We start from the raw sequence: 283276 nt of genomic DNA, 5'->3' as shown, positions 1-283276 counted from the left end.
AATACTAAAAAAAAAAAATTTAATGAGAATATATTACAGAAACCAACTAAAATAGTTCCTAATGGCCAAAACTGAAACAATTTGAGCAAGAAAAAAAATAGTATTGGATCATGACCCAAACTAAAAAAAATATCTTTAATAAATATAGAGGATTTAATGAATTAAGAAAGTGGAGACAGAGAACAAATCTCCCATGCAGAATGGAAAGGGCTAAATGGTGTCCCTTAAAAACTCATGTCCACTGGAACCTCAGAATGTGACTTTATTTGGAAATAGCATATTTGTGCTATCCTACTGGATTTAGAGTGAGACCTTCATCCAATGATTGATGTCTTCATAAGAAGAGGGCACAGAGCACAAATACACAAAGAAAGCCATGTGAAGGTAGAGACAGAGATTGGAGTTAAGCTGCCACAAGCCAAGTAATGCCTGAGGGCACCAGAAGCTAGAAAAGGCAGGAAAGGATTCTTTCTCAGACCCTTCAGAGGAAACATAGCCCTGCTGACACTTTGACTTCAGACTTCTAGACTCCAGAATTCTGAGAGAATACATTTCTGTTGTTTTAAGCCATCCAGTTGGTGGTAATTTGTTATGGCAGATCTTGGAAACTAGTATACAAAAGAATTCTAAATAATTTATATAGATACTCTACTCTCAAGGAGGGAGAGCATAAATCTTCACCCATCAAGCACAGTCTATTATAGTGACTCCCTTTCCAAAGTGTACAATATAGAAAGAGGAACAGTGGAGGAAACCTGACAAACACTACATCAGCTAGGTGATCAAGGCCAATATCAACAGGCATAAATCATGTTGATAGTATGTATGCTTAATATGATGTAATGAAAATGGAGACCTCTGTGGTCTCCCTCCCAAAAATCCAAACTTATGAGGAAAAACATGAGACAAATCCAACAGTGGAGCAGCCTACAACATATTTGGCCAGTAGTTCTCAAATCTGTCAAGGCCATCAGCAACAAGAAATATGAGAAACTGTCACAGCTAAGAAGAGCCTAAGGAGAGATGACAGCTAAATGTAATGTGGTATCCTGGAGGAATCCTGAAACAGAAAAAAAAGACATTAGGTGAAAACTAAGAAAATTTAAATAAAGTATGGACTTTAGTTAATTATAATGAATGGATATAATTCACTAATTGTAAGCAAATGTATCCATACTAATGGAAGATGTCAATAATAGGGAAATTGGACATAGGGTACTCTGTACTATCTTGTCATTTTTTCTATGAATCTAAAAGGCTCTAAAAATAAAGTGTATTAAAAAGAAAAAATTTAAACAACACAAAGGTAGGGAAAGTGAAGATCTTTTTCTTCTGTTATGAAGTCCTAATCCCCAGAAGATTAGGTTAACTAATAAATTAATAAACTTGGTGCATATCCAAAAAAAAAAAAAAAAAACGATTAACAACTTCCCCCAGGGATATGCCCCAGAGGGCCATGGTTGTCATCTCTGGCATCAACCTGTACATCTCCACACCTCTTGTCTGACTACATGAACAGGATGGCCCTGCTGGTGACCTATGCCTCTAGTTCTCAGAGAGTCAGAGCTCCAGAGCACCCTACTGAAATGACCCTCCCAGACCACAGCTGATTGGCCCAGGAGTGGACATGAAATTCCAGCTGAGCAAATCAGACTCTGCCTTGGGACTTGCTTATTCCCTCAAAAGTCAGCCCTACAGCGTTGAACTAGAAGGAAAACAAACACTTCAGTGGCCATCTGCTGGGCAGGCAGGGAGAAACAGCCAAGAGACCAGGAATCTCTTGGACAGACAGATCCTGCCAGCAAATGGTGAGAGCAAAGAATGCCATCTCTGGCAACAGCAGTTCCCCAGCAAGGAAAGCAACATAGCATTTTATAGAGAATGTATCCTATCTGTACACATGGCAAACAATGAGTATAATTCATTTGCTTTAAAAGAAAACCAAAAGATTTCTTCATAGAAGGATTTTCTAGAAAGTTCAGTGTTAGATTTTTGTAAGCAGTAATTTGGTATGTGCTGGAGGGAATTATAGTTAAAGGAAGAAATCTTTGCACTTAGCATATTTTAAAACAATAATAATAATCTACTAGTTCCCAGTTGCCTTTATAGGAACCAGACTAAGCATTTGATATATACTGTCTTATTTCATTCTTCAATAACCCCATGAATTAAGCCCTGATATCATCCCCATTTTATACACAAGGAAACTGAGGCTTGGAATGTTAGTATCTCACCCAAATCATATAGTGTTTAACTTGAGAGCTGAGTCTTGATTCCAGGTCTGATTCCAGGGTCCATTCTTTTAAGGTCGGTTGATATAGACCTTTCAAAACAACTCATGGGTGGACTAAGAAGGCAAAGTCTTTGCCTCACTTTATGCCCATATAAAAAAAATATTCCTTATGAGGAGCACCTGGCTGGCTCAGTAGATAGAGCATGCAACTCTTGATTTCAGGTTTGTGAGTTCAAGCCCCACATTAGTAGTAGAGCTTACTTAAAAAAAAAAAAAACAATTCCTCATGAATAATAACTACCTCATGATGATTATGAGAAATACAGCCTATAAAATGCGTTCATAGTGTTTAGCACATAATAGGCACTTAAGAAACCTGTAATTCCTGTGTTAATTGAGTGTCAGATCCAACCAACAGAAATCTTAGTTGGCCCAGACAAGGACTGTGTATATGTGTGTGTATGTGTGATTTGGGGGTTCTTTTGTTATCCTACTCTTATGTTTATGAGAATATTTGAAAGAGTAAAACACACACACACACAATTGCCATGTCTTGCTATGAAAAGCTACACAAGGGGCACGTGGGTGGCTCAGTGGTTGGGTGGTCTGCCTTTGGGTTGTGATCCTGGGGTCCTGGGATCGAGTCCCGTGTCAGACTCTCCACAGGGGATCCTGCTTCTCCCTCTGCCTGTGTGTCTCTGCCTCTCTCTGTGTGTGTGTCTCTCATGAATACATTAATAAAATATTTTTTTTTAAAAAAAAAGCTACACAAGTTTTTAAGATTTTGAAATTAGTTACAAACATTTCAAATTTAGGAGATCACACAGAAAAATATGGATTCCCAGTTTCTTTAGATAAATTGGAAGCCCTGGCATCACTCGATGCACATTCCACTGCATTGCAATCACGAGAGCAGAGAGATCTCCTTTAGACAGAGCGTGTGCCCTCTGTAGGCATGCGTGCAGTGTCTACTACCCCCAATGTTCCTACCATGGAGGCCTCTGAATTGGCTCACAATGTTTTTTTTTAACATTTTATTGTGAAAAATATCAAACATACAGAAAAGTAGAAATAATGGTATAATGAACTCTGTATTCATTTCTTAAGGCTACCCCTAAGGAATTACCACAGATTGGATAGCATAAAACAACAAATACATCCATCTTTAAGGTTGTTGGTTTGTTGCTGTTGGTTTTTTTTTTTTTTTAAGAAATTTATTTTTCACAGTTCTGGAGGCCAGAAGTCCAAAATCAAGATGTGAGCAGGGCCATGCTCCCTCTGAAGGCTCTAGGGAAAAAACATTCTTTGCTTCGTCCTAGCTTCTGGTGATTCTCAGCAATCCTTGGTGTTTCTTGGCTTGTTGGCAATGGTCTCTGCCTGTCTTCACATAACATGTTGTCCCTCCGTGTTTCTGTGTCTCCAAATCTCCCTTTCCTTGTAAGGATATCAAATTATTGGATTGAGGGCCCCCTCTAATCCAGTATGATTGCATTTTAACTTGATTACATCTACAAAGACCCTATTTCCAATTAAGGTTACAACCATGAGTACTTGAGCTTAGGGTTTTAACATATCTTTTTAGAAGACACAATTCAACCTGCTGTGACTCCCCATTATCCATTACCCAGCTTCAGTAATTATCTATATATATTACCAATCTTGCTTCATCAATGCCTCCCCACCTACCATCTGCCAGTTATTGGATTTTTCCCAGCTTGATGGAAATACTTACTTAGACAATATAATCAACCATCACCGCAATTATTTTAGAATATTGCCGGCACCCTAACAAGTTGCCCTGTGAGTGTTTCCACTCATCTCTACTTCCAACCTCAACCCTGGGCACACATTGACCTGCTCTCTGTCTCTACAAATATGTTTCTTCTGGGCATTTCATTTATGTGGAATCATAATTTGTGACCATTTGTGTCTGGCTAATTTCACTTAGCATATCGAGGTTCACCCATGATGTAGCTTATGTCAGTACTTCATTACTTTTTATTGCTGAGTAATATTCTATGCCAAATAATTTTTCATTGTTACCATGTTTCATTTATCCATTCACCAACTGGTAGACATTTGGATTGTTTCCAGTTTGTAACTATTATATATGATGCTGCTATGAACATACATGTACAAGTTTTTATGTGGACATGTTTTCATTTCTGTTGAGTATATGTCTAGAAGTGTAATTGCTGAGTCATGTGGTAATTATGTTTAGTGCCAACTGCTTTCCAAAGCAGCATGTTTTTTTTGCATTCCCATCAATGGCATATGAGGGGTCTGATTTCTTCACATCCTCACCAATACTTTTTTTGTTTGTTTGTCTTTTAAGTAGGCTCCATGCCCAATGTGGGGCTTGAACTCATGACTCTGAGATTAAGAGTTACATGCTCTACCAACTGAGCCCGCCAGGCGCCCAGTTGGTTATTGACTTTTTAATTACAGCCATTCTAGTGGGTGTGAAGTGCTATCTCATGGTTTTGATTTGCATTTATTTGATGACTACTGAATTTGAGGATCTTTTCCTGTGTGTATTGACTATTTGTATATCTTTGGAGAAAAAGCTCATTCAAGTTTTAGGTTATTTTTAAATTGAGTTCTTGGGCTTTTTATTATTGAGTTATAAAAGTTGTTTATATATTCTAGATACCAATCCCTTATCAGATATATGATTTGTAAATACTTTCTCCCATTCTACGGGTTGTCATTTCACTTTCTTGACAGTGTCAATTTGTCCAAACCCAACCCCTGTGCTTCAGAGCCAACATATAGCACAAAGACAACATTTGGGATAAAGAGAAACAAAAGCTTTATTGCTTCGCCAGACAAAGGAGGCTGCAGCAGGATATGGCTTTCAAAAATCTGCAAACCTGCCCAGAGGAAGGGGCTGGGGGATTTTATAGGGAAAAACAGGATCTAGCTGGTTTTGACAGGAATTGTGTACTTGATGCCAGCCTTCTTTGTCCTGTCTTTAGGGTGGTACCAGGTTCCTGAAACAAAAAGCTAAGAAGGGAGGAGGGAAGGCTTGTGAAAGAGAGGAAAAAGGCTACTTTTAATTTTTTTCAATTTAAATTCAATTAGCCAACATATAGTACATCATCAGTGTCAGATATAGAGTTCAATAATTTATCAGTTGCTATAACACCCAGTGCTCATCACAACACATGCCCTTCTTTATGCCCATCACCTAGTTACCCCATCCCCCTCTCTTCCCCTCCAGCAAGCCTCGGTTTCTTATAGTTAAGAGTCTCTCATGGTTTGTCTCCCTCTCTGATGACTTCCCATTCAGTTTTCCCTCCCTTCCTCTGTGATCCTCTGTGCTGTTTCTTATATTCCACATATGAGTAGAACCATATGATAATTGTCCTTCTCTGAAAGACTTATTTAGCTCAGCATTGTACCTTCCAATTCCATCAACGTCAATGTAAATGGTAAATTTTCATCCTTTCTGATGGCTGAGATATTCCATTGTATATATTACAACATCTTCTTTATCCATCCATCTGTTGAAGGACATCATGGCTCCATCCACAGTTTGGCTAGTGTAGACATTGCTGCTATAAACATTGGGGTGCAGGTGTCCCTTTGGATCAATACATTTGTATCTTTGGGTAAATACCTAGTAGCGCAATTGCTGGGTCATAGGATAGCTCTATTTTTAACTTTTTGAGGAACCTCCATACTGTTTTCCAGAGTGGTTTTCCCAGCTTGCATTCCCACCAGCAGTGTAAGAGGGCTCCCCTTTCTCTGCATCCTCACCAACATTTGTTTCCTGACTTGTCAATTTTAGTCATTCTGACAGATGTGAGGTAATATCTCGTTGTGGTTTTGATTTGTATTTCCCTGATGTCAAAGAAGCCAAACTCTCAGGGCACCTGGGTGGCTCAGTGCTTGAGTGTCTGCCTTTGGCTCAGGTTGTGATCCTAGGGTCCTGGGATCGAGTTCTGCATCAGGCTCCCCACAGGGAACCTGCTTCTCCCTCTGCCTATGTCTCTGCCTTTCTCATTGTGTCTCTCATGAATAAATAAATAAAATCTTAAATAAAAAAAGAGTCAAACTCTCACTCTTCATAGATGACATGATACTTTATCTGGAAAACCCAAACGTCTCCACCTCAAAATTGCTAGAACTCATACAGGAATTCAGCAATGTGGCAGGATGTAAAATCAATGCACAGAAATCAGTTGCATTACTATAAACTAAAAATGAAACAGAATAAAGAGAAATTAAGGAGTCAATGCCATTTACAATTGCAGCGAAAACCATAAGATACCTAGGAATAAACATAACCAAACGGGTAAAGGATCCATACTCTAAAAACTACAGAACACTTATAAAAGAAATTGAGGAAGACACAAAGAAATGGAAAACATTCCATGCTCATGGGGAAGAGTAAATATTGTTAAAATGTCTGCATTACTCAGAGCAATCTACACATTCAATGCAATCTCTATCAAAATACCATTGACATTTTTCACAGAGCTGGAAAAAATAATCCTAAAATTTGTATGGAACCAGAAAAGATCCTGAATAGCCAGAGGAATGTTGAAAAAGAAAAACAAAGCTGGTGGCATCACAATGCTGGAGTTCAAGCTATGTTACAAAGCTGAAATCATCAAGACAATATGGTACTAACACAAAATTAGACACAAAGATCAATGGAACAGAACAGAGTACCCAGAAATGGACCCTAAACTCTAGATCAACTAATCTTTGACAAAACAGGAAAGAATATCCAATGGAAAAAGGACACTCTCTTCAACAAATGGTGCTGGGAAAAATTGGACACCCACATGTTGAAGAATGAAACTGGACCATTTTCTTACACCATATACAAAGATAAACTCAAAATGGGGTGCTTGGGTGGCTCAGTTGGTTAAGCGTCTGCCTTCACTCAGGTCATGATCTCCAGGTCCTGGGATCGAGCCCCATGTTGGGCTTCCTGTTCAGCAGGGAGTCTGCTTCTGTCTCTCTCTCTCTCTCTCTCTCTCTCCCTTGGCCCCTCCCCATCACTCATTCTCTCAAAAAAATAAACAAAACCTTTAAAAAAATTTTAAAGTTTAGAAAGATAAACTCAAAATGGATGAGAGACCTAAATGTGAGACAGGAATCCATCAAATCCTAGAGGAAAACACAGGCAGTGACCTCTTTGACCTCAGCCACAGCAACTTCTTGCTAGACATGTCTTCAAAAGCAAGGGAAACAAAAGCAAAAATGAACTATTGGGACTTCCTCAAGATGAAAAGCTTCTGCACAGCAAAGGAGGCAGTCGACAAAACTAAAAGGCAACCTACATAATGGAAGAAGATATTTGCAAATGTCTTATGGGATAAAGGGCTAGTATCCAAGACCTATAAAGAACTTATCAAACTCAACATCCAAAAAACAAATAGTATATTCAAGAAATGGGCATAAGACATGAACAGACATTTCTCCAAAGAAGACATACAAATGGCCAACACATGAAAAAATGTTCCACATCACTTGGCATTAGAGAAATACAAATCAAAAAGGTTACTTTAAAATCAAGCTTTGGGGCACCTGGGTGGCTCAACTGGTTTAAGTGTCTGCCTTTAGTTCATGTCATGATCCTGGGATTGAGCCCCATTTTGGGCTCCCTGCTCAGTGGGGAGCCTGCCTCTCCTTCTCTCTCTGCCTCCTGCCCCACTTGAGCTCATGTGCTCTTAAAAAAAAAATATTAAAAAAAAAACAAAAAACAAATCAAGCTTCACTGAGGCAATAGTGCAGCCATTTTTATTTTTGTTCAACTTGTTGCTTTTAAAAGTGGTTTCACTTTGAAGTATAAAATTTTTCAGTTTTGGTGAAGTCCAATTTCTCTTTTTCTTTTGTTCTTCATGCCTTTGGTGTCATATCTAAGAACCCATTGCCAAATTTGAGGTCATGAACTACAACCCTACATTTTCTTCTATGAGTTTTATACTTTTAGCTCTTCTATTTAGGTCTTTGATTTATTTTTCACTAATTTTTATATATGATGTGAGGTAAGAATCAAACTTCCTTCTTTTGCATATGGCTCTCCAGTTGTCCTAGCACTATTTATTGAAGACTATTATTTTTCCATTAAATGACCTTGGAACCCTTGTCAAAAATCAGTTGGCCACAGACACCTGGGTTTACTTTTGGACTCTTGATTATATTTCATTCATCCATACATTCTTCCTTAAACCCATAACACACTGTCTTGATTATTGTTGCTTTGTAGTAAGTTTTGAAACTATGAAGTATGAGTCCTCTAACTTTGTTCTTTTACAAGATTATTTTGGTTGTTCTGGGTCTTTTGCAATTCCATATGAAATCTAGAATAACCTTATCAATTTCTACAAAGAAGCCATCTGGGATTCTGATAGAGATTGTGTTGAATCTGTAGGTCAGTTTGAAGAGAATTACCATTTAACAATACAGACTTTCTAATTCGTGAACATGACATCTTTTCCCATGTATTTAGATTCTCTTCCATTTCTTTCAACCATGTTTTGTTTTCAGAGTGTATTTTGCACATCTTTTGTTAAATCGTTCCTAAACATCTTATTCTTTCTTATGCTATTTGTAAATAGAAATTTTCTATTTTTAAAAAGATTCTGTTTATTTATTATTTGACAGAGAGAGAGAGAGAGTACAAGCAGGCAGAGCAGCAGGCAGAGGGAGAGAGAGAAGTAGGCTCCCACTGAGCAGAGAGCCCAATGTAGGGGGGCTCAATCCCAGGACTTTGAGATCATGACCTGAGCCAAAGGCAGACACTTAACCAACTAAGCCAACCAGGTGCCCCTAGAATTGTTCTCTTAATTTCATTTTAAGATTGTTCATTGCAACTTTATAGAAATACAGTTGATAATTTTTCATATTGATTGTGTATCCTGCAACTTTGCTGAGCTCATTTACCAGCATTATTAGCTTGTTAAATGTATTCCTTTGTATTTTCTATATACAAATCATATCATTGGCAAATACAGATTTACTTTTTCCTATCCAATTCAGTTATTTTTCTTGCAAAATTTTTCTGATTAGAAACTCTAACACAATGTTGAATAGAAGTGACAAGAGTGGACATCTTGTCTTGTTTCTAATCTTAAGGGGAAAGTACTCACACTTTCAGCATTAAGTATGATGTAGCTGTAAGTTTTTCATAGTTACTTTTTATCATGTTGAGGTTCACTTCTATTCCTATTTTGCTTAATGTTTTTGTCATGAAAGGGTGCTGGATTTTGTCAAATGCTTTCTCTATCTGTTGAGATAATCATGTGGCTTTTTATTTAGTCTATTGATATTTTGTATTACATTAATTGATTTTTGGATCTAAACCAACCTTGCATTCCTGAGACAAATCCCACTTGGTCGTGGTGTATAGTTCTTATTATATATTGTTGGATTCTAGTCCATTTTTAAAATTTTAGTGTGTTATTATTATTGAGTTGTAAGAATTATTTATTTATTATCAAATATATGGTTTGAAAATATTTTCCCCAAGGGTGCCTGGGTAGCAATTGGTTAAACATCTGCTTTCAGCTCAAGTCATGATCTCAGTGTCCCTATTCAATGGAGAGCCTGCTTCTCCCTCTTTCCTGCCCCTGCTCATGCTCTCTTACTATCTCTCTCTCTCAAATAAATAAATAAAATATTAAAAAAAAGAAAAGAAAATATTTTCTCCAGTCTGTAATTTATCTTTTTATAAATGTGTCTTTCATAAAACAAAAGTTTTTCATTTTATTAAAGGCCAACTTATTTTTTTTTCTTTTGTGGATCATCATTTTAGTGTTATATCTAAGAAATAGTTGCCTAACTCGAGAATACAAAGTTCTCCTCTGTGTTTTCTTCTATAAGGTTTATAGCTGTAGTTCTTAAATTTATGTCTGTGACCCATTTTCAGTTCATTTTTCTGTATGGTATGAAGAAAGGGTGTAAATTCATCATTTTTCATATTGATATTCAATTGTACCAGAACCATTTACTGAAAAAAACTACCTTTTCCTTATCAAATTGCCCTGACAGTTTGTGGCAAATCAGTTGGCCATAAACATAAAGGTTTGTTTCTAGGGTCTTGATTCTGTCCTATTGATACATATCTAACCATTTGCCAGTTGAGTTTGTACTTGGGTAGTGTAAGTTCTCCAGCTATTCTTTATTTTCTGAATTCTTTGTCTATTTTTGGACCTTACATTTCCATATGAATTCTAGGATGTTTGACAGTGTCTACAAAAATCCTACTAGGATTTTTATTGGGATTGCATTGAAAGTGTAGATCAATTTGGGGGAAATTGCCATTTTAACAATAATGAGTCATGAACATGAATATCTCCATATTTTTAGATATTCTTAAATTTCTCTCAGCAGTGTTTTGTAATTTTTAGTGTATAAGTCTTGCACTCCTTTTAATAAATTTATTCCTAAGCATTTTATTTTTTGATGCTACTGTGAATGGAATGATTTTCTCATTCCATGTTTAAAAGTATTTGTTGCTAGTATAGAGAAATACAATCTCTTTTCTTTATATTAACTTTATATACTGTGACTTTACTAAACTCATTCATTAGTTCTAGCAGCTTGCATGTGTAACAGGAGTGAGATTCCTTAGGAATTTCTATTTTTAAAATTTTTATTTATTTATTTATTTTACATAATCTCTACAGTCAACATGCAGCTCAAACTCATGACCCTGAGATTAAGAGCTGCATTCTCCATCTACTGAGCCAGGCAGGTGAGCACTTTTACAATTTTCTATATATATGACCATTATTCATATATAAACAGTAGATGGCTTTTCTAGTATTTGATACAGTATTATTAACAATAGTCATCATGCTGTACATTAAATCTCTAGACTTATTCATCTTACATAACAGCAACTTTGTACCCTTTGACCAATATCTCCCCAACTCCACACTCACCTGGCCACTATAACCCCTAATAACCACTGTTCTCCTCTCTGCTTCTATGGTTTGACTTTTTTAGATTCCACATTTAAGTGTGATCATGCAGTTGTTGTTTTCTTTCTGTGAATGGTTTGTTTCACTTAACATACTGTATGGACGATGCTTTTAGCATCAAATCTTATTTTTAAGTTTTATTTATTTGAAAGAAAGAGAGCATGAGAAGGGGGAGGGACAGAGGGAGAGAAAGAAAGAGAGAATATCAAGTAGACTGTGTGCTAAGCATGGAGCCCCACACTGGGCTCAATCTCACAATAATCATGACCTGAGCTGAAATCAAGAGTCAGATGCTTAACTGACTGAACCACTCAGGCATCCCTTGGTGTCAAATCTAAAAACTTTTTTGTCTAGTCCTGGGTTCCAAAGACTTTCTCTTGTATTTTATTTTGCCTAGATGTTTTGTAGTTTTATGTTTTTACAATTTAGTCTGTAATTCATTTAGAGTTAAGGTTTATAAGATGTGAAGTTTTCTTCTTTTTTTCTTTTTGCCATTTAGGTACCATTTACTGAAAAGTCTGTCCTTCCTCCATTGGATTGTTTTTGCTCTTTGTCAAAAATTGATTGGGAATATTTGTGTGGATATATTTCTGAATTCTCCATCTTGGTCCATTGATCCATGTGTCTGTCCCTCCATCAGGTCCTGTAGCTATACAGTATGCCTTAACACTGGGAAAAGTGATTCCTCCCACTTTATTCTTTTTAAAAATTGTTTTGGTTAACCTAGAGTCCTTTCCTTTCCATATAAATTTCAGAATAAGACTATTTCTGTATGTAAAAACTGGCTGAGATTTTGATAGAAATTTGGTAAATCCATAGATGAATGTAAGCAGAACTGACATCTTTATTGTAATGAGTCTTCTCATTCATGAACATGGTATGTTTATCCAAGTATTTAGGACTTCTTTGATTCTTTCTTCAGAATTTTGTACTTTTCATCAGACAGATTCTGTTCATCTTTTGTTAGACTTATGCTTCAGTATATAACTTTTAAATTAATGATGGGTTATGTTCATTAATTTTTAAATAATGAACCAGATTTGCATGCCTTGAATAAATCCTACTTAGTGATGGTATATTATTCTCTTTATATACATTGTGGAACTTGATTTGCTAAAAACTTTTTGAGAATTTTTGAGTCTATATTTATGAAAGATCAATTTTGAGCTGCCTTTCTCTGTTTGGTATAGAGATAGTACTAGCCTCAGAAAATGAATTAAGAAGTGAAACTTCCTCTTTTATATTCTGGAAAAGAGTGTGTAAAATTGGCATTAATTCTTCGACTATTAGGTAACATTCTCCAGTAAACCAAAAGGGACTGGAGGGTTGGGTTTTTGTTTTTGTTTTTTAGAGCACTTAAATTAAAATTTCAATTTCTTCAGTAATCGAAACATTATTGAAGTTATCTATTTCACCTTGACCAAGCTTTGGTAATTTGTGGATTTTAAAGAATTGGTTCATCTCTTCTAAGTCCAATAGTGTGAAGTTGTTTGTAGTATTCTTTTATTCTTTTAATAGCTGCACAATTTGTTGTGGTATCTCCCATCCATTCTGATATTGATATTGATTTTTTTTGCCCGTCTTGTTAGAAGTTTGTCATCTTATTAATTTTTCCCAAAGAAATAGCTTTTTGTTTCATTAATTTTCTCCATTGTTCTATTTTCAATTTCATTTCCCTCTGCTCTTATTTTTATTATTTTCTTTATTCTCTCTCCTTTGGGTTTATTTTTCTCTTCTTTTTCTAGTTTCTTGAGGTGGGAACTTAGATTATTAACTTAGTGTCTTACCTATTTTCTAATGTAAAGATTTTAGTGCTATCAATTTCCCTCTTAACACTGCATTACCTGCATCCTACAAATGTTGTATTTTCATTTTCATTCAGTTCTATGTTTTTTAAGATTTTATTTATTTATTTATTTACTTATTTATTTATTTGTGAGAGAGCACAAACTAGGAGTGGGGAGGAGAAGCAGAGGGAGAGGGAGAAGCAGATTCCCCACTGAGCAGGGAGCCCAACTCAGAGCTCAATCCCAGGACCATTAGATCATGACCTGAGCCAAAAGTAGACACTTAATTGACAGAGCCACCCAGGTGCCCTCGTTCTACATTTAAAATTTTTTTCCTCTGATATTTCTTCTTTAACCTATGAATTAAAATGTATTATTTAATTTCCAAGAGTTTGGGAGATTTTCCTATTGTCTTTCTATTACTGTTTTCTAGTTTGATTCCGTTATGGTCAGAGCATGTATGCTGTATGATTTCAGTTTTTAAAAATTTGTTTAAGTTTGTTTTATGATCCAGGATATGGTTAATCTTGGTGAATGTTCCTTGGTCACCTTAAAGATATATTTTGTGGTTGTTAGGTGGAGAGTTCTATAAATGTCCATTGGACCCTTTTGGTTGGTGGTGTTCAATTCTTCTATACATTTTCTGATTTTTTTGTCTAGTAGTTCTATCAATTGCTGAGAATTATATGTTAAAATTCCCAACTATAATGTGGATTTATCTATTTCTCCTTCTGGTTATATCATTTTTGCTTATATATTTTCAAGCTCTGATATTTGTTGCATATACATTTAGGATTGCTATATCTTCTTGGCAGATTGATCATTTTATCATTATATATTGTCCTCCATTGTTTCTTGTGATTTTCTTACTCTGAATTCTAATTTTTTTACTATTAATATAGTCATTCCTTCTTTTCAAAATTAATGTTTACATGATGTAACTTTTTCCATCATTTTACTTTCAACCTTCCTGTATCATTATGTTTGAAATGAATTGCTAATAGACAGTACATAGTTGGATCGTAATTTTTTTCTGTTTTGCCAGTCTCTGTCTCATAATTGGTATCTTTACACCACTTACATTTTGAAGTAACCATTGGTGTGTCAAGGCTTAAGTCTGACATTTTATTATGTGCTTTCTGTTTTTTACCCTCTGTTGCTCATCCTACTGCTTTTTACTACCTTCATGTGGGTTAAGCATTTAAGTGACATTTTTAGAGTTTCAGCTTAATTTACTTATGATGTTTTTTAGTATATTGCTTTGAATATATACACAGTATACATACAAATTATACAATATATAATATATTGTACAGAATGTATAATATACAAATATATGTTTGCATTTTTTTAAGATTTTATTTATTTATTTAAGAGAGACACAGAGAGCAAGAGAGGCAGAGACACAGGCAGAGAGAGAAGCAGGCTCCATGCAGGGAGCCTGACATGGGACTTGATCCCAGGTCTCCAGGATCACGCCCTGGGCCGAAGGCAGGCACTAAACCACTGAGCCACCCAGGGATCTCAAATTTGTTTGTGGTTTTTCTAGTAACTGTTCTAGGTGTTACCATATAATTATGTAATTCATCACAGCCCTCTGGTGTTGATATTTACCACATTGAATGAAGTATAGAAACTATATTTTTCCATTTGGATCCCTTTACTTTTCTAGTTTCTTAATATAATTGTCTTAAATATTTCCTCTACATACATTGTGTACCATAATGGATGGTATTATAAATTTTGCTTCAACCATAAAATATAATTAAAAATCATGAGGTGAAGAATAGTTTAATTCTATTTTTATCCATTCCATTTCTCTTTAATTTCTAAACCTTCTGTTATTTTCTTTCTGACAAGAGAACAAACTTTAGCCATTCTTTAGTGGCAATTCTGCTAGCAGCAAATTCTCTTAGTTTTCATTCATCTTAAAATGGCTTTATTTCCCCTTTCATTCCTTGAGGATAGTTTCACTGGATATAAAATTTGGGGTTAACAATACTTTATTTTCTTCAGTAGTTGAAAAATGTACCATTTATTTCCTGACACTACGGTTTCAGATGAGAAAGTTGCTGTCATTCAAGGTGATATTCCTTTATAGGTAATGTATCATTTCTCTGGCTGCTTATAATATTTTTTGTCTTTGTTTTTAAAAGTTTAATTATGATGCACCTTGATGTGGATCTTTTTGAGTTTATCCTCTTTGGGATTCACTAAGCTTCATGTAACTATATTTTTATGTCCTTCACCAAATATGAGTTTTCAAATATTATTTCTATGAACACTAGCCCCACACTCTTTTTCCACTTCTGGAACATGGTATGAAAGTTAGATCTTTTGTTACTGTCTCACAGATCCGTGTCCTACAGACCCATGAGACTTTGTTCAATTTTTTTTTCAAAATTAAAAAAAAATTAGAGGAGTTTTAGGTTCAAAGCAAAACTGAGATGAAGGTACATAGATTTTCCATATGTGCCATGCCCCCACACATGCATAGCCTCTCCCATTATCAACATCCCTCACCAGGGAGGTACATTTGTTATAACTAATGAACCTACAGTGACACATCATTATCACCTAAAGTCCATAGTCATCTTAGGGTTCATTTTTAGTTTTATATATTCTATAGACTTGGACAAATGTATAATGATGTGAATCCTTTGTGCTCTCCATACACACCCCTCCCTACCCCCAACCTCTGGTAATGACTGATCTTTTACTGTCTACATAAATTTTGCCTTTTCCAGAATGCACATAGCTGGGATCACATAATATGTAAACTTTTCAGATTGACCTCTTTCACTTAATTCTATGCATTTAAGGTTCTTCCATGTCTTTTCATGGCTTAATAGTTCATTTCTTTTTAGTGGTGAATAATATTTCTTTGACTGGTTGTACCACAGTTTATTTATCCATTCCTCACAAAAGGATACCTTGGTTCTTTCCAATTTTTGGCAATTATAAATAAAGCTGCTATTAAAATTTATGTGTAGGTTTTCATGTGAACATAATTTTACAACTCCTTTAGATAAATAACTAGCAGCATGATTGCTGGATTGTATGGGAAGAGTATGTTCAGTTTTGTAAGAAACTGCCAAGATGTCTTCCAAAGTGGTTATACCATTTTGCATTCCCACCAGCAATGAATGAAAATTTCTGTTGCTTCATATCCTCACCATCATTTGATGTTGTTTGGGACACTGATAGGCATGTAGTAGTATCTAATTGTTGTTTTAATTTGCATTAAATGTGAACATATTATGTAGAGCATCTTTTCACATGCTTATTTTCCATATTTAGATCTTCTTTGGTGAGGTGTCTGCTAAATCTTTGGCCTATTTTTTAATCAAGTTATTTATCTTCTTATTGTTGAGTGTTATTTGCATGTTGTGGATGAGTTCTTTATCAGATGTGTCTTTTATATCTATTTTCAGTCTTTTTTTTCTCTCTGTTGTGTAGATTGAGTAGGTTCTATAGTCCTGTCTTCAGGTTCACAACTCTATTCTGTCATCTCTACTCCAATAATGAGAACCATCAAGTAAGATTTTTATTTTGGTTACTGTTTTTTTCTTTTTAGTTCTATAAATACCACTTGGTTCTTTTTATAACTTCTATTTCTTTGTTGAGATTTTTTTTTTTTTTAGATTTTATTTATTTATTCATGAGAGACATGGAGAGAGAGAGAGGCAGAGGCACAGGCAGAGGGAGAATCAGTCTCCATGTAGGGAGCCTGACGTGGAACTCGATCCTGGGTCCCCAGGATCAGGCCCTGGGCTGAAGGCAGTGCTAAATCACTGAGCCACCTGGGCTGCCCTTGTTTAGATTTTCTATTTTTACATTTGTTTCAAGAGAATTTGTCATTATTATTGAAGCATTCTTATGATAGCAGCTTTAAAATTGTCAGGCAATTCAAACATCCTCTTCATCTTGTAATTAGCACCTGTTAAGTTTCTTTTCTCATTCAAATTGTAATTTTCCTAGTTCTTGGTAATAGATGATTTTTAAAATTTCATCCTGGACATTTTGGTAATTGCATCAGGAGGCTCTTGATCCTGCTGAAATCTTGTATTTTGTCAATCACCCTGTTGAGGTGTAGGTTCTGGCCTGTTTCCTTGGGCTTGAGTTCCAGTGGCAGCTTAATTCTCTGAACTCTTGCAAAGCTATTATCTGCTTCATTCTTCTGGTGATGCCGAGGCTCCTGCTCAATCTCTATTGGTTCCATGTGCTGGGGAAAAATGCTATTCTGGGTTATCTGCTCTCATTGGGGACATTCTCGTAGCAGTGGGAATGAGCAGATGTCACTGGGTCCAGATCCCCCTATCCCATGGCATGGGAAGCAAGGAAACACAATATTTTGTTGCTGCTCGCTGCTGTCACTATGGATAGGTGAGACCACCTGCCAGTGCCCTGGTTGTGGAATGGAAGTTATTATGGCCCAGGACTTTGCTCCTGCCACTACTACTAGCAACTCTAGAAGTCCATATGGGCCCCAGTTGTGAAGTGAGTCAATTCATGTTTTAACTCAACAAAATGCATTACCTCTTTTAACTCATCCTAAGAAACAAAGGCCATGGTGATATCATGCATTTGGAGGGCCAGTTTTAAATTTTCCTATAAGATACATGTAATGGTTGATAGGAAAAAAAAAAAGTGTTTATCTTTGTACCATTCAAAGTCACTTCATGGACATCGAAGGCCACTTTAGGGAATGAGCCCTACAGCACACTGACACACTGAGTCTTTGTCTGCTCTGCTTGACAGTATGGTAAATAGAAATAATGTCCCAAATGACCCAAGGCTAGTTTGTGCTGAGAATACTCTAGAATGGGTCTTGGACGTTGTCACCTCACCACATTACAGGCCAAAACCATGATCTGGTTGAAATTCTGAAAACGGCTTGGTTCACATCAGTAGTGTATGGAAGCTGCATGTCTCTCACCTCAAGTAGCAAGCCAAATACTCACATTTTCCACATTTACCCATTTACATGCTAATCCACTTATATGACTGCCTGCTCCCATGTCTGTTTATTTACAAACTTTCTGCCTACACAATTACACACTTCCGTCCTGACCGAGTTGCTCAATTACATTCTTATGCACTTACCAGCTCACATGTTTACCTCCTTACATGCCCAACGCTTATCTCCTTGCACATGGACCTTTTACATGCTTGCACTCTCATGTGCTAATGCAATTACATACTCACTTGCTGATCTGCTTGCCCTCTTCCAGGGTTACCCTTTTACCTGCTTAGTCCCTTATGCCATTACACACTTATATGATTGCCAGCTTACACAATTCCATGCTCATCACCCACTTGTACAGCTCCAGATCCACATCTGGTGTGGTCTCAGCGGCCCAAGTACCCAGTTAAAAAGGAAAGGAGGTTGGATTTCAGAGAAGGAAGGTTCTTAGTCACACTCCCAGCAGTCATCCCTGGCGCCGGCCTCATACCAGCCCGTTCTTGCAAGAGCCCCTGTCCACACCTCTGGCAGTTGCCAACATATTTCCTGTGGTCTGAATATTTTTTTGAGATTTTTTTCCCCTCATAGCCATGTGTGTCCATTGGAAGAAAGAAAAACAACCAACGTTTGGGACACTTGCACATTCAGAGCTTTGTGTGTAGCACCCTGTGTCCATTCTCCTGCCCGGTCTTTTGGCAACTGGCCTGCTTGGCTTCATGTGGCTCCCTCTGGTGTGAGTCAGAACTGACTTTCAAATCAGGGGACACTAGCTTCATGGGTGGTGTACGCAGGGATTCTCTAGAGCAGAACACCCTGAGTGTGGCTGGTGGAAGAGAAAGAGAACTGGACCGGGGGTCAGTGTCCAGATGAGCCTCTTCTAAGCTCTGTACTTTGGGGGAGTCACTTATCCTCTCTGAGCCTCTGTTTCTTCATACAAGAGAAGGAATAACGGGAGACACAGAGAGGTAGAGACTGGGTCTTTCTGCCTTTCTCTTCTACCCCTGGGCCCTGGTATACAATAAACCAGTGAATGCTTTCCAACTGGAATAAGACTTGCCCAGACATTCATACACCACCAAGCACCAGAAAAGTGACAGGAAAGCCATGGAGCACTATTCTCAAAGTGAGGTCCCCCTCCCACCTGTTTCAGAATCATTACAACACTGTGTTAAATACAGATTCCTGGGCCCTACCACCTCTGGGGATCGGACCCAGGAGTTAGCAATTTAACAACTTTAATAGAGAGAATCACATGCATAGTGTATGGGAAACAATTTCTGCTTCTTCCTTTTCTCCACAGAATGGATTTTTATCCATCCTTCAAATGAGCTCCAATGTTACCTCCACCATGAAGCCTGCCTAGACTCACCTCAGACAGAATTAATTGTATCATCCTCTGTGAGCTCACTATTTTCTTCACATTTGTGTCCCTAGTACCTAGCCCAGGAGCACATGGCAAGGGTCATAATTAAAAATAGCCTCCCTCCCCTGGCCCATGAGGCCCTCAGTGATATGATCCTTCCCTTTTCTACCTGCCTTCCATGCCCCCTAGCTCACCTCTCCTGCCTCTGCCCTGATCCTCAATGTTCCTAGCACACTGACCTTTATTATGTACCTTAATCAAGCCAAGTTTTGTTCACCTCTCAGCCTTTGTTTTCAGCGCTTCCTCTGACCAAAGCATTCTTCCTTCAGATCTTTGCATGACTGGCTCCTTCCTGCTGGACATTCCTGTTCTAGATCAGATATCATCCTCTCAGAGACACCTTTTCTGCTCATCCAACTCATCACCCCATTTTCGCTTTAGCACACATTTCTTTAAAAAAGAAATGTTTGTTGTCTCTCCCTCCCCAGGGAACATAAACTCATGAAATGAGAGATCTTTATAACTTTAGCTCAATAATTCTTAACCAGGGTTGATTTTTACTCCCCAAGTTCGGTTTGGAAACATTTGAAGACATTTGGAACTGTCACACTGGGCAGGAGCTACTGGCATCTAGCGAGTAGATACCAGGAATGCTGCTAAACATTCTGCAAGGCACAAGAGCCCCAAACAATAGTGCCAGGGTGGAGAGATCCTTGTCTAGCTCATCTCTGATGCCCCAGTGCCTGGACCAGTGCCTGGCAAATCTTATGCAGTTCAAACATTTTTGTGGCATGAACAAATGAAATGTTTGAATTAAATGTTGGATTTAATTTTAAAGCTCCAAAGGTCCTTAGAGAGCAATTAAACCACAAGTTTTCACACTCCACTTTTGGAAGCCTCAGGCTATGGAGCAGAGTTTCAGGAATTCTGTATACCATGAAGAATTTCCAGCTAAATGCTGACGATGTACATTTTGTGACTATGGTCTGTTCTATGCATTGGGGTCCTAATTGACAAGTTCTACTTAAAAAAATTGCTCCAGACCAGCCCCCTTATTTCACCAAGCTGGAAGCCAGGATCCAAAGAAGCTGATCTAGTCCCTCAATATTACACAGAGAGCCAGGCCTGGGTCTCCTGAGTGGCAAGGGGAAGACTCTAGAAAAAAAAAAAAAAAAAAAAGAAAGTAAGCTAAAGTTGTCCTCTGTTATCCCATCTGTGTAATTGATTTGTCAATAACCCTTTCTCTCATGTTCATTATAGGAAATGTACTAAGTAATGAAACGTGCTTAGTAATGAAAACCCAAATGACATTAGCACTGGCTGGCCTTGGTCACACACTGGCCACAGCTCTGTGATTCGCCAAAGACACAATTTAGGAGCAAGATGACGTGATGTTAGCAGGTACCGGCATCAGAGCCATATTGGGTGGGTTTTCATCCTGGCTCTGCCTCCAGCCAATTGTGTGGCCTTGGAAAAGCCGTTTACCCCTTTGAGCTGTAGTTTCCTCCTGACGACCTACAAAATAGAGATCATGATAGTACCTCCCTTATAGGATTGTAATTCAGATTTAAAAAGTTAATATGTGAGGGGCACCTGGGTGGCTCAGTGGTTGGATGTCTTTCTTTGGCTCAGGTAGTGATCCCGGGGCCCTGGGATTAAGTCTTGCAACAGGCTGCTTCTCCCTCTGCCTATGTCTCTGCCTGTCTCTGTGTCTCTCATGAGTAAATAAATGAAATCTTTTTAAAAAATAAAAAATTAATATGTGAAACATGTTTGGAACGGCATCTAGCATATAGTCACTGCTATATGTCAGGTGGATGACCAACTCAACCCAGCTTGCCTAGGATTTTTCTGGTGTTAGCACTAAGAGCTCTGTGTCCCAAAAAACCGCTAAGCAAAGCGGAACCGCTGGTTTTCCCAGGTGCACAAGTGTGTTTGATTTTTTTTTTAATTGTCTACATTGATATTCAGTAACCGCCTATGCTAATGTCATTTGGCTTTTCATTACTAAGTACGTTTCATTACTTAGTACATTTCCTATAATGAACATGAGAGAAAGGGTTATTGACTAATCAATTACACAGATGGGATAACAGGGGACAACTCTAGCTTACTTTCTTTTTTTTTTTTTCTAGAGTGTTCCCCTTGCCACACATATGGTAATACGTTAGTGACTTTTGCATTGATTTGTAGGAGCGATTTTCCTGGGTAGTATTTTTTTTTTGACACTTTAATATTATCTCCTTCCCCCCCCCACAAGTTTTATGGAGATGTAATTAACATACAGCACTGTGTAAATTTAAGCTGTACAGCATGATGATTTGACTTAACCTACTTTCGAATAATGAAGCAAATTAACCTCCTGGTCTTTTTCTATCAAGTCATGCAAGGAGACCCACAGCCCTTCTACTTAGAAAATACTTTTATAGGGATCCCTGGGTGGCGCAGCGGTTTGGCGCCTGCCTTTGGCCCAGGGCGCGATCCTGGAGACCTGGGATCGAATCCCACGTCGGGCTTCCGGTGCATAGAGCCTGCTTCTCCCTCTGCCTGTGTCTCTGCCTCTCTCTCTCTCTCTCTGTGACTATCATAAATAAATAAAAATTAAAAAAAAAAAGAAAATACTTTTATAGCCATGGGTTTGTTACTGGATGTCCTCAAACAAGAGAACTTTGTTTCTTTTTTTTTCAAAAGTCAGTATTTCCAACAGTTTACTGCTTCAAACTAAATTTTCCCAAGTAACACAGAATCTTGGAACTAGAAAGAAGTTTATATTTAGTTACAACTGTGCTATTTCCCAGATGGGAAAATTGAGTCCAGAGAAGCCTGCCCCCTTTTCTGAGGTCACACGCCAGTAAAGAATGACCTTGGAGCTCAGACCCAGGGTTCTTACTCCCGGGCCAGGGTGCTCTCAGAGGTTCTCAAACTGGGTTCCACACCCAGTGGCAAGTTTCACAGAGAAATGAGTGGCAAGGGAGTGAGAGGGAACCTGTGCCTGTTGGCAACCTCAGTCCTCCCCCTTCTGTCACAGAAACTCCACTTTTACCATTTGTTGTATATTGAGCTTCAGCTTAAATGGCCTCTGCAAAAGGGTTCATGTGCTGAAAAAATATGTTTTTGAAAGCCACTCAATTATATCATAAGATTGACATATTTTCTTCCCTGGAAAATTTGCTCCCATGGAGAAAAGTTAACTACTTCTTTGAATCACATTTTTCCTTCTCTAATAGATTTTACATGGTTGGAAAAATGGATGCTTGGCCCCTTAAAAGCCAGCAGTTAAAATGAAAGGCTCATTCACTCACAGGAACAAGCTGAGCTGGGTGAGTCAGGTCATTGGTAACAACTAGCCCAAATGTATAATCTCATGTCTATCACTTAGGAAAATGTTGCCATTAGAGAGCACTTGATAGACCTTTCAAGTGAGGGTCCAGGAGGACCCTAAAGAAGACATTCCGCAGGAAGCAGGATGGAGGGGGACAGATTGCAGTGAGCCCATTTCGAACCCAGGCCCAGGATGCTGAACAGGGGCAGGAGTTGGTGCTGGTGAGCTGTGCTTCTCCCCACCCCCTCCAATATTATTTTAAGCTGAAATAGACAAAATCCAAAGCTAGGAAAACATCCTGGGTTGACCCTCAAAGTAGGAAAAAGACAACAAGAAATGGCAAAGTGCACAACCTTTGTCCAGAGCGATTCTGGCTTAAAGGGAGGGGGAGGGGGAGGAGGCGTCAGCTGATTCCCTGTAGCAGAGGTGAAAGCTCATACTTGATACTCAGAAGATCTGGGTTTGAATCCCGACACAGCCACTCACCAGTTGTGCAACCTCAGGAGAGTTATCTCACCTCTCTAAGCATCCTTTCCTCATTGGTAAAATGTAGATTGTAATGGTACCTACCTTTTAGGGCCAATGAAAGATTAGGAAAAGGGGAAGGCTCTTCTCCTTACAATGTTTCTGTGCCAAGGAAATAGTCATAGCCACTATTTATTAATCACCTACTAAGTGCGTGTGTATGGATGCCAGAGTCTGAGCCCCTCACCACTGAGTTGTGTGGCCTCTGGCAATTGGGATTCTACATGATACTGGGGTAGTTCACAGTAGGGCTGTCACCATTCTGAATTTGGAGCCAAAATAGTCTGTACTCAAAGAAAATCCTGGGAGACTCAGAGTTCACCAGTCTTTGCCATGGGTTACTGTGTTTGGCCGGCCCTCCCCACACAGTAAGGGCTCAAGAAATATTTGTTGAATGAGTGACTCAGTGATGGAAGAAATTAATGAATCACTGAATATTGATGAATGTCTCCTACTGGATGAAGGGAGATTAAAAAAAAAAACTCAGGAATTCATGAACATAATACGAATGAAATAAGCCAGATACAAGAGAATGTTCTGTGTGATAACATTTGCATGAAGTTCTAGAATGCACAAGATAAATCTGTGGTGATAGGAGACAGAACCATGGTTACCTGGAGGCTGGAAGGAAGAGAGCTAGGAAATGGCCGAGCTGAGGTTTGAACTAGGGGCCCCTACCAGCTAAGCCCATGTTCTCAACTCTTTAGCCAAACTGCTGCTTGGAAGCCACATAGCCCAGTTTCCCATCAGATTTTGAAAATTCCTTTATAGCCCCTCCCAAATGGCTGGCCAGGCATCACTTACATACCTTCAGTGACAAAGAGTTCATTACCTATAGGCTTGCAGAAGAGAAGCTTGGGAGGAAGGGTTCTAGTCCCTGTACCAGCCTCTGCTTTCTCCTGCTTGACCTCAGCTACCTTGTAACTGCCCCAGGCTGGAGACTTCTATCCAGGCCTTTCTCCTACCTGTCCAGTCCCTCAAGCTCAATGGGCAGAGTGGGGTCATGGTGATATCTTTGTAGTGGATTCTCTCTCTCACTATTCTCTGTTCCTTTGAAGAGAAGGCAAGAGTATCATGGAGGATGATTTGGCAACAATCTAACAAATGTAAAAGGTACATACTCTATGACCAAGCCATTTCTCTTCTAGCACACACACCCAAAGATGGATAGGTGAAGAATCTCAGACCAGCGGGCTTGTGAGAATAAAACCTTGAAAACAGGGCAGCCCCGGTAGCGCAGCAGTTTAGCGCCACCTTCAGCCTGAGGTGTGATCCTAGAGACCCAGGACCGAGTCCCACATCGGGCTCCCTGTGTGGGGCCTGCCTCTCCCTCTGCCTGTGTCTCTGCCTCTCTCTCTCTCTCATAAAGAAATTAAAAATCTATAAAAAAAAATAAATAAATAAAACCTTGAAAAGAATCTAAATGACCATTGACAGAGGACAGGTGACATCAGAGTTCATTTTTCCAGTGGGGGACACCATAGTAGTTTAAAAGGTTGGGATTGAGGTTATCTGCCAGAGAGAAATGAGAACACATGCCCACACAAACTTGTATGCAAACAGTTATAGCAATATCATTTCTAATAGCCCCAAACTGAATATGCTCCTAGAGTCCACCAACTGGCAAACAAACAAAATGTAGCATATCTAGACACCGGCATATTCGCAAGAGAGAGGATGATACACATACAGCATGGATGAACCTCCAAATCATTATGCTAAGCAAAGAAGTCAAATGCAAAAGAGCATATTGTAATTATTCCATTTATGTGAAATGTCCAGAAGAAGAAAATCTATGGAGACAGATCAGTGGTTGCCTGTGGTTGAGGGATGTTGGCAAATGGGCCCAAGGGCACTTGTGGGGCAGGGCAGGGTGTGGAAATGTTTTAACCCCTTAACCAAACTGCTCTTTGGAAGCCACACAGCCCAGTTTCCCATCAGATTTTGAGAGTTCCTTTACAGCCCCTGACAAATGACTGGCCAGGCTCCACTTGTATACCTCCAGTGACAAAGAGCTCATTGTCAAGTGGCATGGCCCTACACATTTGCCAAAGTCATTGAGCTATACCCTCAGAACAGGTGAAATTTATAGTATATAAATTATACCTCAAACTGTTTTTTAAAAAAGAGGTTGAGGGGCACCTGGGTGGCTCAATGAATTGAGCATCTACCATCAGGTCAGGTCATGATCCTGGAGTCCCAGGATCAAACCCCACATCGAGCTCCCCACTTAGTGGGGAGTCTGCTTCTCCTTCTGACCCACCCTCCTCTCATGCTCCCTCTCTCTCACTCAGTCTCCCTCAAATAAATAAAATCTTAAAAATAAATAAATAAAGAGGTTGATACAGCAAGAGGAATATAAGACATTAGGTAAAAAAGAGTGAGATGCCAACTATACAATTCTCATGTATGTAAGAAACAAATGCCATTAAAACCCTCCCGTATTAACACAAATACACGTATAAATAAAGGCAGAGAATCCTGTTTTCAAAGCACCATTCCAAACTTTTGACAATAGATATTTCTGGGGAGGAATGTAGGAATAGGGAGCAGATGAGGGGGACTTTCATTTCACCGTGGAAATTGATTCCTTGAGTAATTGTTTTAATTTTAAAAACCAAGTAAGCTATCAAGAAAGAAAAGAAGCAAAAGAGCCTAGAGTTGCAGTCCATCCTCCAGCCCTTTTACAATTTTTGGGCCCACAGATTTACAAAATTGGTATTTGTAAGCAGTAAATTGGGTGTGTCTAAACGTAAGAAGAACTTCAGGAATGATTAATCCAGTTCCTTTGCTCTGTAGGTGGAGAAACTGAGGCCCAAGGAGAGACTGGGGCCTGTCCCACGCCAGAGTTCTTTGGGCTTGGGCCCGGGCTGAAGTCCAGGCCCCAGACGAAGCTCCCAGCTCTCCCCCCCACACTGTACTCTGTGCAAATTGTTTCGTGTCTCCGGGAAGGGGGAGTTTATAAATTTGGCCACATTTTGGAACAACAGAGCCATAAATGGACATGCCCGCGCAAGGCTGGGAGGTACCTGACCTTTGAGGCTGGGGGGTGGGGAGTGGAAGAGAGAACGGAGCCCGCAGCCTCAGCCAGATACTCGCATCCCGGGGAAAAGAAAACTGGAGAGAGGAGCTAGTCCAGAGGGAGGCTGCAGAAGAAGCGAGGAAACACGGAGGGCCACATGGACCTGGTCCGGGTGCCCCCTCTGCCGCTGTCTGCCTGCCTTCAGCTCTCTGAACCTCGGTGGTCACCAAACCCGGCAAATGATGAGAACGTTTGGAAAGGTTGTAAAAATGCAGGTGACCAGGCCCCAACTCCAACTAACAGAGAATCAGACCCTTCCAGGATGGGTCCCAGGTGACTGTACTTTCCAGAAGCATCTCATAATAGTCTGCATCACTGGAGAACTGAAACTCTGGAGCCGGTGACATCCAGGATCTTGAAACAGGCTTCTCAGCATCATTATTTTTATTAGAGTCTGTTGCCTCTTGATAAAAACCCAGAGTGCTTAGCACAGCACTCAAGGACTCCGGATGACAAAACAGCTTCACCCCCAGCCCACCTCAGCCCTTTCACATTCATCGCTCCACTGCTTCAGCAAACAAGGCGGAGTGTCCCCACCTTGTGGAGTGCCCCCGATGAAACCGGGTCTCTGCCTTTCCTGGAGTCCAAAGTGGGAATAAATTAAATTCTGCCCTCCATGGCTGTCTTCCATTTTTTTTTTTTTAAGATTTAATTTATTTACTCATGAGAGACACACAGAGAGAGGCAGAGACACAGGCAGAGGGAGAAGAATACTCCCTGTAGAGAGCTGGATGCAAGACTCGATCCCAGGACCCCAGGATCACAACCTGAGCCAAAGGCAGATGCTCAGCTGCTGAGCCACCCAGCTCTCTTCCTTTCCTAAACACATTTACGTTCACGTTTTCCAAGCCAGACAGTTCCTTCAAGTTGGACAGTCCACCAGCCCATCTGGCTTCTCTTTTGATGAAAAACCCACCTTAAATCCCCTCTTCCATGACACTTCCTTATTGTTCTCTGCACCCCTCAACCAAATCCCTACCTATTCAGGGCTCTACTCTCCAAATGAATGAGTGAATGAGGGATATTCTCGATTGATTTACCTACTGGCCCTGGCACACTCTTTGTAACCAATACTAATGTTTGTTGCAAGTCAATCAACACTGGATTCTCTGAGTCAACTCTGATCTAAATGCAACTACCACTGGAAAACATTCAGTCAGTCAACAAACATATATTGAGCACCTACTATGCACTGGGCATATGTAAACCAGCCAGATCACTCCTGATAGGGTTAAGTGCAATGATGAATGTTTTGAGAGAGAACAGTTGAGAGGTGCTGTTTCAGAGAGAGTGGTCAGGAAGCCCCTTAGAGGCATTTGAGCTGAGACAGAGCTGGCCTGCAGCCCTAGAAGGGGTGGCCGACTAGGGTTTGAGAAGAGCTCTTGGGTTTCTAGGTGGTAAGTGGAGGTGTGCTGGGGACAGTGGCCAAAGCCAAGTAATATAATTAACAGTGGTGTGGAGAGGTGGGGCCCAGCCTCATAAAGACAGATGCCACAGGGGCCTGCAGCTTGGGTGGGACAGCTGATCTTCCAAACCTTAGATTCTTTGATTCTCTGAGCCTTATCTATATTTTAAACTCACACACACACACAACACACACAATTAAAGAAAACAAAATCCCTCAGAGCCTCAGAAGTTGGCTAAAGCCCATAGGATTATTTGTTTTTTTAAAAAATATATTTTCCCACTGAATCTTCAGTTTTGTGTTTCCAGCAGCTGGCATCCACCCAAAGGGACGAGTTAGTTGAGACAAACAGGCTTCCGTCTCTCTGTCATTGTCCTCTGGATCGCAGCTCGTGGCTGCTAAGAGGGTCATTTCCTGAGGCCTCAGCAGGGCTAGGAGGGCGAGGTGTGGGGGCCAGGCCTTCCCACGGATGCAGCTGGGTCAGCTGCATTTCCCGAGAGGACACTGCTCTGGGGGAGGGGGGTGGGGGGAGGGCAGGCGAAAAGCAGCCCCGGAGATCAGGCAAGCAGCTCTGGCCCAACACTTCTTTACTTAAATCAGTTACTTGAGGTTTAACAAAACAATGTGGTGAGGTTCCCAGGCTAGCCCATAAGACCAGCCTGTAGCTCTGGTATTAGAGTCATTCCTGTAGGAAGAGAGGGACTCAGCCCAAGAGAAGGTCTGGGCCTCCTGGTTTTCAAGACTCACCAAATTCAGGCCAGGTGACCTGGGAATGATCCTTTTAGGGGGGTGGCTGGGCTGTGACTGGAACACAGAAGAGCCCCTCAGAGGGCCCTGACTCCAGAACAGAGGACTCCAGGCATGGGGCTCACTGAACTCCACGACTATCCAAGCCACACGCAGATTCTGAGCTTCTGGGTTCAGCCCCTCCTGGTTACAATCTGGTTTCTTAAGCTGATGCTTTGCCCTAGGGAGACAGGAGAGGGTGCCAAGGCTGTGTCTGGCCCAAACCCATCAAATACCTGCTACAAACCCATGAATCTTGTGTCAGGATCATGCACCTTTCTCTCATACCACTATCCCCTTGCTCATTACCTTTAGTCACACCAACTTGCTTTGGGTTCCTCTTTCCTGCCCCATGGCCTTTGTCCATGCTGTTCTCTCTACTTGGAGCAAGAGGCAAAGTGCTTCCTAGATCTTCTTGTTCCTTCCTAGAGATAACTCCAGCTAGCAAAGTGATTTCTGTACTAATTTGCATGACACTGTCTTCCACCAAAGCACCATTAAAGACATTCCACCATCAGCCCCTAAATAAGCCATGGAAAGGGAAAATAGGAAAATGCACAGTATGTGGCAGGTCTTGTTTTTTTTTTTTTTTTTTTTTTTTTTTTTTTTGCCCAAGTCTGGAGGAGCCACACAGCTATTCTGCTCACATTTCACTCTCTGGTATCAGCACATGGCTCTTCCTAACTATAAGGGAGGCTGGGCAATGTGGTCTAGCTGAGTGTCAAAGAGGAAGACGTGGATATTCTAGCTGACTGTCACAGAAACGGGGCTCCCCAACACAAGAAGAAAGCGGGGATGGAGACCCAGACAGGAAAAAGCCCCTGCTGTTGCAGTGAACACACCCTTCACATCCTCCCCCAGAGAGGGGGAGTCCTGTCTCCTGGGCCCACGTCCACCTTTTCCTGTGAATGTAAAACCAATTAGTGGTCAACTGGAACAGACACCACCCATATTCCACTGCAATCACCTCTACCCACCAAAAGCTGCTCACTGTCAATCCTATAACTCTGCCTGACAGCATTATTCATTCTAGCCTCAGGAGCTCTCATGACTACATGTGGGTAATCTGGAAGTGCCAAGAACTGGCAGCCCTTGACCATTGAAGGGTGGAAAATTGGTGGGTAGACACCCCAGCTCCCTAAACCTTTGGTTAGGATGACTGAGATATGCCCAACACCGTCTCTGAGAGGTCCCTAGTGGGGCTGAGCTCTAGTTATCCACCCCAGTGACTACCTTGATAATGCTTCCCTTCCTGGCAGACTTCCATTCCCTGTCTCACTCCCTTACTCTCCCACAGGGATGCATTTCCCAGATAGACTAGTGACACTTAAATATTTGTCCCAGGGTCTGCTTCTGGGAGGACTCAAACCAAGGCAGCCCCCCAAGCATAGGAACAATGACCCATACAGTCCTCTGCTACCACATCCAGCTTGATGGGTGCACAGTCATCATTTTAAAGTACTTTTAGAAACACACAAAACACTTGTCAATGGATTGGTCATCTTGACCAGGGCATCGAGGCCAGGGAGAGGGCCTCATGCACTTGAAAATAAGCTTCGGAGGATTTATCTGCTCATTCTGTTTCTTTCCCACACACAGGAAATCCTGGGCAGGCAGAGCTTCCTGACCTGAGGGGTGGGGGTGGGGGTGGGGGTGAGGGAGCTTGAAGACCCTCTTCCTCATGAGAGAAAATGTTTGGGTGGTTTGAGGGAACTAATGTTACCTTCCTCACTGCCTGGAGAAAGGAAATGTTCAGAGTTCTGGGTTCTAGTCCTCACTCTGCCACTAGTTTATTGTGTCACTCCCACTGTTCCTGGGCCATAGATGCCCATCTACACAAGTGGAATAACTGCGCATCAGGATATCTTAGAATTGCCAACATTGTGCATCTCCTCTGAACTCAGATCCAGGCCCAGCACAGTATTTAACTTGTGAAAACTTTCTTAAGAGAGTCAGGAAGTTAAAGCATACAAGTATTTGGGGTATTTTGGAAACTAGTATTAGCAACAATTAAGAAGAGTTAGAGTGATTTGTCCTGTTGCTGGAATTTTCCATGGAAAAATACTTTGAAATATATATTTTCTTAATAAATTGGCATTCCCTAGCAACTTTACTCTTTTCCTTTTTCCAGGCTTGCTCTGGTCTCTACAGCCCAAGTTGCTTGGCCAATCAGATCATGTTGCTCTCTCTCTTAATGCTCACTTATGGATACCCAGTGTCATGCACAGCCTCCCACAGTGCTTTGTACAATAGCAAATGATTGATTATTGAATTGAATTTTATTTCTAAGCTCCTGTGCCTGGGAAGATACCTTAGGATTGGCTTGTTAGAATTGTGTCTAAAGTAAAAGTTAAAAGGCTATGAGTGAAGACCAGGACCTACTTACCTAAGGGTAAGGTGGTTGGTATGGACATTGTGGTATTGGTTTTGGTGTTCAGTTGGGCTTTTAGCTTCATTTCAGATTGTAGATAAGTAAGTCATCACACAAGTTACTCCCAGTAAAGTGAGGTGCTTGGGATCCCTGGGTGGCACAGCGGTTTAGCGCCTGCCTTTAGCCCAGGGCGCGATCCTGGAGACCTGGGATCGAATCCCACGTCAGGCTCCCGGTGCGTGGAGCCTGCTTCTCCCTCTGCCTGTGTCTCTGCCTCTCTCTCTCTCTCTCTCTCTCTCTCTCTCTCTCTCTCTCTCTGTGTGTGACTATCATAAAAATTTAAAAAAAAATTTTTTTAAATAAATAAAGTGAGGTGCATTGTGCATGCTGATTATTTTGGTTAGGAATGCATTAAGCTGCAAGTTTCAGAATACAGTAGCTTAAACCATAAGCACATTGATTGTTTGCTTGCCTGCATATCCAGATGCAGGCAGTCATGGAATCATTCCACCGGCTTAATGATGTTTTAAAGTGTGGAGCACCTGGGTAGTTCAGTCAGTTGAATAGCCAACTCTTGATTTCTGCTCAGGGTCCTAAGACCAAGCCTTAAGTTGGGCCCGGTAAGCATAGAGTCTGCTTAGGGTTCTCTCCCTCTATTCCTCTCCCCACTCATGGGCATGCACTCTCTCACTCCAAAATAAATAAATACATTTTTTTTAAAAAATAAATAAATAAAAATAGGGGCATCTGGGTGGCTCTGTCAGTTGAGTGTCTGCCTTCGGCTCAGGTCAAGATCCTAGGATCCTGGGCAGGCTCCCACACTAGGCTCCCCGCTCAGCAGGGTGTCTGCTTCTCCCTCTCCATCTACCCCTCCTCCCTGCTCATGCTCTCTCTTGCTTGTTCTCTCTCTCTCTCTCTCTCTCTCTCTCTCTCTCAAGTAAACAAATAAAATCTTTAAAAATAAATAAAAATAAAAGACACAAATGCTTTTTACTTTTTCACTCCCGTATCCTTATTTTTAGTGCTTCCTGGTCCCCCAACGGCTGTCATTTCTCTAAGTATCATCCTTGTTCAAGGAGGGTGATACCCCTCAGCTCGCCTCTCCCTTCTGATTCTTTTATGAGGAAAGCTTCCTAGAAGCACCCCAGCATACTTTCCCTTATGTTGTACAAGTCAGAACACAGTCACATGACCATTCACATTAGTTACCCATTGTTGGGAAACAAATTACCCAAAACCTAGTTGCTTAAGACTGTAAACATTTTACTGTCTCTCAGTTTCTGTGGGTCAGCTAGGGATGGCGAAGTTATGTGGCTCTGGATCGGGATCTCTCAGGGGTGATTTGTGTCTGAGTCCTAATTTATCAAGATGACTACATGACAACACGGAAAGTTCAATGCCACTGAAGGCAATGTTGAACATTACTCATAGTTCTCCTAGAAACAAGAGGCACAGCGTACCATGCAGGGCCATAGATAGGAGAAAGCATCAGTGTCAGCCAGGAGTCAGAAAGGATCAAAAGAAGGCCAAGGTCACAACCTCCACTGGGGTTTCTGTGGGAAAAGCAAGGCAGGGCAGGGCAATGTTTGCATAGTTTGGATAATTCCAGTGGACTTTGGGGCAGAGGGGCTGTCCCTAGTTGTCTAGTACCTGGCCCTAGGATGATCTAAGTCAGGGGAAATATTGGCTTGGTGTGTGAGTTAGATAAGGAGGTGGCTGGGGGTGTGGACTCAGGATTAGTTGATTTATGTATGAAAGGTGGGCTCACCAACAGGCTGTTTACTGTCTCCAGGAATCAGCCAGCCCTAACTGGGAGGGGCAGTCTTTTCCCAGCCAGCAAGTCTCTCCAAAGATGCTTAAAAATCATAAAATATATAAAATTTAAAATATGATTAATACAGGGGCTCTTGGCTGGCTCAGTCAATAGAGCATGCAACTCTTAAGTTCGAGCCCCGCATTGAGTGTAGAGATTACTTAAAAGTAAAATCGTTTTTTAAAAAAGATTTATTTATTTATTTTTATTTATTTATTTATTCATGAGAGACACACGGTGAGAGGCAGAGACACAGGCAGAGGGAGAAGCAAGCTCTCTGTGGGGAACCTGATGCGGGAATTGATCCCAGGACCCTGAGATCATGACCTGAGCTGAAGGCAGATGCTCAACCACTGAGCCACCCAGGTATCCCTTAAAAGTAAAATCTTAAAAATAAATAAAAAAATAAACAAAATAAAATCTTTAAAAATATACTTAACAGAAAGATATCTCTGGCTTATGCTGCAGTCAAAATGTCAGCCCATACTGCAATCATTCAAAGGCCTGACTGGGGCTGAAGTCACTTTCAAGGTGTCTCACTCACATGCCTGGCATGTTGGTGCTGGCTACTAGTGGGAGGACTTAGTTCCTCCCATACGGGCCTCTCCACAGGGCTGTTGAGTGTCCTCATAATATGGCCGCTAGTTTCCCCACAGAGTGAGTAACCCAGAAGAGCAGGCCAGAAGCAACAATGGTTTCTATGACCTACTCTCAGAAGTCACTCTTTGAAATGAGTCATTAAGTCACCAAGTCTAGTCAGTAGTCAAGGTTGTGGGGATGAGTCTCCACCTTTTCAAAGGGAGAGTGTCAAAAAATTTACAGACATATTTTACAGCCACCAGATCATTCCTGACTGCAAGGGAGTCTGGGAAGGCAAAGGAGAACAGGATTGTCATGACTACCTTAGACTAATCATGATTGACTCATCACCTGGGACACAATGCCACTCCAGACAAAGTCAGGGTTCAGTTAATGAGGAAGGAGAGGGAAGACTGATGGGGAAGCACTGTATCTGCCACAATGATGATGAGAAAGATGAAGAGGATTAAGATTGCCAGATGCGCCGATATTGCATGAGACATATCTATACTAAAACATTTTTTGTTTTTTAGGAGCGCCTGGATGGCTCAGTTAAGCGTCTGGCTTCCACTTGGGTCATGATCCCAGGGTCCTGGGATGGAGCCTCATGCTTCTCCCTCTCCCTCTCCCCCTCCTCCCTGCTCATGCTCTCTCTCTCTCTCTCTCTCAAATAAATAAATAAAATCTTTTTAAAAATTAAAGCATTTTTTGTTGTTTATCTGAAAGTCAAATTTAATGAGGTGCCTCCTCTTTTCATTTGCTAAAAATTTAGCACCTCTTGGTAGGAAATAAGTCTTTTTTTTTTAAGATTTATTTATTTATTTATTCATGATAGACACAGAGAGAGAGAGAGAGAGAGAGAGAGAGGCAGAGACACAGGCAGAGGGAGAAGCAGGCTCCATGCCAGGAGCCCGACGCGGACTCTATCCCGGGACTCCAGGATCGTGCCCTGGGCCAAAGGCAGGTGCTAAACCGCTGAGCCACCCAGGGATCCCCAGAAATAAGTCTTCAATCATCACAGGAGGCCAGTTAGGGGGTGGCACTTCATACAAAGGGAGTGATAAAGGAAGCCTGGGATTGCCTAGGGTAGCTTCCTTTGTTGGAGGAAAGGTTATCAGGGGAGTGAAGTTGAGGTCTCCTGTGGTCCCAATCTCTTTCCTTTGCTCCCAGGCCATCTCCACATTCACCACCACCACCAACAACAACAACACCATTACCTCCACTCTGATCTCAAAAGACATCCAGGAAGGTCTCTAGCTAGAGGCATCTCTCTCCCCAACACCTAGAAAAACCAACTCACAAAACCAAAGGGGGGGCTGAAGGTAGTGTTGCAAAATGCCATATGAGTGTTGTGGGAACTCAGAGCCTTGCTGTGTGACCTCAGGCAAGGCCCTCCCCTCTTTGGGCTTCCTTTTCCTTGACTTTATAATGAGGGTTGGTCTAAATCATCTCCAAGGGCCTTTTTACTTAGCCTACGTGTCTTCCTCCCAAAAGGAAAAACTAGAGGGAACAAAAAGACATGGGTGGTTTCCCTCGAACTGTCTCCAAGCCAAATTCAGATGAAAACGTCCAGTGTGACATAGATTTAATATAAACAGTGGTGCATTGATACTCACAAATACCCCAAAAGGAGTCCCAGATGGGCTATTTTTATGCCTTAAAACACACACACACACTCCAACCCCCCTCACTCCCACCCATACATTTCTCCAGTTGGTTTTTACAAGAAGACAAGAGTTCCAGTTAAGAACACTAATTAAACAGCTTTGACTGTGGGCAGGAGGGAGGCTGGCGCGAATCTTCTCCCTGGGCATGATGTCATCACAATTGTGCATTTCTCATGACCCAAGAATGTGAGTGTGTTTGCACTGCACATTGAAGCCGGTGATGCAAGCGCTGCTTGGTAAACAGGCCCCAGACAGGCAGGCCCTGAGAGGAGGAGCTGCTGCTGCTGCTGCTGCTGCTGCCACCGCCTTGCAGAGGCCTGGCTAAGGCCCAGGATGCTCTTAACTCCTTCCTGGCAGGACTGGCTGGTGGGTTGCCCAGGGTTGGCTCAGGAGCCTTCCCTACTCAGGCCCTGCTTCTCTTCCAGCCAGGGGCCCTGCTGGGCACCAGCTCTGAATCTGGAGTCATTGAGACCTGTCATCCCACCCACTGGCACCATTTGCTTGCTCCAGGGCCGTGGGTATGTGACTCCTCTGCCCTGAGTCTCAGTTTTCTCGTCTGAGAAAATAGGGAGATGAATCAGGGCTTCAATCCCTTGTCTCAACTCGAACAGTCCACAAAGCGGAGACAACCAAAGGCTTTTCTGGGTATTTGAAGGAAACTCCTCTGGAGGCAAAACCTGACCCTGATAGACTGGGGCAGAGCAGAACAAGTATTTACCTCACTTCTACTCCATACTCACACTTCTAATGACAGCAATATTCATAGATTTAATTGGAAATGAGTGGGCCCCACTGGATCACCTTCTAAAGCCCCCCCCCCCCCTTCTCCAGGGCAGCCCGGGTGGCTCAGCGGTTTGGCGCCGCCTTTAGCCCAGGGCGTGACCCTGGAGACCCGGGATTGAGTCCCACATTGGGCTCCCTGCATGGAGCCTGCTTCTCCCTCTGCCTGTGTCTTTGCCTCTCTCAGTGTCTCAAATAAATAAATAAATAAATAAATAAATAAATAAATAAATAAAATATTTTTTAAAAATTAAAAATAAAGCCCCCTCCCCATTCTGAGTTCTGAAACCTGCCCAGCCCTGGGTGTTGATCAAGGGTTGTGGGCTGGGGGCAGCTGCCTCTGGCTCATTGGGAGACTTACTGAGGGCCTGCCTTCTGCTGGAAAGTCAGCCCCAAGGACAGGGCTTAGCTCTGTCCTGGCTGTATCTCAAGTGGCCAGCTCAGGGGCTGGCACCCAGCAACCACCTACCACCTGTTGAATCAACAGCTGGAGTTACTCATATCCCATATGAGTGATCATGGGGAAACTGAGGCCCAGGCCTGGATCTTTTCCCACCGGAGTTCGGACTTTCCCCAAAAAAGGTAGCTGCTCACATTTCTCTGCTGGCCTGCTCACAAACAGCTTGGTGACCCCCCTCTGACATTCCAAGGCAGCCTCCTCCACGGCTGGCTGGTTTGCGGGCATCGACGAGTTTTCTTTGGCAGAAGGTTCAGCTGATTGAAAAAGAGGGGGAGCACGTGGAAAGCTGGAGGGGTGGTCACGGTGTGGAGTCGGGGCTGAGAGGTGTCTGGGGAAGCTGAGATCTGCTGGCTGGCCTGAGACCATGGACCAGACTCCAAGACCCTTCTGAGGTGATTATGTCAGTCAGCTCCTGTCTTAATCTTAGAAGTGGAGCATTATCCAGACCTGTGCAGATCTGCCAGGATGGCACAGGCCTCCCCAGTGTGGTCTGACCTGCCCCCAGCTGCTGCGGGGCTCTGCCTAACTTCTCTGGGCCTTAGCATGATAAGGTTGGAGAGCAGAGGGTATAGACACAGATCTGAGTCCAGGCCCAGACTCTTCCTCTGATTAGACAGGAAGTTAGGGCAAGTCACTTTCCCTCTCTGAGCCTCAGTTACCTCATCCGTAGAATGGCACTGAGTTATAGGGATGGTGTCCTGGTGGATGTGCTGAGCACACAGTACTGATAAAGGAATCTTAGTAAATTAGACTTGGCCTGGATAACCCTCCTGATCTGAGGTTCTATGTTAGGAACTTAGCACAATAATAACCTCATTGTCTGAGCACCCACTATGTTCCAGGCACTGTGCTAAGTGCTTCTCAACCATTATTTTATTTCACCCTCCCAACATCTCTCAAATGGGTCCTTGCACTGCCCTATTTGTCTGAGGAGAAGACAAGGTTCAGAAAGGTGAAGTGAGGGACGCTTGGGTGGTTCAGAGATTGAGCCCCATACCTTCGGCTCAGGGCATGATCCTGGAGTCCCAGGATCGAGTCCCACATCGGGCTCCCTGCATGGAGCCTACTTCTCCCTCTGCCTGTGTCTTTGCCTCTCTCTCTGTGTGTCTCTCATGAATAAATAAGTAAAATAGAAAAGAAAAGAAAAAAGAAAAGAAAGGAAAAGAAAAGAAAGGAAAGGAAAGAAAAGAAAAGAAAAAAGAAGAAAAGAAAAGAAAAAAAGAAAAGAATAGAAAAGAAAAAAGAAAAGAAAAAGGTGAAGTGACTCTCCCAAGGCTGCACAGCTAGTGAGTAGCAGAGCTGGGATCTGCTGCATTCTAAGCACTTCATATCATGGTTTCAGGAAAGACCTAGCAGCTAATTCCATGTTCAGCTCCTTGAAGCAAAGCCACCTCCTAACGTGGTATATGACCAGTGCAGGGACCTCAGTTTCCCATTCAAACCATGGGGAAGATCCTCTCTGCTCTGCTGTTCCCTGCAGGGCTGAGGCGAGAGTGCAACTGACCTTAAGAAGGACTTTGCAGTTTATGAGACGGACAGGCACTCTCAAGGGCTCATAAAGGAGGATCCAAGGGAAAGAATTAATCCTCTCTAGCCACCCTGGCAGAGGTCAGCTCCAGTCACAGAGGGGCTGGAGTAGGGAAAGTGAGGGATAGCTGCCTCAGAAAGGCTCTGAGTTAAGGGGATTACTCAGAAGCTAAGACCTGAAGAAGAAGTGGTCTCAACCCTCCCCCCAGGACCTGACCCTCACCATGGTCTGTCCCTCCATTAGGAGTTGGGCGGTACTGCCTCTAGAGCACTACAGATTAGGGTTCAATCTCAGCTCTGCTCCTCTCAGCTGTGCATCTTTTGGATTCCCCTCCCCCCTTACTGTCAGTCTTCCCAAAATGAAATGGAGGTGATAATGAGAGCTTCACTAGCACTGTAGTGAAGACAAGTCTTGGCCCATCATAGTGGTTGAATAATTATCTTCTGGCACCTGGTCTGCAATCTTCAAGAGGCTTCTAGTCTACAAGGAGAGACTGTACGTAAAGTGGCTGGCACAGGTAAGTACCCACTGGATGGAAGGAAGGAAAGATGGAAAGACAAAAAGAAGGAAAAAAGGAAGAAAGGGAAGAAGAAAAGAAGGAAGGAAAGATGGAAGGACAAAAAGAAGAAAGGGGAAGGGAAGGAGGGAGGAAAGAAGGAAGGGAAGGTGGGATGGATGGATGGATGGATGGATGGATGGATGGATGTGAGGAGTGTCTTGCTCCAGGTCACACAGTCTGGAAGTAACTCTTCCTGATACCCCACACTGGACACCAAAGAATGTACAAGAGCAATAAAGGAGAGAGGCATCCCGGCGGAGGGGCCTGAATGAGCAAAGGCTTGGAGTTAGGAATTATTGCAGCATGGATGAGACACTGGTCTCACATATTCGTACTTGCTCAACAAGATCCCATGAGGAAGGAGGTCTGAAGAGAGGCTGTCCCAGAGTCCACTGGGGCAGAACCAGGAGGTTGTATAGGGAATAGGGCCCCACAAGGCAGATGAGCAGGCAGGAGCAAGCCCAGCCTGGGGGTCGGGCCTCAGAGGGCCTGGTCTGGCCATATTTGGTTTTCAAGGAACTGGGAGGCTTCCTACCGGCTCTACTGCCCACGCACAGGAGGCAAGGCCACCCACAGTTGCTGAGTCAGGCCGGCAGCTGGGGTCGGGAGCAGAGGCCCCACAAAGGGGCAACTGTATCACAGTTGCTCAGAGCCTGGCCTCTAGAGTCAAGATGGGGTTCAAATCCTGCCTGACTCCAATAACTGTGTGACTTGGCCAGTCACATCACCTCTCAGAGACTTTGTTTCCTTTATGGGTAAAATAAAACAATAGCAGTAAGGATAAGCACCATGACCAAGTTTGCCATGTGCCAGTTCAAGCTGAGGCTTCCATCTGTATTATCTTGTTTAATTCTCATCATGATAGAGAAGTACTATTATTATACCCAGGAAACACATCACGAGAGACCAGTGTTTCTCATCCAATCCGCAGTAATTCCTAATCCCAAACCTTTGCTGCAGCCCCCTCCACCCAGAATGCCTCTCTCTCCCTAACTAGCTCTGTGTGTACTGCAGTGCCCAATGTGACATCCTGACCATGGGGCCTGACTCTTTCCAGACGAGGAACCTGAGGCACAGAGAACTGAGGTCACATGCAAGTAAGAGACATAGCTAGGAATAGCTAAGAAGTACTTAGCAGCTTCTCTACTTTCCCATTCCTGTGATTTCATCCTTTCCTACTCAAATACCCCCAACTGGCCCTGTAAAACAACTCCTGGCACCTCTTTCTCCCTGCCTCCACTTCCAGATTGTCGCCAAAGCCTTACTCAGCCCCTCATAAGAGAATGTAGGTAGGCTGCGTCCCCATTTTACAGATATGAAAACTGAAGCTTGGAGAACTAAAGCCAAGTTGCCTGAGAGTTAGCAACCAGCCAGAGGGAAAACCAGAGTTGGACGGCGAGGCTATCTGACTCCCATCCCGGTACTCTCTCCCCACCACAGCAAGTTGACCCTCCATGTTCTGAGAGAAGAGTTTTCACCTCTCCTCCCAGTCAAGCCACCCCTAGTTGATGTAAGGATAAAAGACAAAATTAATCTGAGGTCCACTTGAAAGGAAAGGTCAGACAAGATGAGTGGGGCATTTTGCAAATAGATAAAGAAATCTAGCCTGATTTGAAAATCATAAAAGAATGGAGTGAATGGACAAGCTATAACAGTTCTGAATCAGATCACCCCCGCGTGACAGGCAGGAGACCAGCACAGCTCTCTAAACCCATTAGCTCATCTCACTGGTTTCCAAGGTACCTCCCGCCCTCGTGTATCAGGAGCAGGGCTGAGAGCTAGGCAAGGGCTCTGGCCCAGAGGAATCATTACCCGTCCAGTGCTTCCCAGACTCTGGGATTTTACATCCCTGTAAAGTGTCCTCCCCAAATGGGCAATACTTTGTTATTTGTCAAAGAACATTAAAAAAAGGAAAAATAAAGCATTACTTTCGATTGTCACCATAAAATTCAACAAGGACTAATTTCAGAATTTAGCAATTAAAAAAAATTACCTTTATAACTCACCGCATTGTTCTAGTTTTCTCCTTAGCCACACGCCAGTGAAACTATCTAAATGGGCCTTTAGCTATCCCCAGATGAGTGGGAGACATAAAACATTTACGGAAATAATTCAGAGTAGCTATATTCTTTGAGTGTCTTTGAGTTGAGAGTTACATAAAACTATCCTAGTCAGAAGTTGGAGTTGGGAATTATTGCAGCATGAGTGAGACACTGGACTCACATGTTCTCCTTCAGTAACTTGCTGAATAAAGTAAAAAAGAGTTATTGAAAGGAGATTTTATTGGGAGATTGGATTCTGGGGATTATGTAGTAGACAGTAGGGTCAACCAACCAATCTATACTTGGCAAGGACAGAAAACTCCAAAAACAAATAGAATCAGGTCTCTCCCGCTCTCACTCTCACTCTGCTTCTCTCTGTGTTGTCTTCCCTCTCTAGTGATAGACAGGGTTCTCCCACGTAGCAGTGAAGGTGATGGCAAACACCTTCCACATCTCATAACTCAAAGCACCACCACAGACCAATTGAACTTTTCAGTTCCGGTGGAGGGGGGGAATCCGGGAAGGTGTTTGATTGGCCCAGCTGAGTCAGATGTCTAGCCCTGAAACAATCAACTGTGGCTTGGGACAGGTCTGTAAACACATGGCAGCTCCCATGAGAAAGTTGTGATTGGAGTCAGAAAGGGGAAGAGGAGCTAGGCAAGAGGAATGGATGGGAAATATCATAACTGTCCATTATGGAGATGATAAATGCCCCGCTAAAGGTGTAGATAAAGTATCACAGGAGTTCAGGGGAAGAAGACATAACTTCTAGCTGTGGGGATCGAGTAGATCTTCTTGGAAGACATGGCATTTGAGCTGAGATTATGTGGAACATACAGAGATTCTAAATGCCATCTCAAATTAGAAGAGAAAAATAAGCACTGGTGGAGGAGAAGTTACCATCTGAAGAAGCTATATATTAGTGCTTTACTTTGTCAAGAGTTTTATTATTTTTAAAAATTGAGATATAGTCTATATATCATCACATGTATCAAATGTTTTATTATGAAATAATTTTCGATTTACAGAAAGTTGACAAAATAGTTCAGAGTTCTGCTAAAGTCTTCACCTTCAGTACCCCTCACCTAGCTTCCCCTAATATTAACATCTTACACAACCTTAGTACAATGATCAGAACCAGGAAATTAACACTAAGGTAAGAATCCTTTTAACTAACCTACAGACCTTGTTTGAATTTTGCCAGTTTTCTTATGTTCTAATCCGGAGTCCCACATTGCATTTACTTTTTATGTCTTCTTAGTCTCCTGCAATCTGTGACCGTTGGTCAATCTCTCTTTTCTCTTATGACCTTGACACTGAAGAGTGCTGCTAAGTCATTTTAGAAAATATCCCTCAATTTGGATGTCTGATGTTTTCCCATGTTTAGATCACGATTGTGCATTTTTGGCAAGAATACCACCACGCGACATTGTAGTCTTATTATTCAGGGGCTACATTCTGTCAACATGATTTATTCCTGGTGATGTTAACATCTATCACTTGACTAAAGAGGCATCTGCCAAGTTTCTCTGTTGTAAAGGGCCTCTTTGTAATTAGCAAGCGTCTTGTGGGGAGACACTTAAGACTATACAAATATAAATTTCTCATCATTTGAAAAGTGTTATCAAATGCACACTCTCTACTTTTATTCCACAGATATCAGGTGTACACCCACTAAGCAATGGTCTAAGATGCCTAGCTTGGTTATGTGTAGCTCCATGACCTTACTAGACCTTAGGATCTTTATATGTAAAATGGGAGTAATTCTTTTTTTTTTTTTTTTAAGATTTCTTTACTTGAGAAAGAGACAGAGATAGCAAAAGAGCACAAGCAAGGAGAAGGAAAAGGAGGCTCCCCACTGAGCAGAAAGCCCGATGTGGGACTCAATCCCAGGATTTCAGGATCCTGATCTGAGCTGAAGGCAAATGCTTAAGCAATGGAACCACCCAGGCACCCCAAATGAGGATAATTCTATCTTACCACTCAAGGATAAAGGAGGACAATGCTTGTGGAAGTGTTCCACAATACTAACCCGGATAGTTCATTCTCTTCCCCGAGATCTCAGCTCTGTCATCACCACCACCTATTGTCAGGTCTCTGTTTCCATCCTGCATGCATCCATGCCTGCAGGCTTCCATATGTCCTTACTGGCCAGACTCCCTCATCCCATTTGCCAAGCCTTCTTTGTGATGTCATTTAATAAGTTTTGGAGACATAAGGTGAGCCCTGTAGAGAATGACAATCTCCTTCTGAAATCTCTAATTTTGGGAGTCGCCTTGAAGTGCCGAGTGACACCTGGAACCTGTGGCTGGCAGGTTGGAGATCCTTTCTCTAGTGGCAGAAATAAGTGGGAGAAGTAGGAATTGCCTTCCTCCAATAATGTGTTGGCCCTGAAGAGGAAACTCACACCCCACAAAGTATTGAATGAGCTTGGATGGATACTCTTCTCTTACAGAGAGCTCTAACATGGGCATACTTTAAATTAACAACTTCATAATGTGAAAGGATGAGCTCAGCCCTGACCCAACCTCCTAACTCAACAGTACTTCTAATTTAAGAACAGAACTTGAACAAACCAAGAGGGAGGTACAAGTTAAGTAGGAGCTCTAACTAAACTTAGCTGTTACAGTCACTCCTGGGGTTGAATTCAACCCTTGTTAGAGGCAGGAGCCATCTATGCTTGACTATTTCTCCTTTGGTCCTTTGTATGAGACCCTTATGAAGATCAAATATGATAAAGGGTGAGGGAGCTTTGAAACTCCCTATAGAGCCAAGTCAATATTGCTACTTCCATTCTGTGCCCCAAGGGCAGCTTTTAGGAACTGCTTGCACAGAGCAAAGCAGGAAGGTTGAAGGTCCCCAGCTCTGACATCAGCCCAGGCCATCCTCTGCCTTACTTCAGCCATGCAGATGAGTGTTTCAAAATAGAGCCCCCTAAGTAGAGACCCAGCAGCATACAAGGCGTTCCCTCTAGGGTCCAGAGCAGTCTCCTCCTTGACAAGTAACAGGCCTGCGTTTCTCTGGCCCATCTCCACCTGGGAAGCCAGCTGCTGTAGGCTGCACTCCTGCCCCGCTAGCACCTGGGCAGGAATTGGTGGCAGCAGTTCCAGACTATTTGCCTATTTTTTTAACCTCTCCCCAATGGACCCTGGAAAACATCTATCTCCTTGGTAGACCACCAAGACAACAGCTCTCCTCGAAGGCCTAGGAATCTTCAGGTTTATGAAACATCTTCCCTCGTAGCCATAAACCCAAACTATAATGTGTACATGAATCACTCTGAGAATCTTGTTGAAATACAGATTCTGTTTCAGTAGGTCTGGAGGGAGGCCTGAGACTCTGCATTTCTAAGGGCCCAGGAGATGCCAAAGCTGCTGGTCCAAGACCACACCTCAAATGCAAGAAGTGTGTACTTCTAACTAACAGGCTGATCGTGAGGAAGTCTGGAAACCAGAAAACAATTTGGACTAAAACAACAAGTTTGTTGTTTCTACCGTGACATTTTTATAATCTTGATATCACTTCTGATGGCCTTCTAATAAAGTCCCCCTTTGCTCAGGGTGATCCAAGGAGGTTTCTAATTTTTGCAAAGAACCTTTCCTAATACCCAAAAGTATTTTGCTCCCCAAAGTAAGAAAGGCTTACTCTTCCTCAGCCCTACTCTGTACCATCCAGCCCCAACCACCACAGCCTGGTTAGACACACCTGCTTCTCAAAGGGACCAAGACCTTTGTTGGGGAGCTTCTGAACATTTAAATCTCCTTCCGCTACATTAAAGAGGTTTTCAAACATTACCCTGGGGATTCCTCATTGCCCTCTCTCAGTATTTTTCCAGAAAGAGACTGAGGTTCCTTTCTGAGCTTCAGTCCCTTGTTCTCCTCCCAACCCCTGAGCTGTATTGTGCATCAATTAGCTGGTAACTAATTACTCCCTAATTGTGAACCAGCTTACCCATTACATACAGGCTCTCACCCACACCGACAACACATGGTCATGGGCATTCCTCCCTCTTCCCCTTGGCAGAGGCTGAGAGCAGTTTACTTTTCTTGGCCCCACCCCCAGAAGGAGGAATTATTCACCTGATTGGTCAGATTCCAGAATCCTGATACCTCCTTGGTGGTAAATAGGGCGTTCTTTCTTCGAGGTCCAAAACCCACAGGCCTGATAGGGGCTTAGGGCAGAACCCCTTTGGAGGATTGACTTCACTTCAGAAAGGAGCAGCTAGCTACCTTGGGGAAATCCAGACCCAAGCTGGAGACTACAGAGAAACAAAAATGCAGATTTCCCTGTGAAATTTCCTGATTTTTAAATGTCGACGACAATTTCAAAAAGCTTTTAAAAAGCTGTGTGGGCCAGACACATGCCTATGGGAAGGAACACATGTACCTAGCCTATCGGGCACCCTGGGGGTATGGTAGGGGAGATGGAGAGGAGGAGTCAGGAAGGAAGCTAACTACATCCTGGACCCTAGAACACCATTACCCTGGCAAAGATGTGCCCCGGAGGAACTCACTGCCATAGGCATGTATTGAGCAGCTACTATGTGCAAGGTTCTGTTTGGGGGGGGGCAGGGTACAAAGCACAGTGAGGCTTCACACCCTCCAAGGCAGGGTGGGCAAACCTCAGAAGACCTGGCTTCTAGTCCTGACTTGCCCTCCTATAATTGCTTTGTGTCCTCGGGTTAATTCATCATCTCTGGGATTCATCACACAGCCTGTGTTGGCAACAGGTTAACTAAATCGTGTGAGGGCAGATCATGAAGGACCTAGAGTTTCTGTGTAGGGAGTTTGGGCTGATCATGAAGGACCTAGAGTTTCTGTGTAGGGAGTTTGGGCTGGATCTGATCAGGGGTTGGAAGCCATTGCAGGTTCTTGAGCAGGAGAATGACACTCTGAGTAAAATATTTCAGAAAATGAATCAGGCCACATGTGCCCAGAAGAGGGTCACATACCATCCAGATGTGGTGCAGTAAGACAGCCACAAAAGCTTATGCAAATCAAACCTTATCACCCCTAACTCAAAAGCCTTCATTGGCTCCCTCCAGGCCCCACAGTGAAGTCCTTCCTTCTTACAGTGGTCCACAGGCAGGACCAACTTCACAGGTGTATGATCTGTACAGTTCCACAGGACCTTATGCTTGGTTTAATGCTCTACTGTCACCATTTTGAAGTTCTTTTTTTTTTTTTAAGATTTTATTTATTCACTTGACAGAGAGAGAGAGAGTACAAATAGGGGAAGTGGCAGGGAAATGGAGAAGCAGGCTCCCCACTGAGCAGGGAGCCTGAAGCAGGACTCAATCCCAGGACCCTGGGATGGTGACCCAAGTCAAAGGTAGCCGCTTAACCAACTGAGCCACTCAAGTGTCCCGACCATCTTGAAACTCCTAATAATTTTTGAACAAGGAGCATGTTTTCATTTTGTACCAGACCCCACAAATTATATAGCCACTTACCACCTATAAGGACTGTTTGGTCTGGCTCCTGCTCCCCTCTCCCTTCTCATTCCCATCCTACTTGTCCTTTACCCTTCAACCTCCAGTCACATTGGTCCTCCATCAGTTTCTGCATTTGCACAGCCTGTTGCCCCTGCCTGGAACACCACCCCTCACCCTAAGGTCAACTCAGTTCTTTGTTCAGCAAATTTCTTCTTATCCTCCAGATCCCAGCATAATTATCTCCCAAAAGACACCTTCCCTGACCTCCTAGGATTATCCATTCAAAACAGAACTTTAAAAATAATGTAAAGTAGGCCCCCAGGACGTGCACCCATTGTGACATGTAGCCCCTCCTTCACAGAGCTCACCCTAATCTGTAGTGATAACTTTATATGGTACTCTGTTTGCTGAGTCTGTCTCCCTATCCAGACTGTGAGTTCCATGAGATCTGCCAAGTTTCAGCATATGCTCATGAACCTCTGTCTGTCTGGCTGCAAGGGGAAGCTCAGAGATGGATTACATTGGAAAAAAGGAGGGGAAGCCACTTCTTACCCATCTTGGACCTTTCCTTCCGTGTGGGCAGACATTTTCAAAATGCCCAGACCACACACCCAGCAGGGTCTTCTCTGGCTCTGGCCTTTCTCCAGTTGGAGCCCATTAGCTCCAGACCCTCTCACCCTGCCCCTTTCTCAGTGATGGGACCATACTTTTTTTTTTTTTTTAAGATTTTATTTATTTGCTTGAGAGAAAGAGAAAGTGAGAGAGCATGAGCAGAAGGTGAGGGGCACAGGAAAAGCGTGAAGCAGACTCCCCACTGAGCAGGGAGCCAGATGTGGGGCTCCCAGGAACCTGGGATCATGAGCTGCACCAAAGGCTTAACCGAGGGAGCCACCCAGGCACTCCAGTGATGGCACAATCCTAGGGGTGGGTTGGGAAGGGGATGCATTTCACAGGGCGAAGCTTTTAGCTCAAGAACTAAAGCCTTTAGCTTTAGTCTAAAGGAAGCAAAAATGAGGGCGTTTCAGACCTCTGTCAGCAGAACAGCCATGGGTGCTTGGGGGCTTTGTGTTTATAAAGGTTTGAGTGACTAATATCCAATTGAGGAAAAAATTTCTTCTCTTAATTAAAACCATGCACATCACAAAAGGTAAAGGGAAGGGACAGAATTTCTACAAAACAGAATAAATGGGGCAGCCGGGATGGCTCAGCGGTTTAGCGCCGCCTTCAGCCCAGGGTGTGATCCTGGAGACCCGGGATCGAGTCCTGTGTCAGGCTCCCTGCATGGAGCCTGTGTCTCTGTGCCTCTCTCTCTCTCTCTCTCTGTTTCTCTCATGCATAAATAAACAAAATCTTAAAAAAAACAAAAACAGAATAAATGTGTTGACCCTGGCAAGGTAAGATCAAAAATCAAAAATAACATCACATCTGCATAAGTGGCTCATATTTATTTTTCACAATTGTTTTTTTTTTATTTGCTTATTTATTTATTTATGATAGACATAGAGAGAGAGAGAGAGGCAGAGACACAGGAGAAGAGAGAAGCAGGCTCCATTCTGGGATCCTGACGTAGGACTCGATCCCGGGACTCCAGGATTGCGCCCTGGGCCAAAGGCAAAGTGGCTCATATTTATTAAGCAGTGCCCATGTACCGGGATTTAAGCTAACCTTTTGGGACACCTGGGTGGCTCAGCGGTTAAGCATCTCAGGGCATTATCCTGGAATCCTGGGATCGAGTCCCACATCGGGCTCCCTACATGGAGCCTGCTTCTCCCTCTGCCTGTGTCTCTGCCTCTCTCTCTCTTTCTGTGTCTCTCATGAAAAATAAATAAAATATTGAAAAAAAAAAAAAAAGCTAACCTCTTGACACACACAAGCTCCTGAATGCTCACTCAAAACTATTGATGTTGAAACTATTGCTCTCCCCATTTTGTGGATGAGGAAACTGAATCCCAGAGAAACTAAGTGAGGAAGGGACACAGTGAGGAAGTGACAGAGTTGAGACTTATATACCCAGACCTCTCCAACCCCAGATGTGTCCTGAACCCTTCACTACCACAAAACAGCTACCCAACTGGCTCGCTGAATGATTTGGGGCACATTTCTCAACTTCTCTGAGCCTCAGATTCTTCACCTATAAATTGTCCCTTATTCAAACCACCCTGTGCTAGGTGCTAGAATTAATTCTTTAAAGATGTTAATTCTCTGCTTGACCCCTCATGACAGCCTAGGGAGAAAGGGAATGTAGAGAAACAATGCTTTGTGTTTCCCAACCTCTTCCCTATTCCTGGGTACCCAGGAAAGAGCACAGCCTCATCCTTGGCTTGCATTGAGTAGAGTCATGTGGCTACATTCTGGCCAATGAAATTACACATCACCCCTGGGCAAAGCAATTAAGAGTGAATGAGCCTCTTTTGATTTTTAGGCTCCCTTCCCACAGGCGGAAGACTCAAAAATGGATCCCAGGGAGGGACAGAGGGAGTCACTGCTTGGAAGAGAGGTGCCTTCCAAGAGTGGCTTAGGAGAGCCCTGCTCCGCCCCCCCCCCCCTTTTTAAAGATTTTATTTATTCATTCATGAGACACAGAGAGAGAGGCAGAGACATAGGCAGAGGGAGAAGCAGGCCCTATGCAGGGATCCTGATGTGGGACTCCATCCCAGGACCGCAGGATCACGCCTTGAGCAGAAGGCAGGTGTCCAATGACTGAGCCCCGGGTGTCCCATCCCTGCCCTTTATCAGCCTTTGTGTCAGTGAGAAATAAACTGTGATTAGGATAAGCCACTGAGATTTGTTATTTGCTACATTAATTACACTGAATAAAACTGTATAACAGGGGCTCCCGGCTGGCTCAGTTAGAAGAGCATGCAACTCTTGATCTCGGGGGTCATGAATTCAAGCCCTACATTGGGTATAGAGATAACTTAAATAAATTATTATTTTTTTAAAACCCTGGATACCAGTTATTGCCACAGCAATGCTGCACAACAAATCACCCCAAACATAGTGCCTTAAAACAGCAACAATTTATTTAGCTCATAATTTCACAGATTGGCAATTTGGGCTGGGCTCAGCTAAAGGTTCTTCTGGTCTCTCAGCTGAGCTTATGCATTCATCTGTGGTCAGCTGTTGGATCAGCTGGTGACTGACTAGCACAGCCTCAGCTAAGACAACTCATTCCTGCTCCGGTGGTCTGTCATCCTCAAGTAGGAGAGCCAGTTTTTTTCACAGCCAGCTCAGAAGGCTCCAAGAGAACGAGCAGAAGCTACAAGATCTCTTTGGGTCCAGGCTCAGAACAGGCCAAGTGTCACCTCCTCTGCATTCTATTGGCCAAAATAAGCTATAGGGCTGAGCCCTGATTCAAGGTTGTGAAGAAACAGATTCTGTCTCCTGATGGGCAGGGTTTCAAGGTCTTGCAAAGGGTGTGCTTGCAGGGAGGCAATTGCATTGAAGTTATTTTTGCAAACAATCTACCACAGTAGGTATTAGTGCCCTCATCTGAAAGACAAGGAAACTGAGCCCCAGGAAGATGAAGTAGATAGTAAATGGAAGAATCAGGATTTAAGCAAAACCTGAAGATCTCTTCATGCCCTGAGCTTTGCTGGTGACTCTGAGGACCGGTCCTCTTTGGCCAGAAGGAACCTCTCCAACTCTGCTAGCTGAACCCAGAATCCAGCACCCTAACGTCCTGGGGAAAAGGTCCCAAAATCTGGATCTTGGCCTAGCCCTTGGAAGAACAGAGCATCTTTATAGAAATTTGAGGCTAGGGAATATCTTAAGCTCCAAAGCTGAAGAAGCTATGACTTCGGTGAATTGGGACTGGCAGACTGGTCTCCCCCTCCTGGCAAGTACACATCAGATGTACCTTGCTGTGTGACCCAGGCATAGCCCATACCCTCTCTGTGCCTTAGTACCAAAGGCAAAGTGTAAAGAAATAAGAGCTCAGCCTCTGGAATCACAGCACTGAGCTCCAATCCTGATTCGCATGCTATTTGTACTGGGGAAGTCCCTTTCCCTCCCTGAGCCTCCTGTTTCCCTCTCTTCTGTAAAACAAGTAGGAAAGGAGTCCCACCTTCAGGGCTGTTGTGAGACTTGAATGAGTGGATGCATCACATCAATGCACAATTTCAACAACCTACTATCCCCAATGTGGACTTACTATCTGACAGGTGATATAGGATCACCTCATCCAAACCCCCATTTTTAGAGGAGAAAACAGACGCTTGGGCAGGCAATGCAATTTGCCAAGGCCAGACAGCTAAGGAGCAGTGATGTCTTCAGCATACTCAGGTTTGTCTGATTCCAGAAGCCAAGGTCTTAACTTCCCTAGAGTTTGGGAGTCCAGGGCTTGAGTTTCGACTCTGTCCCTTGAGCCATATAACCTTGAACAAGTCCCTTTTCTCTCTGGGTCTTTTTTTCCCTCATCTCAATAAGTGACAATCTGCCCATGATGCATCATGCAGTTTCCTCAAATGCACAGCGTCCAGGACAGACATGTATATGCTCAGCAATCAGAAGCTGCCATAGTCATCAGAGGCAAGTTGCTTAACTCTCTGTGCCTCAGTTTCTCCAGCCCTCAAACAGGACTAATAACAGTCTTATCTCATGAGGGGCATGAGGGGGTCCATGAGGAATAAATGAGTTCCTGTGGGCGTAGCCTTAGCACAAAGCTTGGCACAGGTATGTACTTCATAAACACTGGCTGTTATTTGTAAGTTCTGAAACCTGTTCCAGGCCAGCACGACACAATGGAGGACCCTAGCCCTCCACTGGCTGCAGCTCCAGGCACTGCCTTTGCTGCCACTCAGCTATTATTAAGCACAGAGTCCTCATCTCAAATCCAGATGGGGAGCTAGAAGGGTGGGCAGGGCCAGGCCTGGCGGGCGGATGGCTGGGAAAGCTGCTCCGGAGGCCGGTTTGGGTTTGGGCCCCACCCGGCCTGCCCTCCCTCGCCTGCAGCGGGTCCAGCCGCCACGTCTCCACTTGGCTCTGAGGTCTGCACCGAGCACTCCCTCCCACCGTGGCCGCCTCCTCTGGGAAGGTTCAGAGCATTTCCACAGTCTCAGCACTTTTCTACCCACCCCAGAGAGGCCAGGCCTGCTTGGAAACTGCCAACTGGACCCTGCTCACCTCTGGAGCCTGCAAAGGGGCCACCCACCCTCCTGCCTAGAGGTCTTCTGTGCCTTCAGAAGGACTAGTGGGTCCACCAAGGGGAAAGGGCCACACCCCTGGGTTCAGATCCCAGTCCTACCACCAAGATGCTGTGTCAACTTGGACCAGTGACCTTCCCTCTCTGAGCTTCAGTGTCTTTATTTACCAAACGGATATAATCTGAGCACCTACCTCACAGGGCTGTAGTGATGATTAAACAAGTGGATGGCACATAAGAGGCACTCAATATCTGCCAGTTAATGTTATTTCATGCTTGGATGTGCCCGTCCAAGAGGGAAAGAGGGATTTGGGAAGCTGAGGATCTGCAGAGTGGTATTCCACCTCCAAGTTGCTATGTGACCTGAAGCCTGGTCCTTGCCCTCTCTGGGACTCAGATTACCTATTTGGATCACAAGGTGGCCACCTAGGACTCCATGATGCCAAGATTCAGCTGCTATGCTGAATAGTCAATAAATAGGACAAGGGCCCATGTGGCAGATGGCAGATCCCAAACCGCAGACGGTGGGGTACTGTAGTTAAGGATTCCAGGTTCAGGAACCCTGGGTGGCGCAGCGGTTTAGCGCCTGCCTTTGGCCCAGGGCGCGATCCTGGAGACCGGGGATCGAATCCCACGTCGGGCTCCCGGTGCATGGAGCCTGCTTCTCCCTCTGCCTGTGTCTCTGCCTCTCTCTCTCTCTCTCTCTCTGTATGGCTATCATAAATAAATAAAAATTAAAAAAAAAATAAAAAAAGGATTCCAGGTTCAGGGCACCCCTGGTGGCCCAGCAGTTTAGCGCTGCTTTCAGCCCAGGGCGTGGTCCTGGAAACCGGGGATCGAGTCCCACGTCGGGCTCCCTGCATGGAGCCTGCTTCTCCCTCTGCCTGTGTCTCTCCCTCTCTGTGTGTGTGTGTCATGAATAAATAAAATTTTAAAAAATTAAAAAAAAAAAAAAGGATTTCAGGTTCAAGTCCTGTGTGAGGTATGGGCATGGCCTGGCCTTGCTGAGCCTGTCTCCTTCTCTATAATCATGGTCCTACCTCACAGGGCTAGAGCTGTGAGGGTCTTGGTAATAACAAATTGCCACTCTTGTATTAGAAGGGTGGTCTGGTGCCAGGCTCCAACCTACTGAGCAACAAGTACACAGGGCCCCTATCATGAACCTAGATAGATGTCAGGCATCAGGGAACCAATCCCTGAGAAGTCAGAAGAGGTCCAGGCCAGGCCATTCAGAATCCTCTTCTTTCTCCATGAGAATGTGTTCCTGGGGTTCACGGGCATCTCAAACCTCCTTCTCCTTCCCAGAAGCCATTTGCCTCCAAGTTTCCAAAGAAGAGTCACTCCTTTCCCAACCCTCAGCACTTAAGGCCAGGCCCCCTTCTCCAAGGCCGGAAGTTTATCCAGCACTGTCGCTCAGAGAACACAGCAGCTGGATGACATTACAGAGGAGACAGCCTTGCCAAACTGGTTTGCCAAACAGGTCCCCAGTCCTGCTTCAGGGGCTGCTGGCCATGAACCATGGGAGCCTCAAGTTCTGCCCATGAGGAAGAAGGTTACAGCCCTTGGATCCTGCCAACCCCAGCAAGGACCAGTTCTCAAGGACCTCCTGCTCCAGCTTCACCTGCTTGACTTTTCCCCCAACAAAGCCCTCAACGGTCCTACCTCCCTTCCTTTGTTCATGCTGTTCTCTTCTCCAGATGGCCTTTCCTGTTCCCTTCCTCACCATGCCAAACAGCAAGTGAGGACTTCATTCTGTACAATTTTCAAAGGCCAGATACTGTGTCTCCCCCTACTCTGACCAGGCTGTGAGACCCCAGTGGCAGGCCCAACTGACTCACATTTAACCCTCCATTCCTCCCCATGCCAAGCAGTCCCCATGCCCAGCTCCTTCATAGGCCCAAGGTTCTGGCCTTGGCCAGCCTCACAGCCACATGTAAGCATACCCCAAGGGGAGGTCTCCCTGAAAGCCTTGGGATTTTATGTTGTGTAGTCTAGGGAGAGGGCTTAGGGAGCTCAGGCCATAATTCGTCCATTGTGCAGATAAGGAAACTGAGACTTTGGAAGTACCAAAACTTTGCCTGGGTCAGGGCCCCAGCTAAGACCTGTCACCTAGCGTGCCTTCTGCAGGACCCTAGCTGGGGGGAGGGGAAGCCAGGTTGATTCAGGGATCTGGCACTGCCAGCTTGGTAAAATATTTATTCTCAGACTCAGGCACTGGAGCAAAATATTACCCTTGGCCTCTGAGCTGCTCTAGCCACTCCCCACTCTGCCAGTCCAGGATTGGACCTGGAGGAATTCAGACCCTTCTGTTATATCCCCTTGCCCTGGGAGGGCCTGAAGCAGACCAATCCAATCCCCTCATTTTGCAGATGGAGAGACTGAGGCTGGGGCCTCTCTATTGCCTACAAGATATGTGCACTTTGCTCACCTGGCATTCAGGGCCCACCCCCATCTCCATTGCCTGCTTCATCCACAACCCATCTCTCCTCCTTTTTCTACTTACAAACCTCCCAGCCTTTACTCACACTATTCCCCTGCCACAAATACCTTCCATGCCTTTCCCCCATCTTCTCTGTATGATAGATTTTTTTGCACCCTTCCTCAAGGATCAGTTTGCAGATCACCTCCTCCAAAAAGTCTTCCAGAATTTCCCCCATGCTAGAGGCAGCAGGCTGGAGGAAAGGACCTTAGGTATGGAGCAGAACTCCACTCAAGTTTGAATGTCATTACCAGCCCAAAGTGCCTTCACCTCCCTAAGCTGCTGCTTCTGTAAAATCCAGGTAATACTTATCTTGCCCAGTGTCCAACTTGCAATAGGTCAAACCCTGTGTCTGACATGCAACAGGTGCTCAGTTAATGGCAGACCCTCTTCATGGGATGTTTACTCCTTCCTGCGCTGTGGCTGGAAGCTTCCCAGGTACTGCAACTTGCTACCCTTTGATCTTTGTTTTGCCACCACCATCATCCTGCCCCACCCTTGGCAGGGAGGAAGGAAGAGTCAGGCCAGTAGGTCTGGAGGAGGACCCCAGCTCTGAGGGTTTGACAGTGGGGTGGGACCCACACACCTCTTCTGTACTGCCAAGACCTGGTGAGCGCGTGTGCAACATATTAAGTCCTCGGGCACAGACACACCTGTGTAGTTCCTCCCAGCCTGAGGGACCAAGGGGCAGGGTTAGCAGGAAGCAAGCCATTCACTGGAGCTGACAGCCTCCACACAGGCAGGCCTTGAGAATCCCAGGTAGCCTAGGTGTGCCCCACCCCAACAGAAGTTCCCAGGGCCACACGAGGTTTGAAGTAGGACCAAATTGCCTTGGAGGGTGCTCACCCTCATTCTGGAGAAGAAATGGCACCTAGATCAAATAGAGAGGGCCTAGATGGGGCCTACCCAGAAGAAGGGGACCTCAAACCATGGCCTCCAAATGGGCTCTGTTTGCTCCTCCTCCCATGTGACCTTCACAAGTCTCTTTCCTCCCTGTGCCCTGGTTTTCCCATGTGTAAAGTGGATGTGGGGAGGAAATAAGATGACACCTTTTAAGAGTCTGGGAGTGTATGGGCCTTTTCTCTAGATGGGGGTGAGGTGGGGTGGGTGGGTGGTCACAGATCTGGACAGCAGGGCTGCAGAGCTCTGCTAGGGCAATAGGCTGAAACCACTTCCCCACAACCCCACATCTCGGTGAGTAAAAGCAGATTCTGGGCTCGAAAGGTGCTGGGATGAGTCACAGTTCCACTACCTATCAGCTGTTGTCCTCAACGGTAAAATGGGACAGTAACCCTGTGCTCAAACGGTTGCTATAGGGATTATATACCTGGTACATGGCAAGTACAAAATAAATGTATTATTTTTATTTGGCAGACAGGACTCCAGATCCTACCTCCGGCCTCCTTGAAGAGGCAGGGTTCAATGACCCTGGATCTATGGATTGGGAGGGCCCTGGGCCTCCAGCAGCAGATACAATGGCTTTCCCCAGTGGATCTGAGCTCTTGGGTTCCCTGGCTGACTCCTGCTGTTGTCTTGGCATGTTGGCTCTCTCTGGGCCTGTTTTCCCCATTTATTGAATCAGTGTCTGGACTTCGTATTCCCTATTAAGGACTCCAGCGCAACCAGAGGCGGACCCTGAGGGGCCTCAGAAGGGAGAAGCCTGATAGATGAAGGCAATGTCTGTGCAAAGGTGTGTCGACTGGGGAAGGGTTGTTGTGATTGATCCTGCTTCACCTGAGATGCTGCTTGAGATGCACCAACATAGGGTCGACGCCCTGCTGGTCACAGTCCGTGCTCTGAGGTGGCCAGGACCAGGTGTCCCAAACGTAGGCTGGGCTGCAGCCAAGCCCAGATGCTAACGCGAGAAGGGGGCGGAGTCGGGGGAAGGGACAAGGTCTCAGGAACAAAGAGGAGGGCGGAGAGGGGCTGTTCTGAAGACTCCGCGAGTAGGACGGTCCCGGGCCACTCACCCCGGCTTTGGGTGCCGTCGCCAACTTTGGTGCAAAGCTGCGTCCTCCTGCCGACGCCCGCCCAACCAGCCAAGGTCCGGGCGGCAGTAGCCCCAAGACGACAGGCCCCTAACCACTCGGCCCGCGCGGGGCGGGGCCTGCCTAGGGGCGTGGCCGTCAAATTGAATCTCCCCAATGGAGCACGAGGGTGGGCGGGACCGTCCCTAGAATTGGCTGGTGTGGCGGCGCGGGGCGGGGCTGGCGGGGCCGCCGGCGCGGCTGGACGGGCGGCGCTTGCAGAGGCTCGGGGACGGTTGCTGAGGGGGACTGGGATCCCGGTCGCGGCGCCTTCCGCCTGACGGCTCCCAGTCTGTCTGTCGGATCCCGAGCGACCTAAGCTGAGCCCGCGCCCAACGGGTGGGCCGGACGGAGAGGTGGGTGTGCAGGCCTCTGGGAGGCACCGCGACCCCCGACGGGTCCTGGGGGTGGAACCCGGATATCTGGACAGGGGTTCTGGGACTCCCAGCCACAGGGGCTCTAAGCCATGGGATAAGGTTCTAGACCGCGGGAAAGGATACCATGGACCTTCTGGAGGCTCCACGACCCCCTAGGGGTCAGGGGTCAGGGTGGGGGGCACACACCTTGGAGAAGGTCCCACGTTCCTCTGAGGCCTCTCTCAATCCCCGGGGACCCCAGACTGTATGTGTGACAAGGAGCCCTGGAACTGAAGTGGGGCAGCGGCAGGAGTCTCTAAGGAGAAATACTTCCTATAGTCCCCTGGGCGTCCCGGCTTACGCATTAGGGACTCCTGCCCCTCAGCAGACATGGAGGAGCTCAGAGTGTCCACAGAACCTAAGTCTGGTGATTACGAAGTGACACTCTTGGGGGGCACTACTCCCAAAGTAGACAGATAAGAGGCAAGGACCCCACCAGAGGGAAGATGGGTAGTTACACCCATCCAAGCCTAAGGGGACGGGAAAAGCAAGCAGCCACTTGAATAGGCAGGGTCTGAAGAACTCTGTGTGGATTAGGACCCCCCCCCCATCAGACACCTTCACCGGATGGGGTGACTCGACAAGTGACTGTTCTGGGGAGGGGGAAGGCATGACTGAGGGATGAATCAATGTGGGGTGGGGGTAGCATTTCAGTCAACATACATTAACTAAGCGCCAACTGTGTGTCAGGCCGTCAAATTCCATAAAGACCTGAGGACTACAGAAAGAAGGAAGGAGCTGAGAGGTTGGGCCAGGATTTAGGGAACCATTTTGATGGGCAGTAATGGGGCAAGAGGGAATATCTTGAGCTCCTAGGCGCACTTTGGAGGGGGGGCTTCAGGAGCCAGAGATGGCCACGATTTTGATTAAATCCAGCCCTGCCCTCTGGGTCTTTGGGATCCTCCTTCCCCCTGTGACAAATCCCTGGCCCTCTTCAGTCCTCGCTTTGCCTATCCAGAGGTTGGACAGATCAGGTTCTGAAGGCCATTCTATCTAGGGAGTTCAATTCTAAGTGTGTAAATTGTTGGGAGGAGCTGGGTACCTGGACACCTGGCTTCATGAGGTTTGGACAATTGGCATCAGGGCGAGGGCAGGAAGAGGAGGAGAGAGTAGTGTATATTGAGAACTGCCCTGAAGAAGTGGAAGACAGGATGTTACCTCCGATGGATTAGATCACCTGGAGAAATGAGGGGTAACGACAGCTAGGATTTGGATATAGGTGAAGCCCACAGCCAGAGACCAAGCTTTTGGTCAGGGAGGGGGCTGGGCAAGTCCTGAGGATAGGTGGGTGGGGCAGGAAACTGGAGTCTGGCGGGCACCCCCTGGTGGTGAGAACAGCCTGGTGGGCCTTCTTAATCCAGGTCTCTGCTCTCGCGGTTTGATGCTTAAGATAGGCCCAGTTTTGACCACACAGCTGGCATCAGGTTGGCTGGGCTGGAACTAGGGACTTCCACCCTTGGTTTGTTAAATTTTTAATATACCAGCCTCGGGCAGAGGGCAATTCCCAGCCAGGATTTAATCAGGTAGCAAGGATGAGACACCCAACAGATGATCATGGGTTACAGAGGGAAACTGAGGCACAGAGCCCAAGTGTCTGTGGTTTCCAGAGGCCCCAGCAGGCCTGATTCATGTCTGTCCTCTGCAGAATTCCCTGAGCTGGTGTCAGGTGCCACGGGCACTGGGGATCTCACCAGGAGGGGACGGACAGAGCTAGGGGCCAGCAAGATGGCGGATGAGGCCTTAGCCGGACTGGATGAGGGAGCCCTGCGAAAGCTGGTAAGTGGCCCAATCATCCCCACTGTGATGACAGGCAAGCCAGGTCAGAGGCAGGGCCTGTCCAGGCTACCTCTAAGCTGACAAGAGGAGGGGTGGGAGGAAGGGGCAGGGGGAGGGCCCATGGGAACAGGACTAAGCCTGTTATGCATGGCTGATGCAGAGGACCCAGTAGCATGTGCCTATCCATGCCAGGTGCTAAGGCCTGGTCCCTCCCAGCCCCCCACTGCCACCACCTGTTTAAACAGTAACTCCTGAGGACTCACCCATGTGCAACTACAGGTGTGGGGAGGCTGGATTTGCTCACCCAAGCAATAGCCTGGGCAGTGCCTGCCCCTGGAAGCTGGCCCAATGATATAGTAAAGCAGTGATAAAAAATGCTGGGGGAAAAGGGGGTGCCTGGGTGGCTCAGACTCTTGGTTTCAGCCCAGGTTGTGATTTCAGGGTCCTGGGATTGAGCCCCATGTCTGGCTCCTCACTCACTGGAAGTCTGTGTGAGAATTCTCTCTCTCTTCCTCTGTCCCTCCCCCTGCTCCCACACACTCTCTCTCAAATAAATAAATAAATAAATAAATAAATAAATAAATCTTTTTAAAAAATGCCAGGGCACAGCAGAGGTCAGGTTTGGTGCTAGACCATCTCACAGAGGCTGTGACCACAGCAGCAGCTCCAAAAGCCAGGAGGGCATTATGGCTCAGAGGGGTGAAATCACCTCCCCAAGGGCACCCAAAGAGGGTGTGCCAGGATCCAAAAAAAAAACCCCAATGAGGGTCATGGGGGACCAAGTCTTGGGTACTTACCCAAAACCAGAAGAGCCCATAAAGAGAAAGGCCCTTATAAGCTCTGTGACTTCTAGTGTGTCATTTTACCTCTCTGAGCCTCAGTTTCTTTACCTATAAAATGGAAGGGGGAAATCTGTGCAAACATTTATCTAGGTCTTAGAGTTGGCATGGGGATAGGATGAGGCATGGACCCAGATCTTAGGATGGAATAAGGATAGTCTCATTCTCTTCCCAGCTTCTTGAGCGCCCTAACCGTAGCCCACCCATCCCCATGCACAGAAGGGCTGTAGGGCAAACACAACGGGCCAGGTCTGTGCCCACTATCAAGGGCAGGGAGCTTCGGAACTGCAGGAGGGGCCAGAGCCCCGCCCCCCCACCCCGCCCTTGACCTTTGTGAGGGTGGGCAGTGTGTGTGTGTGGGGGGGGGGTTAAAGATTTACCTTCCCTAGGAGAAGGCGAGTGATCAACCCACCCCCATACCATTCTTCTGGAGGCAGGGGTCACTGGGCAGTTGGCCAGCGCTGACACGACCTACCCAAGGGGTCAGCCTGTGTGGCCTCGGACCAGACCCTTAGGCCGGCCCTGAGCCTAGACTCTAGGGTGTCAGCCACCGCCGGCGCGGGCTGTGTGCCCGACTGGTTTCCCACAAGTTCCCACCACGTCAGCTCAACCTCTTTGCGGGAAGTCAGCCGGGGATAGTAGAGGCAGAGTTTTCCAGAAAGAAAACCAAGTCTCCGCGCACCCCCATCTGCAGGGGTCCGCTGTGAGGCCCTGGGTTCCCAAGTCGCCACCCCCCACCCCCACGTGGAATTTCAGAGAAGCCACAGCGGGAGCAGCCGTCCGCCCCGCCCCGGCCGGCCCCGCCCCTGGGAGAGGACTAAGTAGACGCGGCCCCTCGTGTCGGACCGCGAAGCCGCCCGCCGTCTGCCTCACGGCCGGCGCCCGCCATTGCCTCGCCCGGGCCCCGTGAGGGTCCCCGCCCCAGGGCCGGTCTGGCCCCCGCCGGCCTCGTGGCAACAACCGGGCGTCCCCAGCCGGGCTCCTCCCCGCGGGGCCGGGCCTTATAAGGGAAAGCTGGCGGGCGCCCCAGCCCCGGGCCGATTCGGGGACCGGGCAGCCGCTTCCGCCGCCGCTCCCGCACATTCCTGAGGGCCGGGCGGGGTGCCAGCGCGGGACGGGGGCACGTGGGGGCGGGCGCGCCGCCTTCCGCCTCGGTCCTGGGTTCGAGTTTGACCTCCGGCGCGCCCTGGCCGCGTGACCTCGGGAACTGCTTAGGTGCTAGGAACTTCGATTTCCTCCCCGTGACCAGAGACCTTAAAGCAGGCGGTGGCCGAGGTGGGGTGGGGGGCTTCCCGTCTGGCTCGCAGCCGGGCTCCCCACCGGGCGCCTAGCTCGGGCGGCCCGGGGAGGCGGGGGTGGGCGGGCGCCGGGCGGCGGTTCCGGAACCTGCGGGCGGTCAGCGCCCCCTGGCGAGGCCTCGCTCGGCGGCCGGTCCTCCAGGGTGGCTGCAGGAGCCCGGACTGCGGAGGTCTGGCAGGTCTTCTGCGCTGTGCTGAGGGGGAGACTGAGACCCAGAGAGAGGCCGGGGGCCGTCACGCCCCGCCCCCCACTCCCCAACAGCGAGGGCAGAAAGGCCCCGAGACCCGGCCCCCCGGGAGGAGGAAGTGCCCTCTTTCCTCCCGGGAGAATTTCACTGGGCAGTTTCGGAAACCGCCCTATCCCCTTCCCCTTCCTTCTGGTAGACAATGGCGCTTTATGCTTCCTTCCCTCCCTCCCACAGCCACCTCCACACACAACAGGGGGGCCTGAGAGGGCGGGAACATAGGCCACACAGCAGGGATACTGTGGGCAGACAGTATCCAGGCTCTAAGGGAAGGGTCATGCTGGGGGTTGGCCAGTGGAATGAGGTTGTCCTCCCCCCCAGCCCCACCCCACTCATTTGGTGGGGGGATCGGACAGAAGATCCTATTTTCCAGAGGGGGACAGTGGTAGCCAAGTTTCCACATCAGGCTATTTTCAGGGACGAAAACCTCATCTCCGCAACGGAGGGCATTGAGAAGGGATACCCAGGAGGCAGCTGGCTAGTCGTTGCATCCTTTAGCCTCTTTACCCTCCTGTCCAGGGGGACTGAGCCAGTTGACCCTCAGACCTACCATCTCCAAGTGTACCACAGAGGGCTCTAGGCCTGAGGCCAGGACTGGGGGTGAGAAGAGGAGCCTCATTCTCCCTCCTGCTGCTCTAATAGGCCCCCTTTGGCCATTACAGTTCTCTCTAGTCCAGGCGAGAGGGCTCCTTACACAGTGGTGCCCAGGTCCTTGAGGTACCCACCATGGCAGACAGACCCCAGCACCAGAGCTATTTTCAACTCAAGGGAGACCCTGGAGTCAGAGAGACCTGGGTTCAAATCCTGACTCAGTGCATTTGGCTGTGAACAAAAGACTTCTGCCCCTCGCGCCAACAGTTTTCTCATCTGTCAAATAGGAGTAATAAAGTACCTAGGGTTTCTGTGAGATGAGGACAAACTGGGGGCTCAGTGCAAGATTTGTCATATAGGTTCTTGATAAATGTCACTGATGCCTCATATCTTGTACTCACTTGCCCTTGCTTTTTTACCCCCTCCTGAGTGGCTGGAAACAAGGAGGGGGTGACATTTACTGCATGCATAGCTATGCCAGGGGATCGCAAGTCACTGCCCCCACCCTCACCCACTGCCCTGAGGTAGGAGCCATTGTTCCATTTGGCAGATGAGAAAACCAGGACACAGAGAGGTTAAGGACATGCTCCTGACTACCCAGCCAGGAATGGACTGAGGCTGGAGCAAGCTGAGAGTTTGACCTGAGCCTCAAGGGATGCTCCCATAGCTCCTCAGAAATGTGGAGCCTGAAGGAACCATGGAGGGATCTGTCCCCCAGAGCTCTCTCTACTCTATTCAGACTAGGACAAGTGACCGAAAGGCAGAGTGGGGCCAGCCCATACACCCTGCTGAAACCTATCCTCACCACCATGTGGTCCCCCATCTGGGAGTAGGAAGGAATGATCGGGGAGGAGGCTTAAAGGAGGTAGAAGTTTCCTGGACCCTATCCCTGAATGATTTCCCCAAGCCAGGCCTCTCTCTCTTGAGCCACAGAGACCGTAGGGAGGAGAGGTGCAGGGAAGGCAATAGAGTTAGCTGAATCTTGGGATGCGTGGGTGGCTCAGTGGTTGAGCATCTGCCTTTGGTTCAGGCCGTGATCCCTGGGTCCTGGGATCGAGTCCCGCATTGGGCTCCCCATAGGGAGCCTGCATCTCCCTCTGCCTATGTCTCTGCCTCTCTGTGTGTCTCTCATGAATAAATAAATAAAATCTTAAAAAAAAAAAAAAAGAATTAGCTGACTCTACCCAGAGAAGGTGTCCTTTCCTGAACCTAGTTAGACCAGCTACCCCCAACTTCCCAGGGATTGAGGAACTAAGAAACCGGTGGGAGCACCTGTTCCCCATTGATGCCCTCTCTGGAGCCCTGGGTAGACCCTAGTACAGTTGTGTTATCTGTCTGGGGAACTGACCCTCCTATTCTCAGCCCTGGCCCCTTTGATAGTGGTTAGGACTGGGTCAGTATAGAGGAAAACAGCCCCTAGCCAGGCAAGAAACTAGGACTCCTGGGCAGGTGCCCCTGCCTCAGTTTTCCCATCAGTCCAATGTGGATGAGGCTGCCACCCCCAGCAAGGCTATAGTGCTTTGGGACCAGAACATGGCTTCCTCTCTCACAGGGTGGATTCCAGCTGCCCTAATCACCCTTTCCTACCCAGGGACACTGTTAGGAGCCCATAGGGTGACCTCCTTCCTCCTGACTCCCAGGCTCTTGGGGGTTTGATGAAGGACTCAGACAGGAGTCAAATCTCAGGAAGCAGTGCCTGGCTTGGCAACTGGCACAGGTGGGCAGTTGCTGGTTGCCCATCCTGTAAACCATAGTGCACAGTGGGCTGTCCAGAAGCTCTGGTTCCTTGAGCCCAGTCTCCCTGAGACCCTTGGGTGGGTGGTAGGGCAGGCTTGTGACAGGCATGTGGCAGAGAGAGTAGAGACAGACCACTCATTGTGGCCCAGGCCAAGCTGTGGGCAGCTGGTGCCCGCCCTCCACCCCGGCAGCCAAAATGACTTGCCCCTCACCCCCGCCTGCCCCACAGTTGGAGGTCACAGCGGATCTGGCAGAGAGGCGGCGCATCCGCTCAGCCATCCGGGAGTTGCAGCGGCAGGAGCTACAGCGTGAGGAGGAGGCCCTGGCATCCAAGCGCTTCCGTGCCGAGCGGCAGGACAACAAGGAGAACTGGCTGCAGTGAGTGGCCAGGGGACTGGTCAGATAGGTGGGAGGAGTATGTATCAAGGCTCAGCTTGTGTTGTGCAGGCACAGGTGTGTCTGCTGCCCATCTGGGCATGCAAATGGCAGTACCGGCAGGATCTGGAATGCACAGGGATGTTTACGGGCCTGGACCACTCGCCAGGCATGGAGTCCCAGACACACCCATGTAGATAGCACAGCTGAGCCTGTGCTCATGTAACATGGGCATGCGTGGGCCAGCATGTAGCCAGAGGGTGTGCACAGCTACCTGCCCCTCTGCCAAAGTTCTGGGTACCTTGTCCTGGCCCCTACCCTCAGCCCACATCCTCCAAGATTTGGCTATGGCAGTGGGGGTTATAATCATGATGTCCCTGCAGCTCTCAGCAGCAGGAGGCAGAGCAGCGAGCTGCTCTGGCGCGGCTGGCAGGGCGGCTGGAGTCCATGAATGATGTCGAAGAGCTGACTGCACTGGTGAGGCCCAGGCCACGGCAGGGGCTGGAGCAGAGGCCGGGGCAGGGCAGGTAAAGCCCTGGACTCCACAATCCAGCCCTGTGGCCTGCTTCTCATCCACAGCTGCGAGGTGCCGGTGAGTATGAAGAACGCAAGCTGATCCGAGCTGCAATCCGCCGCATAAGGGCCCAGGAGATTGAGGGTATGTGCCCTACCTGGCCCACCCTGTGCCTTGCTACATGCTACCCACAGCACCTCCCAGCCACTCAGCTGACATTTTCTCCTTCCCTTCCAGCTGCCACATTGGCTGGGAGGTTGTGCAGCGGGCGTCCCAACAGTGGCTCAAGAGAGGAGAGCAAGGGGCGGGCAGCACACAGGCTGGAACAGTGTGAGGTAAGGGATGTGAGCAGGATGGGAGGGTAGCCCAGTATCCTGTGTCCACAGATGCCAGCAGCAAAGAGCACCTGTGTGTCTTTGCTAGACTGGTACTTGACTGGAGGTGGGGGGTGTCTGGGGGACTTCTGGCCAGATGTCCCCCAATCCAGACTTTGCATCTACCCAGGCCTTCCCCTCAAAGCTACTCTGTCTATCCTACTCCTGAGTATGTCTCCCATTACCACCCTGCTGGTCTCCCTACTTCTGTGCCTACCTCTTACCTGCCATGGCCATCCAGCCTCCATTCAATAGCCAATGCAATCTCCCTGAAATGCAAAACTGACCCTGGTACCTCTCCAGCTTACACCCATCCTGAAGCTGTCCCTCCCTGTCCAGACAGCCCACAGCCATACTTTGGCTTATCAGGACTTACGTATTGCACCCCACCTGACTCGTGGAGCACTGTTCACAGAGTTGACTATTCTCCAGGGGCTGTGGATGAGATCAAGCCATGTAGATTCCCTAAGTGGCCAGGAGAGGCCGCTGGGTCCCAGTCCCTGAAGGACTACCCCCACATACACACCCTCTGATTAACCTGGCTAGATCAGGAGTCAGGGGCCTCTGTTCCAGGGATATATTAAGATCAGGAATCGCCAGCAGGTCTCCTGTCATCCCCAACCCCTGACATAGGATCTGGTCCTCTCTGAACCACCCTTGACTAGACATTGCCAGGAGGTTGGGAAGTGAGAATCAGAGACCGCCCATGGTGTGCCAGTGTTCATGCATAAACAGGTGTGCCCACAGGAAGCTATGCCTAGCCCCTCTGCTTTGCATGCCCTGCCCTGGGCACCTGCCAGCCTTGGGAGCCATTGCTGCATCCTGTGGGTCACCCACAGGTGCCAGAGCAAGAGAAACAGGAGCAGCACACAGAGGTCCCAGAGCCAACCCCAACCCCTCAGGGCACCAGCCGGGATGTGACCACAGTGACACTCCTGCTGCGGGCCCCACCTGAGGGCACACCCAGCTTACCTGCCTCACCTGTCAGTTCACCCACCACTGCTTCTCCTGAGCCTCCACTAGAGCCTGCTGAGGCCCAGTGTCCTGCTGCTGAGGCTGTGGGCAGCCCCGAGCCACCCTCCAGCCCACCCAGGGCCACCAGCCCTGAGCCCCAGGAACCGCCAGCCACCCCCAGCACTGAGAGGCAGGTGGTCAGCAAGGTGAGTCTGGATAAGGGACAGGGATGCCAGGCAGGTGAACTCCTTGGTTTGGGAGTCAGGCCCTGCCAATGCTCTGTCTCCCCTGCAGCTCCTGCCTGGCCCCACAGAGCCCCCAGCTGTCCAAGGCCCCACCAAAGATCCCTCCAACACAAAGAGAGCAGGTGAGGGTCCTAGGAGGGGTAGCTACAGGCCTCTCCTTCCCTGTCTGGAAAATGGGCTTTAGTGCCTAGATAGCTTCAGCTTCTTCAAGGCTAGGCAGTCCCTGACACTCCTCCCACTGCCCTGAAGTATCCCCACCCCTCCTGCCCCGCCCCCCCACCCATGGGCAGAGGCCTCCCTGCAGCCTTGAAAGGCAACGGGCCTCAGGCACATTCTTTTCCCCAATAAGGGAGCGCACCCATCTCAAGCTGAGGCCATGGGCAGTGCTGGCCAGGGGGGGTGTCCCCCATCCCCATCAACAGGGAAGATCTGGGCACCCTTCCTCCAGCCCAAGCCTAGCCACAGCCCCCAGGAGTGTCCAAGTCATCCTAAGGTCAGTGCAGGAGGAGGAGGAGGAGGAGTCTATAAGAGAGATACAGTTGAGTGGGGAGGCAAAGAGCTAAAGAGGTATAAAACAGGATGGGGAGGCTGGAGTACAGGAAGGGCCTGGAAGGTGTGGACGAGAGAACTGTGAGAGGTGGAACCCCCATATCCACTCTCCTTTATCTTCCCCCACTTGGCCACCACCATTTCTCCAAACTGCCAGACCTGGCCGGACCCCGTCCCTGCCAACGCTCCCTGTCTGTGCTCAGCCCCCGCCAGCCAGCCCAGAACCAAGGTACCTCCTATTCTCACTACTGCAGACTCGGGGCAGCACCTGTCCCACCAAGTCACTGATAACCCTCCTATCCTTTCCAGAGCCCCCCAACCCTGCCAGCGGACCTTCCCTATTCCAGCGGGCTGGCTCTGTGCGGGATCGTGTGCGCAAGTTCACATCTGATTCTCCTATGGCTGCTGGGCTCCAGGATGGCCCACCCCGGTTGGCCCTGGGTGCCTCAACCCCCACAAGACTCCTGGGCCCCTCCCACATCAGCACTACCCCTGCCTCTTCCAAAGGCTCCTCCTCACGGGCCCCCAGTGACACCTCCTCCCGAATCAGCAAGGAGCCACGGGGAACAGCCAGGCCCCTGGCCCAGCTTCAGAGCTGCCCCCGGGAGGAGGGCCCCAGGGGGCGGGGCTTGGCTGCCAGGTCCCTTGAAAACAGAGCAGGGGGGCCTGGGGCCCTCTCAGAGGAGCCCAGTGCCCTGCTTCCCATGCCTGCCGGCACTGCTGAGCCAGGGGCCAGTATGAAGACCACATTCACCATCGAGATCAAGGATGGCCGTGGCCAGGCATCCACAAGCCGAGTGCTGCTGCCCACAGGCAACCAGAGGGCAGGTAGGCCTCCCTGCTGTCTCCCCACTGCTGGGGATGAGTGCCTGCAGCCAGCCACCTAGCTCTGTACATAGGACAAGTGGATTCAGGGTGCCTCTGAAGAGGGTGTGCTGGGAGCAGGGGGCACCATTAACCTTGGCTGGCATTGCCCTCACCGCAGCAGATCTGACAGTAGCCCTTCTCCCCCTCCAGAACTGACGCTGGGGCTACGGGCGCCTCCCACCCTCCTGAGCACCAGCAGTGGGGGCAAGAGCACCATCACCCATATCAGCAGCCCTGCGACCCTGGCCCAGCTGGGTAGCGTCACTCATGTCACCAGCTTCAGCCATGCTTCCCCTGGTAGCCGGAGAGGCTGCAGCATTAAGGTGAGCCCCCTTACTCCCCCGCCAGCCTCACCGTCCATTAATCTTCTGTAGACTGCTTCAGGATGTAGGGCTAGCAGGGCTTCTCTGCTCTGCTCCTCCTCCATTGCACACACAGGGAAACTGAGGCCCAGAGAGAGAAGGTGGTGGTGCCAGTTGGTGGCAGAACTAAGGGCAGACCCTAGTGGATCAGCCACTAGGTATGTTGGAAGCTTACTCTGTACTGGCTTCAGGCTTCCCACATGCTGATCTCTGGTCCTTACTACAGAATTGGTTGGTTCGTTCTTAATGAATAGATGGGAAGATGGAAGCTCAGAGAGGATGGTGAGGGCTTGCTCCCTCTTCCTGTGGCAACCCCAGTGCTCCTGCTCCTACTCCACAGTGGAACTCAGCCCCAAGAAGCAAAGCTGCTGATCTGTTCATCCAAGATCAGCCTGGCCTCTTAGGAGATTGAGATTAGTGATTACCATCTGCGTCAACATCTCTGGGGAGGTTGGGCAGAAGCATCGATGGGGGGACAGGCAGGGGGTGCCTAGTCAGGTGAGGCAACAGCCTAGCAGGTGCCACGGGAACTGAATACCCTGCACCCTTCCATTATTCATTCCCGAGCCTAGGATCAGCTGGCTGGGAGCTCAGCTGGGGAAGGGATCCCCAGTGGGCTGTCCGGCTGCCCAGGTAATGTCCTCTGGGCTGCACTGGGGACTGAATAGGACTTTGGTTGAGGTGAGATGGCTAGAGCCAGCTTTGGGCCTTCTCTGGGGTGACAGGAGAGGGTGGGGGCGAGAAAGCACCCTTTCCCCCACAGAGCAGGACCTAAGTGCTCTCTGCCAAGGGGGTGAGGGGATGGTGGCAGAGGTGGCCATGGGGTGTGGGTGGGAGGTGTGACAGTGAGCCCTGCATCTCATACCACCGACTCACCTCAGTTTCCCCATCTAAAATCAAGGGGAAGCAGAAAAGTGCCTAAAATGTGCTCAAAATCTGTGGTTGGATCCAAGGGCCACAGGCAGGCCAGAGGATGTTTATGTCAGGGACGAGACACTTGTTATAGCAGATTGCTCAAAGTCCCGTCTCTCTGTGCCTCCATTTCTCCCATTTGTTCAAGGCTTTCTAAAACCACATGGCCTAAAGGCAAAGGCGTGCAGGCTCTGGAGTCTGGCAGACTGGATCCTCACAGCTAATGTAAATGGTGGCCCAGGGAGGCCCATTCCACACTCCATGCCTCGGTTTCCTCATCTGTGGGGCCTGGGGCTGTGGCCTAGGCAGTCCTTCAGAACCCGTGCAGCTTTGCTGTGCTGCCAGTCTGTGATCTCTGCAGGGCCAGGGCCAGGCCTGGCGGTCTGCCTGTTTGGGCAGGCCACCCATCCCCCACAGCCCCCTCCACAGGGAGCCCAGAATAGGTTTCTATTTGGGCCACAGCCCCAGCTGGCGGGTGGCAGGCTGGGAGGCCGGGAGGCCAACAGGGGCGGGGCAGGCCCACTGCCCTTGCCTGCGCCCTCAGGCCAGCTGCAAAGACTCTGACACTGCCAGCCAGAGGCAACTGTCCCTACCACTGTCCCCATCGTCACCCCATCATAGAGCCCCTGCCATCACCATGCCGGGGGTACCGGGGCCTGGGTCTGAGCTGGCTGCAGCCCTTGAGGAGAGACTGGGCTTGGCATTGGAGGAGCTGCGGGCAGTGGCCGAGGCAGGCCGGGCGGCAGTGACCCAGGCAGCTGAGGCAGCTGCCTCAGCCATGGAGCCAGTGGCCCGGGCAGCTGAAGAGCTGCGGGTGGAGACGGCAGCACTGAGCCGGCGGCTGGATGCGCTGGGCAGGCAGGTGGAGGTGCTGAGTCTGCGGCTGGGGGTCCCACTTGCGCCTGACCTTGAATCTGAGCTGGAGCCCAGTGAGCTGCTCTTGGCTGCTGCCGACCCCGAGGCCCTCTTCCAGGCGGCTGAGGATGCTGGGACCCCCGTGGCCCACCCGCCTGCCTTCAGCACCCGCCGTCGCTCCTCTGCCGGCCCTGCCCACAGCAGCAGTCTCGTAAGTCCCTACGGGCTGGGGAGAGCGGGTGGTTTTGAGCAGATTCTGCCTCTGCTGAGGGGCCTTAGGTGTGCCGCTACCTTCTCTTGGTCTCAGTTTACCTATCAGCAGAGGGACTGGGATGCTGGTGCTCCAACACTCAGGCGAAAGGGTGCCAGGCTCCTGGCCCTGAGGCATGCGTGGTGGCTGCCCTAGCAGCCCCTGGTCAGGGCCCAGCCCCCAACCCCCACTGCTACTCTGCCTCAGCTGGGCTGAGTCACCCTAAAGCAGCTGCCACTTCAGCTCTCCTTACCCTCACAGCAGATAGAGAGGCCCTGCCAAGAGGGGAGGGGCTGTGATAATTGGGCTGGGGGCTCGTCCACAAGTTGTTGGAAGATGGCCTGGTGGGGAAGGGTGCTGGGTTGGGGCTGAAGGCCCCTTAGAGGGAGCAGGGAATAGGGGCAGGCTTTGGAGAGGACTTGGCTCTGGGCAATCCCAGTCAGACACCTGGTCAGGAGCCCAAGGGCCCTGGTCCAGCCCCTTTGGGGTGTGTGTGTGTGTGTGTGTGTGTGTGTGTGTGGCATGTGCTGCCTGGACATTGGCCCAGGAGGACCCAGACCTTGGGAACTGCCAGGATGGAGCACAGCCTGCCTGGGAGGGGGCTGGGAATGAAGCAGCAGAAAGAACTCAGGTTCAAGAGTTAAGCTACCTTCAGCTCAGACCTCAAGCTACATCACACTTATAGAATGACTGTGGGCAAGTTATACAGCTACCCTGAGCCTCAGTTTTCCTTTATGTTCCACGGGGACAGCAAAATCCCAACCATTTATACAGTGCTTACTACCAAATTCAAATGACCAGTATTGGCACCACTAATTGTATTAGCACAATTCCAGGTAGATGGGAAGCCCTACAGCAAGGCTGTCAGTACCTCTTCCCTGAATCTGACAACAATATGACCATCCTTGCATGGGCAGTCTAACCGGTTAGTGGTTATTTCCAGGCTATACCCGCAGACCCAGAGCCCAGTTCCCTGTCTGCTGGGGGCATGCTTGGTTTCATCTATACCCCTCCTTAAAGCCCATGCCCTCTCCCTATCCTGCAGATGGAGCCAGAGCCAGCAGGGCCCCCCTCTGCGGCAGTGGAAGTGGCTAATGGCGCCGAGCAAACCCGAGTGGACAAAGCACCAGAGAGGCGGAGCCCCCTAAGCACTGAGGAGCTGATGGCCATTGAGGATGAAAGCATCCTGGACAAGATGGTATGGCCAGATCTGGTGGACTAGGGGTGGCCAGGGGGCAGGGACCAGGTGGGTAATGACAGGGGCTCTATCTGCAGCTGGATCAGACTACAGACTTTGAGGAACGGAAGCTAATCCGGGCTGCACTACGTGAGCTCCGACAAAAGAAGAGAGGTAGAGAGCCACTTGCCCCACTCCAGATCCAGCTGCCCCATTTCCCATCTGTTCCCCTTACTCTGGGGTCCACTCATGGGCACTCCAGTTCAGTAACTGCCCTACCCAGCTTCTTTTCTAGTCCCAGATGGATCTGGCTTCTCTCTTCCCTGGCCCCTTCTTTCCCCCTGGCCACCCTAGTTATACCATCCCCAACCAGCTTTTCATCTCCTTCCCAGACCTAGTTACTCCTACTCCTACCTACTCCTCCTTGGATCCCATTGCTTCCCTACGTACTGCCAACTACTCCTTCCCTGAATCCAATACTCCTTCCCCCAGCTGCTTTTCTCTCCTTGAGATCCACTGATGATAACCACTGCCTCTGCCCCCTGCTCCCAACCAGCTTCCCCTTCCGTGAGCACAGCTCCTTCTTGGACCCAGCTATTCTTTCCCTCAGATTCTAGATTCATTTGCTGCTTCAGATACTCTCTGAATCTGACTGCTCCCTCCAGGCACCACCGAGGATCACCTAGCCCCTGTGCCCACCCACCTACTTCCTTAGGCCTCATTGCCAGCTTCTCTCCCAGCTACTCTTTCCCTGGATTAAATTACTTCTCACATACCTCCAATTCCTCCCTCCTTGGATCTAGATATTTCCTCCTCTAGCTACTCTTCTCCCACCTAAGACCCATTTAAAGGCCCACGCAGCAACTAGCCTCACTCAGCTTCTCCTTCCCTGAACTCTGCTACTTCCTCCCTAGATCTGCCTATTCCCTCTTTAATAAGCTCCTCATTCCCATAGAAACTCCCTTCTTGGATTCAAATGCTCCCCCCTTTGAGTTCAGCTATTCCATATTCTCTTGTCCATTTCCGTGAGTCCATTGCCACACACCATACCCCACCACCTCTTCCAAGTGACAGCTACCCGCTCCCCCTCAGCTACTTCTAAAAAGGGCCCTTGTCCCCTGTGTCTTCAGTATTTCTAACAAGTTGCCCTCCACCCCATCTTGTGTGCCCTGTGTGCCCGTGCATATGTGCTGTGTGGGTGATGGGTGGCCCTTCTGGGCATGCATGGGGCATCCCCCCGCCCAGACCAGCGGGACAAGGAACGGGAACGGCGGCTGCAAGAGGCACGGGCCCGGCCAGGGGAGGGCCGTGGCAACACAGCCACAGAGACCACCACGCAGCACAGCCAGCGGGCAGCCGACGGCTCAGCTGTCAGCACTGTCACCAAGACTGAGCGGCTCGTCCACTCTAGTAAGTGATCAAGCAGGAAGGGCTCCAGGTGGGAATATAGTCACCCCACCAGCCCCATGCCTCACATTCTTCCTCTCACCCCCTGGCCCTTCCAGATGATGGCACGAGGACGGCCCGCACCACCACAGTGGAGTCAAGTTTTGTGAGGCGCTCGGAGAGTAAGGCTGCCTGCTGTCACGCTGTGCCTGCCTGCCTACCTCCTCACACTCTTCCTCAAGCTCTCTCTCCGTACCTTCATCTGTGTGTCTCTCTGTCCAGCAGTCACTGTCTCTTCTCTGCCTGTGGCTACCACCTTTTGCCCTAAACCCCCCACACCCTATCTCCTGATGTCCAGCCTAAGCCTTCACCCTGCTCCACTTCCCCTTTCTTGTAGACGGTGGCGGCAGCACCATGGTGCAAACCAAGACCTTTTCCTCGTCGTCATCCAAGAAGATGGGCAGGTGAGCACAGGTACCCATCCCCAGACCACAGAGGAGTCAGTGGCACTGGGACCCCACTGCACACCCATTCTACAGAAGGGTAGACCAGGGTGCTGGGAAGGTGACAGGCATACAGGCAGGGACAGTCAGAGTAGGAGTCAGACCTCTCCTGCTCCTCTTGCGATCTCACCTAATCCTCAGCCACACCACTGGGGAGGCCAGAGAGTTGCTCAGGATCTCACAGTCTGAGTGGCAGCGATAGCATTGAGCCCTTAGAGAGGCCTGCCTGCCACTGAGCTGCCTGGTGGCACTGCCACTTCCCAGTATCTGCAGACCATGTCCCATGTCACAGAACACTTTTGCACCTTATTCTTATGATAGAGGGAGGACCTCTATCATACAGAGTGTATCAGGGCTGTTGGATCAGAATTGAGGCTGGGAACCAGAGGAGTCCAAGACCTTTGCATCAGAAAGACCTGTGTTCAAGTTCTTGCATTGCCCTCCCATGCCCTCTGAAATCTGAGGCCTGATTTCCTCAGAGGGGCCTGTTTCCTCATATTTAGTGGAAACTATAAGGGTCCCTCCTTTCCCTTGTGAGGTTTAAAATGGCACATAGGAAAGGCTCAATAGACATGAGCTGTTATTATTGCCATCATTAAGATCATGCTGGTGGGCATTATTAGTTGATAGCACCCAGAATCTGAACTCACCTGTAACTCGATCATAGTGAGGCTTCTCAGAGAACTCCCCAAGGGCCAAATTCGTTGAAAAGAGTGGCTCCCACCTTCTTGTCCTTTGAGCCTCAGTCTACTCTATAAAATGGGTATGATATGGACATCTTCCCTGCTGGCGAGCATTGCGGGTCATGGATATACCGCAGGGTGTATGCGGAGTCTGGGGCACAAGACCCCTCCCTTGGCGAGTGGGGGTCGAGGCTCAAGAGCACCCAAACAGTCGCCTCCCGACCCCTCAGTATCTTTGACCGCGAGGATGAGGCCAGCCCACGGCCCGGCAGCCTGGCGGCACTCGAGAAACGCCAGGCGGAGAAGAAGAAAGAGCTGATGAAGGCGCAGAGCCTGCCCAAGACCTCAGCCTCACAGGCGCGCAAAGCCATGATTGAGAAGCTGGAGAAGGAAGGCGCGGCGGGGTGAGTGGCAGGGGGCGGGGCGGGGTGGGGCCTAGTCACAGCGCGGGGCGGGGCCAGAAGCGGGACGCTGCGGTGGGAGCTGTGCTGGCCGAGGCCTGAAGGACCGGGAAGGCGGAGTCTGGGGCCGGCTGGGCGGGGGCCGGCGGAGGCAGCGCCCCCTGCGGTCGTGTGACGCGGCCCCGACGCGCCCCTACAGCAGCCCTGGGGGGCCGCGCGCAGCGGTGCAGCGCTCCACCAGCTTCGGAGTCCCCAACGCTAACAGCATCAAGCAGATGTTGCTGGACTGGTGCCGAGCCAAGACACGCGGCTATGAGGTGAGTGCTGAGAGGCCAGGCAGCCTGGCTTCTTTCTCCTCCTCCCAGCCCCTGCCCGCAGCTCTGCACCTCCCTCTTGGCGGAGCTCCTCACCCCCTGTGCTCTTCGCAGCCCCTGTGCCTGGCAGCGAAGATGGAAGCCCGCTTTGGAGATGAGGAAAGGCTCAAATAGGACACACAACATGCCCTAGATTCCAGAATAAATGATTAAGTGGCAGGGTCTAATGAGGGCCCAGTTCAGAGCCAGACCTCACCCTTGAAGTTCCCTCTCATTGCTTTTGGGAGGATGAGTGGGGGCTGGGTAAATTTCTATAAGTAAGGGAAGCAGTGAAAGAGGCATGACCATGGTCTTAGCTGGGTGGAGCTGGTCCTCCTGGTTGCTCTGTGCCCATAAGTAGCAGATATGGAGCTGACAAACTGAATTGAAGGACGTTCATGTTACCACTGCCCAACTGCTGTGCAGCCTTGGACGAGCTACAGGGCCTCTCTGACCCCAGTTGCCCAACTCTTGGAATGTCAAATGCTGGGGGCATAGCAGTTATGGGGAAGCTGACCAGTCCTCCCACCACCTATACATAGCACGTGGACATCCAGAACTTCTCTTCAAGTTGGAGTGATGGGATGGCCTTCTGTGCCCTGGTGCATAACTTCTTCCCTGAGGCCTTCGACTATGGGCAGCTCAGCCCGCAGAACCGGCGTCAGAACTTCGAGGTGGCCTTCTCATCTGCTGAGTAAGTGTGGGCCCCAGTCCAGCTGCCGTCAGCTGGGCATCTGGGGCTGTGCGTCTGGGCCAGGCTCAGCTGCCCCAAGGCCCCTGGAACTGGCCAGCTGCATTGTCAGACAGCGGCTGATACCCCCTTCCCGAGAAAGCCCCTGTCCTCTCCACCCTGCCCACCCGCTGCTGAGCGTGCCAGGTGCCCGCCGGAACGAAGGAGCCGCCCGCCCGCCTACCAGCCCGGGCCAAGGCCCACCAGGTGGCCCTGTCCATATCCTCCATCCTCCCTCTGCCCCCTCCTCCCTCCTCTCTCTCTCTCTCTCTTTCTCTCTGCCTTTCTCTGTCCTGCTCTCCTCCCTATCATCAGAGCTTCCTGCTCCCACGGGATCCCGGCTGGAGATTCCAAAAGGAGGCTCCTGGCCCGGGCACCGTGCCTGCCCAGCCTATATAGGTGTTGCCAGAGGCTTATATAGGACATCAGCAAGCCCTCCACTTTGGAATCGTTACCCCGTCTGCTCACCTCACCCTCAGCACCCTCCATCTGTCTTTCCTTTTCTCCTTTTCTCTTTCTGGTCCCCCCAGATTTCTTCCTCCTCCCCCTCCCCCACCTCCTCTCACGCCTCCCTCACCCCCCCTCCCTGGGGCACAGCCCTCCTCTCCAACCTCAGTGCCAACGCCATTGCCCCCACCCCGTTCCCGCTTGCCCCAAGAGTTCTCTGCACCTGTGACTGGTCTGGCCCCCCACCCCTGTCTGCATCGCACACCATTAGTGACGGGTAGTGAGCGGCACGTCCACGATGGGGAAGGGGCATGCGGGGAGGGCCGGCAGATTGCAGCACTGAGAATGTAACTGAACTCTTGTCTCTGTGTGTGTGTGTATGTGTGTGTCTCTCTGTTCTCCTCCCCTTTCTCTTCTCTGCCTCTTCCCCCTCTTCCCCTCCTGGGCCCTGCTTCCCTGCCCCTTCCCGGCCCCCTACCCTCCCCAGGACCCATGCGGACTGCCCGCAGCTCCTGGACACAGAGGACATGGTGCGGCTTCGAGAGCCTGACTGGAAGTGCGTGTACACGTACATCCAGGAATTCTACCGCTGTCTGGTCCAGAAGGGGCTGGTAAAAACCAAAAAGTCCTAACCCCTGCTCAGGGGCCCCACGGTGAGAAACGCCGCCTCGCCCACCTGCGCTGTATGCTGGAATCTGACCAGAGGGGCACAGAGAGAGACCTGGGAGGGGGTGGGGGGCGCAATGGGACCCTGAGAAGAACCAGAAGGAGCCAGATGTGGCCCCACCTCTGGTAGTTCAGGGCCTAGCAAGCAAGACCATTCTTCTAAAGGGTCCTGCTCATGTGATGACCCTACATGAGCAGGCCTGAGATGGAGCAAGCCCAGGAAGGAACCCCAGAGGAGGCATCTGACACGGCCTGCAGGTCCAGGACAGCTGTCTGAAAAAAGTGCAAACCTAGCTGGGATTTGAGCAAGTTCAGGCTAAAGGAGGGAAAAGGAGTCCCAGGTGGACGGATGAGCCTATGCACATGGCTACAGGCGAGAGAGATGGAGAGCATGGCACAGCCAGCAAGGGAAAAAAGTTTAGTCTGGGTATGAAGGGAAGAAAGGGGCCACAGGAGTTTGAACTTTCTCCTGAGGACAAGAGTCCTAAAAGATTTCCAAACAGAGAAGGAATATGTGTTGTCCGGTTAGCATTCTAGAACAAGGATCGGATGAGGGATGAGGAGGGAAGGAATGGGCTAGATAGCTGGAGCAGCTTAATAAGAAGTAGGACAGGCTTCCTGATGTATCCAGTTGGGGAGAAAGAAGGAGGCTTAAGGAAGTCTGCTAGGCCTCTGGTTTGGGCACTGGGGAATTGGTGGTATCACACTCATTGGAGAGCTCAAGAGCAGGGCCAGTTTAACAGGAAGATGTTTCTGGATCTTTAAACCAGCTCTGGCATTTTCTCTCTAGTCACCTCACCTCAGGGCCACAGTAGAGAATTCAGGTCCTGAGCTAACTGTCCATTCCAGACAATGCTGCTCAGAGTAGGAGAAAGGTGGCTCAGCGTCCTGGAGGTTTTAGGTCAGAGACAGGGCCAGAAACTAGAATTCCAGGCTCCCCACATAGTGGCTCTATTCCTTACCGCATCACTTTTCCCACCCATTGTGTAGAGAGAAGAAAAGACAAGAGCTCAGAGGGTATAAGGGGATTGCCCAAAGTAATGTGAATCAGGGACAGAGCTAGTGGTGCATTCGGATGCCCCTTGGGGCTTGGAGCCACATGGTGGGCAGCCCACATGTGTACACATATATCCAGAGAAGCCATACAGGTGAGAGGAGGATGGGCTTGGTTCTGTCTCCAGGTCATATATGGACTTAGGAGCTGCTGCCCAGCAGGCTGGCCTGGAGGGAGAGGGGCCCTGATCCAGTTGGAAAGTGTGACTCAGCCGTGCTGTTGCTCGAATTGCCCTGTGTTTGGCCTGTCACTGGGGCAGCTGGAGCCCTGAGCTGTGAGCCCCAGTGTAAACAATGGCTTTATAAGGTCTCTAGGGAAGACACCAGAGATGGGAGGGAGTTCCACGTTGGGGAGCCCAGGATCCCTGGGGAGATAGCCACAACTTGAAGAAGCTGCAGAGAGAGGCTGCCTTTTTCACCATAGTATAGCTGGGGAAATTAATCCAGAGATGACCTCAGGGACACATAGCACATCAGCAACAGAGTCAGAAACTCCCTCATTCATCCTAAGTGCTCCCAAGGTCTCAAATGAGGCAGAGAATTTGTTGTTTTAAAGATGGAGAAACTAAGTCACAGAACAGGGGAGAGCTTTATCTAGTACATACAGCTGATCACGGGTTTAGCCTGGGCTGAAACAGAGATCTCCTGCCTCCCAAGCTTCTTCCATGAAGGAGTCCAGGTGAGCTGGGAGTAGGCCCCAACCCTACCATTGTCCCAGGTTTGACCTCGAAGGCACAAGATGGGAGGAGGTAGTCGTGGGTCCCTTGGTGTGTTGGCAATAGGAGCAATTCATGCCCTTACACCTTCCCTGCCAAAGGAATTCAGTTAACATGGACTGATGGGAGGAAGCAAGGCAGAAGAGGTCTTGCTTTGGGACAGGAGGGGGAAATGGAGCCAAGGAGCAAACTTCAGCTTTAGAGCTCTGGGACTATCAATTGCTTAGTAGGCCGCAGCCCATTCACCCCAGAGTGGGGAGATGGCCCCTGCAGTAGGGAAGATGGGGCTCTAGGTGGGTATCAACACCCGGGGCTAGGGTGCTTGAGTCACAGGAGGCCCAACCCTGCACCTGCTAGGCTATGGGGCTTGAAACATGATTCCTGCTCTGTGACTCAGTTTCCCTCTCTGTAAAGTACATCTAGCACTCTGGAGGACAGAAGGGCAGCCCCATCCTTGAGCATGTTGTAGATGAGCCTGTCTGCATTGGTTGAGACCCTCATCTGCCTCCCCTGCTCTACCCAAAGCAGGTGGTAAGGGTTAAAGAACTACCCACACACACACATACCCACACACACACTCTCTGTCCTCCATCTCACGTAGCAGGATTGTCCCCTGGGCCTCTCTGCAGGAGGTACCAGGCCAGGCATCTGGGAGATAATCCAGGGCACAGATGTTCACTGGGGCAGGTCCTGGCTGCAGAGCAAGATTTCCCATTGGTAAGGCCCCTCTGGATCCAATGGCCCAACCCAGAGGCTCCTGCCAGCAGGAGTCTGCAGTGAGGGTGTGCAGGAGGTAGTCCTCCAAAGAGAACATGGGTGGGGTCTGGAGTCTGGACCTTGTCCAGAGTGGAATGGGGGGCATGGCTCTCCTCTCCCATCTTGACCTCCACTTGCCAGGACTGGCTCCCCATAGTGACGTTTCTAGGCTTGGGTGAGTGGAGCCTGGGGTTTCCTGTCTTTCCGGAAGGCTTTTACCCCGTCAGTCAATCAAGAATCTGGAGTTTATGGAAGATCAGCAGGCTGCCAGCAGTGAAAAGACTTCCGGGGAGAGGGTAGCTGCAGGAGGCGGGCTCGGTGCTGACAGCCACCCCGGTACCCCCTTCCTGCAGGATGCTGGTGGACTGCGTGCCCCTGGTGGAGGTGGAGGACATGATGATCATGGGCAAGAAGCCCGACCCCAAGTGCGTCTTCACCTATGTGCAGTCGCTCTACAACCACCTGCGGCGCCACGAGCTGCGCCTGCGCGGGAAGAATGTGTAGCCTCCCTGCGCGCACGGCCCGCCTGCGGCAAGCTGCACCCACCATCCAGGCACCATCCCCTCCCTGTGCGCCTGCCCACTGCTGCCCTGTCTGTCGCGACACCCTCCCCTGCATACACACGCTGCGTTTTGATAAATTATTGGTTTTCAACGATCCTGACTCCTCTCTACCTCTGCGGGGTGTCGAATGGGGGGGGCAGCTTGGCAAGGTGTGCAAAAAAAGCCACTCCAGCGGCTAAGCACTTGGGGATGCTGGTCTCTCGGGCATATGGGGGGGGGGCTCCTGTTCCCCACCCTCCCGTAGCAAGGAAGGAGTCGAGTCTCAGTTAAGGCGGAAGAGGATTTATTTAATCGAGCTGGGTATGGGAGAAAGAGGGGTTAAGAAGAACCCCCACCTCCATCTCTGCCGGCTCTGGGACGAGGCATCGGCCCTCAGCGAGGGAGACGCTCCCGGGACGCTGAGCGCTTCATTCTGTCGCCAGAGCTCAGGGGGGGAGGAGGCGGGCCCGCGTCCCCGGACCTTAAAGATCAGCGCGGTCCGGAGCGCCTTCTGCGGGCCTGGCGGGCGCCCGCAAGTACTCGGGGGGAACAGATTCGTCGGGCGCCGCCTTGCGGTAGAAGCCCAGCTCCTGCACCAGCTCATTGATCTCCTCCCGGGTCATCTCGCTGAGTGGGATTCGCTGAAGTAGAGGAGGGGTGGGGTCAGCACGCCCCGCCTCGCCTCGCCCCCCTCCCGCCCCCCCCCACCTCCACCCACACCACGGCCTGGCTTCCAAGGCCTCACCTCCAGTTCTTCGTAGTGGTGGCCCAGGAGGACGAGCTCTGGGTCAGCCCCTGGGAGGTGTTTCATTACCAGGTTGTGACTGGAGTTGTTGTTAAGGTGGATAGTGGTGGCCTGAGGCAGGTGGGGTCTCCCACCTATGTACAGCAGGTGAACAGCACCGCCCCTTTTGCCCAGGTAGGGCAGGGATCCCCATATACACTCGAGGAAGTTGGAGTTCCTGTGTCTGTGGCAGTCATCACTAGTCAATTTCTCAGGCCTACCACCTAAGAATTCTCTGGGCGGTCACTATCAATCAGTTCCACTTGCCAGATGAAAACCACGTGTCATGTCATCTCTATCTGTGAAGTTAAGTGGAAGGAGATTTTCCCAGATCCCCCACCCCTTCTTCCTCCCCTAGAACAGAAAAAGGATACTATAAAGGGATGTCCTGGGTGACAAAGGCCTTCACCTGGGGAAGAACCAGAGCATCAGACCCCAACTCCCTCCAGATACCAACGAGAAACTGAAGCCTGCTGAGGCCGCACACTCTTGACAGAGTCTGTAGGACTCTGTTACTCATCCTCCAAGAGGCTCAGTGGGGACAGAGCTGGAGACCCCTTCAAACTTACTCCTTCAGAGGTGCCTGGGTCACTCAGTCTGTTAAGTAACTCTTGATGTCGGATCAAGTCATGATCTCAGGGTTGTGAGGCTCTAAGCGGGGTGTGGAGCCTGCTTGAGACTCTCTCCCCCTCTCCTTCTGCCCACCCCTACCCTCAACCTCCCTCTTTTAAAAAAACAAAAAAAAAACAACAATACAAAACTTACCTCCTTTAGGCGATTCAGCTGTCATCCCCCACAGGTCTGGAGGGGGACAAATTGGGTAGGTCAGGAGTCCTTCATACCTGCCCAACCACACTCTCAAGACCACTTCACCCTCCTCCCAGAGTTTGGTGGGGCTGTGAATTACCCCTGGAACAGCAGTCCCCAAGGTGTGGAGATGGAGGTCCCTTATGAGCAGAAGGGGGAACTCTGTACAGATAGGAAAACTGAGGCCTACAGAGATCAGGGAAAAGAGGAGCAAGACCTAAAAGGCACTTACCAGCCTTGGGGCTCTTGCCTGCCTACCTTACTGACTGTTGACTTACTCCCAATGCCTACCCCCCCCCCCCAAAAAAAATGATTATTCTACTTCTCTCAGGCAGTAAGGATCTGGGCCTGAACTTTGGCCCCTAGAACCTCAAGGTGGAGGCAGGCCAGAAGAGAACAGCTCATAATTGCCCGTGGAGACCCTGTTAGATACCTGCCATCTGGTCCCTACCTAGCCCCATGCAGAGCTGGGCTTCCATCTGGTGGCTTCCCCAACATGGGAGGGTGTGTGGGCCCATCCCGGCATTCCCAGAGGGGAAGGGCACCTCCCAGTAGAAGTCCAGACTCCAGGGCCACCTATTCTCGTCCTCCTCGCCTCCTCCCCGTCCTTCAGGCAGACAAAACTAAGGCCCATAGAGGATCTGTGATGATTCAAGTCACACAACCAAACGAGAACTCTGACGGGTAACTCTCCCACAGAGGAGGATGCGGACCTGCTGCGAGTGTTAGTAATGCAGTTGGCTTTTGCATGGTGGGGCAAGCGCCCAGAAAGTCTTCCCTCCGACCGCAAGGGAGAGACCAACCGGAACTGGGGTGGGGGAGGAATTCCAGGAAAAAGTGAAGTGATGGGAGGATGTAAAGTTAGGCTCCAGGGGGCAGCTTTGGAAGAGTCTCAGGCCAGGAGTATAGAGTTAAAGGACAGGGCCAACGTGTCTGGGGGGCCCGCTGTCCAGCCGGATGGGAAACTAGGGAGGAGTTCAGGCTTCCAGGCCGCAAGAACGGTGGTGTCTCGGGCTTCCACGGTGGGTGCTGGGGCGTACTGAGATTGGGGAGCGGGAGGGATGGTCCCGGCCCGGAGAAGGACGTGGGAGTCGGGAGGGTCCCGGGGCCAAAGTGAGCGGTGATGCCAAAGCTAAGAGGCCACAGGGTTGGGGCAGGGGTCCTTGAGCCAGGGACCAGCGCACTCACCTCTACCCGAGCGCGGGCCAGGCCGTGCAGACGGTTCCAGTCGGGCCGAAAGGTGGTGACGGCGGCCGCGAGTGCCGCGAGGAGCAGCAGCAGGGGCGGCGGAGGCAGCGGGAGGCGCATCGGGCCCGAGGTGCAGACGATCGGCGAGCAGGAGGCGAGCCGCCTGGCCGCTGCGCCACGTCTGGGTCCGCCGGCTGGCCCCGCCCCGCCCCGCCCCGCCGGGGCCCACGCCCCTCGAGGTCGGTGTCCGCCCAGGCCCGGCGCTGGGGCCTTCAGCTCTCTTCCGGAGAGGTCCGGAACCTTCTCCGGCTCAAGATCTTCTCTGGCCCCAAGGCCTTTATCTTTCTAGCCCCGAAAGAGTGTCCGCGCTCCTCCTGCGGACGGGAGCGCAGCCGCTGTGGCGGGATGCGGCCAGGTGGTGCCCACTCGCGCCGGTAGGGGGCGCAGGAGGGATGCGGACGGACACGGGAGTGTCTGGGCGGACCGCGAGGCTTGAAGATGAGGAAACGGAGGCTTGGATAATTCTTGTTTGTGCCTTTTCTTTGCTTGGTTGAAATTCCGATCTGGGTTTCAAATCCGTGGAACACACATTACGGAGGAATGTGGAATATTACGTACTCTGTAGGGGCTGGGAGAATAAGAGGGTTAATACACCTAAAGCCCTTTGGAACAGTACTGGGCACAGTGTTAGCTGTGTTAGCTTTCAGTATTTCATTTCTTACCTCATAGAGGCCCCCGTGAACTCCCTTTTGCAAGTTGAGAAACAGGCTCAGAAAGGTAGACGTTGTGGACCTGGGAACTGAACCTGAAACATCCCTGTGCTCATCTCATTAAACCAAAGATGGCTAAATAAGGACGCCACCTCCCCTCTTTAAGCCTGGGGCAGGTACGGCAAATTGATCACAGTGCTCTTTGTTGTTGAATCTGGACTGGGAATCAGAATCCCTCTCCACATCGAGCCAAAGCTGCATTACAGTTTTAATGGACTCTTAGGCATTTTTGCCCTCCTGGGCCTTTTCTCCCTATTAAACAAACATATGTATTAAAAATTGCATTTTACAACTGCTTTAATTTTTTTAAAGTGAATATAATCCTGGCTGGATTCATTATTATATGTTTGGGGGTCTTTCAATTTTAAAAGAAATTAATATTAAAGCATGTTCAGAACCTCTAAAAGTTATCATGGGACCTCAACACTAAGCCTAATGGATTAAGTCAGGTTTGCACTGAGCTCTTTGCTTATATCCTGCTACCTCACATTCATTGACTTGATTGTAAAGATATAATAATAATGGGCTTAGAGTTGTTTATTTTTTAAGATTTTAATTATTTATTTATTTATTTATTTATTTATTTATTTATTTGAGACACAGAGAGTCAGAGACACAGACAGAGGGAGAGAAGCAGAAGAAAAAAAAAAAAGAGAAGCAGGCTCTCTGCACGAAACCTGATGCTGGACTCGATCCCAGGATCCTAGGATCACAACCTGAGCCAAAGGCAGACACTCAACCACTGAGCCACCCAGGTGCCCAGAGTTGTTATTTAATACCCATTTTCTGTAAATACATTAGGGTACTGTAAATATAACTGGTTTTGTCCAGACTATTGACATATGTATTAAAAAAAAAACTCCACTGTTTATAATGGTGAAAAACTGGAGACACAACCTAAGTATGTCACCTCAGGGAATTAGTTAAATAAATGATGGCACCGCCCTAGGATAGAAAATCATGCAATTGTTTTAAACGATGCAGCATAGGGTTGAACAACATGGAGAATGTTCATGGTTATGGTATTGAAAAAAAAAATGTGAGCTGTAAAACAGTAATAGCTGTTTGGGAGTTCTGATGTTCTGGGCTGCAAATCACAGAAACCCAAAGTTAAACTGGCTTAAACAATAAAGGAAATCTGTTGGCTCAAACAACAAAAAAGTCAGCAAAAAGGGTTTCACGTGAGGCTTGATCTAGTCGATAAAGGGTTTCACGTGAGGCTTGATCTAGTCGACACCAAGACCTGATCTCTCTCCATTCTGCCTTCCATAGTGACAGCTTGTCATGAGGCCAATTACCTACACCGTGTCAAGATGGCTGTCAATAGTAACAAGGACCACAGACTTCATCATTTATATCTAGTGAAAGGGAAATGATCTTTTTTGGTAACCTTCTCAGGAAATAAAGCAAGATCTCTTTTGCAAAATTCTCTGTGTATCTCACTAGTCAATCCATTATCCAATCATGTGACTAGGGGAATGGAAATTGCTCATTGGTTTAACCAGTTGGGAGTCATTCCAGAAGCCTGTCAAGGATATGGGCTGCAACAGATGTTGTAGCATCAACAGAGTAGCCAACCAATTTTATAAACTATAAAGATATAGATATATCTGCCTAGACCAAATAACAAAATCTGGAAGGAAACAACTCAAGAAGTAAAAATGGTCATCTCTTGGTAGACAAAATTATAGAGTGAATTTTTTCTCCTTTATATTTTTTTCTGTATTTTCTAAAATAACTATGTATTACCTAAATACAAACAGTAAACCTTGTTTACAAAAATAATGGGACAAATGTCATGGATTCCCTCAACTTTAGCCCATACCCCAACAAGAGCCTCAGAGTGGCTGAAGCCAGAGGCCCCATGGAGCCTGTGGCTTTCCTGCTGACAGAGCCAAACCTCAGTGCCTCACGGGCCCATGTTGTTCACTGGACAGATGCCACCAAACCACTCTCATTGCATTAACCTAGATGCTGTGGCCTAGAGGGGCCATAGCCCGGGCTGCTGAGGGTTGACTAGCCAGCCAGTGGAACCAGTGGTAGAGACACTGGCCACAACAGTACCGGGAACATTCTGGCATCAGCTCCCATGGGAGGCTGAGGATGTCCCAGAACAGATCTTTGCTTGTAATCCATGCCCTTATGTGGCATTTTATAATCTAGGCTAGCAGGCTTCCTCAGATGGGGCTATGTTTGGGGTTTAGTCTGTAATGGGGTCAGGCTCAGGGTCAGGGTCAGTCCTTGGCTTAAAGCCAGATTTAGAATCGAGTCTGGAGCTGGAGTCAGATCAGGGCTCAGTCAATAATTGGGCTTGGACCTCAGTCTGTGACCAAAATCATAGCTCAATCTGCCACCAGTTTCAGGATTTAGTTAATGACTAAACTTGGAGTTCTCTAGACCTGGGGTTGGGGTTCAGTCTAAAATCAAGGGTTAGTCTGGACTGGGGTTAGAATTCAGTCTATGACTATGGCTCAGTCTCAGATGAGCATCAGGGCTCAATCTGGGTCCAGAATCAAGGTCTCAAGTTGGAATCAGCCATAGTCAGGCTTGGATCAGGCTCAGTCCATGGGTAGAGTCAGGGCTCCATCTAAGGCTACGGTGAGGGTATAGTATAGGGTCAATCTTGGCATGAGATCAAGGCTCAGTTAACACCAAAATTAGGGCTCAAATTGGATCTGGGATCAGGGCCAGGGTTTAATCTAGTGCTATGCTCTGTTCTGAGCTCCAGAAAAGCAATTTCTGGATACATGATACATACAGGGCAGGTTGGTAGGCAGGAAATGAGAGCCCCCAGGCAAGCTTCCATTCTTGCACTAAGCCTCCTCTTTCCTGCTGAAGCTGTTGTCCTAGAGCCTTCTAACCTACATGGCTCTGCTGCCCAAGATCCCCTCGCACCAGAATAAAAATAGCTGCTCACTTCAGAGCAGCTGACAGCGGGTGCTGGGCTGCCTGGGAGGAGGGGGAAGCTGTCGAGAGGGAGGAGGGATGTCTGAGCTCAGCTCCAGCTGTGTGACCTTGGGAAAGTCACTCCTCTTTGAACCCATTTCTTGCAGGGCAGGATGGGAGGTGAAGATGACACCTGCCCCAGAGGGGGAAAATGAGGAGACAATGACATAACATGTGGTACTCAGTATCAATAAGGAACCCTGGAGTGAAGGGAGGAGAAATGTTCCTCTGTGCCCTGAATGCTTCCACCTCAGGGAAGCCCTCCTGAATGCTTATCTCTTCTACCTCCCTACAGTACCCTGTGGCACAGTCCACATCTCAAGAGATTTATCAGCTAGAGGCCCCAGTGTGACCTCCTTCACAGTGGGCCTGGGTCAGGTTGATCAGGGAGCCAAAGGAAGGAGGACAGACCCTTCTGTACCATTACTATTTCAGGTGCCCCCGGGAGATGGCTCAAGGAAGAGGAGGAGGAGGAAAGAGAAGTCTCTCTCTCTTCCCTATTTATGATGAATTTACTCTGAGCCAAAGGACATGAGGACACATACCCAGATTCTGCATCAGTCACAGCCTGGACTCCATTCTTTTGCCCCTGCTCCTCCCTCTGCTTCCCAGGGCATCTCTCTCTCTCTCTCTCTCTCCAATTTGGCAACACTGACTCTCCTTCAGAGGAGTTCAATGGTCACTTCTATGGGGGAGAATTATCCACTGTCTCCTTGGGAACCCCATGCTCTGTCCCCTACTGGCTGTGTAATCCCTAGAGCTCAGTTTCTTCCTCCATCGAATGGGGATTTCTTACCAACCTCCCAGGGTTACTATGGAGAGTAAGATAATTTGTCAATCACCAGCTCCCTCCTTTCCTTTTCCTGACCTAAACAGCCTGAAGGGTAGTACTAAGAGTTTCCAAGAGGGGGGTTGGACCAGATGTACCTTCTGCCTCAGTACACCACCCCCTTACTCCCTGGAGTGAGGGAAAGGAGGGAAGCAGGAGGGGCCTTTGGAGACAGCCGTCTCCAGGGGGGCGGTTCTCCCTGGCAGCTGCCCCCAGCCTGCCACCCAGAGCCCCAGAGCCTGTTATCAACCTCCTTAGTCATCACACCAGGAGCTCAAATATAGCTCTTACCCTGCTCCATTCTCAGCCAGGGTCCGCCCTCCACCCCCTTCCCCTGGCAAAGCCATGTCTGGGTCTCAGAACCCCTGTCCCTTCCCCTCAAGGAACGAAACTAACACCGGGCCTCAGTTTCAGCATCCACCAAATGGGCAGGTTGGAGCAGATGATGATGATGATGGCACTGGTGACGGTAACTCCAGAGCAGCTGCCCTCACCGAGAGCTTGCTTGTGCCAGGCTCTGTGCTAAACACTTCATATATGTCATCTTGTTGAACCTTCACAGCAACCTTAGGGGGTATCTACTGTTTTTATCTTCCTTACACAAATCAGGGATCTGAGTGACCTCCCCATGTAAGTCAGTGGCAGGGCCAGAAACAAAGTTCCTCTTGGGAGGACTGTCCCATGGGATCTGACTTCAGGGAGGGAAGATGACGGGAAATCCTGTGCTGCCAGCAGTGTGCAGGAACCCTCTGCACACTCATTTGCATGACATTTGCTTGGCTTCCAAAGGACAGCATGCCCCTGTCTGAGCTCTGGATGGCTGAACCCTACAACAGGCCCTAGGAACTGGGATCTGCGCTCCCCCAACTAACTTCCAGGATTGCATTAGAGGCTAGTACTCAGGGGAGTTTCTCATCTATGTAATAGGAGTCAGAGGACTGGGGAGGGTGAGTCCAAATTTTCCTTCTCTCTCTGGGGACCTGAGTGCCACCACCATGTCCACTCTTACCTCCTCTGTCACCACCATCCCCACGTTCACCTACAGCTCCACCACCATCTCTTCCACCATCAACATAATATCCCTGCTGCTCCCCCACCCCCATCTCTCCTCCTCCGTTACTATCACCTTCATCACCATTACCACCATCCCTTCATTCTGCTATCTCGACCATCCCCAATATCTGTAATTTTGTCATCACCTCCACTACCTCCATTTATCTGAACCATCACCACCACCTCCATCATCAGTGTCACTCCTCCATTTCCATGATCATAATTACATAGGTCGTTATCTCCACTATAATCACCTCCCCTGTAACCACTCATCACTTCCACCATCCTTCATCACCCCAAATCCTTTCTACTCCAGAGCCCTAAGATGGCCTGGGTCTCTGCCCCTACAAATTCCAGCCTCACAGGGAACACAGACTAGAACCAGAGATAGTCAAGTAAAGGTAGGAAGCCCATCCAGGAGAAGGGGATGAGGCATCTGTCCATGCAATTTTCATACAGGGGACAACACAGGCCCATGAGGATACAGAAGTGACTGTGGACCACCCAAGAGCCCTGGGTACAAAACTCTGGACATTTCCTGGCTAAACTAAGTGTGATCATTCCTCTCAAAGCAATCCAGCAATTCTGGAGAAATCAGGATCTCTTAGCAGATAAGAGTAAGAGGGAGAAGAAAGCAGAAGCAGAGGGCCCACAGCCATCCCTGGCCACATCTGAGCCCTGTCACTCATTCACTTTCCTTACTCCCTGACTGAGTCATCCGTTCATTCAGCAAACACTTCCCTGGACCCTGTGCTGGGTCCTGGCCATTGAAGTTTCCCAGGCCTGTTTTTGACCTTCCTGCCAGTCTATTCCTCTACTGCTGGGCCTTTCTCCACCTTAGTTCCCTTCCCCTAGACACCCCAATTGGCTCCCATGGGTCTTGGGTTACTGAGAAAGCTCCCCTCACTGTAGCTCTTAAGATCTTCCCACCTTGCTGGGTGACCTTGAGCGAGTCCCTCTAGCAAACCACATCCAGTGCATACTGGAAAGAGGAAAGGTGAGAGGGGCTGGGCTGTGGAGACATCCAGGGCAGATGGCCAGGTGTGTGTAGAATAGCAGGGGCGGTGCTGAGGCTCCAGCAGTTGGAGCCTGAGTGTCTGGTTCTCTGATGGGAAGGATAGAGCAGGCAGGGGGACTGGCACCAAGACCAAGAAATGGGGCAAAGGTGAGGACAAAGCAAGCCCTGGGCTGGCAGGGAGTCAAGCTCCCAGGATCATGGCAGGGACTTAGGTGTCTCTGTGGCCTTGGAGAGGGTGCTGACCTCCGAGCTACCTGTCTCTACATTACCTGTCAGGTGTGTCAATACCCCACCCTCGAGTGAGAACCCACCAGGCCTACTGGCAGGAAAGTGGGGACAGACAGCCAGCCTCCTCCATGTCGCTGGTCAGGCCCCAAGCCAGGCCAATGGGCACACTCTCCACCCTGCCCCACGGCCATTTCAGCCTCAGCAGTCAGCTTGAAGGGTTCCCAGAGTGTAGGCCACCTTGCCTTGGCCACCTCTAGGTTGGGAAGTAGGTGCCTGTGTCTTTAAATTCTCAGCAGGTTGAAACGGCTGATGACATCACTGGTTCCCGGGAGCGGAGGAGCTAGAGCCAGAGCCCAGGGAGCCCGGGCTGCTAGGGGCTGCAGACATGGAGGGCCAGAGCAGCAGTGGCAGTAGGAGACCAGGGACCCGGGCTGGCCTAGGTCACCTGCCCGTGCCTGTGCCCCATGGGGTTTCCCAAACTGGGGCACCCTCCAAGGTAAGACCCCTAAAACCTAGCACTCCATCCCTGATCCTTGGTCCCACACACCCCCACACACGGCAGGCACCCTGGTGCCCCTGGCTGAGGGGCTGGCACTCTCCTCTACCCACCAAGCAGGGGCTAGGCAAACAGGGCACTCTGGGGGCTGAGGGGGCAGTGATGGGACACCCAGAGAGAGATGGAGTTCGCCATCTCCGGGAGCCCCCAGCGAGCCCTGGACTGGGTGTCAGGGGATCCAGCTGTGCTCCAGCTTTGCTGTGTGACCTTGGGCAAGTTGCTTGTCCTCTCTGAACCAATGCAAAATGAGGAGGCTTGTTCCTGAAAACTAAAATGGTGACATCTGGGGTGTCTAAGTTGCTAGTGCTGGAGGTGGTGTGGTGGTTGGGGGGACACTTGGAGCTGAGGAGGAAGCCTAAAATGCTGTCTCAAAGAGCTAAGTTTGGGGAGGAAGGTGGAGGCAGAGTTTCAGATTCTCTGAACCGAGAAGGACACGGGACACAGACAGAGCTGCATGTCTGGAGGCAAGGATGGGGCCACCTCAGGGCGAGTGTAAACCTTCTGCCCTCCCTGGCAAAGGACATTTTATCCCGTCTTCTGGAGATAGGGGCATCAGAAACAGAGGACAGATGGGAAAGAGAGAGGAGGTCCCTGCAGGGCCTCACGTTCCCCCACTCCACCTGCCCCCACTCCACCTGCCGGACAAAAAGAGGATACCTGCTTGTCTGTCCTCAAAGGTGAGGGACACAGGGGAGAGGGTACAATTGGGCACAGAGAAGTGCAGTGCCAGGATCTGCCAGGATCCTGGACTTACACAGAATGTTAGAATCACACTTGATGAGGACAGACTATTCCATGGGGTTCAAATGGAATCCTAGAAAATGTTCGGCTCATAAACGCAGAGAATATGAGACCAAGGCTTCTCAAGATTCCATCATTTTACAGATGAAAACTGAGCCCCTGGGCAGAGAGGTGCTTGTCTAAGGTGACAGAGAGCTGGGCTTAGAATTGACATGGCTAGTCTTAGCCCTAGGCTCTTGCTTCTATATGGAACTCTGGGAATGGGTGAGGAGGACAGGGAGGACTGTGGCCAAGGAGTTTGGGATCCTTGACAGGGACAAAGCTGAGGGTTCCTGGAGGAACTATGGAGGAAAGGAGGGAAATTTTTTTTTTTTAATTTTTATTTATTTATGATAGTCACACACACAGAGAGAGAGAGAGGCAGAGACACAGGCAGAGGGAGAAGCAGGCTCCATGCACCGGGAGCCCGACGTGGGATTCGATCCCGGGTCTCCAGGATCGCGCCCTGGGCCAAAGGCAGGCGCCAAACCGCTGCGCCACCCAGGGATCCCTAGGAGGGAAATTTAATAGGCTAGGGAAATTTAAAGGTGTCCAGAGAGGGCAGATCCGGGGTGTTAGGTCAGTAGCCCTTAGCCAGGGGAGCAGGAGGGAATGCAGGGAGAGCTGCCCAGGGAACCTGACTCCAGACACCCAGCCCTCCAGCCCGACCAGGGAGTGGGCATCAGTCAGCCAGGAAGGCAAGGGAAGAAACCTCAGGTTTGGCTCACACGCTGCCTCGTTTGATTTGGGGTCTTAGTTTCCCCATCTGTGAGAGGTGTCAGACTTGAGAGAGGGAGATAAGTTTCTGTCTCCTGTTTCCTCCAGAAGAAAAGCTGATTTGCAACAGAATGGATTGAAGTGAGAAATTAGGAAGAACTTCCTTGCAAAGATGTGCCTTTCTTACCTAGACGGAGTATGCTGGGGTCTCCATGGAAGCCGGGGCCCGATCCCCCGGTTAGGGTTACCCTGAGTCTTTGACTGGTCTTCTTCCAGGTGGATTCAAGTTTTCAACTCCCATCGAAGAATGCAGCCCCGGCACCCTCAGAACCGAGATTGGCCCTAGCAGCCGTGGGGCTACGAGCGGCTCTGCCACCTTCCACAGAGGGGCCCAGGTTGGCTCTGGCATCTCCCCGACCCATCCTGGCTCCGCTGTCTACCCCCGGAGGACAGAAGACAGCTCCTGCCCGCCGCAGCTCCAGCCTGGCTCCAACATCTGTGGGCCAGTTAGTCGTGTCTGCCTCGGCTGGGCCAAAGCCTCCTGCGGTGACCTCAGGCTCAGTCCTGGCTCCAACATCCCTGGGGCAGCTAGTGATATCTGCCTCAGCGGGGCCGAGGCCTCCCCCAGCCACCCTGCGGCCCAGGCTGTCTCCAACATCCAGGGACCAGCGGCAGGTGCCACCTGCCTCCGTGGGACCCAAGCCAGCACTGGCTGCCTCAGGCCTGAGCCTGGCCCTGGCATCTGAGGAGCAACACTCACAGCCCCCCTCCAACTCTTCCCCAGTGCCCAGTCCAGTCTTGTCGTCCTCTCAAGAACAGGCCCTGGCTCCAGCTTCTGTGACCTCAGCCTCGACCTCTGTGGGACAGACGCCAGCTAAACAGAAGGCTGCCCCAGCTCCTAAACCTCTCCCCTCTTCTGAAGCGCATCTGCAGCCTTCAGCTCCGGCCTCTGGTCCCACAAGCTCCATATCCTTGATCCAAAGCCCCCCAGACCCCCGGATCTCCCCCTCATTCAGAGCCCGGCCTGAGACCCCCCGTAGCAGCCCTGAGGATCCTGTCCTGCCCCGGCCACCCCAGACGCTACCCCTGGATGTGGGCCAGGGCCCTCCAGAGCCTGCCACCCGTTCCCCAGGACTTCTGTCCCCCACCTTCCAGCCAGGGTCCTCCTCGACCCAGACTGTGCCCCCACCTCTACCCAAGCCACCCCGGTCTCCCAGCCGTTCCCCCAGTCGCTCCCCCAACCGCTCCCCCTGTGTCCCCCAGCCCCTGAGACAGCCCTCCCCAGGCCTGGCAGCCAGGGTGTGGGGCATAGTGGGCATTTGAGCCCCAGCCTTCAGCCTCGAGAAACTCCAGCTCCAGTCACCACCTCCCCTTCTACCTCCACCTCATCATCCTCTTGGTCAGCTCAGCCTACCTGCAAGAGCGACCCTGGCTTCTGGTGAGGGGGCCTTCTCTCAAGAAAGACTGGTAGGGCTTGAGCTGCGAAGTTAGCCGTCCTTCCAGGGTGGCTTACCCTACACTGCCCCAGTTTACTTCCCTGAGGAGGATTCTTTGGGAGGTACTGGGCCTACTCTGGAACCCTCAGGAGACAACATCTCCTCCTAAGGGACTTGCCCACCTTTGCCTCAATGGCTTTCCCCTGGGAGAGTCTGGTAGGAGGGATATTGGCTGGGCCCACTGTCCTTCTCCTGAGAGCTTACACCCACACCTGCCTCAGTTTATTTCCCCCAGAAAGATCCTTGTGGGAGGGAGGCCGAGGATGAGGGAGTGGTGCCCAGTGGTAACCCCTTCTCTACCCCCCACCCCCAGGATCACTGTGGTCACATGGAACGTGGGCACTGCCATGCCCCCTGATGACGTCACATCCCTCCTCCACCTGGGCAGCAGTGGCGATGACAGTGACGGGGCAGACATGATTGCCATAGGGTGAGGGGGCCGGGCATGTGGACCCTGCTCAGGAACCCCTTGTGCCTCCCAGACCCTTGCCCACGGGAGGGGCTTCTAGGGCACCCCCAACCTGACAGCCGCTTCACCCCCAACTCGACTCCCAGATTGCAGGAAGTCAACTCCATGATCAACAAGCGGCTCAAGGACGCACTCTTCACAGACCAGTGGAGCGAGCTCTTCATGGACGCACTGGCACCCTTCAACTTCGTGCTGGTAACGTCTCCCTCAGCCCCCGGAAGGGTGGAGACCCCTGGATCCCTGGCCCTAGCTCTGCCTTGACTCACTGTGGGGCCTGCTGGGCCTCTGTGGCCAGGTCTGCGAAATGGGAGTTCTGAAAGACTGGGGGAAAGCGCACAGCAGGGCGGAGGGTGGGGGGGTTGTGTCCAGCTCTCAACCAGGTCACCTCCTGCCGCAGGTGAGCACCGTGCGGATGCAGGGCGTCATCCTGCTGCTGTTCGCCAAGTACTACCATCTGCCCTTCCTGAGGGACGTGCAGACGGACTGCACGCGCACTGGCCTGGGTGGCTATTGGGTGAGCATGGGAGCAGCCCCAGAGGGGTCTATAGATTAGTCCTCCGGTCCCCCACACTCTGGCAAGGTCCCCTCTCCGTCTCCACCCCCGACTCTGAGGCCTTCCTCTCCCCAACGCCGCCCCACACCCCACACCATTTTCTAGACCAAGCCCCCTTCCTGTCCCTGCCCCATCCAGTGCTCCGCTCCGTTTTTTTAGAACCCACCTGCTCTAAGCCTTGTCCACCTGCGGGCTGGCCTCGCCCATCTCGATGCCCCGCCCAGTGCCTCACCTACTTGCCGAGGCCCCACCCTTGACTCTCGACCAACTTTGTCTCCCAAGGGCAACAAGGGTGGAGTGAGTGTGCGACTGGCCGCCTTCGGGCACATGCTCTGCTTCTTGAACTGCCACTTGCCTGCACACATGGACAAAGCAGAGCAGCGCAAGGACAACTTCCAGACCATCCTTAGCCTCCAGCAGTTCCCGGGGCCTGGGGCACACGGCATCCTGGATCATGAGTATGGGCTGTGGCCGGGGCCAAATTGAGCGTGGGGGTGGCGAGGGGGAGGCTAGTGAAGGAGAGGTAGGCCTCAGAGAGTGGAGTCCCAAATACTTGGCCACAGGAACCTGTACCAGCCTGGGTGGGCCTTGTGGGGAGAGGCAGATCCTATGACGGGTACCCTCAAACTACATCTAGGAACACGAATGTAAGTTTGATGGGGCCAGAGCCTGCGGGGTGGAGCTTTGTTGAGGGGCAGGGCCTTGCTCAGGGTCCAACCTAATGTTATTCTAGATTTATGCCCCTGCTGTTCTTTGGCAGGCGGAGAATCTGCTGCCACCCACTCCACCCATTGCGTCATTACTAGGGTCGTCCAGTGCTGTTGGTTAGGTAGAGGTGAAGGATCTGGGTTGGGCTTTCATCCCATGGACCTTGATGACTCCCACCCCGGAACAGCCTCGTGTTCTGGTTTGGGGACCTCAACTTCCGCATCGAGAGCTATGACCTGCACTTCGTCAAATTTGCCATTGACAGCGACCAGCTCCACCAGCTCTGGGAGAAGGACCAGGTGCAGAATCCCAGCCCGCACCCTAAACACCAAGCACACGGAGCATGACCAGCACACCTTTGTATACTAGGCTCTGGCTCTTCCCTTCACTTGCCCTGTCCAAGCCATTGTCCAATTCTACCCTTTTGGACCTTCACAGCTCAACATGGCCAAGAGCACCTGGCCCATCCTGAAGGGCTTCCAGGAGGGGCCCCTCAACTTTGCGCCCACCTTCAAATTTGATGTGGGTACTAACAAATATGACACCAGGTAAGCTCAGCACTGGGATGAGGTGGACACATGGGCTGAAGTCTTCTGCATAGGGAAGAAAGGGAAGAGGACTGGCAAGAAGCAAATCTGGGGCTGTGCCTCAAACCCTAGCCCCTGAAACTTGGGTCACCCCTGCCCACTTCAGTGCCAAGAAGCGGAAGCCAGCCTGGACAGACCGTATCCTGTGGAAGGTCAAGGCTCCAGGTGTGGGTCCCAGCCCCTCAGGACGGGAAAGCCATCGGCTCCAGGTGACCCAGCACAGCTACCGCAGCCACATGGAATACACTGTCAGTGACCATAAGCCCGTGGCCGCCCAGTTTGTCCTGCAGGTGAGTCCCAGCCTCATCCTCCTGTCATGACGTCCCCAGATTCAGCTCAGCATCCTATGGCCCACCAGTAACCCCTTGATGGGGGCAAAGCCTGCCCTCAGCAGCATGCATTCATTGTAGCAGAGTAGGGGTGGGTTATGATCTCTATTTTCAGATGCAGAAACCAAGGCTCAGAGACACAGCATCACATGCTGCTGAACAGAAGAATTAGGATTTGAACCCAAGCTAGTCTTCAGAGTCCTATACCTTCCCCACGAATCCCTAGCTCTGTTCTTCTGAGAAAGGATTAGGACAACATTTGTTAAAATTCACATTATATAGTATAGAATAAGACCAGAAAAATCAAAATATTTATTCAAACCCCATATTTATTTATTATTTATTTACCATTTGCAGTGTGCCAGGCACCATGAATGAGGTAGTCATGGAGAGGAGGAGTAGAGATACGAAAAATACAAAGCTAAATTCTAAGGGATTACTGTAATTTAGCATTGCGTTTAAGGTTGAGGTCTCTGGTTGGCAAAGTAAGAAAGAGAAATGCTAGAATGTCAGAACCAGACCTGAGAGACTATGTAGTGCAACACTCTGTTTTTCTCAGGGAAAACTGAGGCCCCCAGTAGGGTAGGCATGTTCCCCAAGCCGCACATATGCTCAGCAATGAGGGAAGGTAGATCCCATCTTTCCAGTCCTGAAACCCAACTCTGGGCTCTCTGATTCCCTTGATCTGATAAGAGAGAGCCCTGCAGCCCAGAGAATGTTTTCGCTGGTAACTTTGTCATGTGGTCAGTCAGTGGGACATTGGCCAATATCCTCAGTTGGGAATGGAAATCTGCCCAAGTCTGGCCTTCCATGACCTTTGGTAAAAGACTTGGGTGTGAGATTTAACCCTCAGTCAGGGGCCTCACCTTGGGAACCACTCCTTTTGGGTAACCTACCCTGACCTTCCCTCCTTATCAAGGACTCTGACCCTTGCAGAACGTTAAACTGTCGAGCACCTACTACATGCCAGGCCCTTTGGCTGTCACCCCTTTGAATGCCTTTTTGGCCCTGAGATACCAAATTCTCCTCCTTGTTTTACTGAGGGGAAACTGAGTCTCAGAAAACTTGAGTCTCTTCATGAAAGCAACACAATCAAAGCGAGACTTAGTGACCTTGACCTGACAAGGCTCTGGAGATCATTTCCAAGAGGCCACCGGGCACACCTGCTGTTAGGAGCCTCAGGATAGGAAGAGGATGTGCTGGTTTCTTCTGGAACAGCCTGGCTCAAAACCTGAGGAGGGAGGGAAACCTGAAACCCAATGAACAGAGGAGCAGACAAAAGCTTGAGCCTGACACACCATCTGGGTCCTTCCCTGAGGGACAGCAGCAGAGGAATGACAGAACCAGGGCTACACTATTCACCTCCAGGCTGTGTTCTCACTGCCCAAGGAGGCTCTGGGCGTAAGGAGCCCTTTGCTGACTCAGGCCCAAGGGCCCTAGGTGTATAGGGTACTTAGAGGGTGTCCCCCGATGTTGCCCCTGCCCCTGGGCAGTTTGCTTACAGGGACGACGTGCCACTAGTGCGGCTGGAGGTGGCTGATGAGTGGGTGCGGCCAGAGCAGGCCGTGGTGAGGTACCGCATCGAGACTGTGTTCGCCCGCAGCTCCTGGGACTGGATTGGCTTGTACCGGGTGAGAAGGGCAGGGATGGTCAGGGACTCTGGGAAGGGAGGATCTGGAGGAGCAGCCGGGTGCTCAGGGGGATCGCTGGCTTCTCTGGAATTTGCTGCTACCCTGGGGGGGTGCAGTCACGTGATAAGAGACACAACCCTGAATCCTCTCACCCCAGGTAGGTTTCCGCCACTGCAAGGACTACGTGGCTTATGTCTGGGCCAAACACGAGGATGTGGATGGGAACATCTACCAGGTACTGAAGGGGAAGCAGAGAGTGGGAGGAGCCCCCCATTGCCTTTGGGGCTCGGAACGTGGCTTGGACAGGCCTTGAAGCTGCCTCCTTGACCCTAACCTGAGCCTATGCCCTGGGCCCATCAGGTGACCTTCAGTGAGGAGTCATTGCCCAAGGGCCATGGAGATTTCATACTGGGCTATTACAGCCACACACACAGCATCCTCATCGGTGTCACTGAGCCCTTCCAGGTGAGTAGTCAGATCACGGGGTCAGGGGTGCTAAAAGACCCTTTTCAAATGTCACAGCCTCTACATTCTGCTCCATAATCTCCTACAAGTAACCTGACCTTCTTGGGTCTGTCAGTGGGCAGGGTTGGAGTGGTTCAAAGATGCCTTCAGTGGCTAGTTGGGGAGTGGGGTACCCCAGTAACCAGCCTTCCCCCCAGATCTCACTGCCTACCTCGGAGTTGGCCAGCAGCAGCACAGATAGCTCAAGTGCCAGCTCAGAGGATGAAGATGACAGTACCCTGGAGCTGCTTGCACCCAAGTCCCGCAGCCCCAGCCCTGGCAAGTCCAAGAGACACCGTAGCCGCAGCCCAGGCCTGGCCCGCTTCCCTGGCCTTGCCCTGCGGCCTTCATCCCGTGAACGCCGTGGTGCCAGCCGCAGCCCCTCACCCCAGAGCCGCCGCCTGCCCCGGGTGGCTCCTGATAAGGGCAATGATGGTGGCAGCCGGGGCAGTAGTGAGGAGGGGCCCTCTGGGCTGCCTGGTCCCTGGGCCTTCCCACCATCTGTGCCTCGAAGCCTGGGCTTGCTGCCTGCCTTGCGCCTGGAAACCGTCGACCCTGGTGGTGGTGGCTCCTGGGGACCTAATCGGGAGGCCCCAGCCCCTAGTAGCCTGTCTACTAGTCCCCAACGCCGACAGGGGCTGGAGGAAGGGGGTCTGGGGCCCCCATGAGGGTAGGTGGGCAGATGGGCCCAGGTGGCCCCCACTGTGCCCCAATCTTCTGCAAACCCACCTATGTCCTTCTTGCTGCTGCTCCAGCTTTCTCCACACCTGCCACTCTCTCCTGGCCAGGGGTGGTCAACTGGGGTCCCCCAAACTGAGTCCTGGCACCTCAACTGTGACAATCAGCAAAGCCCTATTGGCCCCCATCTGGGATAGGGTGGGGGGCAATCCTGGAGGTCATCAATTAGAAATTAAATTCTCCAACATCACTCCTGACTCCTTCCTAACTTGTTAACAGCCTGGGGGTTGGGGTTGTCAGAAGAAGGGACTAAAGAGGCAAGAGGATGATAGATCTGACAATTACCAGGCACCAGCTGTATGCATTACACATGCCATCTCTTTTAATCTGCATCAGTTGTGGTGCTGAGTTCAGTGCAATTCTTAGACCTATTTTGCAGGTGGGCAAAGTGAGGCCTCCAGGAGGTGAGTCTATCAGAATCACACACCTATCCACAGTTTGGCTATCAATACATTAGAGGAAGGGTGCTAAGCACTCTCCATATATTATTTTACTTAATCCTCAACAATCCTATGAGGTAGGTTCTGATTACATGGCCCTTTTTCAGAGGAGGAGACTAAGACTCAGAGTGGGGAAGGTCCCTCACTCAAGGACACAGAGGAGATTTGAATTTAGGTTTAGAGTAGGAAAAAATGGGCCAAGGCTGTGCCAAGAAGAGCACAATAGCTGTTAAGAGAAGGGATCCCCCAAGAAGAGTTGGGAAGCCCCCTCTGGCCACCCTCCCCTTTCCTGGATATAGACACAGGCACTTCAGTGACATCTCATTCCCTACCTGCTGCCTCAGGCGTCAGCAAGTTGGTGCTGGGGCTCCCCAGGACTGATTTTTGTAACATGTATTAATTTTGCAACCTGGAGATAAATGTACCTCTTCTTGGTACCTCCTGAGGCTGCTGTAATAAATTACCCTTCCCCATTCCCATCTGGCAAGGCCTAGGCCCAAGACATCAGAATGAGCCTCCTGAACCTCACATCCAAGCACAGAGGGGTCATGTCACCAACACAAGAGCACTCAGCACAGCAGGAGACGTGGTCCAGCATTTCAGCCTTGCCTCCCCTTCCCTCCTCATCCAGCCCCCTGGCTGTCCACAGGGGCCCAAGCCATGCTTCAGTCTAACATATGGAGAGGAAGCCAAGACCCCCTAGGGCTAAGCAGAGCTGGGGGCAGGGTCCAGTCTGGAACTGAGATCAGTGGTTCTAGGATTTCTGCTGCCCGTTGGGTCTTCAGGCTGCCTGGGTCAGCTGCAGGCAGCGGTCATAGAACGATATGGGGGCTCTTGTGTGATCTGAAGGCCGCACCTGCCCTTCACCTGTGCCCACACCCCAGACCTGGAGCCGCCTCTTTTGAAGTCGCCGCAAGTGTCGGGCTGACACCTTGATGGCTTTAGGGTCTCTGGAACAGCTGTGGGCAGAGAAAAGTGGGGCAGGTGGTTAAGGCTGCCAAGGATCCTGCCCTCCTCTGCAGACAGGGGCATTGAGCCTAGAGAGAAGCAGGGCTGGGGCCAGGGAGAGCTGGGTTACTTCTCGAAGGGGGCAAGAGAAACCTGGGCTGGCATCAAGAGGCCCCTGTTCTGCTACCAGCTGGCTGTAGACACCTGGGCCAAGCTGGGCCTCGGTTTCTTCACCCGTGAAATGGGGAAGGTAATGAGGGTCTTGCTCTGAGAATCCGAACTGAAATGAGATTTTAGCTCAGGAGTAAGTGTTAAGTAAGCATTTTTACTATGTGTCAGGCAGGCCTTGGGCTTTATGTGTCACACACACCATTTCCTTGGCTTCTACAAGCTTTTTACAAAGAGAATGGAGGCACGGAGAGGTGACTGAACTTGTAGGTCCCACAGGAAGTGACAGAGTCAACATGGACCCATATGAACCAAGCGCAGAGCCATAGCTGGGCACCCGGGAGTAGGGTGATGGTGACGATGGAACTCAGAGGTGCCTTGACCCCTTTCCCCATCCCCTGGTCCTGGCACACAAAAGGAAGACAGGTGACCCACCCCCTGGCCAAATGCCCCCTCCCTCCTGGCCTTGCCCTTACTTACCCCTTGCCCTCAGCACAGTCCAGTGGAGAGGCCAGCTCGAAGCAGGTCATGCCTAGCAGCTCCCAAAGCATGTTGGTGCCCGCAGGCGGGCTATGGAGCCTCAGGAAACGTGCCAGACTGAGGGCAGAGGCAGGCTTAGGCTAGGGCAGGGTCTGGCCACCCGGAGCCCCCCTTTCAGTGACTGGCAGTAGGCCGCCCATCCCCAAGGGCCCAAGCAGGCCTCACCGACGCGTGCAGTTGCAATGGAAGATGGGCTCATGGGCGCTATTGAGTAGCTGGAATTTGGTTTCCTGAGGCCCGATCTGCTGTTCACACTGATCCAGGCGGCGGAAGCTGCGGCAGGCCCAGCGGGCATCTGGATTGGGGTGAGGGACATAGTAGTGAGGGAAGCCCGGTCCCCCAGGAAAGCCCCACTGATGCCCACTGCCATTTAGGAGAAACATGGGTTCGTGTCCTCAGCCACACAGTGTCCCTCTCTCTCATGCCCTTCCTGCCCTGAGAATGATGCACACATCACACACACACACACACACACACACACACACACAAACACCCACATACACAGACCAGTGCCACCATATAGCCCAGATAGCCCAGAGCGTAGGTCAGGAAATGCTTTTGGGTGGTAGAGACTGCTAAGTTGAGACAGGGAGAAGACAACTCGGGAGAGTGCTCCAGGCAGAAGGAACAGCATGTGCAAAGGTCCAGAGGTAAGAGCAAGCTGCTTTTGAGGAACCAAATGAAACTTGTAAGACTGGAGTTTCAACTGGGGAGTAGGGTCTGCAGAACCAGCACCTGAGCGCCCCTGGGTATTGAGACATCATGAGCCGTGGTGGAGGCTCAGTGAGGACTAACATAGTCAAGTTTGGGGTTTATGAAAATCCTTCTAGCTGCAGCATGACTTGATGGGAAAGGTTGGGAGACCCCAGGAGGAGTTTGGAACAGGAAAGGAAGCAACAGAGGTAAGGACACCTTCCCACACCAAGAGCCCTCCAGATCAGGTTCTGAGCTCACCCTGAGGTTTGAGGCCATTCTGTGACCCCTGGAGGTCTGGATGGGTGACCTCCAGCCAGGCTGTGGGGGATATCTCAGGTTTGATGGAGGCCACAGGGACCTGGAGAGCTATGGTGTTGGTTTTATTGGGACGCTTAGACCCTTTCCGTTGTGGTGGCCGCTTCAGAGGACGCTGCTTCTGTCGAGGCTTGCTGGGGGCTGGGCTCTGGAGGCTGGGACTTGGGGGGGTGGCCGGGGAGCTCCAGGAGGCATTGTAGAAGGTCCTGGGCTGGAGGCGGGCAAGGGGTACGGAGCCATACGTTCTACACCTACAAAGTGACAATTGGTGGTAATTGGTAACTCCTAATCCCCTCTCCCCAGAAGCCTCAGGTTCATCTCCACGGAGACCAAGGCTCTGACAGTCCCATCCCTTGTCCCACTGGGCTGTGTGGAGCCTCCAGGGAAGGTCTGCATCCTGGGCCCTGCCCTGAGGAGAGGACAGGGAGGATGAGGAATCATTTGCTAGAGGATGGACATACAGACAAGCCTCCCTCCCACAGCTTGGAGCCTGGGTTCCACCTCTGATTGGGCAGGGGATTGAAGGAGGCAGCCACATACCCTCCCCACCAGTACCACGCCACACACGCCTCCTGCTCCTCCAGCACGAAGCAGGGGATCTCCAGCACGTTGAAGAAGGCCACGCCCATGATGTCTGAGATGGAGTCCTGCTGGTTCTGCAGGCATTGCCGGAACCTGTCCAAGAGCTGGCACTCAGGTTCCTGCACCAGGGGGCCACCCAACTCCTCCTCCAAGCCCACCCAGTCACTGCCATACAGGAGGTTTGAGATCCAAGAATCTCTTCTTCTCCGAGGACTCAGTTTTCCCGCCTGCACAGTGGGGTCTGGCTGGTTGATCCTTTAGGATTCTTTGGAATCCCAGCCTCTGCACCCAGGAACTACCTCACCCCTGAGCCCCCAGCCCTCTCTGCCCACCGCCAACCTAGTATCACAGTCACAGTGGGAGATGGTGTGGAATCGGTAGTTTCGGATGCCATAGTTGTACTGGAGGGGCGAGATGTGCTGTGGGCAGCGGTCGTGTTCCCGGCAGCAGAGATCGGGACCTTGGAAGACCCCTGCAAGAAGCAGAGGGGGCCCCAGCTCAGCAGGGTTGGGGGTGTCACACGCTGGCTATGCCTACCCAGTGCAGGAACAGGGACCTTGCTCTTGCTCCAGCCCTGCCACAGACATCCTGGGTGGCCTCAGGCCACTCTCCCTCTGGAGGACTCTCAGTTTCAAAGCTTGAAGAGAGCAACCAGGCACAGCCTTTATTGGGCAGCTGCAAATGCCAAGCAGCCCACCCAGGAGCCCTTGTCCAGGAAAGGGATTTCCTCAGGGGAAGTGAAGTCTGCCTCCAGAGCTCCCAAGCTCATGCCCCAAATAAAACTCCAAAGTTATGAACGTGTGTGCCATGGAATGGCAAAGAGGCAGGGTGCAACCTTTCTCGCTGGCATGATGAGGCATTGCCAGGATGCCAATCTGCTCTAACTCAGGTGCCAAAGCCTTCCCCCAACCCGCTATACATGCATGCACAAAGACAGCAGTATGGAGTGCAAAAAAGTCATCCAAATTTGTTACCAACTGAGCAGTAGTGCCTTTTACTGAGCATTTCCCAATTGCCTGGCACTTCCCACACCCAAGCTCACAGCAGTTCTGTGAGGGAAATGTCACTTCCAGGTACAGGTGAGGGAAACCAAGGTTCAGAGAGGGGAAGTGACTTGTTCAGCTTGAATTTGCTAACCCAGGCCTTTGGGCCTTGGCGTCCACTCCCCTGGGCATCCTGTCATCATAAAGCCTCCTCTTGGGTAATGGCGTTTTGGCTCACCCAACCTTGGACTCAGTCCAGTCCAACCCTTCCCTGGGAGGGTGATTAATGAGGATTCCAAGGTTTTGATTAGATTTCCCATCTGTGACCTAATTTAAGCAACCCATGATGAGACTTATGGTCACCCCCATTTTACAGATAAAGACATTGAAATTCAGAGTGGTTAAGTCTGAATAACTTAGATTCCCCCAAGGGCGTATAGCCTGGATGAGTGGGGGGTAGAGCTGAAAGCCTGCACTTCCCTCCCCTGCCCCTCAGTCCACATTCCCATGGCTCACCCAGCTCCGAGGAGTTCCCAGCAGAATCCCCTACTCCACACCACAGCGTGCCAGGAATGGTCCAGCCTCTCTTCACCCGCTGGTGTCCTATGCTGCCAGGTGCTCCACTCTGTTCTGCTTTCTCCTCCCTGGCCCCTGCTGCTCGCTTCTCCCTAGCCCCTGCTGGATGCTCTTCAGGCCCTCGGCAGGCCCCCCACTGACTCTGAAGTGTGGCCAGGGTTCTCTGCAGCTTGGGTCCAGGGGTGTGGATGAAGGAGCCCCGGGTGATCTCCCCAGCACAGAGGGCACTGAAGGCTGCCGTGAGCTCTGGCTCATCTTGCCGGCTACACGCTTGCAGCCTCCCCTGCCTGTCCCAGTGAGTGTGGAACAGGGCCAGTCCCTGGGCATCCTTGCCCAGAAAGCTCAGAGTCCCCAAGGAGTTGCCAGGGATGGGCCTGGCCAGGTGGCAAGAGGTGCTGTCCCAGAGAAGTTCAGAGGAGCCCCCCACAGCCACTCCCAGGATGCTCAGCATCCCTAACAGCGCTACTGGAACCCCCATTCCGTCCTGGATCAGCCGACTTAGACAAAGCCCCCAGGACACCTACCCCTGGCAGCCCACGAGGCAGCAGCTTTAGCAATTGAGCGGAAGCAGTGCCCTCCAGACCCAGTGCAGCGGGGCCAATGAATGGAGCTTTGGGAGGAGTAGGAAGGAGGCTGGAGTATGGGGTGATCTCGGGCTTGTAACTCAATCCACCGGCTGGGCAGGCTGCTGATTGGCCAAGGAGTGCACTTGCCAGGGCCCACGCCCCCATTCACCACGCCTTTCTCATCCAGTCACCTGCTGCCAGCCCCGCCTGCATGGGGACTGTGGGAGCCAAAGTCTTGGGCCTTGAGGCAGGGGGCCAGGAGGGGTTCTCTATCTCCCTGGGGAGGGAAGAGGGGTCAGGGGCACTTAGGAAGCTCCCAGAACTCGTCCTCAGCCCCTGCCCCAGTGGTGGCTGCCACACCCACCTCTATGAAGTTGGCAGAGGGCCACGGCCTCTACCAGAGCGGCATGAAGGAGGGGAGGGCAGGACTGGGGCCCTGTGCACCCCCCCAACCCCGGGAGTCCAGAGGCTTCTGGGAAAGGGAGTGTCCGTCCCCTGGCCACCTAGGGTGCACCACCACCCATCACTGGTTCTAAGAAAGCCTCTCAGCAAATCAGGGGACAGCGCCCCAGGGCTCTCCACTTCCTGGGACTCAGAGACACAGGCCTGGCCAAGCAGCAACCCTCCTGGTCCCATAGATGGTAGAGACACAGCCAGAGCAGGCCTTGTGAGCAGGGCATGGGGCAGGGCTAATGCTCTGGACTTGAAGGGACTATGGTCTCTAGAGGAGCAGGGGGCTGGGCAGAGGGCTGAGTCTGCAGCCATCTCCGTCCTTGGACTGTAGCCACCGATGGGACACAGCAGGCATCTTGTGTTCCGCAAGAGACAGGAAGGGTCTCTCCATCAGGGAAGGACTACCGCCAGCACGTGTTCCTGTGTCCCAAAGCTGATGTCTTATCCAGCTCCCAACTACCCGGGGAAGCTGGAGTGCTTATACACACAGGAAAGATGAAGAAACTGAGGATCACTGAAGGTGAGGAAACTTCGAGTGCCTGGCAAGGGAGGCTATTAGTAGAGTTCTTGGAAAGCTTTGCTGAGAGGTCAGGACTGGCAGGAACAGTGATTTGTCTGTCTATCCATCTGCCCGTCAGCCTACTGCTCCCCCAACATCCTTCTCAACCTCCATCCCAGTGTCTTCCAGGAGAGCGAGCCCCAGTGAGGCAGAGCCACAGGCAGAGCTGGGAAAGAGAATCTCACTGTATGTACATTGGCAGGGAGAAGGGGGGCGCTGCTGGGAGTGCCCAGGAGCCAAACTCCTTCCTCCAGAAGCTGAGGGAGGGGGTGTGAGACAGAGAGAGAGAGTGGTGGCAGGAAAGGTAGGGAGACCTAGGGTTCCCAAAGGTAGGGACACCACTGAACAAAGGTAGGTCCCTCTGGGAAGAACTCTATTGTTTGGAAATCATGATTTGATAATTTTTCCCAGCTGTAGAAATGGCCACCCACCACTGCCCCCTTTACCATAGTACAGAGCCTATCGTCCAGGAAGGGTAGGAGGTCCCAGGAACCCAACTTTCAAGGTCAAACAGACCTAACTTGGGTCCCGGCACTGTGTGACCTCAGGCTTTGGAAGTCTTAACTTCTCTGAGCCTTAGTTTCCTTATCTGTATGATGGGCATAATCACAGTAGTCAGTTCATGGGATGTTGGGTAAGACTCTCTGTGCAGTAACTGGCATCCAAGACACTGTCACTAAAGCCTCAGGACATCCCTGGGTAGGAAGCAATTTAGCCAGGAGAAACCAAGTCCCCAAATCTTCAGGCCGCAGCATCCATGAGAGCTAGTCCCAGCTAAGCTGTGACCTGGTTGTATGACTTCAGACTTGTCCCTGCCCCTCTCTGGGCCTCAGTATCCTCCTTTGTGCAGTGAAGAAAACAGTGAAGGTGACCTTTGAGGTCTCTTCCTGTCTGGGCCCTAAAGGAAGGCAGGTTAGGGCTTGCCTAGGCCTCAAGGGGAGGTGTCACTGGGTTTTCTCTTCAGATTCCACCCCGTGGCCTCGTCAGTCAACTTACAGGATAGACTTTGGAGCCCTGCCTCCCACTGGAGTGCCCCTCAGAGGCTTTGGCACAGAGATTGCAGAAGCCAAACCAGCAGGACAGGACAGGCCCAGCCTTGCAGACAAAAGGGGAGTTGAGGCTTTGCTCTGGATCTCCACCTCTCTGAGGTGAGGAAGGGTACACAGTAGGTTCCAGGAGGATGAGAGGCAGGGGTCCCCGGGATCTGATCACTTATCCCTCTCTCTGTCCATGAGTCCCCATTGCTCTGGCTCCTTTGGCTTCTCTCTCATCCTTCCATCTCTTGGTCTCTTTCCCTCTCTGGCTAATTCTCCTCATTTCTATCCCTCCCTCTCCATCTTCTCCTGACTAACTCTTCATCTCATTTTCTTTCTCCTTTTTCTTTTTCTTTCTTTCTTTCTTTTGTTCTTTCTTTCTTTCTTTCTTTCTTTCTTTCTTCTTTCTTTCTTTCCTTCTCTTTTTTCTCTTTCTCTCCCCTCTCTGTACCACTCTTCTCTGTCCCTTCTCCCCTTCTTCCCTCTCTATCTCATTTCTTTGTGCCTTTCTGGCTCTGAGTATCCCTGTCTCCCTCTTTATCCTGTTTCTCTTTTAATTTTTTCCTCTCTGTTTTCCTCTCTTTGTTTCTTAATGTCTTCTCATTCCTCTCCTCCCTTTCTCTTCTCTTTCTCACTCATTCCCTCATTATGTCTCATGGTTTCCTCCTTTGGTGTGCCTATGTGTCTGTTTCTCTCTCTTCATTCTTCTCTCTTCCTTCCTTCTCTGCCTGTTCTCTCCCTCCACACCCTGACCCCAGGCCCAGGACCCAGTGTATCCTGCCCTTTCCAAAGCATGACCTCATTTGGTGCTCACAACCCCTGCCCCTCCCTATGGAGACAGGCAGGGCAGGGCTTCTCATCCCATTGTTGAGATGGATGGAGTAAGGCTCCAGAAGAGGAATAACTTGACAGGAGTCACACAGTAGATGAGGGGAGAAGATAGGTCAGATATTTCTTGGTCTGTGGGGAGGACCTCCTGTGACCTTGGGTGGCTCTTGGCTCCCCTACCACCTCCCCATCTTGGAGTCTTCCTCCCCACTGCCTAGAGTCCTGGGAGCTTGCCTTCTCTACCCCACCTGGAGGTCGCTCTCAGCTCTCTGTGCCAGGAGAGTGATGCAGGTAGTACCTAGCTCCAGAGCATTCTGCATTCATTCAAAAACAAATAGTCATGAGTGTCTACTACTGCCAGGTACAGGGGGGAGGCCCTGAACAGAGAGAGGAGGGGAGGAGGGACAGAGCATGCTCAAGTTGGGAGATGGAGAGGAATACATTCCCTGTGGGGACAGGGTCTGGCAGCCCAGGGGAGCCAGGGCCTAAGTGTCAGTTGGGTCCTCTAGGAAGCCACCATCAAGATGGAGTTAGAAAGTGCAAGAGATATATCGGAGGAAATGCCTGTGATCGATAAAGGGGGTGGGGAGGAACCAGGATTGGGCAGAGAAAGCCTTCAGACTGTTGCAAGTGTGACATCTACGGGAGAGAGTAGAAGGGAAGGAGAGCTGGGTAAGAGCATCATACTGTGGTACCGTTCTGAGCAGATCTCAGCCAGCCAACAGGGAGCTCTGGTACAAAGATTGCCCACACAAGAGCTCCAACTGGGCAGAAATAGGCAGGCCCTAGTGCCCTGACTGTGCCATTGGTTGGGGGCTGCCCAGGAGGACAGTGGCATCCACTCCAATGCTGCTGCAGATGCTGAAGGACTGCAGCTGATGCTGCCGCATCTGGGAATTTATCCCATTCGGCTGGGGCAGATCAGAAGAAACTCAATGGGCAGATGAAGTCTGACATCTGGGAGGAAGCCCAGAAGACAGTCTTCTTCTGGGAAGCCCAGAAGGCAGTACTCTTCTGGGAGTACTCCAGGACTAAGGAGTAGGAATCTGGGTATAGGACTATCCCTCATAAGATTTCCAGGTAGGAGTTCAGCCCCAAGCATACCAGGCATAAACTGAGCCCAGCCCCGGGTTTGAGGGAATGAGTAATGAGACACAACTGTGTTTAAAACTAGACATCTGGGCAGCCCTGGTGGTGCAGCGGTTTAGCGCTGCCTGCAGCCCAGGGCGTGATCCTGGAGACCCTGGATTGAGTCCCATGTCAGGCTCTCTGCATGGAGCCTGCTTCTCCCTCTGCCTGTGTCTCTGCCTCTCTTTCTCTCCTTGCATCTCTATGAATAAATAAATAAAATCTTAAAAAAGATAAAATAAAACTAGACATCTCAGGGGCACCCGTGTGGCTCAGTTGATTAAACATCTGCCTTTGGCTCAGGTCACAATCTCAGGTCCTGGGACTGAGCCCCATGTTGGGCTCCCTGCTTAGTGGGAAGTCTGCTTCTCCCTCTCCCTCTGCCCTTCCCCCTACTTCAGATGAATGAGTGCAGCATCACCTGACCTCTCCCACCCTCCACCTTTGATAATAGCATTATTGAGATATCATTCGCATACCATACAATTCACCCATTTAAGGTATACAACTTAATAGTTTTAAGTATGTTCAAATTTGTGCAACCATCACCACTACCTAATTCCAGAACATTTTCATCATTCCAAAAACAAACCCTGCAACAAATAACAGTCATTCTGCCTTCCTCACTCCCCCTGAGTAGCAACTAATCTACTTCATGTCTCTATAGAGCTGCCTATACTGTACATCTCATATACATGGAATAATACAATATACGGCCTTTGTGACTAGCTTCTTCCACTTAGCATAATTTTTTTAAATTTTTATTTATTTATGATAGTCACAGAGAGAGAGATTGAGAGAGGCAGAGACACAGGCAGAGGGAGAAGCAGGCTCCATGCACTGACAGCCCGACGTGGGATTCGATCCCGGGTCTCCAGGATCGCGCCCTGGGCCAAAGGCAGGCGCCAAACCGCTGCGCCACCCAGGGATCCAGCATAATGTTTTTAAGGTTCATTTGTGTTGTAGCATATATTAATACTTCATTCCTTTTTATGACTGGATAATATTCCATTGTATAGATACACTTCACTTTATTAATTTATTCATTAGCTGATGGACTCTTGGATTGTTTCCACTTTTTGGTTACTATGAATAATCCTCCCACCAACATTAATGTAAAACTTTTCATGTGAACATATGTTTTAATTTCTCTTAGGCACATACCTAGGAGTAGAATTGGTGGATTATGTGATAATTCTATCTTTAACCACTTGAAGAACTGCCAAACTGTTTCCAAAGTGGCTACATCATTTTACATATTCACCAGCAGTATTTTTAGAATTCTGATTTCTCCACATCCTTGCCAACATTTATTATTGTCTATCTTATAGTCATCATTAGTAGGTTTAAAGTGGCATCTCATTATGGGTTTTGTTTGCATTTTTCTGACATATAATGATGTTGATTGTCTTTTCATGCTTACTGGCCATTTGCATATTTTCTTTGAAGAAATCTGGCAGATAACTTTACTGTAACCTTGTGAGACCTTGAGCCAGAATCACTCAACTAAGCTACTCTTTAATTCCTAACTTTCAGAAATTGTGTGACATGATAAATGTTTGTTGTTTTTGAGATTAGGTTTTGAGGTATTTATTACACAGCAATACATAAGTAACACAGAAAGATTCAGGTATATGTCATGCGTACCTACTATTAATGCTACTGGAAGTCCCAGCCAGTGCAATAACATAAGAAAAAGAAATACAGGGGCACCTGGGTGGCTTAGGCAATTAAACATCTGCCTTTGGCTCAGGTCATGATCTCAGAGTCCTGGAATCAAGGCCTGCTTTGGGCCCTTTGCTCAGCAAGGAATCTGATTTTCCCTCTCCCTTTGCCTTTTCCCCCTGCTCATGCTCTCTCTCTCTGTCTTAATAATAATAATAATAATAATTGTCATGTCTGAAATGAAAGAAACAAAACTGTCATTGTTTGTAGATTGATTTATCTATCTAGAGTGTGTATCTAGTACCTGGGATGGGGAAAGCTGTGTAATGGAATAGAATAAACCCAGGACAGACCCAGATTTGAGTCCTGGCCTCTCCCTTACTTTCTGTGCGATCTTAGGCAAATCCTTTCTTTTTTTTTTAAGATTTTATTTATGCATGAGAGACACACAGAGAGAGACAGAGACACAGGCAGACAGAGAAGCAGGCTCCATGCAGGGAGCCTGACATGGGACTCGATCCTGGGTCTCCAGGATCAGATCCTGGGCCAAAGGTGGCACTAAACCGCTGAGCCACCCAGGGTACCCAAGGCAAATCCTTTTGCCTCTTTGTACCTCATTGGTAAAATGGAGATAAGAATAGTACCTATACCCTGAGGATTAATGTGAGTGCATATAGGGTACTTCAGTGGCCTTTGATAAGTAGGAGGGGATTTGAAGGCAGGAGGCAGGCAGGATCACAGTGTAACTAATTTAACGTCCAGTCCCCCACGCTGCAGAATATGGGCTCCTTCCATTCTCCCAACTGACTCCAGCCTGCTAGTAGGGTCTTAAGAGGTTCAATAGATCCTTATCCACACCCTGAATTCAACCTTTAGCTCCACTTCTCACTGGGCAGCTTGGGGCAAATCCCTTAAATCCCTTATCTTGGCTGAATCCCTATGATGTAATCTATTGATTGGTAAGCTCATGCCTACCTTTTCTTTTTTTTTGTTTTTTGGTGTTTTGGTTTTGGTTTGCTTTGCCTTTTTTTTTTTTTTAACTTCCCAGGGATTATGGTAAGGATCAGAGAATGGAAAACAAGCTCACTGACATTAGGTCATGAGTAGCCCACATGAACTGGGCATAAGATCCCACCCCCAGAACTGTTGGGACAGGAACTAGGGGGCAGAACAGACCCTGAGAGCTGTGTCTAGCTCAACGTGGCAGCCACAGAGGGCCTTGGGGTTATAGGACAGAATGACATTGAGGGCAAGAATCACAACCCTCCTATTCAGATGGCACTTGACATTTATATTCTGACCAAGCCCAAGTGGTAGGGTTGTCAGATAAAAAGAGAGAAGCCCAGTTATATTTGAATTTCAGAAATCAGTGAATAATTTTTAGTGTAAGTGTATGCTCTGGACATTGCAATTATTTTTTTTTATTTTATGATAGTCAGAGAGAGAGAGAGAGAGAGAGAGAGAGAGAGAGGCAGAGACACAGGCAGAGGGAGAAGCAGGCTCCATGCACCGGGAGCCCGACGTGGGATTCGATCCTGGGTCTCCAGAATCGCGCTCTGGGCCAAAGGCAGGCGCCAAACCGCTGTGCCACCCAGGGATCCCGCAATTATTTTTGATTATCTGAAATTCTAATTTAACTGGGTATCCTGTGTTTTTATTTGATACATCTGATGACCCCACCCAGCAGTGAAATGAGAATAGGCAAGCAGTAACTCTTCACCCCACTTCACAGTGGAGGCACAGGGAGGAGATAGGACTGGTCCAAAGCTCTGCTGCTTATCCATCTTTTCATTCTACACAGGCTGAGGTTGAAACCTGTTTGTTGTTGGCTCTGAGAGACCTTAGCTCACCATCCCTCCTTCCCTCTTGGGGTTAGACAGGCCCTTGAGAGGCCCTGGGAGTCTAATTCACTCAGCAGGATTGAGAGGGTAGGTGGGGAGCATAAAAGAAAGATCAGGAGGCCAGAGGGAGATCTGACTGCAGAACTCAGGCCCAATAAACTAAATAATAAATTTCCCATTTCTACAGCCAAGGACTCAAGTTCTCAAGCACAGTTTTTTATCTGTGAATTTGACCAAAGTCAACAGCAGATGGCAGTTAGAGCTAGAACCAGACTTTGAACCTCTTGGCACCCAGCGGTCTTCCTGCTACTCTTGGGTCTGGACAAGGGGCCTCAGGGAGGAGCCCCTTCAAGCCCAGACTAGGGAGGTGGAAGCAGGAAGGCCTGGTAGAAACAGCACTGGGGGCCCTTTCAAGGTCCACAGTGTTTACTCCAGCCTCTGCTGCCATCTAGTGGGCACCTAAAGCCAGCACCTCTTAGGGAAACCGAACAAAGAAGGTTGTCTTAGAAAGTTTCTGGTCCCTTTTGCGCTTCCTGGTCCTTCCTGTCTGGACTCTACCCTCTGACTCGCTGTAGAACACTAACAAGCCCTTTGCCTCACAGGCTCTCAGTTTTCTCTCTTAGAATAACGATTCTCGGGCAGCCCGGGTGGCTCAGCGATTTAGCGCCACCTTCAGGGCATGATCCTGGAGACCCAGAATCGAGTCCCATGTCGGGCTCCCTGCATGGAGCCTGCTTCTCCCTCTGCCTGTGTATCTGTCTCTCTCTTTCTCTCTGTGTCTCTCATAAATAAATAAATAAATAAAATCTTAAAAAAAAAAAGAATAACGATTCTCCAAATCACAGCAGGTCTAATCTTTCTAACACAGCCCTAGTCAGGTCTGTCCCCTGACCCACCCTGTTCTTCAGGTTGAGGACTGTCATACCATGCAGGATCTGAGCCTACTAGATCCCTCCCCGCTTCTCTGCTCTAGTGACATAGAGCTGGTTTAATTTCCTCAACCACTAGTCCCTCCTAAGGCCTTTGTACATGCCATTCCCTTTGCCTAAAATATTCTCTTTTATCTGGCTTGTTCCTATTCATCCTTCAAGTGTCAGTTTAATCATCCCCTCCAGGAAGCCCTATTCCTTGATGCTCCCAACACAGAATGGACAAGTGTACTTTAGATCCCCACAGAAGATTTAGGTCTCAAAGAAGATATGACCGTGGAAGAGGTCAAATAGCAGTCCATCCAGTCTGTTCAGTCCATCCATGGGCTCAGAGTTCAAACTAACCTGATTTCCCATCCCACTTGGCCACAGTGTGGCAGAGCAGTTGGCAGTGTGAACATCAGCTCCACCTCTTTGAGTTCCTTTCTCACATATGAATAAATCAGACTCTGTCTATACCAGTGCTTGACAGTAGAACTCTAGTGTGAGCCACAAATGTAATTTGCAATTTTCTTTTTTAAAAGATTTTATTTATCTATATGAGAGAGGCAAAGACACTGGCAGAGGGAGAAGTAGGCTCCATACAGGGAGCCCCAGCAGAACTCAATACCAGGACCCAGGGATCACACCCTGAGCTGAAGGCAGACACTCAACCACTGAGCCACCCAGGTGTCCTGTAATTTGCAATTTTCTACCCACAGTTTAAAAAGTAGAAATACAAGGGAAATTAATTTTAATAATACATTTTATGTAATCCATGCATAAACTATTATTTCAACATGTAATCAATATTTTTAAATTATCAATGATCTATTTTACCTTCTTTTCCTCATTCTGTCTTTAAAAATCTGGTGTGTATTTTATACTCAAAATGTGTGTCTCACTTTGGATTCCACATTTCAAGCACCCATGAGGCTAAAAGCCATTATACTGCACAGCACAGGTCTGTGTGGGTATTACATGAGTGTGTACAAATGTAAAAATCTGTGGAGCTGAACACTTAAGACTTTGACCTTTTTTGTATGGGCTTCTAGGGGCTCAGGGCAGAGATGGGAGGCCCAATGAGTGCCCTGCCTCCCTCCCTACACTGCCTAGGAACTGGACCTCATGATTTCTTAGTGCCTTCCAGATTTTTCCTCTCCTTCACCAGTTTCTCCCTTCCTTGGTTTTCTAGCCTTTTGTCCACGCCTCACATGTTGGGAACATCCCAGAATCCTCTGGGAAGAGCCTATCACCCAGGAATAAGGTTTTCCTGACCCAGATCCCAGAAGATTCCAGAATATGGCCATGATACCACCTTGTGGCCATGTTCCTAAACAAATAATACTATCCAGACCCGAACCTAGGAAGCAGCCTTTGTTCACTCTGCCCTCAGCCAGCAGGTCACCATATGGGCAGAGTCCTAGGCCAGGTTCCAACAGGAGGCAGAAGAACCAGACCCTGAGCTGCCCTGGGGCACAAGGCTTAATGGCCTGAGGCATGCAGCAAATATTTGCACATTTGCCCTGGGTTGGGTGACTGATGAGGCCATGTTCCTAACCCACCAACCTCCTCTATGGAAGGGTTGGAATTGAGAAGGATTAGGGGATGCTTTCTCTAACTTTTTCTCCCTTCTGTCTATACACATGGTCTTCCTCTCTGAGCTTCCTGTACCCATGAGGGGAGGCTGACCTCATCCTAGGATGAGGGTGGGGATGGGCCAGGCCCAGGATATATTCTCCCCCATGTCAGGTGAAGAGATTGGAGGAAAAAGTGATGGCATCTACCAGAGCTGGGCTGGTTCCTAGGATCTTGGAATCTTTCTTCCCTGCATTGAACAGAAGAGAAAACTAAGTCTTAGAGAAGGGAAAGGACCTGTGAACCTCAACAGATCCAGTAAGCCAGAAGGTCTACCAGGTTTCTTGCCTCTCCTCACCTGGCAGATACATACCTGAGGTCTCAAGTCCTTAATCATAGTTTTCTCCTACCCAATTACTTGCCTTTTCCCACTATTCAACCTTCTTGGCCCTTCAAACTCCTTGACTGATATTCCTGCTCCCTCGAGTCTCTGCAGTGGCCTCCTACTTGTCTTGTGCTCCTAGTCTCCACTTATCTTCATAGAGTCTACTCTCTGGCCCAGGGTGGTGATGCAGCATTCCAACAGGAGCAGGCTTTGTAGGCAGATTCCAATCTTCAGCCTCAGCTGTGAGGCATTGGGTATGTTGCTTAAATTCTCTGGGCCTCTTGCTCCTCACGTGTAATAATAGTTGATTCACGATTCAGGGGTGAGGATTAAATTGTATAAAACCCTTAGCATAGTATGTAGCACATTAATAAACATTCAATAAATATTAGCTGCCAGTATTAGTATTAGTATCAGAAGATTAAGGGGAGAGGAAGGAAGGGGGCAAAAGGAAGATTTGAGCTGTTAAAATGAGAACCCTTGGGATGCTCAGAACAGGCACAGGAAGAAATCAGAACATTTCTATTTATTCTATTCTGTCCCACAGAATATTCCCACAGGAATATTTTTTACTCATCATAATTTGTTGTAAGCATTAAATAATCTTTTTTTTAAATTTTTTTATTTTTTTTATTTTATGATAGTCACAGAAAGAGAGAGAGAGGCAGAGACACAGGCAGAGGAAGAAGCAGGCTCCATGCACCGGGAGCCCGATATGGGATTCAATCCCTGGTCTCCAGGATCACGCCCTGGGCCAAAGGCAGGCGCCAAACTGCTGCGCCACCCAGGGATCCCAGCATTAAATAATATTAAATCCATGCTGGGTCCTGACAGGATAGATGCAAACATCACCAACAGAGTGCTTTTGTGGTCCATAAGTGCCTTACTTAGTGTGCTAAAATAGAGAAGATATTACTTGATATATTTTTGAAGCTGAAGTGCTTCCAAGTTTGCTAGTTCCAATTCTGTTATTTCTTGGGAATGTCTTTAATAACAAGAACAGGAAGAAATAAACAGTGTTGGTTCCCTAACATTGAAGTTTCAGGAATGTGGTTTTTGTTTTCCAGAAGAGACCATGAGAATGACCTCATTTTTGACAAAGGAAAAGTTGAACTCTTGCCTTTAGTCTGCCTGTTGAACCCAACAAAAACAGCAAAGGATAATATATTTGGCAACTTTGTCTTAACTGAAGGTGGTACTCCCTTGTCTTTTCATAATGATGGTACTCTGTGACTTTTTCAAAGGAGAAAGCTCAAGCAGGAATTTTTTTAAGGTATACTGAGAGCTCATTCAGTGCTAAGCCTGTTCTATATCCTTACAACAACCTTCCAAAGAAATAAATTTCCCCAATAAACAAATGAGGAAATGGGGATTTCTGTAAGTGAAACTGCTCATCTAAATTCACATAGCTAGTAAGCATGGGGACTTTCAATGCCCTTCAGTCGAAGACCACCAGGAATACACCTGTGGTTGGATGGGTTGGGCTTATTACTGGTTATCAGAAAGTGAAGGATGCAAACCATGAGGAATGATGGAGTATCTCAATAACAGAGGGTTAGAAAGGACATTTAGATTTGGGGCTTATGTTAAATAATTTGGGGGAGAGCATATATTCAACAGGAGAACACCAAGGACTACCTGTGAGTGCCAGGCTAGCTCTGGGATATCAAAAGCTGCTTTTATTTTTCTCAGAGCCTGAACTCAGATCCAGGTTTGTGTGGCTATAAACACGTCCTGTGTTACTCCCTGTCCACAGAAACCTGAAAAGAAGACCAGCAGATGATGAATTTCATCCATGAGTTTATTTCATCTACTACCTTCACACCTACTCAGACTCAATCTCTACTACAGCCTCTGGGATAATTGTAGGCAGTTAATAAATGTTTTTCAAAAACTCCAGAGAACAACTGCCTAGGTGCAAATTGCATCTCTACCAGCTATCAGCATGTGAGTTGGACATTTTTAATTAAGTGATAAAATTGTGTAAACTTTTTAAAAGATTTTATTTATTTATTCACAAGAGACACAGCGAGAAGCAGAGGGAGAAGCAGACTCCTCACAGGAGCCTGATGTGAGACTCAATCCTTGAACTCCAGGATCATGGAGCCAAAGGCAGGTGCTCAACTGCTAAACGACCCAGGCATCCCAAAATTGTGTAAACTTTAAAAAGTTTTCCTTTATCCATTTGTAAAATGGAGATAAACACCAAAACCATTCAAAGGACTGCTGTGAGGGCCAAATGAACTCTTGTGTGGAGTGTGTTTAGTTAAGCTCAGCAAATGTTAGCTATTATTATCTTCAGGATAAGTAGCCTGTTAGTTTTGTGATCACATGTTCAATACTTTTCCCACTAGACATGAAAGCAAAGATTTTGTCTTGTCTCTTACTGTATCACCAGTGCTTAGCACATAAACAAATGTTTGATAGATAAGTAAATTGGCTAAGACCCAGGAACTCCCCCCATTTTGCAGATAAATTTTAATAATTTAAATAAAAGTCGCAACAACGATATAAGGAACTCCCATGTGCCTTTTACCTTGATTCACCACTTGTTTATATTTTGCCTCATTTACTTAATCATTCACCCGCCCATACACACACACATCCACTTTTTTCTGAGTAATTTGAAATGAGGTAGAGTCATTGTGCCCTTTCACCCCTCAATACTCCAGGGAATATTTTCTAAGAACAAAGACATTCTCTTAAACACAATATAGTGATCAAATTTAGAAAATTTAATGTTGCTACAATAAGGATTAATAGCTGGTCCGCAATCTATATTCAAATTTGTCACTTCTCCCAATATTGTGCGTTACACTTATTCTGCTTCCCATCGCCCTCAGAATCCGGTTTAGAATCACACACATTTTGTGGTCATGCCTCTTTAAACTCTTTTAAACCAGGATAGTTCCTCAGCCTTTCTCTTTCGAGTGCCCTCGATTTGGGTTTATTTCATGCTTCCTCCTGAGATTTGGGTCATACATTTTTGACAGAAATATCGTAGAAGAGATGTGTGTCCTTCTCAGTGCAAATTATTGGAAGGAACATGATCTTTACTTGAGCTATAATTGGCAATGTTAGCTTAATCACTGTGATTCACTTGTTCTTCGAGGTCATACCTCTTTAAAATTACCATTTCCCTTTGGTAATCGATAAGTAATTTATGGGAGAACCTGTAACTGTGTATTTACCGTGTTCCTCTAGTTTTACCATTCATTATTGATCTAACTCCATCAGTCTTGTTAGTTGGCATTCTACTAAAAGGAGAGGTCTTCCCTTCCCCCTCTTTATTTACTTATTTATATCAGCAGAGAGTCGTGGGCTACCATTTTATTCCATTAGTTATATTCTGTCACCATCATCATGTATTTTGGTGCTCAAACTGCCTCGATTGGGCCAGTGGTATTTCCTTCCGGTTAGCTCCTGCGTCCTTTAACATGTTCTCATCGTTCTGATTCTCAGCATCCTACGTCCTGATGCAACAAGATGTTCCAAGCCTACCTGGTACTTTCCTTGCCAGGACCCAGGCTCTTTGAAAAGCTACCAAAAAGCCCGTTTCTCCGCTTCCTGTGCTCAGGCGGAACCTTAGAGCCCCTGGTCTGGGCGGGAGAACCGCGCAGCGGACCAGCCCTTTCCGGTTGCGGCCGGAAGTCCTCGGAGGGGGGGCAGTTCTGCGTCAGGTGACCCGAGTGTGCGTAGGAGGGATCGCAGGTCTTACCCGGCAGCCTGAAGGGACGCAGTGGCTGGCGCCGGACGGACGGACAAGCTGGGTAGCTTTAGCGGCGTTAGCTGAACGGAGGCAGGTGAGCGTTGGGCTGAGGTGGTCGCTTAGGCGCTGTCGAGGGTGAGGGACGTGAGCAGGGGGTCTGCCTTAACCCGGCCCGCGGGCTGAGACACTGGCCCGGCGGCGCAGAGCCCAACCCCGGCTCCGCCCGAGACCCTCCGCCGCAGGAGGGAGGTCCGGCTCGCCTGGCGGCCTTCTGTCCTGTGATTACAGTTTGGGGAAACTGAGGACCCGAGAAGGGAGAAGGCTTCCCACGAGCTCCCCTTTCTGGGCAGGGGCTCACTCTTAACCCTCCTTCTGTCCCCGTCTCCAGACTGCCTCTCTCAAGTGGATGCGCTTTAAATGATTTTACCTCCAGTGGAGAGGCCGAGCCTGGGAATCGGGGTGAACCGAGCTAGACCTTCGCTTTCAGCCGATTGTGCGTTATGGGCCCAATCCATCACCTGTTGAGCCTGAGTTTCCTCATTTGTAAAAATGAGACAGTGTTCTTCAAAATACGGCCCTTACACTGTCTGTTTTGAAATGTCCCGGGAGTCATGCTTTACAATGTGGGACTCAAATGAGACAGACCTCTGACTTAGAAGCTGGGTTGGAACCTGGGAACGTTTTGGACGTAAACCTGCTGTACATCCTGATGCTGGAAGTCCACTGATTTTAAGTGCTTTCCTGCTGTGAGTACTAGATACCCGTTCTTTTCTTTGAGGCACCTGGAGCCGGTTCCGGATCTTTGAAAGTATTGGGATGTGTAGCCTAAAAAAGAGAACAGTGGAAGGAAACTGTCTTTAAAAACGGGGAAAAAAAATGTTATGGTGAAGAGTGCTTCCACTTTTATCTCTGGGGTTGAAAGTGCCAGAACTAGGACCCAAATGGGTGGATTATATGGACTTAGAATGTGACCAGCAATGGAATGGATTCCCTCGAAAGGTAATGAATTCCCTATTGAAGGAGGTATATAGGTATTAAATGGAAGTCCTTTCCAACTTGAAGTGTCTGATTCTGAGTAACTATTTTCAATCTTTATGGTGCTGATTGACTTCTTTTTTCTGCCCTCTTTTCTTGACACTTCCACCAAGCCTACGTTTTCTAGAAGTAAGGCCCGTGGGTATGAATTAATGTAATCTGTTCCTGGTTGTCCTGTGCACCATCCTTTTCAAGGACTTTGGAATGGCCCATATGATAAGGGCTTCTTAAATGTTTGTTAAATAACTAAGGAGGTACCCCACCCCATTGGGTCATGGCTTATGTTCTTAGAATAACTTGGAAATGCTGCTGAAGACTTTGTGTTTGATCAGGAGAAGCCAGTGAACTCTTTGGATCACAGAATTGAGGAGCCTCGGTCAGAAGGGCCCCTCAGGGTTGTTCAGGCCAGCCTTTCCTCCCTGGGACGCAAATCCCTCTTTAATCCTCTCCCCAGCAATGTGTTGTATAGCTCTTGTGGCTAATGAGGGAATTTTTGCAATCTGTCAGTTAACTTTTCATCCAGCATTTAAAACCAGTCCTCTTAGGGACTTGACTTGCTAGTTCATCCTCCTACAGGTAATGCTTCTAGCATATCATTAGTTTTCTTTTCTTTCTTTCCTCTTTTTTTTTTTTTTTTAAGATTTTATTTGAGAGAGAGCGCTTGTGAGCAAGTATGAGTGAGGGGAGGGGCAGAGGGACAAGCAGACCTCCCGCTGAGCCCCAGGGCTCATCCTAGGACCATGAGATCCTGACCTGAGCCAAAATCAAGAGTTGGATGCTTACTGAATTAGCCACCCAGGTGCCCCTAGCTTAACTTTAGTTTTCTAACCAAACGTCGAAGTTCCTAAAACCAGATCACTTTTTCAAGACCTTGTAAGAATGCTTACATTGTCTAATGGAGCAAGGATTCCATATTATGAATCAATTCTGCTCACATCCTACCCTCTCCCAAAAAATAGATTGGGTTTGAGCCAAGACTTCCTGCCTGTGTTTACCTTCCTGCTTTGTTTGTGTTTCCTAAGATTAAAAAAAAAAAAAAAAGTTGTGAAATGCTTATTCAATATTGTCCCGGTGCTAGGTAAAATTATTGTAATTTAGTGATGTCTCTAATACTTCTTAATCTAAAATTTTCCTTTATAAAAGTACCTGAATCGGTATTTCCAAAGTGTATTCTTCAAGCCACTAATCTGAAGAAAAAAGTGTTCCATAGTAAAAATAAGTTTAGAAAATGCTGTATATCATTATCCTTTCTGGAACTTTTCAGTGTATAGTACCACATTAAATATACTGAGATGTTCTATAATAAACATATCTAGCCTTGTTTAATCTAGGGTTGCCAAACTTTTTTTTTTTTTTAAGATTTTATTTATTGATTCATGAGAGACACAGGCAGAGGGAGAAGCAGGCTCCATGTAGGCAGCCCGACGCAGGACTCCATCCCGCGACCCCAGGATCCATCCCACGACCCCAGGATCCATCCTGTGACCCCAGGATCTCACCCTGGGCTGAAGGCAGCGCTAAACTGCTAAACCGCTGAACCACCCAGGCTGCCCTAGTGTTGCCAAACTTAATTGATATGAAGCACTTTTTTTTTTTTAACTGAAGCACACATTGGCATATTCTTCTTCTTCTTTTTTTTTAATTAACTTGCCTAAATAATCTCTACACCCAGTGTGGGGCTTGAACTCATGACCCCGAGATCAAAAGTCACATGCTCTTCTGACTGAGCCAGCAAGGTGCCCCTTACATTGCCAAATTCTGACCTAGAGAGTCTGCAGTTTATGGCATGTGGGCCAAATCTGGCTCTGGTGCCTGTTTTTGCATGGCATGTGAGCTAGGGATGGACTTTACATTTTTAAATGGTGGGGAATAAATCCAAAAAAAGAATATTTTGTGATATCTGAAAATTACAGGAAAATTAAAAACTATAAATAAAATTTTATTGGAACACAGCCACACCCACTAATTTACATATCACCTTTGGCAGAAGAGTTGAGTACTTGCCCCAAAAACCATATGGTTCACAAAGTCTAAAGTATTTATTATATGATATTTTACAGAAAAAACTTACCAGCCACTGACTTGCATCATGTACAATTTTTTAACATTTTTCATGTACATTTTTTAACTTTTTTACCCTTTTAACTTTTTTAACATTTGCTAACTTTTTAACTTTTGTATAATTTATTTTACTTTCAAATAACTTTAGACTTGCAAAAATAATATACAGACGTCCTGTATACTTTTCACCCAGCTTTCACCTAACGTTAGGGAATAATGTTAACCTTTTTACATAACCATGTTAAAAGTATCTAAATAAGAAATTTAACATTAATGCAGTATTACTAAGTAAACTATAGACTATTCAAATTTAATCATTTGTCCTACTAATGTCCTTTTTCTATTCCAGGATCCAATCCTGTTTCCTACATTGCATTTAGTTGTCAAGTCTACTGAGTGTCTAATGACCTGAGACAGTTCCTCAGTCTTTTTTGTCTTTCATGACTATAAACTTTTGAAGAGGAGTGACCAGTTATTTTGTAGAACATCTCCCAGTTTTCTTTTAAACAGAATTCACGTATCGTAAAATTCACCATTTAAAAGAGTACAGTTCAGTAGTTTTTAGTATGTTCACAGATTGTGTAACCATATCACCATGATTTTAATCCCAGGACATTTTTGTGTCCCCCAAAAGAAAACCTAATATATGTTAGCAGTCACTCCTTATTCTCCCCTCTAACCATCAACTGGCGACCACCAAAATAGATTCATACAGTATGTGGCCTTTTGTGTTTGGCTTCTTTCATTAAGCATATGTTTTCACAAGGTTCGTCCATGTTGTGGCCTCTATCAGTACTTCATTACATTTTTGGGTGAATAATATTTCACTATACTATTATACCACATTTTGTTTATCCATTCATCAGTTGATTGACATTTAGGTTGTTTCTGCCCTTTGTATGTTGTGATTAATGCTGCTGTGAACATTCATGTACACATTTTTGTTTGAAAATATTTTCTTTCTAGATGTGTCTGCTTAGGAGTGGAGTTGTTGGATCATATGACAACTCAATGTTTAACTTTTTGAGGAACTGCTGAACTGTTTTCTACAGCAGCTGCACCATTTTACGTTCCTATTAGGAATATGTGAGGATTCCATTTTCTCCACATCCTCTTCAACACTTATTGTCCCTTTTGTTGTAATTATTATTATATCGACCCTAGTGGTTGCGAAGTGGCATCTAATTGTAGTTTTATTTTCGTTTCGCTAATGACTAATGATGTTGAACATCTTTTCATGTGCATATTGGCCATCTGTGTGTCTTTGGAGAAATGTCTATTCAAATCTTTTGTCCTTTTTGTAACTGAGTTCTTCATTATCATGCACAATTTTGTATGTAAATATTCAAAGAGTTTGCAGATTCCCTGTAACCCCTTGAAGTAACTCAGAGTGAGCTGAACTGCAAAATCGGAGGCAATGCTAGTAACTCCCTGGTCTGAATGGAGTTGGATTTGAACATGCTGAAGTGCAGAGTAATTGTCCCTTTGAAACTGCTGATCATTCAGAGCTTCTTCCAACCCCGACCACTGCTGATCATGCAGAGCTGGGGTGGCCATAGTCATGTAAAGAGTACTACAGTATTATTTGAAATGTGGTAAGACCACTAGGAGTCCCATCTGAGAGCTATTCTGGTGGTTGTCTGGTCACAGGCGAGAAGTAGAGGAGTCCGTTGGGGTTTGGAACACTCCGGACTTGTGATATTGAGCCAGCTGCTTGGGGTGGCAGAGCTACCAGTGCAACCATGCCTCTTTTGACCCCAAAGCATTTGGCTATAACTAGACCATCTTGAGCATGTATTTAAAAATTAAAACAGGCGAGCCTGGATGGCTCAGTTGGTTAAGCATCCAACTCTTGATTTCAGCTCAGGTCATAATCTCAGGTTGTGAGATCAAGTCCTACATCGGGCTCTGCAGTGGGTATGGAGCCTGCTTAAGAGTCTCTCTCCCTTGGGGTGCTCAGGTGACTCAGTGGGTTAAATATCTGCCTTCAGCTCAGGTCATAATCTCGGGGTTCTGGGATCCAGCCGCATCAGGCTCCCTATTCAGCGAGGAGTCTGCTTCTTCCTCTCCCTCTGCCTCTCCCTCCTCCTTGCTTGTGCTCTGCTCTCTCTCGTGTTCTCGCTCTCAAATAAATAATAAAACCTTAAAAAAAAAGATTGTTTCTTACCCTCCCTCTCTTTAAAAAAAGTGTTTTTTTTTTTAAAGATCTTATTTATTTATTCATGAGAGAGAGAGAGACGGAGACACAGGCCGAGGGAGAAACAGGCTGTTTCTGCAAGGAGCCTGATGTGGGACTTCATCCCTGATCCCAGGATCACACCCTCAGCTGATGGCAGACGCTCAACTGCTGAGCCATCCAGGAATCCCTAAAAAAAATTTTTTTTTTTTTTACAAAGAAAGCAGGTCCTTTAATTTTTCAATGCTTTTAATGTTTTAAGTTACAGTAAACTAAACAAGTATTAATTTTACTTTTTTAATGGACTATACACGTATACCAATAAGAGTGTTTTTAAAGTGATAATTTTTTTAAAGATTTTATTTATTTATTCATAGAGACACACAGAGAGAGAGAGAGAGAGGCAGAGACACAGGCAGAGGGAGAGGCAGGCTCCATGCAGGGAACCCGATAAGGGACTCCATCCCGGGTCTCCAGAATCACACCCCGGGCTGCAGGCGGCGCTAAACCGCTGCGCCACTGGGGCTGCCCTAATGTGATAAATTTTTTAAAATTCATAACAGTTCCGGGGATCCCTGGGTGGCGCAGCGGTTTAGCGCCTGCCTTTGGCCCAGGGCGCGATCCTGGAGACCCGGGATCGAGTCCCACATCGGGCTCCCGGTGCATGGAGCCTGCTTCTCCCTCTGCCTGTGTCTCTGCCTCTCTCTCTCTATCTGTGTGACTGTCATAAATAAATAAAAATTAAAAAATATATATATATAAAAATTCATAACAGTTCCAATTTTTCCCATTGATCATTACCATTTTTTGTAGTTTCAGCTTGCATTTTTATTTTCTGTTATTACTGTGCCAATTAAAAATTGTCTGCATTTTCCTCAAGCATTTTATTTGTTGGTAGAATTCACGCCCATAATTTTAAAATGTCATCCAAAGTACAAAATCTTTACATTCAACTAAGAGGAATCATTCAAGAAGACTAATGCACACTATTCCCCTTTAACTTCAGACTTAATACCATATTAAGAACATTCCTATCATTAGGGTCCTGAAATATTAGAAAATATATATTTCCTTTTCCAAAGATTAGAAGGACTGGGGGTTGAGGAGTGAGATATGATAATCCTCATAATTAGGAACCAAATAGAGGCATATTCCTGAGAGCCATTAATTTAATCATTTAATCATTTAACAAGTATTTTGATAAAGTATATAGAAATTAAGATGGGAGACATTACAGTATAAATAGCACAGATTTTTGTTACTGATTTAGAAATAAGGATTTAGCCAAGTGCCAAACTTTAAAGATGCAGGGGAAAAGGTATATTTTTGGGGGAACAAATACTTCAGACAGGTGAGAGGAAATGTAATCTATGGTATGAACGGGGAGTTTAGCCTTAAAGAGCAGAGAGAGTTCATAGATGGCAATAAAGAGAGAAAAAAGGACAGATAGAGCCAAGTTGTCCAGTTTGGAATTAGGAAGATAAGGCAGTTCTCTCTCTCTTTTTTTTTTTCCCCCAGGGAAATACTAAGGTCATTAGTGAAAGTGAAGAGAAAGTAGGGGCTGTTTGTAACTGAAGGACTAAAAAGTTATGAAAGCCCTCAAGAATTAATAAATTGGATTGACTTGGAAAATATGGAAAGATTGCTGGAAATTGCGAAGGGTCTTTTGAGGTCATAAATTCAAGGTAAAGTGATTTGCACAAAATCTCCTCCTTCTTCCCTGTCTAGGCATACTCAGTTCTTTTAATATATCAGTAAATAGGAAGGTATTATTTTACTGGTTTACATTTTTTATTTCGTTATTTTTTTATTTTTTTTTTAAGATTTTATTTATTTATTCATAGAGACACAGCTAGAGAGAGAGAGGCAGAGACACAGGCAGAGGGAGAAGCAGGCACCATGCAGGGACCCCGATGTGGGACTCCATCCTGGGTCTCCAGAATCACACCCTGGGCTGCAGGCGGCACCAAACCGCTGTGCCACCGGGGCTGCCCTGGTTTACATTTTTTAAAGTAAGTTTTCTGATGCAAGCTAACAGAGGGGAAGGAAATTATGGAGGTATGCATATGGATAAAAGGATGTACCATGAGATCTAAATAAGATAAAAAAGAAGTAAGGACTTGAAGAGTCTTTACATACAGTAGAAATGGGATAAAGTGAGCTAGCCATCCCAGGTATTTGAAGTCTTACCAAACTGAATAGTACTAAGAGGAAATTTGCTAGAATTTAGGAAGTGTGGTCAGATGATGAAACTATGGAAATACATGTTTTAATAGTTACTGACAAGTTTTAGAGCATGGCCACAGAGGTGGGTTGGTGAAGTTAAGTAGAAAACAAGATCTTAGGGGAAAGCAAGTGGCTGGATCAGATACCAGACAGGTTATCTGGAGATACTGAGCATACTCTTAAAAATAACTGGAAATGTGAAGAGAAGTGTAGTTAGGCAGATGCTAAAACAGAAATTAAAGGACATGACCAGCTCAGTCAAAGGAAATATGTGCAATATTAGATTAGACTTGGTAATCAGCTTGGTATCAATACATTGATAATCTATTGATAATAAATCCTATTTAACACTTCATTCTTTGAACTGATCTTTTAGTGTTTTTGTATCGTAAATTATGCAGTGTTGTATCAGGAGGTTGTAGAGCGGTATCTTTGCAGGTGTAAGGGGGGGGCAGTTCTGCTAACCATCATTAAATTTTTCTTTGTTCACTCATCAACCTAGGGTTGGAACTATGTTGCAAAGAAGTGAGAGCTCTTTTTTTTTTTTAAGATTTTGTTTATTCATGAGAGAGAGAGAGAGAGAGAGAGAGAGAGAGAGGCAGAGACAGGCAGAGGGAGAAGCAGGCTCCATACAGAGAGCCTGACCTGGGACCAGGTCTCCAGGATCATACCCTGGGCTGAAGGCGGCGCTAAACCGCTGAGCTCCCCGGGGTTGCCCCAAGAAGTGAGAGCTCTTAACAAGGAATTAGGACTAAATGAAATACAGAGGTTTCTTTCAACCTAAATAAATTCTCCAAAATTAGTTTTTGGTTTTTAATAAGCCCTATTTCCCTTATTAATTGGTATCACAATGCCTTAAAAAGGACAAATAACTTCGGGACTTGTTTTTAGAAACAATTAGGAAGTTCTAGGTTGAAACTATTTTGGGTGAGGGGCACAAAACAGCAATTTTAATTGTGAAAGTAATATATGTTCATTTTGGGAAATACAGAAAACCTTCCCTCCCTTCCCACCCATGTCATCTCTGTCTGAAGAGAGCCTTTACGGTGGTTTGGCGCCTGCCTTCGGCCCAGGGCACGATCCTGGAGTCCCGGGATCGAGTCCCGTGTCGGGCTCCCGGCGTGGAGCCTGCTTCTCCTTCTGCCTGCGTCTCTGCCTCTCTCTCTCTCTCTCTCTCTCTCTCTGTGTCTCTTATGAATAAATAAATAAAATCTTAAAAAAAAAAAAAAAAGGCAGAGACACAGGCAGAGGGAGAAGCAGTTTCCATGCAGGGAACGCGATGTGGGACTTGATGCCAGGTCTCCAGGGTCACATCCTGGGTTGAAGGTGGCGCTAAACCGCTGAGCCACCCAAGCTGCCCTGTGTCTCTGCTTCTTTCTCTCTCTGTGTCTGTCATGAATAAATAAATAAAAATTAAAAAAAATAAATTGAAGAGAGCCTTTATTACAGTTGCTTTATTTTCCTTCTTGTTCCTCCCCTACTGTATATGTTTTTCATGGTTAGAACCATTCACTGCACATAGTTCTTTTTGTTTTTTAAGGTTTTATTTATTTATTCACGAGAGACACAGAAAGAGAGGCAGACACAGGCAGAGGGAGAAGCAGGCTCCATGCAGGGAGTCCGACGTGGCACTCGATCCCCGTTCTCCAGGGTCATGCCCTGGGCTGAAGGCAGCGCCAAACCGCTGAGCCACCCGGGCTGCCCTCACTGCACATAGTTCTATAGCTTGCTTTTTCCTGTTAGCATTTTTTCAAAAGATTAGTAATCTCTACACCCAGCATGGGGCTCTAACCCACAACCCTGAGATCAAGGGTCCCACACTCTGCCAACTGAGCCAGCCAGAGGCCTGTCCTGTTACCATTTTCATGTTAATATCTCTGCACTTTTGCCCGCCTTTTCTGTAAGCATTACTTCTGATACATCTACTTAACCATTTGTTTATTCAATAAGTTAGTCTTATTGTGTAGATATATATAATAGTTACTCAGCATGTTCTTAGTGGATGTCTGGTTTTCTTTTTTTTTTTAATTTTTTTAAAATTTTTATTTATGATAGTCACAGAGAGAGAAAGAGAGAGAGGCAGAGACACAGGCAGAGGGAGAAGCAGGCTCCATGCACCAGGAGCCCGATGTGGGATTCGATCCCGGGTCTCCAGGATCGCGCCCTGGGCCAAAGGCAGGCGCCAAACCGCTGCGCCCAGGGATCCCGATGTCTGGTTTTCTAATACAGAAGACAGTTTAAAAAAAAAAAAAACTTTCATTATGATAAAATACATATAACAGAAGTTACTATTTTAACCTTTTTTTTTAAATTTTTATTTATTTATGATAGTCACAGAGAGAGAGAGAGAGAGGCGCAGAGACACAGGCAGAGGGAGAAGCAGGCTCCATGCACTGGGAGCCTGACGTGGGACTCGATCCTGGGTCTCCAGGATCGCGCCCTGGGCCAAAGACAGGCGCTAAACCGCTGCACCATCCAGGGATCCCTATTTTAACCATTTTTAAGTCTACAGTTTAATGGCATTAAGTACAGTTACAGTGTTGTGCAACCATCACCACTATGTGTTTCCACAGCTTTATCATTACCCTAAATTCTATACCCATTAAACAATAACTTCCCATTCTCCCCTCATCCTAGTGCCTAGTAATCTCTAATTCACTTTCTATCTCTATGAATTTGTTGTAGATCTTTTCTTTTTCTTTTTTTTTTAAGGCAGTATTCACCCATTTTATTTTTCTTTATTTTTAAGTAGGCTCTATACTCAGTGTGGAATTTGGACTCATGACTCTGAGATCAAGAGTCACATACTCCATCAACCGAGCCAGCCCAATTTTTTCCAATTTTTTTATTGTAGTAAAATACGCATAAAGTTTATCATCTTAACCATTTTTAAGTGTTTTCAGGGGTATTAAGTACTTTTATACTGTTGTGCAACCTATCACTACCATCCATCTCCATAACTCCTCATTTTGCAAAACTGAAACTCTATGCCGTTAAACAGTAACTCAGGGGATCCCTGGGTGGTGCAGCGGTTTAGCGCCTGACTTTGGCCCAGGGCGCGATCCGGGAGACCCAGGATCGAGTCCCACGTCGGGCTCCCGGTGCATGGAGCCTGCTTCTCTCTCTGCCTGTGTCTCTGCCTCTCTCTCTGTGTGTGTGTGTGTGTGTGTGACTATCATGAATAAATAAAAATTAAAAAAAAATTAAAAAAAAATAAACAGTAACTCACTGTTCCTTCCTCTCCTCTACCCCTGGCAACCACAATTCTACTTTCTATCTCCATAATTTTGACTACTCTAAATAACTCCTATGAGTGTAATCCTACAGTATTTTTTATGACTGGTTTATTTCAGTTAGCATAGTGTCCTCGGGATCCTTGGGTGGCCCAGTGGTTTAACACCTGCCTTCAGCCCAGTGTGTGATCCTGGAGACCCGGGATCGAGTTCTGCACCGGGCTCCCTGCATGGAGCCTGCTTCTCCCTCTGCCTGTGTCTCTGCCCTTCTCTCTCTGTGTGTGTTCCCATGAATAAATAAATAAAATCTTAAAAAAAAACCTCTTAGAAAGTTTTCTCCATAATTAGTTACATTTGTCATTCATTTTTTATACTGTACCTTCAGAATATTTTAGAGCTCTTTAGTTCAGGCTCAGGTAAAATCTGAATTAAAGAGATTTTATAGATTCTGTATTAATAAGGATTTATGACTACATGAAAACAAAAGCAAAACTCTTATTTTGAAAACTTTTCTGATAACAAAGGAAGAGCAGACAGTTATTCCATTCACAAGTGAGGACTCTGGCTTAGTGAGTGGCAGAGCTGAGATCAGACAAGGTCCTCTGGTTCCAGATTCTTCCTTTTAGTGTATTATACTAGAAATCCACAGTCCTTAACTGAGATCTGACCAATCTGAGCATGTTTTCCTTAATACAATATTTTATGCAATTATATTTGTTTGAATTGAAATTGGCAGATCCCCATTGTTCATTGACATACATTTATCAAACATTTTACTTTGTGTCAGGCACTGTTCTTGGGCTTTAGGAGGTGTCTGACTTAGAGTAAGCAATAGATAGTTTGATAATTTTTTTTAAAGATTTTGTTTATTTATATGAGAGAGAGAGACAGAAAGAGATAGCAAGAGAGAGCACAAGTGGGGAAGAGAGGGAGAAGCAGGCTCTCCACTGAGGAGGGAGACGGTGTGGGACTCCATTCCAGGACCCTGGGTTGATGACCTGAGCCAAAGGCAACCAACTGAGCCACCCAGGAGCCCCAAGTATGATGAATAATTAACACTCTGTGTCAGTAATTATCTCTAATAGAGGGGATACCAATTTGGGAAAACCTAAACCTTTTCTGGTTGCAGATCCCTGATCTTTTTTTAAAATTTTCTTTTTCATTTGTTTCAGAATTTTGAGCAGTACTTACTTAAGAAAAAAATGACTCTCAAATGGTTTTGTGATATTCCCAGTTCTGAAAAACATCACTAAAAGGTATTTTATTCTTTTAGGGTACTGATTTCCACAATTTCAGTTGGCTAAATTGAATCATATCAAGTTGTATGGTTGTAAATACTCCTGGCTATCTGATCTATCAACCCACACACGTTTATGAGGTGTTCTTTAGTTGCCTGTCCCTGTGCTGAGTAAGGCACCTGGAAGCTGGGCCCAAGGACAAAGACACACAAACAGATCACTGAGGTGCTATCTGTTAAGCACATTGACTTGGGAGTTGGGAAGCTTTGCCTCTGACTGGCTCTGGTACCTTGGTCAAATGACCTAACTACTCTAAGCCTTAATCTAACACCCCCGTGGATGCTAACAATGGCATAGTAGTATTTACTTCAAAGACAGGTTATAAAATTAAATGAAATAATTTATGTAAAAGGCACTGAGCGTTAGCTGACATTATTCTTTTTTTTTAGCTGACATTATTCATGATGATAAATATTAAAAATGACTCCTGATTTTAAAATTTTTTGGGAAAATCTAATATTGCATATATCAAACTAAGTGTGTCTCATTCTGGATTTTCTCATACGCAGTTCTGTTGTTTCACCTACTATGTCTTCAAAGAATGATCATCATTCAGAAAGGGATGTTGTGACTCATTCATTAAGCAGATTAACCAGGTACTTGCTGATTACATAGCTCTATAGGAAATTTAAAGAAGCAGTACACCTTCAGTCTACTTCGTGAGACCTGACAGTGAAGGGGAGATTAACATTTCTCAAGCACTTAACCCTGTTGGCACTGTGCTAGTACCTTATTGTTTTATCTCTTTAACTTATAACTTATTTCTTTAACTTATCTCTTATAAACTATCCTGTGAGGAAGGTAATAGTTCCTTTTACACATAGGAGTAAAACAAAGATACAGAGAGAAAACATCTGAGGTTACTAAGTGGCAGAGCTGAGATTTGAACCCAAAACCAGCAAACTCCTTTGCTATGCTAGTTTTGTTTTTTGTTTTTTTGTTCTTTAAGGAACCCACATGCCCCTGCCATGCTAGTTTTTAAGGACAAAAGTCCACACAAAATTAAAGAACATTTTAAGATGGTGATATAAAGGATGATAAAAGGCAGTTCTTGGGTGACCCTTAAAAGCTTGTGCCAGCGATCATCCAAATTTTGGCTTCACCTTTTCTTATGAAACCTGGCAGTCTTTAAGGAAAAGCATTGAAGGGAAACCTGGGTGGCTTTAGTCGGTTAAGCATCTGCTTCAGCTCAGGTCATGATCCCAGAGTCCTGGGATTGAGCCCATTTCAGGCTCCCTGCTCATCAGGGAGTTGCTGCTCCCTTTGCCCCTCCCCCGGCTCATTTTCTCTCACTCTGTCTCTCAAATAAATAAAAAAAAATTTTTAAAGGAAAAGCTTTGAAATGTAAGCCAAAACAAAGAAAAACCCTTTTGATTCAGAAGTACCGGAAGAAAACATGAAAAAGTAGGAGCATCTGATCCCAGAGTCCCCACTCATATATGAAGGACACAAGGACTCTAAGGCCTTTCTTCCTGCCTCAGTCCCAGCTCTTGCTGCCTTAACACGACCATATGTGTCCTGGGCTCCAGCCATGTTGAACCCAGCAAGCACAGTAAATTGTCCATTTGTCCTATGTTCTGTGTTTCCCCAGCATGCCCTACAGTCATGTACTCTGTACATACTTCCATCAGCACTCAGCATGCTAGGCTACCTTTTTGTTTTACTTGTTTATGTCCCACTTTAGTTGGAAACCCTTTATCTCTGTATCTTGAATGCTTTGCAAATAAGATCTTTAATAAAATCTTTAAAGATGGGGTGCCTGGGCGGCTCAGTTGGTTAAGCATCTGTCTGCCTTTGGCTCAGGTCATGATCTAAGTGTCCTGGGATCAAGCCCCTCATTGGGCTCCCTGCTCAGCAGGTAACCTGCTTCTCCCTCTCCCTCTGCTCCTCTCTGCAGCTTGTGCCAAACTTTTAAAAAATAATAAATCGGGACTCCTGGGTAGCTCAGTGATTGACTGTCTGCCTTCGGCTTAGGTCATGATCCTGGGGTCCTGGGATTGAGTCTCACATTGGGCTCCCCGCAGGGAGCCTGCTTCTTCCCTGTCTCTGTCTTCTGCTTCCCTCTCTGTGTCTCTCATGAATAAATAAATAAAATCTTAAAAAAAAAAAATCTTTGAAGGTAAAGGAGTGGTTGGTTGAACAGAGAGGTTTAAAGGGCACCATAGAAAAGGACCAATGCCACCCCAAAGGAAAAAGGCTAGTCTTCTCAGCTTCCTCTGTCCTTTTGGACTTGGAAGGCCATTCATGCCCATGGTCCTATATTTGAGGGCCAGGCCTCTGTGAGCTAGCCTAGGGACCTACCTAAACAACATTTAGACTCTAAAATATTATTATTATTATTATTATCATTTTTTTTAAGATTTTATTTATTTATTCATGATAGTCACACACACACAGAGAGAGAGAGAGGCAGACACAGGGAGAGGGAGAAGCAGGCTCCACGGAGGGAGCCCGACGTGGGATTTGATCCTGGGTCTCCAGGATCATGCCCTGGGCCAAAGGCAGGCGCCAAACCGCTGCGCCACCCAGGGATCCCTAGACTCTAAAATTTTAGAGCCTGATTTCTTTTTTTTTTTTTTTTTTTTAAGATTTTATTTATTTATTCATGAGAGATAAGGGGGGTGGGCGAGGGGGCAGAGACACAGGCAGAGGGAGATGCAGGCTCCATGCAGGGAGCCTGATGTGGGACTCGATCCTTGGTCTCTAGTATCACGCCCTGGACTGAAGGCGGCGCTAAACCGCTGAGCCACCCGGGCTACCCTAGAGGCTGATTTCTATGTGTTCCAAGTTCCAATCAACTTACTTAGATTTCTTCCCACTCCAACCTTCTGTGAGTGTGATGTAGATATTTCCAGAATGCAGCTCTCATCTCTACCTACATGTGGTCCAGCAGCAGCCTAATGAGCAGCACAGATAGGCTCAGGCAAGCTATAGTTCTGGCAGAAAGCTTCTGTATGAACAAAGAAGTCCCCACAGGAACAAGAACTCTGCTGGATATCCTCTTCGATTGTGCCAGTTACTTATCACCCAAATTTGCAATCTTCATAACTAGGATTAACATTCTTAGGTGCCTCAGCATACCCTGGTCCAGGGATTCTTAGAGTTTAAAGGTCAGAGAAGGCAGATTTTGAATACCTGCAATTCTCTAGAACCTGAAAACTAAACACAAGAGTGCTACGAAGAGATTTCTTCATGAGGTCAAGTTCCCCAGTATTTCCTGAAGGGATATGCAACTTTTATGTTCTCTCCCTTGCTCAGTTCCTGTGAGGTAGATCAGGCCAGCCCTGGTCTGGTCTAGGTAATAGGGAGTGGGGATGCTGGGTCAGTTAATTTCAGCTTCCAGGCTCTGTATTCCTAAGGGATCATTAGATATTACAAATCTGCTTTAGTCCCAGCACCACATCTGCCACCCTGGACATGTCAAATTTAGGAATGTTTTTTGAAACTAGATATGAATTTGTTTATTTTAATGGTCAGCTCTGTCTTAGATGGACCAAGTGCTAGCTGGTTTGAGATCTCAGCAGACTTGTCTTCCATCCCCCAAGTTTATCTGACCTCTTCATAGTTTCTGTGTACTGTAGCTGGGGGTTGTGTATTTTAAAAGACAGACCGTGAGGTCATTGTCCCTCCCAAACTCTGTGCTGTCATATTGCTTTGTGCTTTTGGCAGAGTCCTTCCCTATTTGAGAGCTTGGTTTCCAAAACTTCATCAAAGAATCACCTGGAGTGGAAGGTAGGGACACTTATTTGAAAATACAGATTCTTGGACACTATCCAGATTGAAATTCTATTTAAATCACTGAGGGGTGGTCTAGGAACCAGATTTATGGGAGGGTGCCTTGTTTAGGAAAAACAGGCGAGTTTGATGGAACCCCTTGTTAAGAATTCTTATCATTATTCATGTTTCTTTCTTAGCTCCTGTTCTAGATTCCAGAGTCTCAACTTGGCCATGCTCTTCTTTGACTTCCCTCTGTACACAGCTGGTAGCCCCAAGCCTTAAATGTAGTTGGTACTAGAGATCTGTTGATTGAATGGATAAATGCATGCTTCACACACACTTCAATGAACAGAAGTTGTAGTTAGAGCATTGCATAATAAACTTGAGGGAAAACAAAGTCCAGGTATTTAATTTTGTAAAGCTACATGTTAAAGGGTAACATGTAAGAGTAAAAAGAGTGCCAGTGTTGTGTTGAAAAGTCTGAATTTGGCACTGGATGATGGCCTGGCCTTGGACAAGTCCTCTGACCTCCTTAGCCTGATGTCCTCTTCTGTAAAATGGAGTAAGGATCAGAGTGGTAATAGATGTGAATGTGCTTGAAAGGCACAAAGTAATCAGGAGTGAAGAATGGTCAGAGTAGGGATAGGAGCACAGAACCAACCACAACAAGGTTGCTATGTGGTCAGGTTGAAGTTCATAGTCCCTGACAGGACCAGGAGAAAGTTTTAGTATGATGACAGCTCAGGCATGCTCTGAGTCTCCTTCCCTTTTATTCTCTCCACTTCCTGAGCCAACCAGGGCCCTCTGTCCTCTGAGCCTCTTTCCCACTCCTGCTGGGCCTAGGAGGCTGTGACCACATTCTCTTGTTCTGCAGGTATTCAGTATACAGTCCCCGGGGAAGGTTGCTCATCTCTGCAATACTGCCTTGGGGTGGTGAGGTTCCTGTGCATGAGGGTAGGGAGGAGGTGAGAGGAGAAGCCTCCAAAAATAAGTGTGTGGCTCTGCGGCCCAGGATGTGTTGCAAAGAAGGGTTTGTGAGCAACTGGCCTGGAAGTTGACCAAACCAGTCACACGTGCATGCACCCACTCACTCAGCAAATATTTCTGTGCCTACTAGGAGGAAGCTTTAGAGCCTGAGTAGGTACCACGTGGTCAGTCTACTAAGAATTAGAACAAGAGTTATGCAGTTTGCTTAGAGTTGGGATGTGCAGGCCTGTCCCAGTGCCTAAACTGCTGCAACCCTGCTACTGTCTGCAAACTGAGCTGTCCTGTTACTGTCCCTTGACCATTCCCATCCCAGCACCTGCCTTGATGATGACCCTCCCTTTAAGCCTTGTATCCCTTAGGAGTATGAGCCATGCAGAGCCTTGTTGGGTCCAAAGAGTAGAGAGGGTAATGAGCCAGGGTAAGGGGTGTCTATGTACATCTCCCCAGTAGCAGCAGCCCCTTCCTACCTTGGACCCTCCGGGTCACTGTATTATCTCAAAGGACCACCTTTGCAGCTCTGAGGCATGACACCCTCACTTTTCAGATGAAAAAAGGGATTGTAGCCATCAAGTTCTCAGAATAGTGGAGTCAGGACTTGAACTCAGAGCTTTTCAGGATTGGGGAAAACTGGAACATTGGGGAATTTTTTTTTTTAAGGATTTTATTTACTTATTTGAGAGACAAAATGAGAGAGAGCACATGAACAGGGGCAGAGGGAGAGGGAGAAGCAGATTCCCCTGCTGAGCAGGGAGCCCAACATGGCATTCAATCCTGGGATCATGACCTGAGCTGAAGACAGACTCTTGACCAACTGAGCCACTCAGGCACCCCAGAAGTTTTTTTTTTTAATGCACTCTTGCCATTTTTTCTAATTTCAAAATTAATACATGTAAAAATGTTAGTTTTGTAAATGGGGAGGACTTAGAAAATATGTTACTACTTCTAAGCCCCCAACAGTACAGGTAGTCACTCTTAACAGTTTGGTATGTTTTCCACATTTTAAAAAACATTTTCTAATATTTATATTTCATTATTGTAGTAATTATAATATTATACATGCATTTTACAATTTCTTTTTTTAAGCGTTATTTTAAAAGTAATACCTGCTTGTCATAAAATTTGAAAATAGGATAAGAATATAAAATTCAAAGTTCCCCAGCCTCTAATTCTAGAAATAATTATTGATAGTTTAGTGTGTGCCTTCTAGACATTTTCTTTGCCTTTGTGTGTGTGTATTCTTTCATATATTTTGTTTTTACCCAAATTCAGGCACATACTCTTTTGCAACCTAACCTTTTTAAAAAATTCCTTTTATTATGGAAATTTACAAGCACACACAAAAATAAGCTAATGGAATAAACCCCCATTCATCATCCAGCTCCAGCAGCCATCACCTTCCCTGTTTTGTCTTTTCTCTCCATTTTCACCCCCCCCCCAGAAGTATTTTAAAGCAAATCCCAAACATCATTCCTTCATAAATATTTAAGTCTATATTTCTAGGGGCACCTGGGTGGCTCAGTCAGTTAAGTGTCTGCCTTCAGTCAGGTCATGATCCCAGGACCTACATCAAGCCGTATAACGGGCTCCCTGCTCAGTGGGGGGTCTGATTCTACTCCCTGTGCCTCTTCCCTCTGCTCATGTGTGGTCTTTCTCTCTCTTTCAAATAAATAAAGTCTTTTTTAAAAGGTATGTATTTCTAGCAGTTGAGTATTTTTTAAATTATGCAATGCCATAATCATAATAAAATTAACAGTAATTCCTTAATGTCAACTAATACCCAGGCTAAATCTAATTTTTGACAGTCATCTCACAAATGTCTTTTTATAGATCGTTTGTTTGAACCTGGTTCCAGTGAGATCCACACACTTTCAGTGGTTGGTATGTCTCAAGTCTCAATTTAGAACTCCACGTTCTATATTATGCTATTTATTTTTTGGAGAACTTAGATTATTTGTTGTAAAAGGTCCCACATTCTGGATTTGCTGATTGCCTCCTGGAGTTGTTAAACATGTGCTTCTGTGCCCCATATTTTCTGTAAATAGGTAATTTATTTTGGAGACATGATTAGAGTTTATGTTTTAAGAGTGCTTCATTGTTAGTGATATGTACTTCCTATTGCATCACATCAGGAGACTATCATTAAGATTGATCAGTGAACCCAACTTTATGATTGTCTTTCTACTTCTCTACACACAGTCCTTAATTTTAAAAGATAAACATATTTTAAAGAAGCTCACATAGGTCAGGTACTTGAGCCAGAATGACATGTGAAGGCCATAACATGGCCCCAAGAAGCAGACTCCATCCTAAGGAGAAGAGAACAGTTGTATGTGGAGAGAAGGAAGCACTGGGTCAGGGAGAGAAGGTCTTGGAACTGAGGCCAGTGAGGCACTGGTGCTGCCAGCAGCCAACTGCCCTTCTGGGACATTATGTAAAATGATGTAACTGAGTGAAAAAGTGGCAGTGAGCCGGTCTCCTCTCCCTGCTCAAGCACTGAGCTACTGTTGTGGTGAGAGATGCTTGTAAGTCCAGAGTTCTAAGTTGGTGGTGTGTTGAAAGGCTTCTTAGTCTGAGAAGACTGGCTTTTTGGTCCTTACATCTTCAAACTTTGGAAGCTGGAATCAGAGCAGTCTTGGTGCTCCAGTGGTGAGTCTCACACTTGTGGTAGGGCCACCTTCCTTGGAAAGAATGGATGAGAATACTTGGAGCAGCAGTCTCAGAACTGGATCAGGACAACTAAAAGACCATGTAGTTCAGTGCTTCAGTTTACAGATGACAAAACTGTGGCCCACAGAGAAGGGAGATTCCCAAAACACCTAGCAAGCTAGAGGTTCAACTGAAGCCAACATCCAAGCTAACTGAAGCCAACATCCAAGCTGCTGGTTCTCTGGCTATGATAATCAGCCAGCATCTCCTAAGAATTTCTAAGATGGTGAGGGTGGCCAAACCAAGCTCTTGACAGATTATTTTTTTTTTTAAAGATTTTATTTATTTCATGACAGACACACACACACAGAGAGAGAGAGAGAGAGAAAGAGAGAGGCAGAGACACAGGCAGAGGAAGAAGCAGGCTCCACACAGGAAGCCCGACATGGGACTCGATCCCAGGTCTCCAGGATCAGGTCCCAAGCCGAAGGCAGCCCTAAACTGCTGCACCACCCAGGCTGCCCTCTTGACAGATTCTTTTTTTTTTTTTTTTTTTTTTTGGTTCTCTTGACAGATTCTTAATCTGTACCCAGAATTTCTGGGTACCTTCCTGTTAGTCTTCCCTTCCTTCTTGTTCAGCTCCTGGCAGGTTCTTTGATTTGGAGGCAATATCTCCCAGCATTTGGTAGCCAGCCTGATCTGTGGTGGTATAGTGGTTTGAATACAGACTGGGTGTTAGAGTTCCAGTCTCAGCTCCACAGTAGTCAGTTAAAGGACAGGTCTTGGGCTGCAGTTTTCTAAAGAGATTGGATCAGATCAAGTTTGCCCAAAGCATTATAAATGTGCCAAATGATTTCAGTGTGAGGATAAACAGGTTTTCTGTCATTATATTTGTATTTATCTTTCACTTATGGTATCTAATACTGGTTTTCTGTGTATAGCAGTGACATAAACCTCCTCTTTAAATGTATTGAGGTCAAAAACTTAATAGATTTAGACCAAATAAGGTAGATGGTATTCTAACCTGGCAGGAGGGGGAATGTAGAAGATTGCGGTATGGAAGACATTGAGCTGAATGACTTGTCTGGTTCTTAGCTTCCTAGCCTTTCATAGTTTCACTTATGTTCTGACATATACCAGTCACAACCTTCTGGTCTAAGATTCACTCACCAATATAGAGGCAGTCCAAAGTTAGAGAACAGCTTGTGAACATTTAATTTTATTGAGCACATATTACCTGGATTGGTTATCCTGGGAGAATGTAAAGACATGTGAGAAAGGGTCTCAGTTCCTTTGGAGAGCCATCTGGTTGGAGCTTGCTCTGTATTTGTGCATTGTGTTTATGTGGTATATTTTAGGCTGTGTTCATGAAAGTTTTTCAGTCATTGTTCTCTGAGTAGTGCCTCATGAGTGTCATCCTCTGCAAAGTCTGTTTGAGAGTTCAGTCATAATCTGAACTTCTGGAGCTGAGAGAAGATGGGGATACTGCCATGGAAGCCGGGGTGAGTGGGCTGGAGAAACAGGCAATCAAGGGCTCTCTGCCTTTCAGGATTTTCCTGGGGAGAATCTTCAGTCAGAGTTTGCTGACAGCCAAGGATGGCGAGCAAGGGGCCCTCGGCCTCTGCATCCCCTGAGAACTCCAGTGCAGGAGGGCCCAGCGGTAGCAGCAATGGTGCTGGTGAGAGTGGAGGGCAGGACAGCACCTTCGAGTGCAACATCTGCCTGGACACAGCCAAGGACGCCGTCATCAGCCTGTGTGGCCACCTCTTCTGGTCAGTATTCCTGCCACCACCCCAGAAGACACGGCCAGGTTTAGAAAGCCTGTGTCCTAGGCAGCTTTGGAACAGGGAGTTTCCTACCCACTTTAGGCCTCCTGATACAATCAGGCCCAAGAGCCAGGAGACCTGGGTTCTTATCCCAGTTCTGTTGCTGATGAGCTGAGTGGCCTTGGGCAAATCCTGTCCCCACTCTGAACTCTGTACCCCTGCATCTAATGTGAAAATATTCACCAGTTAGTGAGCGATTACTATTTGCCACTTGCTGTGCTGAACAAAGAGGCACTATGTACAGTGGATATACTGTGGTACGCTGTATGGCAAGGACAGCAGAGCCAGACTTCCTTGTTCTGAATCCTGAATCTGCTACTTCCCTACTGGATGACCTTGGGCAAGGTGCTTATACACGCTCTGTCTCATTTTACAGGGTTGTTTGTGAGCAGTCAAATGACTCAAAATACGTAAAAATCTTAGAGGAGAACATAGCACACACTGAATACTATGTGTTAGCGATGATCCTGATAATTGTTTCTATATTTTATGTGTATCAAAATGAAGTGGCAGCGTTAGTTTCATTCAGGCCTCCATCATTATTGAATAGTCCCTCCTGGTTCTGAGGTTCTGGGTAAATGTTGAGATTTTATTCCCCTCCCTTGATTTTGAGCTGGGCCTTGAAGGGTAAATTGAGGTAAGTGGAGGGGTAAGAATGACAGATAAGGCAAAGAGTATGTGCCCCCCAAGGCAGGCATTCTCTACGGATAGACCTGTGCACTCTTGGATATGAGATTTTGAGACCCCAACACTGCTGTGTACTTCACAGAACGCCCTGGGTGGGGAGGTTGAGAAGTGTTAGGGGTTAAGTGAGGGTTAGGCCAGATTATCAAACTCAGATTTGACTGAGTAGGACATAAAGCTATGGGATATTTTTGATCAGGGAAGTGGTATGAAGAAAGGGTCATTTAAGCAGTATTTATTAAGGGAGTTTAAGATAAGATAGAGATAAATTTATTGAATAAATAGAATGGGACAGGTTTTTTTTGGCAGTTCTTGCCCTAATCATTAAGTTTGTTTTGTTTTTTTTTTTTAAGATTTTATTTATTTATTTATTCATGAGAGACCCAGAGATAGGCGGAAAGACAGGCAGAGGGAGAAGCAGGCTCCATGCAGGGAGCCTGACGTGGAACTCGATCACAGGTCTCCAGGATCACACCCTGGGCCAAAGGCAGGTGCTAAACCACTGAGCCACCCAGGCTGCCCCTAATCATTAAGTTTTATGCAGAAACTGTTGTTTCCTAGAAATTGGAGATTCTCCAGGGCATTATAAAACCAAGATTTGGGGACACCCGGGTGGCTCAATGGTTGAGCATTGGCCTTTGGCACTGGGCCTAGTCCTGGGGTCCTGGGATGGAGTCCCACATTGGGCTCCCACTGAGGAGCCTACTTCTCCCTCTGCCTGTGTTTCTCTGCCTCTCTTTCTGTGTGTCTCATGAATATATAAAATCTTTAAAAAACAAAACAAAAGAAGCCCAAGACTTGAAAATAAGTGACGAAATTAAGAATTAAATCAAGGTGCCATTAGAGAGAACACAGACTCTAATATGAAACAGATGCTTCCTATTAGAATGGTTTATCCCTGGGACAATCTGCCAACCTTTCTGTACCTCAGTTTCCTCATCTGTAAAATGGAGATAATTATATTTTGTCATAGGTTAATATGATCTTCCAGTGACATTAACCAATGGAAATCTAGTCAGCCACAGCCTGGCACACAATAGTTGCTTAATAAATGGAGGTGATCACCACCTTTATTATAATTGTGAGCCTCTCCCTAAAAGAAAGTCACCTCCACTTCTCCCCGATAACCTTTGAGGGAAGTTGCCAGTGGAGATCTGCCATGATTTGCGGTACTTTGGGCTCAGTTTGGAATGGCAAGGTCAATGTGGAAGTCAGATGTCAGGGGCGTCTCTTACATCCAGGGGGATTGCATGTCTGGATGGTGAGGCTAAACTGTGGCTCAGGAACTGGGAAAGGAATTAGCCTGAGTCCAAATTTTACTCAGCTAGAGGAGTCATGTTATGAGGGACATAAACCATGTCCCTCGCTGTCCATGTCCACATTTTCCTCTGTCCTAGCACATAGGAGGTGTTCAGTGGATATTTGTTAATTGGATGAATAAGTCAAGAGAGAAAAAGTGAAAAATCTAGAGTTAGAGTAACTTTTCCTTCAATTCTGTAAATGTCATTTTTTGCACCTAGTGCTAGGTGATAGAAGGGACAATAAACAGGAAATCAGGAGACTTGACTTTTTAGTCCTGGTGCAAGTCATTTCATGTTTCTGAGTTTGGTTTCCTCATTTGAAAAATTGAGAAACTGGACAGCATTTCATTATAGTACAACTCGTTAAACTGAAGGTAGCCCTTTCTGCCAAACAGTATCCTCATTCTTTTCATTACTTAAAGATATTTTTTATAGTAAACTTGAAGTTTTAAACCACTTCCTGCCAGCCTGAAGATTTTTTTTAAAGGTTTTATTTTTTTATTCATGAGAAATACAGAGAGAGAGGCAGAGACAAAGGCCAGAGGGAGAAGCAGGCTTCCTCCGGGGGTCCGATGGGGGACTTGATCCCGGGACTCTGGGATCATGACCTGAGCCAAAGGCAGATGCTCAACCACGGAGCCACCCAGGTGTCCCAGCCTGAAGATTTTCTTAAACCAGATCCAGAACCAGGAATTGTGAGCCTTAGGAGGCTATGAACATACTTTCAGTAGAGTCTAAAATGGTATGTGTATGTATGTGTGCATGTGTGTATGAGAATGCCCCCATGAATTTTTCTGCACAAAAGGTCTTTAGCTTTTATTGGATTCCTTCAGGGGCTACCACCCCTCAAAGGTTGGCTTGTAGAGAACCTGGGTTTGGGATGGTCTGAGACCTGGGGGTTCTTTACAGGTAGGATCCCAGGGTTAGAAACTGGGATCTTGTCTCTATTGCCTAATTTTTCCTGTGAGTTTAGCCCAGTCTTTTCTAATTTCTGATACTAGTGATTTCCCCATAGACTCTCAGTGGGGTTGCACTGCTTCACAGTTCCACCCTGTGTTCCTGTTTTTGTGCTCCCACCCTCAATGTTTCTGCTAATGAAAGCATTTTTCTTCCTTTACCCCCATTCTCTTTCTCCTTGATGACTGGTTGCCCTGGGGACTCTGGCAGTTGGCCATGTTTACATCAGGTAAGATGCATTTCATTTTACTTTGCCTTTCATCAGCTGTGGTTGCACAAGACACTCCTAGTCTCAGGAGACTACTGTCAGAAGCTGCAATCTCCCCTGTCTGTGGGCTCATTTGCTTGTTTTACCCCCACCCCTCTTTATACACCTGTCCCCTGATAGGCACTTGCTGAAAACAAGGGGTCAGTGGGATGGTCCTGACTCTGTTACCGATGGACTTTGTGGCTTTAGTAGGCCACACCTCTCTGGCTCACAATTCCCCATCTGTAGATTGAGTTGGAGTTGATAGTATGTTAGATTTTTATTTTTGAGATTCTGCCTCTACAAAAAAGAACCTCCTATCATATCAACTGTTTCCCTGACCCTTAAATAAGGTCTTGAAAATGTTAGGAACGGGAAAATTTTCTTGGTCTCAAGAGAGAGCTTTTATGAGAGGGGGAAGATGTCTGTTTTCCCAGCTTTAGATTATTATGAAAGCCAGTCAGTTAAGTATTCACCAAGACCCAGGCACATGCTTGGTGAAACAGCAGGGTCTGGCATTCACAGCTGGCTGTGAAAGTCACTGTGAGCTGACTGTTTGCAAGGTTATTGACAAAAGAGCCCCATACTAGTAGGTGGCTTAGGAATGTACGAGGAAGACAGACGTTCCAGAACTCTAGAGCCTCAGAGTCTAGGGCGGAGAAAGCAGCAGGGGAAACAAGAAAGGGGTTCCCACTACATTCAGGGCTGTGCATTCTGACTACAGCAAAACTTGGTACATTTATAAATTTGTCTGCTGGAAATTTATAAAACGAACATAACACATAAATTGTGAAGCTTTCAACAGTAGGATAAAGGAAATGGGATACAAAAATCATTAAATGCTGCTTTCTCCTTGGCCCCAAAATCCTAGATTCACATTTATATAATAAACTTTTTATCATTGAGTCTAAACATGCAATTTATGTTCTAAGATAAATGCTGAGAAAAATTATACATATTAAATTATTCAAAGATACTATAGAAAAAAAACAAAAACAAAAAAAAACCAAAGATACTATAGATAACATGGTTTTATCATTCTTTTGTTTTAGAGAAAGTTAAGCAGAATATTTTTTAACCAGTGAACGAGCCTGGGAAACCCAAAACAGAATTCTGGTGTTTTTAATATTGAAACAAATAGTTGAATGTAAAAATCAATGAAAGTACATTAGAATCTTTAAGCAGGGATCCCTGGGTGGCGCAGAGGTTTGGCGCCTGCCTTTGGCCCAGGGCGCGATCCTGGAGACCCGGGATCGAATCCCACGTCGGGCTCCCGGTGCATGGAGCCTGCATCTCCCTCTGCCTGTGTCTCTGCCTCTCTCTCTCTCTGTGTGTGACTATCATTAAAAAAAAAAAAAAAAAGAATCTTTAAGCAAATTTAGATAATAGCAAAATCTATCTTTTAGCACATAGTAAATCACCAGAAAATGGTGAGGTTATGTTATTATGTCCAAATGCTGATATCTGGGATACAAAGTAGTTGAAGAAACGCTGTAAAAATGAGAAATCACAGAAAGAAAAATTTGCCTGCCAGTGTAATATAGTTGATCTGTTGGGGAAGGCAGAGGTTTAAGGTTCATTACATCAGCATTCACGGCCTAAACTGAGGCTGAGTCTGTCAGACCCATTGACACTGCTACAGACTTGCAGTTCCTTCCTGCTGTGTTGCTGAGAGCCCCTTGACTTAATGAAACATGAAGAAGTCTTTAATTATGAGGTGTTTAAAAGCAATTTTGAGGGGCAGCCCGAGTGGCTTAGTGGTTTAGCGCCTGCCTTTGGCCCAAGGCATGATCCTGGAGACCCGGGATCGAGATCCATGTCAGGTTCCCTGCATGGAGCCTGCTTCTCCCTCTGCCTGTGTATCTGTCTCTCTCTTTCTCTCTGTGTCTCTCATAAATAAATAAATAAAATCTTTCAAAAAAAAAAAAAACACCAAAAACGCCCCCCAAAATAAAAGCAATTTTGATTTCACCAGTAGTAAATATTTATTGAGTGCCAGGAGCAGGAATCAGAGAGTTGGGTTCCTTGAAGTATTCCCTACTGGTGCTGGTGTTTCCAGTTTGAGGTGTCTGGTCCATGTTTTTCTTCTGGCTGTGACCACTCTGTAGTGAGCTTATATCATTCATGCATTTTTCTCTCCTGTTTTCAGTGGTTGGAGACCAGACCTAACAGACAGGTGTGTCCAGTTTGCAAAGCTGGCATCAGCCGAGATAAAGTCATCCCGCTGTATGGCAGGGGCAGCACTGGGCAGCAGGACCCCAGGTGAGGCCTTGGGGCACCTCTCACATCCACTCCTCCCTTTGGACATAAATTCACTTCTATTCATCACCTTCTCACCCCACCCTTTACTTAGTGCTTACACACCCTCATTTTGAGGCAGTTGGGATCCAGATGGGAGTCCTTTAGGAAGGGAAGGAAGCCAAGTTGTTCCTCACTGGGCTGTAATGCAGATATCCACTGAGCTTCTACCAGCAAGCAGGCAATGTGTTAGGTAGCGCACAAGATACCACAATTTTAAGAGTGAAGAATGCTTAGAAGGAGCAGCTTGGGAAGCAGAGTGTCCAGCAGGAGAGTCTGCAAGGAAGGGGGTTGCTGCAGCAGTGATATATAAAGTACAGAGGGAGGAGAGGACAGGAGGCTGAGAGGCTTTGTGGAGTTTGAGGTATGAGTGGGTCTGTCATTCACTAAACACAAGTTTTGAGAGCTCTTCATGGTCTGGTGCACGCATGCACACATATGCATGTGCTCACACACCCCAAATTCCCCAGCAATGTCTCGTACTTTCTCTTAACCCCACCCCAGCATATCCTGTACACAGACATACTGGATTTCTCTTAAGGGAACTTACCCTTTCACATTTATGAGCCTTTGTATTTGTTTTCCCTCTGCCTCTTCTGCCCTCCCCAGACCTGCTCACATCCTCCTCCTCCACTAATTTCTATCCATCTTTAATGAGCAGCTGTGAAGTTACCTTCTCCTTAAAGTGGCCCACATTAGTTGCTCTCACTCATGCTTCCACCTTATGTAGTTGATACCTCTCTTCAGGAATTCCCTTCCCACACTGTATTGTGATTGGTTGTAACCCCTTTGTGATTGGTTGTAACCCCCTTCAAACCAGAACCACCTCAAGAGTAGGGTCTGTCACAGTCTTAGTATTTGTAGTGTCCTGCCTATTGCATAATGGGTAACAAGCTTCAGTCCAGTATATTGGGGATGAGTGACAGAAGGGGATAAGACCCAGAGGCCGGGCAGCCCAGGTGGCTCAGCGGTTTGGCCCTGCCTTCGGCCCAGGTCCTGGTCCTGGAGTCCCGGGATCGAGTCCTGCGTCTGGCTCCCTGCGTGGAGCCTGCTTCTCCCTCTGCCTGTGCCTTTGCCTCTCTCTCTCTTTGGGTCTCTCATGAATAAATAAATAAAATCTTTAAAAAAAAAAAAAAAAAGACCCAGAGGCCAAAAACAAAGTGTAGAGTACTTACCAAGGAAATATTGAGGGGTAAAGCTGAAGTTAATTGAGGCATATCAGAGAGATCCTGAATCTCAGCCCTCTTTGCTGACAGGCCATTCTCTATTTCAGTTTGGATTTGGGATTTTTAACCTCAGTGACCCCTTTATCACATAGGTCCAGAGAAGATGTCTGGCTAGCATTCATAATCAGTCTTGGCCAAGCTCCTGTGAGAGAAGTTGGCAGTATATAGTGCAATGTAATGAACATCTGAGATTTTCTCCCTGCTTTTCTATATAGTTGGAAAAACAATTGCAAGTAGAATGAAGATTAAGATTTGGTTTAATTTGGTATAAGTTCACATGTGGGCATGGTGGACCTGACTCTGTTGGTGAAGAGCATTATGATTATTTATTTTACAATGTTTCTGTTTCAGAGAGAAGACCCCTCCCCGCCCTCAAGGACAGAGGCCAGAGCCAGAGAACAGAGGGGTGAGGAACATTCTAGAAGCATCTTCTAGAATGGCTTTAGGAGTTTCCATCTTGGCCCTACATTTTTTCTCCTTGATTATTAAAAGTAAAGGAAAAATTGTGAAATACACAAAGGAAAATAAGGGGGAAATCACTTATAATCACACCATCTGAAGATAACTACTGGAAATATTTTGGTCTATTCTCTTTTTTTTGTTGTTCTATAATTATATATACACACATAAAAGTTTTATAGATCTATTTACGTGTATGTATTTTATAGATGTATATACATATGTTCTTGTTTATTTTTTATAATACTTGGCTCTTGTTTTTTAACTCTTGTTTTTAAAATTTCATTCCTTCTATATTAAGTGCCTTCTGTATGCTGGGCATTATTCTAGGCACTGATGATAGATCAGTAAACATAGCAAAGATCCCTGCCCTTAATGGAGTTTATATTAGAGATGGGGAGACTTTTAATGATATATCATGAGATTTTTACATGCCAGTAATACTTTATTTAAAGGTGGTTTAGTGTTCAGTTGTATGAACTTAACATTATTTGATCCTTTGTTGGACATTTAGCTGTTTCCCTTTTTCTTATTTTAAAAATACTCTGTTGAACTTAGAGATACCTTTTTGAACAGGTACATGGTTGTTTTACCAGGATAAATTCTTAGAAGAATCAGTAGCTCAAAAAATTTGCTCATTTATTTTATTTTATTTTTTAAAGATTTTATTTATTCATGAGAGACACAGAGAGAGAGAGAGAGAGAGAGAGAGAGGCAGAGACACAGGCAGAGGGAGAAGCAGGCTCCATGCAGGGAGCCCGACGTGGGACTCGATCCTGGGTCTCCAGGATCACACCTTGGGCTGAAGGCAGCGCTAAACCGCTGAGCCACCCGGGCTGCCCAGATTTGCTCATTTAAATCCGATGTTACTGTTAAAATTTTCTTCTTAAAATATTAAAGAAATTATAATAGCAAAACATTTATCCACACTACTGGAATCCCCAAACAAGTATATGTTCTCCAGATTAAAATATTAAAAATTTTGAGGGAAAATACTTATATCTGTATCTTGTCTACATACCTATATATTGTCCTGAGCATACTTATGACTATAGTGTTCAGTTTTGTCTGATAATTTCGTCACAAGAGTTTTTCAATTCTGCACAGAATTAAGAGCATGAGTTTTTGGATCATATTGACCTAGTTTTTGATCTAAATTCTCTCTCCTTGACTACCAAGTGACATTACTTTAACTTTCCTAGGCTCTGTTTCTCAACAGAGTCTCAGCTCCTACCTCAAGAAGCCAGAGGCCCTGGCCTTAATGACAGTGGTGTGTAGTTCTAGTGTATACAAATACTCGTAGCCACCAGTGATGCTTTCCTGCCTGCTTTGCCCCAGGAAATGTGAGGACTTGTGGAATTGTATAGAGGTTGCTGAAACAGAGACCAGAGGGTCAGTCCGCGGGATTGCACTCATTGAAGTGGTAGCTCCTGATGAAACAGTTGCACCTTCCTGGATAAGGCAGCCTCGGTCCCAGGAGCCCTCGGACTCAACCATGCTGGGTCTGAGTAGGAGGCATCTCTGCACTGAGAAGATGGAAAACTGATTATTTTTCTTCTCTGTAGGCTTGCCCTCTTGTTAATATATGCTGTTAGGCTTTATAGGTAGTGCCATTTGTAGCTGGATGCTAGGCTGCTTGGTATGGGATAGGGAACAGCCACTTTCATGACTTGGAAAAGACTCACAAGTGAAGGCCAGTCATCTCTTTGTGGAGAGCAGTTGACCCCATGCATTTTCTTATTTTTTTTTTTTAATCATTTGTTCCAAAGATCGATCTAGAGATGTAGGGGCTGAGAGAAAATTTTTTGTAAGAAAGAGCATAGGTTTTCGGATCATACTGACCTAATTTCTGATCTGAACTCTGTCCCTTCTACTAGCTGTGCAACTTTGGTCAAGATAGAAAAAAGTTTGTTTATTCACAGTGTTATAGTTCCTACTGAGTCTTTTCATATGAAAGATGATGCCTTATAGAACATGTTAGAGGAGGGGAAAGCTGAGGTTGATATACCAAACTGCTGGCAGTGACTATGGGAGAGCGTGGCCATGGAATGGTGAATAAGGAGACCTCTGGGAGGGATCCCTGGGTGGCGCAGCGGTTTGGCGCATGCCTTTGGCCCAGGGCGCGATCGTGGAGACCCGGGATCGAATCCCACATCGGGCTCCCGGTGCATGGAGCCTGCTTCTCCCTCTGCCTATGTCTCTGCCTCTCTCTCTTTCTCTCTCTGTGACTATCATAAATAAATAAAAATTTAAAAAAAATTAAAAAAAAAAAGGAGACCTCTGGGGCAGGGCGGGGAAGAGACCCCTGACTTACTATTGTTAATTAATCTTCTAATGTGTAAGTTGCTTATAACAAGCGTATATACTTTTTTATAATTAGATAAAAAATAAAGTGTTTTATGTTTTTTAAACTCTTTGTAAAAGTATTAAAAGAAAACTGAGGGAAAATATTTACCTGTCTATATCATATTCCCATACCTACATGTCAGCATGTACCACAGTTGTGACCTTAGTGTCCAGTTTTGTCTGGGGAACTTTGGTCACCAGAGTTTTTCCGTGTTGCTGCATAGTCAGCATCATGGTCTTTAGAGAGTGTGTATCAAGATTATGATCATGACCTCCATTGTTGGTTAATTAGAGTTCCACTTGTTTTTTTTTTTTTTTTTTTTTTTTGCTATTACCAATAATGTACAGCTTGTTCTGATGTTCCCTTGTAATTGGGTGGAGGAGTTGTTGCCAGTTTTGTTATAAAGCATGTAGAAAATTTTACTGATTAGTGTGGGATTCTGGGAAAAAATCTGGTGCTCCAAGAGCCCTGACTTGCATCAGCAGATTGTTTTACTTTGGTCCAGAGCCAGTCCTTTCTGGCATTCACAGCTCCTTAGCTGGGACCCCTTGAAGGCTAGAAGGGCAGAGGAGCCACCAGGGTTTCTCTGCCTTGTACTCTAAATGGGAAGAAAAGATGTTCTGGGATACCTAGGAGGCTCAGCAGTTGAGCATCTGCCTTAGGGTCAGGGCATGATCCCGGACTTCTGGGATCAAGTGCTGCATTGGGCTCCCTGCAGGGAGCCTGCTTCTCCCTCTGCTGATGTCTCTGCCTCTCTCTGTGTTTCTTGTGAATAAATAAATAAAATCTTAAAAAAAAAAAAAAAGATGCTCCCCCTTGGAAACAGGTAGCAGAGGGTAGGGAGGAGAGGCAGGTGCCACTTGCAGGTGGCATGTTTGACAGGTGTGGGAGAAACATGCTTGTTCTTCTGAATTGTATTTCTTGCATACAGGGATTTCAAGGATTTGGATTTGGAGATGGTGGCTTCCAGATGTCTTTTGGAATTGGGGCATTTCCCTTTGGGATATTTGCCACAGCATTTAACATAAATGATGGGCGGCCTCCTCCAGGTAAGACCCCGCTTCCTTAGTATTTCTACTTGAAAGCTCCTTGGAATTCATTAGTATTAATATGACAATTGTCACTGCTTGGTCAGTCAGCCTTTTCGAAACGTGAAGTCTTTTCAGATTACTGGTAGTCATAATGTATCTTGCCCACTTAATGTTAGGCATGTTCAAAGTGCTTGTCATCACAAACGGGATTCTCACCTATAAGGATGGGTGTGCATTTAGCTCTGTTTTACAAATCAGAAAATGCTCAGTCACAAGACTTACTCTGTGCATATAAAATGAAATAGAATAAAATGATTCTTTTTTTTTAGAATCTGAAGAAAAGTCTAGTCCTGTGCATGTACCATTTGGGGGCAAGGAGGAATGAGGCAACTCACCAGGATTCAAAGGCCTCTCTATTCTGTGGCATGTCTGTCCAGCTTCCCTTAGGATACATGTGGGGCTGATCACAAGCCCCACCCTTTTGGGAACCCTTTCTCCCTTTCTAGGTCTGTTACCTGCTGCTCCCTTTCTCTCTTCAGCCACCATAAAAGTGCCAGCTGCATTCCATGTTGAGCAAGGCAGCAAAGTGGGTGCCTGTACTTTATCCCAGTCTGACACTTGGGCCAAGATTCTTACCATGGAGTGTGCAGAGGTGCCGAGGTCTGTTGAGCTCTGCTTGCACTCATTAGAGCCTTGTGTGTGCTGGGCAGAGTGTGTGGTACAGAAGGGAGCAATGTATGGTTCCTGGCCAGGAGCTTTTGCTCTTAGGGACAGAAACCTACTCCTGGGTCATCCCAGTTTCCTCAGCCCTTACCCTGGTGCTTGGCACATAGCAGGCAATCAGGAAGTCTTTATAGACTGATTGCCTGTGTGAATCATCAGAGCACCTACTTGGGGAATAGTACAGCACCAAGAGATCTTGGAATGCCCTTACCTTCTCCACCTCGAAAGTTCTCCTTCATTTACACATTTTCTCAAAGGAAGGAGACTCCACAGGGCAGGGTATGCTCTGTCCTGACAAAGGGACAGGGCGCTATGGTAGCAGCAAGAACCTGCTTGGCAGCTTGCTTCCCTTCTTCCTGGTTCAGGGCTTACCCTGAGTTCTTCAGGTAAAGAGAGTTCTACAGTTCTGGCTGGACTTGGATCACTTTTATCCCCCTGCCACAATCAGTTTTCCTTTGTCATATTTGATAAAATTTGCCTATCTTGGATATAGACTTTCTTACTCTCCTTCCCCCAAAGTCTGGACAGGGAGCTCTACATAGTAGCTTTTCTCAAAGTAGGGAGGAATGGAAGCCTAGCTCTGCCCCTAGTTTGCTATGTGATGGGCAAGACAAGTCACTTTGCCTGTCTGGGCCCTACTTTTCTCCTCTGGAAAAGGAAGGCACTCTGCATGGGGCTCTCTGAGACCAGCCCCCTCGCCACCCACCCACCCACACCAGCTCAACAGTGCCAGAATCTAGAGACTCCATGACTCAGAAGGGAGCGTGTAGAGAGGCTGAAAGCATGACTCTTGGGCTCTGCCACTAACTCGTAAACCTTGTGATCTTGGGCAGATCACCTCGTACCTGTGCTTCAGTTTCTTCTTACACAAAATGGGAATAACAGTACCCACCAAGCAGTAATGTGTATACAAAATTCTTAGCACAGAGAAGATGCTTAACAGCAGCTTTTCTTTTATTATTTCCTCTAAGAGTTTCCTGTTTAATTTACACCTGCAGACCAAACTCTCTTTGGATAAACTGGAAACCTTGTCCTCATTGTTATATTATTCCACATATCATCATAATTTCAATTTTGTTTTGCCTAATGTTATTTGGGGTTTGGAAATCTTTTTAGTGTGCAGAGTCCTACTGTAAAAAGATGAAGATTGATGCTACTTCTGGCCCAAATGGGCAGCGTGCACAGCTGTAGCATTCTGACAGCCTCTCTTCTCCCTCCTGTCTCTCCAGCTGTCCCTGGAACACCCCAGTACGTGGATGAACAGTTCCTGTCACGCCTCTTCCTGTTTGTGGCCCTAGTGATTATGTTCTGGCTCCTCATTGCCTAATGTTGGGCTCCCAGCCTATATCCATGGCAGGACGTCTGGACTGGTGGCATTGGACACCCACTCTTGATGTTTGGCTTCCTGGCTAATCCTGACCCCTAGAATCGGGGGGTGGTCAGTAATACATCAAGGAGTTTTGCTTCCCCATCAGAGCTTAGGGACTCAAGACCGGTTGTCAAGGACTTTGGAGTATGTTCACTGCTGTAAACACCCTGCTATAACCTCAGTCCTTGGCATTGAGTCATCTCTCATGAGTTACACCATGAAATCCTGTTCCAGCTCAGCAGGTCCTGACTCTGCACAGGGAAGAGGCAAGGAGAAACTGTCAGTACAATTTCACCTGAGTTTAATATTACAAAAACAAAGGGATGAACCAAGTAGAAACTTTTTCTCTTTAAATACCCCTTGGTAAGTGACCTCCAAAATCAGTGGACTTCTCATATAGAGAGGCTCCCCTCCATATCCCAGTGCTGCTCTGCCCTATTTCCTCCTCCTCCTCAGCAGAAATGCAAGAAATTGCTGGCTGCCCTATAAAGATCATAATTGCAAGCAGCTAAAACTGGAGTCACTTCATGAATTCACCAGAGATCCAAAGATCTTTTATTGGCTCTGAGCCATGCTCAGTCTCTTTGGCTCCAGAGAGTGGCTTGATTGACCTCCTAGTTTCCTGGAGTAGATTATCCCCAGAGACATGTGGCTTCAGTCACAGATTTCCCATCATCTTTCCCTCCCCAAATATTTTCATATGCCTCTCTGCCAGTGGACACACGGTGGAGACTACTGCTGAAGCCGGACTGACTCCTCATCAGGAGAGACCTGCCAGCGGGACTCTGGCAGGATTTGGAGCTCTGATGCAGGAAAAACTGAACAAGCAGCCCTGTCCCCAAGGCCACAGAAGCTCTGGGTGCATCCTCTCAGACTCACCCAAAGGACACTGGAGGCTTTGTCAAGTCAGCTCAGCTGCATGTTGAAGACCATCTTCCCCAGAAGCCAAATTGTCCTTTATGAAGAGGCAGGAGTGGGGAGACCCACATGTGACCCTGATTTTGGTATGGCTTGGTGAATAACCCTGAAAACTCCTTGTATGTGTGCTAACACCAGAGAAGCACACAACTGCAGAGCAGGCAACTCCTCTGATGATTTTTAAAGTGAGGCAGCAGGGCCTAGAGAGCCTCAGCATGATGATATAGTGTGGTCTTTCCCCAGGAAATTTCCAGGGGAAATTATCTTCCCAAGCCCTCGACTTGTTTTTCCACTTCACAAACTTTTTCCTCAGAATCTGATTGAGGGAGTGGTTCCAGGCAGGAGGACAGTTTACTTGTGAAATGGTTCTTGCTCTGCTGGTCAGCCCTCTTCCTAGAAATCCAGCCTCTTCCAGGAGATCCCAGGGGTTGAGGGAGAAGAACGTCCTCTGGGGCCCTCTCTGTCACTTTACCAGTCCACACTGCTCTTGGCTTACTCCCAGCCATAGCCAACAAGTAGTAGAAAGCCTCTCTAGTGCTTTTTTCCAGATGTGACTCTACATAGCATGTGGAAACCAAGACCTTAAGGAAGATGAGGGAAATCCTCCTCTCCTCTCCACAGCCCCCACCCCTTCCCCTCTGTACCTGTCAATGCCAGAGTTCAGTGTTTAATCAGACAAAATTTAAGTATTGAATAGGTGGTTTGTTTGCCGAATCCATTTGGTAGGACTGAGCCACCAGCTTTACAGTGTCCCTGATGGATTTTAAACATTCTTAGGACACCCACGCAAGAGTGCTCTTTTTATTACCTCCTGGAAATCCCCAAAGTCAGCGAGGTGGGGGCAGGGGGTATCCTGAATTTTCAGCCCAAGTGCATTGGTGGGATCTTTTAGTATAGTAGCCCCACCTAGTGGTGAGAGAGGACTTCAGTCAGATGGGCCCAATAGAAATGGGTTTCCAGAAGAAAGGTTAAAAAAGGATTGTAGGTAGAAAGACAAATCACTTGGACTCTTTAACAAAGTAGTGAGCCCAGGAGAACACCAGCAAAGGCATCCCAGGAACCTGTCAGTAAAGCCAGGTTGGTCACGTGCCCTTTGATTTTGAACCTTCTAGGTCCCTATTCGCCCTCTATTGGAGCTGGGGCAGGAGAGCCAACTTGGGACTGCTGGCCCAGCCCCAACAGGAAACACCCTTCCCACCACCGTCTGCAGGCTCACCACCTTATCCCTCTGCCAATGCAGTTTTCTTTTGTGTGTTATCTATGTTCTTGGCCTCCACCCACTCCTACCACCTTTGTGGATTAGGACCAGGTCCCACCCACAGTCAGAAAATGACACCATGTACAGTGGCACACCTTGACCAGTCACTAATTTTCACTGTTGTGAAAGTGATTTGATCTAGAATTAAATGGTTTTACATTACTGTGAGCTGTGGACTTGTCTATATGAGGTGGCGGGGTGGGGCATGAATGGGTTGGGGAGTAGTCACACTGGTCTGGCCTCTGCAAAACACCTCTGCAGTGGTGGGAATGTCACATTGAGGAGCAAAGTCTTCAGGCAACCATCAATAATTAGAGATGAGAAGTACAAGCTGGAGGCCTGGCTTCATACACAGCCGTGCCCAAGGTGTGACCTGACAGCCCTGGTCCTGACAAGTGTATGGAATTCCTAAGTTTGCAGGCAGGCTACCATGATGGAACTTAGCTTGTGGACGGTCAGAACCTTAAGGACAATCACAGATTATTCAGTGTCTGCATCTCTCCACAAGTTCTGCAACCGCGCAGGTGGGCCCCTGGCCAGGCCCTCTACCTAGAACAGTAGATATACAGTTCCCTGAAGTTCCTCAGCACAATGTGTGATGAAAGATAGGTTAAAAACCTGGCCCAGCCTCAGGCTCCCCAGCACACCAGAGCTACAGGTCATCCCTCTGAAAAGGTCTCTCTTCTCCCTCTCTTCCATTTTGACCTAAGTTACCAAGATGAATAGCACCAAAATTTGGTAGGAAATGGAAAAGTGAGGTATTTCCAAGAACTCCTAAGCCCAAAAAGAAATGGAAAACAAAACACATTTAAGTAAAATAGGATAGAAATGCCTCTATGTACCAATGACCCAACCCCAATAATCATCAACTGTGTCCAATCTTGTTTCATCCCCATCTTCACACGGCTTCCACTCTCCTGCTTGGACTGTTATATTGAAGGAAATCCTAGTCCTGTGCCATTTATGTATTTTAAATATGTATCTCAATAACAAGGATTTAAAACCAAAATATTTTATATACCTTAAAAAATTAACATTAATTCTTTAACGTATCATATATCCAATCATTGCTCAAATCTAGTTGTGTCAACTGTTTTTGTTCAGTTTGCTTGCTTTGAGACCCAAATCAGATCCATACCCTGCTATTGGCTGTCCCTGAAATCTGTTACATCCAGAGGTTCCTCTCCTCTTTCTCTTGCAGTTTATCTGTTAAAGAAACCAGTTCATTTGTCCTCTTGAGTTTCCCACAGTCTCAGTTTTGCTGTATGCATCACTGTGGTATTTTTTTTTTTAATTTATGATAGTCACACACACAGAGAGAGAGAGAGAGAGAGGCAGAGACACAGGCAGAGGGAGAAGCAGGCTCCATGCACCAGGAGCCTGATGTGGGATTCGATCCCAGGTCTCCAGGATCGCGCCCTGGGCCAAAGGCAGGTGCTAAACCGCTGCGCCACCCAGGGATCCCATCACTGTGGTATTAATAAGCTCCTCTTACTCCGTTATTTCCTGTAAATTGGTGGTTATATCCAGAAGCTTGACCAGATTCAGGCTTGGATTTTTGGTATAACTATGTCATAAATGGTAGTGTATACATCTTGTTGCATCATTTCAAGAGGCACATAATGCCTAGTAGTCCCTCTTTGTGATGTTAGCACCCCTTACTGAGCATTGTCTAAAATAGCACTGTCCAACAGAATTTTCTGCCATGATGGAGATGTTCTCTATCTGCACTGTCCAGCACAGTAACCACTAGACACATGTGGCTAAGCAAGCACATGAAACATAGCCAATGGACTGAGGAACTTAATTTTCAGTTCTATTTCATTTTAACTTAGCTACATGTGGTTAATGGCTGTCATATGAAACAGTGCAGATTTAGATTAATTCACAGGGTTTGCAAAATGATATAACTGAAAATGTGTTAAGCGTTTAGAAACAAGAGTGCACTTCTGGGTAGAATAGGGCAACAAAATTACAGAGAACGTGGAAAGGTGGTAGGAATGGGAGAGTGGTATAAGGGCAGAATTTATTCAGGAAAAAGCAGAGTCCTGGAGTGAAGGGAGTAGGGAAGAGAGAAGGCTGCAAAGTGAGACTGACCAAACTATGGTCAGGTGAGCAAACTGGTGACTTGGGTGCTAGAAACCCACATCTCCCTACCCAGAACTTTTCTGTCCTCCAGAAGCCTCCCTCAAGTTCACAAGTGATCTTGGACTATTCTTTGGAAATATATTGGAACAGTCTCTCTTCGTTATCATTTCTACAGATTTCTTTCTTCACATTTCAATTTGCATTTCTCAAGCATTAGCTACACTTACGTGGAAGGAACTTGGGGGAGTCGGTTATCTCCCTGCTAGTGAACACCAGGAGGCTGGAGATGTGAAAGAAGTGGAATTAGCCTAAGGAGGGAGACAGACCTAGGTGCCTTGCTGTGGGGCAGAGGAAAGGGAAGACAAACAGGGGTCTTGATTCCTAGGCTGCCAGGGCCTGCATGCCTAGGAAAATCCAGCATAACCTCTTTGCATGTGCGGGGTAAATAAAATCCCTGCTCCTTTTGTGCTAGCCACAAGGTGGCTTGTCATAGTCTCCTGGACTCTAGACCCCTGTCACTTTAATTCAACACACAATACACTGTGGTTACTATACTCAGACCAGAGATTTCCTCAAACTGCAAAGCCAAGGGCTGGAGGGTTCCCAGGAATGAAAGGAAGTCAGGCACATCCCCTCCCCCACCACATCAGTACTTTCTCCACATTCAGGACTTCAGGGGCCGCTTGCCACACCCAGAGGAGAACCAACTGAACTGCATCCGGTTTGGATTACAGAGGGCAGGAAAAAAGAGAATTGTGCTCACCTTTGTTTACTGGAGTGCTGGGACCAGATGCAGCAGGATTGAACTTTGTCCTTAGTGGGGGCGTCATGATCCATTTCCTTGGGCCCATTCCCTGCCTCTTCCTGGTCATTTGGACACTTTTCTCATGACCTAAATCCAGTCTAAGGAAATGACAGTTGCTAAACAGCACCAGAAAATCAGATGGGAGTGACTGCAGGTCCAGCTATTGTAGCCCACCCTTTGTCACATGGAGGATCCTAATTCCCTCTCAAGCCCAGTGAAGGGAAGTGGTTCTCAAGGTCCCTCAGCCAGCTAGCAGCTGCCATGAAACAGTTTGATGTTCTAACTCCTTGTCCAGTGGTCTCTCCTCCACAAAGAGGAGCCAGTGGGGCAAATCCAGTTCACAAGTGTTTCCTTTGGTCTACAAAGCATTTTTAGCATTTCCAAAAGTCCCCAACATTTAAACAGCCGGAGGATTCACCTAAATACCTGGAGTTTTGGCCTGTCTTGAAAAATCGGAAGATCTAGTGTGCTGGATTCATTTATATACCTATTTGGCCTCAAGAAGGATCTGCCCCTGTAATGCTGGTTCCACCACCGTCACACCATCTTTGACCTAGAGATTATCTACCGAATGCCAGCTTACTTACAGTGGCACAGATAAGTGGCTTCTCTGAGCTAGAAGCTTCTAAGAAAAGTCCACCCTCAACCCCTAAAGTTTTGTGGGGTAGCTTCTCCATATTCATATTCCTTTTTTTTAAAGACTTTAATTTTTTTCTTAAGACTTTTATTTTTATTTTTAAGAGTTTTAAGCAATCTCTACATCCAAGGTGGGGCTTGAATTTACAACCCCAGGATCAAGAGTCACATGCTGTACGAACTGAGCCAGTCAGTTGCCCCATCATATTCATATTCTTGATCCCAAACACTCTACTGAAAAGAGCTTTTGCCTGGGAGTTAGAAGACCTGGGTTCCCATCTCACTTCTGCTTGTAATGAGCTGATCCATTTCAAGGTAGTTAAACTTGTCCCCTGGGGTCCTCAGCTGCCCCCATCTGTAAAATGGGTTGAGGATCCTCTTTTGAGACCTCCAGGGAGTCCCGGGGATTCTCCTGAGCCACCTCACGGCAGTGAACAACCACCCTTACCAGCAGCGGCACTCACCAAGGGGGCCGGTCGCGGTGGGAGGTGCCAGAGACCCCACAGAGCCCAAGCAGGGGGCGGGGCGTCGGCGGGGCGGGGCGTCGGCGGGGTGTCGGCGGGCCGGCCGCGGTGCCAGGTGCGGTTTGGTCCTCCCCGGGCGCCGTAGGCGGTGCATCCAACTCGCGCCCGGGGCTGAGGTGCTCCCGCGCCTGAGGCGGCTGCGGGAGCTGAGAGCAGCTGCGGTGCTGCCCGCCGCCTCCATTTCCGCGTCTCCGAGACCATGGCCGCGCAGGCGGGTAAGGAAGGGCCTCCGCGTCCTGTCCCGCCGTTATCTCCGAAGCCTGGGCCCGTGAGGGGAGCTGGCAGCCTCGGGGCTTTCGGGCTGAGGGGACTCCGGTGGGTCCCGGCTCCTTAGCAGGAGAATTGGGGGAGGTTGTGAGGCTTCGGGAACTGGGGACAGAAGGTTCCGAGGGACAGGAGGGTTGGGCGGCTCTCTGAGAGTTGAGGTCCCTGGAGAAAGGGATGCTGGCTCTGTCAGGGGGCCTGCTTTTTTGGTGGATCTGATGACCCCAGGCCCTCAAATTAAAACTCTTAAGAAAGCTGGGGCCCTGGGTTCCCTTGGAGTGAGGGGTATGTGGAATATGGGGAGAGCGTGATCCTCAGGGTTCGGGGCCATTATAAGGGGATAGAGAGTTACCTTGGGTTTTGGGTTTTCTGTGGAAAGTGGAGGATAGTATGACTTTTCCGACCGGATCCAAGGCTTCTCGCGGATATCTTGGTGCCTGTGATCCCCTGGTCTTGAAGCTCTTTGCAGGAACCAGGAGTGTGGGTTCCCTTGGGGTTTAGGACACAGATTAGGGGTTAGGAAGAGATTGGAGCATTCTTCCTGGGGAAGGTAGGCCCTGTGGGGTTCTTTGCCCTCCTTGGGAGCCGGGTCCTCCCTTGGCCCCTCTTGAGGAACGAGAAATGTGGCCAAACACCTCTTGGAAGGAAGAGATGTCCAAGGTGAAGGGTAGCTTCAGGGTTAGGTTAGCCTGGCCTGCAGTCCCTTTCCAGTCAGGTCACACACCACGCTTGAGCTTCCTGCCCTCCTCTCCTGTCCTCCTTGCACCAGGACTTTCTGTTGACTATGTTTCCCAGCCACCTGTGTGGGTGGCCCAGCCTCTAGGTCGACCAGGTCAGCATCCAGAAGCTTTCTAGAGGTGGCAGAAGGGAATGGTGGAGGAGGGACGCTGTCTTGGATATCTGCCCCTACTTCCTGGCTTTCAGCCTGTGGACAGTCACTTCCTCCATCTTGAATACAAGGACCAGGCCACCAATGGGTCACTTCCTCCCATGGAAGCATGGGATTTTTCTCCTCATTCTTGATAATAGGCTTCTGGAGAAAGACAGCCAGGGCTATAGATATTCCCTGTCCTTTCTCTTTCATGTTTTTAGCTTCCAGAATTCTTCAGCTCAAATGATTTCCAGTGACTTTTTCTAACTTCTGTGTATGTAAGTTCCCTGTTTTGAACCTTGATTCCCAGAAACTTGTAAAAGATCTTAGAGTGTAATTGTGTTTATTAGATTCTCCAAGTGAACCAAAAAGCCTTCTAGAGGTATTAAAGTGTCTGGGTCCGTTAGTTTAGACATTTGTCCGTAAAAATATTTGTTGGATACTTCTGTGCCATGCACCAAACCAAGCGCTGAGTAGTATAATAATAAACAAAATGGACACAATCCTTACCTTTGTGGTGGTTACAGTCCTAGAGATGGATAGTAAATAATAGAGGTAACAATGGACATAAATGCTGTAATAATTGAGATAAATAATGGAGGGAAGTGCTGTAAGAGTACACCAGGGGTGGGGAAAGTAAATAGAGAATACTTTTCCTTTAAAAAGCAAGTTTATTAAAAAAAAGCAAAAAAAAAAAAAAAAAAAAAAAGGCCAAGTTTATGCTGATCCTTGAGGATAAGACGAAATCAGTCCAGCAAAGAAAGGGCAAAGATCGTTCCAGGTAGATAGAACAGCATAAAAAGGTGCCTTTGAAGAGTTGAGAGTAGGCCAATATGGTTATTTTCATGTGTGGTGAGACTCAGGCTCCAAAATGGTCTGTTCAAGGTTCTATAGCCAAGTAAATGGCAATGGTCAGAGTTCATATGCTGACCAACTTCAATTCAGTGCTTTATCCTCTCACGAACACCAGAATGAGGTTGTCTCTCGGAGTCAGAAAAGGAAGTGGGACTTAAACTTTTACTTGTTCTGTCCAAACTGTTCCAAGACAACTCAGATTCCTGTGTAACAGGAGAATCTACAACAAAGAAACCAAATATTTACTGAGTACCTGTGATGTCTAAAGCACTGGGGTAGGCCAAGTTTTACCTCCAATAAATTTTAACAGATGCTAGAACCAGGACAGACTTAAGATAATGTAACTCCGTGTTTTACATATGAAGAAACCCAGGGAGAAAAATGAATTTGTCCAGGGTCACTCAACTAATGGTAGAGCCAGGACTAATCTAGGATCTCTCTTCCAGTGCTCTGATATTCTAGGCTGCTTGAGATATACAGAGTTGGGCACACAAAAAGAAGTCCTTAATAAATATTTGTGGAAATGAATAAATATATGGTTTGTCCCTTTGAGAGATTCACGTCTCTTGAGAGTAATTAAGAAAAAAATGGGCAAATCAAGACAAACTATTAGAAGGCCTGCATGTGACAACATTATAGAATTTCAAAGTAGGGGAGAACTCTATTCATACATCCATCCCAACAAATATATATTGAGTTTGTACTATGTTCCAAGAACTTCTAGGCCTTGGGGGATATAGCAGGAAACAAAACAGACCAAATCCCTTCCCTAATGGAGTGTGTGTTCTGGTGGGAGAGATGGACAATATGTAAATATTTGAATATCAAACATCAGGGAGGGATAAATGCTCTGAAGAGAGAAATAAGTAGGATAAAGTCCCAGAACAGTGGGAGGTCAGGGAAGTTTCCCTGGTTAATGACATCTAAACAGAGAAATGAAGTAAAGGAGTGAGCCATTTGGATATCTAGATGAAGAACATTTTAGGCAGATACATGGTAGAAAAACATTTCAGGCAGAGGGAATAAAAGGGAATGAGCAAAGGCCCTGAGCCAGGAATGTGCTTGGCATATTTGAAGAACAGCAAGATGTCCAGGGTGGCTACCAGATTTGATCAGGAGGTGCTGACCAAAATTTTAGGTCAAATTTGAGAAGTCTTAGTTACATTAAAAGTGGTGTGTGTGGGGAGGGAGACGTATGATATCCTGCTAGGGAAGAAACTGGAAGTAGGATGCATAGCTGGGCAAGTTCCAAGGTTTTCACAAGGTGTGGTGAATTGATAATATGTGGTAGAGGCAAGAATGCACAAATGGGGGATCATAGGAAGTAGAAGATAAAGCTGAGAGGGTAGGTAAAGCCAGACTGTGTAGGGTTTAATGCTAGGCTTGAGGAATTTTTCTGTCTACTAATGAGACCATAGGTTTAGAGGCAGGGAGAGTCATGGTGTATTTTGTTTTTAGACTATCAGTCTGGCATTGGTGGCCAAGATGGATTGGACAAGAGGACAAGACTGATGAAGGCACTAATCTGGCACTAATCGGTACAGTGGGCCTTGACCTGAAGTGTTAGTGATAAGAATGGGGAGGAAGGCACCAGCCATGGGAATTACCTCTTGTTGGGCAGGGCAGGGTGACTTGGGTGGCCCTGGATAAGAGATGGAGGGAGCAACATAGGATCGAAGAGGACCACAAAGTTTTAAAGCTGAATAGAAACCCATCATGTTCAAGGGGCTATATTAGGCTTTCCACATTCCTGGTGGTTTTTCAGTGTCTTCTGGAAGCTGGGCTGATTCCCGTTGCAGGGCTGGCTTCTGATCAGTGCAACCTGGAAAGGGCTAGGGTTTGGGGGCATATTAGGAAGAGGTGCAGCATCACTGTGGCATTTCAGTGAGAGGATCTGGAGTTCTAGAATTCATTTACAAGCCTGTCATCCATCTCACTCTTGGCCTTTGTTTATATAGCAACAAGAATTAAACTCTTTTACCTGTTAATCTATACCTGGCAGTAGCTAGAATATGAAACTATTGCCTAGTTCTATTACAGTGAACCTTGAGTACCTACCCTGGCATCCTGTTGTCAAGTCTTTCTGCCTGTAATTTCTTTTTTCTAGGAAAGAAAATCTAAAATATAGCTAAAGACATAGACTTTGGAGTTCGCAGACCTGTGGTCTAAACCCAGCTCTATCACTTGTTAGTTGAGTGTTTTAGTTCCATCTTCATAAAATGGAAACAGTAATAGTCCTCCAGTACAAGTCTTCATCTTGTAAGATCTTTATATTCTATTAGTTCATGCTTGCGTGGTACTTAGGACACCGCTGGCATTTTGTTTTTAAGGTTTTTATTTATTTATTCATGAGAGAGAGAGAGACAGAGAGAGAGAGAGAGGCAGAGACACAGGCAGAGGGAGAAGCAGGCTCCATGCTGGGAGCCCGAAGCAGGACTCGATCCTGGGACTCCAGGATTGCGCCCTGGGCCAAAGGCAGGCACCAGACCGCTGAGCCACCCAGGAATCCCCATTTTTTTTTTTAAAGATTTTATGAGAGAGAGAGAGAGAGAGAGAGAGAGAGAGAGAGAGCGCCCAAGCAGGAAGAGGGGCAGAGGGAGAAGTAGGTTCCCTGCTGGGCCCGGAGCCTGACATGGGCTCAGTCCCAAGATCCTGAGATCATGACCTGAGCCGAAGGCAGCCACTTAACTGAGCACCCAGGTGCCCCAACACTGGTATTATATAAGGACTCAAAATATTTGTTTTTGTTTTGTTTTTTCCCATATCATTGACAGTAGTCAGAGAACTGCTGTTTGGGAATATATTAACTGGTTCTCTGATAAGAAAATGCCTTCCACCAGATAAGAAAGTGCCTATTCATTCACAGCTAAGTAGACTTAATGGTTGGAAGGGAGAACCTGAGCGCTTGAAAGCCACAGGAACCATCTGTCTCATTTGTTTCTCTACCAGGTATCTTATTACTCTGCCAAGTTTGTCCCACTTCCAGCACCTGGTTTGTCCCTCTCTAACATGTTATTTCTGTTACACATCCTTGTCTCTTATCCCCTGTGAATACTCACCAAGGGCCCCAGAAGTTCATGACCTAGTCTTTGTCCATGGACACATGGAAAACATTTGCAGGATTTGTTTTGAAAATGTTCCTTTCAGATTTTAGAGGTTATTGTAATTCAACTCAACCTTTTCCCTAGCCAACCCCCTAGATATACAGGAAAGAAAGAAGAAAAGCTTTCAGTTGGCAACTAAGTGCCAGGCATTGCAGGAAGTATTTTCACATACATTAAGTTATTTCTCTTAATCCTCTCTGTAATCCTGTAAGGTAGGTGGTTATCCTCTTTTTAAAGGTTAAGGGACAAGTTCAGAGAGGTTAAATAATTTGTCCAACGACACAGAACCAGGTTTCAAACCCAGGTCTAGCTCCAGCTATTCTGCTTGACCCTTACAGAGTTTTCCTAATAAAATAAAAGGCAGATGGGAACAACAGCAAGAGTGAAACCTTCTGAGATGTCTATGTAGGTGCCTTAACCTGAAAAATGAGAGGCCCCAGGTTTGGTTTGCCGACTCAAAGCTAGAAGGAATAATTTGATCCCTCCTTTTATGAAGGAAGAATATAAGATTCAAAGATGTCCAAGAGCTCCTTTAAAAATCATCTAATCTTTTTTTCCCATAGACACTCCCTTTGTTAATATTTGGTAGGCTAGTGAGGAGGAAAACCCTTTGGGATATAGGGGAGGGTATCTAGAGGAATGTTAATCAGTCTTGTTGGTACTCACTTCATTAAAGTGTGATGTTTTCTCTCTTGGCTATTCGCCACCAGTTGCTGTCCTGCCTCTCTGCTTCCTGCTTTATCCTGGGACATGTGGGATTTATACACCTGACCTGCCAGTTCCCAGGGGGCATAGCAGTTACCATACTAGTTGTTTTGTGCTGCACTGAATTGCCTGGGTTTTGTTCCTGGTTCTCATTGTCTAGTGGAACATGAGAAGCATCAAAGATTTTTCTCAAATGAAAGGATAGGATTTGTGCATGTTGGTTCAGGCTAGGCTTCAGGGTCTCAAGAGCTTTCAGGGAGTAGAAATTTCTCACCACTTTGAAGTCTCAAAAGAACTAGTTTGCAGAAACCCAGCTCTTAGACCAAGATTAAGGTGAATGTTAATGTCTTGTGAGAAGTGACTGGCACTGAGCTGGGGTACCAGGCTGAGCCCTTCCACTGAATAACTGTGCAGTCTTAAGCAAGTCCTAACTTGTCTGAGGCTGCATACTATAATAAAAATGCAACTGATCCGGTAGTTTCAGAACTTAGGTTTGAGCTCCTCCCGGACCAGCTTTTTAATGGTTAGGTAACTCGAATCTCCTCCTTCAAGCCCATTTTTCTTTCAAAAAAAAAAAAAAAAGGACTGGAAGATGATTTTTTTTTATTTTTTTATTTTTTATTTATTTATGATAGTCACACAGAGAGGGAGAGAGAGGCAGAGACACAGGCAGAGGGAGAAGCAGGCTCCATGCACCGGGAGCCCGACGTGGGATTCGATCCCGCGTCTCCAGGATCGCGCCCTGGGCCAAAGGCAGGCGCCAAACCGCTGTGCCACCCAGGGATCCCTGGAAGATGATTTTTAAAGGCACTTCCAGCTTTACCATCCTGTTACTGTGCCTGCCCCAGTGGGTTCAGAGATTATTTGAGGGTCACATCACAAATTATTAAGTTGGGAAAGAGAAGTGTATATAGAAACTGAATATAGGGCAGCCTGGGTGACTCAGTGGTTTAAGCGCCTGCCTTCCGCCCAGGGCGTGATCCTGGAGTCCCAGGATCGAGTCCCAAGTCAGACTCCATGCATGGCGCCTGCTCCTCCCTCTGCCTGTGTCTCTGCCTCTCTCTCTCTCTCTCTCTCTCTCTCTCTGTGTGTGTCTATCATGAATAAGTAAATAAAATCTTAAAAAAAAAACCTGAATATATATATTTCATATATATATGAAAATATAATATGAAAAATATATAGTTTTATATATAATATAATATAAAAAATATATGTATAGTTTTAACTAAATATATCTTATGCCAGGATTCAAAAGATCCTGAAAGTGAGAACCTTTGTACTTAGCCCATTTGTTGTAGTTCTCACCCTGTTTGCATTGCACATTTGCAGCTTCTTAAAAGCAGCAAATTCCAATAATAACTGAAAGCAGTTTTCTGATTATTAAACACCTAATAAGGGCACCTTATTGTTTGAGGCTGCTAGGGACATTTATTTAATCAAACTCCCTTTCTGGCTTCTGACAATCAGTAGCTACTGTTGATAAGTCTGCAAATATGTGAAGTAAACACTATAGAGGTAGAGGGTGAACGTCCTGGTACAATGAGGTATTTTCCTAGATGAAATATTTCCCAGGCAGACTGGACTCTGGATTGATCTTTCATCAGGCCTCACAGAAATCTCCAGGACTTAGTATTATTATATTTCTCTTGCATACCTTAGAATAAAGGTTGTTAAAGTTGAGACGCCTGGCTGGCTCAGTTGGTGGAACATGCGACTCTTGGTCTTGAGGTTTTGAGTTCGAGCCCCATGTTGGGTGCAGAGCCTACTTTTTAAAAAAAAGTTGTAAGAAAGTTAGGATCCTCAACTGTCAGGGCTGTGGGGAGCTGAAGAAGCCAAGAGTATTCTTTTGAAGAATATCTGGGCTTAAGAAACTGAAGGCTCTGGGTGAATATTTTTGCTCAGGTACTTAACTGAAAAACAGTGTGAATGCTCAACAGATAAACTGAGGCCTATGCATCTATGTGACTTTACCCATTGTTAGTAATCCTGAGAGCCCGAACACTTATTCAATGCAATCACCCCTGCTGGCTGTTGGACCCCTGTTGGCTTTGGAAATTACCTTTGTAGTTGGCAGTTGGATCCAACTTTTCAGTTGGATTTGCCACACAAAGGAGTGTCTGTTCTACATCAGGTTTTATGGTAGACTCTGGAGATTTGAAGATGATCAAGATGTGGTCTTTGTCCCTTGAGCTAGGAGTGGGGATAGGGGACACAGAGAGGGAGGGCCTGAGGAAATAGAAACATAATGAAGTATAATTACAGAACAAATGATATAAAGCAGGTATAGACAAAGTGAAATAAAGTCTCCCTTTGGGGGACCATCAAAGAAGGATAGAAGTATGATTCAGGGAAGAGGCGATAAAGTACCTTAAACACAGAATAGCTTGAGATGTGAATGTCAGGATGCAAGAACATGAATGTGTGCGGCAGAAACAGAAAATAGATCAAGATGTGATTAGAGCATCCCTTTGTAACAGATGATGAGAAATAAAGGTTCTTTGGGGCTACCTTGTAGAGAGCCATTCATTCCTTTTAATAAATGTTTGTTGAAGGACTACAGTAGGCCAGGGACCTGTCTTGGTTCCCCTTGTCCTTTGGAGCTGAGAATAGCCAACTTTAATGATATGTGAGGAGTTTGCATTCTTACCTCTGGACCTTAGCACATGGCCTTCCCACCGCCCTGTCCCAGACTCCAGGGTTATCCTTCCCTCCCCTTCTTTGCCTGATTAATTCATATTTGTCCTTCAGAGCTTAGCTTGAAAACTACTTCCTTAAGGAATACTTGTTTGCCCTACCCTACCCCCATTTTCCTAGTTATGAACTTGATTTCTCCTTCATACCACTTGCCCCAATTATAGTTATATAATTGTTTAATATCTATGTTGAATCTTTTTCTCGTTTGCTGCTCTTTCCCCAGAACAGTGTGGGACCCATAGTTGGCATGGGATAAATATTTGCTGAATGACTGAAGTGTGTCCATTGAATTTAGCAACAAGCGGTCACTTTGGCCCTTGGTAAGACAGTTTCAGAGAAATCGTGGGGGTGGAAGTCAGATTGCAGTGAGTGGGAAATGAGGAAATGAGGGCAGTGATGTGTAGATAACTTTTTAATATGTGTGACTGTGAAGGGGAGAAAGGTGGTAGCTAGAGCCGAAAACAGGGTCCAGGTTTTTTTTTTTTCCTTTAAGTGACTTTTTTTTTTTTTTAAGACTTGAACTAATGTAAATGATCATTGGAAGGAGCCATTGGAGAAGGGAGTTGAGCCTTTCTTCTCTAGACACTCCCCAGTGTTCTCAAGGGAGTTGGTGGAGATAATGGAAAGAGCACATCTTCTGAGAGGTGGGGTAGGATGGAATCTAGAACAGGAGTGCTATGCTAAACAGTTGAGCCTTTCTTCTCTAGACACTGGGGAGTCTGGGTGAGCCAGCTAAGACTGTGCAGAAGACAGGGAAAAGAAGCCAAAGACCTGAATTCAGGCTGTGATGAAGGACAGGGAAGGATTGGAGAGACATTTGGAAGATGGAAGCAGGTGGATATGAGAGAAGGGAGTAGGGCTCTTGATTTTTGAACCCCTAGAGCCTAGCACACAGCAGGTGCTAAATAAGTCTTGATTGGATGGCTTTGGGTTTCTCAAGACTGGAGAAAGGGCAGACTCCGGAGGGTGTGTCAATAACAAGTTATCTTAAGTATCCTCATAGTGGAAAGTCCTGATCATTTTTGAATTTTGTAAACAGCCAGAAGTCATTCAGAGCCAAGATGCTGAATTGTTGAATAAGTGGGTGGTCAAGTTAGAGACCATTCCTTTGGATTAAAAAGTAAAAATAAGAAATAAGATGTGGTTTAAGGGCAGCCCTGGTGGCACAGCAGTTTAGCGCCGCCTGCAGCCCTGGAGCCCTCGATCCTGGAGCCCCGGGATTGAGTCCCACGTCAGGCTCTCTGCATGGAGCCTGCTTCTCCCTCTCCCTCTGCCTGTGTCTCTGCCTCTCTCTCTCTCTCCATCTCTATGAATAAATAAATAAAATCTTTAAAAAAAAAAAGATGTGGCTTAAAATAATGAGATTTGCTGGAGGTAGGATATGGCAGTTCACAAATTTACTTCCCTTTAAGAGTTCTAAAAATGTTTCAAACTTATGCCTCTGTAACTTGGGAAATTTATTTGGATGTCTGTCTTCATTGAAAACCTTCTTATTAATTCATTGCTTGCCCACTGTCTGTAACCCAATTTGAATAAGTCTCTCAGACTTTGTGCCATGGAGTTTGTGAGGATAAGGCACTGTCTCAGTCACTACCACACAAAAACCCAAAAAGGCCCCTCCTGAAAGTATGAGAATTTTAGATTCATATGGTGATGGGCATTTATGTCCTATCACTGTGGAACTGGAAAAGAGGAGCAGGTGGGTCAAGGTTTTAAAGCTTTCTGCCAACTTGTCTAATTCATACCCATTGGGGTATGAGGATAGCTGCCTGTGTCCTGTTTGCCCCAGAATGCTGCTGGGCAATCTTGAAGTGTCCGGAGCTATGCATTGTCTATTCATGACCCCTGTGCCTATGAAACAGGGTTCAGTGACTGTCACCGTGCCTGTGGCAGTCTGGAGTTACCCAGAGAGAACAAAGCTGCATACACGGAGTCCACAAGGGAGTCTTGTAACAACTTTGTCCTGCTTTCTAGGGCTGAATCAGGTACCACAGCTTGATCTCAGCTGCCTTCTTTTATTTGAAGAAGTTGGCATCTGAGCCACAACAAGAGTATTGTATTTTGTCCCTTTTGGAGGGACATGGATTCACTCTGTATTATTGCCCATGTTAATCTCTCAGCCTATACAGCCCTTCCCCATCCTTTCTCAGCCTCTGGCAAATCTTCCCCATCCTTCGAGGTTTAGCTCAAGTATTAGCTTCCCTTACAGAGACTCTCCTGACTTCCGTAAGTGGAAAGCAGGAATCCACATGGTGGAGTGAGTGTGGAAAGGGCACAGACTTTAGGATGAGTTGGGCTGAGTTGGAATACTGAATCTGCTGCTTTGCCTTACAGCCCCAGGTTTCAATTCTCCCACCCCCTAAGTGAATTTAATATCTGTTTCACAGAATTGTTTTGGGAATCAAATAAGATTGGGTTTCTGAAAACACAAGCCTTGGTATATAGGAAGTGTTCATTAAGTGTTCTTTCCCTTCTCTACCCATAACTTCTTACTCTGAACTAAAACAGCACTTCTAACTCTGACATAACATCTAAGGGAAAAATTAAAAGGTGGGGGAAGGGTTCTTTTTCAGTGAATTTGCTTCTTGAAGAGCAGAGATGATGTTATCTAGCAGTCTCCTACATAGAGCTTCGAGAGGACCGATGATGTTGGTTGAATGAATGAACTCCTGGACTCAGTTATGGATCTATACAAGCCAGGGCTTTTGAGGAATAGGAAAAGGCAATAACATGTTTAGCCCAGAGAAGTTTTTCTGGGTGCTAGCTGGGAATAGTCATAGGAAGGGCTGACCCTAAAGAGAAAGAGACCTTGTTCATTTCATCTACTCAGAACTATAATAAGCGAGGGCTGAAATTCTAGGAAAAGGCAAGTTTTGTTTCAGGGGAAAAAGGAACAATCAGAACCATTTCTAAAAAATGGAATGAGACTGGGATGCCTGTGTAGCTCAGCGGTTCAGCGTCTTTCTCCGGCTCATGGTGTGACCCTGGAATCCTGGGATCGAGTCCGACATCAGGCTCCCTGCATGGAGCCTGCTTCTCCCTCTGTGTTCTCTGCCTCTCTCTGTGTGTCTCTCATGAACAAATAAATAAAATCTTTTTAAAAAATGGAATGATACTTATTTTTTTTTAATTTTTTAAAGATTTTATTTATTTATTCATGAGAGACACAGAGAGAGGCAGAGACTTAGGCAGAGGGAGAATCAGGCTTCCTGTGGGGAACCCGATGTGGGACTCAATCCCAGGACCACGGGATCACCTGAGCTGAAGGTAGACACTCAACCACTATGCCACCCAAGTGACCTGAGACTTAATTTTTGAGGCCATGAATTCCTTGTCCTGGGGAGATGAGCAGCCTGGGCTAGTGCTTATGGGAGATCTTGTGGAGGAGGGAATTGTGCATTTATCAGAGCACTGGCCAGCCCTTTCATTTTAAGTCTTAACTCAGTCTTATTCTGCACGATAGGAATCCTTTCCCTGTACCTCCTGCTACTTTGGGCCTCTCAACTCCCTGGTTTTGTGTGCAGGTGAAGATACCTGGAGGTGTCGGGGCTGTGGGGACCATGTTGCTCCAAGCCAGAGGTGGTACAGGACTGTCAACGAAGCCTGGCATAGCTCCTGCTTCCGGTAAGTGGGTCTGTCCTCCTGTCTTTGCCAATGCACTACAAGCCAGCCACTACTTCTTGTTCTAGAAAATACAAAAACAAGGTTCTAACTTGAGAGTTTCCATTTTGAGGGGAAGGGGAGGGATGCGCCAACGAAGAACACATAACCGAGTATCAGGTGTGAAAGTGGAAGAGCCATAAATGGGTCAGGTATAGCTAGAAGTAGGATGAGGGGATGGGAGCAGTCCTTTCCAGGGTGTCCCAGCACCCTCACTTTACAGATGAGGAAACTGAGGCCCAGAAAGAATGATTTTCCCACAGCTACACTACTGAGTATGTAAGTGCCTCAAGGGTTGTTTTTAGTACAGTTGGCAGAGCCAGCCCTTCACCACAGGATGCCTCCCTAGTTTCCTGCTTTTTGTTATTTAATTTTATTATAGCCTTTAGATTATTGTTTGAAGGCAGCTCAGTTTCTTAAAAATACGTGACTTTAAGGTAGGATTCATTCCTGTTGTCTGAGACTCAGTGTCCTCATCAGAAAAACACGGATATTAAAAATTTATCTCATAGACTCGTTAAGATCAAATGAAATCATATATGCCAGGGGCCCAGCTCATGGTAGGCACCCTCTGAATGGTTATTTATTTCCCTGTGAGATTGGAATCTTCAAGAGTGGGAGCTTGTCTGCATTCTCCAGAACATAAAACAGTGCCTGGCCTACAGTCATTCCACATTGGAGCCTGGGTGGGCACGTGTGCCCTCGTGGTCTGAAGTGGTAGAGCTGTTGCTCACATCTTGAGAATGAGACAGACTGTAGACAGGCACCATGCGCTGTAGATTCCAGCTCCCACACATAGCTCGTGTTGCAAAGCATCCCCCGTGCTGATACCAAGTAATTTAATTGACCTTTAAGCACTTGCCTCCACCCAGGAACCATGTGGGGGGTTGGCCTAGAGAGCTCTGCCCTCTGGAAGAGTTGGAGAGGAACTAGCATTTTTCTGCCCTTTCAGCTCTAACTCCAAATTTTCCAGGCTTCTCTGTGGATCTAATTACCTTGGTTCTTCCTTTTACCCTCAGCAAAGTTGATTCTTAGTAAGCATTGGAGCAGAGTGTCAAAGCTATAATGGATACTATAGATAAAGCCTTTGGCTAGCCCTTTCATTTAGAACTGAAGCAAATTCTAATGAGTTCCTAGGCCAAGGCTCCCCTTGGCACCTAACCCAAATGGTCATATTTATTTCTGCTGTTTTCCTATTTATGTTAATACTTTCTATCTGAAATAAGCAGGACAGAGTAGAACAAGCTAATTTTTGGAATTTCTGATTCTTCTAGCACTAAAAAAATTCAGAAGCAGGAGAGATGACCTATTGTGTGACACAACCCCTCCATATCACAATTGAGAGGCCTGAAACCAAAAAGACAAGGAGCTACAAAGACAGGTCATGGATGACTAGAGCTGACCCTAGAACTGAAATTTTGGGTCATTTGTGGGTCTGATCAGATGCTAGCTTGTTAGGGAGTGTGTGTGTGTATGTGTGTGTGTGTGTGTGTGTGTGTGTGTGTGTGTGTAGAGAAAAACACACATACATGCTCAGAAAGAAGTAAGGCACGTTATCATGATGGATGAGTGCAGGCTCTGGAATGAGACTGGTTTTAAATCCTGGCTTTGCAATTTAACTGTCCTTGGGTGACTGCCCTGAACTTTAGGCACCTCATCTGTAAAATGGGGACAAGTACTCATCCCATAGGTTGTCAGAGAGAATTAAATGTGATAACCTATATAAAGTGCTCAGCATAGCATCTGACACATAAGATACAGATAATAATCAGTAGCTGTCACTTTGTATTATATAGTAAGTGTATGTCTGTATACACGTACATGCATGCATTTATTATTCTTTTTACACACCCACTGGTCTTCTAATGTGGAGCCTCAGAGATTAAGGTTAACTTTGAACTACTCTGGCACAATTACACCAAAGATCATGCCTGTAGGGGAAGTAGAGCATCTGGGGTAGGTCTCCTATTTATAGCTTTGTCTCAAGGACATAGTCTCTCTAACCCAGCTGTATTGAAGGAGTGCATTTCCTGACTCCTGAGCTTTCCCATGGAAACTGGATGACATGAAGTCCTCAGATGGAGCCTGATAATTTGCCCTGGGGAGACTGTCTACTTTGGACCCAACTGACTTTTGCCCAGATTGGAGGAAGATCTTCAGGGCTGGGAACAACTGTATCTGACCACATAAGTAACCTGGTTATGAGGAGCATGAGGCATCAGCCTGAATAGTCTTTTAAAATCTCTGATGAATTCAGAGTGTCTGGACATAGACCTGCTGATAGCAAGACCCTCCCTTGCTTCCAGCCTTCCAGCCATTCGTACTTCATGATTCCCTTCCAGCCTTGCTCTTACCCAGTTGAGTTAGTTACAATAAAGGAAATGACTTTTCTTTTCCTCTTCCCCCACATCTTTGTTTTCCTAGTCACAGGGTGGAGCTAGATATTCAATGGAGAAATTGCTGGGGTTTGGCCCAAACTCTCCTCCCTTCTCCTTACACTTCCCCATCCCCCACCCCTCCATCTGCAGCCACATTCGCAATCCTGCCTCTGAAAGCCTTCCACCGGATTCTCAGGTGCCTGGGAGAATAGAAAGTCACTGAAGGCTGGAACCTGGGACTGTACAGCAGAGGCCAGCTGACAAACCTCCTGGAAGTAGCTTAGTCTGATGCAGTTGGGTTTTTGTCCAGGATCCTTCTGATCCCTGGATGCTTGTCTGTCTAGCCCTCCTACTTTCTCTCCTCAACCTTCCCAACAGGCCTGTTTGGACTCTAAGTACCTCTGGCCTCCCCTTTCCCTGAACAGTGCCACTGGTTCTAGAATTGGGGCCATTCTCTCTGAAGCTGTCTGGAACTGGCTCCCCTCTCCCTGGGGAAGGCCAAGGAAGCAGCCAGACTGCATGTTGTTTGTAGCTGAGGTCAAACTATGGAGCTGGCATGTTTTATGGGGACTTGGCATGTTGGCAAACCAAAGAACCTTGACAAGTTTTTTGATGATTTCACCCTCATCAGAAGTGCTTATCTAAAGAGGGGGGGTTGTAGGAAGAGGGAAAACTGCCTCTATTAGTCTTTATCACCCTTCCCTGGGACTCTCTTGCTTGACCTGGTTCCTAATGGCATTGTCAGAAGAAAAACAAAACAAAACAAAACAAAAACAAAACCCATACTTAAGGCTCCCAGGAACCCTTCAGGGCCTCCTTTCTCAGGATCTCAGATACAGACTCTTTGAGCTTTCTCTTTTGAGAAGTGATTTCTAATGCCTGTGCTCTGGAAAAGGAATAATACAAAGAGAAAGCTGTTGGGAGCCTGGGTGGCTAAGTGGTTGTCTGCCTTTGGCTCAGGTCGTGATCCTGGGGTCCTGGGATCGAATCCCACATCGGGCTCACTGAAGGGAGCCTGCTTCTCCCTCTATCTATGTCTCTGCCTCTCTGGGTCTCTCATGAATAAATGAATAAAATCTTTAAAAAGAAAAATAGAAAGCTGTTGTCACTTCATTGGTCAATAGACCATTTCCGCTAAATTTGTGACTCCAGGAAAGGCGAGTGAAGAAATTGTACACGTAGCAACCAGAGACTGTGGTGTAATGGGCTGGGTGACAACAGGATATCTTCTTCTTTTTTTTTTTTTTAAAGATTTTATTTATTTACTTATTCATGAGAGACACAGGCAGAGGGAGAAGCAGGCTCCATGTAAGGATGCAAAGAGCCCGACGTGGGACTCGATCCCGGAACTCCAGGATCATGCCCTCGGCCAAAGGCAGGCACCAAACCACTGAGCCACCCAGGGATCCCCAACAGGATATCTTCTATGATGCTGAAAGTCATGCTCACTTTTCTCACCCACACCCGCCAGCTAAACAAGTGCAGTACATCATAATTATAGTAAGAGCTACCGTTTATTGAGTGTTTATTATGTATAGACACTGTCCTAATAAGAATTTCACATTTGAATCATGTAACTGAATCCTTTTTAAAAATATTTATTTGTTTGTTTGTTTGTTTGTTTGTTTATTTCAGAGACAGCCAGACAGATAGTGTGAGGGGGAGGGGAAAAGGGACAGGGAGAAAGAGAAGCTCAGCGGGGAGCCTGATGTGGGACTCGATTTCACAACCCATGAATCATGACCTGGCCAAAACCAAGAGTCAAGTCAGATGCTTAACCAACTGAGCCACCCAAGTGCCCCGTCTAACTTAATTCTTTTAACAGTGTAATAACTATAGTACTGGTCATACCTATTTTACAAATAGAGAAAGTTACTTGCTCACAGTCATGGAGCTAGTAAGTAGCATACCTGAGATTTGAACCCAGGCATTCTGACTCCTTGCTTTACATTCCTGAATATAGTCATGTCATATAACCTCCCTGAAGTTTGCTTTCCTCTTCTGTACCTTCAGAGTAACTCACCCTGCCTGCCATACACTAGTGGTGTCAAATAACATCAAAGGGTATGGTGCAAAGGCTTTATGAACTCTCAAGTGTCAATAAAAGTGCTGTTACATTTCTCCTGGGTCTCTGGCCTCCTGGCATGGGAGTCTGTGGAACAACCCTGCCCTCTGCTGTTGTAATGTTGATGTTGCTGCTGGATTTATGAACCCAAGCTTTTGATTCTAGTTTGCTTATTTGTCTAGTATATCTCTAAGGAAACAGCCAGCCAGCAACTCATTAAGGCAGGCTGTTAAACAGGGAACTGGGGCGTGCCTGACAGGACAACCACCTGGGCCTTCCTCAGCCTCCACAAGAGACTCCAGCTTGAACACACTGTGGGACTCCTAGTATGTAGCAGCAGTATGTGACCTTCAACTTGCCTTTATACTGCTCTGTTTTTGGAAAGAGAGAATGAAGATTCCAAAGAAACCCCACAGTTACTGTCTGGGGCAGAGATGAAGACATCTCTGCCCCAGACAGGGTGCAGGGTGGAGCCAGGGAGGGATGACAGATATTTATTAAGCATTACATTGGGAATTTGATTAATAAATTTGCACTTTGATTATCTGATTCAACTCTTACAGTAACCCTACAACCCCATTTTACACAAAAACAGGAAGGTCCAAAAAAGTAGAACTTGCTCAGAGTCACACACATTTGAACTCAGATCTCCCTGGCTCTGAAGAGGGTCCTCTTTCCATTGGGACTCCCCAGAAAGAGTAGTAGACTTGGCGTCAGAAGAGCTGGATTTGAGTCTTTATTGAGCCAAGCTGGCTGTATAACTGTTGGCAAGCTCCTGTGTCACTATGAGCTTTAGTTCCTAATCAATAAGATGTAATAAAAGTAATCCACCTCATGAAGTAGTTGTGAGGATCACAGAGGTGATGGATAAGAAAACACTCTGAAAACTTGAGGATAGTATAATGTAAAGGATTATCAGCAAGCAGCATATAGGCAACTTTGTGCTGCTTACATTAGCAGTTCACATACAATTTTGAGCATCATTTGCTATATTAAAGGCAGCAAATTAGATGCTATTCGGGATACAGATTTAGCATAGTAGCCTGGTCTCCTAACTGGCTCCCTCAGCTGAAAAACAGGTAATAATGTAGAGCATTTCTTTCTTTTCTTTTTTTTTTTTTTTTTTTTTTTTTTTAGTGTAGAGCATTTCTAATAATGGGCTCTGGTCTGGTTTCCATTCTCATTGCCTTGAAACAGTGTTCCCTTAATAAGTTTCCAGGGGACAGCTGCATCGGTCCATCAGCTGCTCTTCAGGCTTTATTATGTATGACCTCCCAAATTGCACTAGAGATTGTAGAGACAAGCGAATGAGAGTTTGGAGTCAACCTGTTTGAGTTTCCATCCCAGTTTATCTTGAGTCAGCTGACCTTGAGTTTCTTTGGCAGTTTCCTCATCTAGAAAAGGGGAAATGAAATGCTTCCTACCTCAAAAGAGTGTTATGCAGATTTTTTAAAAAGATTTTTATTTATTTATTCACAAGAGACAGAGAGAGAGAGAGAGAGAGAGAGAGAAGAAGAAGAAGCAGGTTCCATGCAGGGAGCCTGATGTAGGACTCGATCCTGGAACTCTGGGATTATGCCCTGAGCCAAAGGCAGATATTCAACCAATGAGCCACCCAAGGTGTCCCTGTTATGCAGATTAAATTTGATCATGTATTTAAAGCCCTTCACACAGTGCCTGGTCATAATTAGGACTTAATAGACATTAGCATTTATTACTAGTGTCTTTGTCGCTCTTGAAACATTCTCTTCCCTTGGCTTCCATGACATTCCATACTCTCCTGGTTTTCCCCCCACTTTTCTGGTCATTCTACTTTGCTTATCTTCTATCCAGTTCTGAATTGTTGCTGTTTCTCCAGGCACAGTCTGTTTCTCCCTAGGCAATGTCACCAACAGCTATGGCTTCTATTGTCTTCCACACACTGAAGACCCCAATATTCATATCTACAGTCCAAACCTTTCCACTGGGCTCTAGTCCTGTCTTTGTCAATTTCCCCTGTCCATTTGAATGTCTTCCAGGCATTTCAGATCCAGCTAGCCTTTCAATCTTCCTCCTAAAACTAGCTTCTCTTCAGTATAACCTGTCCGGTTGAATGGCATGACCATCCGCCCTACTGCCTAAGTCAGAACCTGGAAGTACTTCTTAATACCTCTTTTCTCTTATCCCATATCCACACCTGTCAGTTTTATCTCCAGGTAATATTTTGAATGCATCCATGTCTTTCTATTTCGCTTACCACCACTCTGTTCCAGGCTGCCATTGTGTCTCCCCTGGATAACTGCAATAGCCTTCTAATCCATCCTCCTTAAAGCAGCCAGAGTGAATGACCTTAAAAAAAAAATCTGACCATGTTACACTGCCATCTCTCCATCCTTATATTAACTCCATCACGTTGCAGGACTCTTAAATAAAGACCAGTCCTTAATGTGGTCTGGTCTCTCCTAGCCTCCTGCTCTCTCGCTACTTCACTCTCAATGTTCTTCACAAGGTCCAAAACACATCCTGCTTTCTTCTCAAAGACCATTGTTCCTGCTGTTCTCTCTGCCTGGAATGACCCCTCACTCTCCTTTGGGCTAATTAACTCCTGCTCATCCTTCAGATCTTTACTCGGATGTCAGGGAAATAGTTATAAAATAGGTCATGGCCCCTGTTTTATGCTTTCTTTTTTTTTTTTTAAGATTTTATTTATTTACTCATGAAAGACACAGAGAGGCAGGGACACAGGCAGAGGGAGAAGCAGGCTCCTCGAGAGGAACCTGATGCAGGATTTGATCCCAGGACTCCAGGATCATGCCCTGAGCCGAAGGCAGATGCTCAACCACTGAGCCACCCAGGGTGTCCCTGTTATGCAGATTAAATTTGATCATGTATTTAAAGCCCTTCCACACAGTGCCTGGCCATAATTAGGACTTAATAGACATTAGCAGGGACACCTGGCATCCCTATTTATGCTTTCATAGACTTTCTCTTTGAAGCTTTTTTTGTGGTTTTAATTTTATATTTATTCATTTGATCATCTCCTTAATGACATCCTGAGACCTCTAATATTCTGTAAGTAAGTATAACCTAGTCATGGCTATGGGACATTTTGCCCCCCATTGTGTCACCACTGAGCACATTGTTGGCATGGGGAAGATATGTGTTGAATGAATTGCCAGGGGTGGCCAAGAGATATGATGTAAGTGAGGCCTTTCCCTGCCCTTCCCCTTCCCCTTCCCCACATCCTTCCCTTAGCAGCCACTGTGGCTGCAGTTACTGTAAGTGGCAGAGAGGAGTAAGTTCCAGACATTGGGTTGTTTTGGAAAATTGCCTGCAAGTGTTGAGAAGTTAAAGCTTTGTCTTCTTCCCCTAAAGGAGACAGAGAGGATGACCTAGCAGTCTTGTCCAGTAGCAAGTCTTGAGCTGTACTTCTCTGTAAGTATCAGCCAGACACAAAGAAACCCTGGAGAGAACAGTAGGGAAGAATGAGTTTAGCTACTCTAGACCAAACTAATTATGAATTGAAATCCAGCAAAAATTTTAGCCATAAATTTCAATTCTAGTCATAAGTTTGTTTGAGGGGGAGAGAGGGTAGAGGGAGAGAGAGAATCTTAGAGGGGCTCGATCCCACAACCCTGAGATCATGACCTGAGCCAAAATCAAAACTGGGATCCTTAACTGACTGAGCCATCCAGGCGCCCTATTTTTTTAATTTATTTATTTGAGGACGATAGAGAGCAAGTGCACAGGGGGAGAGACAGAGGGAAAGGGAGAGAGAGTCTTTTTTTTTTAATTTTTTTTAAATTTATTTATGATAGTCACAGAGAGAGAGAGAGAGGCAGAGACACAGGCAGAGGGAGAAGCGGGCTCCATGCACCGGGAGCCCGATGTGGGATTTGATCTCGGGTCTCCAGGATCGTGCCCTGGGCCAAAGGCAGGCGCTAAACCGCTGCGCCACCCAGGGATCCCGGGAGACAGAGTCTTAAGCAGACTCCATGCTGAGCATGAAGCCCAGTGTGAGGCCCAACATGAGATTATGAGACCACAACCTGAGCCAAAACCCAAGAGTGGGATGCTTAACCAACTGCCACCTAGGTCCCCCTATTTATTTGTTTTTTATATTTTATTTATTTGTTTTAAATATTTTTTTATTTATTAGAGAGAAGCGAGAGCACGAACAGTGGGGAGGAGCAGAGGGAGAAGGAGAGGCAGACTCCCCGCTGAGCAGGGACCCCCCCCCCCCCCCAGCCAATGTAGGGCTCAATCCCCGGACCCAAGTTCACGACCTGAGCCAAAGGCAGATGCTTAACTGACTGAACCACCCAGGTGCCCCTGTTTTTTATATTTTAGAAAGCTTTGAAGGACAGCATTAGGTGAAGATGTACAGTAAAGTATAGTGTGGGAAAAAGTGGAATACTTAATAATAATATCTTTTACTTATGGGTGATTTTTGGCAGGGAGTGGGGGAGTAGGTTGGCGATTCTCCAAGAAGTTGGAAATGAAGTTTGTCCTGTAGGGTTTAAACTACTCAGATCTACATGTAATAAGAGCAGTATCATGTGGTCATTAAGAGCACAGACTCTAGAACCAGATTACTTGGGTTCAAATCCTGATTCTTTCATTTATTAGTTGTGCATATTGGGCAAGTTACTTACCTTTTCTGTCCTTCATATCCTCATCTCTAAAATGGAGATAACAAACCTTCTCCCTAATTCCTAATGGAGCGGTAAATGAGGAAAGTCCTGTGTAGTACTGGGTAGTAACAGAGTCTCACATGGAGTGAGCGCTGATAAGCGTTAGCCATTTGTTATTAGCTACTAGGGAGCCAAATGCCTCTCAGAGCTGAATATATGAATCGGTGATTGTTACATATCTGAAGAAGTAGTGCGTTTTTTTTTTTTCAATTAAAAATTAGTTTAAAAGCCAGTGGAATAATGAGTGGCCAGCAGTGAAACAGAAAGTGAAAAGTTAGTGAAGCAAAACTAGTAGCATGTCCAGTTAAAAATATTGAATCTGGATTTGGTCTCCAGAAGGGGGTTCTTTGGTGTAGACAGGGCTGGTTTGGCTGGCTTGCTTAGTGCCAGAATGAAATTTCTCTCCATGGATGCTTATTGCTCTTTAGGTTCATGCTAACAGAATAACCTTCTGATGCCTAATTCAGCTTCTTGGGATTCTTGATAACAGAAAGGGTCTGGAGATAGTACCTGTATGGAGGATGTAGGTATTTTAATTCCAACTGTGAATTCATAAATGGTCTGTGGGGTTGATAAGTGATTAGAGCCATTGTAGGATGTCTAACCCTTGCAGAGTACCATGAAGTCCTGTTTCTGGACCTCCTAGGCCAAAAACGAGGCCTGAATTAGGGTCATTTACCAAGGTAATGATAGCCTTGGAGAGGTCTCTGGGTGGCCAGCCAGTCAACCTTTCTCTTACCACAACCTCTTCCTTGTGTCTCTCTTTAATATTGGCCTACTGCTAGATTATTTATTTATTTATTTACTTACTTACTTACCAACCTAAATCCTTCCTTTTACAGAGGAAGAAATTAAAGCCCAGGAAAGTTTAATGGTTTGCCTCAGCTCACACAGCAAGTCTATTTTTAGCCAGCTCAGATTTCAGGCCAGGGCTCTCCTCCTGGCATTACCTGGAGACTTATTAAGGTATCCAAAGCATTTTTTTTCTGGTGCATCCAGGAGAAGAATGTCTATATAATCACAGCTGTGGACACTGAATGTTGGACATTCAGTTATATTATAGAACAACAGGAGATGATTATCTATAAGAGGTCACAACATCATTCTTAACTGCTTACAGCCCATACAGGCAGATCTCAGCTGTTAAAATGACCAGCTCAGTAGAGATGTTGCTTGTTAATGAAGCCATAGTTTGCTGTTAGCGAACACTAGCTGGCCAGCAGACTTCATGTGGACACATCTGCAGCCAGTGTAGACTTGAAACATAAATGCCCGTTCAAGGAGACATATATATTGACAACTAAAGACCAGCTCTGTCTTTGGTGATTCAGGCTTTATGTTCCATTCATTGGGAACCTCTGCTTGCTTAAACACCTCTGATAACTCTTCAATGCCTGTGGGTGACTCTCACCTGACAGATCTGCCTCTTGAGGATCTGCCCTTGCCCTCTCCCACCATCCTAGCCTCCTCTATGATCATCCTTCACACATGCCCTGCACTGCATCTTATGGACCATACTCTGTTATACCTTAGTACATTTACATATGTTGTTCCTTCAGGCTGAAATGCCTCTTGTCTGCCTGGTAATCAGCCTTTAGATTCAACTGCTACATCTTGTCCCCTGTGAAAGAGCCTTGCCAAATCCTTTTTTTCTTTTTAAGATTTATTTATTTATTTATTCACAAGAGACACACAGAGAGAGGCAGAGACACAGGCAGAGGGAGAAGCAGGCTCCATGCAGGGAGCCCAATGTGGGATTCGATCCCAGGACTCCAGGATCACACCCTGAGCCAAAGGCAGATGCCCAACCGCTAAGCCACCCAGGCATCCCAGCCTTGCCAAATCTACACTGAACCTTTCCCATCAAACAGAGGAGACTTTCTTCCTCTTTGTTATTATTATACCTCAATTATTGTCCTGTCGATATTTTTTTACACATCTAACATCACTCTTAGCATAAGAAATTCTCTTTGTATCCTAGAGCTTAGCCGAGTGCCCAGAGTGCAGTGGGGGTGCTCAGTGTTTGTTGGACAAATGATGTTTTTGTCAAATGACCACCTTTCTCTTTGGACATGTGGATGAAGCCCTTTCAGTATGCATTATCACCATCATTTTTGCTCTGCAGTATTCTCCCAAGCAGGAGCTTTCCTTCTGAAATGAGAGTATGGAGTAATATCTCTGTTTATAAATGTCATTATAAAGCCTGAAACCATCAAAGCTCAAAGGATGGCATGGCTTCTACATTGTGGCAGCTAATTTGCCTTGAATTTTTCCCCCAAGGACTAGAATCCCCCTTCCTGGGCAGTACTGGAGGGGTGCTAACAAATTCTCCTTCATGTTTGTCACTATTACCAGGAAAAACCTTCTGAGTACCTCAGGCCAGGTTTGAGGATAGTTTTCTTCTGTCAGTCATCTTCTGGTCATATCTTCCTGAGGCTGCTCTGTGGTGATCCTGCTTAGATCAGAGGGTGTCCACTGGGCTCCCATCAGTAGCACTGACTCACCTATTTCTGAAATTGACTAATGTCAGCCCTTGTGTTTTGTTTCAGTTCCAAAGGTGGTCTTTTCATGAGATCACCCTATATACTGGAGTCATCTTTTCCTACAATACCCTGAGTACCACTACAATGCCACTGAAGAAAAAAGAGAGGCAGCTATGGGGTTACAAATGAGTAAGAATAGCACCAGGATGGTGAAAGTCCCCAGCAATCCAAGGCTTTCCAAAATTTCAACCACTAAACATTTATTTTTTAAGCTTAATTCAGAATAAGAAAGTGAACAGCTTATCTTTGAATCATTTCCTCATTTGTAGCTGGGAGGGTAATAGCGATCTATCCTGCTCGCCTCTCAAGGTTAGTGTGAAGGCAACCAGGTGGCTCAGCGGTTTAGCGCCGCCTTCGGCCCAGGTGGGATCCTGGAGACCTGGGATTGAGTCCCGTATGGGGCTCCCTGCATGGAGCGTGCTTCTCCCTCTGCCTGTGTCTCTGCCTCTCTCTCTCTCTCTCTGTCTGTCATGAATGAATGAATGAATGAATGAATGAATGAATAAATAAATAAATAAAATCTTTAAAAAAAAAAGGTTAGTGTGAGAGAAGAATGAAATCAAGTGGAAGAGCCCAAAGGAAAGAATAAAGTAGTAAATTCAGTATTCAGTGTGCATCAGAGACACACTGGGGCTTGTTTAAAATACAGATTCTTGGACACGGTCTCAGCAATCCATACTATGTAGGCTTCAGTTAAGGCCCCAGAATCTTCATTTTCAGCAACTGTCCCTGAGAGTCTGATGCAGTCTTCTCTCTACCACATTTCAGAAATACTATTGCAAATCAAATAGCAAGTGTAAAATAGTTATTTGAGACAACTTTACTGCTTGAACCTGGAATCCAAAGACTTGGGTTAAATCCCAGCTCTGCCAGTTCCTAGACCTGTGACCTTGAATCACAGCCTTCTCTGTGAACCGTATTTCCTCATACATAGAAAGGAGATGGCAACCTCAACCTCACCAAGTTTTGAGAATTAAATGAAAGCATATGTGAGCAAGCCTACCTCAGTGCCTAACTCATGGAACTTAGTGTTTTGCAGAGCGGGAACCAAGTGTCCACAACTTCTGGAATGTGGTGTCATATTAACAAACACCCAGCAAAAGATAATCCTTGGCATCCATCTTAAGTGTCATGGAAATCTGGATAGAACCTTAGAGAGTTAGTCCAATCCTTTGATTTACAGCTCATGAACTTGAAACTAGGAAGGGAAGATGGGAAGCTCAAGATGCATAAGGATACACAATCACATGAAATGTGTTTAGTTTTTAGATGGAAAATTATTTCCCAGTATACTGAAAAAAGAAAAAAAATGAAAAATCTTTGTAGCATAGTAGTGGAACCACTATTAGTAACTTTTGAGAAACCTCAGAGAATGGGGACAGTATCCAAGTATTTTGATTATTTGATCCACACCTGCCATATAACAGGGATCCATTAGCAAAATAAAGGCAGAAATAGCTGATTCAGTTTTCAAAAAGAAGGAAAAAGTAAACTCATAATCCTTTTGACTTTTGATCAAATTAATCCTTTTGATCAAATTCTAGTGAATTCTATGGAATTTTGCAGATGATAGAATAGATGGACAGTGAACACTTAGAAGAGAGCCCATCACTAGGATTCAGTGGTAGTGAATTGGTCATGACTTCATGTTTTCACTGAATTGGAAGTCATGAGACACTCTCTTGATTTCCACAAGGCATTTGGCAAGTTCTGACAGTAAGAATGTGAGCAGGAAACCTAGAAAAATCAGGTGCAGGAATTCAACACACCCAGCAGTTTGAGGCCCTGTATTGGAGAGGTGAGATTCCTAAACACCTTACTAGGGCTCACGCTGAGAAAAAGGCATGGGATTTGAGGTCAGCAAGGCAGCTTTTAATCTCAGTCTTGCACTTCCCAGCAGTAACCTTGGATGAATCACCTAACACCTCTTGACTTCCCTTACCCGGTCTGTGCTATATAGGTATACCTTGTGAAGTTGTTGCAGGGATTAAACTAAATGAAGTATTTTCATTTTCTGTAAACTGAAAATGCTTTATAAATATTAGTTACCATCATCACTCTAGTACTGTGGTTGCTCATAAGGGAGTTCCTGAGTCACATGTTCATGTAGTGGGCATCTCTGGATGCAATGTGAATCTGCTATGGGCCGCATGTAGTTTGATCTGGCACTAGACAGATACTGGCTTAGAGCCCTTCCTGTGTGTGGTGCTTAGGGACACATGAAGGGAACTCTTCCCGGAGGACATGGAGTGCTCTGTTGGAACTGGACCTGGAAAAAGGAGGAGACATCCACCAGCCTGAAGATGGAAGACATTACAGGAGGAACTAAGTCAGCAAAGGCTTGGGAAAACCTATGTGGCTGGGTCAAGAAGTGGAATGGGGCAGGAGGTGGCCAGCTTAACCCTGTTGGGGAAGCTGGATAAATAGCCCCAGGAGAGTGAGTGGCTTAGTCAATTAAGTGGCCAACTCTTGATTTCAGTTCAGGTCATGATCTCAGGGTTGTGGGATTGAGCCTCACATCAGTGGGGAGTCTGCTTCTTTCCTCCCTCTCCTGTCCCTCCCCCTGCTCTCCTGTGCACCTTACCCCATCCCCTCACCCCCCCCTCAAATAAATAAATCTGGAAAGAAAGAAAAGAAGAAAGAGAAAAGAAAAGAAAAAGAAAGAAAGAGAAATAACCCCAGGAGTCTGAGGTGTAGTACACCAGGTACGCTTTGCCTTTGGAAAGGGGCACTAGGGGGAAAATGTGAGGAGGTGGGACTTGGGGCTCCTTTTTTTTTATTTAAGATTTTATTTATTGGGGCATCTGGGTGGCTCAGTAGTTGAACCACCTGCCTTTGGCTCAGGTCAGGATCCCAGGATCCCGGGATCGAGTACCACATCAGGCTCCCCACAGGGAGTCTGCTTCTCCCTCTGCCTATGTCTCTACCTCTGTCTCTCTTGTCTCTCATGAATATAAAAATAAAAAGCACACATAAGTGTAAAAAAAAAAAATGGAAACAGTATCAAAATGGGCAGCCCCGGTGGCACAGGGGTTTAGTGCTGCCTGCAGCCCAGGGTGTGATCCTGGAAATCCAGGATCGAGTCCCACGTGGGGCTCCCTGCATGGAGCCTGCTTCTGTCTCTGCCTGTGTCACTGCCCCTCTCTCTCTCTCTGTCGCTCATGAGTAAATAAATAAAAAATCTAAAAAAAAAAAAAAAGGTAGAAATGAATGCTATTTTTATCTCTGCCTCTAGATGTCTCACTACTTGAAAGGTGAAACAACCAAGTAGTGGAGTCTTCCAGATGATCTCTAAGGATTATGCACCTAGAGTTTTTAAACAGTGGGATTATAGTATACACTGTATCTGATACTTGGATTTTTTTATGTAACATCTCACTCAGGACAACTTCTGTTTCAGTACCTGGAGTCTACCTCATTATTTTTTTTTAAGATTTTATTTATTTATTCATGAGAGACACACAGAGAGAGAAGCAGAGACACAGGCAGAGGGAGAAGCAGGCTCCAAGCAAGGAGCCCGACATGGGACTCAATCCCGGATCTCTAGGACCACACCTCGGGCTGCAGGTGGTGCTAAACCACTGTGCCACCGGGGCTGCCCTACCTCATTATTTTTAACAGCTACATAATATTCTGTAGTAAAAAAAATAATAATCTGTAGTAGCATGTGTAATTGTATTTAGCCCACTCATTATTGGATACATGACTGTTCCTAATCTTTTAGTATTAAAAAGTACTAGATCCATGTCCTAGCTCATTTATAGGAATATTTCTCAGGGCAATTTTTCTTTTTTTTTTTTTAAGATTTTATTTACTTATTTGAGAGAAAGAGTACAAATAGGAGGAGCAGCAGAGAGAGAGGGAAAAGGGAGCCTGCTGTGGGGCTGGATCCCAAGATCCCGGATCAAGACTTGAGCTGAAGGCAGACGCTTAACAGACTGAGCCACCCAGGCACCCCATCTGGGTAAAATTTCTATCAGTGGAATTTCCAGGACTCCTGTTTTAGAAATATGACTGCTACAGTCATGTTGAAAGAGAGGAGGAGCAGAGGCTGGACAAATGGTCAGTAGAGGAAGGTGGCAATGCTCACCTTTCAAGGCTCAGAAGCTATGGAGTCCCCGGGAGCTCCCTTTCTTGGTTGGAGTCCTCCTGGCCAATAGAGGGCCCCACATGAACACAGTTCCTTGGACTTCAGATTTTTCTGACCAGAGCTGCTTTTTGAGGAGAGGTCCTGGTGATTCATGGACTACTCACTGGAGTGCTCACTTGGGGCTGCCAGCCTGAAAGGCTATTGCCTTCAACCTCTTGCATCTCAGCTGATTCTTCAGAATCAGCTTGCTTGGCTCCTCATCAGGTTTTCAACTTGTGAAATGTGCAGGAGATTAGTACCTCTCCTGCCATTTTATCCTGTCTGTAACTGCCAATCCAAGGATCCTTGCAGTTGCCTCTGGCATCCATAACTGCTGAATCCTCTGCCTGCTAACCTAGGGACCTAGAAGAGCAGCTTTCCGTCCAGGGCCAGTATCCAAGGACACGAGGGGGATGTATAGTCTCCAATGTGACCTTTCACCTCCCAGTTCTGGGTGGTTTAGTCCCTTTGAAGTTGTCCTTGAGGAACCACATGCTTGGGTCTGAGCAGCCAGCAGCTTATCACATCTGGTGATCAGTCCTTCAGTGGTTCCTCCTGAAGGCTGGATTTATGGAGGTCAGATGGATTCCACCTAGGAGGGGCTTCCGCTCAGGACATGCGGAGAGGCTGCTCCCCTCTTTAAAGAGGAGGCGGTTTTCATGGCATTGAGAAGCCCTCATACTAGTTCCCCACACACCCACCCACCTACTGAGTCCTTTGTAAGCTGAGTGAGGGGGAATAGAGAACGCCTGCAGCCTCCTGCTCACATTCCTAGACACCGACTCACTGCACCCGCCGCCGCTGGAACAGCAGAGCTGTGTGAAATGTCAAGAGGAGTTATGCTCATGGGCTCCCTGGCCCCAGTCTCTTTGTGGCTTTCATTTTCTTCCATCTGCACTCTGTTCATCAGATGAAAATCAGAGGGTGCAATTAGAAGATAATTTGCTAGTTCCAGACTTAATTTGGGGCCCCCTTCTTGCCTGATCAAATTACAAGAGAACATAATAGATTTTTGGTGAGAAACAGTTGGCTCTATTGCTGGGAGAAAGAAAGCTCCCAGCTCTCCAGCTGGATGAGCCATTTCGTATCCTGTGTGTTGTTTCCCATTTCCAACCTTCCTCTTCTGTGGCTCCTGTGTGGCCCTCAGGTTGGGATCTCAATCACCTCAGAGCTGGCTCAAGAGGTTTAAACTCAACTTGAGATGCAAGGAAAACAGGGAGCCCTCTGCACCCTTATAGGGTTGACAAATGTTGGAGCCAGAAGCTATTTAGAGACTTAACCAAGGCCCAGACAGAGGCAGTGACTTGCTGAAGGCCACATAGCTAGCTCATAGTGGTAGTAACAATAGTCTTAATGATATTAGCAGCTAACATTTATCAACTCTTAATGTGTTCCAGACTCTGTGCCAAGGGCTTACACACAGTGCATTGTCGCATTCAGACCCAGACATTCTGGCTCCAGGCCCAGACCAGGCTCTAGCATAGTGATGGTGGAGCTCAGTATAAAAAGCCTGGGTTCGAATCCTGACTTCTCTCACTTATACAGCTGAGTAACCTCATACAAGCAATTTAAACTCTGTACTTCAATTCCTCCCTCTGTAAAAAGGGAGAGAGCATAGCACTACTGACTAGTGTGGGTTAAATTCATTTGTATGTGTGAGTGCTGTGAGCAGTGCTTGGTGCAGGGTGAGTGCCCATCCAGTGCTTACTCCCTGCTGGCTGCCTCTGGGGCTGGAGTGTGGTGTCTGTGTGCCAGTAGATAGATGTGGCTGAGTTCTGCAATTGTGCCAAAAGCTGGTCTTCACTATTAGGGCAGTAGACAGAGTGGTTGAGTTCCTTGGCTGCAGAACAATTGACAAACTATATTCCATTGCCTGTTTTTGTATGGCCTGTGATTTTTACATTTTTTAATGATTGGGGTTGGGGAAGCAAAAGAATATTTCATGGCACATGAAAGTTACATGAAATTCAAATTTCATTGTCTATAAATAAAGGCTTATTGGAAAATAGCCACATCGATTTGTTTACATTTTATATATGGCCACTTTGGCACTGCAGTGACAGAGTCTATATTTGTGTAGGCCTGCAAAGCTTAAAATATTTGTTCTTTGGCCCTTTATGGAAACTCCTGATCTACAATCATACTGACTAGGTTTGAAACCCAGCTGCACCACTTACCAGCTGTTTGTCTTCAGGTTATTGATGAAACCCTTCCAAACCTCAGTTTCCTTATCTGTTAAATGGGGATAACATCTACCCCATATATTGGCAATTTAACTCAGATAATTAACAGATGGAGAGCGGTTAACACAGAGCCTGGAACATACAAAGTGTTTAATAAATGGTAGCTTATAACAGGGTGCAAACACAGTCTCTCTTATCACATTCATTGTTACCTGTGTGCCCAATCAGTAGAGGAATAGGAAAATGTTCCCTTGTAACCCAGCCACCACCTTTGTCATAGACTTTCCTTTCACAGTGACAGGGTGACTTCAGTAGAGAAGAATGTGTGCTTGGTGGGAGAGAGCTGCTCAAGTCCAACAGAGGGGTCTGGATGTGTCCCAATCCAGCAACCTTGCTTCTCCCCTCACAGTCCTGCAGCCAGAGGGATAAGGGGCTTTCTTAATGGTGGACTCTGGTTTGGTCATCCCCTCAGCTGGTGCTTTTCAGCCAGGCTGCCCCTCCAGATACTTAGGCCCATCATCCGCACAGGCACTCCCAGCTTTGTCCTCCATCATGCCCCATTTTTCAGCCTGGTTGCCATGGCCACAGCAGAAGCAGCACCACTGCCCCCTGGGGCCAATGGATGGTGTTCTGGCAATGAAAGAGAGGTGATAGATGACCTGGACTCCGGTTTGTGCTGTCTCCAACTTGCAGAAAGGCTTTAAGGGAGATATTTCCCCTAAAAGAGAATGAGCTCTGGGCTCACATGGGCCTACATTTAAATCCCAGGCCTGCCACTGACTAGTATTTTGGCCGTGGGTTAGTTAGCTAATCTCTCTGAACCTTGCTTTCCTTGTTTATGGAGATAATTCCCATCTTGGAGCAATATGAGAGTGCTTATACAATGCTTGTTACATGGGGAAACTTCAGGTGTCACTTAACCCTCTAGGCCTTGTTTCCTCCTGCTCAGCATAGCTCTGCCCAGAAATGGAGTGGCAGCCCCCGTTGGCTAGTTCTGGGGGCTGTCCCCAGGCCAGGCAGAGGGAAAGGATGAATGGGGACCCTAGTGCCAGGACCCAGTAGATGCCAGCTCAAAGCATCTAGAGGGCAGTTCTCTGGACCTGGGTCTCTGTAGACCTGCCTCCCCTGCCCAAGAGACACCCCCCACACACACCGCTTTCAGGGGGGCGTGGTTTGGCCTGGAGTTGGTATCCCGTGCTTTCCTTCACCTCCGAGCAGAATTAACTATGCTTTGGGCAGCTCCTCAGGCTGGGGACACTTGGGGGTAGATGTGCTCTCTCTCTTTCTCTGCCCTGCCCTTCCCGGAGCTCAGAGATGGACGCTCAGCCAGTCCTGGTTATTGTCTGCGGCGCTAGCCTGCAGCCTCCCTCCAGCCCAGCTCCACCCCTTGCCTGCAAGGTCTATTTCCTAATAGCTGCTCCAACCACACACCTCGGTTCCGCGAGGAGCCCCTCCTCTTCCTCCCTCCCTCCCTCCCTCCCTCATCAGGGGAGGGACTGAAGAAGAAGGCTAACTTGACAGCAGCGCTTCTTTCTTAGCTAGTCACCGGCCCCAGCCCAGGAATCCCTGTGTGTGTGTGTGTAGCCTCTGCAGAGAGGTGGTTCTCTCGGAGTTCTGAGGATCCACCGGAGCTTCCGAGAACTGGGGAGGAGCCATCCCAGCCATGACCCCCTGCAGGAATCTGCCGGGGGGCAAGTGGCCCGGAATCCTCACGTCCCTCTGGCTTCTCCGGAGGGAGAGGTGAGCCCTGGGCAGCCCGCCCACAGCCAGAGGTGCCGAGAGCCGTGGGCCTGTCATGGTGGCCGTCTGCAGCCAGCCTGAGGCACTCCCAGACGGGTTTGCAGCTGAGCTTGTTTATCTGGTGTGGGAAGAAGATGGGGAGTTACTTGTCCATCCCGGCTTACTTCACCTCCAGAGACCCCTTTCGGTGAGTTGGGCTCTGAGTCCCCCTCTCCATCTCCTCTAATGGCCCCTGGTCCTGAGGGGAGGGCAGAGGCCTCCCTAAACCTGCTTCTCAGATTTCATGTGTCCCTTGACCACCGTTTTCTGTCAGGCAGAAGCTAGCAGAAGCTCTTCCCAAGCAGAATAGGCCTGGTGAAGCTTCCCACCATGTTCTAGGAATGGTGAGGTGAGGGATATGCCCAGACGGAGGTTCCAGGGGAACTCTGGCTCTCCTTCCTTCCCAGGCATACCTGAAAGAGCCTCCAAAAGAGGGAGTGACCCTGCCTGTTCTTGGTGTTACTGCTTCCGGGGGAAGAGCACAAATAGGGTGCTTTCTTCCAGCTTTCACGTGTCTTACCTGCAGGCCGTGCTGTCTGCCAGGAATTTGTCCCAACAAGCAGGATGGACAGGTTTTGTCAAACAGCATGTTAGAAGCTGGCAAGGCTTGGGTGTGGGCAACCTGGTACACAGTAGGTGCTCTATAAATGTTTTTCTCTATTAAGGGCAGGCACATTTGCCTCTGGCGTTAAGGGGTTCTGAGCTCCCAGGTGAGTACGGTTGCTAGGGAAAGACTGGGCAGGGCTTCCAAGAGTGGGGCAATTGGCTTTAGACTGTTCCTGAGCTTCTGGCCACCACTACTGGCCCCCCTCGGCCCCCGCCCCCCACAGGCCAGATCTCCAGGCCTGAGACCTCTGCTGGCCTTTTTCTGTGGGGTTTCTCAGAGGGAGATGTGGAAACTTTCTACTTCTGACCTGCCTTTCTTTGCACTCCGCCCCACCCTACCTCCAACAGAAACTCCCCAGGGGGTTTCTGGCCCTCAGGGTCCCTCCTGAATGGAGCCATTCCTGGCCAGGGTGGGGCTTGTTTTCATTCTTTGGGAGCAGCCTGTTGTTCCAAGGGCTGCCTCCCCCTCACCAGTGGTCCTGGTCGACCTCTCCCTTTTGGCTTCCCCAACCCAGCTTCATGCCCAGACCTCGCTGCCAGGATACTAGTCAGGTGGCCATGCTCTGAGCAGAAAAGCAGAACACCATGTGGTTTCACGGAATTACTGGACCCTGGTAGAGTGGTGGGAAGCCTTTGGATTTGGGGGAGGGAGAAGAGAACTAGTCCTCAGTGCTGACTCTTCAGGCATCCTGCTGGGCACTTTATCCTTTAATTCTCTCAAAGCCTGCGGGCAGTATGTATCCCCATTTTAAGGAAGCAACCACCTTCAACAGAGTTAACTTATGAGGTCTCTGGTCAGCCTTTCCCATCTTCCTGCGTTTGTTTTCATTCTTCAGGAGGCTGCACCTTCCTCTGCTCACACCTCCTCCAAGGGCAGTCTCTGCTTTCTTCTCCCAGCAGAGAGAGTCCAATAAAAGGGCCCCCCATAGTTTGCCTGGCACATTGAAGGGATGGCAGAGCTTCTTTTCTGAAGAGCCAGTGTGAATTGATCTTGAGTTTAAGAGCAGATTTTGCCATGTGGAATCGAGTATTGAAGTAGCCACTAGTTTAGACCAGAGCCTCATTAATCCCCCTTACTCTTAGTCCTGGAAAGGCAGCTTGGGGGAGGGGTTGTTCCGTTAGGAGCAGGGAATGCTGTGCCCCTCTTAATCTCTGGGGACAGGACATAACTCAGGAGCTAGAGCAGATAATGAACTCTGAACCTGGCCTTTTTTTTTTTTTTTAAGATTTTATTTATTCATGAGAGACACAGGCAGAAACATAGGCAGAGAAGCAGGCTTCCCATGGGGAGCCCGATGTGGGGCTTGATCCCAGAACTACCAGATCACTGAGCCACCCAAGTACCCTTCAACCTGGACTTTTTGAGGGTCATGCCACCAGTGCCCCCCCAGGTTTGCCTATTCCTTGTCCTGCTCTGTCTCCGTGCCTCTGGGGAACCTGACTTCCCTCTCTACCCTAGTTCTTGTTTGCCCAGCTGGAGTCAGGGGGGTACTGACTCATTTTAGCCCCCTCACCTCCCCCAAATGAGAGGCCGCATTCCTGGAGCCACTTTTGGAGAGATGGCCAGCGTGCAGGGCTCTGTACCCCACAGGAGGGACCACCCAGACCTTCTGCTCTCCCAGGTATCAGTCTAATCAAACACCACAGTCACTGGTCAGAATACTGCTCCCACCATCAGCTCCCTCCCTTATTACAGAGCATCCCTCAAGGGCTCCTCTCTGACCAGGTGCCAGTCCCCTCCCTGGGCTTCAGTTTCCTCCACTGCAGAGCATAGGAGTTGGACTTTCTGGGCTTCTGAACACAACCCTTGCCAGATTCTGTGAAACAAATTAAGTCCTTGACCCCAAGTGTCTGGGGGAGTACAAAGTCCACAGGAGTTCTAGGGCTGTGGTTGCAGGAAAGTGACGCAACCAAATTCCACGGGGACATGATCAGGCGTGACAATGCACAAGGGAGGGACGAGGGAGCGGGGAATGAAGAATGTAATTTCTGTACCCTGTACACCCCCTGCCTGCCTGACAGACTGCGCTCAACAGAGTGCACAGTTTTCCGCCAATGCCACTAGTGGAGGGGGGCGGGGGCACAATTATAGGTGTGCTCCCGAGTAAGAAAACGCCTCAAATTGGAATTTACAGAAGAGGTAAATTAAGGAGTCACTTTTGTCTGACATCTTTAAAGAATTTTTCTTCTATAGAATTTCCCTTATTGTCCAACATAGATTTAATGGGTTTGATTTACACATTGCCTCTTGAAGAAAACAAGTGCATCTTTTTATTCTAAAGCAACCCACATTTAAAGGGAAAAATTATTCTTAACTCTGCCCAGCTTAGCAGTAACATTTGGCAGCTGCTTTAGTTCCTTTAGGACTCTCTTACCTGAAAAGTGAAGGACTCAGATCAGGTGAGTAATAACTTCGCAACTCCTGTGGCTCCTCAGAGACACACAAGCTCTTCTCTATTTTTTCCTAATCCCTTAACTTTTGTATGATGGCACAAATTACTTGAATATACAGGTTTCTTGGCTTTTGGTTGGAACTGAATCAACACACTTTGGTAACACTTCTTGCTTTCTTGCTGATCAGAGGCTTATAATGTGTTAGGTTAATTTTTCTTTAGCAGGGTAACAGCATAGTCCATAATAATTACAGTCTTATTGACAGCCTGTTTCAGTCTACAGGGTCTGCAGGAAAAAGGAATAATAATGAAAATTCAGTGGCAGGAGACTGGGCTCTGGTGGGCCAGCATCTCAGGACCCCTGTTATATCCACCCTTCTGTTCCTAGAGAGGACTTGGCATGCCTGGTCACAGTACCCTCAGGCTGTGGCAGAAAGACCTGCCCATTTCCCCTTTTTTAGCCCAGTCAGAGCTTAGAGGCAAGGGGCTGGAAGCAGCTTCTCCCCAACAGTCTTTCTGCTCATTCCAGAGACTAAATATGAACATCCAGCCAGGCCTTTACCAGGACATGGGAGGGCTTATTCTTTAACCTTTGAAAATCCATTGTAATAGTGACTACTTCAACTACCTAAGGTTGAAAACTTACCTGTAAACATTTGGTCTGAAGAATTTGCATGTGAGTGAGGGCGGGCCCATGTCTTGTCTCACTTGGCTTCTCCCAGCATAGCACCTTGCCTGTTTGGTCTTGCACATCCTAGATACACAGTAACTATTTCCCAATTGATAGGAATTGATAATAATCAATTGGTTTCTCTCTCTCTCTCTCTCTCTCTCTTTTTTTTTTTTTTTTTTAGTTTTTATTTATGAGAGACATATAGAGAGAGGCAGAAACATAGAGGGAGGAGCAGGCTCCTCGCAGGGAGCCCAATGTAGGACTGTATCCCCTGACCCAGGATCACGCCCTGAGCCAAAGGCAGATGCCCAACCACTGAGCAACCCAGGCGTCACAATCAATTGGTTTCTAATTGATTAAATAATTCATTTTAGGACCTTCTCTACTCACAGAAATCTGTTTGGTTCTGGGCCAAGATACAGATCTATACTGCTTAGGCATGGGAGGAAAAGGAACCTGTCTACTTTTGCCCTTGGTGTTCTCAAATTAAAAAAGGGAGGGAGGGAAATGAACATTTACTGGGCACCTGCTGTGAGCCTAGGATCATTCGAGATATTTGTAAGTAATTCTCATAAACTCATGAGATTTTATCATCACCAACGTACAGATGTGTAGACTAAGCCCCAGAGTCATGAAATAACTGGCTTGAGGTGACATAGATAGTAAATGGCAAGCAATGAAGGCATGTGGACCCAGGTCTTGAGTTATTTGTAAGAATTTCAACCTGATTATCTTTTTTTTTCTTTTTTTCTTTTTTTTCTTTTTTTTTTAACCTGTGTGTTCCTTGCTGACTCCAAAGTCCTAAGTTTGGGGTCCCTGGCTAGATTGATCTATAGAGCATGTGACTCTTGATCTTCGGGTTGTGGGTTCAAGCCTCACATTGGGTATGGAGATTACTTAAATATGGAATTGTTAGGGGTGTCTGGGTGGCTCAGTCAGTTAAATATCTGACTACTGATTTCAGCTCAGGTCATGATCTCAAGGTCCTGGGATCGAGCTCCAGATCAGGCTCCATGCTCAGTGGGGAATCTGCTTCAGATTTTCTCTCTCCTTCTCCTTCTGTCTCTCCTCTTCCTCCCCTCTGCTTGTGTACTTGCTCTCTTACTATATCTCTCTAAAAATAAATAATTTTTTTTTAAGTCCTTAATTTGGATCTGAGCTACCCACTGAAGTAACCATCAAGGTTCAGTTCACTTTGTGGCTACCCAGGCCCTCTATAGTGCTTTGAGAAAGGAATTTTGGATATTGTTCTTAGTGCATGTGGGCTCTCCATGATCTCTTCTGGCTGGAGGGTTTTAGCTCTGTTCACTCTGGTTGCTTGGGAGAGGGTGGTAACTGATGCCTCAGACCTCGGTTTAGGGCTCTGCCACCAACTCCACTACTTCTAAGCTGGATGCTCTTGGGCAGCCTGCAGCTAGGGCAGATTTTGACTTTCACTTGAAACCTTAAGAAACAAAGCTGGAAAAAAGCCTTAGCTTTGGGAGAAACATATTGTTGCTGTGGCCTCCAAGAATCTGAGGGGGGATTTTTGGGGGTAGCACCTTAAATTTCCAGAGTGTGTTTTGGATTCTCAAAAAGGCAGAGACTGCTGGGGAACACAAGGCTGTGGGCTAAAGGAAGGAAGAGAATCATTGTGCCATTTAACATTCAGTACTTGGATTTAAGGAGAAACCTTATGAAGTGTTAACACTCAAAGGGACTTGAGCTCTTTGGGCTCCAGCCTCCTTATTTTCACAGATGCAAATCCTGAGGACCAGCTTAGTGGATGTGCTGCATTACTCAGGTGATGTGGTCTAGTGAAAATGGCCAAGTACACACACGTTATAACTCCAGCTCCATCGTGTATGTGTTGGGTGACTTTACAAAAGTGACTTGACTCTGCTTTTCTGTCTCTGGTCTATAGAACAGGGATAATCCTGTAATCTTGCAGGATGTGATCAAGATTAGAGATCAAGTAAGTAAGGCACCTCATACAGCACCTAAAATATGGTTGGCATTCAAGTAACAGGTAGCAGTAACTTCTTAATATCTAAACTCAGTCTCTTAAGTCTCCCACTCCAGTGAGAACCAATTGTGTTCTCTGACAAAACCGCTTAGAGACCCATAACCAGCCCTCCGATCAGCTGTTTCTTCAGACACCTGTAGCAGCTGACTTTGACTCTGTAGCTGGCCATACCCTTCAAAGGCATTCCTTGACACAGATGTGTGCACTGGTAATGTCGTTCTCCAGGCAGGTGTTCTTCCCAGAAGCCTGGTGTGGCTCTCCTGCATGTCTGCACTCGTTTGTCTCCCCACTCTCCTGGGCCTGGCCAGGGCTACTTGCAACAAACAAAAGCAGGATATTGGCAGTAGAAAGGAGGACGTGTTCTGGTACTCCTGTGCCCTGCAGCACACATACCATTGAGAGGGTGTAACAGGGCCCAGGAACTGCATTTGGGTGCAAATAGACATGCACAAGCTCTTCTCCACTGCAGACAGGAGAGGAGCAAGACTTGGTGACTGAGCCACAGAATGTTCGCAGTCCCACCTGGACTGCTGGTTCTTGCCACTCCCACCATTTTTAGTTTGGAAACATCTGCAAAGGGCTTACTCTCTTGTGCCCTTTGTTAGGTGCTGAATCTACCAACAGTAAATGGGACACTGCTCCTGTCCTCAAGGAGCTCACAATCTAGGAGCTTCAAATCAGAAGCTGGGAGGCAAGAAGGAAGCCCCCCACTTCTAGTGCTGGCCCTTTGCTAGGTTCCTCATACTTACTCAGAAGTGGATTTAATGTCCTCACTGTTACCCTGAAAGTAGGTAGTGATGTCTCCATTTCACAAATGAGAAGTGAAGCAGCCAGCCCAAGATCAGTTGTGGTAAGTGGTGATTCTGAAATTTGAACCTTAGATCATTTAGGGAAAGACCTAGATATGCACAGAATTAGGGGCATCTGGGGTATGGCCTAATTCCTTCATTTTACAGATGGAAACTATACCCACAGAGAGAAAGGGCCTTGTCCGAGGGCATGTAGCTCCCAAGAATTTGAACCAGACCTCTTTCTTCCCAATTCAGACCTCATCCATTATGCTTTTTATGTTGAGAGGAATTTGAGCTGCATGCCCAGAATAGGGTCTTCCCCACCATCTCCTATAATTCATAATTCTTGCACCATTCTAGGTACTTCGTGTCCATACTCTTCATGCCATACTCAGCTCTTAAGTCCCTGAAGTTCATCATCCAAAGAACAAGAAGAAATGCTTTAGGATAACAATGGCTGATGGCAGAAGCTATCAGTGTTGAACAGCCGGGGGGAACTGGACACTCCATAGAGAGAGATCCTCAGGGTCCTGCTTCTCTAGACCTCCCTAGCTCAATTGCTTTCTGTAGCTGCTTCAACTCCTTCCTGTCTCCCTCCTCTACCTCCTGCAGTGCCCAGAAGTAGTAGCACCCATTGTGATCTCTCACCTTTCATAGTTAAGTTTTGTTTAGACTTTCTCTTCCCCAATTCATTATAAGCTTTTGGAAAGTGGAGTAGGGAAACTTGCATGTCTATCTCATATCTGCAGTGCCTAGCAAGCTACTATAATAATACCTTGCTTTGCTCTTCACAATTTGCAAAAGGCTTTCTTCATACATTAGCTCACTTAGTCTTCACAGTGCTCTTTGTAGCAGGATGCTATTAGTCACATTTTGTCAAGGAGGAAAAGCAACTGAGAAAAGTTGTCCAGAGCTATCCAGCTAGTGGAGGAAGTGGCAAATAATGTGAGCAGCTAGCATTAGCATCATCTTTAAAAGCAGTTAACACTTACTGAGTTCCTAGTGTACTTAGCCTTTACAGAAACCTACATAGAGTTTGATACTGCTTCATTTTCACAGTAGTCCATTTTACAGATCAGAAAACTGGGTCAGAGAAGTGAGGTTAACTTCCCCAAGATGTCATAACTTGGCAGGGTCAGGATTCACACTAAGAGGCCACTCCATCCTGCCTCTCAGGAGAAAGGATGTGGCCAGGTGGGTGGTACAAAGTCTTGACAACAAGAATAGAATCTTCACTGGGAAGAAAGATGGCATGGGCTCAGCATTCCTGGAAGCCCTTAGCTCTGGGTGCTGAGAGACTCAGAAATGAGAAGCTTATCTTGTGTAGACTTGGCCCGAGAACACATTCAACCTGATGGAGGAGTGGAGCTTTACAACCAGATAACTGGAGGAGAAAGGAGCTGTGGGTCTAACATGTATATCGTGCACAGTGCTAATGGAATTTTGCCCCCACCCCACACACACACATTTTAGTTTGAAAATTTTCAAATATATAGAATTGAAAGAATAGTTCAAAGAATACCCATGTATGCTTCACCTAGATTAGTTGACTTTAAGTCACTTTCTCCAAGTATGTACACACAATGTATTTTATTTTTGCTGAACTGTATAAAAGTAGGTTGTACATATCTTGACCTTCACCCTTACTGTTTCTTCTAAAAATTCTTCCATATAACCAAAATATCATTGTTGTACCTAAGAAAATGGGTAGTAATTTCACAATATAATCTAATGTATAGCCCAAACTCAAATTTCCTCAGTTCCAAAAATGTCACTCAAGGCTGTTTTGTTTTTCTTTTTCTTTTTTTAAGATTTTATTTGTTTATTCATGAGAGACACAGAGAGAGAGAGAGGCAGGCCCCATGCAGGGAGCCCGACGTGGGACTCTACCCTGGGACCCTGAGACCACGCCCTGAGCCAAAGGCAGATGCTCAACCAATAAGCCACCCAGGCATCCCTGTTTTGTTTATTAATCCAGAATTGAATCCTAGTTTTAGGTGTTAAATTTGGCTGCTGTGTCTCCAGGCTTTTTTAATCCCTGTACCTTTTTCCCCTTATGTCATTAAGTTTTTGGAAGAATCAAGACCAGTAGTCTTACAGAATGACCCACATTCTGGATTTGCTTGATTGTTTCTTAACACTTAACATAATTTTTTAAAAGATTTTATTTATTCATGAGAGACACAGAGAGGCAGAGACTCAGGCAGAGAAGCAGGCTCCATGAAGGGAGCCTGATGTGGGATTCCATCTCGGGACTCCAGGATCACTCCCTGGGCTGAAGGCAGACCCTGAACCGCTGAGCCACCCAGGCGACCCTTAACATAATTTTTTTTAACAAAATTGTTGCATCAGCAGTGGTGTTGGCGATGGGTAGGTTTTTGAAGAACAGAGATGATTGAGCTTTGGTTCATCAAGATACTTGTCTAGACCAGAGGTTCTTAACTGGAGCCATAACCAGGGTTCAGTCTTCGACACACACACATACCATACCTAAATAATATGCACATTTTCCTTGTATGTGTCTTTTTCTAAGAGGGTTCTTGACTCTTACTAGATTCTCTAAGGGCTTCAAGACCCAAAAATGTTTAAAAAAAAAAAAACAACAACACTAGTGTGCTAAGTGAGGCAGGCAATATAGAGCTTGTTTCTGGGATCCCCACTCGGAATTGACTTTCCTTTGAGAGGAGAGCAGTAAACTGTACTTTCCCCCATCCTGGCTTTGGATCAAAGAGAGATCTGTCCATTTTGTTGTTAAACCTGGGAGCTAGAGATGGCCTGTGTAGCCTGGTTCCAAGGATCGAGAAGAATTTCTTGTCTTGCTTTTCAGGTGTTCAGAATGCCAGGATTCCCTCACCAACTGGTACTATGAGAAGGATGGGAAGCTTTACTGCCACAAGGACTACTGGGGGAAATTTGGGGAGTTCTGCCATGGGTGCTCTCTGATGATGACAGGGCCCGTCATGGTGAGTGAGTCCCTCTTGGCCATCAGAGTCCACTCTGGTTCCCCATGGCCTTTCATCTTCTAGTCTTCCATCAGCCAAGGCCTTCCCTTTTATTTCTTCAATCATTTAACAGATATTTGTTGAGTACCAATCAAATGCCAGGTAAGATTTTTCTGTGAAAACTTAACAATCCAATATTGGGAGTGGGTGAGTGGATGGGCAGGGAGGATCTCCAATACAATGGGATGAATGGCTCAAGGGAGCACATTACAGGTTGATGGGAAGATATACCAAAATTGGGTGCAGAGAATGGGAATGAGTTGGAATGGGTTGTTAGAGGTTCCACCTCTCCTCCCTGTTCCAGAAAAGGGCTTTAAGCCTAGTTACAGATTTGCCAACCTTGTGTTAGAGGAAATGTGCCTTTCTGGTGAGGATGATGACTTCTGGGAACTTGTTATCATGGCTAAGACCAAAACAGTTTTTTGTAATCTCAGAAATGACAGGGAAACCTCTATCTGATCCTCTGGAAGCTCTAGGGCAGGGAGTGCAAAGGTGGATTGTGACTAGGACCTGTAGATATTAGATTAGAGGTCATTCATCCACCCCTGCCCTCCAGCAACAGTGACAACTCACTTCGTCTGTCTGTCATCTGTCTACCTTTTCCCCCACCTCTTCACAGGTGGCCGGGGAGTTCAAGTACCACCCAGAGTGCTTTGCCTGTATGAGCTGCAAGGTGATCATTGAGGATGGGGATGCATATGCCCTGGTGCAGCACACCACCCTCTACTGGTAAGGTGGTGTCCATCCTCCTCTACAAGAGTGGCCAAGAGAGAGAACCAGGTGGCAGTGCAAGTTGAACAGAAGCAGTACAAGGGTATCAGAGCACTGGACTCCCATCACAGCAATGTCTAGAATCACATATGTAATCTGTAAGCAAGAAAATTAACATCTCTCTGCCCTCTGTCCTTACCTACTGTGAGAATAACGACACTCTGCCTGCAATCCTCCCAGAGAATTTGGGAAGTGCTCTCAGAGAAGGATCCCAGAAAACTAAAGGCAACTCAGTCCAATTGCCTCCATTAATAAAGCAGTCAGGCTAAGGCCCAAAGAGGGGATGGGCATTGGGTTCTCACTGTGAGTCAGAAGCAGAGCGAAGAGAACCCTGGCAATCACACCCACACTCCTAGCCGACCCCAGAGACCCTGGGCTCCTCGTTCTGAGCGGCCAACTGGAATCATGGCAAGGGCAGTAATAGTGGGAATGGGGGTACTATTGATTGAAGCCACGTGGTGCAGTGGTTCCTGGGGGCTTTCAGGTGTGTCTCCAGGATCTTAGCCCCCTTTATGTTCCTCTTTCCAGTGGGAAGTGCCATAATGAGGTGGTGCTGGCCCCCATGTTTGAGAGGCTCTCCACAGAATCTGTGCAGGACCAGCTGCCATATTCTGTCACACACATCTCCATGCCAGCCACCGCCGAGGGCAGACGGGGCTTCTCGGTGTCCGTGGAAAGCGCCTGCTCCAACTATGCCACCACTGTGCAAGTAAAAGAGTGAGTATTTTGAGAACCTCTAGAGTAGGATCGGTTACAGAGTCCATAGATGGGCCACAGGGGCTGCAGAGCTCCCTTCACCTCCATTTCATATCTTCCTCCTGGAGCTCACTATACTGTAACCCACTTGGGCTTTGGCATTACTCTCCCTTTGCCTAAGTTGCTTCACCAGATACTTACTGCCAGAGTTGCTCACCTTTCATGTGCCAAGTTTCAGATCATTCTTATTCTTTGAAATTATCTGGCTTGATTATGTATATTCATTTATCATCTGTCCTCCTGATTAGTTTCTTGTGAAACTTGTCTTATTCAGTATTGGATGCCCAGGACCTAGAATAGTGCCTGGCATGTAGTACATATTCACTGATTACTGTTTTGTTGGTTGAGTAAATGAATGGAGGAAGGAAGAGAAAGAAGTTAAGACTTCATCCTAGGTCCAGGCCAAAGACCAAATGGGGAAAGAGTCTGTGTTTGTCTAATAGCATTAATGAGGCACCTGTGACTACTAACCCTGTAAATAGTGATTGTACACTTACTGTGTGCTGAGCACTAGGTGCTTGCAGTCTAGGTGAGAGAGTTACTAGAGTTGGGGAAGTCAGCAAGAGGGGAGATCTGCACTAAAACTTCATTAGATAAAAAGGGGAGGGAATTGTGTTCAGTGCAGAGGTGGGAGTCTGTGGTTGTGTCTGGTTTAGATTGGGTGGTTGGGAATAGCCAGAAAGGGGCTATTAAGTCATGTAGGGCCTGGATTATGAAGACTCAGGAGGTCTTTTGAAGGATAAGCAACAAAGTGATGCAACCAGGTTAGTTCTAGAAGGATTGCTGGCATGGGCATCGAATGGGAAGGGAGTAAGTCTGGTAGTGTATAGAGACCATTTAGGAGGCTATTGAAAGATCCAGATGAAAGATGTTGGTAACTATGGTAATGAAATGAAGGTAGGATTTTTGAAGATAGGGTTGGGAGGCAGTGAGAGAACTCCAGATAGGGAAGATGCCATCCAAGTCTCTGGGTTAGGCCATTATGTGAGTGAGGAGGGTGCCCTTCACTGAGACAGGGCACCCTGTAAAGGGCGTTGCATTTCCCCAGTGAGTGGTCTGGGTCTTGGGAGCTGGACCAGTAGGAGCCTGGGATGTGGCGAGCCTGCCTGCACAAGTGAAATTGGTCAGGTACATTTTTAGGATGTCTTCTTCCTGCCTCAACTCTTGTCTGGCCTAGGGTCAACCGGTTGCACATCAGTCCCAACAACCGCAATGCCATCCACCCTGGGGACCGCATCCTAGAGATCAATGGGACCCCTGTCCGCACACTCCGAGTGGAAGAGGTACAGTGTGTGTCCAGTTTGTTTTGTGGGGGTGGAACATGGAACAGGCCCTCTGAGGCATCAGGCTATGGCCTTTGCCTTTCTCCACACCCAGTGTATCTCTTTGTCTTGCCACTGAACCTATGATCACTGGTGACCTCCTGTGTCAGCCTGGCATATTCCCAGGGCAGCAGGGATGGCCTGACAAATGGGATATCTGACAGGATGCCAGGGAGAGGGCACTGTGGGGCCGCTGGCAGCTGGAGGCCACCAGTAGCCAAGTTGAACATTGGCCATACACTGCTTGGGTCATCTGGGCTGATGGTGGGTGGCCTGGGTTGGGACAGCCTGTAGGAGCCAACTTTACACTGCTCTTGGCTACAGGTGGAGGATGCGATTAGCCAGACAAGCCAGACGCTTCAGCTCTTGATTGAACACGATCCTGTCTCCCAGCGCCTGGACCAGCTGCGGCTGGACGCACGGCTCTCTCCCCACATGCAGAATACCGGACACTCGCATAGCCTCAGCACCCTGGACACCAAGGAAAATCTGGAAGGAACATTAAGGAGACGCTCCCTGAGGTGCTGCCTCCTATCCTGATCATGCTGACCATGCCTATCCCCCAGATGAGGCTGAGCAGGCTTTGGGAGGCCAGCGGGGAACCGCTGGGCAGGGACAGGCCATGAGGATTGTGCTGACCCAGCTTCCCCCATAGGAATCACAGTTCATAGCCAGGGCCTGTGTGTGATCTGACCCAGCTGCCTGCCAGGTTTCCTTAGAAACCAGAGAGTCAGGCCCTGCCCACTGAACTCCTGAGCTGGACAGGGAGCAGCAGTGTTAGCCCCTAAAGGACCAGCAAAGGGAGATGTGGGGCTCAGAGGCCAGAGTAGGGGCACAGAGAGGATTAATAAGTATAAATAAGAACACTGAAAACTATAAAGGAAGAGATTAATGCAAGCTGTTTTAGATTTGAGGGACCAGCAGTCAAAACCTCAGAGTTGTCCAGGTTGATGGGGAGGGAGCAGTCCCCCTGGATTCAAGTACCAAGTAGGGAGACTGAAATAACAGGTGTCTGGAACAGTGGCTCTCTAGACAAACACACCCATACCATGCCTTTGAGCTGAGCTTCCTCCCTTCACAAATCGTATCTGAGCTCCTGTTTCTGTATCTATGAAGTGGGATTGTAAGATAATTGTAGCTGTCTCACCAAATGTAGCATGTCTCACCATGTAAGGATTCAGTGTGGAAAGGGATGCAGAGTAACACAGTGCCCGCAAAAGATCAGCACTAAGTGAGTTGTTAGTATCACTAGGAGTCAAGTTCTCTGTCTACCCTCCTGATCAAACAGACTGAATCAGGGCCTGTTTCAGATACCTGGCATCTGTTGGAAGCAAGACTCTCCCCACAGGTTGCTGGGCATGAACTTCTTGCTGCCTCTTGGCCTTGGCACAAGTGTGCTGGTAGAGTTAGGGTGCCCGATGACAGAGAAGGCCTGAGAACATGGGGGTGGCCAGACAGCTGCTTAGACATTTGAAAGGCCATTATGCAACAGAGAAGGCAGCTCACCTTGTGTGCTTCTGTGGACATGGTGGGAGGCAAAGCAAAAGAGCAAGGACTAAGAAGTCTGTGGGCGGTCCTTTCTGGTAGTCCAAGTGAAATAGGATGTGCTGGAGAGAAGTTTGCAGGGTTGCAGTTCACCTGCAGTGCTGTGGACTTCAGCCTTCTTGTCCCTTCTTCAGGAAGTTGGTAATAGTTATCAACCATTACTATTACTGGCTGCTTTAAAAAATGTAAACACACTGGCTTTATTGTTCTAAAAATCATGCGTGCTTATTATTTTAAAATTCAGGAAATATAGACAGGTACAAAGATGAGCAAAATAGCCAGAATCCCATTTGGTCTTTTTTTTTTTTTTAAGATTTTATTTATTTATTCATGACAGACACACACATACACACACACAGAGAGAGAGAGAGAGAGAGAGAGAGAGAGAGAGAGAGGCAGAGGCACAGGCAGAGGGAGAAGCAGGCTCCATGCAGGGAGCCCGATATGGGACACGATCCCAGGTCTCCAGGATCACACCCCGGGATGAAGGTGGGGCTAAATCGCTGAGCCACCAGGGTTGCCCCCCATTTGGTCTTTTTTTTGGATGATGGTAGGCTATCACTCTAACCCATTTAGCACTTCAGCTCAAGCAGACATGGAAAGTGACAGATTACCATCTTATGGTGCTATCATGTATTGAGCACTGCAAGCTAATTGAGTCTAGTCAGTCATTCCAGCTGAGTACCCAGGGTTCCTGCTTTGAATGTTGTTTTATGATACTTAAACTACTGATGTTTGCAGCCCCAAAATGGCACATCTGTCTGATGTAAGAATTCCCTCCTCTCATCATAGCACCTGAACTATAGACCTTGGGATGGGTAGGGTGGTCAGGTGGCCTTGAGATTTCTACCTCCGAGGTTTTACTGGCAGGTCTCTGAGGACTACCTTAGCCCTACCCTCTTCTTTCCTCATCTTCAGGCGCAGTAACAGCATCTCCAAGTCCCCTGGCCCCAGCTCCCCAAAGGAGCCCCTACTCTTTAGCCGTGACATCAGCCGCTCAGAATCCCTCCGCTGTTCCAGCAGCAACTCACAGCAGATTTTCCGGCCATGTGACCTGATCCACGGGGAGGTCCTGGGGAAGGGCTTCTTTGGGCAGGCCATAAAGGTGAGCACAGGCATCAGTTGCTCTGCTCCTCTGCCCCCAACCCCTCTCTCACCTTTCGGGGAGTTCTTATCACATGATCTCACTCCACACCCTACAGGACACCAGGCTACACTCCTGCCCTCCCAGGCCACCTAAGGGTAGCGTTGCTGTCACAGTGAGCTTGGTGAACCTGGAGACTTAGTTTGGGATGAGTTGTGCCCATGGCCCTGCCACCTCCAGTCAGCAGGTGTATTTAGGTGCCTGGAGGCCTCAGTGCTGGGCATATTGCAGGGAGTACACAGGGGAGTGGCTCCTGCCTCCCTGGTGGAACCATCTTGGGGACTAACCTCTCTCTCTTTCTCTTCTCCTCCTCTGCTGAGAGCTGGGAGGGGGGGTCAGGTAAGCCATGTGTCTCAGCTTTCAGGGCATTGGGGCTTGAGAGCTCACCCTGACCCACCCAGTTCCCTGGTGCATGTCTGTGGCACTAACCCTCCTGTCCCCAGACTTCTGTTTACCCAAGGGACTCACTCCTATGTCAGATGACCAGAGCCCCTGCTTGGCTTGGCAGTGTCCCCTCCTGCCTCCTACACTTTATTTTTCTGCATTCTCGCCTTCCCTGTATGCATGCCCAGCTCTCCAAGGAAGAGGGTATGCTCCCCTCTGAGGCCCCTACTGCCTCGTGCTGTATCTTCTACATGTGAACTCTGTCAGTCTGATCTGGCTCAGTGTGTCTTCCAGGAGATGAGATGGCCAGTTGTATATATTTTCATATAGTCCCCCAGAATTCCACACCAGTAATAATTTCCCTCCTTGTAATTAGGTAACACACAAAGCCACGGGCAAAGTGATGGTCATGAAGGAGTTAATTCGGTGTGATGAGGAAACACAGAAGACTTTTCTGACTGAGGTAAGAAGGTGGAGTTGTGGGAGTTAGGAGTTTGGTGTCACTGTTGGAAGAGAGATGTTACTAAATAACAGTTTCAGGAGGAAACTTATTTTAGAAACACTTTTTAAAAAGCTGAGCAGAGGGATCCCTGGGTGGCGCAGCGGTTTGGCGCCTGCCTTTGGCCCAGGGCGCGATCCTGGAGACCCGGGATCGAATCCCACGTCGGGCTCCCGGTGTATGGAGCCTGCTTCTCCCTCTGCCTGTGTCTCTGCCTCTCTCTCTCTCACTGTGTGCCTATCATAAATAAATTTAAAAAAAAAAAATTAAAAAAAAAGTCTATCTTCTTAAAAAAAAAAAAGCTGAGCAGAAAAGAGCACTAGAGGAATGCATAATTATCTGTTCAATGAACATTTAGTAAAGACAACATGATCTGGATACAAGGGATACAGTAACAAATAGGATGTGGTTCAGAGGAGCTTACAGCTAGTGGGAGTGGTGGACATGAAAACAGACCAATTTAGGACAACTGGGTGTTATACTCACCACCTGAACACCCTGCTAAAGGAGCCTGGAGTTCTGGGCAGGCCTGCCAGTTCTCTGGGCCTTTGTTTTGCTCATGGACCCTCCCACTCCAGCTCCCCCCCTGTACAATTCCTAGAATGGCAGGATCTCAAGGATGAGGGCTGTGAGGCATCCCTATCCATGTAGAAGTATTCTACCCCTTTACATAAGATTAGAGGTAGGAGATGCAGGTAGCACTTGTCAGACTGACTCCCTGGAGGGAAGGGGTAAGGAAGACATAGTGGGAAGTAACCATCTACTCTCCTTGGCCTCTACCACCCCTAGGTGAAGGTGATGCGCAGCCTGGACCACCCCAATGTGCTCAAGTTCATTGGTGTGCTTTACAAGGACAAGAAGCTGAACCTGTTGACAGAGTACATTGAGGGGGGCACACTGAAGGACTTTCTGCGCAGTGTGGTAAGCATACTGCTCTCGCTACTTTGCCTACAAAGGGTCATGCTGAGCAGGACCGGGACAGGTGGTTCCCTGGGGCCTGAATCCCAAACGGGACAGGGCCCCCAGTCTCTGATGAGCATTTCCCCACCCCATAGGACCCGTTTCCCTGGCAGCAGAAGGTCAGATTTGCCAAAGGCATCGCCTCTGGAATGGTGAGTTCTGCCAACAACCCTGCCAGCAGTAGGAATGGTGGCAAGGTGGTGATAAGGAATCAGGATAGGTACAGGGATTTCAGGCAGGCACTGGAAGGCAAAGACCCCATCCTGGGGAGCTTGTATGGGCTGAGTCAGTCAGCAGCTATTTATTGAGCTCGTCTCTGTGCCTGTGAAATTGCCCCAGTTGCCTTTTCTTAGCTCACAACCTATTCTCAAAGAGCTCTAAATCTTCAAAGGCAGACAGGGCATGGGTAAGGCAAACTAGCAGTGTCCAACTGCTGAGGGAGCTTGGAGTAAGTAGAGAACCTCATTGCCTATGAAATCAGGGAAGGGGGAAATGTGTTCTGGTTGAACCTGAAGGGTAGGTCAGAATGGATAAAAGTTCTCTGGCAGAGACGCCCCAAGGTTGAGGTGATGACTGCAGCAAAGACCTGGGAGGAGAGAGGGGGGAAATAGTCTCTTTCACCTGAGAAAGAATGAGACCAATTACAATAGTGTTACCAATGACAGTTGTTGAATGCTTTCTATATGCCAGGCACTGAGCTGAGGGACTAACAGGTGTATGTGCATTCCTCGTGACAACCTCGGTTTCCAGATGAAAAGCTGTGCTAGGAAAGGACAGAGCAAGGGCTAGTCAGTCTGACCCCAAGCCTGAGACTTTAATCACTGCTCTTCATGTGGGGTCCGTGAAGACTGTGTTAGTCTAGGGGTACATTAAGGTCCCTGTGTTTCAGACTAAGGAGTCTGGATTTTATTTAGGAAGCCAAAAAGGCCCATGTAAAATTTTGATATTTAAGCAAGTAAGTTTGTGAGCAGACCTCTGTTTCTTGAAGGTGAGTCCTGTGTGGTCAGTAGGTTGGGGTAGACTTAGGAGAACTAAAGGCAGGGAGATGACTGAAGGGGCTAGTGAAACATTTCACATTTCCAAATTTAAGGTATGGCAGTAGGGATGGGAGACTGGGAGGCAGGATGTGGAGAGACTGGTTGGCAGCAAGGGAGAAGAGGTAGGGGGACGAGGAGTTGGGGTGGTTTGAGGTACCTAGAAGAATGGTGGTGCCATTTACCAGATGTTTGTGGGGGCAGTGATGTTGGGGAAACAGGTTTGGGAAGAGCTAGTGTTGGCTGAGGCTGGTGTGCAGTTAGTGGGGATCAGCATGTGTAGAGAAGGTGGCTTTGAGGAGGCTGGAAGGAAAATGTGGGCACACAAAAGTCTCAGGAATGGGTAGCAAGGGAGAGGTGTGGGCAGCCTTTGGAGAAAGAACAGGCAGGTCACAAGAGGTATAGCATTCAGGAAGAGCTCCCTGGATGTGAGCAGAGCCAGGAGCCTATGGGATGGAAGCAGGACTGCAAGGGACTGGAGGGAAGGGGACAGGTAGATATATATCCTGGGGAAGGGAAGAGAAAGAAAAGGAAGTGGCTTCAGAGAGTGAGAAGAGCCAGGAGTGGAGGCCCAGGAGAGGTGGGGGAGGCTCTGGATAGCAAACAGAGACTTGTATGAAAACACTGGGGAGGAAGAAGTTAAAGTATACACAGGGAAGAGCAAGGAGGGTGCTAAGTCTCAGAGAAGAATATCAGGAATACAGAACCAGCTGGCCAGCAGGAGGTCACTTCTCCCCCTATCACAGACAGGAAGGATCCAGGGTGGTGGAAGCCAGAGATTGAGGTGGAATGGCAGCAGTGGGGGGCTAGAAGCAGTGCATCTAAGGGTGCTCACTTCAGGTGGCCTGGATCTATGTAAAATGGGTAGAGTGGCTGGGGGCAGGCAAGGGCCAGGGCCTGTAAAGGTTGGGGACTTTGGGAGGGAGCAGTGAGGGTCTAGAGCAGCCACTGGTTTGGGGTCATTGAACAAAGGATGGTCAGGAAGTGGTAGCAGGGAGAGAGGGGAAACCCAGGCAGCCTTTGGCTTTCTTTTGGTGTTGGGACAAGGAAGTGTCAGCAGGAGGCCCTTGCCCTAGGGCCCAGGTTGGGTTGTGAAACTGAGTAGGGATGGTCTGGGAGAAGAGTAGGCCCTCAGCTCCAGAGTCTGCATCTGCTTAAATTACTGGTCATTGGCCTCAGCTTGTACTTCTATTCCAGGCCTATTTGCACTCCATGTGCATCATCCACCGGGATCTGAACTCACACAACTGCCTTATCAAGCTGGTATGTCCACTGCTCTGGGTCTCCCTGGGGCCAAGCCTCTTGCCTTGTCACAAAGGAGATTGACTGTTCCCTTGTGCTATAGACCTTAGGTGTCACCTAGGGTTCCCATCTTGCCCTTTATGCTGCACCTGATGCTCTATTCTGTCCTCTGAGGGCTCGCAGACACATCCAGACACAATGACACATCCTCTCAGTTAGCAGCCTTTGAAATCCTTTGGTTAGAGGGAGCTTCCGAAGTTCCTTAGCTGTATATAGAGCCCTGTTGTTTTTCCTGGTTTCACCACATGATAGTTCTGTAATACAGTTCACTACAGACCCTATTCTACAACTGTGGTACCTTGAAGCCTCACTCTGAGGCCACAGAGCCTCAAGTATGTACAGTGGCCACAGAGCCTTATGTATGTACAGTTTGGGGCCAGCATTTTTCCCACCACCCATTGGCTTTGGTTGTTAGCATGTCATTTCTCCTGTTAACTTGCAATGTAGCTCCGTGGATGTCCACTAACTGGCCCTGGCTCTTCTCTTCAGGCCCATACTAAATAACCTTAACCCTTTTCCACAGGACTATAGCTATTTGAAGAGCTTTTCTGTCTTAAACTGATTCTAGCCATGCCTTAAATCTTTTGGGAAACAAGGCAGAATGGGTTTAAAAAACAAGGAATCCCTTTTCCTGCTTTTGAGATCCATTCTCCAGGTCCCAGAGCCTTACCCATCCAGGCTCCAAGAGCTCTACTGTGGACACCCACAGATCTGGAGAATTTACAGTGCAGATACCAGACTGTTAGAAAACAAATAACCAAGCCTCATCTGCTAGAGAGAGCTTTAGCTGTGATGCACCTTTGCTATGTACCTTTTCTCCCCTCAATGACTTCTCTTGGGAATGTCCTCACCAAGTCCTGACCTGGCCCTTGTCCTACCAGGACAAGACTGTGGTGGTGGCAGACTTTGGGCTGTCACGGCTCATAGTTGAGGAGAGGAAAAAGCCCCCAACGGAAAAAGCCACCAGCAAGAAACGCACCTTGCGTAAGAATGACCGCAAGAAGCGCTATACAGTGGTGGGAAACCCCTACTGGATGGCCCCTGAGATGCTGAACGGTGAGTCCTGACACTAGATAATGGAGGGGACATGTCCCCAGAGGGGAGTTGGGGGCCACACCTTGCAGCAGAGTCTTGGGTGTTCCAGGGGAGGGCTGTGAATTGTTAGGCCATGTCCCACAGCTGATGGCTAGACGATTTTTATCCCTTGCCAGACTGGACCATATAAACTCCTCTCTGAGCTCCTGGGCCTAGGGTGAGATCTGACTGGCTTTTATGCTGCCAAGGGTAGTTGAGCTCAAGCTATTTATTGCTGGAGATTTAGCCTTTCCTTTCACACTGCTGAGAACTGAAGTATGGTGCCCCCTTGTGGATAATGGTCAAATCAGCCTGAGATACTGACTGGGATTTTTTTTTTTTTTTTAAGATTTTATTTATTCATGAGAGATGCAGAGACATAGGCAGAGGGAGAAGCAGGCTCCCTGCAAGGAGCCTGATGTGGGACTCCATCCTAGGACCCTGGTATCACGACCTGAGCCAAAGGTAGATGCTCTGGGCAGCCCAGGTGGCTTAGTGGTTTAGGGCTGCTTTTAGCCCAGAGTGTGATTCTGGGGACCTGGGATTGAGTCCCACGTCACTCACACTCCCTGCATGGAGCCTGCTTCTCCCTTTGCCTGTGTCTCTGCCTGCCCCCCCCCTCTCTCTCTCATGAATAAATAAAATCTTAAAAAAAAAAAAGGTAGACAATCACTGTGCCACCTAGAAGGCCCTGGGATTCTTGAAATGCAGAGGGTTGTGAAGCCTCAGAAATGGCCTGATTCAACCTTTTTTTTTTTTTTTTTTTTTTGGAGTCTGAAGCCCAGAGAAGTTCATTGGTTTGCCCAGGAAGATACAACTACCTAATGACAAAGTCCAAGTGAACCCTGTTCCAGTTCTCTTTGTCCCATGCAGTTTCATTTTGGGCAGTGTTGTCTCACAAGATCTTTCTAAAGCAGCCCACACAGGGCTGAGGAAGGATGATGTTCAGAGGGTGTCTGTCCTTGGACAGCCTTTATGGCATCTCTGTGGAGCCTATTTCTAGCTCGGGTTCTTGCCTGTGGCCTGGTTTGGCCCCAGGCTCACCACAGAGCAGATAAGAGATCAAACCTAACAGCCTACTCTCTGTGTTCCCCAAGGAAAGAGCTACGATGAGACGGTGGATGTCTTCTCTTTTGGGATCGTTCTTTGCGAGGTGAGCTCCAGTGAGCACAGAGGCCAGGCCTGAGGCATTGGTCTAGTAGCTCTGTCCTGCCTCAGAATGGGGACTGCTTCTCCTAATGATTCACCATAGTAAATCATAGTAGTTCACCATAAAATCAACATGAGTGGTATAGGGTTGTGCAGTTTATTACACATTTGTTGACACATTTGAGTCTTATCAGAACCATGAAAAGGAACAGGCTGGGTTTTTTCAGGTGGGGAAACTGAGGTTCAGGAAGGAGCAGCAGCTTGTTCTTAGTCCCACAGCCAATAAGGGGCAGATGAAAGTGTCCTTACTGTTTTCTGTGTAGCTTTTGGGTCAGATGCAACCTTTCCCTCTGGTCCCTCTTCCCAAGGTCCTTAGTAGTGGCCTTTAGCCCCACAAGTGAAAGTAGCCACTACAACAAGTGCCAGTCTGTCTAGCACAGTGCTGAGCACTGTGGGGTGGATTAGAGTGAGTCTTAGAAAGAAAGATCTCTGCCTTAGGATCTTAGCTCAGTGTGTCTGGAAGCATTCAGCCAAACAAGTATGTTCAAAGTCTTCTGTAGTTCCTACAAAATGGTGAGTGGTAGAGGAGAGACAAAGGACAGTTGGAATAGAGGGGAGGGTTGGTGTTTTTTTTTTTTTTTTTTTTTTTTTTAAATTATTTTCTTTGATAGAAATCAGTTGAGCGTTTACTGTCTGCAAAGCACTAGGCTGGCACCAGAAGGTTTCAGACATGAATCAGACCCAGGATCTCACTTCACAGAGCCTGAACTCTGGCAGGATACAGAGACACAAGGGGACATGGCAGGGCAGGGTGGAATGTGTGGAGCTGTCTCTCCAGATTTGGAACATCATGCTTCTGCTGCAGTGAAGCCACTTCCAAACCCTCCTCAATAACCAGACTCTCAGTTGAAAGACCAGTCTGGATTAGTGTGATTTGGACGTAGAGGAGTACAGCTCTTTAACTTTGATTTTTACCTCCCTTTTCTGCCCATCCTTCCTATCCATACACCAGTATCCCACTCCTCTATGGCTGCACCCACCACAGTCCACTCCTGACCATCTTCTTATCTGCAGATCATTGGGCAGGTATATGCAGATCCTGACTGCCTGCCCCGAACACTGGACTTTGGCCTCAACGTGAAGCTTTTCTGGGAGAAGTTTGTCCCTACAGACTGCCCCCCAGCCTTCTTTCCCCTGGCCGCCATCTGCTGCAAACTGGAGCCTGAGAGCAGGTTGGTATCCTGCCCCCTTCTCCCAGGTACAGGGCTGGCAAAAGCCTTCAGTTCAGCGATGCAGCTCTTATCCACTGAATCCACCCTAACAACTCTGACATGCCAGGTAGGGTGGTTGGGGGACAGGGCATAGCCATGAGTGACCCAGATATAACACAGACATAGCCATAAAGAGAAATTGTAACAGGAGAAAAGTCACCCAAACCTATGCCATTCGAACAGAATAAGTGTTTTTCATGTTCATCTATGTCCAAACACATACATTTTTTATATAGTTATAATTTCAATAAAGGAAAGTTTTGTATTTTGCCCTGCACTTTCCTTGTTAATATCCCCAGTCTTATCATTTTTGTTAACTATCTGAAATTCAATTAAGAGACTGTCCGAATATATTAGGATATACATAATGTAGATAGTCAGGTTTTTTCAGTTTCTCCTTATAATAGGTATTACTATAGTGAACATCTTTATGCATTTAGCTAATTATCTCCTTTAAAGAAAAAAAATTAAATGACCATTATTCATCTCAGGTTATAGTTTTCTTTAGCAACATTACCCCACTTCTTTCCAAATTTGTGCATTAGAAAACTAGAATCTATTTTCTTCTCTCAAAAATCCTGTTTCTTTTAAACAAATTTAAAGAGCTCCTGGCTGGCTCAGTTGGTGGAACCCTCTTGATCTCAGGGTTGTGAATTTGAACCCCAGGTTGGGTGTAGAGATTACTTAAGTAAATAAATTTTTTAAAAATTCAAATATGGGGGATCCCTGGATGGCTCGATGGTTTAGCACTTGCCTTTGGCCCAGGGCGTGATTCTGGAGTCCCGGTATCAAGTCCCACACCGGGCTCCCTGCATGGAGCTTGCTTCTCTCTCTACCTGTGTCTCTGTCTCTGTCTCTCATGAATAAATAAAATCTTTTTAAAAATTTTTCAAATATGACTAAAATACATAGCACAGAAAGTGCACATTTTCTATGACCATCTAACCATCGTGCCCCCGAGCACTACTTACTCTCCTACTCTATCCTTTCAAGATAACCAGTTGGCACACAGCCTTTATTTTAAAATGGTTTCCAAAGGTCCACTTAATGGGATTTGCTGGTAGGAGGCTCTACATTTCGTTCCTTCATGAACCAAAGGACTGCAATAACACCAGAGTAAGAGCATGAGGAGAAAATATGAAGCTACACAGTATTTGTTTGCTAATATCCCTTCCTAGTCATTCTAAATGTCTGTGTTTAATTCACTCAAAAAAGACTGAGTGCCTGCCATGTGCTCAACCCTGTCCTGAGCATGTGGGTGAGCAAAGCAAAGGTGCCTGCCCTCCTGGAACTCACATTCTAACAAGGATAGATGATAAACAATAGATAGAATGCCCTTCATTGAATATTAGGAAGTGAAAAATGTTTATGGAAAAAAGAGCAGAGCTAAGGAAAGAGGATGTGTAGGGTGCAAGCTGTAATTTTAAATATGGTGGTGACAGTGGGCCTTGCCAAGAAGGTGGCAAGATGGTTAAACAAAAACATGGAGGAGGCAGAGGAGTAAGCCAGAGCTGGCTTAGGGTTCCAGGACAGCTAAGCTGTTTCCACAGCACTGGGAGCCCGCTGTTTGTTTTCCCCTTGGGAAGAGCTGCTGAGTCCATGAAATGTCTCTTCCTGAGCAGATCCATTGATGTGGAAACAGTCTGAGGACTAGAAAGAATCTTTAAAAGGCACTTAGTCCAATTGCACCTTTGATAATTGCATTTTCTCCAAGACATGAGACAAGCTTTTTCTCCCTGGACTTTTTTTTTTTTTTTTTGGACTTTCTTTTTTTAAGCTACCCCTTTGAACAAGGTCAGCCTTCTCACAGTGCTATCTTCACAGCAACCCCACACAGTAGCTATAACATATCATCCCCATTTCCTGCAGAGGCACGAGGTTAAGGGGCTTGCCCAAGGTCACACAACTAGGAAGTGGTTGAGCTGCAGGCCTGGGTACCTTGCATAGCATCTAGTGGCCCTGCCCTTATCTCACCTGCCTCCAACTTACCCCTTTTCTTTCTAGACCTGCATTCTCAAAACTGGAGGACTCCTTTGAGGCTCTCTCCCTGTACCTGGGGGAGCTAGGCATCCCGCTGCCTGCGGAGCTGGAGGAGCTGGACCACACTGTGAGCTTGCAGTACGGCCTGACCCGGGACTCACCCCCCTAGCCTTGGCCCAGCCCCCTGCAGGGGGGCGTTCTGCATCCACCATTGCCCCCTCTGCGCCCTGTCCCTGCTGTGGGCAGGGCTGTCCGGGCTTCCTGTGGATTGGCAGCTTGTTTAGAACAGAACAAGCCATCTCTACTACCTCCCCAGGAGGCGAGCGGGCACAGCACCAGGGAAACACATCACAGGTTTGGGGGCCTGGTTACTGTCTGTAGATCCAACACTCGCCTGAAAGCTGTGAAGAAAGAAAAAAAAAAGAAAAAAAAAGAAAGCCTGACCCATGAGCCAGGAAGAATCTGTTACTCATGACCACTTGGGAACCCCCTGGCATTGGGATTCTGGAAGGTTCTTCCTTACACTAATCAGCATGACCTGGACCTGCTGGGCAGGATTCCAGGGTGAACCTGCCTGTGGGCTCTGAAGTCTCTGGTCTAGCTAGGTATAGGAGGACTTCAGGTGGGAGTGTAGACAAGAGAAAGACTGGTGGCCAAGTGGCTATCCAAGGATGTGAAATGACAGTGGTGCTACATACCCCCTTCCACTGTGTCCCCCTTCCCCTGTGAGGGGGCAGGTTTTGAAGAGTCCCTGAATCTGTGGTGGAACTGACCAGGAGTCAGGGGAAGGGCTAGTTTGTTCATCTCCCAGGCCTAGGGGCCACATCACTGTGAGGGGGAGCTTCCACCTCATGTTCTCAAACTGTACTGCTAGAGGCTCGCTGAGAGTTCCTGGGCCTCTCTACCTGCAACAAGCACTCACCCACAAGTGCAACATGAGGCTGGGGCCTGGAAAGAAAGGGGTCCTGCCTTCTATAAAGCCCATATCCTGGCTGCTGTCATTCATACCTTGGTGGGCACCTCAGTCAGGAGCCCGAGGCATTTAAACTTAGTGCTAGATGGGTTCTGGAGGATTGTGTGGCTTGCCCCAGGCCCAACATATGAGTCGGGAATGGGAATCTCAGCAGTCTCTTGGCCCTTCCCTGTGGCAGCCATTGCTCACCCTTCACCATACCTGGTCTAGGCAGCAAGGAGGTGGTGGCAGAGTCCCGGAACTGGGATGCTGGGGGAGACCACTCCCTGAGCTGGGCTTTCTGGCTTCTATTTCCCTTGTTGGTTGGCCCAGCTCACTAGCTCCTGGCTTCAGCTTCTTGACAATTATGGGCAATGAAAAGCCCTGGAGGCACGCTCCACCTTGGCTTCCGAGGCCAGGGACATTCAACACAACAAAATTTGCCTCCTCCTATGTGTCTGTGAGCTTGCACCATATTTAACAAATTGGGAATGGGTTTGGGATATTACTGCGATGTGGTTGTGGGGTGGGGGTGGGGGGAGGCAGTGGCGGGGAGTGATCCAGGAGAGTGGTTGATGTTAATACTGTTTTGTTGCTCTGTTGGGTGATATGTGAAATACTGTACATAGGCCTGATAAATTGTGGGATTAGATGTCGTCTCTGGACAGAGTTTACCTGCTATATAGACCATACTTACGTGTGGAGTGTGCAAGCTTGCTGTAGGGTTGAGCCCTGGCTCCCAGCAGCTCTAAGTCAGCATTTTGTGGCTGGTTGCGCCTCAGCTGTCCCCAGCAAGCATGGGAGTGGTGGGCCCACTGTGGGCCATTGAGCAGACCAAATAAATTAAACAGTTAACATAAGTGAGTGATGTTACTGAGAGTGAAAAAGTGAATTGGAGCCTAGCTCAGCAGGAGGATACACGTGGGAGGTCTGCTGGCCACTTTCAGGCCCCTGCTCCATGACTCCCCACAGCGGGGGACTTTTTAAGCCCCTGTGCGCCCCCCCCCCCCAACTCTAATCCCCTCTTCTTATGTAGACACCAATCTGCTCCAGAAAACAAACACATCCCACCTGAGGCAACCCAGTCCTTGAAGCAGGTCTGATTCTGACCTGCAGGCCAAGTGCTTCCTTTGGAGCCATACACTTACACCCTCTGAATGCCTGGATATCCTCCCTGCAGGGCCTGGTTCCACAATCATAAAGGGAAGAAATAAATGCAAGTCACCTTCACCCCTTGTGTTTTTCTTCAAGTATTTGAGAGACTTGTCCTTGCTTCTACACATGGGAGATGTGGCGCATTGGGCAGGATGATATCTGGCTAGTGAGATCCTGGGTACAGTGTAAATCCATATACCCAAAGGTGATTTCTCCCAGAATTTGGGAAGTTCAGTTAAGGACAGAATCTGGTTCCTGGCAAAACTGATAATATATGGTGCCCCTTGTTTCTAGAACTATACAGCAATGCCTGGGCATGGGCAGAGGTCACCCTGGGTGTCCTAGAAGCAGAGAAGCTGCTGAAATCTCACGCTGAAAGTCCAACAATTTCCTATTGGTAGCTTCTTCTCCAGTCCTAGGAGTCACCCCACAGGGGCCTTCCTCTACCTAGAGCTGCTTCCTGCAGCCCAAGGACCCAATCCCCTCTGCACACCTATCCTTCCCTTTGGCTGCTATAGCACCACCACCCATCACTTCTATCTCCAGCCCCTGCAGAGGGCTCCCTGGATGTTCATTTTAACTACTTCCACCTCCAGAAGAATGCTGAGGGGGGAGAAGATTTGCAGTGACTGAATCACTTACGGGGAAGCCAGCATTCCCATCTTTCCTACAACTTCCACCTGAATGATTCCTAGTGATGCCAGAACACAGCAGTTACCCACATCAGTTACAGGGCCAGGGTTAATGAAGGAAACCCAGTGCTTGCCACACAGGTGTGGACAAGGTAACCAAAGCTAAGCAACTTATGGGAGTGTCCTGGCACCCCTTAAAAACTTGACAATACAATTTTTGTTTTTTTGTGGTTTTTTAAAATTTATACAAGTCAAATGCAGAGCAATTTCCTGCACTTTATATGCAGGTATCAGAATGAGGTATATAAAACATGTACACAGAGAAATGCTTTTATAGAAAAGTAGAAACCAGTAATGTACTGTTCTTTTCTTCGGTATCAACTAACACCAAGGGACCCTTGAACCCTAGGTCCCCTCAGCAAACCACTCCCAGGAATAGTCTGCTGAAGAGAATGGGCCCTACTGACCCCTCCCCCCGACGTGGGGCAGTGGAAAGGCTTTGGGAAGGAAGCTCTGGATAGGGAGCACTGCTAAGGCCTCCAAGTGTGACATCAGGGCTTGGAGGCCCTGCTGAGCCACTGGCTCAGTGCAGCACAGTGCTGTGGAGAAATGTTATTCTCCTCTTGGCCATGCCAGTAGCTTGCTCTATGACCTTAGGCATCACTTTACCCCTATGGGCTCCCAGAGGGTCCTGTGTCCAAAAGGCTTGAGGAACCCTAAGGTCCCTCCCAATGGTTCTGATTGTTTTACAAGTTAGGGGTTGTGACCCTAGCCCTACTATCCCCAGGAATGCACTAGCCTGGAGGCTACAGATCCACCTGCAAACTCAAGCCACTGCCGGGGCAAGTCCTGACGGACTTTACTACCTTGCCTCTGAGCTTAGTTTCTGGGTTACCCCCTCAGAAGCAGCTCACAAGGACCCACAGTGTAATTCCCATAGGTTAATTGGCTCTTGTATTACCCCTGCAAAATGAAAAGAGGTCATTGTCCACCCTGAACAGAAACTGTCTAGGGTACCCCAGGTCCCCTCAGGTCCTGTGGCCTAAAGCAGCCATGAATCCTTCTCTACCCTCTTCCCAAGTGGAATGTTCAGTGCAATTCTTCCTTTCCTTTTGAAACAGGAAGAGGGCCTGGGCCCAGGCCCAGCCCATGGTTATCAAGGCACATCACTGCCAGCAAGCTGGAGCACCCCCAGGAGCCCCCAGCCTAGATCCCATTTTCAACCCACAGTTTTAACTTCTGTACAAACTCATTTCTGGTTCTCAGAGGTCAGTAGGGAGTTCCATCCCAACTATTTTAAAAACTAAATATAATTTTTAAATCCTGACTCTTGACCTACTTGACCTGAACTATGGATAACAGTATGCGCCACTCAAGCCCACAGAGAACAGACAGAAGGGTGGAGACTGAGGCCATCTTAGATAATAAAGCATAGAGGAGCCTTGGGGAGCTCCCTGTCTGTCCCTGAGTCAGTTCTGGGGCATAAGCAATGTTTGGAAGCCCTGGTCAGCAGCACTGCTGTGGAGGCCACCGCTAACTCCATCCACAGGCAAAATCCTGCTCCAAGGATGAGGAGGAGCACTGGTAGGATCCTACCCAGCCTTACCCTTAGCACAACCTCTGCTTCTGTTTTAGAATTCACCAAAAAAAGAAAAAAAGTCAAGGGAGGGTTTTAACCACAACAAAAACTATAGATCCTCCCAGCTGTAGGAGGGTAGGCTGTCCTGCACCAGTGTCTGCATGGGCTACTGCCCATTAGTGGCAGCTCAGGCCCCAGGCGTGCCTGCCTGGCCCATGAGGGGAGCGCTGCCCTCCTGAAGGTCCACTGGAGTCTGGTTGGTGTGGACCACAATAGTCTTCTCATCCATGATCTCACAGGTAGGGTTGGTGAAAGCAGACAAGGGCAGGGTAATTCGTTGCATCTCCCTCTCACACACTTGCTGGTCATGCTGCTCTTTCAGGTCCTTCCCCCTGGCAGGAAAAGAAGGAAGCATTCAGGCTGTGAATGCCACCTGCGTGGCTTTGCTCATTAAATAGCTTTGCTGGGGGATCCCTGGGTGGCTCAGAGGTTTGGCACTGGCCTTCAGCCCAGGGCGTGATCCTGGAGACCCGGGATCGAGTTCCATGTTGGGCTCCCTGCAGGGAGCCTGCCTCTCTCTGTGTCTCTCATAAATAAATAAAATCTTTAATAAATAAAATAAAATAAATAAATAAATAAATAAATAATAGCTTTGCTGTACCCAGGCAGGGGTAAGGGCTAACCATGGTCACAGTGAATCGGTGGCTGATACACAAGATTTCCATTCTGCCAGATTATCTTAACAAGAAGCTCCTGTACTTCTACTCTCTGCTTCCTCATCTGTAAAATTGGTGTAGTAGCATGAACCTCAACACGGCTGCAGACAGGCTCAATGAAGATAGCGTAGAGGAGAGACTCTTAAAGCAAGATATGGTTTCGTTCTTTCAGCCAAGGGCTTCAGGAGACCCAGAGAACCATCTCAGTCCTATCCCATATAGTCGTGCAGAAAGCTGACCTAAGGCAGTTGTCTTATAATACAGTCCTTGGAAGGTATGAGCCCTGGCTGGAAATAAGGATTGTCCCCAGCCCATGCAGGGGGCAAAAGGGGCTGGGGGCTGCTCAGGTCAATGGGAAACAATGAGACAGTGACCATCAGATCCCTCCATGTTCACACACACCTTTGAATTCTCATGGTGCTCAGTGACCATGTTCACACCTTTGAATTCTCATGGTGCTCAGTGACTCAAGCAGGCCATGGTGTTGCCCCATTTTACTCAAATGGAGTATTCACTCCATGCTAAGGACTTTGTGTACATTATCTTACCTCATTCTTGGCTGAATCCTAGGAATTAGGTCTTATCATTCATTTTACAGATGAAGAAATAGCCTAGTGAGGTGAAGGAACTCTCCATTAACATAATGGGTTCAAATCCAAGTTTGTTGGACTCCAGATAATAATCAGAGAAGTTGACCTGACCAGGGTCACCCCAATGAAATGGTGGCATAGGGACTCAAACCTAGTCTTCTGGTGCACATGTAGGGTCCTTCCCACTGGCCTGGACCATGCCCATTGCAGGCCAAAGGGCTTGGTGAATGCCTAGCACACTGCACAGCAGAACCAACACCCAGGAGGACCCAGATCAGCTTACTCTGAAATCACAACTAAACACATGGGCTCAATTGTCAGAGGAAATCCTCCTAGAAGGAGCCTGTGTCAAAGAGGCCTTGAAACAGGCATATATGATCAATAACTTGGTGAAATAACACAGGCCTACTTCAGACAGCAAGGAGATAGCTGAGATCAGGTAGATTACACATCCATCATATGAGGTACAATGAGAAGTTTCTAGAGACTGAAGGATATTGAGAAAAAAGCAGGGCCTGGAGGGGCTGAAGTCTGCAGAGGTGCCTCAGAACTGTCTTTAAATCAACCAGTTCTCTTGCATTTTAGTACCAGCTTAGCCTTGGCTGTGTGACACCTGGCAAAACATTTAGCCTTGCTGAGCCTTGGTTTCCTCATCTGTGAAATGGGGATAATATCTGCCTCAAAATAGGATAATGAATGTGAATGCATGTTGAAAACAGTGGAACTGCTGTAAAACTCATAGAGGAGGTTATTATGATTTTGCCCTGAATATGACTTGACTCACCAAGCAATGTTATCTTAATCTGGTTTCCCAAGGAAACTCCTACTGACCAACCAAGGCAATTATTGTTTATGTGACCTCCAGCAACTCCTCTCTGGACCTTAATTTTATCATTTGTAAAACAAGGACTTGGGCTTGATAACCTCCAGGGCCCCTGACATACTGTAAAATTCCTCACATGAGATGTACTCTGATTCCTTGTTTTTCATTGTAAGGTCACAAAAGGCAAAGTTGTGAGCTCATCTCCTTGAGTCACCCTGGGTGACTGAGTTTTTGCATGTGCAAGCCTGAGGCACTTGCCCCATCCTTATCATTAGCCCCTGTACTGGACACCACCACCTCCTACAGCAGAACTCCCAGAGCATCCCAAGAGGAAATGGAGGGACATGGGAAGATGGTTGTCTGGACCAAGTGTATCCCCACTCAGCCTAAGATTTATTTTGCCCGTGGGCACTGCTCATCAGTTTCAGCTGCCACCACAGAAGGAAACACTTCCTTCCATAATAAAACAAAAAGCCAGATCCTTCAAGGTTGCTCATGTAGGGAAAAACTTTGACAATCTGGATTTAATTTTACTAAGGGATCCCCAAGGCAGCAGAAGGCCAAAAGGCAGTTAATGAAAGAGGTGGAATATGCAAGTGTCCTTTGCCAAGGCCTGAATTTCAAAATCTAAGGGGCTGAGGAGGGAAAGTGAGAACTCTTACATCCTGAGTACCCACTAAGGTGCCAGGAAATGACCTTCCCATTATCTAGGATGAAAAGAGCTACCTATGCACCTACTGGATATAACACACTTTATATATGTGCCACTTCACCACCAATTTTGTAAGATAGTATAATCCACATCTTATAGATGAAGAAACTGAGGCATTGGGAGTTGTCCTGCTTTCATCAGCTACCTTCTTTACCAAGCATCTGGCTGTGGCCAGCTATTGATAATTGTCAGGCTGCATCATAAGTCTTTAGGGGAAAGAAATCAATTCATATTAATGGAGCAGAATAGGACTGGGAGAGGGATCCCTGGGTGGCTCAGCGGTTTAGGGCCTGCCTTCAGCCCAGGGCGTGATCCTGGGGTCCTGGGATCGAGTCCCGCGTCGAGCTCCCTGCATGGAGCCTGTTTCTCCCTCTACCTGTGTCTCCACCTCTCTCTCTCTCTCTCTCTCTCTCTCTCTCTCTCATAAATAAAGTCTTTAAAGAAAAAAAAAATAGGACTGGAAGAATAGCCAAGGGTAAAGGAAAGAGGTGCTGGGATTCATCTGGATTATGGTCTCATCCATTTAGAAGCTTCAAAACACACCCAACCCCATGGGCCTCCTGTTAATGGTGCCTAGGAGTGCTGGAGATGCAGAGGCTGTCCCCAATTCCTTTTAAGATCTGAGAGAGGCCACCAGGCCTGCTGCATTGACCATTAAGCAGCTCAGCCCCTTCTTACTGCCTTTGGGGGTAGGGGGTGGCCAGGCTGTTGTCTGGCAGCCAAAAAAGAACAAAAGGCTTATTCACTGACTCAGCTCCTCTCCTAAGGGGGTGGAGTAGTGTTGACTTACAGTTTTTCCCTTGCCTTTTTATCAGAAAATAAACGCTCCCTCTGAATAGCACAGGCACTGCACTTTGGGCAGAGACAGGGAGCTTCAAACTGGCTAGCTGAACCTCGTAGCCTAGACAACCATGACAAAGACCCGACAAGCTGAGCCCTCACCCACACCCACCTGCGGCCCTTACTCCCCTGAGAGGAAGCCTGGTTCCTGCTTGCCCTTTCCAGGCAGGGAAAAGCCCAATTCCATTAGCCTCATGGTCCTTTGCAGAGTTCAAGTGTTGCAGTAATTCTATCCATGACTGCTCCAGAGCCATGATGGGGATCTGGGCTGGCCAGAGACAGCAGGTGTGAATGGCTGCTGCCTGCCTCTGACATCCTCTTTGAGGTGCTGAAAACACTCCAGACTTCCTTCAGGCAACACAGATTTCTTCCAATTATTCTTTCACTATTTTCCCAGTTGGAAGTAGTGCTGTGCCATACTCCTGCTCACGAAAAGGTCCTCAAGGCAACTAAGGCTATGAACACAAACCCTAAACCCAACTACGCTAATTTCATTCTCACAACAAACCTACATGGTATCTATTAGGATCTCTGTTTTAGAGATGGGAAGGCAGATGCAGACAGGTTAAACCTAATTTATTTAAACAAATAGCAAAGCTGGGATCTGAACCCAGTACCGTCTACTGCCACCAGCAGTTAATACTGCCTTTTTTTTAAGGAAATACTAGAACTAAGAGGATCATTACTTCTAATCTGACTTTACCCTTTTTACAGATGAGGAAAGGAGGGAAGGTAAAATACTTGTCTGGTGTCACACCTAGAACGGGCAGCAGTTGCAGAACTACATTCCTGGTTCTTTTGATTTCTAGACTCAGCTGTTTTATTTTGAAAGTTTCCATTTTTCCTACTGTCCTTTGCAATTCAAGCAAATTTTCATGAGCTGCTGAGCCTCGCTGGGCTTTTGGGAGATATTGGTAATCCTTAGACACATCTTACTGGCTGTGTAGCTTGGACACGGCACTTAACTCTTTTAGATCTCAGCATCTCACTGTAAAATGGTGTAAAAAATGAATCTTGTCAAGTGTGGTCATGAGGCTTGGGCCAAATCATCAGGAAAGAGCATTCAGTAGGGCTGTATTTATTTAAAAAGCATGCAATTAATTTTCACTGCTACTATGATTATCTAACCTAATTGGTGTTCTACTGCTTATATCTAATGCTTATGATAATCTTGGGTGGTTGAGTATGGATGTACGGAGTGGGGGAGAGGACATATCCCCATTCAACAATCAAGAAAACAAAATGCAGAGGAATAGCAGAACCTACATTCAACATCTCTTTCCAGGACACTGTTCTCTGACAGAGAGAGATGAGAACTGAGAGCTTGCCTCTAGCCCACATGCGGTTTCCTGTTATAGTCTGTTCTCAGAGCACTTTTGCTGAGGAAAGGGGTGGTCTGGTGGTTAGTGACGGGGAGTCTCGTGACTTGGTGCCTTGCCCTAAGTTTACAGGACCGTAAATTCTAGGCCTCAGGGCAGTCCTACGACAGCCCAGAGAAGCAAATTTAGAATAAAAAAGGCCTGGATTCCTTATTGGGCACAAGAACTAAGCTCAGAATTAAGAATGTTTAGTCAGTTTAAGCACCTGAAGGTGTGGAAACTGTCACAAGATCGGAGAGGAGTCAACTGCTATTCAGTGGCTGAGGAAGGAGGAAATATTTCAAGGTCTCAACTCAGCCAAGAGGTTTGGGTCTGATTGTGGATTGTAGGCCAGGGTTACCATATCATTTCCTCTAATTCACTGAAATGAACAAGCAAGTGTCCCTGGACCTGCCAGGTTAACCATCCCACTGGGGCAATAGCCTCACAGAATGGAAGTCAGCAGACCCTCTTAGGTCAATACTTGGCTCTCTCTGAACCTCTGCTTCCTGAATCATAGAAAATCAGAGAAGGAACAAGGGCTCAGAGAGTGCTAGTACAGGACTCACATTTTACAGAAAAGAAAAAATAGCTGTCATTTACTGACCACTTACTGTGTGCTACACACTGAGCTAAGCTCTGCAGTAGGAAATAGGAACAACTTGCCCAAAATCACACAGATAGCTAGTTCATGGCAAGAGTAAGATGTGGCTCTACCAAATGCTAGGTGTATGACCTCAAGCAAAGTATATATCTTCTCTTTTCTCAGTTTCCTATTGTATAAACTAAGGATAGGGGGCCTGGGTGGCTCAGTCTGGCTCAGGTAGTGATCTCAAGATCCAGGATTGGGCCCCACATTGGGCTCCCTGCTCAGCAGGAAGTGCTTCTCCCTCTTGCTCTCCCTCTGCCGCATCCCCCCTCACAGGGGGCAGGGAGGGGATGTTCTCTATCTCTCAAATAAGTAAGTAAAATCTTTATAAGTAAATAAATAAATAAAATAAAATAAAATAAAATCTTTATAAGTAAATAAACTAGGGCTAATAACAGCCTTTACTTCATAAGGGTGATTGTGAGAACTGAATTAAAGCATGTAAATTGCTGGAAGCAGGGTCTTGCATATGGTAAATGTTCCCTTTTGCAGTTATTGTTGTTATTCTTAGCCAACACTTTTCATCTGTAAAATGAGGCTGACTACACTGTCTCTAAGGATACCCTAGGTTTATTTAATGCTGGGTGACCCACCAGGGCTGTGAGCTCAGACACAGCCCTTACCACTGGGAAATGCAGGCCACCATATCACATCCCTTTCAGAAAGCCTTCTCAGATCATAGAAGAGAAATATCACAAGCACTCAGGGCTAGAAGTCAAGTCCCCTGATACTGCCCAGAATGGAAAATAATTTTTCCAGAACCAGCCAATGCTGTAAAAATGAATGCAATTTGGGGCTTATTATCAGGTACCCATCATGGACTTTGAGAGCCTTTTCCACATGATACTTCAGGGGGCCTCTCAAAGTGAGCACTCCTCCTCCTATTGTCCCAGTCACAGGTCAAATCTCTGAGTTTCTCAGGAGCCTCTTTGGCTTCCTCATAGTGGTGATGAGTAGCAAACAGGTTCTATGTCCTCCAACTCATTTTTCCCTCCTATTCTAAAGGAGATCCCACTGCTTATAGCCCAGGGAATTAAAGCCCCAACTGCAAAAGGAGTGGCTAGGAACCTTTTCTAGTAGGATTTTATTATGTATTTTTTTACAGGGGGAAGGGAGGGGTGGCAGAGAGAGGGAGAGAATCTTAAGCAGGCTCCATGCCCAGCACAGATCCTGATGTGGGGCTCAATCTCACAACCCTGAGATCATGACCTGAGCTGAAATCAAGTTGGACACTTAACCGGCTGAACCATCCAGGCACCCTTCTAGTAGAATTTTATAACTCACAGAAAGAATTCAATCTCTGGAACCCTGCAATGAGTGTCCAGCCTGATTCCTACAGTGCCACACACTTCCATACCAGGCATGTTGTATTAGACAGCAGAGAATTTGATATCAAAACAGGGACTCCTGTGTGGCTCAGCAGTTAAGCGTCTGCCTTCAGCCCAGTGCGTGATCCCGGAGTCCCAGGATCGAGTCCCAAGCAGGCTCCCTGCATGGAGCCTGCTTCTCCCTCTGCCTAGGTCTCTGACTCTGTATGTCTCTCATGAATAAATAAATAAAATCTTTAAAAAAAAAAGATATCAAAAGAGCTGGCTTTGAACCTAGGCACTCCCAGGTACTGTGACCTTGGGCAAGTCACTTCACCTCTCTGATGAAACTTCCTCATCTGTAAAGTGGGAAACAAGAACTCCTACCTCACAAGGCTTTTGGGTGAGGAGTAAAGGCACCAAAGGAAAGAGTTTGTCCAAGGTCACCTGATAAAGGTCACTTGGTCACTAGAACCAAGTCTGTACATCTTAAGCTAGTTTTCCTCTTTCAACACTTGACTTCCTTTTTTGGGTATGTATGCCACAAAGAAGTCTGATTCAACTTTATTCAACTTTATGTACCTTCCTCCCCTCCTTTCAACCCAGAAAGAAGCTACTTACCTCTTGTAGGTATAGCCCAAGACGATGCCAGCTCCGATGGCAATGATGATCACCATCATGGTAATGCCCAGCACATAGCCTACCAAGGACAGGACACAAGATCCCATTAGCCTCACCCCAGACAATGGGAAAACATTTATTGATGGTTCGCACAAGGATGGGGTGGGGCAATCATACCCAGGGTTCCCAGGTCTTTTTTCTCTTTGGAGTTGACCCGAACCCGCTGGCTGATCCCAATCACTGGCTGCACGGCTGCTGCCTCACTCCGGGCGGGCAGGGCATTGGCAGGAGGGAACAGCTGCACCTCATCTCCACTTGGCACTTCAGACGCCGCCTCAGTTTCTGCTGTGGAGGTTGGGGGGGACAGGGAAGTGGTCTCTGGAGGTGAAGTGTAAAATATGTCTCATTAGAGTAGCCTGAGTGAGTTCCGCAGCTGGAACTGGCCTGGAGTGTTGGAGGAGGAGAGAAGGGGGAATGGGTTCACCTTAGAATCCCCACACACCCCAGGGACAAGGCCAGGTCTGAGGGGGCCACGCCACAGTTGGAACACGGCAAAGGTGGAGGAAGGACAGGAGAACGAGCCCCTCCTGCCTCCCACGTCATCTGCTCAAACCCTTGCCATCTCCCAAGGTCCGCTCAGTTGCCCTCTTCTCCAAGGGGTCCCCCTCCGCGCTTGGAAACAATTCATGAATCCACACTATTTGCCAGTCCCTATGTTACATGCGCTACACATTCGATTTAATCTAATTTTAGAGAACGGCCTCGCCGCCTCGAGAGCAACTAGCCATCGCTCTGGAGTCTAAGAAACCTAGATTTAAGTCTGGACCCTGCCATCGCTTTCAAAATGTCGCTGAACTTCTCTGCGGCTCAGACCCCCACTCGGTCTCTCTCCAGGGGCGCCGTATGCAGAGTGCCTAACACAAGGGAGAGCCGCTCCACAGACGGCCGCTCAGCGTTGAGGGAGTCGCTAAGGGCGTGGGGCCGGGCGTCAGGTCCCGTGAGCCGCCGGCGGCTGCGCACCAGGCCGGGAGCGCGCGGCCAAGGGGCAGGGCCTCGCCTCCCACGGTTGTTTACAAGGCGCTCGCGGAGGATGAGCTCACTCGGAGAAGCGGCGGCGGCCAATGGGCTTCGCGCCCTGCGGCCTGGAGACAGCCCTGGCCAATCGGACGGCGCGGGGGCGGGGCGGGGCCGGCCGGCGACGCGCGGACGCACGTGCGCGGCGGGTGGAACGGCCGCTCCCAGGCCGCCCGGGGTGTGGGGGGTCTGGGGGGTTCCGGGCTCCTCGGCGTCCCGGCCGGTACCTGAACAGCGCAGGTCCTCGCAAGGCCGCTTCTCGGGAGCGCCGGCGTCGCTGCTGACGTAGCACCAGGGCCCGCGTGGGTCCCGGTCCGGGTTCCGGCAGAAGCTGTGGTTGCCGGCGTCTGGGAGGGGAGAGAAGGCGCCATGGGACGGGGCCAGGGCCCAGGCCGCGGCCGCCGCCCGCCGCCCGGGGCCGACACTCACCCGCCGCGGAGGCAGACGCCAGGCGGTTCTGCGCCTCCAGCCAGTTGAGGCAGCGCAGGCCCGGTGCTGGGGAGGGCTGGTCCGCCCGGTACAGGTGGCCGTTGTCCGAGAAGCAACCTGTGAGGAAGAGGAGCCCCCGCAACCCCCAGACCCTGAGTGGCCGGCAGAGGAGTCGGACCTGCCCCGCCTGGGCGACCCTGGGCCCGGCTGGACCTCCCTGACCTCATGTGGAAAACCCGAGCTGCCTTGAAGGGTTGTTGTGAGGCCGGAAAGAGAAGGAAGAGAAAGCGCAGAGAAGGAACAGCGCGTCCAAAGCCCCTCTTTGGTGTCCGGCCCTCACTCAGCGCTCAGAGAATGTTAGCTTTTATTTTTGTAAGCCGGAAGGCGCTGCACAAGTGCACAGGGTTGTTACTCTGGAATTTATGGCCATTTTGGAGGAGCGTGCAGGGGAGACTTGGGTTCAGGTCCCTTTTTGGAGATATTGGGAGTTTTGGGTCGGTGGGCGGCCAGACCTGAAATTCATCCCTGTGTTGTAATTCCATGTTGCATAAACTGGGGTATTCCTTTCACGGATATGGCCACACTTGCACTGGCAACACTCCTCCCCAAGAGAATTCTACAAAAGCCTGGATTCAGTCAGGCAAAAGAGAGCCTCAACCGGAGGGAACCTGCCTCATCCACTGCTTGGATGGGATTCCAAATTCCCACTCCCCTCAGCAGGAGAGCCTGGGGTACGAGGGCCTGTGCTGCCAACCACACCAAGCAAAGCCCCTGAAAAGAACAGGACTTAGGGAGTAGGGGAGATGAACCCCAAATTCCGTCCACTCATGAGCCACAGGCAAGGAAAAGGAAAGTAGCTACTTGCTTTCGTTAATGACAAATATGGAGCTGCAAGCTCCAGACAGGGAAAGGAGAAAGAAGGAGAGAGAAAAAGCCTTCATGGAACAAGAGAAACCAGCAACAAAGCTTCATTTTCTGTCATTTTCCTGTCAAGTCTGGCTATGCTTGGGAAATAGAGAGCTTTACCCGTTCTACTTCATTTAAGTTGCTGCAGGAAGGAAAGATTGTAATCTCACCTCCAGATCCATAGGCTTCTGCTAGGAGCATGTTGCTGATGAGGAATATTTGCACCCAGGCCAAGAGCATCCTCACCTCCTTCATCTTGCAGGTGATTGACCAACCAGTGTCCAACTGGGTTCCCCTTGGCGTCGGCTCTGCCTCCCAGTCCCAGGCTTGCAGTCAGACCTGCCCTTGTTATGCTCTTCTGGTAAACAGCGTCTCTTTAGAATTGGGAGCTTCCCAGCTAGCTTGCTGCAGCGAGGTGTTTTTTCCGCTGAAAGGCGCCCCCTGGGTCCTAAGCCTCGTATGCCAAGCAAGATCACTAAGCCAAGAGAGGAACTCTGCCCACAGAAGAAAGAGGCAGAGTTCAGGTTGTGCTTAGCAGAGGATCAGTTTGAGATCTACACTGACTGCATCCCCGGGGCTTTTCATCTCTTCTGTTTCCATTTGTGTGAGTATAGAAAGAGTAACTCTGTCAAGAGGCGTTATTGTGGGGAGGGTTTGAAATTAAAGTCACAAAGGCAGAACAATTTAGGACCATACTACAGAAGCAGGAGGAACTCAAGACTTCATAGTGGGCTCAAATAAGAGCATCCAGGTGGAAGGAACCCTTTATATTCATTTTGGAAAAAAGGGGCCTTTATGGTTTATACATTTTTATAAACACTGACTTTAAAAAAAAGTATAATAATAAAAGTATAATAATCTGATCCTTTGCCAGGATCAGATCAGTCACTTTGTTTATATTTGGGTTTTGGAGGTGTCATATATAGTAGGAATACAGAAGGGGTCTCTTTAGTTGAAAACACATGTTAGCAAACATTGGGACATTTGCTTGCTGTATTTAATAGTCTAGTCTTTCTACCAGCCCTGAATTCATATAGAGGAAGTTAAGTCAAATGTTTGCTTTCTTTCCTCCACCCTGTGGGAAATCCATCGCAGTGATCTATAGCCATCATTAAACCTCACCACATTCATATGACTTAGGCCTTTTGGAGTTAGGCAGAAGGGTCCTCTTCCTGTTTGGCTGACAGTTTGAGTTCCCAGGCAGCCTCAGTAAGTGGAGAGACAGAGCAGAGTGATTCTCCAAGATTACCTTGTGACTCAAGCAAATCTCAAAATAGAAATGGAAGACTGTTTCGATTTGAGGGCTTGTATCTTTAGGCAGTAATTTAGGGAGAAGAAAAAAAAACTTCACTAAATAGGTTTCAGAAGCTTTATCAAGGAAGAAAGCTAATGTCAATCCAACCAATCTGAAGTAAATTTGCATTTACTAGTCAGATTTCAGACATGGAAAGGACAGAAATTTAGTTTACTTTTTACAGAAGTTTGCTGACTGTGTTTGAGTCCTTTAGTCCATTTAATAAGACATGTTGCTTTGTTTTTGCAACCATACTCCTGTCTGCCCACACAAGCTTCTGATCTTCTGACTCCTGACTTGGCCTATGCTGGTAATCACACAGAATCTGTAAATGTATTCACATACATATACACAGATATGCCAAAATTTTACAATTTAATGATTGTAACACAGCATTCAGGGGGCCTTTTAAAACACTTTTATTAATTTTATAATTTTTTGAGAACTTACCACATACTAGATATAGTTCCAGATACTGAGAATGTATCTGTGAACAAAATACTTGAAATCTCTGCCCTTATGAGAGCTTATATTTTGATTGGGAAAGATAAATGATAAATATGTAAAGTGTCAGGTGGTCCTAAGTGTCGTGAAAAACAGTAAAACAGGGTCAAGGAGAGAATAATAGGGTGTATTTCACTTGCTAAAGAAAGCTAACATTTTCAGGGAATCAGTTGGATATTTCTATAGGCAGAAGGCCGAAGGGGAAGGGTTCTTTGCACACTTTTTCTTGCGGACTTACACCACTACAAGAAAAATACGATGTACATTTTATTTCATTACATAAAATATATAAGCTTGAGAAAATGAGAATGCAGCTTTTAATTTCAGAGTAGCCAGGGGTTCTTTTGGATGGATTCCTAAGCATCTAATCTATTGCTTTTGTATGCAGTGAGTGTTCAGTTATTGTCTGATGAAATGCTCCTCAGACTCTGAAGGGCTACTTCTCCCAGATTATAATACTTTCTCCTCTGATTATAACAGAGATAGGCTATATACACAGGCCAGCACTTGTACCATTTTAGATTATTGGGATCCCTGGGTGGCGCAGCAGTTTGGCGCCTACCTTTGGCCCAGGGCGCGATCCTGGAGACCCGGGATCGAGTCCCACGTCGGGCTCCCGGTGCATGGAGCCTGCTTCTCCCTCTGCCTGTGTCTCTGCCTCTCTCTCCCTCTCTGTGTGACTATCATAAATAAATAAATAATTCAAAAAAAAAAAAAAAAAGATTATCTACTGCACCCAGGTAGGGGTGCTGGTATTTCTTCCTCAGAATTCCAAACCTCATTACCTGTTGCTGTTATCTAAGTTTTCTATTCAGAAAACTGCTATCTTCTGTAATTTACACACCTTTAATATAGAAAGAAACCATATTTTGTGCCATATGTCTTATCAGGAACAGCACTACCTGTAAAAGATGTAAGACAGGCTAGAGGAGATTTTTTTCAGCTTAGTCATTTCTGCTTTTTTCTCGCCTGTAAGACATTTATCTGCGTGATTTGATTTTTTCTGGAATGACAGGCTTGTTCCTCAGTCCTTCAAAGGCATATTCTCTATTATAGTAGGTTCAGTATCTTCCTTCCTCAAGGAAATAAGATTTAGTTCATAGATGTGCCTTTTATCATCATTGATGATGTTTTAGTCTTATGATCTCGTTTTGAACTTTGCTTCATGTATTTGAGCAATGTGGCCATATTTTATATGGCTTATAGTTACTCCAAACTCCATATTTATTCTGGAAATATTACTGCAATAATAATATGATACAGCACTATTCAAATACTCATTTTGGATTGCATATATCCCTGAGGAAAACGTTGTGAGATAGAGTACTTATATTTTACTAAATATTTCAGGGATGTTTGACTCAGTTTTATATTAAATAATTACTGATCCAGAGAGACAAAGCCATACTGTTAACTCAGGAAATAACTTCCAGAGCATTTTCCAAGAAAGATGGGCAGTTCATTTTGATAACAGGGGATGTTAGTGGAAGAGTTCTAATGAGGAAGCTGTTACAAAACTTAAGAACAACAAAAACAAAACAAAAAAAAAACTTAAGAACCAGGCAGCCGGGTGGCTAAGCGGTTTAGCGCCACCTTCAGCCCAGGGCGGTGATCCTGGCAACCTGGGATCAAGTCCCTTGTCAGGCTCCCTGCATGGAGCCTGCTTCTCCCTCTGCCTGTGTCTTCATGAATGAATGAATGAATGAATGAATGAATGAATGAATAAATAAATAAATAAATAAATAAATAAATAAATAAATAAATAAATAAAACAAATTTAAGAACCTTGCACCTGGGTGGTTCAGTGGTTGAGCATCTGCCTTTGGCTCAGGTCATGATCCCTGGAGTCCTGGGATTGAGTCCTGCATCCAGCTCCCTGCGGGTAGCCTACTACTCCCTCTACCTATGTTTCTGTATCTCTCATGAATTAAAAAAAAACAAAAAACAAAACAAACAATCTTTTTTTTTTGTCAGGCTAAATGTTGGTAAAAATCTTTGGAATAAGATCCAATGGAAAAAAAAATGTTGGTAAGAGGGCTAGAGGGCTAAATGTTGGTAAAAATCTTTGGAATAAGATCCAATGGAAAAAAAAATCGAATGAGTTGGCTCCAGCTATTCTCTCCATATAATGCACTGTAGAAGTAGCTACTGAGATTTTGCTGAAAGATATTTGGGTGTATAATTTTAAACTGAGCAGAGGATGACTTTATGAAGCTTGTTAAGGAAATCATATTCCAATATCTAAGCCCCAAGGCCATTTTCTTTGAAAGTATGGCCTTCAATGAGTTAGGTTATTTGCATTTTGATACACAGTAAAGTGTTTAATAAATGTTTGAGATAAAGAGGAAAAGCAGAGTACCACATAAAGACGAAGAGTCTAATAAGCCTACAGAGAATAGTAATTTTTTAAGGATAAACAATAAAACAGCCAAGAGAGTTTGTGGATAATAGGTTACTTTCAGAAACAAGACATTCTACACTGAAAAACTGAGGAGCCACAAAAGCAGAGAATTTGGGAATATCTCATAACTGGTTTTGAGAAATAAAAGGAAGAGTAAATTTCTGAATGAGAGTAGCTTTTTACTTAGAGGTCAGTCTTAGAAAACATGGGTTTTTACACTGAGGAAAACACAGTATTTGGTATTGCAGGGATAACACTAGAGACTATAAACTTAATTGGCTAATAAGACTAGGCTGTTGATATTTAAGGTAAATTAACCCAGTAAACTACAGTGATGCTGCTTTTGGAAAGGAATGTAGTATTCTTCAATCTCAGTAAACTGGAGCTGCAGCTTTTAAAATTATCAACACCATGGGATCCCTGGGTGGCGCAGCGGTTTAGCGCCTGCCTTTGGCCCAGGGCACGATCCTGGAGACCTGGGATCGAATCCCGCGTCGGGCTCCCGGTGCATGGAGCCTGTTTCTCCCTTTGCCTGTGTCTCTGCCTCTCTCTCTCTCTCTCTCTCTCTCTCTCTCTCTCTCTGTGACTATCATAAATAAATTAAAAAAAAATAAAAAATAAAATAAAATTATCAACACCCAGTATGAGCTTTAGTGCTGACATTTAAAGCAAGAGAAGCAGTATGTCAAATAATTAAGAATGTAGGCTTTAGGGGATCCCTGGGTGGCTCAGTGGTTTAGCCCCTGCCTTCAGCCCAGGTCGTGATCCTGGAGTCCTGAGATCGAGTCCCAGATGGGTGCTCCCTGCATGGAGCCTGCTTCTCCCTCTGCCTGTGTCTCTGCCTCTCTCTCTCTGTCTCTCATGAATAAATAAATAAAATATTTTTTAAAAAGTGTAGGCTTTAGAAAGACCTGAGTTCCAGTCTCAGTACTACAGTATGGTTTTGGATAAATTAGCATCCGTAATTCTATAAATTTTTTTTAATTTTTTTTACTTATGATAGTCACAGAGAGAGAGAGGCAGAGACACAGGCAGAGGGAGAAGCAGGCTCCATGCACCGGGAGCCTGATGTAGGATTCAATCCCGGGTCTCCAGGATCGCGCCCTGGGCCAAAGGCAGGCGCCAAACCGCTGCGCCACCCAGGGATCCCAGCATCCGTAATTCTAAATTTCCTTAGCCTGTTATTATCATGATTAAGAGTACAGATACCAATGTCAGCATTCAAATCCCGGCTCTGCCACTTATTAGCTATGTCATCTTAGGGAAGCTACTAAATTCTCTATGATTCAATTTCCTCAGGTGGAGGTTGAGAGAGAGAAAAAATAGTACCTATACCATTGGATTGTTGATATTCAGTCCTGAATAAATATTAGCTGTGTCAGTAACCTCTAACTTCAAAGTACTAGTATATTTCTTTTTTTTTTTTAAGTACTAGTATATTTCTATCTTCCAGAAACTTAAAATCTGGTTATAAAGATCAGGCTAACACAGGAAAATAAAAACATTAAACAGCATTTATAAGTAGTGTTAAAGAGTATGATACAGACTATAAAGGCATATTGATTCAGTGATTATTAAACATCCACTGCATACCTAGCAGGCACTAAACTGAGTATCGAGGATATAACAGTGAACTCTACAAGGTCCTTTTTCTCAAGAAGCTCCTAATTTTGTGATAGAGCAGATACTAGTAGGCAAAACAACAGTGAAATAAATGCTACAGCAGAGATTAGTACTGGGGGCTGTGAGAACTCACAGGAGGGGCTTATGACCTACTTTTAGGAGATCAGGAAAGGCTTATCAGAAAAAGTAAAATCTGAACGGGGTAGGAATTAGTGTTCTTGGCAGGTCAGACAATGTGCAGAAGCCTAGAAATGTAGGCTATCACTATGACTAGTGGGGAATTCAGGGTGGTGATTAAAATGAGACCAAAAGACATGCAGCCGAAGAGCTGAATACTTACTGACCAAGTTATGGAGGTTCCTGAGTGTAGATTTTATCCTGCAGGTGTGATCTTGGAGTCTCGGGATTGGGTCCCATGTCGGGCTCCTTGCATGGAGCCTGCTTCTCCTTCTGCCTGTGTCTCTGCCTCTCTCTCTGTGTGTGTGTGTCTCTCATGAATAAATAAATAAAATCTTCAAAAAAAAACAAAACAGTTGCTTAGAGATGGAGCCCAGGAGTTCTAAGCTGTCAGGGAAAGGGAACAGGAAAAGAAAAGTCCTGAGTTTGGAATTGGAGCAATTAATCTTGGCCGAATACTAGGCCTAGTCTAGGCAGTCATGTGGCATAGGATCTATGGGTTAATTTTAGGAAGGCGATGCTTTTGACCTAATCTTTGCTCTGTCTTCAAAATGTAAAAAAAAAAAAAAAAGTTCATCTGTGTATTTTAGGTGTGCCAAGTCCTGGACTAGGGTGTTTTCCATGAATTACTTTATCATTCAGGGTTGTAGTTAGCATTTGAATTTACATAAATAATATGTATTAGATGTTTATCTATTAAATATATGCTGAGTCTGGGAATCAAGGTAGCTGGGAAATGTCTGTTCCACCTTTAGAATCCTGGTATTTTATTCTCCTGTTACTGTTTATTCTTCCAGTCCCCAAACAGCTCTTGAGTATCCTCTGTGTCAGGCACTGCTTTTCCTTTTATCATCTATCTCAGTTCTCTGCTGGGTGTCATTCTCACTAGGCTGTCATGTGAACTATTCTCTTCAAAACTTTCTCTATTTATCTTTTCTCACGGTTGGCTCCATCCCATCTCCTCTTAAGAAATATCCTTTAAAGGATTTGTATGTCAGGGAATACTAATAAATATTATATATTCTTCAGACTCTGTTACAGTGAAATGGAGAGAAGAGAAAAGGAATCCCATAGGGGCAGCCCGGGTGGCTCAGCAGTTTAGCGCCACCTTCAGCCCAGGGCGTGATCCTGGAGACCCAGGATTGAGTCCCACATCGGGCTCCCTGCATGGAGCCTGCTTCTCCCTCTACCTGCGTCTCTGCCTCTCTGTCTCTCGTGAATAAATAAATAAAATTTAAAAAAAAAAAAGGAATCCCATAGAAGATCATAGAATGATTGTGGCTGGAAGGAAATGCAAAGACAGGAGAAATCAACATCTTAGTACTCTAAGGCCCACCCGTAAGAGATTGTTGCCCTAATTGCCTTTGCAAAGCCCAGATAACAGAAATGAACAGTATTATATAAGGCATAAGGGGGTGTCATAAGTGGACTCAGATTGGCCCCAGCATGGCAAGACCCTGAGTCCAATAATAGAAGGTTAAGTACCAGCTTCAAACACAGTGTGTTCTCTGAGTTCCTAATGATATTTCTACCTGGAGCTTTCTTTTACATTTACCTTAATGGCTCAGTTGGAAGTCAGCCATCACTGCTAAGTGTCTTCTGTCCTATGCAGTATTGGCAGCAACTTCCTTATTATCCTGACATTAGAACTAGAAATTCTGCCCAGTTGCAGCCAGGCTGTTACTACCCAGGCAGTGGTAGAGCATTTCCACTTTCTAGGATCTTGTACTCTCCAACACTGAGTGGCCTAACCTTTTGTCACCTTCATAAGTCATCAGATTTTTTTTAATTTTTATTTATTTATGATAGTCACAGAGAGAGAGAGAGAGAGAGAGAGAGAGAGAGAGAGAGAGAGAGGCAGAGACACAGGCAGAGGGAGAAGCAGGCTCCATGCACCGGGAGCCCGACGTGGGATTCGATCCTGGGTCTCCAGGATCGCACCCTGGGCCAAAGGCAGGCGCTAAACCGCTGCGCCACCCAGGGATCCCAAGTCATCAGACTGATAAGAAAGCCTCCCATTCTTAGAATAGCTCTGCCATCAGCCCAGTAACATGCTTTTTTCTCTGAACTTCTGCTCTCTTGGATATAGTAGGGAAATCTCCAATAAACATTAAATTGTTAATATATTTAAAGCATTTAGTAGAGTACCTCACACATATTAAGAACTTTTGCTATTATTATTAATGTTGTTGTTACTACCACCATCTAGGATTAGAAGCTAGAGTCTCACTGAACCTCTGATTTTGCTCCTGTTATGCTGGATAGTTTAAGCAAGTCTAAATTATCTGGAAATGGAGTTGAAATATTTGGTTTCCTCTGTTTTATAGCCATTGTCAGTTCAAGGAGTCTTAAAAAGGTCCAAGTATTATTACATTAGTACTTTTACTTGTTAGAGTTTTAACATCTCCTCTCTGGATTCCTAAAAGACTGTAATCCTCACTTGCCAGTGAATTGGATAATCCAGCAATCTCTGCCTAGAATGATGTACATTTTATCCAGCCATCCAATGTTTACCAACAGTAGGTCAATATAGACAGAAATAAAAGCATCATAGCTAACATTTATTGAGCACTTAGTACATGCCAGATACTATTTTAAATGTCTTTTAAGGGATCCCTGGGTGGTGCAGCGGTTTGGCGCCTGCCTTTGGCCCAGGGCGCGATCCTGGAGACCCGGGATCGAATCCCACGTCGGGCTCCCGGTGCATGGAGCCTGCTTCTCCCTCTGCCTGTGTCTCTGCCTCTCTCTCTCTCACTGTGTGCCTATCATAAATAAATGAAAATTAAAAAAAAAATAAATGTCTTTTAAGATTTTATTTATTTTTAATTTTTCTTTTTTTTTTAATTTTACTTATTTATTTGACAGAGAGAACACAAGCAGAGGGAACAGCAGGCAGAGGGAAATGGAGACACAGGCTTCCCACTGAGCAGGGAGCCCAATGTGGGGCTTAATCCTAGGACCCTGAGAACATGACCTGAGCTGAAGACAGATGCTTAACCACCTGAGCCGCCCACCCAGATTTCCCATAAGTGTGTGTGTGTGTGTGTATACATATAGATATACACACACACACATATATGTATATGTATACACACCATTTGTCATAAAAACCCTCAGTGTAGGCACAATTATTATCCTTATTTTATAAATGAAGAAACAATTATAGAGAAGTAACTTGCCTAAAGCAAAAGGTAAGTGGAAGAGCCAGGATATGTACCTAGGCAGTCTGATCCCATACCCTGTGTTACAAACTGTCTCACTGTACTGACAGGGAGAACCTGGATTTGCATAGAAGTGCAACCTGGTGCCCCTGGACATTTCATATCAATGGAATCATACATTTGACCTTTTGTGTCTGGCTTCTTTTACTAGAAGTAGTGTTTGAGATTCATCTGTGTTGTAAAATATGTCAATATTTCATTCCTTTCTATGGCTGAATAATATACCTTTTATGGGTATTCCACATTTTGTTTATCCATTCATCAGTTGGTGGCTTTTTCCACATTTGGCTATTATGAATAATGTCGCTATGGACATTCACATACAGGTTCTTGTTTGACACTTGTCTTAAATTCTTTGGGGTATATACCCAGGAGTGGAATTGTTGGGTGATTCTGTGTTTAACTTTTTGAGGAACTACCAGTCCATAGTGACTGCACTTTTACATTCTCACTAGCACTGTGTGAGTGTTAGAATTTCTCCATATCCTTGCTAACGCTTGTTATTCCCACTCACATCCCTTATTTTATTATTGTCATCCTAGTAGGGTAAAGTGGTATCTTATCGTGGTTTTGATTTGTGTTTTCCTAGTAACTAATAACAAGATGTTGAGTGTCCATGTGCTTGTTAGCCATTTATCTTCATTGAAGAAATGTTTATTACAATCCTTTGCCCATCTTTAAAAAAGATTTTATTTATTTATTCATGAGACACACACACAGAGGCAGAGACATAGACAGAAGGAGAAGTAGGCTCCTCGAACCCTGGACCAGGAATCACACCCTGAGCTGAAGGCAGATGCTCAATCACTGAGCCACCCAGGCATTCCTGTTTGCCCTTTTTTAAATTGGGTTGTCTTTTTTGTTGTGGTGTTGTAAGACTTCTTAATATATTCTAGATAGATTTTTTATCAAATAGATGGGATATTTTCTCCTAATCTGTGGGTTATGCTTTCACTTTTCAAAAAAAATTTATATAAAGATTTATTTATTTATTTGAGAGCAAGAGTGTGTGTGTGAGCAGGGGGAGGGGCAAAGGAAGAGGGAGAGAGAATCTCAAGTAGACTTCTCACTGAGTGAGGAGCTCCCACTAGGCTCGATCCCAGGACCTTAAGATCATGACCTGAACCAAAATCAAGAACTGGACACTCAACCAATTGAGCCACCCAGGCACCTCTTTTAGGTTTGTTTGTTTATTTTTAAGTAATCTGAATATTCAACATGGGACTTGAACTCACAACCCTGAGATCAAGAGTCACATGCTCCACTGACTGAGCCAGCCAGGTGTCCCAATGTTTTCACTATCTTTTTAAAAATATATTTTTTATTTATTTACTTTATTTTTTTATTTTTTTAAAGATTTTATTTATTTATTCATGAGAATACACAGAGAGGAGAGAGAGAAGCAGAGACACAGGCAGAGGGAGAAGCAGGCTCCATACAGGGAGCCCGATGTGGGACTCGATCCCAGGTCTCCAGGATCACACCCTGGGCTGCAGGCAGCACTAAACCGCTGAGCCACCAGCGCTGCCCTATTTATTTACTTTAGAGAGAGAAGGAGAAAGAGAGTCTCAAACAGACTCTATGCTGAACGTGGAGCCAACATGGGGCTTGATCCCACAATCCCAAGATCAGGACCTAAACCAAAACCAAAAGTTGGACACTCAACCTACTGAGCCACCCAGGCATCCCCCTCTTTTTTTTTTTAAAAGACTTTATTTATTTATTCATGGGAGACACAGAAAGAGAGAGAGAGAGAGAGAGAGAGAGAGAGAGGCAGAGACAGGCAGAGGGAGAAGCAGGCTCCATGCAGGGAGCCCAACGTGGGACTCAATCCCGGGTCTCCAGGATCACATCCTGGGCTGAAGGCAGGCGCTAAACCACTGAGCCACCCAGGGATCCCCAAAAGATTTTATTTTTACGTAATCTCTACACCCAATGTGGGACTCAAACTCATAATCCTAAGATTAAGAGTCCCAAGCTCTATCCATCAACTGAGCCAGCCAAGCACCCCTCCTTTCACTTTCTTAATAGTCCTTTGGTGCATAACAGTTTTTAATTTTTATGAAATCTAGTTTATCTTTTTCTTTGGTTGTTTGTACTTTTGGTGTCTTATTTTGCATATGTCTATCCAGCTGTCCCAGCACCATTTGTTGAAAGACGGCTTGGTACCTGGTGGAAAACCAATTGTCCTTAGATGTATGAATTTATTTCTGGACTCTCAAATCTGTTACATTGATATACACATATATAATCTTTATGCTGATACCATGTTGTTTTGATTACCGTAGCTTTGAATTCTCTACTTTTATTATGGCAAGCGTGTTTCTGAGTACATTTGTGTATTGTGATCGGTATTTCCTTTTAACTATTTTTGGAACATGTACTTCTTTGTGGATCATTTGTATAATTAGTACCCTTGTCATTTAAAATAATTATGAAGTGTTTGTTTTATTGCCTTGCTGCACTGTGCTATTTTTGTTAAGCTCTTATTTCACCCTGTTTTCTGGGTTGCTTTTAACTTTTCTAGATAGCCTTGTTTGCACTGTTTCTTCTGGACCCAGGCTCATTAGCTATCAAGCCCTACCCCCTTCATGTCAGAGAACGTTGGCTGCTGTTTTTAGGTCATCCTCATAGAAACTCGGACTACTCCCATCTGCCTCAGCTCAGACCCAGTACTTCTTGCCAGTTGTGAGTTGAGTTTCTGGGGGTAGAAGGCTTGCTAAAAAACCTCTTTCTTGAACCAGAGCTCTCCAGAGGTCAAGGGTGGCATCAACCTTACCATCTGCTATATGCTTATTTGTAAATAACCATTCCTGGGCAGCCCAGGTGGCTTAGCAGTTTAGCACCGCCTTCGGCCCAGGGCGTGATCCTGGAGACCGGGGATCGAGTCCCACGTCAGGCTCCCTGCATGGAGCCTGCTTCTCCCTCTGCCTGTGTCTCTGCCCCCCCCCCCTCTCTCTCTGTGTCTCTCATGAATAAATAAATAAAATCTTTTAAAGATAAATAAATAACCATTCCTGAAATGTTATACGATGAAACATATGGGAAAGAACCTGTCTTTTGAACTCTTCTCGTGCTGCCCAAACAAGCATTTACAAGTGCTATTTTCATATGTAATATATCCCTGTCTTTAGAAAGGAGGAGCTTCCAGAGATCATGGGATTTGTTCAAGGATGTCCAGTGACCTTATGCTGCTACTGGGAGCAGAATCTATCCCAATCCCATTGATCTCCTTCTCATCATCATTACCACATATTCCTTCCTTATTGGACAATGGAGGACAGAATTTACTTTCCAGTATTTTCCCCAAGGGAGGTTGAGTTTCTTCTTCCCCACTTTGGCATATTACACAGGTAAGGAGCCTCAGTGAATAACTTGCATTCACTGTGCCATTCTTTGAAGGATCAAGCTATGGGCTCTGGCAATAGATCTATGAGAGAAAGGGGGACAGGAGAGAAAATGTCTACAGCCTCAGTGAACTCTTTAGGAATTTTGGATGAGTGGAGATGTTCAGTTTTCCCCCATAACAAATAGGGTGTCTTCTATGCAACTTGACTGTAGTGGTTTTTTTTTTTTTAAGATTTTATTTATTCATGAGAGACACAGGGAGAGAGAGAGGCAGAGACATAGGCAGAGGGAAAAGCAGGCTCCCTGAGCCAAAGGCAGACGCTCAACCACTGAGCCACCCAGGTGCCCTGACTATAGTGGTTATTGATCAAGTTATTGATATATATGAACTTTTCCTATAGGAATTTTCAAAGATATGCAAAAATAAAGAGAATAATGAATTAGCAAGTACCTGCCACTTGGCTTGTAGAATCATCAACATGTGGCCCATCTTGTTTTATCTCTACTCCCATTTACTCCTTCTCCCCACTGAATTATTTTGAAACAAAGTAAGTATATTGATCAAGGTTTCACTTTCTACTTGTTGAAGCCATTTCCCTTAGATACTGAGATGTATGCTGTCATTTATATTGCTTTTAGCAGTTGTATTGGGCCTGACATTCTTTCTCTGGCAGTTTTTTGCATTGGTAGAATTACAGGAGTTTCCTGGTCTCAAACTCTGTTATTTTGTCTCTCCCACTCCCAGAGTCCTATGAACCTGTCAAGCATCTTCACTTTGATCCAAGTACCTAGACCTCCACTTACCTGTTCTCCTAGTTTACTAACTTTAATGTATGAGGTTAGGGACTTCAGCAGTCTTTGTCATTAAATACTCTATAGGCAATGCCTAGCCTGGCATGTAGTAGTAGGTGCTTAATAAATAGTTGTTGATGACTGAATGGATGAATTCCATTTGGCTTTCCACTCACCTGAACCTCACAATCAGCTATTTTAACAGTGCACTTGATTCTGTGTATCTTAAATGAGAAAGTTACCTGAACCTCTTGAGAAGTAGCTTTTATCCATGACCCTTTTTGTCTAGCTGAGGAATCTGAATTTTCCTGGCTCTCCCTGCTGGTCTCTCCTGAGTAGTTGCATACAGGTACCTCTGGTGGCCAATGATTGGAGCCAGAGCCAGGTTCTGCCAAGGGAAAATAGAACATTGTTGTGGAGTGCCCTAGCCAGTCCAGGCAGGTCTGAGGAGGAAGAGAGAAACTTATTGAAAACAGTTCAGGGAAGTGCAGCTTTCTGTATAAGGGACCGGGAAGGTAGCCCAGTGCCAGCTAAGGTCAGAGCAGAGTTAGAGCCTGCTAGCACCTGAAGACCTTGAGTATCATGACTATATGGGCCAATAAATAAGCTGGTCCTTGTGTAGGGATCAGCCTCTACACTGAGAATAGAGATGTGCTCCTTTTCCCCGTAAGACAAAGCACTTTGAGGTGAGACATGGTCACCACACAGGCTAAATAGCTACACAGTTTTATTTTGGCCTCCTGTGAAAGTTGTCCCAAGTGGGGTGGTGAATGTAAATGGGAGTGTCCCTAGAGTTCATGGTTTTATGTGACCCCATCTCCCAACTAGAAAGACCAGTAACATATCTGTGGAACTCTGGGTATATGCTCTGCTAGCACCTCCTCCCTCCACCCTCTGTAAATACAATAAATGCCCCACACCTGCCTGCTTCCTAGATGACATTTTGGTTATTTACACGTATTTGTCTTTACCACAGTGTAGCTTCCCAGAAAGTGAGCTGTGAGAGAATGCCTCTTGCCAGACTCCAGCCAGCTACAGACATCAGAAGAAGAGTTCAAGATGGTCAGACACTAAGGGCAAATCCCCTCTTCTCCTCTCCAACCCCAAACCCCAAGGGTCAGGGTAATTACACTTAAAGTTGAACATGGAAATAGGCTTTTGTTACCCTTCAGGACCTAGAAGGAAGCATGTGGTTTTTTCACATACACAAGGAAGGGAACCCAATTCAGAAGAACCCAAGGGCATGAAAATTGCCAATGGATTTGGGCAGGTATAGCTATGAAATGGTCATGATAAAGAAATGTTTGGAAGGAATCCATTTCTATGCTGAGTGTTGGGATGGGGATGTAGCAGTGGGCAAAGCCCTGCATTTTAGTGGGAGAAGGCAGACCATAACCAGGTAAATATATAACATGTCAGGGGTGCTAAATGTTAAGAAAGGAGAAAAGCAGGAAAGAGGGATAGGGCAAGAGTGTGTTGTTTTAAACTTGGTGACCAGGGAAAACAACTCTGTTGAGGTGAGGGGGCAAGTCCTGTGATCATCTGGAGAAAAATAATTCATGGCAGAAGAACCAGAGAGGGCAAAGGCCCTGAGGCAGGAGCATGGTTGGCTTGTGAGAGGAACAGTAAAATGACGGAGTGGCTGGAGCTTGGTGAGTGAAGGATAGAGTGGTAGGAGCAAGGTCAAAGAAGAAATCAGTGGCCAGATCATATGGGGGCCTTGTACACCTTGACAAGGGCTTTTGGTTTTGCTTTTGAGTAAGATGAAAAGCCACTGAGGGGTTTAGAATCAAAAGTAATGTGAACCAACTTAGGTTTGACAAAGCTTACTCTGGCTGCAGTGTTGAGAAGATCACAGGGAAGCAAGGGTAGAGAAGGAAAACCAATTGAAAGATAGTTGTCAGAGATAGGTGAGGTGTCTTGGAAAAAAGAAGAAGCTACTGACTTGTAGATTTGGTTTAAAAGTATAATCAGCAAGGTCTGCTGATGGATTGGATGTGGGTAGGGTGTGAGAGGAGGAGAGGGCCACGGCCATCTGCAAAGGGTTTGGCTTGCATCACTGAAAGAATGGAGTTGCTCTTGAACTGAGATGGGGAAGAGTGGGAGAAGAGCAGGTGGGAGGGGGGACGAAATTCACCAATTCTACTTCTACCTATTAAGTGAAATACTTATTTGATCTCTAAGTGGAGGTACCCATTTCAAATAATAGTAGATATTCCAAATAACAGGCTCCTCAGAATAATCATAATAGCAAATATTGTTTACATAATGCTTTACAATTGACAGTACTCCTGTATGCATTATCTTATTCTGTTTCTACATCACCCACATAAGGTAGTTTATTTCCTTTCTATTTTACAGGTGAGGAAGCTGAGATTCAGAAAGATTCTGCACAAGAGAGCCAGTGTTTGGATGTTGCCACACAGAGGAAGAAGGCAACCAACAGCCAGTTAGCTTCGAAGAGCAGCAACTAGCCAGCAGAGAGACCACTGCTTCCCCAAGGCTGTCAGGTAGGAAGACCTGGGCCTTCCTAGTCCTGTCCCCAGCCCTCCCACAGAGAGGAACCAGCAGGGAAGTGGAAGATGGGGCTGTGTTCCCCCACTCTCCCCTCAAACCACCAGAGCCATGGCCAGGTCTAGCATCCCTGAGAGGGGGCAGGGCAGGAGCTTTGAAGGGGAACTTGAGATGGACACTTCAAAAATGAATGCTTTATTGTGTAAACATCTAAAATTAATCTTCAATGACAAGAGACTATTCTAATTCCTGAAAGTAGCTTAGAATCTATTGGCATCCATCATTGAGGTACCCAGTGAGAAAAGGGGGTTTGACATGGTGTCACTGAGGGCAGCTATCAAAAAAGATAAAAAACCCTCAAGTTTATACAGCATAAGATGCCTGGATAAATCCGAGGCAATTGCATTTCCTTCCAGTCTTTTTCCCAGGTGTCTTTTTAAAATTGTTCAGATCTCACCACCTAGGCAATTTTGTTTTTCCATAACCTGCTGTTTTCTCATCACCACTTTTGATATAAACATTTACCCCCATGGTACTAAACATTTTTTGTAATCATAATTTTCAAATGACTATTTACTAACCAACCATTTAGGCTGCTTCCACAATTTATATACATCTTTATGCATTAAGCTGTTGAGAGTTACTTTGTTAGATATCTCCCAACAAGTAGAATTATTGGCTTAAAAGATATAAATATTTTTAGACTTTTGATAAATTCTCATAATTTTCCAGAAAATTTCTGCCATTGGCATAGAAAAGTAAGGGTGAGCCTTGGAACTAAAATCTTCTGATTCTAAATCTCAGGCCTTTTTTTTTCTCTGTGCTGGATTTATGAGCTTTGGTTTTCTTCTTGTGAAATGGAGACAAGTGCATGTGTCATGATCACAAGAATCAGAACTATGTCCTCAATAAATAGCAGTTTTTGTTATAATGAAAGAATATTTGCAGAATTCCCCCAGGAAATTGTCTTTGTTCAGTCACCCACACTGGCCCCCACACTGGAGCACAGTCTGCCCTGACCTTCTTCTCAATCTGTTCTTCTTCTCAATCTGATGGTTGGCTGACTTTTCCCAGCAGCTCCTACACAGTCTGAAATGGTCCTCTTCTCCCTCACTGGCATGAAGGGATTTGTCACTTTGATCGTCTGTCAACTGGTATCTGGACTTCAGATACTTCAAGGCTGGTATCTGCCCATGTCCTTCCTTCTCTGAACCCCCTTGCTCCTCCCCCATCCATCCTACATCATCAAGTCCTAAGGGTCCTACTCTAATGGTATCTTCTCAGGCCTGGCTGGCACTTTATCCTTCTCCAAATCATCAGAACATTTATTTCCCCTCACCTCTCATGTTACATTCTCTCTTGTAGTCCAGACATCTGTTTATGTGTATGTCTCATGCATGGCCTGTACTACTCTGTATGCTTAGGCTCCTTGAGAACAGGAATTCAGTTTTTCTTAGCACACAGTAGCCACTCAGAATATCTGTTGAATGAATTAGTGGTTGCTCAGTGCCAAGCACTATTCTAGGTATTGAGAATACAGAAATGACAGAAATGAATTATCTTTGCATGAATCCCATTTGCAAAGGAACCTGGTCTCATATGGGGAGATAGATTCATAAAAACATGATGCAAAAGTAAAAATATGTGCAGAACGGGGAGATGGCACAGAGGGAGACACAGTAATGGAGCCCTGGGCTCCAGTCTGAGCAGCTCAGGATTCCAGTTGGCTCTGCCAACTTCATAGCTATGTGACATTGGCATTACTTGATCTCTCTGGTCCTCAATGAGAATAAAGTAACTTATACCACAGAGTTGTTGCCATACGTAAGGCCTCTTGCACAGAGCATGGCATATAGTAGTGATGTAATAAATGAAAACTCTCTTCTGGAGGAAGCAGAGAAAGCTGTATAGATGAGAGGCTATCTGAGCTGAGCTTTTTGAATAAAAATTCCTCAGGCAAAAGATAAAGACTTTATTATAGGCAGAGGAAACTACATGAATTGGCAAATAGTTTATAATCATCCAAAAAAAAAATTGAACACAAGCTCTGCCACTCATGGAGTTTGTGCTCCTTACCATGGGTGCCAAAACATTCAGCAGGCTCAAGGCACAGATTTTGACTCAGAAGAGGAGAAAATCAGAAGAGAATGCCCTTGAAGGAGGGAGGGGGATGTAAATAATCACGCAGTGATTGCCACAGGCTTTGACCTATGCCTAGTATGGACTGGCCCCAAGGTAGGGCACCAGATTTACAGAGGGCAGCAGAATTTCCCTGAAGCAAAAATAAGTTATTTTCCTGTTGTACCCATCCACAGTGATACAAAGAAGCTTTATTCAGAGGCACCTACCTCCACGCTGCCCTGTCATCAAAGGAAATGTGTTTTGTTAGGATAGATTTCTTCTCTTAGATAAATATTTGGCATTTCCCTTCACAGCAGTTTAGCAAGAGATGCAAATCCAAACATCTGCCCTCCACCTCTCCACCTCAGTGAGAACTGCTTCACAGGGTCTAAAGGCACCCTACACTCTTGGAGAGATCCAGAGGAGGGGCAGAGGTGGTCACAAGAGTGGGGAGAGGGGTGGGTAGCTCTGGTGGCGCAGCGGTTTAGCGTTGCCTGCAGCCCAGGGCGTGATCCTGGAGACCATGGATCGAGTCCCACGTCAGGCTCCCTGCATGAAGCCTGCTTCTCCCTCTGCCTGTGTCTCTGCCTCTCTCTCTCTCTGCATCTCTATGAATAAATAAATAAAAATCTTAAAAAAAAAAAAAAAGAGTGGGGAGAGGGGGAGTATGTAAGGACTAGAATTCCGGAGGCTCTGCTGCCAGGCATTCAGTGGCCAGGCATGATTATGTAAATTGGAAGAAACCCCAGCAGCCTGTTTTCTCCAAGGCCCAGGACAGATTTTAAAGATGCTGGTGAGAGAGGGCAGGTTTTAGGTAACTTCAGGGAGAGTGCTGACTATCGTCCTTTAAATATAAGAGGGGACATGACTATGGCATTTCCTCCTGCAAGGGGCACTCAAGAGAACTGTGAAATTCTGAATTCACTGCTCAAGCTAGCAGCCTGGTGCTTCATCCCTGGTGCTTTAGAGTCCAGACCTTTCAGAAAAGGCAGAAAGCACACATAAATAAGCCCCAAGGAAGAACTGAAGGCAGTAACAGAATTCATTCAGCATTTCCTCCAACTCCTTCCTTTTGCCAGCTCCCTGCCTACCCTCTTCTCTTGTCCTTCCTCATCTACTTCTACCCCCAAAAGGAGACCTAAATGAAAACAAAAGAACCAGAAAACTGGATAGGTGACCTGGGCTGGCAGTTCTTGTTCTGAGCACATTAGGCCCTTCTATGTGTGGGCTCGAGTTCTTGGAATGACCTTGGTTAGGGGATGTGGCATTACACTCTGCATGGATCGATGGATTGATCAGCAGACCAAGAAATCACAAGCTCTGGGTGTCAGAGTAGCTTAACTCACAGGAACTGTTAGCCTATGATAGGCTGGGACCCCAGTCAGGGTGAAATCCAAGATTTGAAATCAGGTGAAGGCCTGGAGAAATAGCCTTGGGCCATGGTCAGCAAACTCTAGTCTTGGGCCAAGTCCAGCCTGCCACCTGTTTTTGTACAGCCTGTGAGCTATGAATGGTTTTTACATTTTTAAATGGTTGGGGGGAAAGTCAAAAGAATATTTTGAAAAATGTAAAAGTTATATGAAATCCAAATTTCAGTGTCCATCAATGAACTTTTATTGGCAAACAGCCATGCACATCCGTTTATGTATTGTCTGTGCCTGACTGCTCTCACACAATGGCAGAGTTGAGTAGCTGTGACAGAGACTGTATGTCCCACAAAGCTGAAAATGTTTACCCTTTGGCTCTTTACAGAAAAAGTTTACCTATGTTCATTCTTATGAGGGTATAGTCTGGTGAAGGAGATACTGCAGGTAAACTAAATGGGAGCTTTTTGGGTGTTTCTTAATATGTTCATAGATACCAGTCCCTGTAATCCTCACAGCAGCCTTGTGAATGGGAACTATTTTCCTTGTTTTCCATACAATGAAAAAGAGACATACCTGCCAAAGGGCTACCCAGTTGGAAAGTGGTAGTGATGGGATTTGCACCCAGCTGGAGACCACTGTGAACCAGGGCAGTGGTGATGACCCAGAAGAGCAGTGGCAACAAAGGCTGAGAAAAGGCTAAGATTCAGATGCCCAGAGATGCACAGAGCTTTCCAGGTGGCAGGTGTTCCGTGGGTAAAGGTCTGGCGCTGGGATTGAATGGTGTGCATGGAGAATGGAAGAGGCTGAGTGGGAGCCCCCAAGCCGGTTGGGGTCAAGCCATGGCTCTCCCGAGTGGAGGGCAACGATGAAGAAACACTCTGGGCCTAGGTTCAGATCCTCAGCATGCCACTTAAAGCTGTGTGTTTGGGGCAAGTTGCTTAACTGTAAAAATAGGGCCTACCTCCTTAGGCAGTTTTAAGGGTACACTGAATTTAGTCTATGTGAACTGTTTATTTTTATTTTTTTAAAGATTTTTATTTACTCATGAAAGACACAGAGAGAGAGAGGCAGAGACACAGGCAGAGGGAGAAGTAGGCTCCATGCAGGGAGCCTGATGTGGGTCTTGATCCCGGGACTCCAGGATCATGCCCTGGCCAAAGGCAGACGCTAAACCGCTGAGCCACCCAGGGATCCCTATGTGAACTGTTTAGAGGGCAAATGGCACTTGTGTTAGTAAATACAATATATGTCATTATTATTAAGGTTATTATTGTCCAAAACTGGATGTGATTTGACGGTTGGCATAAATAAAGGCCTGATACATGGAAAAGGAAAGCACAAGTGGGGCCTTGTGCTTGGGGCATACCAAGTAGGAAATGTGAGATGGGAGCCAAGGAAATACAGAGGAGGCAAGTTGCTGTGCAGTCGGTTTAGGGGGTCCCCCAAGGATCTAGAGGGACAAACGCAGAAGAGAGCAGGAACAGAAGGAGCCAGGGAAGGGGCAGACATTCATTCTCACTCATGGGGAGCTTTTTGCCCAGTACTTGGTATGTTATTAATCCTCACCAGAATCCTTCTAAGTCAGTCCTGTCATCCCCACTTTATAGGTAAGGATGCCAAGGCTTGGAGAATTGCCAGGATTGTAAAAAGTATCTCACAAAGTATATCCTGAGACTGGGTACAGCCCCAGACCTGCCAGGTCCCCAAGTCCCACCCACTTTTACCTATCAGTGGTCCCATTTCTCCATAGCCCTCTATGGCAGGGTATCCTTGGTGCCATGGGGCTTCCCTCATCTCTGCTTGGGGCAGAGATGGGTGCTCATTGCTGTAGGGAAGTGAGACCTGTGTCCAGTCTATGCCCAGGTCATCAGGTAGTGGCTGGATAGGTTCCTGGTGTGACAGCTCTGCCTGGAGCAAATGACTTGGAGTGGGGTGCAAGGCAACCCAGGAGTTACCCAAGCATGAAGAGTACTTACCCACAAAGGGGCACTCCTTCTGCCACTGACCCTGACTTCCTCCATGGCTTTTTTCTACTCCACTGTGCAAATCCTTGACCTAGGGACATGGCAAGGTAAGGGCCTGCACTATGCCAAGCATGGTAGTAAAGGCACTCTCACTGGAGCTTGGGAATAAAGGTTCTGGAGTCTGAGTTTGTATCCTGGTTCTGACACTAGGTGACCTGGAGGCAGAGGGGGTGGGGTGCCCCTATATCTCTGAGTCTGTTTCATCTGCAGAAGTTGGTAATGGGACCAACTTCACAGGTTTTGCTGAGAATTAGGCACAGAAACTATTAGCCCACAATGGTCTCCTTTAAGCTTCAAGCCTGTTTTACTGAGGAGGAAACTGAGGCTCAGAGATTTGCCCATGGTTGACAGTGAGCAGATAATGGAGTTGGACAGCCAAAGCTCAGGCTCTTTACCCTTGACTATGGCAATGTTCTATGCAGCTTTCTTCCCTGTGGTCTGATGGGCACAGGTGGACAAAGGAAATACATTAGTTGGTGGGGAGGGGGCAGGCAGGGGGCCTCCTCTTGCTGCTCAGGCCTTAAGTGAATAGTGCTTTGGAAGAAGCAGCCTGCTTACTTTGTTGTTCCCCTCCTGCCACACACAGGTACTGCTTCCTAACTGTGGTCCCTACCTGTCCATGGACATGATGAGGGGCTGTGAGGGGGACAGGACTGATAATGACTTCAGATTAAGGCCTGGTTCTCTGCTTTAACGCCTGACGAGTGCCACCAGGTGGCAGATCTTGTGGTGGTCACAAGGCCTCAGCATTTTAGTATCACCCTTTCCTCTGACACTGACTGATACCAAATGGCCCAAGCCTCCATCCCACACATTCCACAGAAACCAGCAACTTACCAAGATTTCATGTAGATGGCTTAGAGGTGTTTTAAAAAATCCAGCTGAGTCTTTGCCTTAAACCAGAAAAATGTAATTAATGATACTAATGTGGGTCTTAGTCATTTCATGCTTTGTTTATTCCTCCTGGTCTGTGTTGATTTTTCTCTTTTATCACTCTTTTTCCTACTTCTTTGGAGGTTAAATGCTATTTCTATTAGTCTAGGGGTTTGCCTCTTCCTAGAGGCTTCTCAAGATGACTGGGCTGCTTTAAGTTGGCTAGCCCCCTCTCGCTGCAATATTTGCTCCCATTAAATTCCTCACTGTGCTCATTTCTTGCCCCTTGTTTGCTGTCCTCTTCCCGTCTTTCCTTCATACATTTACCACAAAGCATGCAACAACCTTTTACTTAACCCTACGTAACATGGGGTTTGGGGGGTTCACGTTGCTGAGCTTCTTAGAGCCCCTTGGCCATGAGAATTTTCTCCCTACCCATGTGCCCCCTTGGGTCTTAGCTGGTTGCTGTGCTGGGTCCTAACTCTAGGTCTTCTCTCCCAGAGCCCCACTCTCTGCCCTTCACCATCCTGGACTACCCTACCTACCCTCCATCACTATCACCACCTTGCCCAGTTTTTCTCCCTGGATGTTTTGTTACCTGAACTCATGGTTAAATCTGCCTATTTGTTAACTGTCTCTTTCCTAATAAGCTTCATGAGGATGTTCTGCTCACCAAGGGTGTCTGAGGCTGGGGCTGGCACACAGCAGTAGAGATAAGGAGTGAATATTTGTTGAACAAATGGGTGAATGCCAGCAGCTGAATCCTCAGTGGGAACGTGCACCTATCAGTCCCAGTGCAGTGGGTACAATGAGGAGGAAGAGAGGTCTCCTGGGATCCCACCCCCCAGATGCCCACCCTCTGGGTCCCAAAGGGCCCCCCACCCAAGGCTGAAAAACTGGACTCAGGGGAGCAGATACAGTAATGTACTAACGTTTTTAATACAGTCTGATCAGATCAATTCACATCACCAGGTCAACCTGGGCCTGCTCACATGTGACACAGCCGAGGTACACAAGGTCCCCACCTGCCAGCTCTCCTTCCTTCCTGGCTACCAACAACACTGAAACCCCCTATACCTCCCTGACCAGACTGGCATTTTTAAAATTTTGCATAAAACTATTTCTTCCATAGACCTCAAACAATCAACTAGCCAAGTTAATTATGATACATCTAAACAAAGTTTAATACTAACCCTAACGTGTGACTGCGGTTTACAAAGAGCTCTGTATCACCTGGGATAGCTTTCAGTAGCAATTCACTACAACTGGTCCTAAAAAATAATAACAATAATAATAATAATTAGAGAATTAAAACCCAACAGCAAGTTGAATGGTTAAAATCACGTAAGAACTGGAATTTGGGGTGGTGTGTCCTCAATAGCTGAGCTTGTCCTAGTAGCAAAATACTACCTCCAGGTAGGGCTCAGAAAGGTCTGGGGCCCTCCAGGTCAAGGGTCAAGCTCAGGGGCTCTAGGAGGACACTCACCCCATGGTCCATGGGATGCTGTAGGCTTCCAGCTTCCTTCAAAAACAGTTGGGCATCAGCATTGTGTAAGTGGGTGGAGACCCTAATGTGGTTTCTCTTGAGGGATATGAGAAGGGGGAAGGGACCCGAATCACTGAAGTCCCAGAATGCCATCAGGTGTGGGTTTGGGATTGGGGTCACTAAGAATTGAGCACCAGGAACTCCAGCTTCCGCCCATTAGAGAAACCGAGACTGGTGTTGCCTTGGAGGCCTATGTAGTGTTTTCTGCCCTTATCCCATACCAGGTCTTGCAGGTATTCCTGCAGGGTATCAGATGAGAATCTATTTCTAAAGACCACTGAGGGATGGGTGGTGGAAAGGGAGTGGGTGGGGTGACAGGGTGGGGAGAACGGGGAGTTAAAAACGAATAAAAATCTCTCAGCTACAGAACCCAAAGACATAACTTCCCTCCGCATTCACAGCATTTCTCAGCAGTCCCCAGTGGCCATTTCTGTGGGGACACAGCATCTGCCTCACTTCCCCTCAGGCCCCATGGGCTGCTGGTCAACCTCAGGATCTACTAAAGATGATGCAAACGCCGACTGGACAATCTGAAACCCAAACGACTCGAGAAGAGACATGTTCTGCTGGGGAGAGAAAGGTGAACCGAGGGCAGGACCCAGGTCCCCCAGAGGGCCCCCAAGGGCCCGGACATGCACCTTCTGGATGTGTTTGTTCAAGTAGGACTTAGAGCGGAAGAAGCTCCCGCATTCAGGGCAAGGGTACTTCTTCTCCCCGTCAGACTCCATTTTGTTTTTGGGGACTGCCATGTCACAGGAGAAGGAGCCATTGGTGCTCTGCTTCTCAGGCGTCTTCAGGTCACTGGCGTCCGAGAGGTCACCATAGGAGTCGGAGCTCTCAATCGGATCCTGATGTGAGCATTTCTGGCCTTCTAGGAAAAAACAAAACACATAGGAAAGATGAGGCCAGGCTTTGGAGATGCCTCCTCCTGGAGGGGTCGGGAAGGGCCAGCTCACAGGCCTGTGGAGGGCAGCGGATGGCCAGCCACCACCCTGGCAGAACCTACGGAGGTTCAGCTGCTCAGTCTGGGAGCCTGGTGTGCCTACGGGGTGAGACAGCAGGGCCCTGGGTCTGCCAGCCTCCCTCGCCGCGGACTCTTCATGCAGGTGCACGTGTATCGCTCACCACCATCTCAGCCTGCTTCAAGAAGAGGGTATAGAGAGGGGGCCTCCGCTGCTTCCATCCAGAACAACTCAAGGACCCCCAGCTCCTAGGCACTTTGTTGGCTGCCCCTGGGGGTAAGACGGCTGTTCTGAGGATGCTGAGCAGGTACATCAATGGCCTCACCTCCACACCAGACTAGCTGCACTCTAGCAAGGCAGAACCAGAGCCGAGAGGTCCTCAACCCGCGGAGCCCACTGACGGCTGAAACAGAAGCCAATCCTTTTCCCAATGCTGCAAAAACACAAGCCCTGTCCTAACCGCCTTCTTTCTGCCGAAACCCATCCAGGGCCGAGCAGCCAAAGCATAGAGATTAAAAAGCAACTTTGAACAACTCAGTCAGCTAACTGTCCCCACACAGGGCTCAGGACAAGCTGGGCCTCGAGACAATCCTCATCACTCTGCCTTGCCCTGCCCACACTGCAGTCCTCCACCAATCAGCAGCTTCCTGCCTGGATTCAGAGAGCCATGCCGGGAAGGGAGCTCTGTGATGGGAGCGTGGAGCATGCCATCTCTGCCATTTCTGCCATCTGCCAAGCCCCTGGCATCATCCCCAAGGCAACAACTTCAAATACCACAGAACAACCTGAATCAACAAGTGAAGGTGGGGCCTAGGGAACTCTCTGCAGACCAACTCCAAGTCAGAGGCAGTCACATAGCTCATTTATTGCCATGCATCTCACAAACGCAGCCAGAGGCCCTCCAGAAAGGGCCGCTCACAGCAACCAGTCACCCCTATAGAGGGGGAAGCCAGCCCTCGGCTCCCCCTTGTCCACAGGGTCGAAGGAAAATAAAGCATTCAGCGCAGCTCCACACCATCCTTAAAGGGCCACAGGCAATGGACAGGCCCAGAGTGACTCATCATGCAGGGCTCCTCTTCCAGCCTTGGGCCCGGGGCATCCCTGCAGGGCTCCAGACAGTGAGGGCTGGCCTGGAACAAGGGAGGAGGGCTAGGGAAGAGGAGGCGGGGGCTGGATCTTGGCAGTGCCCTAAAGCCTCACTCACTGCCCTGGAGTGAGATACCCACTGTGACTTTCGTCCTGGAGGCCACTGCCACTCAGATCTCAAAGCCTCCTTGAGGCGGCCAGCAAGCCGGCAGCCTTCCCGCCTCCCCACGCCCAGCCCAGCGCCCCCACAACACAGTCTGCGCAGAGAAGCAAAGTGCAGAGCAAGGGGTCGCTTGCCTTTGTTGCCATAGGTCCTGGCGCAGTGGAACGCTGCTCCCCCATTCGGGATGGGCTCCTGGTGCCTGGAGACCTGGGGAAGGGGAACACCGTGGTGGGTTTTAACATGGACCTTTAAGTAGGAGGCAGAGGAGAAACCTAAACAAGACAAAAGGAGATGAGATCCCGCGGCCAGCACAGAGATACCTCTCTGCTTCCCCCATGCCTCTCCTCTGGCCGCTCTGGCTAGCATTCCCAGGTCAGTTGCACCTAGAAGGGGCCCCCTTGTTGGCTCAAAAACGGCTGCAACCACAGGAGCCACCTGGCTCAGGATAGGTGGCACTGTCCTCAAATTGGCTTCTCTGCAGAGCCCACTCTGCAAGGCTGTGGTGGAGGACCCAGCCCAGCTGCCTGGAGGGATGACCTGAGATCCTGCTCCTGCCAGTGCTAGAGGCCAAATGCCTCTAGGCTTGCTTGATGCTTCAGTAGTGAGAGGTTGGAGATGTCCCACAGCCCCAGGTCAACTGCAGAGACTGCAGCTAGAAATGTAGTCAGAAAAGTCATGAGGCTCAAGGGCAGCCACAAGACTCCAATCAACAGAATGCCTGCTTAACACTTGTAAAGGTAAATGCACAACAAACCAGATGGAGGCAAGATGAAATCCCAAAGGAATGGCTCCAGGAGTCTCCCTTCTTCTACCTAGCAGGACATGTTCTATTTTGCTAATTTTCTCACTTTCAGAATAACTGGATTTAATAACTCTTCAGACCGTTTGAGGAACAACAGAAATAGCACATCATGTAAAAGGGGCTCAGTCAGCTCTTATTCACAGTCATCTTTTTGGTTTGGTTTTGGAGCATCCATCAGTTTCACTTAAGGAAGAAACAGAGATCATCTTTGTCTTTATTTTGGAGGAGGGGCAATCCAGCCATCTTGAAACTGCAGCAGCCCAACCGAGAAGCTCCGGTCAGTTTGACCCATGCAGTATCTCAGGCTGGGAAGAACAGATCTTGGGCCCATTTCCACACCAGCTGCCAAGTCTGTAGACATGAAACCAGGTAGGCCAGTCAAGGGATACTGACTTGGGTTTTGCAGGAAGTTGTGTCCTCCAACTGCACCATGGTCAAGGATCAAAAGACGCCTTCAGCAGGAACTAAAGCGTTTTAGCATAAGGTCCACTTGGAGTGCTAGTGCCCTTTAATCTACTCCAGATGTGGTTGACACATTCTCAAGTGCTTTTTATTCCCCCTCTAAAATTACAGTTCTAGGATAACAGTGGGATCCACTTTTAATAGGTCAGAGGCTGCAGAGTACTGTGTAATGTCTGCACAAGACTTGTTTTAAAAAATCTGATTTGGCATGGCCTTCCAAATACTGCTGGAACAGTAATAAAGGTTCACTTTCAGCAAGAGATAATGGTGTGCCAGCGCCCAACACACCACGCGCATTATTCTGTAGAATTCCCCCAGCCACCCTATGAGCTGGGAATTATTAGTATACTTGTTTCATAGATGAAGAAATAAGAGGGTTGGTAAGGTTAAGTAACTTGCAGGCACATGTGCAGCTACTATATGGCAGAGCATGGAGTCCAACCCCAGGACACGTGCCACTATGTGGTCCTTAAGCACTGAGCAAACTCTTCAATGGGCCCTGGCCCTGGGGACATCCCTTAGATTTCAGCAGTAGGTTCATTATCACCGTTTACACTTCTGTGTTTCTCTGCCATATTGGTGGGTTAGAATGGAAGCCACTAGCAGACAGGAGCTAAACTGTGGAAAGCTTATTTAACAAATACTCCTCTGATGATAGCAGTTGATGGTTTTGAAGGAAAGAAGGACTAAGTGAATTGTCCTTTCTTTCCTAATACAGCTACTTTACAGACCGGCTGGTCCAGTTACTGGTGTCCTACCCTGCCTAGTAGAGTGACCTGTCCTGTGCTGTGACTCAGTAGACTGTCTGGGGTCAATCACAGGGGACAGACTGGCTTAAGAGGGTCCCATATAGGGGTACCTGGGTGGCTCAGCGGTTTGGCACCTGCCTTTGGCCCAGAGCGTGATGCTGGGGACCCGGGATCTAGTCCCACATCGGGCTCCCTGCATGGAGCCTGCTTCTCTCTCTGCCTGTGTCTCTGCCTCTCTGTGTCTCTCATGAGTAAATAAAAATCTTAAAAAAAAAAAAAAAAAAAGGTCCCATATAAACATTCCTAAGAGGGAGGGCTGTTGTCAGGAATGAGGATATAAGACTAACAGGAAAGAGGACCTTAGCCCTGCCCCTGGGATTGGTGCTGTGGCCCCTGGCAACCAGCATAAGATATCAGGACTTTCGAATGACACCAGAACTCCACTTTAAAGGGGATTTTCTGGGACACCTGGGTGGCTTGGTGGTTAAGCATCTGCCTTCAGCTCAGGGCGTGATCCCAGGATCTGGGATTGAGTCCCACGTCGGGCTCCTTGCAGGAAGCCTGGTTCTCCCTCTGTGTCTCTGCCTCTCTCTCTCTGTCTCTTATGAATAAATACTTTTTTTTAAAAAAAGGGATTTTTGTTTGTTTTATAGTCCCTGTAGAGCCTCTACAGTGGTGTGAAGCCCTCTCCACAGTGTACCAGAACAGGTCCACTGAGATGAAAAGGGATGGGAAAGGAGGAAAGGAGCACCAAGAATCATATTTACTCCTTGTGGAAAGAGCTATACTAGGGGAATACAGCAGACGCTCAATGAAAATCTGCTGTGTTTTCCTGAAAAACACATGGCTAGGTCCTCTTGACTTTACCCCAGCTGCAGATTGTACTATCTATAGCAAAACCACATGGCAGGGTGGTAGGAGTAGATCCACAGCTGCCACTTAAAGCCCAGAACTTAAACACAGAGCAACTCAGCAGCCAAGTGTTGGGATAAAACAGAAGTCGAGTTTCTGAGAAGAACACATCTTTGAAGCCAGAAATATGTAGCTGGAATTCTGAACTCACCTACGCATTCACCCCTGATTAACCAAGAACCAAAGATGCAGCTTGATCCAGGCACCAGAAGGATGAAGGCAGTGAGCACACTTGTGACTTCACTACAACCAACAAACCACCCTCCCTTGCACTCCAGAGATGAAGAATTTATAACCAAATTTATAAGTACGGATCCTCCACTGCATTTTCTTGCTTAGTATGCTGGAATTTGCACTCCAGAAGCAAATCTCCTTTTGCAAGTTTTACGTCCACACAGGGGTCAGGGACTGCTTTCTTCTTGTCCAAACTCTGATCGGGTCTTGCCCAACAGAGCTGTGCTGGAGGGAGATACTAAGTAGGTTTGTATTAGCTCAGTCCAGGGGAATGGCAGGCTATCTGTGTTCATGACTGGCACAGGTGACAACTTGTATGCTCACCTCTGACCAAAGAGAAGGCTTCTACCTTTAACCAATGATGTTGGAGTTCAAATGTTGAACTGTCATTCTGTCAAAGGCAGATTTCCAATAATTTACAAAGGAAGGAGGAAAATCATGGTGATTTACCAGGTCCTTCTCTCCTTTCCACCATTCAACTCAACTCATTTCCTTGATTTGCAAATAGGGAAACAAGCCTTTCTAGCCATTGTTAACTCCTTCCACTACAAGTTATCTTCCTCTACAGATGGTATGACCCACATCCTGGTATTGGTATGTCTCTAAGACAAAGACAAAGTCATCTGTCTCAAATGTGGGGCTAGAGCAGCCAGGCTGCCTCTGTTCTTCTTATTCTTCATGGGCAAGAGTCATTTGCATGGCAGACTGGCAGATCTATAAGCAGTTAAGTCGAATGCTTGAGAACTGTTGGGATTGAAGGGGGTTGAAAGGGCACCTGATCCAACGTCAGCCATCTGACCATCTGGCTGACATCAGCCTTTGCTTGAACCCTTGTGGAGATAAGTGTACATTCATTTATTTGTGCACCTCTTCCTGTATCAAAGCCTTGGTGGTGGGCAGGATGAAGGATGATTCAGTTTTCTGCATTCTGACTCCAGGGTCTTGATGTCTTTGGTATCCTTATCCTTTTCCTGGACAAACTACCTTCCTCTTCCTCCTTTTTCTTTTTCTTTTTTTTTCCTCAGGAGTCATCTCCTCCTATTTCTGCCCAACAAATAAGTCTTGAGGTAGAAGCTTGATCCTTCTCTTCTGATAAAGATCAAAATTGTTCTTTCCTTCTGTATGCCTAGGGAGGGCTGGACCAGAGCCCTCTTTTGTCTTCTTGAAGGAATGGGATTTCCCATTCTGACTCTAGGACTCAAAGGTGTTTAGCCTATAATCCAGATATAGTCTTGGCTTTACTGAGAAAAGGTGGGCTCTGGTTTGACTCTTCTGGTTCCCCCAGACCGGTCACATGGCCTGTGGCTGCTGCCCAAGTCTCGACATACAACAGTTGTTGGCTTTGCCACATCAGCTGTCTCCTAACTGGGTCGACTTTCCCTGCTGTTCCCTGCTGCTCTCAGCTCTTCTTTCCTCCTGAGCTGGGCCCCCGGGGGCTCTGGCCCTGGGCCTCCCGTCCAGTTCTTGCCCCACTCTGCAATCTGAGCTAAGCTCTGAGTTTCTTTTTCTTTTTTTTTTTCTGAGTTTCATCATTAACATCCTTCTCCGCTCTCACTGGTTTCCTGCCTCTGGTCTCTGACCTCAGTTCTCAGATGGAGAACTTAGGCTTGAAAACTTTATCAAGCACCTGCTGACTGCACATTGCAGGTTTAGTTATTTGTGAGGAGCCAGGGGGAGAGGGGTGCTGTCAGGAAGCCAGGTTAGGATGAAACCAGATAAGAAACCATCTTTTTCTAGAGCTGGGGCAGCCACGGTCAAGATGGTCAGCCACAGCCTGATAACTCCCTGCACACACAATCCCACTGCTCACTATTCAGGGGAAGCTCCTGCCAGAAAGGGTTCGACTGACATGTCAGAAAATAGGACGGAAGCTTAAGCAGTTTTTATTACCGCCTCCCCCGCTATCATAGCAGGTTTCCTGGTGGTACAAACATCAATGTCTATGGCCTTCATGGCAAACTCCAGGTGTGCAATCCCAGAGAGGGACCCAGCTCCAGGGCATGAAGAACACTCAGCTACTCAGCAGTCTTTCTCTACCAGTGACCTCAGGGCATGTGGAGACAGCACAGGCACCCAGAGACTCCAGCCAAGACTGCAAGGGTGTTGTGCCTGGTCCATACCAGAGTGTCAGCCAGCTGTGTCTTTCCTAACATGGTTACAAAGCATAAGGCCGGGACTTCCCAAGTGGGTAGCTTCTTGCGGGGAGTTCAGAGAACTTTGACCTACCTTGTCTCCTGGGATCATCACAACCACCCTAGGCGGTGGGCAAGGTGGGGTGTTCTTAACCCCTCTTAAGTGACGAAGAAACCGAGGCTTAGAAAGGGAAAGGGAGAGCTCAAGGTAACAGAGTAGGGCCAGGTAGGAGGGGTGTGGACTAAACACTGGATCCCCTAACCACCTCAGTCCTCAATCCACTAAGCCATACCCAAGACTTCCAGAGGCACTGGGACGACACTGTCCCAGAAGAAAGGACTTCCCAGCAACGTCCCCACCTGGCCAAAGCAAGCGCACCATGCAAAAGCATCTTCACACCCACCACAGACAGCTGCCCCGACCTCCTTCAGCACAGATACGGCGCAGGCCTCCTCCACTGACACTGTGCTTGCACAACACAAACCTTAGCCCTCCAACCACCAAAAAGCCTTGGCAGAAGCTCAGGGGCAGGCCTGACTTCATCACGACAGCACTGAGGCCACAGAGCCAGACCACACCTAGGCCAACCTCAGCCTCAAGCGCGCTGACCTGCTCAGAGCACCTTCCACCTTCCTGTCTCATCAAGACCACAGTCTACCTGGGTTTGGGCTCTTTTCTGACCGTTCGTTAGAAACTTTCTGCCCCTTGTCCATCTCCAGACTCAACCTCCTTCCTTGGTTGTTGAAGTTCACATGCCAGTGAATCAGCCAGCAAAAGCCCTCAAGCAGGACCGCCTTTTTCCTACTTTTCAGTGCCTAATGCCTCTCCTACCAACCTCAGGAGTTCCGTGGTATCTACAAAATATATCCATCCTGCCATCCACACAGCACATGTTATGAGCCCAGGTTTGGAAACAGTACTCTCCTTCTGTTGCCATTTGCTGATCTCTTGGGAACTCCTATTCCAAGCATTCCAAGTATGGAAAGGAAGAGGTGTAGCTAGCTGGGCAATGAAGGTGTTTATTGTTCAGTGGGAAGGGAGGGCCAGCTGTGCAAGGAGTGGAGTCTGAGGCAAGGTGATCAAGACACCCCTGGCCTCCCATGCAAGCTCAGGCCCATCCCCTGGAAGTGAGGAAATAGCAAGGAGATTACCTCGGTTACAGATGCTGCAGAAGTTGCTGGGTCCCTCACTGTGCTTCTTCAGGTGGTCTGCCATGTACGCTGCCCGCAAGTACTTCCCACACACCTGGCAGGGCACCTTATCTTCATGACAAGCCAGGTGGGAGCGCAGCCGGTCTCGAGTGGCGAAAGAAGCATTGCAGGTCTGAGGGCAGAAAGGAAAACAGAATGAGGTGAAAACTGGCATTCCACTCCTGACTCCCCACCAAGCACACCAGGAAACAATGTTTTGGACCAACACATGGAATCCCTGTATAAAGAGAGCTGAATCCCTGTATAAAGAGAGCTTTACGTGCTGCCCACACTTTCTCCCCAGAATGGCAAGTAAGTTGCTCTTATTTCCCATGATGCCCCCTCATGAGACACTTGAGTTGGAATTCTTGGTTCCAAGTGGTTACTACAACATGCCCAGAACATGGTACACTAAGTTTCACACTCCTTTACAAAATAAAGATGAGGCATTCATTCATTCTTAAACATGAAGAACTGACTTTAGTTGGACGGACTATAACTGAACTTACAGAAGTAAATTGGCATATGAACAGACCAGTCTTCCTGTTCTCCATCCTGGATTTTCCCTACTTGCTTTATACAAAGAATTCAATTTATCCACTTTATTCAAAAGTGACGTTAGTCTTGGCCACAGGGGAATGAAAGCGAAGGCAGGACAAAGCACAGAAATTACTCCTTGTAATATTCTTGTGAGTTTGTATTGAGAAAGCAGCCCATAAAATGATAGCACGTTAGCAATTCTGCTAACGTGAGAATTAGCAGAGAGAAAGAAGGCCACATGATTCAGAAGCATTTATGATGTCAAGCTGGGGAAGTGCTGGTAATAACAAGAATGATACCACCCCACATTGATCTAATACGCATTCTATGCCAGGCAGGCACCATGGTTAGCCTTTCAGAGACACTGATCCCATGCAATCCATCCTTATAGGAGCCCTCTGAGGCACGCTGGTTCTCACTCTCAAAGAGTGTGGCCATAGAAAGCTGTGGTATGAGCACCAAATCCTAGCCAGATCCCAGGAGCAGATGACTCAGGAGCTGTGGGTCAGCACCAGAGCCCTGGGAGGCAGCCCCAGGTCCTCAGGTATTTCCTATACCTGAGGGCTTACTTGACTCAGTCTCAGTCCCTGACCTCCCCACAACAGTCCTTCCTCATCTGGAGGTTTGCTCAGGTACTCCAGCCTTGGAGGTCACAGAATGTCAGGGAAGTCCTTGAGGGAGTTCAGTCTGGAGAGTTTAAAAACTATTTGGATTCCATGGAGATGTTTCAGAGTTTCACGTTAAGTTTGATTCATTGTTCTATGTGTGTATGTGTGTGTGTTTAACTATTTTAGAACTCCCAAGAGAAAGCAACATTCACCTTCAGAGCAAATGTTAACCTACTGAAGACCCACCACCCCATTAGGTCACTAGAATGGAGCTGTTCCTGCTAACAGAAGCACTTCCTGAGATCCCGAGACCTCGAGGTAAATGTCTGAACGCCATTACCACGTACAAATGTTTATCTCCTTACTGTACATGCTCAAAGTGAGAAACCAGTGTATGCGATACTGTGGAGGCCAAAGATGCTGCTGTTCCTACTCCAATCCCCAATGTCTGTGTGCATCAGGACAGGCTCTCTGGCTCTCAGTCATTGTCTCTTAAGAAATGGCTGCATATCTGAACAGAACACCTTATGCTAATGAAATACTGCCTTTATCTGTTTTACACATTGAGTTTATTCATTTGACAAATGAGGAAACTGAGTTTGGAGAATGATTTGCCTGAAGTACACGACTCAGCTGCTGGCCAGTACCCTGCTTCCCCTCCCAGCTTCCCTGAGGTATTTGTCCCTTACCACTTTATAGCCAGGCGGACAGAGGCCGAGAGGGGATACAAGATGGCTGGAATATGAACCAGCCCCTTGTGCCTGTGCTCTGCCCATTTCCAGACTCAGCAGGGATAGCTTCTGGTGAGGGAAGGGTACTTATACTTTCTAACACAGTGCAGGGTGGCCAGGACTCCCCAGAAAGGGAGAGGTGACAGCATTTGTGCAGAGAAACTCGAACACAGGTGACTTAGGAAACATCATAGGCACTTGGGTCTTGGGCACAGGTGGGCCCCTCCTCAGTCAGACTTCTGGACCCAATCACCAGCAAAAGTGTGTGTGGGGGATTCCATCTTCCACCCAGCCCACCTGCCTGTAAACCAGAGCAAGGGTGCCAAAAACACCCCGGGGAGAGAGGGGTACACCTGACAATTATCTGGGGATAATTTGCCAGCTTTGCCAACCAGTGACCTGAGGACCAGCCCTCCAACAATGAGAGGCAGTGTGGTCAACGCCTAAGATCTCAAAGGAACCAAACATGGACAAGGTGTAAGAAATGTGAAAGCACACATTCAGAATTCCAACTTCTGTGGTCCCTGGGAGAGGCGCCACTAGAAGGATGTGAAAGCGATGCCTTGTTTCTCCTGCCAACCTCCTTTGGGGTCTGTCCTTTAAAGCACAGCCTGTCATATTGTGCTACCTAAAGATAATGGACAGCCAAACTTCAATTATCCACAAGTGGATTATCCATTTGAGGGATTAGCTAGGCAAAATTAAAATCTCAGACCAAGCCGACTTCCCCCACCCCCTCCCTCTTCCATTGATTATCTCTGAAGGAATGAAAGCTAACTTTACCCTGAGCAAACATAATTAGGAATGTAAATCTGCTGCTGGGGAAAAACCTCCCACAAACACAACAAAAACTTTCACTATATTACAAAGCCAAGCTGGAGTTGGCTTCTCTGTGCCAGAAGTGACCCTTCATGGCTACAGTCCCTAGAGTTTTGGTGGGGAATTGTCAAAGTGTAAGTCCGAGTCTAGGCCTGTCAGAAGTTTAGACAACACAGAACATAAAGAGCTTGGTCACACAACACAGAAGAGTGGCCAAAAGAGAGATCTCAAAGAAGGGGATACCTAAAATCTATATACTGGGGGAACTCGGGAGAAAGGCGCTTCTCATCCTGGAGACAGAGAGAAGACAGTGCGACCCTGATGGGACAGGAGTGGGCCAGCATAGCATGCTCTGATCACCACTGATGTTTGGAATGGCCACCACCTCCCCCTCGGCCCTGTGCACAGACAGCCTGTTGTTAGGAGCACATCTGCCAGGTCCCAGCCCAGCCACCCTGAGCTTGGGTCTCCTCTGATCTTTCCCATTCAATACTGAGTCCCAGCCATACTCCCTTCACTCCCCTAACAGTTTCTCCCCATCCCAGAATTCCTAAAGCTTTTCCTCCCCAGGGTTAAGCAACTCAGGAATGGTGCCCAAATGGTATCAGGGCCACTAGTGCACAGCCAACCTTTGGTGGCTTTTGTGGGGGGATGGGGGTGTGGTCTTAAGCAGTCTTTTTTATAGCCCTGGAAGAGTAAAGGCAATACATGGAGGCCCAAGGCCATTGGCCTCGCTGGTCCCTTTCTTCTTGGGGCTGTCAGCTCCCTTGTTCCCAATTCAATTAATCCCTTCTCTAATGAGCTACCCCAGCCCAAACCATCCCAACTAGCCCCTGAGAAGTGAGGCCACTACAAGTAACAGGAGAGGTCTTGAGTTGCTCTAGTCTCTTGGCTTCAGGCTGAACTCCATGTGGGGGAGATGGCCCAGCCCCATTGTAGTTATTAGGCTAGCAGTGCCTGAGACATCTGAGCCAGTGAGGGGCACTCAGGCCAAGCCCTGGGGAGATGTGTGTGTCACTGCCAAGCCTGAGGCTTCATGCCCCGACACTCAGATGGTCTTTTCACTCAAGCTGGGGCACCAGTGTCCATAACTGGCCCCTTCTGTCATCTGTGGTATTAGGAGGGGTGGAGAGGTATAGCTCGGGCCCAGCTCTTACCCAGGGAACCAATGCCCAGAGAGCTATCTCTTCACCTCTGATGCTTTCAGAATACACACCATGTAAAACTCATGCCCCTGTTGTTTAACCAAGCCCAGGCACACTGGCCAGCCAGCCCAGACAGCCCAGCATGTCTGCACCTGCTGGCTCATCCTTAGGGGAGTTCTGGCTAATGGGGCTGGAGGTAGGGGCTGCAGGTCTGTAAATGTTGGAGGAGCAGGGCAGGAGTGGGCTCGTTACGTACACCAAGGGACAATGATGTCAGTGTTATGACAGAGATCAAAGACAAAACACACAAAGCCTCAAATGTTAGAATGAAAACTTTTATCATCACTCCTGTGACCCCCGTGGAGGCTGGGGGCAGGGGGCTAAAGGGCATATCACTGGGATCTAAGGTGGGGTCTACACCTGCTTTATCAGCCCCCAAAACAATATACTGGGGTGATCCAATATAAAGCTACTGGTTAGTCTAGTTCCTGAGCAGACCTGCTAATAAACCTCAAAAACACAAAAGTCTAACTCACTAGCCAGAAATAAAAGCAGGACCTGTCTGAGTGGGAAGGGACAAGGGCGGCACAGGTTGACCCAATCTCCTCTGGAGGGGGACTCATCCTTAGAGGAGGGAGGGGGATAGCCAAAGCCCACACCTTACGGGAGGTGATGCTAAGGGAGGGAGAAGCACGTAAGCCCGTGACTTAGTTCTTGGGAAAGCACCAACCCCTAAAATCACCCAGGCAAGGACAGATACCTAGGGGTGCCAACTGTTAAAGGGGGGAGAAAAAAGCAAGAGAACCCAGAAAGAAACCTACAGCCTGTGGGGGGACCCAGAAAGGAGCTCCTTACTACCCCTGGGGTCCCTGAGCTGGGAAAGACTACAAATCACACAGGAAGGAGCTGGGCATGGTGGGCAGGAACCATTTTGCTGGCCTCTCCCAAAAGCAGGGGTCTCAGAGCAACCGCCATTCCCGTTCCCCTCCACAGAAAACCCTCTCTGGGGAGGCCCCGGCTAGCCTACAGGCCACTGGGTAAAGGCCCGGCTGCCCTCTGAGGCAGTCCAGCCCTGCCTCAGATATCCCGGCGGGGCTGGGCAGAAGAGAGCGCTGCTGGAGTGTGCTGGGCCCAGGTTTTCGAGGGCTGGGAATGATTTTTTTAGAGAAAGGGAAAAGGCGGTGTCAGGAACCGAATGGGACGACCTCCACAAAGCAGGCTGGGCAAAGTCCCATGATGGCAGGTCGCTAGGAAGAGATTCCAGGGGCGGCAGGCCGCTGCTGCTCCCAACCCACACCTGGAAAAAGGGCAGAGAGTGCAGGTTACCCCCCTCGGCCACCGGGCTCACCCCCACTGCCCTCTGGGCTCCTCCTACTCTGCCAGGCTGCTCAGCACACTACCTGGGAGAGTCACAATGTGCTCTGTGATGAGAGACTCAGAGACAGAGAGAAGGCAGCAAGGCACAGATGGATCCCAGCATGCCCACCCTAGGTCATTGTCCTCAGGGGAGGCCGCCTGGCTGGCTGTGAACAGCATCCACACCTGGGCCCTGGGGGCTGGCTGCCCTACCTACAGCACATCCGTTCCTCCCTGCAGGTCTCCCTGAACCCCTCCCTCCTTGCCACCAACAGGATAAGAGAAGCACGTTACTCTACCAGAAGCTATAACAAGCACCCCCCCCTACTCTCTCCCCCTTGGATGGCGGGAACGTGGCAGGGGAGGGAAGATAGCCAAGGAGAAGATACAGGTGTTCCACACAGGAATGCTCAGTGGCCAGGAGAGGAAATTCAATTTCCTGGGTACCAAAGGGCCCCCAGATACTGTTGAAACAGACACACCAAGGGTGAGACTTTTGCCCAGCCTTCCCTGCTACACAGAGCTCACCAGGAGAGGAAACCACCTTCCTCTCCAGTCCTCAGAAGCCCTGGCTGCTTGCACACATGGCTCAGATGGGTTAAACAGGTGCCAGTGAACGAGACCATTCACTCTTGTCCTCCTTTGCTGTCATTCCCACTGCCACCCCTCATGCCCTGAACTCAGGGGACCCCAGAAAGTCAGCCTGCCTGGCTGACAAGGGAAAGAGCTGTTAGCTGGACCACCAGGAGCTCTTTACAAACCCTTCCCTTTCCGCAGTGGCTCCTGCAAACTGCTGGGAACCAGAAGCCAGGCCCAATGGGGAGCCAGTGCCCCCAGGACGACACTTGTGCAACGTGGCCCACCGTCCAAGGAGCTGGCAAATGCCAGGAGAGGAAAGCCAAGCAAAAGAGCGAAGACAGAGACAGGGTGGGAACCAGGACCCAGCAACCAGGAAGGAGGGACATCAGCGGTGGGGGGGAGGGGGCCAGGGGGGAAGAACAAAGGAGGAAAGCATATGGAGGCTGGAGGGACAGAGGGGGAGGTGTGCACAGCAGTGGTGGTCAGTTAGCGGCCCAGCACACACATCAGCTGGCTTGTGGCTGGGCTGGGAGAACAGCAGCATTCTCTTTCAGCCCATCTCGTCCCGGCCCCGACCCCTACCTGACACTTGTGAGGCCGCTCAGAAGTGTGCACCTGCTTGATATGTCCATTCAAGTGATCAGGCCTGGAAAAGAGAACCAAGAGACACTTTAAAACAAGACCTTAAAAATGGGGCCAGAAACCTGGCCAGACCCCCGACCCCTACCTACCTACACACACACACATACCCCCCCCCTTCCCATGGAGAGGACTCCCTCTTCCCCATCCCATCCCAACAAAGACAAAGTCACCACCCAGCTCCACAGGCCCAGGCCTCTCTGCCCTGTTTTTCTCTAGAGGGGGAAGGGAAGTGAGTGTTTGTCTCTGACCTTGCCTACCCATTTCCCCCCCAACCCCCACCCCCAGAAGCTCAAATGATTTCTGGGACCAGGGGAGGTGGCTTTAGAATGAGACAAGGCTGCACTGCAGCCTTTCTGGAAGGGGGTATGTGTGATTCATTGTCCAGACTAAAGCCCCTTAGAAACTGAGTGTTCCCCTCCCCCAGCCTCTCCCACCAGGGCAGCCAATGAATGCCACCCGGATGGAATTCAGTCCCCAGAGGCCACAGGATAGAGCCTTAAGTCCCCAGCTGGGCTGGTAAACCAGATGCCCGTGGAGCAGGTGGGCAGGGGCTGCCTGACCGGTAAGACTGGTTCCTGGCTGGGGCCCCTCCAAGGGAGTTCTCCATCCGTAGGTTCACAGACACACAAACTCCTCAGTATCCAGGCAAGTTAAAACCAGCCTTTTATTCTGAATATTATCTTACAAGGAAAAGCAAAATAACCCTCTGCTCCCAGACAAGTCTTCAGTTCCCTATCAGGCTCGCTAAAAAGTGACTCTAAAAACACACCCTCTCTGTCCTGAAAGCATAAAGGGCATCACTGGGTTCAGTTAGGCTCTGGAACCACCAGGTCGGAGTAGGTCAAAGATTTTGGTGCTAAGAGACTCGGTGCAGAACTCTGTGCTCCATGATCCCAGGAGGTGTGAGGGCCGAAGCTTGAGTCTGCCTACCCAGGATGGCTGGTGCCTGGGGAGGGGGGAGGATTTAGTAGCATGGAGTATAAGGAGTCCCAGATGCACTTGTTTCACTCCCTCCCTGGGCAGCCATTCAAGCAGGGAAAGTCGCTGGAGGAAAAGCCTCCAGTCCCCAGAGGGGGCCCCACGCCTGGTGCCAGAAACACAAAGGGAGCCCAGGGAGAAGAATGGTGAGGCCCGGTGGCTGTGGCCTGAGGAATCCAGCCCCTTCCCAAAAGGCCCAAAGGAAGACAGACAGTAGGGCACGCCTAGTGCCAGAGAACTTCCCTGCAGGAAGAGAAAGCAGCTCTTGGCCACACAACCGGGGCCAAAATACTCTCCCCAAACCTGATGTGGCCCTAGAGGATCGAGTGACCCCCACAAATCCCACACATCCCAAATCTCAGCAAGAAACTGTCCCATGAGCCAGGAAGAGAACAGGTCACGGGGTAGGGGGCACTATTCCTCACCTGGAGAAGCCTTTCCCACAGCTCTGGCAGATGTAGGGCTTGCCCACCGACCCATCGTGGGACCGCACATGGTAGGACATGCGATCTTTTCTCTTGAACCGCAGCCCACACACCGGGCAAGAATAGGGCTTCTCTCCCGAGTGGGAAAGCTTGTGCCGATTGAGATGGTACACGTCACGGAAGATCTTGCCGCAGATCTCACATGCCACCTGCTTCCTGGTCCGGCTCCTCTTTCGGGGGCCATCGGGGTCCTCAGAGATGGGGAGCCCATTCTCACCCAGCCTGGGTGGAGGAAGGTCGATATAGCCCAGCTGGAGGCTGGTGACACCATGCTGGGCCTCATGCTGCCGGAGCCGGTTGGCATCAGTGAACACCTTCCCACACAGGCCACATGGAAGGATGCCCGCCTCCCTCAGGCCCCCTGGGGACCCGAACATTGAGTCCAGCAGGTTGGCCTTCCGTGGGCGGCCCCGGCCTCGCTTGCCAGTCAGGGGAGGGGCACTGGATGCCACATTGGGGAACGGGGAAGTCAGCAGTTGGGGGGACAGGGGTCCAGCCACCATGGGCAAGCGGTCCACCCCAGGTAACACAGGCAGGGAGGCTTGGCTCGCAATGGCTGCACCAGCAGCCCGGGCTGCCTCCTCCTCGGGCTGCATGCTGCCTGCGATGCCATTGCTGTTGGCTGCCAAGGCTGCCCCGTTGGTCATGTCCAAAGGGAAGCCCAAGTCCGAGGTCCCAGGGGGACGAAAGAGCATGATGTCTGCCCGGGCAGGGGGCACCAGGATCTGCACATTAGACTGTTTGATGACTTCCTGACAGATCTCAATGACCGACCTCATCAGTAGGAACTTGGCAGCCGTCATGAGCTCGGGGAAGCTCTCCAGGCGAACCACGATGCGGGAAGTGTACGCGAAGTCCAGGATGTCCCCGAACACCTTGGAGCTTATGGTGTGCATCTCCAGCTCCCGGCTGCCCCCAGCCCCGCCGCCTGGGGCCGCCGCTGCGCCCCCCACGTCAGCGGGACCCCCGTCAGCAGCTCCGCCGTCGCCCAACTGGGCGCTGAACACCGACTCAAAGTACTCGCTGCAGGCGGCCAGCACGGCGCGGTGCGCGGGGAAGCTCTCGTCGCCCACCCGCAGGAGCACGTCGCAGAAGCGCCCGCCGTTTTTGCGCTGCTGGTTCAGGTTGTGCAGCATCTCGGTGCTGTGCCTGCTCACCTGGTAGGTGTAGCAGCCCGATGGGCCGCAGGAAGCGTCGTTCACCCGCTCCATGGCCGCCGCCCCCTCCCCACAAACCCGGCCGCGGCGCTCGCTCGCCCGCCCCCCTCCCTTCCCCTAGGCAGCGAGAAGCCTGGCGCAGCGGACGGATCTACACTCCCCACACGTGCCGGCCCGCGGCTCTGTAGTCTCGCAGGTGCGCCGAGCGCACACGCCCCCTGCCCGGATCGGACTGTCTAGACCGCAGGGCGCACCACCTCCCACATAGCTGCCCCCACCCCTGCTGGACCGAGCGCTCCTCTCTCCTCGCCGCCTGCCCGCCTCCCCTTCTAGGTCTACCTCCGGGGGGTACGCGAGCAAAGAGGTGCGCCCCTCCCGCAAACGCGCCTGCCACCTCCCCTCCCGCCCGCCAGGCGGCGCCGGCGCGCAGCCAAAAGGGGCGCGCGCGCGCGGGGAGGAGGCGGAGGGGTCTGCCGCGCAGGCGTGCGCGCGCGCGCCGCGGCTTTCCCGGGCCCGCTGGGGGCGCGCGCTGCGTCCCCTGCAAAGCGCGAGCCGGGGCGGGGGCGCCGGAGCGGAGGAAACAAAAGGCGAAGGCGGCGGCGGCGGGGCGTGCACGGGGGCGGCAGCGCGGGCCTGGTCCCGGAGCCTGGCGGGCGGTGGCGACGGCGAACGCTGGAGCGAGCGGGCAGTGGCGGCGGCTGGGTGGGCCCTTCCCGGGGCCGGGCGAAGGCGGCGGCGGAGCGGCGGCGCTGCGGCCCCGGCCTCCGTGTGTTCGGAGCGGAGGAAAGATGGCAGCGGCTGCACTTCCTCTTGCACTTTCACCCCTGGGGGGAGGAGAAGGAGGGGGCGATACCAACAACACCCCCCCCTCTCGCTTGCAAGGCAAAAAAAAAGAAACGGCGAGCTCGGCGTGGGGGGCACCCGGCGCCCCCGGCCCTGCACGTGCGCACCCGGATCCCTGGTCCGGGCCGCCCCGCGCTGCAAACTTTCCACTTTCTTTGTGCCGAGCGCCCCCCCCCCTCACCCAGCCGAGGATGCACGTCCCCCCTTCCCTATTTATACACCCCCCCCCGCAGCTCCGCTCCCCCCGCTTCCTGCCCCCCCTCCCCATTCCCCAGCTCCGCCAATGCTGGCGCAGACTGAGCCCCCGTCCGGCCCCCGCCTCCCCACCCCGCCCTCGGGGCCGGGGGCTGCAGTCTCAGCCCCCCCGGACCAATGCAAACGAAGCGCCTAGCCAGCAAACCAGCTCCCGCTGTCCCTCCCTCCCCGCCGAGAGTGGCGGCGAGCGGACGGGAGGAAGGGGTGAGGGACCGAGGGGTGCAGACCCGGGCCCCCCAGCCTGTGGTGTGCACCCGTAAGTCGGGCGGGCGTCGGTTACCCTTCGGAGCCCCACTTTGATGCGCCAAATCCCCAGAAGTCGCCCGCGACCGCCTTCCCGCTCGCAGCGCCAGCGAGGGCCCGGGGTCCTGGCCGGGGGCAGGCCGAGCCTCCGGAGCTGCTGCTGCTGCACCCCTCTCACTGGCCGAACCGAGGGGGCTGCGTGCCCGGGAGAGCTGCGGAGAGGAGGCCACCGTCCAGCCCTTCTCCCAGACCGCCACACGTTGAGCTTTGTGCCCCGGGGAGCGGGAAGTCACTGGCTCGGGGAAACGACCACACAGAGGCAAGGGCGGTGGACAGGAACGGGGGTGGCTCCGCGCACCCCGGCAGCCCCCAGACAGCCGGGGGTACTGGCGGGCCCGGGGAGCGCCGTAAAGCCTCCCGAGGCCGGGAGCATCCCCAGCGCCCGCAACCCAGAGAGTCGCCGAGCGCTCCAGCCGGGGCCCCGCCGGCAGGCCAGGGCGCTTTGTCCCCGGCGGGCCTGGGGATGCTGCCGCGCGCGGGTTGGATGCCGAGGTCCGCCTGCCGGGGAAGTGCTGGCGGCCGCCACCAGCCGGCTCGGAGCCCGGGGCTGCGGGCACCGCGTGCGCGGGGAGGAAGTTCCCACAGTTGCAAAGAGGGAGCAAAGTATGTGTTCCAAACTTTCCACGGTTCCAAACTGAGCGCTTCCATTAAGAGAAGCGGTGTGCGGGGAAAAGCATTCTGGGTATTAGCATGCAAATGAACGGGCCCGGCTTCCAACTCCGCTCGGGATTCCCGGCGCCGCGCGCCTCGGCTGCCCCGAGCCACGCGCGCAGTGGGCGGCTTCCGGGCGGGGCGCCGGGGCGGACCCGAGTTCGAATTCGAGACCTCAGCTCCCCGGTTGTGTGTTCTGGTGGCTCCTGGCTGTTCTGAAGCCTCTGTTCAACAGAGCCCGTTCCCTAATACGTGCACTCGGGACAGCAGCACCTGTCTCACGAAGTGATGAGGATTCAAAGGGCACTTCATTCTGTGCTGGTGGGTCTCTCTCCTTACGCACCTGCGCCCTTCCTAGGGCGTAGTGGGTGCCCAATGTCTGTTGGGAGGAAATACAGGAACGGAGGGACTTGAGGAAAGTTCCCTTTATCGGGAGCCAGGCGATCTGTGTTCTAAGCCCAGACTCGTGGTGTCACCTCAGGCTAGTGCCTTATCCTCTCCGAGCCACAGCTCCGAGATTCGTGGGCGGATCCCAGGAACCGCCAATATTTGTGATCGAGAGGGCCGCAGGGAGCAGCCATAAAGCGGAAAGGGACCTACCTGATTATTGAGTGCTTATGGTATACACTCCTCCTCTCTCTAAGGTAGATGTAAACACTCACATTCTACCGCTGAAGAAACAGGAAGATGAGTGACCCCGGGGCCACACAAATCCAACCAGTTAACCTGAGTGTGCTCTCTCCATACCAGCACCTACCCGATGAACCAGGAACTGGCTCTCGTTGCACCAGGCTTCTTTTAGAAGACACTGTCCTGTGATTGACTTCATACCAGAGGGTTCACCCGAGGAAGATGGATTCACAGAGTGCTCTCAGGACCTTCCCCCACAGTGCAGTGAAGATAACAGAAGATGCATCAGCCCCATTCTGCAGATAGGAAGCCTGAGGCTCAGGGAGCTTGAGTGAGTGGCCCAGGATCCCACCATGGAGAAGTGGCTAGAGACAGGTCTGAAGCTCAGTTCTGGCCCCAGCTGCATGTCATCTTGGCAGTATAATTGTTTGGGGGTGGCAATGGGGCTGCTGTGATGATCTCTCAAATTCATTTCACACTCATCCTTCAGTTTTGCTCATCTCTTAGGCTCCCAAGATTCCATCCTGTAATTTCAGGTGTGCTTACAGGACACACACACCCCTTTTCTTTCTTTTCTTTTCTTTTATTTTATTTTATTTTATTTTTTTCGTAATTGAGGTGAAATTCACTTTATGAAAATCTACCATTTTAGAGTGTGTAATTCAGTAGCACATATTACATTCACAATGTTGTACAACAATTCCTCTATCGAGTTCCAAAACATTTTCATTACTCCAAAAGAAAATTCAGGGCAGCCCGGGTGGCTCAGCCGTTTAGTGCCGCCTTCGGCCCAGGGCCTGATCCTGGAGACCTGGGATCAAGTCCCACTTCAGGCTCTCTGCATGGAGCCTGCTTCTCCCTCTGCCTGTGTCTCTGCCTCTGTGTGTGTGTGTGTGTGTCTCATGAATAAATAAATAAAATATTAAAAAAAAAAGAAAAGAAAATTCTCTTCCTTTAGGCAGTCCTTCCCCACTTCCGGCCCCTGTCAACCACCAACGTGCCCCTGTCAACCATTATGTCTCTGGATTTACCTGTTGTAGATATTTAATATAAATGGAATCACAATATTTGACCTTTTGAGTCAGGCTTCTTTCACTTAGCTTAATGTTTTTGAGATTCTTTTTTTTTTAATTAATTAATTTATTTATTCATGAGAGACACAGCGAGAGAGAGGCAGAGACACAGGCAGAGGGAGAAGCAGGCTCCATGCAGGGAGCCTGATGTGGGAATCGATCCTGGGACTGCGGGATCATGCCCTGAGCCAAAGGCAAATGCTTAACCACTGAGCCACCCAGGTATCCCTGTTTTTGAGATTCATCCATGTCATAGGACAACTCGGTGCTTCATAATTTTTAATGGCTGGATTCCATTATATGGATACACCATCTTTATCCATTCATCCATTGGTAGTCTTTCGGCTATTGTGAATAGTATTGCTATGAACATTTGTGTACAAGTATTTTTTTTAGTACCAGTTTTTAATTCTCTTGGATATTTACCTACCAATGGAAGTGCTGGGCCATATGATAATTCTATATTTAACTTTTTGAGAAACCAAACTGTGTTCCAGGGCTATTGTACCATTTTACATTCTTACCACATACATCTTTTTTTTTTTATATAAATAGTTCTAGAGTTCATCAAATCTCCCATTTTATAAAGGAACATGAGGCTCAGAGAGGTTAAGTAACCTGTCCAAGGTCACACAGCAGGGTCCAGCCTAGAACCAGTCTTTCCTGAGTCCCTAGCCTTCCACCCACTAAGAACCTCCCACCTTCCTTCAAAGACCCAAACTACCAGCCTGAGGACTGACTCATTGATATATTTGATAAACCTGTACAGTGAAGAACTGAGTTAACCGTATTTAGGAAGCTCCTTCCCTTCCCTCAGTATTTGTTGAAAGCGCCCACTGCCATGTTCCCAATTTCCAGGGCTCACCTTGAAAAGATGCAGAGCTCACAATCCCTGCATCTGCCTCCTGCTGCTGGCCGCAGCCCCTCTCCTGTTGCCATGGAAACCATGCACCTCGGTTTTGGCAGTGCACCAGCTGGACAGGGAACTGAGAGTATCCTTGTTTCCCAGGCTAAGTGGAGCTGTCAAGGATATTCACTCACTAGATCCGTATTTATTGAGCACCTACTAAGCACCAGGTTTGGGGGTTCTTTGTTTTAGATGCTAAAGATACAGCAGTGAACAAGCCAGACTGTGGACGATGCCCCCAGGAGCCCACAGCCTAGGGGAGGAAACAGACAAAACACAAAGAAATAAAGACTTTTTCTGGCTACCATCCCCAGTTCTTCAAATTCTCCTTTTTCTTTTCAAGCCCTGCTCAAATCCCACTTCCCCTGGGGCATCCTCCTCACAAGCTCAGATCCAAGTGATAGCTCCTCTCAGCTCTCGTAAAGCATTTTTTTTTTCTGATTGCAAATGACGTGCATTGCAGAAGAATGTAGAAAAGATATGAAAACACAAGGAAAAATAAGGATCTCCTGTAATTTTACCACTCAAGAGTTAAGCACTGTCAGGACGCTTGAGTGGCTCAGTAGCTGAGCGTCTGCTGTTGGCTCAGGGTGTGATCCCGGTCCTGGGATCAGGCGTCTTATGAGGAGCCTGCTTCTCCCTCTGCCTGTGTCTCTGCCTCTCTCTGTGTGTCTCTCATGAATAAATAAAATCTTAAAAAAGAGAGAGAGAGTTAAGCACTGTCAACATTTCCTTTTCATCTTTTCCCTTTTCTACATATGTATAGTATTTTTAGGTTTTTAAAAATGTAACTGGGTCCTATTTTAGATATTGCTTTATAATCTTGTCTTACAATAATATGATTTCTTCCCAATGTTTTGAAGTTCCCTGAGGGCAGGGACAGGGTGTTGATAGTCACAGAAACCACTTGTTGAGTGCTAACTGTGTCAGCTGTGGTACTGAGTAAGGTTCATTACCTAGTTTACCCTCTATAATTCTCAAAACCCCCTTCTGAGGTGCCTACTCTAGGATTCTCATTTTGCAGTTGAAGAGACTGAGGACTAGCCAGGTACGGAAGGGAGGGGATGGCCGAAAGCATGCATGAAACAGAGAGGCCCCTGGACCTTGGTTTGCTTCTGGGACCTTCCCCCATGAACCCCTGCTGCCAGGCTTTGTTGAATGGTTGGCCTTGAGCCAGGGACCCAAGGGGGGGAGATGATAGAGTAAAGCACAGGAGAGAGGCCCCGTCATATCTGAAGGATAGCAAGAAACCACCCGACTCACCTTTATTTTTTTAAGTTTCTAATTTTTTTTTAGTGATCTCTACACCCAATGTGAGACTCGAAATCACAACCCTGACATCAAAAGCCCCACACTCTTCTAACTGGGCCAGTCAGGCACCCCCCAAGTTGCCTTCATTGGGCTTGCTTAGAAGGCACTAGGCTAGCCCACCTCCTTCGTTGACTCTCTTCAATGCTTGGCTCTCTAGCTCTCTAATAGCAATAGTGACAAGATAACCCATGGTACAATCATAGTGCCTTGTGCAGGAGCAGAGCTCTGGGTTGAGAGCCAAACAGACATGGGTTCAAATTCTAGCTCTGCCTCTTGCTGATGGTGTAGCACTGGGTGAATGTATTTAGTCCCACCAGCCTAACTCTGAGGGTAGAATGATTGCCCCCTTTTTAGAGGTAGCTGGGAAGTTAGGTGGTTCATCCAAGCCTGCACCAGCAAGGGGTACGGGTCTCCCTGACTCCTGACTCCAACAGCCAGGCTCTTTCCACTGAACCCTGGACCTCTTTTCTTTCTCTTGACAATTGGGTTTCCTTTGTCACTAGAAGGAGTGTGCAATTGCAATTCATCTCCCTGCTCTGTTCTTGCTGTTGTCTTTGAGCCTCACCAAGGATCCTGTAAGAGGCACAGGCTCAGAAACTCCTACCCCCTGCCCCCACCAGGGTTATCTAGGGCCCTCTGTGCTGTGGTCTTCGGGGGTGACAGTGCTCTTGTGGGCCACAGTTTATCATCAGCAGTATTTCCTGTCTGTGTCACCAGCAGGACCTTAACTCTTTTTTAGTTAACCAGGAACAAGAAAGGAAAAATTCCTCAGGTGCACTTCTACATTTTCTATACTCAAATTTATGAAGATTTTCCTTTCTGTTCCTAAAGGACAGTTTAGGTGCTGCTTGTGACACAGGGCAGGAAAACATGGCTGGTGATAAACTACAGAGCACATGCACACACGCGGGTGTACACACACACACACAGGAAAGGCAAATGGCCAGCTGAAGAAAACTGAACATAGATCACAGAGAAAGAGTTACTACCCTAAATGTCAACAGAATTCTTAAAGATGGATTTACAAAATCAAGATATTTGTTTTACTCCTTTTTAGGCATTTTTCAAAATAAATTAATTTTGAAAATTGTGAATGAACTTAAATGTCACTGACTTGTATGCTTTAAAATGGTTACAGTGGTGACTTTTATATGTGCATTTTACCTCAATTTAAAATTTCTTTTAAGGGATGCCTGGGTGGCTCAGCAGTTGAGCATCTACCTTCGCCTCAGGGCCTGATCCCGGAATCCGGGATCAAGTCCCACATCGGGCTCCCTACGTGGAACCTGCTTCTCCCTCTGCGTGTGTCTCTGCCTCTCTCTCTCTGAGTGTCTCTCATGAATAAATAAATCTTTGAAAATAAAATAAAATAAAATTTCTTAAAAAAAAAAAGAGTGCTCTAAGAGCACGTGGGTGGTTCATTCAGTTAAGCATCTGCCTTCAGCTCAGATCATGGTCTCAGGGTCCTGGGATCAAGCCCCAAGTGCGGCTTTCTATGCAGAGGGGACTCTCTCCTCCCTCTCCCTCTGCCCCCCCCCCATTCATCCTCTTTCTCTCTCAAATAAATAAGCAAAATATTTTTTATTTTTTTATTTCTATTTATTTTATTTTTAATTTATGATAGTCACACACACAGAGAGAGAGAGAGGCAGAGACACAGGCAGAGGGAGAAGCAGGCTCCATGCACCGGGAGCCTGATGTGGGATTCGATCCCGGGTCTCCAGGATCGCGCCCTGGGCCAAAGGCAGGCGCCAAACCACTGCGCCACCCAGGGATCCCCGCAAAATATTTTTTAAATGCCCTGAAGGAAAAAAAAAAAGTGCAAAGAACACCAGCGGGCAACTCACAAAAGAGGAAATACAAACAGCCTACAAAACCTAAATTCTCTTTCCAACTAATTGGTTTCTGCTTAAAGGCTGCTTCCTCAAAGAGGCCGCTCCAGATACCCTCCTACTAAGTCCTGTTAAGTTTCCAGCAGCACCCTGAGCTTCCCCAACACTGATGCCACTGCTCCTTAGGGTAATAATTACCTGCTAAGTTGTGTTCTCTCCCACTGGACAGAATTTCCAAAGGCAAGTTTCCTACTGGCTTGACCCTGTGGCATCTCGGCTGCTCAGCACAGTGCACGGCTCTCATAAATATTTGTTGAATGAACACATGAAAAATCATTTTTGGCTATCAAGTTATTAAATATTGTGCGCCCTGCTACTCTGGCTGGCAATGGCCTAGAAGGACCCAGGGTCCTCATATCCCGCTGCTGGGAAGGTACATGCTGGGAAGGGGCAACTTTCTGAAAAGTGGTCTGGAGACATGTTTTAAAAGCCTAAGAAGGGCAGCCCCGGTGGCGCAGCGGTTTAGCACCGCCTGCAGCCCAGGGCGTGATCCTGGAGACCCTGGATTGAGTCCCACGTCAGGCTCTCTGCATGGTGCCTGCTCTCTCTCTCTCTCTCTCTCTCTCTCTCTCTGTCTGTCTCTATGAATAAATAAGTAAAATGAATAAATAAGTAAAAAAATCTTAAAAAAAAATAAAAGCCTAAGAAATACACTTACCCTTGGACCCAACAATTTCACTTGTAGGCATCTGATGAAACAAGCACAGCTGTGCTTCACAATGTAGGTTCAAGAGTGTTCGCTGGAGCACTGTTTCTACCAATGAAAATGTGAAACCCTCTATATGTCCAAGAGTGGGGGCCAGTTGCATGAATGAAGGTGTTGGTGCTTGGACTGAGTTAAGATTTTAGCTGAAGTTTCGAGGTGCCGTGTGATTCAACCAGCAGCTCCTTCCGGTTGGATTTGTGTGGCTCAACCACACTGTGGGAAGGCAGGCTAGTCCCTGGGGTCCACTCTGGCTCAAGAATTTGGGGTGGTGTCAGGGATACCTGGGTGGTTCAGAGGTTGGGCATCTGCCTTCGGCTTGGGACTTGACCCCAAGGATCGAGTCCCACATCGGCTCCCTACATGGAGCCTGCTTCTCCCTCTGCCTGTGTCTCTGCCTCTCTCTGTGTATCTCTCATGAATAAATAAATAACATCTTTTAAAAAAAGAATTTGGGGTGTCAGTCCAAACTGGTTAATGGTCATCAACCTCAATCCCATGCTGGGGTAAGGATAGGTGGAGATACAAGCAGAAGTTTGCGATTCATAGTTTACATTTACAAAAACATTGTAAAGCCCTTTGAGGTTCCTTCCTGGGATGACTCCCCAGCCCTGATCTGTGCAGACCTGACACTTCAAGATTCATGTGGAGAACCTGGAAAGCCAAGGTGATGGAGTAAATCCACATCCTCAGGACTTCAGGTCTCACTTGGTTCTGAAAATCTGTATATAGCAACTGTAGTACAGAAAATCAGCTGATGTCAGCTTCTTGTCAGACAGAGGTCTGAACCCACTCCCAGTTGTGGGATTTGAGGGAAGTTTACTTTACTTCCCAGAACCTAGGGGGTCCTTATGGGAAATTAGTGAGAATGTTATTATGCCCCGTTGTAAAGTCGTATGCAAATGCTAGCTATTTTGTTGTTATTGTTTTCAATTCAATGTTAAATATTGAATTGAATTGGGATGAGAGAATTGATGAGGGAAACGCAGTATGAAAACTCAACTCAGGGATGATAAAACTCAGTCTAGGGGAGCAGGCAAGCCTCCTACAGGACGCCACTGACACATTCTGAATGGGAAAGGATAAGGGCCCAGGGTACTTCTTTTCTAGATCATTCTGAAGGAGAATGTAGCACATTCCAATACCAGGAGATTCCCAAACCTGGCTGGGGTGGGGGTGAGAAAGTGAAGGGGTTGGGGTGGCGAGTTACAGCTGGGGAACTGCTGTTCCATTCTATGAGAGGCCCCTGGCAAGGCTTTCGACCTTCACCTCAGGCCTGAGGACTCCTGGTTCTCTGGTCCATGGCTTGTTCTCCAAAAGATACACAGAACTGGGAATTGTACCCTGAAAATCAGCTGGGGTCTCCAGTCTTTGCGACCCTAGCTAAGTCCCTTCTCTCTAGGGTTCAGTTTGCAACCTTGTAGAACATGCTGGTCAAACTCCCATCCCCCCGAGACCCCCAGGTAACCTGGTGAAGTGTGTGGGCCCACTGGGGGCTCCAGGGCTGAGGAGGATACTGCAAGAAAGAGGCAGCCAGAGTCCAGCCAACTGTGGGGATATAGGCCCATTGTCGTCAGGTCTTCCTGTTTCTCATGAAAATCTAGAAATTTGAAAACCTCTTGTTTTTAAATGTTTGGTAACTGGTCCAAGCTTTTCAATAAACATTGTGCTAGCCAAATGAAACAGGCCTCTTGGCCAAAGTAGACTTCCAGCCCCCAATTTATCATCCCTGGATGGCTCTTCTCAGAGTCCACTCATTCACAGTTTGCCATTTTCTGTGCCTGGAAATTGTTCTCGGGATTCCTGGGTGGGTCTTTCTCCGCCGATAGTATGTAGTGGCTGACCTTGGGCTGCGAGGTCAAGTTCTCTGAGTCTGCAGGCTGTACCCCCCCCATAGATAGAAGCGCTCTGAGACTGGACCTGGGCCTTCAAATAAGTCCCTGGTAGCCTCACAGAAACTCAGATCTTTCTTACAAATTCCTAGAAACCCTGGCAGAGTCCCCCAGCCTTGGAAGACTCATCTAATCTATCAGACCCAGGGTGACAGACAAATTGTAAGTCAGAACTTGGATTCACAGGGAGTAAACCTGGACTGAGTGGTAGGTATCATCTAGTTCGATGACAGCATTTCACAGACCCAGAGTGGGAAGGAATCTGCCCCAAATCCAGAAAGGCCCAGATCCCTGAAGAAGGGACAGTGGTCACTAGTGAGTACTTAGAGGAGTCAGACAGACCCAGGTTCATTCTTTTTTTTTTTTATATTTTATTTATTTATTCATGAGAGACACAGAGAGAGAGAGAGGCAGAGACACAGGCAGAGGGAGGAGCAGGCTCCCTGCAAGGAGCCTGATGCGAGATTCGAATCCAAATCGCAGGATCAGGACCTGAGCCGAAGGCAGACGCTCAACCGCTAAACCACCCAGGCATCCCCCAGATCCAGGTTCAAATCCTGCCTTTGTCACTCGCCGGGTTCTGATGTTAGCCTTTTTTAAGATAAATAAATCTGTTCCATAATGCACTTGTTTCTCACTTCTACATCCTTGCCTTGCTCGAATTCCAATAGGAATTCCCCTTTCCCTACATTTTTTTCTCTCTTTTTTTAAAAAAAATATTTTATTTATTTATTCATGCGGGACATAGAGAGAGAGAGAGAGAGAGGCAGAGACACAGGCAGAGGGACAAGCAGGCTCCATGCAGGGAGCCTGATGTGGGACTGGATCCCGGGTCTTCAGGATCAGGCCCTGGGCTGAAGGTGGTGATAAATCACTGAGCCACCCGGGCTGCCCCACATTTTTCTCTTAAAAAAAAAAAATCCTTGTAATTTTTCAATGGTCTGTTCAGATTTCACCACCTCTCTGAAGGCATTCACCGATCTATTCATTTGAATAAGTAACATATTCACAAACACATTCAAAATTCAATTGCAGTGAAATCCTTTTTGATTTCTAGCCTCTATCCCAGTGGTTTTGAGCTTTCCCACCATTAAGTTTCCCCAGTGTCCAGAATAGGGTCTTGCAATGAAGGAAGAATGGTTGTGAAAATAGGATTCAGCTCTGGGAGGAAATCCTATGTAGCCATTAAAAATGAAATGGACAGATTGGGGAAAATATTTGCAAATTGTTGCTGAGTTGAAAGAGTTGGTTACCCCTTCCTGAAAAACAGTAGGATTCTAATTTTGCCAGGCAAAAAAAGACCTAACTTATGGCTTTTATTCAGAGGCAGAATTATAGTTTTTTTTTTATTTCCTTTAAAAAAAAAGATTTTATTTATTTATTCATGAGAGACACAGACGGAGAGAGAGAGAGAGGCAGAGACATAGGCAGAGGGAGATGCAGGCTCCTCCCGGGGAGCCTGATGCAGAACTCGATCCCGGATCCCCGGGATCATGCCCTGAGCCAAAGGCAGATGCTCAACTGCTGAGCCACACAGGCGTCCCTCTACTTCTCTTTTCATGTTTTCTTTATTTTCAGAATTTTATACATAACCATGTATTCACTTTGTAGCCATAAAATAACTTCTTTACATCATTGAGTCTCTTATACTCTGTGATCACCCAACAACTCCAGTGATCAGTAAGGTGAGGACTGATATCCCCCATTTTACAGGTGCAGAGACCAAGATTGGAAAGGGACCCGAGGGCTTGCCCAAAGCCTAAAGCGAAGATGCATAGCGACAACGGAAACCCAGATCATCCCAAGTCCTATTCTTTGCTTTCTTAAGGGAAACCCCCCAGTCACTTCCTGCATTCTCTTAGCCGTGCACATGTGGCATCTAACGATTGTGCAAGGGACAGAGAGGCTGATAAAAACAGACATGAAGTCACATCTTGTAATAGGGCCAGGGGAGTTTTGTCCAGTGTTAACTTTCACAAACAAGTGAGCATATGTCGATACCTTTGTTGATGCAAATGTGTTTTGGTCAAAGCTCTTTTGGAAGAAACAGCAAAGACCTATTTCAACTAGCTTAAGTGAACAGAATATGAACTTACTGGAAGGGCACTGTCAAATCTTACGGATCCCAAATGTAATGGGGTCTCAGAGGCCTAGAGAGAGACAGAGGAAGGAGTCAGGAGTCCTGACAATCTGTTAGAGCTCTCTTGGGTGCAGGTAACAAAGTCAATTCAAACTTGGTAAATGAAAAAGGACTCTATTTGAAAGACACCAGGGTGTTTTCTAGAACAAAATAGGAAGGCCAGAGTTCCAGAAGGAGGGACAAGAGCACTCTGGGGATCGAGGTTGTTCTTTCTCTCCATCATTTATCTCCAACATGCTTTTCTCAGGCTGTCAACCAGTTTCTCTGTTTCTCTGGTCTCAATGGGGAATAGAACATGTGTGCCACCCCCATCAGCTCCTTGGCATCACATGTGTAGTTCTAGCAAACAGAAAGCCTGGACCTCTCACTAAATTCCTAGGAGAAAGACTAACTGGCCAGACTTGGATCTGCTGTCACATGGGTCCAGTCAGCTGTGGTCAAAGGCAGGATTCTACAAACAGAGCTGCCAGGAGCCGGCTCTTGTTTCTTCTTTCCCTTGAGCATCCTTGCCCTCTACAAATTGGTCTTACAAAATTTTTTCAAAATTTGTTATGTTCCTCATCCCAGCCACACTAGAAACTGACTAGAATTGCTGAGCTCATTGCTGAAGCCCTTGGAGAGAGAACTGGATGAGTCCAACTCAGATCCCTTATCCACCCTGGTGCCCTGTGGCTCAGAGAAAGGGAGGGGTCTTGTCCTACCAAATGGTTGCTCTGGCCCCCACATGCGGAGAGGGCAGTTCTCAGAAAATGTGGATTGTAATGATCCGGTCAGATACCTCACAAGATGCTGGTCCTTCCTGCTGCAATTACATCATGTTGCGCTGCTAAGCCTGAAAGCATCTTCATAAATGAGGTGCTCGCTTCATTATCTTCTCTTGAAGCCCCGGAAAAACTAGGGCGTCTTTTCATTTCAAGGACACTGGCATTAGAAACCTTTGTGCACAGCAACTAATTCAATTTGGCCAACATATTGAGCGCCTACCTTAAGCTAGGCGCTGTGCCAGGCCCTGACCATCCAAAGACCATCAAATATCATCTCTGCTCAGTAGATTCCTCCCTCTGCCCCCATTATTGTGTTTATATCAGTCAAGCTCATTTAGAAATCTGTTATTTCCAACACAGCTGCTTTGGAACTTCCATCTGACTGCATTAGGAGGCACTAAATTGCATGAATTCATCTGAGAGTCAAGATCACAGGAACTAATAATGTACTTGATCTCCTTACTCTGAATCATCATTTTTTAAAACAAAAATATCATGAAGGCCATTGACAGTGGTGAAATTAATATCCGTTTGGGATTTCCCAAGCAGCCGTGGAGGCCCATCATTATGGAGTGGAATCTGGGCCAGACACACTCGTGATGCTCTCCGGTGTCTGAGTTGGCTTGTTGTGGTATGAATGGTTCGGCTGAAAGAAAGCATGAGGGGAACACACACAATACGGTAGGCAGAGCTCTCTGGATGTAAGTCCTGACTCTTCTGCGTATTAACTGGGTCACTGTGGATGGCTCATGCCCTCTCTCTGAGCCTCGGTCACCATCTGTCTGGAAGAGGGCACAGAACCACAGATTAGCTGCTGATTCTTCTGGGAGTAGTGGAAATTCCAGTGAGCAGCAAAAGGAAATTTTCACATATTGCTTCATCAGATGTTGTCTGAATTAACTACACAGAGCTGCTGTTTCTGTGAAC

At 47.3% G+C, this 283276-nt stretch overlaps 8 protein-coding genes and 1 long non-coding RNA gene across 25 annotated transcripts; 5 read left to right on the top strand and 4 right to left on the bottom strand.

Moving 5' to 3' along the window:
• The first annotated feature begins 55498 nt into the window (after window positions 1–55498).
• SMTN (smoothelin) lies at window positions 55499–77983 on the top strand. Of its 8 annotated transcripts, XM_055322416.1 has the most exons (21): window positions 55500–55652; window positions 57358–57488; window positions 62428–62576; window positions 62957–63050; window positions 63153–63231; window positions 63325–63422; window positions 64301–64621; window positions 64710–64782; window positions 65367–65438; window positions 65519–66037; window positions 66227–66399; window positions 69501–69653; window positions 69731–69806; window positions 70878–71042; window positions 71138–71200; window positions 71416–71482; window positions 72435–72608; window positions 72805–72922; window positions 73501–73652; window positions 74623–74788; window positions 77680–77818. In XM_055322416.1, exons 2-20 carry the CDS (start codon window positions 57438–57440, stop codon window positions 74765–74767), a joined length of 2742 nt encoding a protein of 913 aa, XP_055178391.1. In that variant the 5' UTR covers window positions 55500–55652; window positions 57358–57437; the 3' UTR covers window positions 74768–74788; window positions 77680–77818. The 8 variants fall into 8 exon arrangements, with proteins under 8 accessions (XP_055178392.1, XP_055178393.1, XP_055178394.1 ...); XM_055322417.1 differs by lacking the exon at window positions 74623–74788 and having other exon boundaries at window positions 55499–55652; window positions 64364–64621; window positions 77680–77983; XM_055322414.1 differs by lacking the exon at window positions 74623–74788 and having other exon boundaries at window positions 77680–77983.
• A 172-nt stretch (window positions 77984–78155) lies between these two features.
• Window positions 78156–80856, bottom strand: SELENOM (selenoprotein M). Its single transcript, XM_055322796.1, has 5 exons — window positions 80648–80856; window positions 79418–79453; window positions 79027–79061; window positions 78614–78692; window positions 78156–78509 (listed from the first exon to the last, which is right to left on the bottom strand). Exons 1-5 carry the CDS (start codon window positions 80765–80767, stop codon window positions 78351–78353), a joined length of 429 nt encoding a protein of 142 aa, XP_055178771.1. The 5' UTR covers window positions 80768–80856; the 3' UTR covers window positions 78156–78350.
• A 7015-nt stretch (window positions 80857–87871) lies between these two features.
• On the top strand, window positions 87872–96489 carry INPP5J (inositol polyphosphate-5-phosphatase J). The gene is given in 14 exon segments (XM_055323308.1): window positions 87872–87987; window positions 89821–90796; window positions 90799–90982; window positions 91354–91470; window positions 91596–91704; window positions 91907–92023; window positions 92345–92520; window positions 92958–93069; window positions 93209–93318; window positions 93464–93647; window positions 95180–95317; window positions 95475–95552; window positions 95678–95782; window positions 95980–96489. Coding segments are annotated over 14 exon segments (3027 nt in total). The 5' UTR covers window positions 87872–87876.
• A 3-nt stretch (window positions 96490–96492) lies between these two features.
• Window positions 96493–102408, bottom strand: PLA2G3 (phospholipase A2 group III). The gene is made up of 7 exons (XM_055323309.1): window positions 101748–102408; window positions 100588–100720; window positions 100207–100341; window positions 99610–99917; window positions 98821–98950; window positions 98596–98712; window positions 96493–97958 (listed from the first exon to the last, which is right to left on the bottom strand). The coding sequence occupies exons 1-7, from the start codon at window positions 102283–102285 to the stop codon at window positions 97781–97783; spliced, it is 1539 nt and encodes a 512-aa protein (XP_055179284.1). The 5' UTR covers window positions 102286–102408; the 3' UTR covers window positions 96493–97780.
• Window positions 102409–116419: 14011 nt separating this feature from the next.
• On the top strand, window positions 116420–152646 carry RNF185 (ring finger protein 185). 3 transcript variants are annotated; one of them, XM_055323062.1, is made up of 8 exons: window positions 116421–116555; window positions 135022–135072; window positions 137390–137612; window positions 140819–140837; window positions 143005–143117; window positions 144731–144785; window positions 148117–148234; window positions 150169–152646. In XM_055323062.1, exons 3-8 carry the CDS (start codon window positions 137437–137439, stop codon window positions 150264–150266), a joined length of 579 nt encoding a protein of 192 aa, XP_055179037.1. In that variant the 5' UTR covers window positions 116421–116555; window positions 135022–135072; window positions 137390–137436; the 3' UTR covers window positions 150267–152646. The 3 variants fall into 3 exon arrangements, with proteins under 3 accessions (XP_055179034.1, XP_055179037.1, XP_055179035.1); XM_055323060.1 differs by lacking the exon at window positions 135022–135072 and adding an exon at window positions 128365–128448; XM_055323059.1 differs by lacking the exon at window positions 135022–135072 and having other exon boundaries at window positions 116420–116555.
• Window positions 152647–156638: 3992 nt separating this feature from the next.
• Window positions 156639–215286, top strand: LIMK2 (LIM domain kinase 2). Of its 2 annotated transcripts, XM_055322687.1 has the most exons (16): window positions 156639–156752; window positions 168558–168657; window positions 197739–197874; window positions 198533–198642; window positions 199213–199401; window positions 200618–200723; window positions 201087–201283; window positions 203226–203412; window positions 204212–204298; window positions 205124–205255; window positions 205390–205446; window positions 207526–207591; window positions 208512–208686; window positions 209802–209857; window positions 210928–211085; window positions 213129–215286. In XM_055322687.1, the coding sequence occupies exons 1-16, from the start codon at window positions 156737–156739 to the stop codon at window positions 213271–213273; spliced, it is 1917 nt and encodes a 638-aa protein (XP_055178662.1). In that variant the 5' UTR covers window positions 156639–156736; the 3' UTR covers window positions 213274–215286. The 2 variants fall into 2 exon arrangements, with proteins under 2 accessions (XP_055178662.1, XP_055178663.1); XM_055322688.1 differs by lacking the exons at window positions 156639–156752; window positions 168558–168657 and adding an exon at window positions 188152–188591.
• Window positions 215287–215735: 449 nt separating this feature from the next.
• PIK3IP1 (phosphoinositide-3-kinase interacting protein 1) lies at window positions 215736–229846 on the bottom strand. 3 transcript variants are annotated; one of them, XM_055322056.1, is made up of 6 exons: window positions 227618–229846; window positions 226542–226658; window positions 226340–226459; window positions 225216–225380; window positions 225039–225117; window positions 215736–217814 (listed from the first exon to the last, which is right to left on the bottom strand). In XM_055322056.1, exons 1-6 carry the CDS (start codon window positions 227700–227702, stop codon window positions 217610–217612), a joined length of 771 nt encoding a protein of 256 aa, XP_055178031.1. In that variant the 5' UTR covers window positions 227703–229846; the 3' UTR covers window positions 215736–217609. The 3 variants fall into 3 exon arrangements, with proteins under 3 accessions (XP_055178031.1, XP_055178029.1, XP_055178030.1); XM_055322054.1 differs by having other exon boundaries at window positions 225216–225416; window positions 227618–229845; XM_055322055.1 differs by having other exon boundaries at window positions 216036–217814; window positions 225216–225383; window positions 227618–229843.
• LOC129507564 (uncharacterized) lies at window positions 227931–261834 on the top strand. 2 transcript variants are annotated; one of them, XR_008664033.1, is made up of 3 exons: window positions 227931–228051; window positions 243169–243317; window positions 261280–261834. It is a non-coding gene; the product is annotated as an uncharacterized LOC129507564 (long non-coding RNA). The 2 variants fall into 2 exon arrangements; XR_008664034.1 differs by lacking the exon at window positions 261280–261834 and adding an exon at window positions 251654–251725.
• On the bottom strand, window positions 250622–269746 carry PATZ1 (POZ/BTB and AT hook containing zinc finger 1). 4 transcript variants are annotated; one of them, XM_055322050.1, is made up of 5 exons: window positions 267769–269740; window positions 266306–266369; window positions 259907–260078; window positions 253598–253735; window positions 250622–252123 (listed from the first exon to the last, which is right to left on the bottom strand). In XM_055322050.1, exons 1-5 carry the CDS (start codon window positions 269037–269039, stop codon window positions 251705–251707), a joined length of 2064 nt encoding a protein of 687 aa, XP_055178025.1. In that variant the 5' UTR covers window positions 269040–269740; the 3' UTR covers window positions 250622–251704. The 4 variants fall into 4 exon arrangements, with proteins under 4 accessions (XP_055178025.1, XP_055178026.1, XP_055178027.1 ...); XM_055322052.1 differs by having other exon boundaries at window positions 251949–252123; window positions 253598–253670; window positions 267769–269742; XM_055322051.1 differs by lacking the exon at window positions 253598–253735 and having other exon boundaries at window positions 267769–269331.
• Window positions 269747–283276: the final 13530 nt, after the last annotated feature.

The sequence above is a fragment of the Nyctereutes procyonoides genome, unplaced genomic scaffold (genome assembly GCF_905146905.1).
Source record: "Nyctereutes procyonoides isolate TBG_1078 unplaced genomic scaffold, NYPRO_anot_genome, whole genome shotgun sequence".
In the NCBI taxonomy this organism is placed as follows: Eukaryota; Metazoa; Chordata; class Mammalia; order Carnivora; family Canidae; genus Nyctereutes; species Nyctereutes procyonoides.
The sequence above is the reverse complement of the archived record's forward strand: the minus strand, read 5'-3'. Positions and strand labels throughout refer to the sequence as shown.

Excerpts from the sequence above, each read along its gene's own strand:
- PLA2G3 (XM_055323309.1), bottom strand. The coding sequence starts at position 102,285 with ATGGGGGTTCCAGTAGCGCTGTTAGGGATGCTGAGCATCCTGGGAGTG. Across the intron at positions 99,918-100,206 it reads GCGTGGTACTGGTGGGGAGG|GTGTAGAACGTATGGCTCCG; the intron begins GTATGTGGCTGC and ends GTCACTTTGTAG. Across the intron at positions 97,959-98,595 it reads GACTGTGCTGAGGGCAAGGG|CTGTTCCAGAGACCCTAAAG; the intron begins GTAAGTAAGGGC and ends CTCTGCCCACAG.
- PIK3IP1 (XM_055322054.1), bottom strand. The coding sequence starts at position 227,702 with ATGAAGGAGGTGAGGATGCTCTTGGCCTGGGTGCAAATATTCCTCATC. Across the intron at positions 226,659-227,617 it reads AGAAGCCTATGGATCTGGAG|GTTGCTTCTCGGACAACGGC; the intron begins GTGAGATTACAA and ends TCTTCCTCACAG. Across the intron at positions 225,417-226,339 it reads CGAGGACCTGCGCTGTTCAG|AGACCACTTCCCTGTCCCCC; the intron begins GTACCGGCCGGG and ends CTTCACCTCCAG.
- RNF185 (XM_055323059.1), top strand. The coding sequence starts at position 137,437 with ATGGCGAGCAAGGGGCCCTCGGCCTCTGCATCCCCTGAGAACTCCAGT. Across the intron at positions 143,118-144,730 it reads ACTGGGCAGCAGGACCCCAG|AGAGAAGACCCCTCCCCGCC; the intron begins GTGAGGCCTTGG and ends TTTCTGTTTCAG. Across the intron at positions 148,235-150,168 it reads TGATGGGCGGCCTCCTCCAG|CTGTCCCTGGAACACCCCAG; the intron begins GTAAGACCCCGC and ends CTGTCTCTCCAG.
- LIMK2 (XM_055322687.1), top strand. Across the intron at positions 200,724-201,086 it reads GCACACTCCGAGTGGAAGAG|GTGGAGGATGCGATTAGCCA; the intron begins GTACAGTGTGTG and ends TCTTGGCTACAG. Across the intron at positions 204,299-205,123 it reads AGAAGACTTTTCTGACTGAG|GTGAAGGTGATGCGCAGCCT; the intron begins GTAAGAAGGTGG and ends TACCACCCCTAG.
- PATZ1 (XM_055322050.1), bottom strand. The coding sequence starts at position 269,039 with ATGGAGCGGGTGAACGACGCTTCCTGCGGCCCATCGGGCTGCTACACC. Across the intron at positions 266,370-267,768 it reads TGTGGGAAAGGCTTCTCCAG|GCCTGATCACTTGAATGGAC; the intron begins GTGAGGAATAGT and ends TCTCTTTTCCAG. Across the intron at positions 260,079-266,305 it reads AGCGGCCTCACAAGTGTCAG|ACCTGCAATGCTTCTTTCGC; the intron begins GTAGGGGTCGGG and ends TTCTGCCCTCAG.
- SMTN (XM_055322421.1), top strand. The coding sequence starts at position 57,438 with ATGGCGGATGAGGCCTTAGCCGGACTGGATGAGGGAGCCCTGCGAAAG. Across the intron at positions 64,783-65,366 it reads CTCCAACACAAAGAGAGCAG|ACCTGGCCGGACCCCGTCCC; the intron begins GTGAGGGTCCTA and ends CCAAACTGCCAG. Across the intron at positions 71,201-71,415 it reads TTTTGTGAGGCGCTCGGAGA|ACGGTGGCGGCAGCACCATG; the intron begins GTAAGGCTGCCT and ends CCTTTCTTGTAG.